At 45.2% G+C, this 288358-nt stretch overlaps 1 protein-coding gene across 1 annotated transcript; it reads right to left on the reverse strand.

Annotated features, from left to right (window-relative positions):
- Positions 1–87503: 87503 nt before the first annotated feature.
- On the reverse strand, positions 87504–215759 carry SLC34A2 (solute carrier family 34 member 2). Its single transcript, XM_086964010.1, has 14 exons — positions 215684–215759; positions 208784–208840; positions 190799–190874; positions 190544–190705; positions 188694–188822; positions 185488–185631; positions 169533–169644; positions 163450–163645; positions 147456–147551; positions 128696–128816; positions 97338–97505; positions 94667–94783; positions 94460–94584; positions 87504–89689 (listed from the first exon to the last, which is right to left on the reverse strand). The coding sequence occupies exons 2-14, from the start codon at positions 208793–208795 to the stop codon at positions 89141–89143; spliced, it is 2007 nt and encodes a 668-aa protein (XP_086820136.1). The 5' UTR covers positions 208796–208840; positions 215684–215759; the 3' UTR covers positions 87504–89140.
- Positions 215760–288358: the final 72599 nt, after the last annotated feature.

The following is a 288358-nucleotide window of genomic DNA, read 5'->3' on the forward strand; positions in this document are numbered from 1 at the left end:
AACAGTTGGGTGTTGCCTGCATAGCTGACAACCCTCACACTGCACTACTCAACTATTGAAGCCAAAGGAGCCGGGTAAACATTAAAAGGAGTACGGCTCAAGGCAGAGCCCTGAGGGACTCCGCACGACAGCTACTTGGTTTCGGAGGTAAATGGATGTAACGCCACTTGATGCGAGCGCCCCTCAAGAAAGGTCCGAAACCAGGACATAACCGAACCTGAAGCTCCAAGGCTTTCTAATCTGTGCAATAGGATCTTGTGGGACACTGTGTCAAATGCTGCGGAAAGATCTAACAACACAAGCATTGCACAGTGTCCCTGATCCACAGATTCCCTTAAAGTTTCAGCAACTTCCAGCAGGGCAGTTGTCAGTGCTGGACCCTTTTCTGAAGCCTGACTGTGAATCATGCAGCAGGTTATTAGATTCCAAAAAATCAGACAGCTGCCTCTGCACTTCTTTTTCCAAAATTTTAGCAGGAGCTGAGAGAAGAGATATGGGACAATAATTTTTTAAGACCATAGGGTCTGCACTTTCCTTTTTTAAAATGGGTTTCACCAGGGCTTTTTTCCAATCAGCCGGATAAATACTAGTCTCCAGCGATTGATTCCAAATTAAATTTAATGCTGGGTTCAGTGCTGAGGCCACAATCATATAAAACCTTGCCGGCAAAGGATCAACTGGGGACCCAGATTTGACCCGTTTTAGGTCAACTAATGAATGTTCTGCATCAAATGGCTCAAAACAAGACCACTGTTGCGTGTTACCCAAATATCTATCCCTACAACAAATACCGCGAGACTTAGGAAAAGCACGCGTTTCTCGCCGGTATATAAAGAATCAAGAATGAGCATTGCTTACGGAGAGCCCGACGATACGAGGTGCAAGAGGAGCAGGGAGGCAGAGTAGCAATTGAAAGGTAAGCCCGACCCACATAGAGTTTCTCACCGGTAACTTCGAATGAAGCAGGTAGTTAGCATCATGACTATAGAGAATGATATGGCCTATTTTTAATGCAAAGTGGCTATTGTTATTTCTAAAACTCTTAAAGGTTAAGCATAGCAGAACAGGCGGCCGTATAAATAGTATAGCGATCCTTCAAAATTCGGAATAAGACTTAATACTTATGCCTAGTACGAGTATTATACCTATAGATAATGGGAGAGTTAATTAGTAAGGACATGGGGTGATGGTTACCCCGAAATTTGTAAAAGTTAAGCATATCAGGATAGACTGTGAGTTAAACATCACGGCTATCTCTTAAAAATAAGACTTATGCTTATGACGATTACCGTGTTTATAGAAAAAGAGTGGATAATGAAAACTTATTGATGGTCATTAAATAATATATATGACTACAGGAGTTACTGAATCCAGCTAAAATATGCCCTACCAGTTCTATGAGCCTAAGACAACACAACAGGGCTAACAAGAACATTTGCTTTGAATTGATTAGATGTGTTTTTTCTTAAATTAAAAGTGGTCTTTAGAATAGTGTGCCACATTATACTAAATGCATGACACCAAGCATGCTTTTATTTTAGAGTTGGTGAATTGAAAAAGACAGCTCCTACGAACTATTGAGGGATACAACGCAAACATTGACAAATCCAGTCACGCGCAGTCCCCTAGGCTGAATCCCTGCTTTTAAGGGTAAGTGTGCTCCAGCATTTCAGAATTAGTTGACTAATTTCTTGTTAAGAAAAAGGACTAAGGAAACTGTTTTTTCAAATTAATTTCTATAGAGATCTTCGAAATCTCCAAAATACGGTGGCTCCCTTGCCCTCTAAACAAAAGAATACACCGAAAATTTGAGGTAATCCATTGGACTTTAGTTGTTTTAAAAAAAAGACCTAGTTTTAATAAAAAGGTGTTGATTGAACTATTACTAGAATGAATACTGAGAAAGTGTAATCGTCTATTTTCCACAAAGGTATCTGTGTCGGAAGATGTTATCAAAATTCTTTCAAGGAAAAGATACACCTAAATAGAGGTGTCCTGAAGGTTTATGAAAAGCCCCTCGAATTGAAAACAGAGGAACGTATTTCTAATTTAATGAAATCTTTTTACTAATAAGGTATGTACAATGAATAAGTACATCTAGGAATATGCCATTGTAGCTATATAATTTAGCTCATATAGTTTTTACCTTTTACTTGTGACCTGACATAACTCAAAAACCCGGAAACCACTGAAATAATGTGCCCTGATACACTGTTCAGTTTAAGAGATGTTCTTATCATTATATCATGATGGTTTTGAAGCAATGTAGATAGGGAATAAATATGTCAAAAGAACTATGTGACTATTGTATCTAATTTTGTGTTTTCTTTATTGAACAGAACCTTGTCCTGATGAAGGTGTTATTACAAAAACCGAAACGCTGCATCGACAACTTGTTTTTAATTGTCTCTTGATAACTTGTTTTTTTATTGTCTCTTTATAAACTGTATTTTATTGTTACTGATGTGTATTGACACATTTTTAAATTTCATAGTGTGGCACTGTAATCGGCAAATTAATATTTCGTACTGTATGGAATAAATTGTACAAATTTTATAAGATTCTTTTGTTCACATGTATATTTTGAATTTAAAATGTGGTTTGCTTTTGTAACGGTTTCTTGAGTTATGGTGGTATCCAAATAATAATCCATTGTGTGGTACTAATAGGGATTTGTTCAGTTTTTCCATTTTTAAAAGCATTTATCAAACTAAGGGTCTTATTTACTAGGAAAGTGTTGGAGCACGGTGTTAAGCCAAGAAAGCTAACACCATGCTCTGACAGTTTCCAAACTCAGGGATTCACCACATTCACAAGAATACTTTGCACCCCTGCCTTTCCCTTAGCACTGATGCAAACGTTTGCTGCATAGCACCAAGACAGGAACTCTTGCACCATTGTGCAAGGGTTCCAGAGTTGAAGGGAATGATAGCGCCCCTTCCTGCACATCAACAATCCAGATTGGCGATTTGGAACTTCTATGTATACTGCATTGTGCAGCACACATAGAAGTTGCAAATTGTCATTTTTTAAATGATTGTTTATGTGCAGGAAGAAACAGTTTCAAGGTGTTTTGCAGTTTTTATGTGTGCTGCACAATGCAGCACACATTAGATAGGATTAGACAAGTACTTGAACATGCAGGCACACATCAGTGCTTCCAAAAAAAGAGCTTACTACCAAATGAACATTCTAAGGAAATTAAAACCTTGCATTCCTCATGACGATTTCAAATCAGCGATCCAAGCCTTAGTCATTCCAAGATTGGATTATGGGAGTGCAACTCTTTGTGGACTTCCTAGATCCTCTACGGGCCTTGCTAAATGCTGATGCCAGACTCGTCACTGGAACTAAAAGAAACAAACACATATCCCCGATCAAAAATCCCTAAACTGGCTACATTATGAGGAAAGAACACAACTAAAGCTTGCTTGCATGACTCACATAGCCATACACTACAACATACCAAAATGCTTGGCACACAAATTAGAATTATCTGGTGGAGGCAGATGCTCTAGAAGTAACAGCACTCTGCTGCCTAAACCACAGATATTCCATGAAAGAAAACTTGCAACAGAGCCTTCCCAGGCATGGCCACAAAAATGTGGAAATCTAAAATCATATTTATCCCTTCCACTGCTTCATTAAAAATATAAGTGAAATAACTTCTTATTAACAAATTGCTACCCTAATTACACTATCCTGGACTCTTGTTCCTCCCATATGTACATTATTTGCCTTGTTGAATTTATGTATTGAAGTTTCTTTCCACAATCTGCTGTTTTTCACATTTTGTACCTCTTTTTCTCACATGTAACTTACTTTGTAACACCTGCAAAGCACTCTGATACCCGCTCAGGTCATGTGTGCCCTATATAAAACTTTATAAATGTAAAAATACATTAAACATGTACCAGTGAAGGAGTATGCATTAGATTTGCCTGCATTGACATGAAAGCTGGAGAAGGCACCAAATAGAGATAATAATTGGGCCATTTCTAATTGTGTTACTCTGATACCTTTGAAATACAAAATTATGTCATTAACGTAGAGCAAGACAGTATGAGCTACGTTGCCACTGTGATCCATTTTGATTCGCCTCCGGTCTGAGTTGTTCTGCTAGGGGTTTGACTGCAAGAATAAAAAGGAGCGGGGGAAAATGGCACCCCAGCCTAGTGCCATGCCCTACTGGGTAAGATTGGGAGCTATGAGGACCTGTTTTAGCCCTTGCTGTAGGGGATGTGTATAATAACTTAACCCCTCTAATGTACATCAGAGGTATCCTGAACCGTCCAAACCAAAAAGGAGAAGCGTAGAGGTACTGATAGAATCACCCTCCAAAGTAAGCTTTTATAACCACAGAGATTCTATCAAAAAAAGTGAATAAGTGATATTTTTTATAATTTTAACCGTTGTAGCTGAGTGCTAGGCTCTCTCTTACACATGGAAAGATGGGAGCACAATGTGCTTTTTAAAATACCCCTCACACTCTAAAAAACCAGGTAGAGTCATGCTTCATCATAGGGGTCTTCCCGCCCCTATAACGGGACGGGGCGTGCTACGACCAAACGAAATATCCGGGAGCACTAAGATGTGACAGAGGCTATGTGTGGGTGCATAGGTGTCAGTGAAGGTGTAGGGACCTAACACTAGTGGGTGTGCAAAAAGTGAAAAAATTGAAAAGAGTTAAAAATTCCCTGGCTTGGTAGAAAAAAACAATTTTATTAGCTTCTCCAGCTGGGAACATTAAGAAGGGGTTGTGTGGTAGAGCATTATCTACTACCTAGTCGACATGTTTCGTAAGCAGTCCCCTACTGCTCACTCATCAGGACCAAAAAACGATCCCTACTGTTTTTACTCAGTTCTAACAAGTAGTGCCTACTGTCCTATAAACAACCAACAAAAATAAGTTGGCTGTTTTGGCTTCAGGGCATGAGTTGGCCCAGGTGAAGCAGAAAAAATCGACCTAATGTGGTCTCTGTAAAGGAAAAAGAAGAGAAAAACCAACATAAATGCATGAATAGGCATTATTATCTGAATGGAAAGATACAAACAGACAAATTGTTCCATATTATTGGAGGGGAACCGCATTTTCAAAATCCTAAAGGCGGTTGGACTCCTACATGAAATTCAACATGTAGTCATGTGTCTCTCGACATCAACTGCCCGTCATGGGAGACATTAGTAGTACCGTCTTGTCGGGACCACTGTCATAGCATCACACACACACAACATTCGTGACTCAATGCACTTACAACAGACTAGCAAAAGAGAGGGGAGGGGGACCTCCTTAATAACGTTTTTAGAAGTTGGTAGCGGTGACATACTTATCTCAATAATTATCAATGCCCCATGAGTTTGCAGGCGAAGGGTATTCTGCGCAGTTTACTATAAAAGACAAAGTCTCGTTTTAGGTGGTTTTTACAGGCAGCAAGATATTTGTGCCTTTATTTACCCCCGCGACCCGTTTATTTAAAGACTCGAGGTCGGAGTCTATTACTTACATTTCTGCCAGCAAAAGAAAGCATTATTCCTACCCCCGTGCTCCTCCGAGGATAGCCGGGCTCGAGTGACTGGATGTTTATGAAAGCCTTTGCACTTCCGCGTTTGTTGCACGCTGGGTGCCGCCCATTCCACAGTGCTAGAGCGTCAACCAAGATGGCCGTCTGTTTGTGGCGCGGCCGGAGGGCAAAATGCCGAAGTCTTTTCACAGTGTCAACTGTACTGACATTAGGGGGAGCAACAATTATTCCGCATACATTGACATTCGTGCAGTATATTTTTAGAGTATTTAGAAAGGAATTTCGCTGCTGGTAAAACCTCATGATGGCAATGACTGTTTTTTGGGGGGGTAGAAACAGATGCTGGGCTGGATACTGTTTCAACAATGGTTCCACATGCATTAACGTTCGTACAGTATAATATAGAGTATTTGGGAAAGAATTTTTGTTGTTGGTGAGACCTCGTGGTAGAAAATAGCTGTTGTGGGGAGATAGGATCAGATGCTGGGCTAGATGCCTATAGTTGGCTCCAGGGTATATCATCATTTAATCCGTGTTTGTGTGATTGGATACGGAAAACCCATCGTTGTTCTTTTTCCAGCAAAAATCTTTCATTGCTTACCAGTTCTATTACCGTCCATCTGATTTCCTCTGGTTTATGATTCATTTCAAGGAAATGGTTGGTCAGTTTTGTGCTGGTTTTCCTGCACTTAATCGTGCTCTTATGTTCGCCTATCCTCACCTTGACTGCCCTGCTTGTCATGCCTACATATTCCAGTTGGCATGGACAGGTGATCAGATATACAACATTTGCACTGTTGCAGTTGCTGAAATCTCTCTGTTCCCAGACGGTGCCATTGTTGAAAGTAATTTCTTTGCTTTTTTCGGTTAGTCCACAAACCCTGCATCCACCACACGGATAGTGACCCTGAACAAAGTTGGGGTCTCTTTGTGTATTGTTATTGGATTTCGGTCTTGTATGGACCAAGACATCCCTCAAGCTCTTTGCTCTTTTGTGTGCAAACATTGGTTTCGATATTTGTAACCCACCACTGTTCAAAATTCTCCAATTTTTGTTAATGATCTTGGTCACTAGGTTGGAGCTAGTGTTATATGTTGTCACACAGATCGGGCGTTTCTCTTCCTCTCTGACTGTTTTTTCTTCCAACAAGCTTTCACGGCAGTTATTTCTTGCTCGTGTATAGGCCTGGTTGATAACACGGTCAGGGTACATACGTGCTTTCAGTTTCTTTTTGAGGTCATTTGACTGAGTTTTGAAGGTCTCAACCTCTGTACAGTTCCTGCGTAGGCGCAGGAACTGACCATATGGCAGATTGTCCCGCAGGTGCTTGGGGTGGAAGTTGTTGTACATAAGAAGGCAGTTCTTGGAGGTACTCTTGAAATGGGTCGTGGTCACCAGTCTCCCATCTTTGGGAAAAATGTTCAGATCTAGGAAAACCAAGTTGTTCCTGGAGACTGTGCTGGTAAACCTTAGGAATTCGTCCTGCAGATTGAGCCAGGTGAGAAACTGTTCAGAACCCTTTTCATCTCCATCCCAGATGATAAGGATATCATCGATGTATCGTTTCCATAGTTTTATCTTGGGTCTGAATGGGTTGTTGGGGTTCAGTATTTTTGTTACCTCAAGATGGTGTACGTACAGTCCAGCTATACTAGGGGCAAATCTACTTCCCATGCTGGTCCCATGCTTTTGTATATATAGGGTGCCTTCGTACTCAAAGAAGTTCTCCTTCAAGGCCAGTGCGCAACAGTTCATTACCACATTACGCGGTGTTTGGTATTCCCAAAAGTCCTCAAACAAAACATCCTCAATGATGTCCAGGGTAGCTTGATGGGGCAGGCTAGTGTACAGGCTTTCAACATCACAGCTGATTAACAGCTGGGTTTCAGGATCAAACCGTACCTCTTCCAGAAGGTTTAACACTTCCTTTGTGTCCTTCAGATACGTAGATGTTTTTTGGACCATTGGTCTCAGAAACGCGTCTGCGAACCTAGAGACTGGTTCTAAAACTGACCCAATACCCGAGACGATCGGTCTCCCAGGAGGGTTCTGGAGGTTTTTGTGGATCTTTGGTAAGGTATAAAGGTAGGGGGTTCTTGGATTTTTTTGGTTCAGAAAATCCCCCTCCTTTTTAGTGATCCAGTCATGCGACAATGCCTCCTCCACCATGGTACCAATCTTTGTTTGTATGTTGGTTGTGGGATCATTGTGAAGAACCCCATAATTTCTTTCGTCCTGTAGCAGCCTTCTGCACTCCTTGTCATAGTCTTCTACGTTCTGTATGACCGTAGCACCGCCCTTGTCGGCAGGTTTTATTATTAGTCTTTTGTTGTTGCTTAGATCGTGTAAAGCCTGTCTCTCTTCACTTGTGGTGTTCTGAAATGCGCGCTTTTCATTTGGTTTTATGTTCTCCAAATCCATCATTACTGCCTTTTCAAAGGCAAGTAGTTCAACTGGAAGAGTGTTATCCATGGGTGTAAAATTGGATTTGGGTCTCAGATTTGTATCCCCATGGTCTGATGTGTCTTCTTTGTCTTTAAAGAAGACTTGTAATTTTAGGCGTCGCATAAATTCCTGGACCTCTTGACACAGATGGAATTTGTCCATATTGGCCGTGGGCACATATCCCAGGCCTTTTTCCAAAACCCTTCTTTGCGGAGGGGTGAGTTCAGTGTCTGAAAGATTAACAATCAAGCTCATTTCTTGCTCGTTGTGGCGCCCGTCATGCTCCTTGTTGAGACTCGAGGAGTTTCTTCTTCCTCGGTGTTCCAGTGGACTGTGGACCCTCTCCGGTTCCTTCCTTTCGTTCGTCCTTGGCGCGCCCCTAAAAAAGGAACCGAGGGATCAAAGTATCCATAGTCTTGCTGTTGGTACCCCCAGGTGGGGTATGGTCCTTGTGGATGCTGGAGGGGGGGTGGTCCATACTGTTGTTGCTGATGGTACATCATGGGAGGGTTGAAGTTGTTCCATCCTCTCGAACCCCTGAAATTGGGTCTACGGAAATTCCTCCTGTTTCCTCGTGATCTCGGGCTTCTGTTCCTGCTAGAACTTGAGCTGTTTGAACCTGAGTCAGATGTCTCATCATCTGTCACATTGTCATAAGTTGTTTTATAATCGTCCCTTAAATAGGGATAGATCCTCTCCTTTGTCCATCGGCTGTTGTCTTTTTTTAGTTTGTCGTATTTGCAGCAAATACGACAAACTAAAAAAAGACAACAGCCGATGGACAAAGGAGAGGATCTATCCCTATATCAGGGACGATTATAAAACAACTAATGACAATCTGACAGATGATGAGACATCTGACTCAGGTTCAAACAGCTCAAGTTCTAGCAGGAACAGAAGCCCGAGATCACGAGGAAACAGGAGGAATTTCCGTAGACCCAATTTCAGGGGTTCGAGAGGATGGAACAACTTCAACCCTCCCATGATGTACCATCAGCAACAACAATATGGACCACCCCCCTTCCAGCATCCACAAGGACCATACCCCACCTGGGGGTACCAACAGCAAGACTATGGATACTTTGATCCCTCGGTTCCTTTTTTAGGGGCGCGCCAAGGACGAACGAAAGGAAGGAACCGGAGAGGGTCCACAGTCCACTGGAACACCGAGGAAGAAGAAACTCCTCGAGTCTCAACAAGGAGCATGACGGGCGCCACAACGAGCAAGAAATGAGCTTGATTGTTAATCTTTCAGACACTGAACTCACCCCTCCGCAAAGAAGGGTTTTGGAAAAAGGCCTGGGATATGTGCCCACGGCCAATATGGACAAATTCCATCTGTGTCAAGAGGTCCAGGAATTTATGCGACGCCTAAAATTACAAGTCTTCTTTAAAGACAAAGAAGACACATCAGACCATGGGGATACAAATCTGAGACCCAAATCCAATTTTACACCCATGGATAACACTCTTCCAGTTGAACTACTTGCCTTTGAAAAGGCAGTAATGATGGATTTGGAGAACATAAAACCAAATGAAAAGCGCGCATTTCAGAACACCACAAGTGAAGAGAGACAGGCTTTACGCGATCTAAGCAACAACAAAAGACTAATAATAAAACCTGCCGACAAGGGTGGTGCTACGGTCATACAGAACGTAGAAGACTATGACAAGGAGTGCAGAAGGCTGCTACAGGACGAAAGAAATTATGGGGTTCTTCACAATGATCCCACAACCAACATACAAACAAAGATTGGTACCATGGTGGAGGAGGCATTGTCGCATGACTGGATCACTAAAAAGGAGGGGGATTTTCTGAACCAAAAAAATCCAAGAACCCCCTACCTTTATACCTTACCAAAGATCCACAAAAACCTCCAGAACCCTCCTGGGAGACCGATCGTCTCGGGTATTGGGTCAGTTTTAGAACCAGTCTCTAGGTTCGCAGACGCGTTTCTGAGACCAATGGTCCAAAAAACATCTACGTATCTGAAGGACACAAAGGAAGTGTTAAACCTTCTGGAAGAGGTACGGTTTGATCCTGAAACCCAGCTGTTAATCAGCTGTGATGTTGAAAGCCTGTACACTAGCCTGCCCCATCAAACTACCCTGGACATCTTTGAGGATGTTTTGTTTGAGGACTTTTGGGAATACCAAACACCGCGTAATGTGGTAATGAACTGTTGCGCACTGGCCTTGAAGGAGAACTTCTTTGAGTACGAAGGCACCCTATATATACAAAAGCATGGGACCAGCATGGGAAGTAGATTTGCCCCTAGTATAGCTGGACTGTACGTACACCATCTTGAGGTAACAAAAATACTGAACCCCAACAACCCATTCAGACCCAAGATAAAACTATGGAAACGATACATCGATGATATCCTTATCATCTGGGATGGAGATGAAAAGGGTTCTGAACAGTTTCTCACCTGGCTCAATCTGCAGGACGAATTCCTAAGGTTTACCAGCACAGTCTCCAGGAACAACTTGGTTTTCCTAGATCTGAACATTTTTCCCAAAGATGGGAGACTGGTGACCACGACCCATTTCAAGAGTACCTCCAAGAACTGCCTTCTTATGTACAACAGCTTCCACCCCAAGCACCTGCGGGACAATCTGCCATATGGTCAGTTCCTGCGCCTACGCAGGAACTGTACAGAGGTTGAGACCTTCAAAACTCAGTCAAATGACCTCAAAAAGAAACTGAAAGCACGTATGTACCCTGACCGTGTTATCAACCAGGCCTATACACGAGCAAGAAATAACTGCCGTGAAAGCTTGTTGGAAGAAAAAACAGTCAGAGAGGAAGAGAAACGCCTGATCTGTGTGACAACATATAACACTAGCTCCAACCTAGTGACCAAGATCATTAACAAAAATTGGAGAATTTTGAACAGTGGTGGGTTACAAATATCGAAACCAATGTTTGCACACAAAAGAGCAAAGAGCTTGAGGGATGTCTTGGTCCATACAAGACCGAATTCCAATAACAATACACAAAGAGACCCCAACTTTGTTCAGGGTCACTATCCGTGTGGTGGATGCAGGGTTTGTGGACTAACCAAAAAAAGCAAAGAAATTACTTTCAACAATGGCACCGTCTGGGAACAGAGAGCTTTCAGCAACTGCAACAGTGCAAATGTTGTATATCTGATCACCTGTCCATGCCAACTGGAATATGTAGGCATGACAAGCAGGGCAGTCAAGGTGAGGATAGGCGAACATAAGAGCACGATTAAGTGCAGGAAAACCAGCACAAAACTGACCAACCATTTCATTGAAATGAATCATAAACCAGAGGAAATCAGATGGACGGTAATAGAACTGGTAAGCAATGAAAGATTTTTGCTGGAAAAAGAGCAACGATGGGTTTTCCGTATCCAATCACACAAACACGGATTAAATGATGATATACCCTGGAGCCAACTATAGGCATCTAGCCCAGCATCTGATCCTATCTCCCCACAACAGCTATTGCTACCACGAGGTCTCACCAACAACAAAAATTCTTTCCCAAATACTCTATAATATACTGTACGAACGTTAATGCATGTGGAACCATTGTTGAAACAGTATCCAGCCCAGCATCTGTTTCTACCCCCCCAAAAAACAGTCATTGCCATCATGAGGTTTTACCAGCAGCGAAATTCCTTTCTAAATACTCTAAAAATATACTGCACGAATGTCAATGTATGCGGAATAATTGTTGCTCCCCCTAATGTCAGTACAGTTGACACTGTGAAAAGACTTCCGCATTTTGCCCTCCGGCCGCGCCACAGACAGACGGCCATCTTGGTTGACGCTCTAGCACTGTGGAATGGGCGGCACCCAGCGTGCAACAAACGCGGAAGTGCAAAGGCTTTCATAAACATCCAGTCACTCGAGCCCGGCTATCCTCGGAGGAGCACGGGGGTAGGAATAATGCTTTCTTTTGCTGGCAGAAATGTAAGTAATAGACTCCGACCTCGAGTCTTTAAATAAACGGGTCGCGGGGGTAAATAAAAGCACAAATATCTCGCTGCCTGTAAAAACCACCTAAAACGAGACTTTGTCTTTTATAGTAAACTGCGCAGAATACCCTTCGCCTGCAAACTCATGGGGCATTGATAATTATTGAGATAAGTATGTCACCGCTACCAACTTCTAAAAACGTTATTAAGGAGGTCCCCCTCCCCTCTCTTTTGCTAGTCTGTTGTAAGTGCATTGAGTCACGAATGTTGTGCGTGTGTGATGCTATGACAGTGGTCCCGACAAGACGGTACTACTAGTGTCTCCCATGACGGGCAGTTGATGTCGAGAGACACATGACTACATGTTGAATTTCATGTAGGAGTCCAACCGCCTTTAGGATTTTGAAAATGCGGTTCCCCTCCAATAATATGGAACAATTTGTCTGTTTGTATCTTTCCATTCAGATAATAATGCCTATTCATGCATTTATGTTGGTTTTTCTCTTCTTTTTCCTTTACAGAGACCACATTAGGTCGATTTTTTCTGCTTCACCTGGGCCAACTCATGCCCTGAAGCCAAAACAGCCAACTTATTTTTGTTGGTTGTTTATAGGACAGTAGGCACTACTTGTTAGAACTGATAAAAACAGTAGGGATCGTTTTTTGGTCCTGATGAGTGAGCAGTAGGGGACTGCTTACGAAACATGTCGACTAGGTAGTAGCTAATGCTCTACCACACAACCCCTTCTTAATGTTCCCAGCTGGAGAAGCTAATAAAATTGTTTTTTTCTACCAAGCCAGGGAATTTTTAACTCTTTTCAATTTTTTCACTTTTTGCACACCCACTAGTGTTAGGTCCCTACACCTTCACTGACACCTATGCACCCACACATAGCCTCTGTCACATCTTAGTGCTCCCGCGTATTTCGTTTGGTCGTAGCACGCCCCGTCCCGTTATAGGGGCGGGAAGACCCCTATGATGAAGCATGACTCTACCTGGTTTTTTAGAGTGTGAGGGGTATTTTAAAAAGCACATTGTGCTCCCATCTTTCCATGTGTAAGAGAGAGCCTAGCACTCAGCTACAACGGTTAAAATTATAAAAAATATCACTTATTCACTTTTTTTGATAGAATCTCTGTGGTTATAAAAGTATCCTGAACCGTGCCAGAGTAGCGAACACGTAGTCACAATTCAAGGAGTCAAACTCCTGGTGAATGTCTCCTGATAGACATCCAGCATGTGGATAAAGGTCTCGACTGGCATCCATAATCTGGAAGAGCTGCCGGATATTTAAAGACGTATTATGGCAGGGTATGAATCCACACTGATTAGTATGTATTAAGCAAGGGAGCAACAGAAGCAATATACGAGCCACAATCTTGCTAAGTATCTTATACTCAGTATGTAGTATTGATAATGGTGATAAGAGGTCATTGTGCATGAGGGCTCTCTGGGTTTTATTAGTGATGTGACCAAGGCTTCATTTGCGGAGGAGGGAAGTAGGACTTTATCTAGGGATCCATTATACAGTTTCTCTAACTGGTGGATCAGTTGAGCGGAGTCGGGGATATAGAATTCTACAGAGTCCATGAGATCCTGGCATCTTATTATGTGCTAATTCCTTTAAGGCCTCTATGATTACGTTCACAGTAAGAGGTGCAGAGAGATCTTCTCTATCTGCTGCCAACACTGGGGGAAGGTTTGCTTGTTGCAGGAACTCCAGGAGCTCTGTGGGGTCAGGAGCGGTATGTGATGAGTATAATCCTGTATAGTAGTCCTGAAATGCTTTGTTAATTTCAAGCAGTGTATTCACTGTACCCACTGTAACATTTACTGCTAGGACAGGCGTGGGGGAGATGTTGGGACAAATCATACATGTCAGTAATGTACCCGAATGGTTGACTTCTGCATGTTTATTCTGCCTGTATTGGCGATAATCTATCACCTGGAGACATTTTAAGAGCTCTGCATATTGTACACAGGCTTCCTGCAAAAGAGGTGCTACGTCCAGGTTGTCTGCCACAGCCCTCTCAGGGGGCCCCAGTGAGTCGACCACATCTCGGAGCTCAAGAAGAATCATTCTCCTAGCTCCTACCAAAGAATTCATAGCCATACCATGGATTACTACATTAAATGCTTCCCATTCTGTAATGGGTGCAGAAGTAGTGCCAGTGGTAGTTGCAAAATATGTCTCTATTGCGGTCGCCAAGGTGTTGTGGAAGAACGTGTCTTCCAATAAAACTGGTTGTAGCCACCATGTAGGAATTGGCGTTGGTACCCATCCCCATGGCAGCGAATTCTCAAAGGGATTGTGCTCTGATATAGTATTGCCTAAATAAATGGCACAAATTATGCATGGTTGAAGATGTGTTGGGCATAGAAAATTATCTAATATTGTATGCAGGGCATCAATCAATCAATCAGGGGTTTATAGAGTGCACTAATCACCCATTAGGGTCACAAGGCACTGGGAGGGGAGTTCTAAGCTCAGGTCAGATGGGGTCATTCAAAGAGCCAGGTCTTGAGGTCTTTCCTGAATTGGTTCAGTGTTAGGCTCTGCCGAAGGTGAAGGGGGAGGTCATTCCAGGTCTTGGCTGCAAGGTTGGAGAAGGACCTTCCATCTGCTCTGTTCCTGCAGAAGCGTGGGACGTTGGCTATGGGGAGGTTGGCTGAGCCGAGGTTTCTCTTGGGGGCATGGAAGGAGAGGCGGTTGTTGAGGTTTTGTGGTCCAGTGTTGTGAAAGGCCTTGTAGGTAGGTGTGCGTGAGCAGCTTGAAAGTTATTTTACTTTCGACAGGGAGCCAGAGGAGGTTCCAGAGGTTATGGGTGATGTGGCTGAATGAATGAATGAATAATTCATTTTTTTGTATTGTTAATAAAAACCATTACAAAAAACATATGTATATAAAAAAAATAAGAGGAAAGCGGATTTTTAGCAATTTTTAAAAAGAAAAATTAATACATGATGTGGTTGTGCTGTGGGATATCGAGGATTAGTCTGGCTGTGGCGTTCTGGATGGTTTGGAGTTTGCAGAGGAGTTTTCTGTTGATTCCAGCATAGAGGGCTTTGGCGTAGTCCAGTCTGCTGGTTATGAGGGCATGAGTGACCATTTTCCTGGAGTCGGAGGGTATCCACTTGAATGTTTTATGTAGTATGCAGAGGGTGTTGAAGCATGCGGAGGAGACGGCGTTGATCTGGCAATTCATAGTGAACGATGATGAAGTATGATGCTGAGCTTACCTGTGTTTCCGAGGGCGGGGGGCCACCAGGTGTCGTCCCATGTGGAGGGAGTAGAGCCGAGGATGAATATTTCAGTATTCTCTGAGCTGAGTTTCAGGAAGCTGGGGCCATGTAGATGTTGAAGACGGTGGGGTGGAGGGAGGATCCTCAGGGTACTCCGCATCTGTGTTCTGTTGGTTCTGAGAGGAAGGGCAGGAGTGTCGTGTTCTAATCTAGGACCCCGATCAATACTGTGACCTTATGCCCCTATATGGCTATAATCCATTCATACCCCTATAATGGCATAAACGATCAGAGCCATATTTCAGCCATAGTTCAGAAACTCGCCTCTGCAGCTCATTACAGTACATGACACAGCAGAAGCCACTATCTAAGATTCCTAGATTACACTCCGAGTTCTTCAACAAGATAAAACCCAGCAACCAGGGAAAGCCCCGCTTGCTATGTTTTGATTAGTAATAGAACTCTAATGAGCACTGAAAGGACGATCACTTCCTAGTGACATCTTTATTGACGTCTTATGTCCAAAAACTTACGTCAAACAAGGCACCTTTTAAATATTGCCAGCTTTGCCTTAAGCAAAGTGAACAATGGTGTGGTGAATACAGGAGCCGAACAGCTGTCCCTTGCAGAGCCCAGCAGATGCAAGCAGCCCACGGACGCCGCCCCTCTTCCTCCTTGATGCGCTGAGAGAGAGACGCTGTCTTTTCTCTTGCCGAGAAAATCCAGCTCCGGCGTTTCCAGCCTACTCTTGCGAGTGACTGGGATATCGAGTCCTGGAAGGAGATACAAGACCTCCAACATTCTGTTCCAGAGGTATGGTGTTGACTAAACCCTTGGAGAGAATTCTTGAAGCAAACCTTGGCAAAACCACCTTAACTTAAACTACTACTTACTCCCTCCAACGTATTAGGCTTAGGTCAGGTACACTGGGGTAGGCGTAGTTAGAAGCACCAGTTGAGTACTTTAGCTAATGTATATATGAATGTATATATTTTATTCATTTTAACCATTGTATGGCTACGAAACCATATCAATGCTTTTACAGTATTATTTCGCAATCCTCTTTTTACTGTACGCACTTTTTATAATAACTAGTCTTGCAATTGTGGCAATTCATTTCTCTTGCATGAGAAGAAAGACTGTTCAATAAATAATACCTTTTATTGAAAACGCCTGTCTCTCTATTCTCTGCATCTTGGTGAAAGTAATCTGCACAACTGACTGAGTAAAATAACTGTCTATTGTTTCACACGACTCTAGAGATTGACTCTTATTCTAAGGAGCAAAGTTGTCATGTTTATGCGGTTGTTGGAAAACTGAATCCCTTCTTGTCTGTACCAGGGAAGCTGATCACTTCCTATTCAGTCAAGAACGTTTCCAGTGACCTCTGAGCTAGTTGGTACAAACCCAATTAAGTTTAGCATAGTCAGTAGAGACCTGGAAGACAGCACTTCTACGTCTACACTGCTGTTTATGTTATTCCAATGCGCAGGGCCTATAGGGAAAATAGGAACTACACTACATGGCGCCCAACGTTTGGTAAGGCGATAAAACTAACGCAAGACGTTAGAGTAACTCAGTCGTGCATTTTTCACACAGACCCTTTCTCCCATAAATACTCCAATAGACGTCTGGAGTGGGTGAAAGGCTAAAATCCGCCAGAAATTAGTAGGAAGAGATTCCTATGTAAAGCTCTGGTTTATTCAACGTTGAAGGATACAGTGTTCCAAAATATTGTGCACCTAATCTTTGTCTCCTTGGAGACCTGCTCTGCAAACAAAAGATCTTCCTGACAGTAAAATGCCAGGAGAAGGCAATGAAAACGGAACCGTTGAGGCCGCAGCAAATGCGACTCAGCAAGGTCCCGATAGTACAGGGACTACTGAACCGGGTGCGATAATCATCCCGGTCAACATAAGAAAAACTATAACGTTAAAACTTATAGAAAAAGAACTGACCACACAGGGTGGCACAGTCGTCTTTGTGATAGAGGCACACGAATATCGGCAGACAGAGGTATTCTATTCATGGATACACGAGTTCCACTATTATATAATAGGAGATCCACCGGATGAGTACGCTCCTTTCGAATAGATTGAAATCCCATTAAAATACCAAGAGCACCTGCTCTGGTTTCAAGGCGCCCTAAAACACAATGATCATATTACCAGGCTCAGTCCAATAGGTAGACCAGGAGCAACGTGGCCGGTTCTAGCCAGCTACACACCTCATCCAGACATTGCAAAAATGTCAAAAGATGAGCTGTTAATACAGCTAAAAACCTTAATTAAAATACATAGACAATTAGTTCAATATGTAATGCGGACTGCAACAGTCCAAACAGCTATTAATGTTCCACAGCTGACCCCTCCTCAGGGGAACACAAATAAAATTACACCACAGAACATACAATCATGTCTTGGTAAAACACCCATAAAACGGGAACAAATTCCTTTCTGGTTAGCGCAGAAAATTACTCAAATAGAGGCAGTATTTCCGAATACTACCCCTATTGAGAAACACAGAATTCTGACCATCTGCCTTCCAATGGGGGTCACACCACACGTGGAGGACTGTGACACTTGGGGAACAGTCTTTGCTTCCATTTACACAAAAACACATGGTGTTCCGTCAATGGCGGTAATACCAGATGTGCTAAAACAGATTCAGAATGAATACGGTCCAGAACCTGCTTTAACTCTTTGTATGAAATTACTGAAAGACTTCAAGCAGGTCTCGGCTATATTACTAGCCAATATAAAAGGAGAAGCAGCATCTGTGGCGATCCACCAGAAATTGAAGGAAACAGATATAACAGATCAACCAATTGAGCTTGCCAGAATTATAGAAAAATGTTATGAAGAATTAGGTAGAGACAGCTTGGGTGGGAAACCAGTAAAACCCCAACTGCTCGAAAATCCTGAAAAATTATTTATTAAAAATAATTCAAACACTCCTAAAAAGAGCTGGGATGGAAATAAACAATCCACTCCCAAGGAAAAAGTTTTCCAGTCCAGAGGAAGGTCTCCTCGACGGAGGGAAAGAACTCCAACTCGAGAACACCAGTCTCCCCAGAGGGAGCCCTCTGAGAAAAGATACAACCTTAGAAATAGGGATAACTTGAAAAAGCCTGATAGATATCAAAGTATTGATACACGTCCCTCTCGATCTTTTTCGCTGAAATTGGAAAGAAGAGGACAGTCAGACCCCAGAGAGCACACCAAGTCCAAAGACAAGGAACCTGCTCAAAGTAAAAAGTTACAATTTCCACGAAAGAAGGTAGCCAGTATTAGAGTAATCGAACATGCCGAGAATACTGAGGACACAGTTGAAAAACGGGGAGTGGGCACAGACAATGCTGGACAGTGCAGCAGAAATCAGCATAGCTCGCAAGATCCTGATGAGTCATCTGGAGACAGTGGACACGAATGAATACATTCAGGTAGAAACTGCAGACACCAGAGTTAGCAAACTTCATAAGATATACGAAATAACACTGCGTATAGAGGGTGATAAGACTAGGAAAATAAGGGGTCTATTTTGGGATAACCTCTCAAAAGGCTATGACATCCTGTTAACTGAAAAAGATTGGCCCCCAGAGTTTGTCAGGGAGTGCCCTCGTGGCGAAGAAATGATTATGCCTGCCTTCTCGAATCACATTCCGATTCACACTAAATATATATATGCAAGGAAATGGGCAGTAGCCCAGGCACCAGCATTATATGAAAATCATGTAGGATGGGATGAGGACTCTCCTCCTCACAAAATCCAGTTAAAAAATCAACCGACTGCACAAAGGCAGTATCCAATTAAGCAAGAAGCTAAAAAACAAGTCACGGAGATTTTAGATCAACTTGAATATCAGGGGGTGATTGAAACATGCACCTCTCAATTGAACAATCCTTTGTTTCCTGTCTCCAAACCAGACAATTCATATCGTCTAGTTTTGGACTACAGACACCTTAACTCATGTTGCAAAACATTTGCAGTACAAAATTTGATAGTGCTGCACTAATGAATAACATAGTTCGGAAAAAATATAAAACGACATTAGACATATCTAATGGTTTCTTTTGTCGAAACATTGCACCAGAAAGCAGATACTTGACTGTTTTCTCAGTAATGGGGTCTCAGGAAAATTTCTGTAGGCTCCCACAGGGATTCAAGAACAGCCCAGGACTATTCTCAGCCAGAGTAACAGAGTTACTACAAATATATGATGATGAGGCATCATCTTATGTTGATGACATCTATCTAACAGACGACGACTTGGATACTCACTTGAAAAGAGTGAACACCATAGTACTTGGGTTCGCTGCAGAGGGTTACAAATTCAACTTTAAAAAGTCTCGAATTGCCCATCTGACAGTCTTATTTTTAGGATACGAATTATCAAGCGAAGGAAAAAGCCTAGCGGAAAACTTCTTAGAGAAGTGCGCTGTACTCCAAGCACCGAAAACGCTGAAGCACTTACAATCGATTCAAGGTTTCCTGAATTTCGGAAGAACTTACATTCTAAATTATGCGGAGAGGGTTAAACCTCTCTACGAACTAATTAAACCTGATTTTAAACCAATCAACTGGACTCAAAAACACACAGAAATTTTGAGATCACTGCAAACAGACATGTTAGCAAAAACAAAATTATAAACACGTGATAACACACGCAACCTTGTAATCCGAGTCATCCCAGGAAGATGCGGATTCACGTACCTGACCTCTAATGAGGGAGAAACGGTACCAATAGCTTACAAATCACATTTGTACACAAAGGCTGAAATTAAATTCAGTTCAACTGAGAAAATTCTAACTGCGGTTCAGACTGCTGTAGCAAAAGAAAGGGCCCTAGCACAAGGTAAACGAATAATAATCGTTACACCCATACCGGCTTTAGAAGCGGTAACTAAAGCAAGCATTCCTAATGCTAAAGCTTTACATCCGAGATGGATACAATGGGTTAATTCTCTTACTGCAACAGACGTAGTATACGAATTTGATCCTAACCTAAAGACACAGGAATTTTTACAATATGAATATGAATGTCCTCTGCCAATTGAAATCCTGCCTCTGGAAGAATACGGAAGTATCATATATACAGACGGATCAGCACAACCCGCAGTTGGGGATAAACAAGCTTACAGTGCTGCGCGCACGATTGTTAAAGGTCGTTGGCACAAAGGTAAATTTAGACCACTGGTCACTAAAACACAATCTCTAGGAGATTGTTCAGCTCAGCGAGCTGAACTGGTAGCAATTAAGATGGCGCTAGAAAATACCGATGGCGAATTCCCCACACTTATAGTGTGCGATTCATATTATTGCGTACAATCTTATAATGAATACTTGCAGAATTGGGTGGAAAATGGTTTCAAAGATGCAAAAGGTGGCACAATTAAGCATAAAATGCTTTGGGAACAAGTAGTTCTCTTACAGAAGGAACTACAAAAGATTCACGTGATACACACTCTGAGTCATCAACGTGATGGTGTTCAAGTTGCAGGGAATTCATTGGCTGATGAAGCCGCGAAGGCAGCTGTGCAAACGGCTTCCGTAGCTGCGATTACTCGGTCACAAACAAAAATAGACAGCGACATTCTGCAAGCTGTCAGTGCGTCAGTAAAAGATGATAAAAAACACTCCCAAAAGGCTTTCCAGAAAAGTACTTATATTTAACAGATACGAATAATGCTCCTTTTGCTCGAATCCCTGGAGTGGGGGATAGAGTAATTCCAAATATGGAACACAGGTTAGGACTAATTAAAGCGGCACACGAAGGGCTTGCTTCTGCACACGCTGGCGTTTCCGCAACAATATCACTATTAAAACAGAGATATTGGTGACCTCGCATGAGAATACAAACTAAAAAATATGTATTAGAATGCGAAATATGCCAAAGAATGAAAGTGTCAACAGTGAAACGACCAGCGCAGACACCCCTTCTCATCTCAGATAAACCATTAGCATGTGTTTACCTGGACCACTGTGGTCCCCTACAAAGAGACGGCAACTATAAATATATCATGGTCGCAGAGGATTCCTGTTCGAGATTCATATGGATGTGGCCCCAGCGCTCGGCTGACGCCAGAACGGTTATAAAAGATCTGCGAGTCTTTATCGGCACATATGCAATTGCCATACTCTTGTCCATCACACCCCAAAGGGAACAGTGTAGTGGAAAGAAAAAACCGGGACATAAAGCAATCTATAACAGCGAAGGTATTAGGTTCGGGTGATGGGTAGGTCAAACATTTAATAAGTGTCCAGCTTAGTCTAAACAATTTGCCAAGAAATTCTCTAAAAGGTTTCAGCCCATACGAACTATTGTTCGGAACTAGAATGCATGTCCATGACCTTGATAGTCAGGCATCAGTGGTAAAAGATAAGAATAAAGACTTTGACATCAAAGATTGTTTGGCTGTTTTACAGGACTTGAATGAAACAAGAAAATCCTTAAGCAACATAAAGTTAAAGCAACAGCCAATTACCACCAGCCCCAGCAAGACCTGTCTGGATTCCAAAGATTGGGGATCTAGTCAGAGAGAAAATAGCGGTGAAGAAGGAATTTGGGCCTTCTTACATAAAAGCAGTACCTGTCTTGGCAATCAACGGAACAAGATCAGTAGTACTACCGCCTCTTGCAGGTAAAAAGGAGAACAGAGTTGTATCAATCGACCAGGTAAAACCACAAGAATGTGGCCTATAATCAACAGTAGGCCCAGTGGACTCCCGAGAAACAACAGAATACCCAAATTTGCAACAATCCAAGAGGTTCAAACTGAAAGACTAATCACATTTGACAAACCTGCAGTGCACAGAGAGGGACTATGCAATAATGGCATGGAACTCGTGCCTCTTGAAACACAGATTGAATCAGTTCGTCAAGAAACACCAGTCTACAATGATGTGGCATCAGAATGCGCTAATGAAAGACAATTGGGAGAAAACAATTCCAACAATTGACAGAACTGCCTCTGGCTATTTCATCAACTAAAGAAACACCTGCCCACCTCGCAATACATCAGATTGAAATGAATCAATTCCGATGAACAGGAAGCAAAGATGGCAATACAAAAACAAACAGAAAAGTACATGTTGAGAGGTTACCCCGTTGATATTTTGGAAAAAGCCTCAACTAAAGTTGAGAAAATGAAGAGAAGTGATATATTGGCTACGAAGACCAAACAACAACAACAAAAAACTATTTGTGTTTTAAAATACTCCTCAGATTCTCACAAAATCAAAAACATCATAAATAAACATTGGCATTTGATCCAGACTGAACCGGATCTCAACAACTTGTTCGATAAGAAAATCACGTTCGCCTTTCAAAGATCCAAAAACCTTAAAGAACTATTGAACACTCCGACCAAACCCAAAATAGCTTGGAAAGGCATGTCAAAATGTTTCAATTGCATCCATTGCAATAATGTTATCATTGGAAGGACAATCAGGCATCCCACGAAAGGTTTTCCAATCGATCTACATCATTCCAGTACATGTGACACCGCCAACTGCATTTATTTAATCAAATGCCCATGTGGTAAAATTTACATCGGCCAAACTGAGCGCAAGATCAAGGTCCGCATCACGGAGCATAAAAGCAACATTAGATTGAGCAACATGAAATCAACTTTGGCAAGCCATTGGAAAGACATGGGTCATCAAATCTCTCAATTGAAATTCATGATTATCGAGACCATCCAGCAACGCCCAGACATGGATCCTGTGAAACAGAGACTAAGGGCAGAATTTCATTGGATAAAAAAACTGAACTCAACCCAGCCCTTCGGGCTAAATGATCGGATTGAACATGCATGTTTTTTATGATCCTTTTAAACTTGAGCGTTGACTTTTGACAGTGTCTGATCCCCGTATACTGTCTCAGTACCTTGATGTTTGAATTGTTTGTTTATTACAGCATGTGATACATATAAAGTTTGAGATTCAAATTCTGAACCACTCCCAAGCTGATTGTTCGGTAAGCGGAGAAGTTTTCTCACATGACCGGTTCCACTGCGCTGCCATTGGCCTCAGGCCCGATCAGGTGATTTAAATCTCGCGACTAGAACTTCTGTTTACACACGCGGAATTTGAATCCCAACCGTGAAGACGCTGCTGCGTCCTGTTACTCGTAAGTGATAAAGAGTTTGATTTAAGAGTTTTAATATGTATTTTTGAGACTTGGAGGTTAGTGTTCAATGCAGCCGCAGGTCAACTTCGAAAAAGTATGTGAAGTACTGCTGTTTTATTTTCACTGATCTATCATTTGAGGTTTTTTGGTATCACGTTGTGACAAAGTGTAATGTCTTGTGTTGTTTTGTAATGTGAGAGTGACTAATTTGGTCCTGTTTGCGCTTAATTTTCAGACCCCTGACGAAGGGTCATGTTGTTGTGGACCCGAAATGCATTGGGTGGATGGAAACATCTTTGAAAATCATACTATGACTACATAAGAATGGAATTATGTTTGTCAGGAATTTTTGCTTAAACGTATACAACGTATCAACTGCTACAATTTGAATCACGAAAATAAAACTGATGAACTTGAAAAAAATAACTCGGAGTAGTAACTTGTTTTCTTTGTAAAAAGAGTGCTCAGCCTCGAGGATAGTGTGTTCTACCCTCAATATTCATTGGTAATGGTGGTATGTACCACCGAATGCCGGCAATCCATAGGAAGGTAATGTAAAAATCTGCGCAAGGTTTTCAATTTCCAAAAACGCACTGACGACAGCTGCGCAATATGGTCTTTTCCTGACATTTCTGTATCCATTTTAAAGCCTAGATTACGAACAGATTTGTCCGGGATCGGGGGAGGGTTAAGAGCAGTAGGCCACCACTGCGCAGAGTGCATCGGAGATTTATTGTTAAAAAAGAGGACCTCCGTCTTTTCAGTGTTAAGCCTCAAGCAGTTATCTGACATCCATGACACAATGTTTAACAGACAGTTTTTGAAGCCAATCACATCCTCCCTCTGTTTCCTTAAAGGAGAACAGTTGGGTGTTGCCTGCATAGCTGACAACCCTCACACTGCGCTACTCAACTATTGAAGCCAAAGGAGCCAGGTAAACATTAAAAGGAGTAGGGCTCAAGGCAGAGCCCTGAGGGACTCCGCACGACAGCTACTTGGTTTCGGAGGTAAATGGATGTAACGCCACTTGATGCGAGCGCCCCTCAAGAAAGGTCCGAAACCAGGACATAACCGAACCTGAAGCTCCAAGGCTTTCTAATCTGGGCAATAGGATCTTGTGGGCCACTGTGTCAAATGCTGCAGAAAGATCTAACAACACAAGCATTGCACAGTGTCCCTGATCCACAGATTCCCTTAAAGTTTCAGCAACTTCCAGCAGGGCAGTTATCAGTGCTGGACCCTTTTCTGAAGCCTGACTGTGAATCATGCAGCAGGTTATTAGATTCCAAAAAATCAGACAGCTGCCTCTGCACTTCTTTTTCCAAAATTTCAGCAGGAGCTGAGAGAAGAGATATGGGACGATAAGTTTTTTAAGACCATAGGGTCTGCACTTTCCTTTTTTAAAATGGGTTTCACCAGGGCTTTTTTCCAATCCGCCGGATAAATACTAGTCTCCAGTGATTGATTCCAAATTAAATTTAATGCTGGGTTCAGTGCTGAGGCCACGATCTTATAAAACCTTGCCGGCAAAGGATCAACTGGGGACCCAGATTTGACCCGTTTTAGGTCAACTAATGAATGTTCTGCATCAAATGGCTCAAAACAAGACCACCGTTGCGTGTTACCCAAATATCTATCCCTACAACAAATACCGCGAGACTTAGGAAAAGCGCGCGTTTCACGCCGGTATATAAAGAATCAAGAATGAGCATTGCTTACGGAGAGCCCGACGATACAAGGTGCAAGAGGAGCAGGGAGGCCGAGAAGCAATTGAAAGGTAAGCCCGACCCACATAGAGTTTCTCACCGGAAACCTCGAATGAAGCAGGTAGTTAGCATCATGACTATAGAGAATGATAGGGCCTATTTTTAATGCAATGTGGCTATTGTTATTTCTAAAACTCTTAAAGGTTAAGCATAGCAGAACCAGCAGCCGTATAAATAGTATAGCGATCCTTCAAAATTCGGAATAAGACTTAAAACTTATGCCTAGTACGAGTATTATACCTATAGATAATGGGAGAGTTAATTAGTAAGGACATGGGGTGATGGTTACCCCGAAATTTGTAAAGGTTGAGCATATCAGGATAGACTGTGAGTTAAACATCACGGCTATCTCTTAAAAATAAGACTTATGCTTATGACGATTACCGTGTTTATAGAAAAAGAGTGGATAATGAAAACTTATTGATGGTCATTAAATAATATATATATGACTACAGGAGTTACTGAATCCAGCTAAAATATGCCCTACCAGTTCTATGAGCCTAAGACAACACAACAGGGCTAACAAGAACATTTGCTTTGAATTGATTAGATGTGTTTTTTCTTAAATTAAAAGTGGGCTTTAGAATAGTGTGCCACATTATACTAAATGCATGACACCAAGCATGCTTTTATTTTAGAGTTGGTGAATTGAAAAAGACAGCTCCTACGAACTATTGAGGGATACAACGCAAACATTGACAAATCCAGTCACGCGCAGTCCCCTAGGCTGAATCCCTGCTTTTAAGGGTAAGTGTGCTCCAGCATTTCAGAATTAGTTGACTAATTTCTTGTTAGGAAAAAGGACTAAGGAAACTGTTTTTTCAAATTAATTTCTATAGAGATCTTCGAAATCTCCAAAATACGGTGGCTCCCTTGCCCTCTAAACAAAAGAATACACCGAAAATTTGAGGTAATCCATTGGACTTTAGTTGTTTTAAAAAAAAGACCTAGTTTTAATAAAAAGGTGTTGATTGAACTATTACTAGAATGAATACTGAGAAAGTGTAATCGTCTATTTTTCACAAAGGTATCTGTGTCGGAAGATCTTATCAAAATTCTTTCAAGGAAAAGATACACCTAAATAGAGGTGTCCTGAAGGTTTATGAAAAGCCCCTCGAATTGAAAACAGAGGAACGTATTTCTAATTTAATGAAATCTTTTTCCTAATAAGGTATGTACAATGAATAAGTACATCTAGGAATATGCCATTGTAGCTATATAATTTAGCTCGTATAGTTTTTACCTTTTACTTGTGACCTGACATAACTCAAAAACCCAGAAACTACTGAAATAATGTGCCCTGATACACTGTTCAGTTTAAGAGATGTTCTTATCATTATATCATGATGGTTTTGAAGCAATGTAGATAGGGACTAAATATGTCAAAAGAACTATGTGACTATTGTATCTAATTTTGTGTTTTCTTTATTGAACAGAACCTTGTCCTGATGAAGGTGTTATTACAAAAACCGAAACGCTGCATCGACAACTTGTTTTTAATTGTCTCTTGATAACTTGTTTTTTATTGTCTCTTTATAAACTGTATTTTATTGTTACTGATGTGTATTGACACATTTTTTAAATTTCATAGTGTGGCACTGTAATCTGCAAATTAATATTTCGTACTGTATGGAATAAATTGTACAAATTTTATAAGATTCTTTTGTTCACATGTATATTTTGAATTTAAAATGTGGTTTGCTTTTGTAAGGGTTTCTTGAGTTATGGTGGTATCCAAATAACAATCCATTGTGTGGTACTAATAGGGATTTGTTCAGTTTTTCCATTTTTAAAAGCATTTATCAAACTAAGGGTCTTATTTACTAGGAAAGTGTTGGAGCACGGTGTTAAGCCAAGAAAGCTAACACCATGCTCTGACAGTTTCCAAACTCAGGGATTCACCACATTCACAAGAATACTTTGCACCCCTGCCTTTCCCTTAGCACTGATGCAAATGTTTGCTGCATAGCACCAAGACAGGAACTCTTGCACCATTGTGCAAGGGTTCCAGAGTTGAAGGGAATGATAGCGCCCCTTCCTGCATATCAACAATCCAGATTGGCGATTTGGAACTTCTATGTATGCTGCATTGTGCAGCACACATAGAAGTTGCAAATTGTCATTTTTTAAATGATTGTTTATGTGCAGGAAGAAACAGGTTCAAGGTGTTTTGCAGTTTTTATGTGTGCTGCACAATGCAGCACACATTAGATAGGATTAGACAAGTACTTGAACATGCAGGCACACATCAGTGCTTCCATCAAAAGAGCATACTACCAAATGAACATTCTAAGGAAATTAAAACCTTGCATTCCTCATGACGATTTCAAATCAGCGATCCAAGCCTTAGTCATTCCAAGATTGGATTATGGGAGTGCAACTCTTTGTGGACTTCCTAGATCCTTTACGGGTCTCGCTAAATGCTGATGCCAGACTCGTCACTGGAACTAAAAGAAACAAACACATATCCCCGGATCAAAAATCCCTAAACTGGCTACATTATGAGGAAAGAACACAACTAAAGCTTGCTTGCATGACTCACATAGCCATACACTACAACATACCAAAATGCTTGGCACACAAATTAGAATTATCTGGTGGAGGCAGATGCTCTAGAAGTAACAGCACTCTGCTGCCTAAACCACAGATATTCCATGAAAGAAAAGTTGCAACAGAGCCTTCCCAGGCATGGCCACAAAAATGTGGAAATCTAAAATCATATTTATCCCTTCCACTGCTTCATTAAAAATATAAGTGAAATCACTTCTTATTAACAAATTGCTACCCTAATTACACTATCTTGGAATCTTGTTCCTCCCATATGTATATTATTTGCCTTGTTGAATTTATGTATTGAAGTTTCTTTCCACAATCTGCTGTTTTTCACAGTTTGTACCTCTTTTTCTCACATGTAACTTACTTTGTAACACCTGCAAAGCACTCTGATACCCGCTCAGGTCATGTGTGCCCTATATAAAACTTTATAAATGTAAAAATACATTAAACATGTACCAGTGAAGGAGTATGCATTAGATTTGTCTGCATTGACATGAAAGCTGGAGAAGGCACCAAATAGAGATAATAATTGGGCCATTTCTAATTGTGTTACTCTGATACCTTTGAAATACAAAATTATGTCATTAACGTAGAGCAAGACAGTATGAGCTACGTTGCCACTGTGATCCATTTTGATTTGCCTCCGGTCTGAGTTGTTCTGCTAGGGGTTTGACTGCAAGAATAAAAAGGAGCGGGGGAAAATGGCACCCCAGCCTAGTGCCACGCCCTACTGGGTAAGATTGGGAGCTATGAGGACCTGTTTGAGCCCTTGCTGTAGGGAATGTGTATATTAACTTAACCCCTCTAATGTACATCAGAGGTATCCTGAACCGTGCCAGAGTAGCGAACACGTAGTCACAATTCAAGGAGTCAAACTCCTGGTGAATGTCTCCTGATAGACATCCAGCATGTGGATAAAGGTCTCGACTGGCATCCATAATCTGGAAGACATGCCGGATATTTAAAGACGTATTATGGCAGGGTATGAATCCACACTGATTAGTATGTATTAAGCAAGGGAGCAACAGAAGCAATATACGAGCTACAATCTTGCTAAGTATCTTATACTCAGTATGTAGTATTGATAATGGTGATAAGAGGTCATTGTGCATGGGGGCTCTCTGGATTTTATTAGTGATGTGACCAAGGCTTCTTTTGCGGAGGAGGGAAGTAGGACTTTATCTAGGGATCCATTATACAGTTTCTCTAACTGGTGGATCAGTTGAGCGGAGTCGGGGATATAGAATTCTACAGAGTCTATGAGATCCTGGCATCTTATTATGTGCTAATTCCTTTAAGGCCTCTATGATTACGTTCACAGTAAGAGGTGCAGAGAGATCTTCTCTATCTGCTGCCAACACTGGGGGAAGGTTTGCTTGTTGCAGGAACTCCAGGAGCTCTGTGGGGTCAGGAGCGGTATGTGATGAGTATAATCCTGTATAGTAGTCCTGAAATGCTTTGTTAATTTCAAGCAGTGTATTCACTGTACCCACTGTAACATTTACTGCTAGGACAGGCGTGGGGGAGATGTTGGGACAAATCATACATGTCAGTAATGTACCTGAATGGTTGACTTCTGCATGTTTTTTCTGCCTGTATTGGCGATAATCTATCACCTGGAGACATTTTAAGAGCTCTGCATATTGTACACAGGTTTCCTGCAAAAGAGGTGCTACGTCCAGGTTGTCTGCCACAGCCCTCTCAGGGGGCCCCAGTGAGTCGACCACATCGCGGAGCTCAAGAAGAATCATTCTCCTAGCTCCTACCACAGAATTCATAGCCATACCACGGATTACTACATTAAATGCTTCTCATTCTGTAATGGGTGCAGAAGTAGTGCCAGTGGTAGTTGCAAAATATGTCTCTATTGCGGTCGCCAAGGTGTTGTGGAAGAACGTGTCTTCCAATAAAACTGGTTGTAGCCACCATGTAGGAATTGGCGTTGGTACCCATCCCCATGGCAGCGAATTCTCAAGGGGATTGTGCTCTGATATGGTATTGCCTAAATAAATGGCAAAATTATGCATGGTTGAAGATGTGTTGGGCATAGAAAATTATCTAATATTGTATGCAGGGCATCAATCAATCAATCAGGGGTTTATAGAATGCACTAATCACCCATTAGGGTCACAAGGCACTGGGAGGGGAGTTCTAAGCTCAGGTCATATGGGGTCATTCAAAGAGCCAGGTCTTGAGGTCTTTCCTGAATTGGTTCAGTGTTAGGCTCTGCCGAAGGTGAAGGGGGAGGTCATTCCAGGTCTTGGCTGCAAGGTTGGAGAAGGACCGTCCATCTGCTCTGTTCCTGCAGAAGCGTGGGACGTTGGCTATGGGGAGGTTGGCTGAGCCGAGGTTTCTCTTGGGGGCATGGAAGGAGAGGCGGTTGTTGAGGTTTTGTGGTCCAGTGTTGTGAAAGGCCTTGTAGGTAGGTGTGCGTGAGCAGCTTGAAAGTTATTTTACTTTCGACAGGGAGCCAGAGGAGGTTCCAGAGGTTATGGGTGATGTGGCTGAATGAATGAATGAATAATTCATTTTTTTGTATTGTTAATAAAAACCATTACAAAAACAACATATGTATATAAAAAAAATAAGAGGAAAGCGGATTTTTAGCAATTTTTAAAAAGAAAAATTAATACATGATGTGGTTGTGCTGTGGGATATCGAGGATTAGTCTGGCTGTGGCGTTCTGGATGGTTTGGAGTTTGCAGAGGAGTTTTTTGTTGATTCCAGCATAGAGGGCTTTGGCGTAGTCCAGTTTGCTGGTTATGAGGGCATGAGTGACCATTTTCCTGGAGTCGGAGGGTATCCACTTGAATGTTTTATGTAGTATGCAGAGGGTGTTGAAGCATGCGGAGGAGACGGCGTTGATCTGGCAATTCATAGTGAACGATGATGAAGTATGATGCTGAGCTTACCTGTGTTTCCGAGGGCGGGGGGCCACCAGGTGTCGTCCCATGTGGAGGGGGTAGAGCCGAGGATGAATATTTCAGTATTCTCTGAGCTGAGTTTCAGGAAGCTGGGGCCATGTAGATGTTGAAGACGGTGGGGTGGAGGGGGGATCCTCAGGGTACTCCGCATCTGTGTTCTGTTGGTTCTGAGAGGAAGGGCAGGAGTGTCGTGTTCTAATCTAGGACCCCGATCAATACTGTGACCTTATGCCCCTATACGGCTATAATCCATTCATACCCCTATAATGGCATAAACGATCAGAGCCATGTTTCAGCCATAGTTCAGAAACTCGCCTCTGCAGCTCATTACAGTACATGACACAGCAGAAGCCACTATCTAAGATTCCTAGATTACACTCCGAGTTCTTCAACAAGATAAAACCCAGCAACCAGGGAAAGCCCCGCTTGCTATGTTTTGATTAGTAATAGAACTCTAATGAGCACTGAAAGGACGATCACTTCCTAGTGACATCTTTATTGACGTCTTATGTCCAAAAACTTACGGCAAACAAGGCGCCTTTTAAATATTACCAGTGTTGCCTTAAGCAAAGCGAATGATGGTGTGGTGAATACAGGAGCCGAACAGCTGTCCCTTGCAGAGCCCAGCAGATGCAAGCAGCCCACGGACGCTGCCCCTCCTCCTCCTTGATGCGCTGAGAGAGAGACGCTGTCTTTTCTCTTGCCGAGAAAATCCAGCTCCGGCGTTTCCAGCCTACTCTTGCGAGTGACCGGGATATGGAGTCCTGGAAGGAGATACAAGACCTCCAACATTATATTCCAGAGGTATGGTGTTGACTAAACCCTTGGAGAGAATTCTTGAAGCAAACCTTGGCAAAACCAACTTAACTTGAACTACTACTTACTCCCTCCAACGTATTAGGCTTAGGTCAGGTACACTGGGGTAGGCGTAGTTAGAAGCACCAGTTGAGTACGTTAGCTAATGTATATATGAATGTATATATTTTATTCATTTTAACCATTGTATGGCTAAGAAACCATATCAATGCTTTTACAGTATTATTTCGCAATCCTCTTTTTACTGTACGCACTTTTTATAATAACTAGTCTTGCAATTGTGGCAATTCATTTCTCTTGCATGAGAAGAAAGACTCTTCAATAAATAATACCTTTTATTGAAAACGCCCGTCTCTCTATTCTCTGCATCTTGGTGAAAGTAATCTGCACAACTGACTGAGTAAAATAACTGTCTATTGTTTCACACGACTCTAGAGATTGACTCTTATTCTAAGGAGCAAAGTTGTCATGTTTATGCGGTTGTTGGAAAACTGAATCCCTTCTTGTCTGTACCAGGGAAGCTGATCACTTCCTATTCAGTCAAGAAAGTTTCCAGTGACCTCTGAGCTAGTTGGTACAAACCCAATTAAGTTTAGCATGGTCAGTAGAGACCTGGAAGATCGCACTTCTACGTCTACACTGCTGTTTATGTTATTCCAATGCGCAGGGCCTATAGGGAAAATAGGAACTACATTACATGGCGCCCAACGTTTGGTAAGGCGATAAAACTAACGCAAGACGTTAGAGTAACTCAGTCGTGCATTTTTCACACAGACCCTTTCTCCCGTAAATACTCCAATAGACGTCTGGAGTGGGTGAAAGGCTAAAATCCGCCAGAACTTAGTCGGAAGAGATTCCTATGTAAAGCTCTGGTTTATTCAACGTTGAAGGATACAGTGTTCCAAAATATTGTGCACCTAATCTTTGTCTCCTTGGAGACCTGCTCTGCAAACAAAAGATCTTCCTAACAGTAAAATGCCAGGAGAAGGCAATGAAAACAGAACCGTTGTGGCCGCAGCAAATGCGACTCAGCAAGGTCCCGATAGTACAGGGACTACTGAACCGGGTGCGATAATCATCCCGGTCAACATAAGAAAAACTATAACGTTAAAACTTATAGAAAACGGACTGACCACACAGGGTGGCACAGTCGTCTTCGTGATAGAGGCACACGAATATCGGCAGAAAGAGGTATTCTATTCATGGATACACGAGTTCCACTATTATATAATAGGAGATCCACCGGATGAGTACGCTCCTTTCGAGGAGATTGAAATCCCATTAAAATACCAAGGTTACAAAATACCTGATTTAAAGGCGCCCTAAAACACAATGATCATATTACCAGGCTCGGTCCAATAGGTAGACCAGGAGCAACGTGGCCGGTTCTAGCCAGCTACACAGCTCATCCAGACATTGCAAAAATGTCAAAAGATGAGCTGTTAATACAGCTAAAAACCTTAATTAAAATACATAGACAATTAGTCCAATATGTAATGCGGACTGCAACAGTCCAAACAGCTATTAATGTTCCACAGCTGACCCCTCCTCAGGGGAACACAAATAAAATTACACCACAGAACATACAATCATGTCTTGGTAAAACACCCATAAAACGGGAACAAATTCCTTTCTGGTTAGCGCAGAAAATTACTCAAATAGGGGCAGTATTTCCGAATACTACCCCTATTGAGAAACACAGAATTCTGACCATCTGCCTTCCAATGGGGGTCGCACCACACGTGGAGGACTGTGACACTTGGGGTACAGTCTTTGCTTCCATTTACACAAAAACACATGGTGTTCCGTCAATGGGGGTAATACCAGATGTGCTAAAACAGATTCAGAATGAATACGGTCCAGAACCTGCTTTAACTCTTTGTATGAAATTACTGAAAGACTTCAAGCAGGTCTCGGCTATATTACCAATATAAAAGGAGAAGCAGCATCTGTGGCGATCCGCCAGAAATTGAAGGAAACAGATATAACAGATCAACCAATTGAGCTTGCCAGAATTATAGAAAAATGTTATGAAGAATTAGGTAGAGACAGCTTGGGTGGGAAACCAGTTAAACCCCAACTGCTCGAAAATCCTGAAAAATTATTTATTAAAAATTATTCAAACACTCCTAAAAAGAGCTGGGATGGAAATAAACAATTCACTCCCAAGGAAAAAGTTTTCCAGTCCAGAGGAAGGTCTCCTCGACGGAGGGAAAGAACTCCAACTCGAGAACACCAGTCTCCCCAGAGGGAGCCCTCTGAGAAAAGATACAACCTTAAAAATAGGGATAACTTGAAAAAGCCTGATAGATATCAAAGTATTGATACACGTCCCTCTCGATCTTTTTCGCAGAAATTGGAAAGAAGAGGACAGTCAGACCCCGGAGAGCACACCAAGTCCAAAGACAAGGAACCTGCTCAAAGTAAAAAGTTACAATTTCCACGTAAGAAGGTAGCCAGTATTAGAGTAATCGAACATGCCGAGAATTACTGAGGACACAGTTGAAAAACGGGGAGTGGGCACAGACAATGCTAGACAGTGCAGCAGAAATCAGCATAGCTCGCAAGATCCTGATGAGTCATCTGGAGACAGTGGACATGAATGAATACATTCAGGTAGAAACTGCAGACACCAGAGTTAGCAAACTTCATAAGATATACGAAATACCACTGTGTATAGAGGGTGATAAGACTAGGAAAATAAGGGGTCTATTTTGGGATAACCTCTCAAAAGGCTATGACATCCTGTTAACTGAAAAAGATTGGCCCCCAGAGTTTGTCAGGGAGTGCCCACGTGGCGAAGAAATGATTATGCCAGCCTTCTCGAATCACATTCCGATTCACACTAAATATATATATGCAAGGAAATGGGCAGTAGCCCAGGCACCAGCATTATATGAAAATCATGTAGGATGGGATGAGGACTCTCCTCCTCACAAAATCCAGTTAAAAAATCAACCGACTGCACAAAGGCAGTATCCCATTAAGCAAGAAGCTAAAAAACAAGTCACGGAGATTTTAGATCAACTTGAATATCAGGGGGTGATTGAAACATGCACCTCTCAAATGAACAATCCTTTGTTTCCTGTCTCCAAACCAGACCATTCATATCGTCTAGTTTTGGACTACAGACACCTTAACTCATGTTGCAAAACATTTGCAGTACAAAATTTGATAGTGCTGCACTAATGAATAACATAGTTCGGAAAAAATATAAAACAACATTAGACATATCTAATGGTTTCTTTTGTCAAAACATTGCACCAGAAAGCAGATACTTGACTGCTTTCTCAGTAATGGGGTCTCAGAAAAATTTCTGTAGGCTCCCACAGGGATTCAAGAACAGCCCAGGACTATTCTCAGCCAGAGTAACAGAGTTACTACAAATATATGATGATGAGGCATTATCTTATGTTGATGACATCTATCTAACAGACGACGACTTGGATACTCACTTGAAAAGAGTGAACACCATAGTACTTGGGTTCGCTGCAGAGGGTTACAAATTCAACTTTAAAAAGTCTTGAATTGCCCATCTGACAGTCTTATTTTTAGGATACGAATTATCAAGTGAAGGAAAAAGCTTAGCGGACAACTTCTTAGAAAAGTGCGCTGTACTCCAAGCACCGAAAACGCTGAAGCACTTACAATCGATTCTAGGTTTCCTGAATTTCGGAAGAACTTACATTCTAAATTATGCAGAGAGGGTTAAACCTCTCTACGAACTAATTAAACCTGATTTTAAACCAATCAACTGGACTCAAAAACACACAGAAATTTTGAGATCACTGCAAACAGACATGTTAGCAAAAACAAAATTATAAACACGTGATAACACACGCAACCTTGTAATCCGAGTCATCCCAGGAAGATGCGGATTCACGTACCTGACCTCTAATGAGAGAGAAACGGGACCAATAGCTTACAAATCACATTTGTACACAAAGGCTGAAATAAAATTCAGTTCAACTGAGAAAATTTTAACTGCGGTTCAGACTGCTGTAGCAAAAGAAAGGGCCCTAGCACAAGGTAAACGAATAATAATTGTTACACCCATACCGGCTTTAGAAGCGGTAACTAAAGCAAGCATTCCTAATGCTAAAGCTTTACATCCGAGATGGATACAATGGGTTAATTCTCTTGCTGCAACAGACGTAGTATACAAATTTGATCCTAACCTAAAGACACAGGAATTTTTACAATATGAATATGAATGTCCTCTGCCAATTGAAATCCTGCCTCTGGAAGAATACGGAAGTATCATATATACAGACGGATCAGCACAACCCGCAGTTGGGGGATAAACAAGCTTACAGTGCTGCGCGCGCGATTGTTAAAGGTCGTTGGCACAAAGGTAAATTTAGACCACTGGTCACTAAAACACAATCTCTAGGAGATTGTTCAGCTCAGCGAGCTGAACTGGTAGCAATTAAGATGGCACTAGAAAATACCGATTGCGAATTCCCCACACTTATAGTGTGCGATTCATATTATTGCGTACAATCTTATAATGAATACTTGCAGAATTGGGGGGAAAATGGTTTCAAAGATGCAAAAGGTGGCACAATTAAGCATAAAATGCTTTGGGAACAAGTAGTTCTCTTACAAAAGGAACTACAAAAGACTCACGTGATACACACTCTGAGTCATCAATGTGATGGTGTTCACGTTGCAGGGAATTCATTGGCTGATGAAGCCGCGAAGGCAGCTGTGCAAACGGCTTCCGTAGCTGCGATTACTCGGTCACAAACAAAAATAGACAGCGACATTCTGCAAGCTGTCAGTGCGTCAGTAAAAGATGATAAAAAACACTCCCAAAAGGCTTTCCAGAAAAGTACTTATATTTAACAGATACGAATAATGCTCCTTTTGCTCGAATCCCTGGAGTGGGGGATAGAGTAATTCCAAATATGGAACACAGGTTAGGACTAATTAAAGCGGCACACGAAGGGCTTGCTTCTGCACACGCTGGCGTTTCTGCAACAATATCACTATTAAAACAGAGATATTGGTGACCTCGCATGAGAATACAAACTAAAAAATATGTATTAGAATGCGAAATATGCCAAAGAATGAAAGTGTCAACAGTGAAACGACCAGCGCAGACACCCCTTCTCATCTCAGATAAACCATTAGCATGTGTTTACCTGGACCACTGTGGTCCCCTAAAAAGGGACGGCAACTATAAATATATCATGGTCGCAGTGGATTCCTGTACGAGATTCATATGGATGTGGCCCCAGCGCTCGGCTGACGCCAGAACGGTTATAAAAGATCTGCGAGTCTTTATCGGCACATACGCAATTGCCATGTTCCATTCTGACCAGGGTCCTGCTTTCAGCTCTCGAGCTTATAGGGAGGCCATGGCCAGTATGGGCGTTGGGTTGCGATACTCTTGTCCATCACACCCCAAAGGGAACAGTGTAGTGGAAAGAAAAAACCAGGACATAAAGCAATCTATAACAGCGAAGGTATTAGGTTCGGGTGATGGGTGGGTCAAACATTTAATAAGTGTCCAGCTTAGTCTAAACAATTTGCCAAGAAATTCTCTAAAAGGTTTCAGCCCGTACGAACTATTGTTCGGAACTAGAATGCATGTCCATGACCTTGATAGTCAGGCATCAGTGGTAAAAGATAAGAATAAAGACTTTGGCATCAAAGATCGTTTGGCTGTTTTACAGGACTTGAATGAAACAAGAAAATCCTTAAGCAACATAAAGTTAAAGCAACAGCCAATTACCACCAGCCCCAGCAAGACCTGTCTGGATTCCCAAGATTGGGGATCTAGTCAGAGAGAAAATAGCGGTGAAGAAGGAATTTGGGCCTTCTTACAGAAAAGCAGTACCTGTCTTGGCAATCAACGGAACAAGATCAGTAGTACTACCGCCTCTTGCAGGTAAAAAGGAGAACAGAGTTGTATCAATCGACCAAGTAAAACCACAAGCATGTGGCCTATAATCAACAGTAGGCCCAGTGGACTCCCGAGAAACAACAGAATACCCAAATTTGCAACAATCCAAGAGGTTCAAACTGAAAGACTAATCACATTTGATAAACCTGCAGTGCACAGAGAGGGACTATGCAATAATGCCATGGAACTCGTGCCTCTTGAAACACAGATTGAATCAGTTCGTCAAGAAACACCAGTCTACAATGATGTGGCATCAGAATGTGCTAATGAAAGACAATTGGAGAAAACAATTCCAACAATTGACAGAACTGCCTCTGGCTACTTCATCAACTTCGATAACTTTTCGGAAGATCAAAGCAACCCTGATTTAACGCCAGAAACAAAGACTTTTAAAGAAAAAGCAGCAGAACTCTTTCATCAAATCAAAGAAGGATATCTAGATGCACCATTGATTGAGCATTGGATTATTTCAGGGGTACTTATACTCCTACTATGCCTAATTTTAGTCTTGATTTTAGGAAAATTTATTACAGTTCAATGGACACAGCAAGTCAGAACATCAACTTAATCCTGAAACCACACAGATCATCCCACGTGAAGAAAAGAGAACTATCAACAGTAAATGTCACAGCCATTCCAATACCCGGCGGGGTAGTATGGGACAAAACTGACTATGAAGTATATGGCCCGGTTGAAATCTTGAAATAGCCTCACCAGTTCAAGGTTTCCTTAAGTGACTTTGTAAAACCAAGTACATTTTCTGATGATTGGGATTTTGAAAGTATTAATAATATGATGGCTGATTTAGTGTTGTCAGCAAGATTTACAGAACATGATTATTTACAAGGTTCGTCTAATTATGAACAAATGTACTGCTTCTCACACTACGGTGACCATTACTTACATAAATCTGCACAACCTAGAAATGTTTTTAAATATAACCAATGGGAACATTGTGCTACTCCACCTAAAAGTAGTTCTAAAACATTCTATGAGAAATTCCTGTACTTCTCAGGGTTTAACACAAGTGATGCAGAAACGTTTTATTATAAACTGTTGGATAAAACAGGGATGAAAACAATGTTGACAAATACTAAATTGATATATTCATAAGCATTTTATGAAAAAATGATGACATTTGGTTTTGATTTTTGGAGAAATAACATTGAAACAAAAACCATCTGGGGTACAAAAGATTGGCAGGTACAAGGCCTAGAAGCATTATTTCGAGCCTGCATGATCCCAGAACAAATATTGTTCTTAAATGACACAATTCACCAAACAACCTGTCTTGGGCTAGCTAAGATTAAAGACCTTAAAAAACCGTCTATTCCAAAGCCAATACCTGATAATGCAACCACAGATATTGAAATAGACATATCACAAATTTTACATCTAAACAGAACACATCCTGATTGGAAAAAGTGGTTAATCTGGCCTACTGACACGAACAACTGTCAAGATAGATTCCTGAATAAAACACGGGGGTTAGCAATGACCAGACCAGACCCTGGATACTCCCAGAGAAAACATCCAGGGATAGTAACAACATACAGTGTAGGGAAACTGTGCCTTGAATGGCTAGAATCATCCACACTGGCAGAAATTAAGCAACACTTATCTTTACTTAAAGATGGTGCTGACTTGCGCGATTTCATTCTGGGGCCACACAAACAGCGTCAAAAACGTTTCATAGCAACCAGTATATATGCGGCTTACAACGAGGCTTGGAAAGTCACACAAATTGAAACAGCTGAGAAAATAGGAGAAATTGATTGTATTAATTTGGAAAAATCACTTTCTGTTGTGGACAATGGGTTAATGACTCTGTCCTCCAGAATATATTCACTGGACAGTATTGTATCATCTGCCATAGATATAATAGACAAAGACTTGCTAATGTTACAGCATGGCCAGTCACAATTGCGTTCTATTGTACAGTTAGGCTGGACGCTGCAAAATCATCGTTCAGGCTATGTGCCTTGGCGTTTAATCAACATAACGTCATTGTTTTCCATCTTTAACCTTACTGATAAACAAATCAGCTTGGCACAGAAAGGAGCAGACTATACAATCCTGAGCATCGAAAAACTTGAGAGATTACCATTGACAATGTCAGAAAGTCCTGTCATTGAATGGATAATGCACGGGATTATCACAATTCCGATAACAACTTTCCGATTTAAAAATTGCCTTGAATACATACCGACTGGCCAGTATGAACGTTTGGGTAATGGGTCTTCTTCTTTCTGGCCCTCCTCCCTTGGTGCCCCTCCACTCCCGGTCCCTAAAGTGAAAACCCTGGGCATTTTCCTTAATCCCCAGCTTACTGTTCTCCCACAAGTCAACTCCGTTGTCTCTTCATCCTTTTTTTCCCTCAGAGTTATTAGGAAAGTTTCCCGTTTTTTTCCCCCCAGCTTTAAAAATCATCATGCTGGCCATGGTACTGTCCCGTATAGACTATGGTAACATAGTCTATAACGGAGCCCCAGCATACATGATCCACCGATTACAACTGGTGCAGAATCAGGCGGCCCGCCTGATCCATGGCCTTCCCAGATACCATCGGGTCACCCCACTACTCAGAACTCTGCATTGGCTTCCCGTAAGAGAGCGGGCCCTGTTTAAACTCGGCTGTCTCACATATCAAGCCAGAGCGGGCACTGCTCCAGAGTTCATCTGTTCCCTCATTAAACCATACTGTCCAGGCAGAGAACTTCGCTCGGCCCACTTGGCCCTCCTTACCATCCCTCGCTTTAAAAATCAGAGGGCGGGCGGAGCGAGATTTGCTGTTCTGGCTCCCACTTTTTGGAACTCCCTCCCGATTGCTTTGCGCACCTCACCTTCCTACCCCTTGTTCCGAAAAAATCTCAAAACTTTTCTGTTCACACAAGCCTACCCTTAATCCCTCTGCTGCTGCCATCCACTGATCACCACTAGCGCCATGAAACCGCTGGGTATGCGAGCGCTGTACAAATGTTTTTAAATTCAAATTCAAATTATGAACGTTTGGGTAATGGGTACATTAAGTCAGCATGGAAATTACCATATACACACACATGCTACAGTGACAGCAACAAGAATGTATTTCTTAGTGGTGAAAATTGCAAACATTCACTAAGCGGTATACTTTTGTGCCAGGGTATTCATTTACACGGGGCCTGTGAAGGAATTTCAAACAACCTTTCATGCCACCAACATGTCACACTTGCAACGCAGATAGAGCCTTTCTTTAAGCAGCTCTCGAACTGGAGTTACATTCTAATAACGGATCACAGCTGTTGTGGCCTTATGCCAGGGAAAGCATATCTCGTACAAGTAACTTCCATGGTCAAATGCTGTGTGCAAGCATTGTTTCCAAACGGCCCTGGAGACTCCGAGACTCCCATATGGCCTTGTTTGAATGTCTCTTCTATGCGAATTGATACTTTAAGCAGAATGAAGTCTGTGCTTTTACAGACAACAGTGCCATCACGTCATCAAAAGAGACGTATGATCTCCAAGTTGCAAGGACGGCTTCAGAGATACATGACCTTTTATCAACAAATTGCCCCGTGCATTTCACAGAAATGCTTAGCCAAATTCTAAACATGTCAGATGCCGTAGGTATCCAAGCATATTTAAGACGATTTTTACGGGACTGTTAACACCATTCAAAGCAATTCTGGGAATCATTCCCAATTTTGTCCATTCAGTCTTTGGCGGCATACCCCTACTTTTGGGACTTGTAGCAGGCATTTTATTTTTGACCCTCCTGCTCCGATATGGCAAGCCAAAACACAGACATGACTCCGGCAGGGATGGAAGAAACGATCCTAGCAATACGCTACAGGGACCGAAAAACTAGAGTCCTTGGATTGGCCAGGCTGAGAGATCTGAACATGACCTGGTTTCTTTCATTCAGACCTATATGGCAGACCTGCATCTTACCTGTGCTTCAATGTAGGCAATGCGGAGATGAATGCGTGTTGGACACTTGTCTTGCACTTCCATCAGCAGTACCAATGGATATCGATAATTTGCTAAGTCCTGTAACGGCTCACGCATTGTGTTGTCCCCAGCGGCTACCAATCCTGATGACGGCATTCGTTGAGACTCCTGTGCTACGACTAGGTGTTGACAGTGGAGCGAGAAATAAAAGCAACATCACCCAGGTACGACCTTCTGTGAGCATTGCTGATCCAGACTTTGATGATAGCAATCACTCTCACACCTGCCAAGTTACAGCATTATCGAACTTGGTCGACTGTCACCTGATTTTGTAGACCAATTTTTTGAGAGCTTGTCTGATATGATGTTCTCCCCTGAACAGAAACAATAATCTTTGAAAAGCATTCCGACACACAGCGTTCCATGAACTCTGAATTCGGCCTTCAGTTTTGATCAACAAAAACTACTGAAAAGCGTTGGAACTCTATTCCCCCGTTCACCAAGAATTTTTTTTTTTAATTGAACTATTTTCCAAAATATTTACCTTTTTTCTGGCACGAAATTCTTTGCTTAAAGTAAAACTATTCATAAAGAACAGAACTTCTATTTTTAGTAAATCTAGAGACTAAATAACGTTACATCAGCCTTCTAGCACATTTTACAGCAAATGCATTTATATGTGATGAAATTATCTCGCCCTTCTTTTCTGTATAAAGAGATATTTCATGTGTAATTTTTCGCAAAATCGTTCACTGATTACATACGCTATAATTTTTGAATGATTTCTATGCCTAAAGACTTACAGTACCTATATTTTCATGTATTTCAAATACGCCATTTCAAATGCAAATATGTATTTTGGGGTGGGCAATGTTACACATGCATCTTATTGCTTTAGTTTTAGTAATTTGATGGAGATAAATTCGTGGAGTGGGTGTCATGTTCTAATCTAGGACCCCGATCAATACTGTGACCTTATGCCCCTATACGGCTATAATCCATTCATACCCCTATAATGGCATAAACGATCAGAGCCATATTTCAGCCATAGTTCAGAAACTCGCCTCTGCAGCTCATTACAGTACATGACACAGCAGAAGCCACTATCTAAGATTCCTAGATTACACTCCGAGTTCTTCAATAAGATAAAACCCAGCAACCAGGGAAAGCCCCGCTTGCTATGTTTTGATTAGTAATAGAACTCTAATGAGCACTGAAAGGACGATCACTTCCTAGTGACATCTTTATTGACGTCTTATGTCCAAAAACTTACGTCAAACAAGGCACCTTTCAGGTATAAATATTACCAGCGTTGCCTTAAGCAAAGCGAACGATGGTGTGGTGAATACAGGAGCCGAACAGCTGTCCCTTGCAGAGCCCAGCAGATGCAAGCAGCCCACGGACGCTGCCCCTCCTCCTCCTTGACGCGCTGAGAGAGAGACGCTGTCTTTTCTCTTGCCGAGAAAATCCAGCCCCGGCGTTTCCAGTCTACTCTTGCGAGTGACTGGGATATCGAGTCCTGGAAGGAGATACAAGACCTCCAACATTCTTTTCCAGAGGTATGGTGTTGACTAAACCCTTAGAGAGAATTCTTGAAGCGAACCTTGGCAAAACCAACTTAACTTAAACTACTACTTACTCCCTCCCACATATTAGGCTTAGGTCAGGTACACTGGGGTAGGCGTAGTTAGAAGCACCAGTTGAGTACGTTAGCTAATGTATATATGAATGTATATATTTTATTCATTTTAACCATTGTATGGCTAAGAAACCATATCAATGCTTTTACAGTATTATTTCGCAATCCTCTTTTTACTGTACGCACTTTTTATAATAACTAGTCTTGCAATTGTGGCAATTCATTTCTCTTGCATGAGAAGAAAGACTGTTCAATAAATAATACCTTTTATTGAAAACGCCCGTCTCTCTATTCTCTGCATCTTGGTGAAAGTAATCTGCACAACTGACTGAGTAAAATAACTGTCTATTGTTTCACACGACTCTAGAGATTGACTCTTATTCTAAGGAGCAAAGTTGTCATGTTTATGCGGTTGTTGGAAAACTGAATTCCTTCTTGTCTGTACCAGGGAAGCTGATCACTTCCTATTCAGTCAAGAAAGTTTCCAGTGACCTCTGAGCTAGTTGGTACAAACCCAATTAAGTTTAGCATAGTCAGTAGAGACCTGGAAGACCGCACTTCTACGTCTACACTGCTGTTTATGTTATTCCAATGCGCAGGGCCTATAGGGAAAATAGGAACTACACTACAGGAGTTTTATGCTCTGTGTTCTACCCATGAGGAATGAGTGTATCCAGTCATGGGCCTTTCCTTGGATGCGATTCAGAAAAGGGGGTGGTGGCTGGTGGCTAGTGTGCGGTGGGAGACAGTGTCAAAGGCTGCTGATAGGGTTAGGAGGATGAGGGCTGCTGTTTGGCCTTGGTCGAAAGGGCACAGATGTCTTCTGTGGCGGTGAGGAGGGCAGTCTCGGTGATGTGACTGCTGTGGAATCCAGATTGGGAGGTGTCCAGAATGTTGTTAGCTTGGATGAAGTAGGCTAGCTGGGTGTTGATGGCCTTTTCAAAGACCTTGGCTGCAAAAGGAAGCAGCGAGATGGGCCTAAAGTTCTTGAGGTCCGTTGGGTCTACGGAGGGTTTCTTTAAAAGGGGGTTGATCTCGGTGAGCTTTCAGTTGTCAGGAAATGTGGCTGTCTTGAGGAAGCAGTTGAGGGTTCAGCATTGCTCGGGTGCAATGGCTGTGGTGGCCCTGTGGAAGATGTGTGGTGGGCAGGGGTCTGAAGGTGCTCCAGAGTGGATGCTCTTCATGGTCTTTAGGCTGTCATCTGTCGTGAGTGGGGTCCAAGTAAGTAGGGTCTGTGGATGGCATAGCTGGGGGTTGAAGTGGTGAAAAGGTCTCGGTCATGGAAGTTTTCGTAGAGCATCTTCATCTCGAGGTAAAAGAAGGAGCTGAGTTTGTTGCAGAGATCTTTAGAGGGGGACGTAGTTTGTTTCGCAGTTGGGTTTGGCAAATTCCATGTTGGAGAAGAGTTCCATGGAGTTGTGGATGTTGGAGAGGATTCTGTCTAGGAGGAAGTTCTCCTTTGTGGATTTAATGAGTTGGTGGTGTGCTCTAGTGGCTGTTTTGTATGTGTTGCATGTGTCCGGGTTTTGCTGTTCCTCCACATTTTTTCCAGCCGTTGGCAGGAGCGATTGGATTCTTGCAGTGCCGTGTTAAACCAGTTTGCTTTCTTGTTGTGTTGTTTTGTAGTCTTCTGGAAGGGGGCAAGTGTTTTGGCAGAGCTGTCGATCCATTGGTGGAGGTAGCTTGCCGCAATTTTTGCGTCTGTCTTAGGAGTAGAGTGCCGGCGAGGGTGGCCATGAGGTGTTCTTCAGAGACTTTGTTCCAGATTGTGTGTGGGAGGCTGCACAAGTGCTTGTGGGTGGTGGGTTTTCTAAAAAAGAATTGTCTGCAGTGGTGGTGATCTGTGAGACTCAGCACAGATCAAGGAGCTAACAAGGGCCACCCGACCCCCAAGCCCAGAAACATCGCCCCGTGGTGATAGACAACAGTACAGAGCCATTGCACGCTACTGGACATTGATGATGAAAGGGAGAGCGCAGCAGTGTTAGTTGGTACGAGCCACTTCCAAACTATATGGGCTAGTGATTATAGATAAGGCTCCATGATGTAAGCGAAATGAGGTAATGCAGTGTAACTAAGTATGACATCAGAGAACAACGTGGGGCCTTAATTCCTGGATTCCTTACATAAGTCATGTGCAGTCTATGGGTTAATGGCTATACTTCCTGCTGAGTCTGAGTCAGAGGCACTATTCTGGGATGAACTGGAGCTGATGAGGGGGTGTGGTGTGCTTAGGGTAGTCGCCAACTTGGTGGGACTCAATCCCTCTGTGTAGGCTCACGTTTGTGCTAATGGGCCCATACTGTTGCTCCATTACCTGACGTGATTCCCTGATTTCTTGGAGGATCAGGTCTAGTTTGTCCAGAGGAGGTGTCTCTCCGGATGAAGGTGCATCAGTGTCTAAGATCCTGGCAGGAGAGCCTTCCGGTGGAGGCGATTGGGAGCGAATCAGTAAAGCGAGTCTGTCCATTTTTGTCCTAGTGCACCTCATATTTGCCAGTTACTGACCACTGTACACAGGAGCAGGGGAGTGAGTACAGAGGTCGTATGCAAGGGAATTCCCAGAAGCATGGATGGGGGGAACACCAACAGCTTCGGGGAGACGTCCAGCCCAGCACACTATATCTGAGAGTCCACGAGTCAACAGGGGATCAAACAGAGCTCAAGTACCTTTATCGAAAAGAACGGCTGGCCAAATCAGTGGCAATCAGCTCAGCAATTACACAAGCAGAATTAGGGGGCACTCCCAGGCGCACATCGGCAGGACACTAACGATACTGATCCAGCCTGAATATCCAGCTGGTTTCCTCCTCCAATGAGGCCTACTCCTGACACACAGGCCACTGGGGCCCACCAGGCAGTCAACAAATGTGTCTAAACTGTAAAGCAGACACAGAGGGCCACTCACAAGCAGTGCACCCCAGCCCCACGGGCAGTCCCAGAGGCAGAGGCGCAGGCAAGGGGTGCTCCAGGCTTCACGCTGAGGCCTGCAGGGCCTTTATACAAATTGAGTTCACGTAGGTAGTGTCTGTAGGTCCAACTATTTTTAAGTATGCCACTCTGAGGCTGTGAGTGCACTGCTGGGCTATGCAGTTGAGCCATCACCGGGCCCACATTCATTGCAAAATACGTTGTTGTGTCGGGGGAGGGAGGAAGAAGTGCCAGGCCGCAGAATAGCTCTGGATACAGTACAGATGGCCTACTGCATTTATCTGGTGTACAGGTAAATGCAGTATAACATTGTAGGAACCTGTGTCCAGGGCGAGCAGTGCCCTAAGGATGATGCACAAGGGGGGGTGTGGCCAGACGGACATCATGGCGGACGCTAGTTGTTAATGTTCTGGTCGATAACCACTGTTTATCCTGTCATTTCTCCTTCTGAGGTGCGATCAGTGTCCATACTGAGTGGGACTGGGGCGGGGACGGGGTGAGGAGTCGGTGCAGCCAGGTGTTTTGCCGATCGTGAGGTGCTGAACGGAGAGCTGCGGCCCGGATGAGCAGCGCGGCCCAGGAGGAGAAGGTGCGCAAAATGCTCCAGGAGGTAACGGCCGCCGCCGGGGTCCGAGGCAGAGCTGCGAGACTGCCAGCGGCGCGCTGACGATCTGGCCTTGTATTGCCCTGTGAAGCACGGCGCCTCGACGAGACTGCATTGGTGATGGGCCGCTGAGACCTGCCGCGCATTGAAGACTCCTTCTGCCTACCACCGTCAGTGGGTTCTGCGGCTAGAAATTGAGGCGGACCTGCGATGGTAGCGGGACGCAAGTGGCAGCGACCTGGTCCGTGCCCTGAGGAGCCTGGGGTGGACGCCCCTGAGAGAGGCGGACATCTGCAGCCTGGGGATTTGCTGACGGCCAAGCATCAGAGGGAAGCTGCAGATCGGGTGTGCAACGCGGCCTGGGAAGGGAAAACGAGCCCGTGTCCCCCGGAGGTAAAGGTCTCGCGGCCTGAGGCTACGGAGTAGGGCTGCTGGAGACGAGCTGGGGCTCGGGCCCTGAGTCGGCCTTGTGCTGTACAAGGACCCCGGAGTGCCTGCGCAAGCAACAGGCCCCCGAGGCCCGCGACGATCTGGAGGCCTGCGGGGCTTGGCGCAGCCAGTGTGGTGAGAAGTGGGGCCTGGACGTGACATGGGCCTGGGACAACAGTGGAGTGCCTGACCTGCGCTGCCAGGAAGAACTGCTGCAGACATTGTCGAGAGTGGCGGGCGCCTACAGGTAGCTCCTGTGAAGAGCGGACTTGCATACACCAAGAGCGGGACACAAAGAGTGGAGCGGGCGGTCGTCCCTCCGCTAGCAAGTAAGTGGGGAGATTCACTGCGCCTGGCAAGACAGCTCAGAAGCAGCTACCCAATATAGGGAGAACTGAGAGTAGATGTGCCTGTAGTGCACAGAGGCGTGGGAAGCTACAGAGAAAACGACTGGGAATGTCCGTCTACAGGGCCTGAGATGCTGCGAGCTGGAGAATTAAGACGCAAGCACCATTTTTGGGGCAGCGCCATTTTGTGTGGGACTGCAACAAGAATGGTGCGCCCCTGGCGTGAGAGTCACGCCTGACATAGGGGAGGCCCCTGATGATAGGAGGTGCCATAGGGAGACTGTGCCCAGGGACCCCGTGAGCTTAAGTTGAGCACGTGCCTGGTGAAGCTGAGCCGAGTCTGCCAGAGAGGTGCGGGCAGCGGTGTGATGCCTTGGGCAAGCGTGGAGAAGCAGGGGAATCCCTGCGCTGTAAAGAAAAGACGGACTGCAAGATAAAAAACCCCAGTGCCTATAGCTGGAGCAGAGTGGCTAGCCTCCCCGACTAAGTCGGATTGCTGAAGGTTTGACTGCAGGTTTCGGGTTGATGCTTGCGGAGGGGGTCCTCCCGCTGAAAGTTCTGTTAACGGATTGGCACAACAGACTTTTCTCTTGACAACAGGAAGAGGCCCAGGTTTCAGTTTTAAACTCCTCAATTATCGGGACAGGGACGTGGTGCTACGCGATACCAGGAAATCAGGCGTTTTGAATGTGGGAAACAGTTGGGTAATGTTCTTCCCGGATTATACAGCAACTGTGCAGAGACGGAGAAGCACCTACATGGCAGTGAAGCGTCAACTTAGGGAGCTGGAGTTGCCTTACTCCCTGCTGTTCCCGTCCCGCCTAAGAGTGGTCACGAAGGAGGGAACTTGTTTCTTCGACTACCCGTCGGACGTGTGGGACTGGCTGGAAGAGTCGGGACAGTGGACAGAAACAAGACCTCCAGACTCGGATGCTGGCGGCCGACTGGAGAGGAGACCAAGACGACGTAGACAGCTGGGGGCACGCCAAACTGCGAGGCTGGGCCCAGTTGCGCCCAGCCCAGAGAAAATCAGGATGGAACGTCAGGAAGCTCTCGAGGCGGTGGCAACCCTTAAGACAGTGCACAGTACTGGCCGCATGAAGACCTACATATGCAGTGAACCGGGAACCAGTGGCTCGTCATCTCCATACACCGTGCTCTCCGAAGACTCGAATTTGCCTGTGGTGACACCCCAGACTGCTGACCAAATTATGTGATACCACGGCTCTGTGTTGCATCTGTACATGGTTCACAAACATACATACGCTGAGAACTGTTTTGTCTTTTATATGCTTGCACTCATGCTGGTGAACTGTGCTGCACGCCCTTGGCATTTAATGAGACGCATGCGCGCGGTCGGGGGACAGCTTGCTGCGCGGGGCGGGACACACGGCGCAGGTGCTACATTCGCAGGCTCCCCACCACTGTGGCTTGCACCGGACCTGCACCAGATTACACCGTTAGACTACACCATGACACACTGCGCGCCTCCCGCAAGTACAGGAGGCATGAGAAAGGGGAATAGTGCAGACGAGTCACTGTCACCACACACACCCCACCAGGCACTACACTGGAATAGCTCACCACTGCCTGTATTTTTTGAGGTTTGGACAAATGCCCCTTTGGGGATCCGCCCCATTAGTTACATTGTTTTCAGTTGTTATCTTGTTTGAATTGCAGAACACTGATATGCTCCCTTCAGACCACGGCTCAGACCCCCCAGGTGTGGTCCCTTTGCCCCGCGATGCGATGAACTACCCAGATTCATGATGATGCACACTAACATCGTGACCTGTAGCATATGCGGTATGCACACACCGTTGAAGCATTATTCCATCTTTTCCTACCTGCAGCGGCACACTGTGGTGGTTGCCCTCCTGCAGGAAAATCACATGACCCAGACAGAGCTTTACAAGCTTCGCAGGCATTGGAGGGGGCAAATTTATGGTATGGTCTTCTCGGCGCATGCGCAGGGTACACTGACCTGGGTGCGGGATGGCACTCCCTTTATTTGTGAAGAAGTGAAAGTGGATCGAGAGGGCAGATATACACTTGTGCTGGGGAAATTGAATAGTCAGGAGTTGCTATTGGGATCATTGCACGCCCCTAACGTGGACCAACCGTCCTTTCTAGCGCAGCTGACCCAGGTTCTCCACCCCTGTGTTGGGCTCCCTTGGTTGCTCGGCGGGGATTTTAATGTGGTACTAGATGTTAAGCTGCACAGGTCTCCCCCCCCCCTTTATGCCGCAGTGGCGGTGTCCAATGCGCAGGCGTTTAGGGATGCCTTTCACACTGGGCGCTACAGGACTTGTGGCGCATACTTCACCCAACTGACAGAATTTATTCTGATTACTCAGCAGTCCATGACTTGCATGTCCAGTTGGACAGGATAGTGGGTTCCCAGTCTCTGCTCCCGCTTATTACACAATCAGAATACCAGGGGAGGACGCACTCCGATCATAACCCCCTGTGGTTTCAGATCAACTGGGAGGCGACCCGGTCACTCTACTACTGCACGGCCCCGTGTGCCCGGATTCTGCTGCTGCTGCCTGCTTGGCCTTCTTGCTGCCGTCTCTCCTAAGGGCCCCTGCTCTCCAGGCTTGCCCTCGCTCCCCAGGCTTGCCCAGGCTTGCCTTTGCTCTCCAGGCTTGCCCAGGCTTGCCCTCGTTCTCCGCTGCTCCGCTTTCCCGCTCTTTCCAACCCCCCCCTCTGCTCCCCGCTGTTGCTCTCCTGCGGCCCCGCCCCCTTCTCCTGTCTCCCGCTCCCCATTCGCCGCCCCGCTCCCGCCTCCCAGCTGCTCCTCCCTCCCACTTCACCATAAATGGCGAGGACCGTTCATACGTGCAGCGGGCGTGCTGATTGCGCCCGTCCGTGCCTGGACCGTGCCCAGCGCCAGAACCCCTGGACCCCGCAAGAGCCAGCCAACCCGACTGAGCTACGACGCTGCCACCCTCCATGCACTCAACACCAGCCGACATCCAGCCTGCTACCAAGCCACCCCGAAACGCACCCACAGAGCCTTCACCTGCCACGCCTGCTACTTCACCTGCACTCGGTCCTGCACTGCACCAGCTAAAACAGCCACCAACAACAACCACCTCAAGTGCATCCCGCTCAACACCCGCTCCATCCACAGGCACGCCGTCGAACTATGGGACCTTCTGGACAAAACGGCACCAGACGTCGCCTTCTTCACGGAAACCTGAATGAACGCCTCCTCAGTCCCCGACATTGCCTTTGCCATCCCGGATGGCTACAAGATCATCCATAAATGGCGGGGATCGTTCGTACACGCAGCGGCAACGCGCAGAGGGCGTTCCGATTGCGCACCGAATGCGCGCCAAAGGCAAGCCCGTCTACGCCCGTCCGCACCTGGACCGCGCCCAGCGCCAGAACCCCTGGACCCTGCCAGAGTCAGCCAACCCGACTGAGCTACGACGCCGCCACCCTCCGCGCACTCAACACCAGCCGACATCCAGCCTGCTACCAAGCCACCCCGAAACGCACCCACGGAGCCCTTACCTGCCACGCCTGCTACTTCACCTGCACTTGGTCCTGCACCACGCCAGCTAAAACAGCCGCCAACAACAACCACCTCAAGTGCATCCTGCTCAACACCCGCTCCATCCACAGGCACGCCGTCGAACTATGGGACCTTCTGGACAAAAACGGCACCAGACGTCGCCTTCTTCACGGAAACCTGAATGAACGCCTCCTCAGTCCCCGACATCGCCTTTGCCATCCCGGACGGCTACAAGATCATCCATTAATGTCGGGGACCGTTCGTACGCGCAGCGGCAACGCGCAGAGGGCGTTCCGATTGCGCACCGAAGGCGCACCAAAGGCAAGCCCGTCTACGCCCGTCCGCACCTGGACCGCGCCCAGCGCCAGAACCCCTGGACCCCGCCAGAGTCAGCCAACCCGACTGAGCTACGACGCCGCCACCCTCCACGCACTCAACACCGGCCGACATCCAGCCTGCTACCAAGCCACCCCGAAACGCACCCACGGAGCCTTCACCTGCCACGCCTGCTACTTCACCTGCACTCGGTCCTGCACCACGCCAGCCAAAACAGCTGCCAACAACAACCACCTCAAGTGCATCCTGCTCAACACCCGCTCCATCCACAGGCACGCTGTCGAACTATGGGACCTCCTGGACAAAACGGCACCAGACGTCACCTTCTTCACTGAAACCTGGATGAACGCCTCCTCAGCCCCCGACATCGCCATTGCCATCCCGGACGGCTACAAGATCATCCGGAGGGACCTCGCCAACCAGACCGGAGGAGGCATCGCCATCGCCCACAGAAACACTATCCGCATCACGACCAACACCGAAGACACCCTCGCCAACGCAGAGCACCTGCACTTCCAGATTCACACCGACCCCAAGACCACCCTCCGAGGAACCCTCATCTACAGACCCCCGGGACCACACTCACACTTCAGCGAGGCCATCGCAGACTTCATCAGCCCACTGGCCCTCGCCTCCCCCGACTACATCCTCCTAGGAGACCTCAATTTCCACCTGGAGAACAACCAGGACAACAACACCACCGCCCTACTAGACAACCTCGCCAACCTCGGATTCAAGCAACTGGTCAACACCCCCACCCATTACGCCGGCCACACGCTTGACCCTGTCTTTTCCTCCTGCAACCACATCTCCTTCAGCCCTACCACCGAGCTCCACTGGACCGACCACAGCTGCGTACACTTCAACTTCAGAAAAACAACGACCCACCACCGACCTCAACAAATCCCCCGAAGATGCTGGAGCAAGATCACCACCGACCTACTCACCACCTCCTTGCGCCTAAACCCTCCCACCAACACCACGGACCCCAACGAAGGAGCACGCAACCTCACACAGTGGATCACCGACTGCGCCGATACCCTTGCTCCACTGAAAAACCCTCCCAGCAACCTCAACAGCAAGAAAGCCGTGTGGTTCACCAACGATCTCAAAGACTCCAAGAAATCCTGCTGTGACCTCGAGAAAGCCTGGCGCCACAACCAGTCAACGGACAACATGACAGCCCTCAAGAACGCCACCTGCAAACACCACCAGCTGATACGCACCACCAAAAGGTCATCCTTCAGAGAAAGACTGGACAACAACATCCACAACAGCAAGGAACTCTTCAACGTCATGAAAGAGCTCTCCAACCCCAACGCCAGCAACAACAACATCACGCCTTCTCAAGACCTCTGCAACTCTCTGGCCACCTTTTTTCACCGTAAGATCGTCGACATACACAACAGTTTCGGCGCTCAGAACACGTACCCCACCACCGAACCTACACCCCCCACCACCACCATGTGCGCCTGGACTTAGGTCAGCACGGAAGATACCACCCACACGATGAACACCATCCACTCAGGCTCCCCAGCCGATCCCTGCCCACACCACATCTTCAAGAAAGCCGACTCCATCATCGCACCCAAACTTCGGAACATCATCAACAACTCCTTCATATCCGCCACCTTCCCGGAGAGCTGGATGCACGCAGAGATCAGCGCCCTCCTGAAGAAACCCACCGCAGACCCCTCAGACCTCAAGAACTTCCGCCCCATCTCGCTCATCCCCTTCCCTGCAAAAGTCATTGAGAAAACCGTCAACGAACAGCTGACAGCCTTCCTGGAGACGAACGGCTCCCTCGACCCATCGCAGTCCGGATTCCGAGCGAACCACAGTACCAAGACCGCCCTCATCACGGCCACCGACGACATCCGGACCCTGCTGGACAACGGAGAAACCACCGCCCTCATCCTGCTCGACCTTTCGGCTGCGTTCGACACGGTCTGCCACAGCAGCCTGACAACCCACCCCTGCCACGCCGGGATCCAAGGAAAGGCCCTGGAATGGATCACCTCCTTCCTCTCCGACAGAACCCAAAGAGTCTGTCTCCTGCCCTTCCTCGCAGAAGCCACCAAGATCATCTGCGGCGTACCTCAAGGCTCCTCGCTCATCCCCACCCTCTTCAACGTCTACATGAGCCCCCTCGCAGCCATCGCACGCAAGCTCAACATCATCTCCTACGCTGACGATACCCAACTGATCCTCTCCCTCACCAACGACCCCACCTCGGCCAGAGCCAGCATCTAGGACAGAATGAAAGACATTGCAGACTGGATGAAGCTCAGCCGCCTGAAACTGAACTCAGACAAGACGGAAGTCCTCATCCTCGGCCCATCCATCTCCGGCCTGGGACGACTCCTGGTGGCCCCCTGCTCTAGGCCCCCCACCCAAGCCCACGGACCACGCACGCAACCTGGGATTTCATCCTTGACTCCTCCTTCACGATGGCCAAGCAAGTTAATGCCGTTACCTCCTCCTGCTTCAACACTCTCCGCAGGCTCCGTAAGATCTTCCGCTGGATCCCCACTGGAACCAGGAAAACGGTCACCTAGGCCCTCGTCACCAGCCGTGTGGACTACGGGAAAGCCCTCTACGCTGGGACCACTGCCAAACTACAAGACCTGGAACACCCTCCCCACCCACCTACAACTCACCCAGGAAATCTCTCCTTCAGGAAGGAACTCAAGACCTGGCTTTTCGAGCAGTAGCAGCCCCCCCCCAGCGCCTTGAGACCCTAGCGGGTGAGTAGCACGCTTTACAAATACTCTTGATTGATTGATTGATTGAGGCAGACCGTCCGCCTATGCCCATGTGGTGACTCCAGCCTAGTGCGCTAGAGGACTCAGAGTTTAGCTCGTCCCTGGGCGCGGCTGTGCTCACGTACTTTGATATCAACGAAGGGACGGCGAGCAATGTAATGGTAGAGTGGGACGCTCACAAAGTGGCCCTCCGGGGGCATTGCTTGGGGGCCACGTGGAATATACGCAGGATGCTCTCAGCCTCCCTTGCACACTAAGTATTGGTGAAATTAGCGTTCCGCGAATTCACGCGAAATCGACCTCTCAATCCGCAAAATCCGCGAATTTGTGCAAATTTGCAGATTTTTTTTGCGTGTTCACTGGTTTTTTTGCGTCTTCGCGGGCCGCTTGCAGCGCAACAACCGCGAAGTTACCCATGCGGTCGTACATGGGCGTGGCCATCTTGTGCGCGTTGTGTATTTCCGTTTCCGGGCGCTATTGGCAATCTCGCGTTGTGTGCGGCGCGCTATTACAAGTTTGCGTGTGTTTTTACGCGCTTGGGGGGCAAATATTGCACAAACTTACCCACGCGGTCCTCAACGGGCGCGGCCATCTTGCTTTTCATTCATTGCTATGGTTCTGGGCATGCTTTCTCTATCCAGCTTTAATCTTTTCCATCCTTTGCTTGTTTGACGTTTTTTTTAATCTGTTTTACTTATTATCTATCCCTCTATTTTTCTAGCTCTATATTTTGTGTTTGCTTCTACTTTTGGTTAATTTAAAACTACTTTTTTAAACTCTTTTTCTCTGGGAGATCTTCAGCGTGGAGGAGGTAGCCGCACTGGTTTATTATGTGCAGCGCCGCCTCCCCTTGACCATCACGGCAAGCGGCAGGATCGCTAGCGGGTACGGGCTTCGGGAGCATCGGAAGCTGTGGGAGAAGGTGTGTCGGGCCATGTATAAACACTCTCGGGTCCGGCGCACCTACAGCCAGGCCACGCACCGGTGGTCCGACCTCCTGGACCATGAACACGACCTGCTCGACCTGCTAGGCGTCGAGATCCCCGGGCTTGGTGAGTAGTAGTAGCTATTTAATCACTACTCTGTTTTCTCCTGCTCTATGTGTTATCATATTGCAAATTTTAGTTTATTCCGAAGAGCAATATTGCTGCTGATTACATTGTAGGTAAATTATGTTTCAAAATCTTCTGTGATTGCATTTCAGGTGCACTGCTCTCCTGCTCAGTGGCGGTGCTACTATGCTTATTTGTTTTCGATTTTGTGCTCATTTCATTGGCCTGAGTAATTATGTATGAGTGAACTTTACAGAACTGCGTAATGCTGGACACTAAGGGGCAGATTTACAATTACTGGCGCATCCCTGCAAATTAGCTGGGATGCGCCAGTAATTGTGCGCCACGCCTCCACCACCCATGGTGCGCCGCATTTACAATGCGGCGCACCATGGGGCAAAAACGACACAGAAGCGTCACGCATCTGTGCCCTAAAGGCGGCGCATTGCTGGAGTTGCGTCGCAACCACGACGCAGCTCCAGCAATGCTCTGGGGTGCCCTATCTCCCCAATGCTGTGTCAAGCCGTACGTCTGCTGCAAGCAGGCGCAGGGTTTTTAGTGACGCAGCATTGGCCTAAAAGTGACCGAGTGAAATCTTGTAGATTTCACTCAGCCACTTTTAGGATGCGTTCCTGCGCAGGAACGCCCTCCCTTGCACCGGAACACCCCCTGATGGTGCAGGGCTTTACAACGTGATGCATCTCCCAGATGCGTCACGTTGTTAATATACCCCGCACCATGGCGCCTCTTTTGCGCTGCCGCTACGTCACAAAAGTCACGCAACGACGGAGCAAAACAGCTGCAAGGGGCTTGTAAATCTGCCCCTAGAGACTCAAGTCCAGTCCTTCCTTTGTACATCTGCCACTAAGAAGAGATAGTGGTGGTGGATTGATAGTTTGAGTATTTTAATGACTGGTTATGTAGTAGGAAACTTACTTTTTAGTGTTCTCACTGGTCTGCAATCACAATGGACTTTGTCTATCACTTTGCGTGCTGCGGAGTGCTGCCTGCCAGTCCTAGTCGAACCTTTTTGTCGACGGTCCGCGAATCCAGCAATACTAATATCCTAGTAGACCACATCAAATAGGTCAATAAAAGTAGTGCAATTGTTGTCTATTTGCTATTTCCCCGAAATAATTTATTGTTCTTTTGAAATGTTTGATTTGGTTGACAACAATCATCCATGTTTGGGTCTTTCTTTCATGTTGTACATCAGCTCCCCCAAGGGGCAAGAGGACAGACGAGGAAGTAGCGGCGCCGGCGGAGCAGGAACAGGAAGGCCAAGATCGGTCCAGCGAGAGCTCCTCTGCTGGCCCCAGTAAGTTTTCATGTTAATATTAATAATTATGCTTCCCTATCTTTTAGAGTACCTATTTTTTACTAACATTCTTCCTCATTCGATTTTTTCTACATCGTCTTTGATCTTCTTGTAGACTGTTTCTAAATTCTTATCCTGCCTCTACTATGACTCCCTGTGGTACTACTAGATTATTATTATTAGTCTGTCTGTGTAGCTAACTAAGCTTGCACAGTTGGCAAAAAGGTGTTAAATGAAACTCCCATTCTATTCAGTTATAGCTCCATGCACTGAGTGCAGTCCTCTGGATTGTCCATAATGTCTTTTGAAGTCTTCTAAATGTTTATGCTTTGACAATTCCCAACAATAAAATGTCAATGACCACCAAGAAAGAATAAGATACTAGTTTACTTTTTGATTGGATAGGAGGACAATCCATACTACTATTGTTGCAGGGACAATACTGCACAAACAGAACTATGGATACTAAATAGTGCATTGTTTATCAATTATAATAGGCGCAGTTAGACTTTCCACATACCTCAGTCATAACAGAATTTGAACCCCCAATCTCCTTACTGACTAGCTAGTGTGGCAGAGTCATTTAGCTCCCTAATTCATTGATGATTGATCCCCAATGATGATTATCCAACCCAGGACATAAGACTACGGAGTCAGAGTCCAGAAATGTCAGAGCCATGGACTCATGCTTGCAAATTGCAAACCCTTTCGCTCACTCACTCATGACCAAAAACCACAGAGTCTATGTAAGTTTTGAAGCTTTATTAAAAGTAAAAACATTTATTAAAATCAAGTTAATCATACAACATGAACGGTGGATTGAAAATGGAAAAGTTCTTAGTGGTTTCACACATTAATTGTGGGCGAGCCCTCACCTGGCTGGAACTTCAAATCTTCTTTGTGGTGCTGACTCGTTGCTGACTCTGTCCTAGTGATGATGATCTGATCTTGCTCTTGTTCTTAGAAGGGAAGCTTCTGTCTGTTATGAGAAAAATGGTGCGTTTTAAAAAGCAAGCATTCATCAGTTGTGCCAAAAAGTGTAGCAAGACAACACCCTTTCCTGAAAAAAGGGCAATTTTTAGTTTTGACTAGACAGTCACAAATTTATTTGTTTGTGTAGTCGTAGTGACATTTTTTCATTCCTAGACAAAATACTAGGGAATGGTGTATATGGCATCTAAGAATCTGAAATGTATTTTCTAGGCGGAACATCGGCACAACCATCCACCGGTGCCGGGGCCAGCGCGGAGGTGGGCACTCCTGGGGCGGAGGCGGTGCAATAGCCAGCGGAAACTGCTGTGGGGGATGCCACGGTAGTTGCGGACAGTGGTAAGCTATTATATTCCTTACTTATTTAGATTGCAGACTGCAGAGTGTGCTCTCTGCATGGGTGTATATGTTGTACAGTACAAGTATACTATACTGTTAAGAAGACTTACAAATTTAGAACTAAGTTTTTATCAACCAGGTAGTAGCCTCCTCTAAATTGACTTTAACTCAGCTGTGAAAGTTTTTTCGAGAATCCAAGTCAGATCAGAGATTAACTTGATGGATGGGATGAACGAAAAGGGAAAGAAGGGTGTAAGTAAGTGTGGAAGGACGAGCGAGTTAAAAGTAATGATGACTGGCAAATAATGATACGTGTTTGGTTGCTGCCCGAGGTGGCTGGGAATATGATGCATGGCCGGTTGAAGGATGAAGCAAGGATGGGTGGAAGGAGAAAGGGAAGAGGACTGCCTTGGTGGGTGAAACAGAAACTGCAAGGCAAGCACGGATGCATGGCTTGCGGTTTCCAAAATAAAATGAAAAAAGTTGTTTTCCCGTGAGAAGAAGTAAGGTTTGTCCAGTTGAGACATTAAGAAGAATGATTGACATTTACTTTGAATGGATGGATGCCTGGATCATGGTACTATCTGACTCATAGATAGCATATGTGTATGGAGAGAGAGTAGACGGTCACTGGATGAACTAAGTGTTACTTTGAAGAGCATGTAACACCACACCAGCACGTCCGTTCCAGTGTAGGAAAGGCAAGGAAAAGAAGTTGTAATTTTTCCGAATACTACCATGAATAGTAGAAGTAGTTTGTATTGCAAGCACAGCATATATCCGTCGATTACGGGGGCCACTCACTACCTCTGTTAATAATTTTAGTACAACTCTGTCATTCATGTGTGGCCTATCAGTGTTCATTCAATAAAAAACAATGCACCTAAAGTCATCCCATATGTAAGCAAATACATATCCCGTGAAGGGATAGATAATCATAATATTTATCGTCTTCCTTTTCCTTTTCTAGTAGTCATTGGCACTGTAGGGTGAAAGTTAAATTAATTAAGCAGTAGCCCTTGTAACAGAGTATTCTCAGTGCCACCCGTAATAAAAAAGTAAGAGCTTCACCACCTGTATGTACTGGACTGGTACAGTAACGCAAGCCTGTGTCATCACGACGTGCGTCTGTTTTTCTCGGGTGCAAGTTGACTGCGCTGGCATTATGCCTGCTTCCAGACGTTTACGTACCAATTTTGCTAAATAAGAGAGAAGAAGAAGAATAAGACTGGTGTACTGTCATAGTCGACTCTAATGTAGTGAGTCCGTAGTGCTCGCAGAATTGATTCCTGAAACTCCCACTAATGTTAAGGCAAGGCTAAAGAAGTGGGAGGTTAGATAGATATAGGCCACACATGTTATGTACTGTGCTTGCAAGTTGCTAGTTCTACTGTGACACAACTTTCTGCTGAATTATTTTGTGTTAATCTTAAAGAGCATTGGTTACAGACTATGTCTTTCTTTCTTCATATAGATGCTCCTTCAAAACAGTCATGTAAGGAGCTGGCTAGACGGGCCCGGCAACGGAAGCTGGACGCGACTGTCGCCGAATATCGGCGGCTGGTGGCCCAGGAGTAGGAGGACACGCAGTTGACCTCCAAAACATCCACAGTGACAGCTGCATCCTCCTCCGCGCTCCCTGGGTCAGCCAGTTAGTGAAAGCCTCCAGCGGTACGGAGCCGTGGTACCGCAGCCACCCGCCACCGCCAAGCAGCCAAAAAATCAGCTGCCCCCCACAGTACTTCAAAGGCACGCGTGCACCGCCTAACCCTCAGGGTGTCCTACCTTGAGCAGGAGCAGAAGAAAATGAAAATCCTGCTCAAGAACCTCCGCAAGGAGCATGACTACCTGGCCAAAAAAGTGCACCGGCGGCATTAGAGGAGGAGAGACTGTCCCTTACACCTTTTTTAAAGACTTTTGGGGGGGGGGTGGGAATTGGGAGTTGGGTTTTTTGGACTTTGGGGAATTTTTATTTCACAGACAGATTCTTTGGGGTTAGGGAGGGGGGTGGGTCGGGTCTTGCGGGATAGTTTATTTTTGTTAGGGATATAAATAATTATTACTTTCAACTTAAACATAGCATACATGTTTTTACTGCAGTTGAGGCAGGGGGGGCGTTTAACTGTAAGTTTATTTTCCTGAAACCTAAGTGACTTCTTGATTCAAATTGTGTAAGTAATTGCCCAAATGTTTACAAAACTAAGTGCCTCTCACAGAGTTAGTATATTCAATTGTCCTAGGACTTTACTAGTACTACCGTCAGTCTCTCGTCTCTCCTACTACTCCATTATTCTTCCTCCCTCCAAACGCTTATCTTACCTGTAATTCGTGTTTGAAAATAGGGCTAGGCACAGGGCTGACTGCATGGCAAATGGCGATTAAGGTTGGCAATCCGGGGCGGATGAAATGGCATCATTGCGGTGGTACTAATGGTGGTACACAGTGGCAGTTGCAGCATTTGAAAAAAAAGAAAATAAAACCTTGATTGGCCTGAGCGGAGCATTAGAACGGTACGATAGATACTATAGTACGTGACAGTACACTAGAACAGTGCCATAATGTAGCCATATAAATGCTAAAGTATTGAAAGTATAACTTCTACTTGCATAGAATTTGACATTGGCTACTACTACAAGAAGTAGTACTGAAGGTGAAGGACACAGCAGCGTAATCATTTGCCACATGTAGGAGGAGGATGTTCTTGATGATCAATCCAGTTGATGGCGCCCATGAAAATCTGCTTTGATTTGCCAATAGTCATGGGTCTGTATCAAGCTGAGTAAGAATATATACTCAGATTCCTTCACCAGCCTTGAAATGTAATTCATTTTCTGTTGCTATGACCTTATCCTCCCCAGCAAGTGTGTGGAATTATTGCTGTAATTTACTCACACATCAATGAAAACCATAAAGCCCGGGGGAAGAGGGTTAGGGTTTTTGAAATTGGATGGGAATGGGGTTTTTTGGGAAAGTTTTGTTGAGAGAAGAAAAAAAAGCACAGCATGGACAAACAACAAATAAAGATAAACAAATCTTTGGATACAAAGCTATCCATAAATCTTTTAAGTGATATAAAGGAAGTGCATGCACTACTGCATGCATCAAGTTGTTTTCTACATGGATAGGTTACTGAAAAGTAAGTAGTACTTTCTACAACCTACTAACTATAAATGAAAGAATGCGACAGTACAGGGCTGCAGTAATTATGCGTTTTCAGTTGCCTATCTCTGCACTCAGAGAAACACTTCGTACATTAAATTAGTTTGAAAAATAGCAAAGTAAAACCTATACAATGGCTGGAGGGATGAATTTAGAAGCAGAGAGCAAAGAAATACAGAGTCACACTCATAGAAGTTCACAGCAATAACATTACTTAAAAGATAAGTAGAAATGAATGGATGCTGTTACTGTATGTTGTTGTAGTTGTCCTGTTGAATTTGGGAAGTTGCATGCATCCAGCCATTCCTCTTATTTGAGGTACTCCTCCACTCCATCTGACACTCCGTCGATCAATGTTGGTGACCAGAAGACACCCTGTCTACTGCCTGCCTCGCGGATGCTGAATTGCGGCTCGCTAATGGGAAGCCTGACTTCTTCCTTTTTCCCATTGCACAGGGTGAAAGCCGCCCTGTAAATGTTGATGGAAAAACAGGAAGTGATGTTAAAACACCACTGAGAAAAAAATATAAGGTACGTACGCTGTGTAGTGAAAAAAGTCACACTTTCAGTTTCAGAATCGACAGTGCAATAGTTTCGAAAGGGCGTACTCTGAGTCTCCTTTTGAAGGATAAATAAGTATGGGCGAATTTTGAGGATCTTTCCCCTCAAGCTAGGTGCACTGTAAACTGAACAAAATTAGACCTTCCCAGCAGTGCTCCCAGACCCTTAAACCCAGTCGCAAAAATGTAGGAGACCCCCAATCAGACCCCAAAAAACGTGCAATACTGCTACCTGTCTGAGACCTAGTGGAAAATGGTGACAAAACATACTTTGAAAGTAAAGTAGGCCCAAATCCCCCCTTTTCCACCATGGATTTTCTTCAAACCACTTGCAACCAAAATTAGGCCTTTCTCGACAAGTGCTCCAAGAGTAGGCCCCAGAACCCAGTTGCCAAAATCTCGAACACCCCCAAACACATGCAATACTGCTAACCTTAACGAGCCCTAAGTTAAAAATAGTGTCAAACGCTTTCTTCAACTAGGTCAAATCGCCCCTTTCCCACCATGGATTTTCTTCAAACCACTTGCAGCCAAAACTAGGCATGCCAAGCATTGCTCCAAGACCCTCCAACCCCCCCCCCAAACGCCAGGAACCCCCCCAAACAGCCCCCGAAAACACAAAAGGGAGCGAAAACTCTGAAAAGTGAAAAACTTTTTCACCACGGATTTTCTCCAAAACACTTTTTTCCAGTAGTAGACCTTCCCAGCAACGCCCCCAGACCTGTCAACCCAGGCAAAAAAAAGTTTAAACCCCCAATCAGCCAAAAAGCAAAACCGGATAAAAACTCACACTTAGAAAAATTTAGGCCTCATTCCAAAATCACTCCAAGCGCGCTCTGCAGCTAGGCCCTAACTCCCCTTTCCCACCATGGATTTTCTTCAAACCACTTGCAATCAATACTATCCATACCCAGCGTTGCTCCAAGAACCCCCAACCCTCCCCAAACACCAGGAACCCCCAAGCAGGCCCCTGAAAACACAAAAGTGAGCGAAAACTCTGAAAAGTGAAAAACTTTTTCACCATGGATTTTTTCCAAAACACTTTTATCCGGTATTAGACCTTCCCAGCAATGCCCCCAGACCCGTCAACCCAGGAAAAAACAAGTGTAACACCCCCAAACAGCCAAAAAGCAAAACTGGAAAAACTCAGAAAAATGTAGGCCTCATTCCAAAATCCCTCCAAGCGCGCTCCGCAGCTAGGCCCTAACTCCCCTTTCCCACCATGGATTTTCTTTAAACCACTTGCAATCAAAACTATCCATACCCAGCGTTGCTCCAAGACCCACCAACCCCCCCACCAAACACCAGGAACCCCCCAAGCAGGCCCCCAAAAACACAAAAGTGAGCGAAAACTCTGAAAAGTGAATGACTTTTTCACCATGGATTTTCTCCAAAACACTTTTATCCGGTATTAGACCTTCCCAGCAATGCCCCCAGACCCGTCAATCTAGGCAAAAACAAGTTTAACACCCCCAAACAGCCAAAAAGCAAAACCGGAAAAGCTCGCAATTAGAAAAATGTAGGCCTAATTCCAAAATCACTCCAAGCGCGCTCTGCAGCTAGGCCCTAACTCCCCTTTCCCACCATGGATGTTCTCCAAACCCCTTGCACCCAAAATAGGCATACCCAGCATTGCTCCAAGACCCCCCAAACCCTCCAAATGCCAGGAACCCACCCAAACAGCCCCCCGAAACACGAAAGTGAGCGAAAAGTCTGAAAACTGAAAAACTTTTTCGCCATGGATTTGGTCCACACCACTTGATTCCGATATTAGACCTTCCCAGCTATGCTCCCAGACCCCTACAGCCACCCGCAAAAAAGCAGAACACCCCCAAACAGGCAAAAAGCAAAAATGGGCCTACCTTCAATTCAGTCAAAATGCGCTCTGCAGCTAGGCCCTAACTCCCCTTTTCCACCATGGATTTTCTGAAAAACAAATGCAATCAAAATTAGACTGTGCCAGCAGTTCTCCCAGACCCGAAAACCCACCCCCAATAACCTAGAAGCCCCCCAAACAGCACCCCAAAATCAGGCAAGAGAGCAAAAACTGAAAAACTTTTTCACCATGGATTTTGTCCAAACCATTTTATTCCGATATTAGACCTTCCCAGCTATGCCCCCAGACCCCTGCAGCCACCCGCAAAAAAGCAGAACACCCCCAAACAGGCAAAAAGCAAAAATGAAAAAACTCATACTTGGAATATTTTCGGCCTTCCTTCGATTCAGTCCAAACGCGCTCTGCAGCTAGGCCCTAAATCCCCTTTCCCACCATGGATTTTCTTCAAATCACTTGAAATCTAAATTATGCTATCCCAGCAGTGCTCCCAGACCCCCAGACCCTCCCCCACAAATCTAGAACACCCCCAAACAGCCCCCCAAAAACATGCAATACTGCTAGGCCTCAGTTTAAATTGTGCCACAACGCTGTCTGCAACTAGGCCCAAACCCGCCTTTTCCACCATGGATTTTCTTCAAACCACTCGCAATCAATATTAGACTATCTCAGCAGTGCTCCCAGCCCCCCCGATCAACCCCCACAAATCTAGAACACCCCCAAACAGCCCCTCAAAAACATACAATACTGGTATATTCAAAACATGGCAAATTGTGCTGTTCACAAAACATTGCTATTTTCAGCACTTCCACTACTTCGATCCTCTTGAAACTTACCTGGACAGTCACTTGTTCCAGCGATTCACAAGAATCTCAGCAAAGCAGAACAAAATCGAACCACTGCGCTCTTTGAAGAAGAAGAAGAAGAAGAAGAAGAAGAAGAAGAAGAAGAATAAGAAGAAGGTCTACGACTAGTTTTCACACAAACACATGCGCCCGCAAAACACCAAAAAAGGCCAGATTCTGCCAATTCCGACCAAAGAACACCAAAACCCCGTAAAACATTGCCAACTTCATTATGAACAAGCCTGCATCGGGCCCGAGCCCTAGACTCAGCGTGAACCATACCAACTTAAACCCAAAAACCCTAGTAAATCACACTGAACCCTAAACCCTAGATATGCTTTGTCTGTCTGTGTCAAAGACCCTAGGTATGCTACATCAGGAGGATGCTTCACTCAGTGGTGCCTGCCTTGACCGTCTGCATGGCCCTGCCTCAATCATGGGCCAAATATCTGTTCCACTCAAGAATTTGCGATTTTTCGGTAATTTCGCGAGATTTGCAAAATACCCAAAAACAGCAAATTTTGCAAACATAACGGATGTTTGGCCCAAGCTTGAGGCAGTGCCATGCAGACGGTCAATGCAGGCACCACTGAGGGAAGCAACCTGATGTAGCATACCTAGGCTCTTTGTCAGACAGACAAAGCCTATCTAATTGTATGCAGAAATTTTACATGAACTGCTGTCTGGAGTGGACTCTGCCTGGCATAACAACAACAGTACACTGCCCCGCCCTCGACCACTGCATACCACGAATAGACAGACATGTAGTTCTGCTGTAGTAGTTGTTGTAGACTGGTTTACCTGTTTGCCACTCATGAATTGGCCATAGTTCTTCCGTAAACCGACGCTGATGATCCATCCATCCTAGTGAGTGACTGTAAAGAAAAAATATATATTATTTAATCAATCATCATGGTATATTGGCAAGTGAGTCCGCTCCAAGGACATTTTGCATATTGTGAAATGCAACATAGTGGCCCCTGAATTTGAAGTACAATTTGAATTAAACAAGGTAAAAAAAAACAGAGTAGTTGACATGAGTTACAATTACTGTGTAAAAGATTAAATAATAACTAAGACAAGACATATGATTCATCATTTCATGCACAAAAAACAAACAGCAATTGGTTTCATCAGAGCCAGACAGCCATTGCTGTCCACTGCATGCCATCTTCTCAATTATTCATTACCTGTTCTATTTTTTGTCTGCTTCTTCTTCGCAAAGTGAGGGCCCACAGGGCAGCCTCTCCTGTCAATATCACAAGTAACTCTGTCAGCAATCAGCAAGCATGTAGTCAGTCAGTAATTTCAGTCCCACTGGAGGGGACTCGTCGTAATCCATCCATCTGCCTTGAGGGAAATGGATAGGGGGAGTCTGGAGGAGGAGAATAGAGGAGCATGATTGAGTTGTGAACTTGTGAACCTCAGGAATGCAGCCTGCGGCACCTTCAAGTCAATTAGGAATATAAGATGAAGACAGTGCTGCTGATGGACTTGTTGTGATTAGGTGTTTAGAGTTTTGTTGGGGTAAAAGTTGCAAAACAAAGAAAGACACACACAGGAATAAAAGTGAATAAGGACGAAAAAAAAGGAAGTAATTTTCAGGCCTCGGTGTCAGGGAAGTAGAGCTCGTCCTCAAACTCCCTGAATTGAGACGGGAGTAGGTCAGGTAACAGAGAAGAACTTCCGTCACCTAAGTCGGTGTCCTCTTCTTCCTGCGTGCATTCACGTACTTTGTAATCTGGTGGTATGAAGTGCTGATTCATCTTGATCAGTGTTAACCTCTCCACATTTTTGGCCGAGAGGCGGGTCCTTTTTGAAGTTACAATGGCACCAGCAGCACTGAAAACACGTTCAGAAGACATGCTTGCGAGTGGGCAGGTTGGTGATCAGTGGCCATAGAGGCATTTTCCTGTACCAATATAGCAATGGGTTCTTAGTAACAAAGACCTCTGTTTGGTCATCCAGATAGGCATGCACCATCGACTCAATGTTCTCCACGGTTGCTCCACTTTGCATACTTTTGTGGCCTTTGCAGCACTGGAACGAGCAAACCCTTGATGAGTTAGCCAATCCGCTTCCGACAATATTATGGCTGGGCCTGGTGCAGGTGAGGATGATGATACGGTTGCTGCTGGTGTCGTTAACGGCTGTGAGGGAAAGTGACTCCCTTCGACCACAGATTCAGACATGGAACTTGACGCCGGATGGCCTGCAGATTCAGTTGGACTTCTGCCGGCTCCTTGAGTTTTCTGCCGATCTTTTTCGAACCGAGTGGCTGACACAGCTAGCCAATGTTTGTACTTTGAAACATCTGCTTCATCAAAAGGAATGAATGCTTTGCTGGCCACTGCCTTTTTGTACCGTGGATCCAGAATAGTGGCACAAAGCTAATGTTGTTCTGTATGTATGTTTTTAAGCCTTTCATTGTCAACTAGGCGGCTTAATAACCTCTCCGCCAACTGATATGCGTCTTGATTTTCAGCAGCATCTCTGAACATTGAAGACACCGCCTTGAGTTGGTGCTCTAGCATGACTAACAATGGGATAGCTTTGCCCAAAGAACAATCCTCCCTGCTGACTTCACGCGTGAAGACCTCAAAAGGACGAAGCATGTCTGTCAGGCTTTTAACTAGTTTCCATTCCTCCAACTCTAGCCTCATGTCTTTCATAGTAGAACCCCGTCGAAAGACATACTCATTGATTACCATGCACTGCTCAGACAGACGCTCAAGCATGTAAAAGGTTGAGTTCCAACGTGTTGCCACCTCCTGGATGAGTCCTTTGACTGGTACTTTACGTTCATGTTGAATGCCCCTCAGCTGCTTCCGGGCCTTAAAAGAATGGCTGAAATGTGTGCAGATTCTTCGGCAGGTGGTCAGTAACTTCCTGACTGTGTTTTCATTTTTCAAGAAATCTTGCACCACGATGTTAATACTGTGCGCCAAACACGGCACTCTGAAATAGTCACGTTCCTGCATGGCCTTAACTATATTACTGCCATTATCTGTGGAAACATAACCAACTATGCGATTTCTTGGATGCAGCCATTCAGAGACCTTACTGTTAAACTCCTCCAAAATGTTTTTTGCAGTATGAGATTTCTCCACGGCAAACATGGCTAATGTTGCATGTTTACGAGTAGCTTGAAAAAGTGTGTCTGGGTCAACAGCTGCACTTGACTTGTCTCTAACCCCTGCAAAAGAGACCCAGTGTGCAGTGACGCACATGTAATCAAGGGCTTGGCAACTGGTCCACATGTCTGTTGGATAGTGTGAACTGCACTCTTCTGCAAAGCTGCCTCAATCACCTCCAGCACATCTTGATGTAGTGCTGGAACCGCAACTCTGGCAAAATAGGACCGGCTAGGAACCTTCCATTTAGGGCAGACTGTTGCCACTAATTCTAGAAACCCCACCCCTTCCACGAAAGAAAAAGGGATAAGGTCCAGGGCTAGCATTTTAGCCAGCTTTGCGTTATACAGACATACCGTTGGGTGGTTGCGTTCAAATGGCGCCTCCGACCAAAGCATGCTTCTAATGGTGGGCTGGACCATTTTAAGTGATGATGATGATGATGATGCAGACTTCAAACCAGTTAGGCTCATTGATAGAATTTTTTGCATTGGTGTCTGTCAGACTCTTAGTGTGCCTCGTACATGTTGCAGGGGTAGAGGGTGTGGGCGCTACCACTGCAGTGCTGCTGCCAGGGGTACTGGGTGTACCAGAAAAAATTTCACTCGATTCTTGACTTCCGCCCTGCACAATTAGCCCCTCGTCAGCATCAGATGCAATGTGAATGGATACATTTGGATCAGTTCTACTTTGTTGGACTTCCTCGATCTTACTTAGGTGCGAATACCACTGGATAGGGTTGTGTTTTTTGAGATGACCTCTCTGGCCTCCGGTACCATAGTTGGTACCAAGCTTACCCCGACTAACGGATACTTTACAAATCGAACAAACGACCATGTTTTCTGCCTTTGCGCTAACAGTAAAGAAGTCCCAAACTGGGGACTGGTGATGTCTGCTGGTGGTGTCGGTGCTACTTTGTCTTTCAATGCCAGATGAAGTGGAGGATGGACGTGGCTGAATTTTTTTCTGTTGTTCACTTACAGCACCACTACTTGAGGTCAAGCTGGATGGAGGTCCCTGCCGGCCCTTCTGACTAAAAAGAGATGGAAGCTGTAGGTCATTTTGGTGTTGTAGTTAACTGCGTTGGTGGTGGTACCAGTGCCAAGCCGCCCACATCCCGCTCAGCAGCCATTCGGGATAGGGTGAAAATGTCTGTCTGCTGCATGCTCGCTGGGGCTGGAGTGACGACTGTGATGACTGGGTCGTCGTCAGACTGTTCATCAGCAGCAGAAGACACCACTTCTTGTTCATCGTCATCACACATAAGTTGAAGCCTTGCGGGAACCTTCCTTTTAGGCTTAGCTACCTTTGTCGGCTCATGGCGTGCCTCACTCTCAGACTGCATTTGTGGGTTCCAATCAGGATCAAGGTCATCAGAATGAAGGGGGCTTGAAGAATAACTTGTAGTAGTAGTAGCCCTCCTTGACCTTTTTCTTGTTCGGGGATCCGGAAGACCATGGATCATCCGCAGGAGGAGTGGCTTCCTCGAATGATAACGCTTGAATATCAATTTCCTGATGTGCCCCTACTTCTGGAGGAACAAGCGTTGTAGGCAGTTGTGCCGCTCCATGAACCTCTAGTTGCACATCTCCATGCACCTCTCCATGCACCTCTCCATGCGGCTCTCCTTGCGCCTCTCCATGCACCTCTCCATGCTCCTCTCCTTGCGCCTCTCCTTGCGCATCTCCATGCACCTCTCCATGCGCCTCACCATGCGCCCCTCCTTGCACCTCTCCTTGCGCCTCTCCTTGCGCCTCTCCTTGCCCATGTAGTTGCTCTTGTACTAGTTGCACCTGTGGTTGTCATTGCATCTGTGGTTGTTGAACACTTGTCAGCTGAGTTACACCCGGCGTTGATTGGATGGTACTTTCTTGTGATGAGCCAACATCACTGGTCGATGGTGATTGAACAACCTAAGTGGCTGCCGCAACAGCACTCATGCTCTTGGACCTAACTTGGCGTGGTGGCACTGAGCCCAATGAAGCGGAGGTGCTGCTTCCAGCTTGGTCCCCGGCGGACACCGCTGCTGCTGCAGGCGTAGTTTTTTTCTACCAAAAATGGTGTTGGTGGGCATACCAGTCTCCTTGGTAGGTGGTGCCACTTGCTTCTTCTGCTCCTTCTTACTGGCAGTGTCACTGGCAACTTTTTTCGCTGAGGCATTACGGCCACCTTTCTTTGGGGCCATCTTCTTCAAATGTCAGTACAGCAGGCCGCAGTTGCACGGGTTGCAGAGTTGTCTAGTCTGAGGCCACACGTGACGTCACGTGACGTTGTGCTGCACACACCGCTGCAGGACTTCTTCCTGGCACTGGTGGTTCTCTTGTGCACCCAAAAGCAATGGAAGCCAGAGGAACATCAGTTAAACATCCCAATAAGTCAGAAAACACACAAAAATCACCACAATCCAATGCCATCCATGCCCTCAATGATGTTTAAATTCAAGACACCCCACAGAAAGACTAGGTCCATGCACCACTGAGTACCCCTGGGCATAATGGTTGAAAGCAAGGCAAACTGGGTGCAGGTCTGAGCACACTGCCTGGCTTCAAAATGGCCCCTTGACCCCCACCACATGGCCAGGCCCTGCCTGAACCAGGCCTGAAAATGGCCCCCAGCCACATGGCCAGGCCCCAACACCACCCCAAAAAGTCGAAAAACACACAACAATCACCACAATACAATGCCATCCATGCCCTCAATGATGTTTACATTCAAGAAACCCCACAGCAAGAGTAGGTCCATGCACAACTGAGTACCCCTGGGCATAATGGATGAAAGCAAGGCCAACTGGGTACAGACCTGAGCACACTGCCTGGCTCCAAAATTGCCCCTTGAGCCTTGACCCCCACCACATGGCAGACCCTGCCTGGACCAGGCCTCAACATGGCCCCCGCCCACATAGCCAGGCCCCAACAACACCCCAAAAAGTCGAAAAACACACAAAAATCACAACAATCCAATGCCATCCTTGCCCTCAATGATGGTTAAGTTCAAGACACCCCACAGAAACACTTGGTCCATGCACCACTGAGTACCCCTGGGCATAATGGTTGAAAGCAAGGCAAACTGGGTGCAGGCCTGAGCACACTGCCTGGCTTCAAAATGGCCCCTTGAGCCTTGGCCCCCCACCACATGGCCAGACCCTGCCTCGACCAGGCCTCAAAATGGCCCCCACCCACATGGCCAGGCCCCAACAACACCTCAAAAAGTCGAAAAACACACAAAAATCACCACAATCCAATGCCATCCATGCCCTCAATGATGTTTAAATTCAAGACACCCCACAGAAACACTTGGTCCATGCACCACTGAGTACCCCTGGGCATAATGGTTGAAAGCAAGGCAAACTGGGTGCAGGCCTGAGCACACTGCCTGGCTTCAAAATGGCCCCTTGAGCCTTGGCCCCCCACCACATGGCCAGACCCTGCCTCGACCAGGCCTCAAAATGGCCCCCACCCACATGGCCAGGCCCCAACAACACCTCAAAAAGTCGAAAAACACACAAAAATCACCACAATCCAATGCCATCCATGCCCTCAATGATGTTTAAATTCAAGACACCCCACAGAAACACTTGGTCCATGCACCACTGAGTATCCCTGGGCATAATGGATGAAAGCAGGGCAAACTGGGTGCAGGCCTGAGCACACTCCCTGGCTCCAAAATGGCCCCTTGAGCCTTGACCCCCACCACATGGTCAGACCCGGCCTGGACCAGGCCTCAAAATGGCCCCAACCTACATGGCCAGGCCCCAACAACACCCCAAAAAGTTGAAAAACACACACAAATCACCACAATCCAATGCCATCCATGCCCTCAATGATGTTTACATTCAAGACAACCCACAGAAAGACTAGGTCCATGCACCAGTGAGTACCCTTGGGCATAATGGTTGAAAGCAAGGCAAACTGGGTGCAGGCCTGAGCACACTGCCTGGCTCCAAAATGGCCCCTTGAGCCTTGACCCCCCACCACATGGCCAGACCCTGCCTGGACCAGGCCTCAAAATGGCCCCTCTTCCACATGGCCAGGCCCCAACAACACCCCAGAAAGTAGAAAAACACACAAAAATCACCACAATCCAATGCCATTCATGCCCTTAATGATGTTTAAATTCAAGACGCCCCACAGAAAGACTAGGTCCATGCACCACTTAGCACCCCTGGGCATAATGGTTGAAAGCAAGGCAAACTGGGTGCAGGCCTGAGCACACTGCCTGGCTTCAAAATGGCCCCTTGACCCCCACCACATGGCCAGATCCTGCCTGGACCAGGCCTCAAAATGGCCTCCACCCACATGGCCAGGCCCCAACAACAACCCAAAAAGCTGAAAAACACACAAAAATCACCACAATCCAATGCCATCCATGCCCTCAATGATGTTTACATTCAAGACACCCCACAGAAAGACTAGGTCCATGCACCACTGAGTACCCCTGGGCATAATGGTTGAAAGCAAGGAAAACTGGGTGCGGCCTGAGCACACTTCTTGGCTTTAAAATGGCCCCTTGACTCCCACCACATGGCCAGGCCCTGCCTGTACCAGGCCTCAAATGGCCCCCACCCACATGGCCAGGCCCCAACACCACCCCAAAAAGTCAAAAAGCACACAAAAATCACCACAATCCAATGCCATCCATGCCCTCAATGATGGTTAAATTCAAGACACCCCACAGAAACACTTGGTCCATGTACCACTGAGTACCCCTGGGCATAATGAATGAAAGCAAGTGGCCCCCAACCACATGGCCAGGCCCCAACAACACCCCAGAAAGTCGAAAAACACACAAAAATCACCACAATCCAATGCCATCCATGCCCTCAATGATGTTTAAATTCAAGACCCTGCACAGAAAGACTAGGTCCATGCACCACTGAGTACCCCTGGGCATAATGGTTGAAAGCAAGGCAAACTGGGTGCAGGCCTGAGCACACTGCCTGGCTCCAAAATTGCCCCTTGAGCCTTGACCCCCACCACATGGCCAGGCCCTGCCTGGACCAGGCCTCAAAATGGCCCCCACCCAAATGGCCAGGCCCCAACAACACCCCAAAAAGTCGAAAAACAAATAAAAATCACCACAATCCAATGCCATCCATGCCCTCAATGATGTTTAAATTCAAGACACCCTACAGAAAGACTGGATCCATGCACCACTCATTACACCTGGGCCTACTGGCTAGTGAGGCTTTACAGGCACCCCAAAATTAAAAAAAAATCAACATATAACAGTGAGCTAAAATTCCACGGCATAAATGAGAATTAAGTTTAAAAAAAAATCACAGAAACAGTTGTATCATACACCCATGACTAACCCTGGGCCTACTGGATACTGTGGCTACCCACAATATATATTTTTTTTAAGTTGTGAAAAAAGTTTTAAAACTGTAGTTGCCTCAACTGCAATGCCCCAAACAAACAACACCAACTTACTTGTAAAATCTCAAGTCCAAAAGTGATCCAAACTCCAAAGTCCAAAAAGTCCTCAAATACAAATATCCAGCAGCAGCCACAAAAAGTAATCCTTCCAGCTCCAGATCCAAATCAAAGGTGACCAGGACATGGACAAAGCACTGGGGGGAGGAGCCTGCTGGACAGGAACAGGAAGTTGGAGACTCTGGGGCACTTCCTTCCTCCCACCCCCCCAAAAAATGGACTCCTTGCACCAAAAAGTGCAGCCAAATGTCAATCTGAGGAGTTATTCTGATCAAAATCATCATTTTCACAAGCTTTATGCTTCCTGCGGTGGATGTCTTGTGCAGAATTGCAATTGTTGCAATTTCGGGAACGTGAGCTGTTCAAATCTCCCGCCGGAAGGCAGCTGCTCGCCGCATCTACGTGTTCTGCATTGTTTACTCCCGCAATGCGTGATCGCGGGCCTTTATGACGTACTCGCATTGTCAAACTCTCGCTGTGCAAGATGGCGAGCCCCGATAACGTAATTGCGTTCGAAAAACTCTAGCGCAATCACGCAGCAAGATCGAAAATGGCGCAGCACACGCAAACCGGGAGAAAAACAATTCGGCGGACTCAGAATCACGGTAAGTCAACTCCGCGCGCACAATATTGTATTTTTCAAGCGCGACCAAGCAAAATAATTCGCAGCTCGCCAATTTGCGGATTTTTGGGCAAATTTGCGCGATTCACGGATCGAAAATTGCCAAAAATCTGCAATTTCGCCCGCGAAACGGATTTTACACCCATGCTTATTGAGCACCTAGGAGCTGAGCTATTGCACTATGAGCAGGAAGGAGAGGGGGGCAGGCAAACACACAGGCTGGGGGACCTCCGCGCCCAACATGCACAGCTTTTAGAGCGGATGAGATGCCACAACTACGCGGTGCACACAGCCAGAATGCACGCCAAAGTAGATAGAGCAACCGCCGCCTACTGGCTTGGCTGATAAGACAAGAGGGGCGTGTGTCCCGATAGGAGCACTCCGCACAGCAGGCGGAACAGTGGTGTACTCAGCGCGAAATACATTGTGCCCTAATGGATCATTATAAACAGCTATACAGGGCCAAGGGAATTTACCCCAGGCACCTCAGAGAGGGGTTCTTGGACTCTATCCAACTGCTCACGGCATACCAGGAGCAGAAGGAGGCGCTTAATGTGCCTCTCTCATTAGAGGAAATTGGGGAGGCGATCCAGTCAATGGCAACCGGGAAAACTTCGTGATCGGACGGCTTGCCCGTCGAGTACTATAAAGTTTACCGCGAGTCCCTGGTGCCGCTGCTTCATCGGCTATATGGTGCAGCGGTGGAGGAAGGATCATTGCCCCCTTCCATGCTGGAGGCGTTCCTGGTATCCCTGCCTAAGCCTGACAGAGACCCTACGGCTCTCGAATCATATAGACCCTCAGCAATGCTTAATGTGCATTATAAGATCCTCGCAAAACTGCTGGTGGAACGGTTGGCGCCGGTGGTCCCCCCCCTAGTCCATGCTGACCAGAATAGATTTGTCCCTGCGAGGTCCACGTCGTTGAAAATCAGGAGGTATTTCAGGGTGGCAGCCGAGGCCACGCGGGAGTGGCCCAGGGTGGGATGTCTTATCCTCGACCAGGAGAAGGCGTTTGATTGTCTAGAATGGGCAGTGCTGTTGCACTATGGGTTGGACATGGGGTTCCTCCATATGGTCGACCTACTATACAAAAACCCCACTGTCCGAGTGCGACTAGGCCCTTACATATCTGAAGTGGTAGCGGTAGGCCGGGACAACCGACAGGGGTGCCCCTTGTCCCTGTTGCTGTTCGCGCTGGCAATTGAGCCCCTGGCCGTAGCTCTACGGGCTACTCTCGGTGATGGTATACCGATGGGAGACGCAGTCCATCAGGTGTCACTCTACGCTGACGACCTACTCGTGTTTGTGAAAGATGTGGGGCACATACCCGGGCAGCTGGCCAAGCAGCTGCACACTTTTGCCCCCATCTCGGGGCTCTGAGTGAATGCGGGTAAATCCTGCCTTTATGCCATCAGTGCAGGGAACGAGGACCCGGGATATTGTCTCGAGGGTACACAAGTCCAGTGGAAAGAGGATACCTTCAGATACCTGGGGATACAGTTCTACCGCCACCCAACTGACCTATTTGAGGGGAACCTAGGGAGGGCAGTCGCGGCACTTAAGTCGCAGGTACACTTCTGGAACACACTCCCACTGACGACCACAGGTAGGGTGGTGCTTGCCAAAATGGACATGCTTCCCCGCCTCCTGTACTACTTTGTCAATTTGCCATTATTTATTCTGGCCTTCTTTTTTAACATACTCAGTAAGATGTTACAGGACTTTATCAGGGGAACTTCTAGGCATAGGCTGATGCTGGCGAAGTTATACCTGCCGACAGACTGGGGAGGCCTGGCTCCTCCTTGTTTTGAACACTACTACCTGGCGGCTCAGTTGCAATGGGTTGCTCACTGGCTGGCGGATAGAGGCAGGGACGATACAGCCACAGGACTGACCCCATACTCACTAGAACGAATAACCAGACTCTTCCATCCCATTGCTGCGGTTATGCGCCAACACCGCTCCTCCTGGCAGTGGCATACAAGTGCTACCGGAGGGCTCTATATCTCACCCGTAACACTGTCCCTTATGCGCCGGCCATACCCCTGGAGGGCTCACCTGGTGGTGGAGGGTTCCATGCTCGCGGAATGGTGGGAGGCTTATATTCATACACTCGGAGATCTGTACAGGGATTGGGAGCTCACAACATACGACACCCTGGTGACAGAGGAGGGGCTTCCACCTGCTGGGTTTTCAGTAAACCCCTCACTGATAGCGAAACTGGCCACCAGGTGGGGAGACGTGACCACGGAGCATAGCCAGCATTTAACCATGCAGTACCTGCACGTGATGGGAAGAGGCAGGCACCTGGTTCGCTGGTTTGCTGCATCGTTGAGGGAGCATGTGACTGTTAGCTTAGACCCACTTCGATGCAAATGGGAACTAGATCTGGGGCGGCCACTAGCAGACAAGGAATGGGAAAGGGTACTTAAAAGTCCTGTGCGCATCCCCAGAAACATGCGATCCTGCCAAATCCAGCTTTTCATTGTTCATAGGGCTTATCTCACGCCTGAGCTGATTAACAAGTACTTTCACCATAATGATGCGCTCTGCCCTAGGTGTAGCAAACTGGGAGCAGGGTTCCTGCACATGCTGTGGAGCTGTCCTGGGTTGGGCACTTACTGGCGCACAATTAGTGAGCTGATGCAGAGTTGCAGATGTCGAATCATGCCCTTTGACTGGCCAGAGTACATCTTGCATCACTTCAAGAGGTCCATCAATAATAAGGTGACGTCCCGGTTCTTGGATCTGGGGCTAGTGGTGGCAAAACGCCTCCTTACAAGGAGGTGGATGGCACATGACCCGCCACATACACGGGCATGGAGTTCCTCATTCCAGGCTTGGGCTAGGGTGGAGGGGACTGCCATTCGCAGGGAGGAAACACTGGGGCTACGGAAGGAACCTATAGGAGCCCATTGGAAGCAGATGCTCTGTGCGCGAGAACAGTCGGACAGGGAGGGGCACATAAGCCACACGTAGGGTGCGGGGGGTGATCACACGGGTGGACGCACGTCACAGGTCGATCTACCGACGGGATAATCTGGTGACACTTTACCCTGCTTTACCAGGACACAAAGGCAACCACATCAGCGTGGCCATAGATGATGAGGAGCGCACATGCAACCCGGGGGGGGGGTGGAAGGTGGGGCTAGGGGGGAAGGGAAAGGGAGAGGGAGTTAAAATGTGCATACGGTTTCTGCTGCCACTGTTATTGTTCCTTGTTTCATATGTATATCATTTGTTTGCAAGCCCAAGATGTAGGGTCAGAACTGGACCGCATAGGCTACTGAGAGGTTAGCACGCCTGTTTTCAACGGTAGCCTCAGAGACTGCATCGGGACTGGCGAAACATAGTACAGTTAGCTCCTGGGTGAGCGTCTTTTGTTCCACTCACAGTAAAGCTTGAAAGCATGTAAAATATTTTGGCCATGCGCTAATGCATTGACGAATAACCTGTGCATGACTGTGAGCTTCTATATGTGATGTTTGTGATGTCAAGTGTAATCTTAAAACAATAAAAACAGATTTGACAAAAAAAGGATGATGCACAAGGGGCGGATCCCAAGTACAGGCCCCAACAGCACATATCGCAGCAGCAACCGTCACCAGGAAGTGTGCACCCTGCACCCCCCCCTCCCCCGCCAGAAGGCTTATGCCATCCCAGGGAATGGGAGCATACAGCTTGGAAGAATATGCCCACTGTGGCTGGGTGCATGTCGATAATGTACGACAGCAGGGCTGACCTCTCATGCGGCGGCTGGCTTGATCACAGGCATGTACTTCTTTCACCAGCGGGTACCCAGACACACCTGTCTCTGCAATCATCTGCATACCACTGCAGGTGCCCTGATTACCTTGTTGCACTCCATGGGGCATCAATCAATTCTGGTACACTGTGTTTGGTGCTGCACACCTTCTAGGCAGTGCAGAGCGGCCGTCAGCAGGGACACATGAAGGGTCTCTGATACACACCTCAGGGCCACCGCTAGCTGTGCTCTCTCATGTACACAGCTATAGGCAGTTCTAACCCGGCCCACCTCAGGCTCAACTGACTCTATCGAATCACAGGGCCAGCCCGGTCTGCCATCTTGACAGCGCGGAGCGGTTGCCGGCCTGCACTGTCCGAAGCCCGCAGTCACCCTGCTCAGCACCATAGTGGGGTATTGGTGTGTGATTGCACGGATGCTGATGTCTGTGCTTTAGGTTGGGCACTCAATGGCTGCAAGATCATGAGATTCAGGCCGGGTTATGGGGCCTGGTTCAGGAGCTCCACAAATGCCCGTTGAGAGACCGTGGCGTAAAAATATTGTTGGTACACAGGGAATATGTCTACAATAAAATGGTTGAAAAAATAGGTCCCTGTTATTAGCCAGGGCTCATAACTTGTTTGAGTGCCTCTGGTATAAGCCCAACAAGCAGGAGCTAGGCGAATAACAAAATTGATTTTGCTCCTAGTGGGTTATTAAATTCAGAACCAGGATACAAGTGTCATCTCATATTTACACATAGGTTGAAATTAATTGCTTGTGTTAATTTGCATGTTGACATGATTTTTGTCAAATGTATGGTGGGTTATTGGATTGATGAATGCTTTATAATGTTTTTCATGTATTTGCTCACCTGTTAATGATTTTTATGTGATAAAGGATTGATAAAGATATTGCAACAGAAAAAAATGGTAGCCCCGGCAATTAATCTGAGCGACCACGAAATTTAAAAATTGAATGTGTTAAAAGATTGTCAGCATTGGCAATTGTATTTTTATTCAACTTTTAGAATGTTGTAACTTTCTTGTACTAACCATTTGGTGCCTGCAGCCTGTGTCCTGAGTCACATGACTGTAAATAGTTTGTTAGATGGCCTTTGTGTATTAATCCCACACAGCGAGACAAAAGGGCACTAGGAGGTGGCAGGATGGTCAATAATCCCACGATGGGATGAGCTGTGCTACTCCCTGTCCCACTTAGATTTAAAAGTGCTGTCTCCAACACTCTCACAAAGGAACTTGACACCACTCTTTTGTCACCTTAGACCTCTTAAAATGAGAAGGAATGAAATTTACAGAACCATGTGGTAGCCTAGAAGTTTTCCCACTTAAAAGGATGCAGATAAAAATATTGGACCATCAGACCAACTATTCAGTACACTGATGGACCCGTGGAGGCCCCTAAAAGAAATGCTTTGTACTTTAGAGGACTGCCCTGATGCTTGGGGCCAGCTTTGTACCTCAGAAGACTGACCTGCTGCTACGAGAGGACTTGCATTGTACCCTCAAAGGACTGCCCTGCTGTTTGAAACCTGCCATGCTGCTTGATCTCAGGAATACCAATTCGACTCTAAGGGCTAATTGGCTGGCCTCCTGTGTGAGCTACATTGACATATCAAGCTCTAGGGACCTTATACTCTGCACCTGGCTTTTGCCTGGACAGAGTCCTGACCCGCCAAGTGGTGCCCAACCAGTCCTGGACCATTGGAAATGGTGCTAAATGTGCTCCTTTAGCCAAAACCTGAAACTTGGAATTCCTGCTACCTTTTGCTCTGCAGCAACAAATCATGTTTTGCAAAGCATCTCTGAAAGTGTATCGGGCTTGGTGGATCCCACGTCGGGTACAGCCTGCAGCTCTGTTCCACTAGAGATTTTTGTTTTACAAAAACATGACTTAGTACAAACATATTAATCTTCACTGTGCCTTTGTCCAGCAACGCCCTGATGATGAAGCCTTTTTTTTGGACTCCGCTGGCTTGCTTGCACCACTGAACAATACATTATCATGAACTTTTCTTCGAAATTTCTTCTAAATCTGAAGGTAAGCTGAGACTGGGCCCAATCCACGCACCGGCCCCAACTCCACTGCAGTTAGCCTAAACATTTGATTTTGCCCGGCCTTGAGCAACCAGATCCATGTGGTTGGTGCTTTGCTCTTTAAGGCGCTAGCTTTCACTAAAAACTTTAATAATGCATAACTCCTGTTCTATTGATTGAATGGTGTTGGTGTCATTGTATTTAGTACATTTTAACCTATTTTTCTAAATGTTGTGGTATTTTTCTTGTGTTGTGTTTTCACTTTATTACTGTTTGCATACTGGATAAATACTTAACACAGTACCTATAAGTTAGCCCTGACTGCTTTTGTGCTCAGCAACAGATGGTTTAGCACAGGTTAATATAGTGACTTTTGTGGTTCACTCTGACAAGGCTTTTGGTTGTGGCTTGCGAAGGGTTCCTCCTTCTTCAACCAATAACCCAATTTCTTGCAATATGTGTTTGTAATTATAGTAATAATAATCACAATAAGAGATACATATTTTACAAAGTGTTGGTTTCTAAATTTGAATATTATCTATTTGAGAACTGGGGATTATATAGCAGGATATATGAATGCCACATAAACTGTTCTGATGTTTTGAAAGTTCTCTTTCAGGAATTCATGTAGAATATGCTGCATACATTTGTTAATACTTGGAGAGAAGTTATTACTGTACAACCTTGTTCCAGAAAGTATTTTCAGTGTTTTAGTATACAATTTCGACTGCTATAATAATGGAAATGTACTAGAAACTGGAGGAGCACTACGACAGTCACTGTGAGATATGAAAGCAATGTAATTGGCTTAGAACCAGGTTACTTCGCCACCCATTGCATTCTTTGTAAGTCTATATTGTGACCGAGTCATGTGGAGGGTATTGTTGGTTATCTTGCACTACTCTCTGCTGTTGAATGCGTTCTGTTTTATGGTAAAAATGAAGGAATCTGCACTAATGAAAGGTGTAGCTCCAGTTAATTTTGGAGGTATTATCATTGCTGTTCCTCTATAGAGGAGATTGGTATGTATATCAAGTTTGACTCCATCTCACGCACTCCTGCAATGCTGCATTCATAAGTGCACCTTCTAAATTGATGTTACACGATTGGAGCATTCATCTAAACATCATGTGATACCCAATATTTTTCATATAGGGTAGACAACAAACCCACAACCTACCAACCAAGCACAACCACGAAGAAGATGGAACGCATCTGAAAATGCAACTTTATCTCTTCTTCAGGTCTCTGCTTCACTTCACACTTAAGCACAGCCGCATATCTGCTCTGAAATGATTGGAACACATTCGTAACTCTTAAATTTGCTACCCAATATTTCCAACATAGGCCACACAATGTCAAACATTCGCAAAAAACAGGGTTATTTTTTTTGCTGCTGACCCATAAGTGCTATGGGATCTTATCAGTGGCAAGAAGCACTATTCAAATCTTGCAATACCAAGTAGTACAATCCTAGGGAAGTGCTTCCTCCTTTTGATGTTCGACATGTCCTGGATTTTGAAGGCACAAATTACTGGTCATACCAGTGATTTTAGCTATTTCCTGCTTATTATTGTAGTTTCAATTACATGATGCTTGATGTACTAACCAAGCTTCTCTTAATAATGTAAAGGACATTTCTTCTGAACCCATTCTCTATTATTAGGCAGAACGTCTGTAAGACACACTAATATTTCCAAATGCCTCATCATGCTGCAAAATTTTCTTAATATTTATGAAATAGGAGTTATGCAAAAAATGCATGTGCTCATGTGGGATAGCTTCAATATATGACCGTATATAGTGCCGTTGTGTAGGCTACATACTACTTTCTGTCACAGTTATGAACAAATATTTTAATTTAAATAGTTAAGTTTAACAACTTACCTGCACACGTCATTTTATTTCTATTGTACTAAATGATTTTCATGTGAAAAGAAAACGCTTATTTTAATGTGTAAATCTATCAATAAAGTTTTGAACAGTAGAGCATGATGGGCAGTTCTCTTTTGTCCAAACTTTCAAATTTGCATGTGTGTTGTACTGTATAGCACGAATACAAACGGGATAAAAGTATTAAACTATGTTTAATGATAGTATTCATCACAAAACATCTCTTGTAGACATCACACACACACACCACTGCACTATGGCTAAAGGGTGTATGTGTGGCGCAAGGCAACCAAAAGTGTGCTTGCTTTGTAGGAGAGAGAAAAAACACCATATCTTAGAAATGTAGTACTGTGTTCTGCTCTCTTTAGAATCAACAAAGTGCAGCAAAAATTGTTGACCTGCATTGCTTCACCTCTTTGTAAAAGTTCTCCTTTTTATCCTTGAAATATTATCCATATTATGAAATTCCTCTTACAAAGAGGATTAGAGAAGGAGAGATTATTTATGGGCAGCGGGAAGTAATTTGTTCAGTTTTCGCACTCCAAGACAGTTTCACAACAACCTGTAAGGCTCTTCCTAATGCCGTGGGAGAGGTGGCCCAAACATCCCAGATGCAGGGCGTGTCCTATCTTTCTATGTGAGGAGTTTCCACAGTCATAAAGATACTACTAGTAAAATTCCTTTGTCAATAGCAAACAATTGCAAACTTACACAAAAATGTAAATTTACCTTTGGAAATCAGGCCCTCAGTTCTTAATTTGAGTCGGTGTTTGCAGGTGGGGCCACTGGCATGTACTTTTGGGGACCAGCACTTATTTTCACTCTTCAAACATTTCCGGAGAGCCAGAAAGGGAAAACGCGTAAAGATGGAAAAATAGAAAGATGGATAAAACATCACAAAGGGAGAAAGAAGGAACCAGCAAGAGTGAGATAACAGAGCATGGAGTAGCTAGCAGGGATTAAAAATGCTAGGGTGGATTCAAAGCTATTCCGCTTTGATATTTGGTGCTGTGACATTAGCGCAGACTTCGGGCTTCAGAGCAGATCTCCAGGAACTGGCCCTTACTGTATGTGGGTAAGACTGAGCAGAGGTCAGAAGGCCCCTGAGGACCTAGTCTGAAGTAGCTATCAGGGATTAAAGATGCTAGGGTGGATTGAAAGCTGTTCCGCCTTGGTATTTGGTGCTGTGACATTAGCGCAGTCTGCAGGCTTCAGAGCAGATCTCCAGGAACTGGCACTTACTGTATGTGGGTAACACTGAGCGAGGGGTCAGAAGGCCCTGCAGGACCTTGTCTGCCCTATAGTGCTTCAGCGCTGGAACACTTTTGACTTTCTCAAAGTTAGAGTGAGACTCCTGAGACTTGGACTGCTAGTGGGGCCTAACCTGAATGTAAAACCACTACCGCTAGTGAGAGGTAAGTGGAACTCAGGGCAATTCCATCAAACACTAAAGCCTTGACTCCAGCTGGCTGCATATATTATCTATGTATGTCGTCTTTTACTTTGCAGTTATATATAAATACTCCTTTTATCATAACAGGAAGTATTTGACTAGAAAATGATTTACTGCTGCTACTGAATGTATTTTGCGTTGTGAGCCTGTGTCCATCCCCTCTGCCTATCTCCCCGTCAAAACTCCTAGGACTGCTAGTCCTGTGCTACCACTGAGAGTCAAGTGCTGAAGGGATACTTGTTATGTTAAAAATCACTTCTTAAGGACATGTACACCGATTGGTTTCTTGCCGGTAGTATAGGAGTAATTGAGCCCCTGTAGATCTATTCATAGGCCTGGACAAAGAGCCTTGTCTAGAGAAGTTTCCTGAACACAGTTAAATTTGTGCAGGATCTGATTTCATGGGGAAGAGCATTCCGGAAGAGTGGGGCCAACACTGCGAACCTGCTGCCCCCTAGTCTCTTCCGTTTATAAAGCAGAGTGACCAATGAATTCAAGGGGTCATATCTCAGGTTACGCGTAGGTACTTGTCTCTTGATTAGGTTAGAAATTAATTTTGGGCCCATGCCCCGTAGGGACTTAAAGATGAGGCACCCACTTTTAAAAGCACAGCGTTGTGGTACTGTGAGCCAGTGGAGCTGCTGCATAAGGGGGGGGGGGGGTGGCATGTTGCCATCTAGGCTGATGAAAGATCAGTCTGGCATCCTGGTTCTGCACCAGCTACAGGTTACTGACTAGATACGCAGGTAACTCCTGATATAGAGAGTTTCCTTAATCTAGATGGGAGATGACCAGAGCTAGGACAACTTGCACCACTGCCTCTCTTGTAAGGAATCTACTGAACTTCCTAATCCTCCTTAACTGGAAAAATCCAGAAGAGATTGTTGTTCCAATCTGGGACTTTATAGATAAGTCACTGTTTATTGTGACTCCGAGGCTCTTCGTTGATGAGGATGGAACTGGAGGACTGCCCAACACCACAGGTCAAAAGAGTGAGCTCCAGGAGTTCTGAATGCCACCAGTCAAAATCAATTCAGTTTTGACCAGATTTAGCTTCAGGGTACTTGGCCTAGTTGATCAGGATCCATAGTGTGTTGGGCTCTGGACATTAGTGGTAAAAGGCCTCAGTCCCTACAGTTGGGTCAAGTAGCTCCTGCTTGCCATGTGACCCACTGAATAGGGTTCTGAGAGTTTTGTTAAACCAAGCTAGGGAGGCCTTTTAACAGCTTTTTAGAGACCAGTGTTGCTCCCAGATGAAGAAAGGGCTCTACATGTCACCTAGAGTAACCTCACAATCTTCACATTTGCTCAGGGATTTCCACATAGAATGGTTGGCCACAATATGCAATCACAGATTACACTTTAAAAGGCACCGTCTACAGGGTATTAGGACCTGACGAATTTGTGAACAGTAACTCTGGTGAAATGATATTGCCACTCCAGGGATGAAGCTAGTGATTCCGGAGATAGGCACTGATGAGAGCTGTCTGTGCTTCTCAGCGATCTCCCATGTCAAGCTGACATATATCCTGATGAGGGGGATAAGAAACCCCCTCCCAGTAGGTTTGGACTCTTTCACAGATTACACAATATACACAAAGGAGAGAGACTGCTTCTGTGTTATTTGTTTCTAGGCTGGGTGCCCTCAACCTGGTGCCATCTCATTAAACAGTGGCTGAGATAGAACTGGACTTCCTTTTTATTTCCTTGGAGTCTATGAGACTTGAAGAGCTGTGTTCTTTCCCCCACCCATGTTAATGAGAGACTGGGCAGAAGTCAATCCACACCAGGAGGAACATGTTGAGCACCCCAGAAAGATCCAAGCACACACACTGAAGGCGTATCTGTCACCTAGATGGGCAAATCATATATGCATAGTTAGGTAGAAGGTCTCAAGGTAACCAATTAACTTGTTAAACCCTGCTTTGGCAGCCTTTGTTAGGCTGGGGAATCCCTGGATGGTTATACTAATGAATATCAACACCAACAATATTGTGGAAGAAGAATATCGAGGACAGAGTATAGAGAGACAAAATATTGCAAGGTAAGTGCATATAGGGTAGTATATATTTACTATTCCTAACTCCACATCTTCATACCTTGAAGATATATGTACAGCGTAGGTACATACTTGTGAAGTCAATTATAGAATATCTAGAATTACCAGGTGATATTATATTTATGATATCTTGTCCTTGATTTTGTGTCCCATCAATATTGTGGTTTTGGTAATCCAGGAGTACACCCCCCAGGATACCTGCCCAAGTGATATCAGTAAATCCTGGATAATTAATTCTGATATACCTACTATAGCTTTTGCCCAATTGCCCATGAGGTATTTTTTCTCTGGTTCCCCACTAGCCCGTCTGTTATAATTCTTTCTGGGATGCACGTGGGCTGTTCTTGTCATCTAAGCCAACACCCCAAATGCAGCCCCGAAATCATGGCGGCTGGGACCCAAGTTCAGCAGCCTTGCAGACCCTCTTCAACTACCAACAAAGACGAGCAGTCATAAGTAATATATCATGAGTGGCATTGAGCACACTCATTTACCATTGTGGGACATCTTATAGTAGATGTATCATTTTTGCATGTCAGTCGACCAAACCTCATGGATTAAGCATGCAAGCCTGGGGGTAATGGTGGTTTAGGGATTGTGACAAGGAGTCCCTTTATAACTGGTCCAACAGTGATGAATTACAACTTTAAAACTCTACACAAGTTTGCTGTTTTAAATGAAAAAAACATTCTTACATGTACAGAGGAAAAACACATTTGTTTGCCTGCTTCTTTAGAAATGCACCTGAAAGTACACTGTGGGTGATATTGTTCAAAAATAAAATTGTTGTGCTGCATAGCATGATAGAGAAAGAGCAGGACAGTGCCATATCTCAGAAGATATGGCGCTGTCCTGCCTTCTCGCTAGCACTGGCATGTAATCAGGCTGCATAGCGCCACACAAACACATTTGCAGTACAGTGAAAATGTGTCTCTTCAATGTGTCTCCTAGGTTTTATACTGGAAGGGTATGCTTCCAGTACAAAATACTTTGCTTACACAAACATTAATACCTTTGCCACTTTATATGCCTGTTGTACAGTGCAGTAGACATGCAAAGTAAAAAAATACAATATTTTTCATTTACCCTGTGTTGCAAAGTAATGCAAAACTGCAATAGCACTACTTTAGGGCTACTTGCCAGTGCAAAGCACATCTTGCACTGGAAAGTAAATCCAATGAACATTTTGCACTAGTATGCATCACTTTTGAGATGCCAAACTGATACAAAATGTCAGTGGAGCTGACCCAGTGTGTCATCTTTCTATTATACAGCTGCCTCCAACACAAACATCCACTTACTTCTCTCAAGAACACTGGACACACAAGTGAGCAATACTTGCAAGTACTGACACCCATCAGGCTGAGCATTACTTTTCAAACTCCCTTTAATCCATAAATACAAAAAGTGCAAACTCAGGTGACAGTGGTGAAAGTGCAAACCACTTCTACTGATGCCTAAGTCTCCACCGTGATGGCATCCACTCATTTCACATAGAACTACAATGCAACATGAATAAACCATTTTAATACTCTCTCCATGAACTTCTAGTGGAAGAACCTTGACTAATAGGTCTGTGCACACAGACCTAACAATCAATATCCCCAAGGCAATATTGACTGGGTGACGTACGTGCCTGCCATGTGTCAGCGAACTCACCAAAGTCCATGTACCGTAACATATTAATTTAAACAACAAAAGAAATATCTTTTGGGAAAATACACTATATCGATAGGTGAATGTCACGGCGTACTGGAGCACTTTCTTAAATTCAAAATAAATAATTTTCTTTGCAAAAGTAACATACAAGTATTATACACCAACGATTAAGAAAAAACCTAAGGGACTCAGAGATCAGTGTGCTTGACTAAACGAACAAAAGTACTTTTTGGATAACAATTTATCGTAAGTCTCTAGGGGCCAGATGTAGGAGCCCTAATACCGGTCGGAAACGGCCGATTTCGGCCGTTTCCGACCGGTATTGGGGTTTTCAGATGTAGGGGGCTGAAAAATACAGAATCGGTATATTTACCGATTCGGTAAAATTACCGATTCGGTAAATTACCGAATCGGTAAATATATCGATTCTGTAATTACAAATGTAGGTGGCACAGTTTACAGCGCCACAGGCCCTTAAGAGTCGGTATTTTACCACACAATCCTATTGTGTGGTTAAATACTGAATTCCGGTCTGCATGCACATCTGTGCATGCACACCTGTGCAATGTGACACACAGACATGCCCTTATGGCATGTATGTGTGCCACATTGCACACAAGCCTGTACTTGGGGTGCTAGAGGGTGTCAAAGTGACACCCCCTGCACCCTTGCAGGATTCGGTATTTACCCATTCTGTAAATACAAAATCGGTATTTCCCATTGATTCCTATGGGCTTCAAAGCCTATAGGAATCAATGGGAAATACCGATTCTGTATTTACAGAATCGGTAAATACCGAATTTTACAGATTCGGTAATTCAGATTTTAAAATTACCTACATCTGCCCCCTTCCCATTTACAGATTTTTAAATACCGAATCGGTAAAATTCGGTATTTAAGAGTCTGTAAATGGGAATTACCTACATCTAGCCCCTAATGAGGACTTTTATGGTGTACAAACTTTGACTCTCACCGTTTCGTCCTTTTTGGCTAATGCTGGCCCCACAATTTACTTTAGACAGGTGCAAAAAGGTAATTTTGCAAGACTTGGGGGCATATTAGCAAGAACCTTGTTAAAATTATCGCCGTTTTAGCGGTAGGAAACTGCAGCTAAAACTGCGATATTGGGCTTGCTAATATGCGTTATAGAATTCCAATAGAAGCCCAGGCTTCTATTGGAATTCTATAACAATTTTGCAAGCTCATTATCGCCGTTTTAGCACCACTAAAATGGCGATAATTTTAACGAGGTTCTTGTTAATATGCCCCCAGGTTCTGATGAAGATCTTAATTGCAGAAAATGTCAAATGGATCAGCTTCTCACAAAATTCAGAGAGATACTGGGATTCTACAACCTTAACATGAATATTTCAACAGAACCCTTCACACTTCGTGCAAGCTCTCATGGGCCTCCTGAAGATCAATTTAGAACAGGACTGTTTTCAGGTATAGCCCCCACTGCAAAGTGCGTTCATTCATTCACAAAGTAAAATGCATTTTCCTTATGTTTTCAGCCTTTTCTTTTTGTCGTATTCTCTCATCGGACGCCAATCTATCAATAAAAGTCTACGAAGGGATACATTGAAAAAAATGTATTGCAAATAGTGTACAGATTCATAATTTGTGCAGATTCCATTACATACATTATAGATAGAAAAAGATTATATATTTTTACAATCCAGTGTTTCTGCAATTTATACAACCATTAGACATAATAGTTTTTCTGCATATAGCTTAAAATAATAAGCACGAAGTCTATATAAAAATATTCTAACTGTACTTATTTGTGCTGTACAGTGAAACAATAATACATAAGTACAATGTGTTTGCGCTGTAGTCAAGCACATAAGTTCTGCTAATGTGCCAATGTAAATTGCTGAAAAATGCCATTCTTCTGTGCCGTAAATTGTTGAATGCATATCCTTTTGATATGGCAAGAGTTTGGGCAAGTTAAAAAGAACTACTACTAATTCTTCTATGTCTTGTAGAGATGCAGAAGAAATAAACAGTTCTTCACTGTACATTTACAGGGTACTGCTGGAAGGAGATCCCTGAAGATCTGGCCTTCCAATTTTTATCTGTCGCAATTTTATCACAAATCTTTGTGCTTTTAATTGTGGTATTCTGAGGCGAAAGTAGCATTATATTGATTCTCGAAAAAGGAAAGAAATAACTTCACATTCACTGCAATTTACAGGTCTGGATTTGTCAACACCCCAGCCTCTTGGCATAGGTTCAACCAAAAAACTATTAATCTCTTGTTACAAAATAGTGCATGTACCCATACATTATTGTAATGTGAAAATGTGCAGAACATTATTCATATGTACACAGTACATAAAGTCTGATTTCAACATTGCCAAAGACTACATACAGGATATATACAATATTTAAATATGCATTAGTATCAAGTATCAACTTGAACTGCCTTTTATATTAAATTTCACTTATTTACAGCCCCTTAGCTAAGTTTGGTCGCATTTACAATATATACAGTACTCTGAGAACTTCGCACTTGACTCGAGGCGGATCTTGCCTTTAGTACACTTTAGGAGAGGTTCTCACGGATTATGGTAGTCAGGCTCAACAGAAATCTTACCAATCATACATGTATAAAGACTAACCTACTTTGTCATCTACTCTTGTTGACTTTATGAGTGGGCTTTGAGTACTTTCTTTTTCACGTCACCTGAAAGACGTAAGGCTGTCATTGTTTAATGCTCCAGTTCAGCTGAACTAGATTCTCAAACCCCAGGGTGTTGCTGTGGGAACAATTAGTGAGCAGAAATATGATTGGGAAAAATTAAGCTAACTAAGAAGGAAGAGCATTAACTGGTGAGCAGGATATGGGAACCCTTACACTCACTGGACAGCTCACAATTTTACTTCGAGCCATTACACATTCACTAATAGTCCCTCTTTGATTACATGTTTGACTAGAGGATCCGCAGAAATGTACATCTCACCAGTCATTCCTTGAAGTGGGAGGGAGTATATTGCAGAATTAACTCATTCTGCTTCCTAGTTCAGACAAACCTTTAGAGTACCTTGACCACCCTTCTCAGGAATAGCATCCCCTAGGAAACCTCACTTCTAAATTTGTTGTCATCCTCTTTTAGGCTGCTTCATTGATAAAAAAATAAACACCAGGCGCATCCAAATAGAATGAGAGTTCATCCTGAGATAAGGTTTAGAAGTTCAGGAACTATTGTCTCTAGAAGCTTGTTTTTAGCTCATTTGGTTGCATATGCTTCTTGTGGGGTAGTTCATCATCAATCGTAACAGCATTTTCATAAACCTCTAGAGATCTGGGCAGGTTTTCCTTTGTCGGTGCTTCGGACTCAGTTTTTTTGCAGCACTTACAGCAGCAGTGCTGTCCACAGAACAATGTCATTTGTGACACACGCCTGTCCCAGGGCTCCAGAGAGCGCATCCACTTGGGGAGGAAGTCCCAGGTTTTCAAGAAGGGTGGCAGCACTTCGGGGCACTTCTTCTGCATCACATTGATTACAATTGCTGTGATTATGAGGAGCACGATGGGCACACATACCCCCACCAGGACTCTCCAACCTGCTATTGAGAGTCCAAAGATGATTAAAGGGATGAGGAAGAAACAGAAGATAAGATACACAACAGCAAACCATCTGTAACTCGCTGTCATGTCTCCCAGCCCCTTGGCCAGGCGGATGGGCAGGCGCGTGAATGGGATCGGGTACCAGAGGAGAATCCCAGAAATATTGAAAAAGAAGTGGCATAGTGCAATCTGAAAGGAAAAGAAACACATAGGTTATTATAAAGTAAATTGAGGAATTGTACCTCCTTTTTCTTAGGGTAGCAGTGAAATGTGTTTTAATGTTCTTTCGTTTCATGACTTTGACCTGAGTTATTTGTTTGCAGCGAGAGTTTCTACTTTGCACACTGTGCAACTGTCAATCTGGAGCAGTTTAGTGAAGAATACCTTGAAAAATCCTTAATAGGTTGGGTGAGGGGGCCCTTTTATATGAATTCCATCACTGATATCACAGAGGGTTATTCATTCAAGAAAAATTTAAATTGACCCTCGGTCAGTATTACATATTTTCAGAAGAACACTTCTAGAAATGTTTTGTGAACTCCTGAATATGTCCATGCAAAAGCTGTTCTGTAGTAATGATTGTAACTAAAGCACAATTGGGAATAGCAAATAGCTTTCCCATTGCACTTCACTTGGTGTTTTCTTCACTTTTCTCCTCATTTTACAGAAAAGAAACACATTAGTGCATGCGGACCTGTCACGCTTAGATGTATTTGAATTTGTTTGTTTAGTCATATGGAAAATACCTTGAAACGTATTTACTGCTAACGATGACAAGAGTAACGTTCTGACCCCACAAACTCACAAGTCTGCCAGTATTTCCAAATCTGCCACAATACCCCCCATGATGCCACACTATGGTAATACTACATGGGAGTAAATCACGCTACAAGTGCAAATTCTCATTCAGTGAATTTCAAAGGTGAATTTTGTTTGTAATTTAGGCGATTTGCAAATGTTTACAAGCACAAATGTCTAGGTGAATCTGACCAGTAATGCCTGGATTAATGCAGCAATATGAGACATATGCACTTAGAATGCATCTACACAGGTTAAAAGCACTGCAAGACCACTGTTTTAATAGTGGTTACAGGTATATTGGAAGCAACAGAAAATCTGTTGACCACTTCAAATAAACACAATAGCCTCACAAGCAGATTATTTCTGCCCAGTTACCCCGTTCTTTACCTCTCTCTACAGTTTTTGGCTCTTCAGATAAAGTTTCGAATAAAAATGAAAAGGCGGCGTAACAGAAAATAGAGGGACAAGGTAAAAAAGTAGAAGATTTGACTTCAAAAAGTAAAATTCACAAAATAGTAAAAAACGGAGAAACACCCATTTGGGTTAGGGAGAACTTTAGATTAGGTGTAGGTTAGGTTGCGGTATTAGGGTTAGGCTAAGGTATGCATGATGGATGATTTAAGGAAAAATGTGCAGGTTAGAGTTCGGATGGCTGTAAAGGTTAGTGCTAGTATTGGGATAAACGTAAGGTAGGTGTTAGAGAAAGGCTTATTGTTAGTTTTGGACAGGGTTAATAGACAGGGTTAAGGTTTGGTTAGGTAAAGGGTTTGTGTTAATGTTAAAGTATTGGAGTGCTAGAGTGCTGGAGGCTTTACGTGGCTGTGTAAGGGATGGTGTAAGAAGAATGTGCACAGGAGCTTGTGTAAAGGTATTTCCCTACCATTTAAATTAGCAACGTTTGTATAGAGGAAATGAAGGCTAGGATCAATAAGTGGTTTGGAGAAAAATGTGAATGTAATGTAATGTGTGTCTAGCTACAGTTTACAAATCTAGTGGCAAAAACGTGTGAGTCATATCTTTAGCTCTACTTATTTGTTTTTGAACTACACTTTTTTGTATTCTGTTTTATACTCAAACTGAGAGAAAGGCAGCATAAGCTCAGGCTTCGATAATGTGGGGCAGTAGGTGGCAAGACATTGCTAACTCTGAATTTCTTCCCTGATATTTCTCTTTCAGTCCCTCTCTGACTGTCTTCTCATTCTTTTAGCTTACTGACTGGCCCTGATTGCTCTTAGTGTCAACCTCTGACTTCTCTTCCATCCTACAACCCTGGGGTTTGCACCAAGGGTATCCTTCTGATGTCTGTGCCTAGAAAAGATTAGATTTTGAGAAAGATGTGCATTACAAGCAAACAATATAGTATAGCACAGCTCTGCACAATACATCATTACACAACACTGTACAACATCACATGACATCCTGCTAATTTTCCTCACACAGACCACATTGTTCACAAAGCAGCACAATTGCTGCTTGCAAAAAGGGGGAAGTCTGGGCCAGCTAATTTTGATTACTTAAGAAAATCAACATCTTATGTTATTCATTTGCAATTGATTTCAAATCTGATTTCTTGCTCAATAGAATTCTTCTACCAACCCATTCATAAGAAGATACTAGAGCAGGTCATGTCAGTCTAGGAGGTCTGATATGAAGTTGCAAAAAAGCAGTAAAAGCCAGGCTTGCTCTCTAAGAGCACTTCAAATGTGCAGATTCACAGACTATAGCCAGCCAATCAGTAGCTGTCTAGGTCATTCTGGAAACATTAAATAATTACGTATGCTTTCAGTCTGGCGGTAGCTAAGACCTTTTCATTTTACTAAATGATATGCATATCATGCATGCTTAAAAGGGGCTTTCAGCTAGCTCTTGTCATCCATTAGTCTGTTGTGTCCTTCACATTTAGCTTTCGCCCACTACAGCATACAGCATGGGGCAAAATTTCAGCCTACTTCAGAGATTGGTTACCTTCAATGAGCACATCTGCACACAATGTTGTCGCCTTCAGTTCCAGTGTTTTTGTTTTTACTTTATAATTACTGTAGTTTATCTGGCTGCTGGATTTTACTGCATCACAGATTGCATCCATTTGAAACTGTTCAGTATAAAGTTATTGTCTTTTTACCATGCATGCAGTATACAAACAAAAGCTTCAATATTATACATGTGAATTCATAAGTGGAAAATTCTTCAGAACACGTTTATTCTGGGCTCAATTTAATCAATGGTTCTTTAATAAGCGTTGCCCATTAGCCTCTGTGTGTGTTTAATTGCAGCAGTTGAAACACTTTTTCTTATTTCCTTGTTCGTTCTTTCTTTCTTTCAGTCTGCCTTGCTTCTTTCCTGTTTCTTTTAATTTGTTTTTTTCTTCTTTTGATTTTCTTTGTTTCATTTTTCTTTGTTTATTTCTTACTTTCTTTCTCCCCTTCTGTCTTGCTTCTTTACCTTTCTCCCTTCTTTATTTTGCTCCTTTTCTTTTCTTCACTTACATCTTTCCTTCTTTCTTTCATTTTCTCCTTCTTTCTGTCCTTTCTTTCCTTCCTTTTCTTTACCTTTTTGTCCTTCTCTTTCCGTCCTTCTTGCTTTCTTTTAGTCATTCCTCCTGTCAGTCTTGCTGCTTTCTTTCCTTCTTTCTTTACTCCTTTACCTCTTTCTTTTCTTTTTTCTTCTTTCCATCCGTCCATCTTTCCTTCTTTATATCCATCTCTGCTTCCTTCTTTCCATCTATCTTGCCTTCTTCCCCCTCTTTCTTTCTATCTTTCTTGCCTTCTTCCCCTCCTTTTTTCTTTCTTCTCTTATTTTGTTCCTTTCTTTTTCGTTCTTCCTTCCTTCTTTCTTTCCTTTCTGTTTCGTTCCCTGCCTTCTTTCCAACTTGTTTTCCTTCTTTCTAACTCTATCTTCTTTTCTGCTTTCTTTTCATCTTGTCTTCTTTCTTTCCTGCCTTCTTCCCTTCATTCCTTCATTCTTTTTTTAAAAAAGTTTTCTTTCTTTAAGGTAAGGTGCCATAGCCAATGGCAGAACGTTTTTTTTCTTCGGTCTATGTTATCCAAGCTTTTTTGAGTTTACTGAAATTATGTGAATGGCATTGTTACGCATAGGGATTTCTGTCAGGCTTCATCCTTTTGTCTGTGGTCGTGCCATTTACATTTTTCTCCCACGCACTCAAGCATTAAGGGACAATGCATCAGCCCGCTTAAGCCATTGGCTGACTTCACTAAGAATTACGGCATGCGGCCCTTTCAAAATCAGCCCATCAACACAAAGTAATTCCCTTCAGTGCCAGGGAGAACTATCGTAATATGTGCTTGTATGAGACCCAAGGTTTTTTTTTGCCTTTATTCAATGTTTTTTTAATGAAAAACACTTAGCAGCTTTCTGAACAATAATGTCCCACAAAAACCATGACAAAACAAAACAAGAATTGTCAGACCTATTGGCTTTGCCAATACTAGTTTCCATCTAGACAGCTCGTTTCTCTTTAGTGATCTTGCTAAGAATGTGGGTAATAATTTATGGCTACCATCATTACACCGCCCTAGCCTGAATGCAAGAGACTTCACAGTATAATATTGGGACCAGAAGACTTTTGAACAACAGGCGGCTATTGCACCTGGCTTTCAGTGACAGCGACTGCAAGATGACTGATCTTGTAGCTGCAGTGGTGGTTCTCTAAAAATTTGATGAGCCAATTGCCCTTTTGTGCCTGGGGTAGTAGAAGCTGAGCAATGCACTGCATCTGTTCCATGGCAGCAACCACTGATTACAGGAGGAATGGATATGGGACAATGGAATATTTTATACTCCTAATAGCTCTTTTGTTAAAGGGTCACAAGCTTCCCTATTCCTCTCAGTCTCAGACACCAATAAACTGCACTCAGCACCAGCTTCTGCTTCTAACGCAGAATGAACCCATCACAGGAAGAAGTGGGCAGGCAGAATATGCAACTGAGGGTCTCAGGATACATCGAGAACCTCAAAGTATCACCTATTATATTACTGAATGGCACAAGGCCTCATAGTGCTGATAAGTACCTTTCACCCTAGATTCAACAGCTCTCTCTTATTCCACATAAACACTTGTTGCATTAGTACTGATTGCTGTATCACTGGGTATTTTAGTCCATGACATCTCCAAACAAAAAAGTTTAGAAAATAACCAACCTGCAGTGAGTTCGCTAAGCTCTCACTTGGACTGGCTAGCGCCGCGAGGATAGCTGTTGTCGTTGTGCCAATGTTAGAACCCAGCGTCAAGGGGTATGCACGCTCAATGCTAATGACTCCAATACCTTGAGAAGACAAAAGGAATACTTAACCTTTGATCTTGAGTTTTGGCAAACTGATTCTACACAGCAAATGGCAAAGACTTACCAACCAGAGGTGTAATAGCAGATGTAAAAACAGAACTGCTCTGAACAATAAAGGTCATTCCAGCGCCAACTAACATGGCCAAGTATCCTGTGACCCAGGCAAAAGGGAATGGGAAATCTGAAATAAAAATAAATAAAGTATGATTCGGATATTAATAGCATGCTTCTGAGTCAATTTACCTTTCCAATAAAGGTCCATTTAGGGCTGTTTGTGCTATTCCAATTTCTGATTGCAATAATAAACTTGCATTAAATACAATTTAAGTTTTACAATTCCAAGATACTCTATTTGCACAGCTGTTGTATCACCCATTACTTCTCATCTTGCCTCAGACCTTTGACTGCAGTTCATTCTACGCAACCAGGTTCCTAACGTTATCCTATCTTATCCAGTCAACATATAATTATTTCCTCTAATAAACAGGAGCTCCTAACAAATAAAAGGCCAATGCACATACTTTTTAAGGTTCTAGGTGTCACCCAAAGGTAAGATAAGGTTAAGGAAGTGGAGGTTTGGGAAAAAAGAGAATAATTATGTACCTTCACCCAAAAACTCCCAAAGCTGTAATTCTGTACCTTTGGGTTTGTCATAGAAAATGAGTTAAATTAATATGAAATTAGACATTTATGTATATTCATAAAAAACTCCCAATTATTTCCGAGACATTAAAACACACATCAATTTATTTTTACGAAAGGTTTAAGTGAGACCATAGACTATTATAAAGTGATCTACAGTTCAGTTTCACAAAGGCAATAGGTTTCAGTGAGGGTAACCTTAGCTCACCACAGGGAGGACAGCCTAAGCGACAAGGCAAACCCCACTGAAGGAGCATTGCTGAATTAACAACGAAATGCCTGCAAAGTCCAAACCAAGTTCAAGATAACATTTAATATTTCTTATCAAAAATAAGATAAATATCATCCAAAAAGCACAAATCTAAAAGTTATAGGAAAGTGAAAAAGAAACACCAATACACACTTCTAGGAAAAATATCGGATTCAGAATTATTGGATAACTACAAACAAAGAACGATGCTTGAATTGCAAACTTGAATTAAAAAAAAGAAAACACAGGATTACTTCACCAAACTCAGGATGTGCTGAAATTTTGAATTCTCCTGCCAATAACATAGTGGCCGGAAAATACACAATTATTTTGTGTCTATGTGGCTTAACCTCTGAGGTACATACAGCAGCCTTTTGGAAAAATAGCAATTTCCCTCTATCACACAATGGCATTGGAGTCGTTGGAACAATCTCACTTTTGATTGGCTTACCTTTAATTTTAAGGTGGGAGAACAACATATCCTACTGTATGTGGAAACCAGCCATAAACTTGCTCAGTGTGGTGGATCACTCTCTTGTACCTTATATGGTGTGTTCTCATGAATTTTTGCCTATCCTTACAAAGTGATTTATGACCTGTGCGAGGTACGTGTAGTGGCTCCAGCGCACCACCTAAGATGTTATGACAATTGCTCTATGGCAAAGTGAATTGTATGGTCCATGTAACATTATGACAAGTGCCTAGAGGCACAATTATGTCTGTGATTCTGGTATAATGTGTTTTATGTGCAATACAAAGGATATTTTTCTATAGCCTTGTGTGGAGTCTCTTTTTGTGGTGTGCCTAGTGTGTCACTGGTGTGTGTGTGTGTGTTGCTCAAATGCTTTAGACACTACTTCAGGGATAAGCATGACTGCTCTGCTAAGCTAGCAAGAGGGTGAGCATTGTTACTCCCTTACACAGACTAGAGAGGTGGGTTCTGCCTGGCTTAGGTGCATAGCCTAGCCAACCAGAAACATCATTTCTAAGATACAGGAATACCGCTAGATATACTCTTAAATGGCTTTGTGCGTTACGTCGCATGTGCCGAGACCAGCCAGGTGATTTTAAGGACTTCCTCCCTTCTGTAATGTATTATTGTCCCAATCCACCAAGAACCAAACCAAACGATTTCGGCCGTTACCGACCGGTATTTGCAAATGGAGATGTAGGGGCCTTCAAACATTCAGAATCTGTAAATGTATCGATTCGGTAAATTGACCGATTCTGTAACATACCGAATCGGTAAATATACCGAATCGGTAAATCCAGATGTAGGTGGCACTGAAAACAGTGCCACAGGCCATTACCGATTCGTTATTTACCATGTAATTCTATTGCATGGTAAATAACGAATACCTGTGTACATGCACATCTGTGCATGTACACCTGTGCCATGTGGCACACATACATGCCCTAAGGGCACACAAGGCAAAATCAGGGGTGCAACAGGGTGTCAAAGTGACACCCTGTCACCCTTGCAAAATCGGTAATTGACATTGATTCCTATGGGCCTCAATTACCGAATCGGTAAATACCAATTCGGTAATTACCGAATCATACAGATTCGGTAGAAATTACCGAATTTTTACCTACATCTGATTTACCGAATCTAGAATACCGATCGGTAAAATTGGGTATTCTAGAGTCGGTAAATCAGATTTACCTACATCTGGGCCCAAATGTCTCTCATGAAGTAAGCATTGAAAATGATGCATTGTCGATCCGCACACACTCACGTGCCAGATGGAACTAGTGTAAACAATAGCTGCAGCATATTACTTGGCATGGTACCACTGCAATAAAAATATTAGGAATAATATTTATTATAATTACAAATTACCTGTGTTGAGGACCTTTTTAATAACAACTGCAACTTGTCCTTTAAGCATCGAATTTAGGAGCTTGACAATTAATATCAGACATGTGCAGAGAGCAAACAAGGACATAGCCAATAGAATCAGACCAATCGCCAGGTCTGGAAGGTTTGTATTTGCAAACATGTGCTGACCTAAAAGAAAACAAAGCAAACATGGGCCATGGTTAGTTAGTATTAGGATTATAGCTTGGTCATGTTCAGAAACTGGTATTTGATCTTAATAAACAGTGTGATATCCTTGATACTTGTTTAGCCTGGTGGAACTTCAGAGCACCTCAATAGGGTCTAAAGTTAATAGTGAAAGTTCTGGGGCAGAGGGGTAAACATGCAGATTTATTTTCAGGCATTCCATCTACCCTGTGTGAAATGCAAGACCTTTGCTAGAGTTTACATGTGTTTGTCCCTATAATGTGGACTCAGGACTGCATTTTCTGTTCACTGTTGCTGTGCACCTGTGGCAATAAGTGTGATTTCTTCTACTTGTTCGCAGTCAAACGAGAGGGAGTTGGAAAAGTATTACATATTTACAGGTGCCCAAATTACTACTTTGCTGTATTTCTCAGAAGAGAGTGAAAAATGGCTTGCTGGACACTGTATTTTAATCTTCCCCACCAAATTAAAACATTTTTGTAAATTCCCAGTCATATCATTTCATCAGATTACGGGCCTTTTCTATAGAAGCATTCATGACTTTTTTCCCCAATATATTGTTATAGTTTTTTCCAAAAGTATTGTTGAGAATTTAAACATTATCACCTCATTTATGTACATTATTACACATTGGCGGCTCAGACTCCACCAGAGCTCATAATGCATCAATTTAGTCCTTTGTAGGGTTATGTTATAATATGTTATTATTTCTACTTTGCTATTTGATCACTTTCCTGAGACAAGAGAATTGCTAAGGAATGAAAGAACCACTTTCCTATAGTCACTCAGGGGCAAATTCATAATAGTGTTTTCTTGTGGGTATGTGACTTACTACAAGGTGCAAGGGCAACACAACGCTAAAGTTAGATTGTTCAAGTCACGCAAGGCCACTTTGCATGGCCCTGAGTGGCTTGATAAATCTAGAGTAAAGCAGCACAGCTCAAATTGCTGCATTGCATTACTCTGTCCCAGGGAGGCATACCATGGGTGGAGCATAGGTGTCGCCACGCATCCACCCCTGGCTTTTGGAACATTCCCAGATTTACCCTTACTGGTAGACCTGGGCATGCGTCATAATGCTACACATCCCCAGAGGAGGCGTAACGAGGAGAAATATCTTTACATGTGTGCTGCAATCTGAAGCACACATAGAAAGAGGATTATTTTTGTGCAGGAAGGGCACCGTTTCTGCACAAAAACAATCCTGCCTGCATTGCAGGCTCCCTAGCACCACAGTGCAAGGGTGTCTGTGTTGGAGCTAGGAAAAGACAAGAATGTGGTGTATAATGTGATACGGCACAATCCAGCCCCTTTCCCTTTCACACAGCGAAGTGCAGCAAGGTGTCTTGAGTGCGTGAAATTATGATAAACCTGCTCATCAGTTTCTCCTATATAACCTATATCTAATTTTACTGAGCAGCAATTTGAATCTGCGGGATTGAAGCCCATAAGAAATGGAGCTCTGTGACACAAGAGTGCTTTAATTTCTGATGCAATAATTCTAGAGCAGCCACTACATTCTCCATGAAGGTGTCCATATGGTCTAAACTGGTTCACCTCTCAAAGCCGCCCAGACTATCCCAGTGAAGAAAAGACCTGCTAATAATTGAGCCTTTAATTGAAAAAATAGCAACTTAATAAAACAGAACACTCTAGTTCGGTTCGCCTTGTGCATACTCATATACCTGCATGTATGTATATTTTGATGAGAATGAAACAATTAAACATCTTTGCAAAACAAATCTTTGGGCTGTCAAACACGTTTGTATAGAAATGTAATGGGCCATAGCATCGTCACTCTCCAAGAAAAAGTACCAGAGAGAGTTTTAAGCAAAGTACAAATAATGCCAATCAAGATACCTGGATTGAACATATGAGTCCATTCTACCATGATGCAGTTCAAAATCTAGGCTTGGAAAGTAAGCCCACAGGAGGGCTTTTAAGTAACACTTAAGAAGATTGTGGTCACATCTTGGTAAATATATCAGCGAAATTCATAATCCTTTTTGTTTTTTTCTTGACATATTATTGAAAGGCCTAAAATACATACGCACCAACAGTAATGCACCTTTGAAAAGCACTGATGTATCAAGGTTGATGTACATGTAACCAAGGTATGGTCAAATAAAAAAAAAATAGAAACTATAGAAGTTTTCATACTTATATGCAAAACAGAATGAAAAGAAAAACAAATCAAAATATCAGGTGGGGATGGTGTGTGCTAGGGAAGGGGTGACAGTACAATTCGAGGTTCACAGGCAACAATGATTGGATAGTTAAATATTGCAATACTGTATTTAATCTGATCATATACCTCTATGCTTTTGTTCTCTTCAAATAGAAAATAACACACATCTTCAAATCCTGAATGTGGCAACATATCCAGTCCCACAAATCCAAAATACAGGATGAACCTTCCAATTGTGCCAAAAATGCCTTACCTAGCATAAGGCTCTTAGTATGCCAACGCCTATGATGTTTAATAATACGTTTTTTTAGTGACACTTTTCAAATTTAGGGTACCTAACTGCACACAAGTGCCCAAAAGCATACATTCAAGCATACATTCAAATACCTTTAACACCAACACTTTTAGGACTCACAATTTGAGACACGCTAATTGGAAAGCACAACAGTGTCTCATACACTGTTTGCGATTCCTAATGGGGTCGCAAATTGCATGCCTCATTAATATTACTGAGGCAGGCGCAATTTGCGACCCCTTTAGGGATGTCTAGCATACACAGGGATGGTGGCCTGCAGGGGTCAGCAGACCACCATGTCTGTGACTGCTTTTTTAATAATGTTTTTAAAAAATAGGGGTCACATCCATTATGGGGGCTGGTAGGACATAATAGATTCAAAATTAGAGGGAAATTACCTGGTCACCAATTCACATTACTGCTTTCTTATTCTGCCATATTTTGGGATACAACCCAATCAGCGACGGCTCGTGGAGGGAGTTACGGTGGGGCAGGAGGGTGGGGAGGGGGAGGGGCAGGGTGGAGGTTGCTAAAAACCGGCATATGGATAATTGCAGGTAAGTAAACAATTTAATTAATAAAACGAATTTCGTAGCTCGCACTGCATTGCATTTTGCGATGCAAGGCGCACTACGAAATTCGTTTTATTAATTGAATTATTTACTTACCTGCAATTATCCATATGCCGGTTTTTAGCAACCTCCACCCTGCCCCTCCCCCTCCCCACCCTCCTGCCCCACCGTAACTCCCTCCACGAGCCGTCGCTGAACCCAATCTGTTATTGTACCTTACTTTACTAATTGTATTTTATTTAAATCCCCTTCAAATACCATCATTTCTCTTTCATGCATTCAAAAGATACATAATCCATTTTTCAGAAAATAATTCATAAACAAAGTAAAACAAATTTGTGCTCAATATAAAAAACATTAAAACATGCCATTATATTGCAAATCATGCACATTTTCACATGGTTACACCAGTCAAATTTTGTTAGCAAACAACCTGCTTATACCAAAGTTATTTGCACTTTGCCTTTTTTTATATATATGAAAGCATACTAACTACGGGGAAATTATTATTTTTGTTCTCTCTATGGGTACATTTTTTTGTTAATAAACCCTCACAAGAGTCCAACATAATTTGATTCCCTCGTAGATAGAAAGGAAAATGGCCGGCGCGTTTCCAATCCCCTTCTAAATTTGGGGATTATCGTCAGGGTTAAACCACAGTGTAATGTGATGTTTATCGTATCTGGTACTGCCTGTGCACTTTCTTTTAACTTGGAACACAATGGCCATGTACTTCGCCAAGAAATATTCTCTTGCGTATTTTCAAGCTAATTTTCGTGCCTCATGCTGGGATGTATTCTTTCCTGTTTCTTCGATTACTAAAGGGTGCTTGATCAATTGCTTCAGGCTGGCTTCCCCTTGAGGCCAGCCTCATAACGAACAGAGAACACAGCGACCTGTATAACAAGGGGAAGCCAGTCTGAAGCAATTGATCAAGCGCCATTAAGTACTCGAAGAACTAATATGACAAACTTTAGGCTCCATGTTGGGTTGTGTACATATACTGGGAACATTCAGCCTGCTGTGCAAAGGCAATTAATTTCCTTCTCTTTTCTTCCACAACGGGGAAACATTTTCTTCATTAAAACACTCCTCACTTACATCTACTTCAAGTTTAGGGGTGATCTGATCCTTTCCCACCATGGAAAGGCAGTTGTTGCAGAAGTAACATTTCAACTATTTCCAGGGAGAGAGAGGGTCAATTTTGGAGTTAGTGAATGACCACAAAATCACAGGTTTGTGGACGTTCACAGAAATACTGGGCAAACAGCTCCTTGATCTGTCAAGAAGCCTATAAGACATACCATTCTTAATTTCACCATAAGCACCAGAAAGCGCTTCTGGTAGATTAGTGATAAACATTAGCCCCAAAAATGTCTTACTTTATATTTAGCTATTAACTATTTTTGTTGGAACCAAAATATATTTCCAGAATTTTCAGCATACCTGCAGAGAGGTTACTTACCTGGTAAGCATCAACTCTAAATATATTTTCAGTGAAATGACCCAAACCTAAGTAATGATTTCATATTGTTCATGCTAATAGAGGCAGCAGAGTAAATATTAAATCATGTGGATAATAATTTTTAAAAATCTAAAGGGATCTCTCGATTTCCCTCACACTACTTCCTCCTATCCCGACCAAAGCAGTAATTTACGCACTCACTGCAATTCGTAGTTTCAGTCACTGAAGCAAAAAGTACACTCATAAACATTCCTTTGCTGCACAAGGGGAAAAATCACTAGAAGGAAAATTGAACATTAATAAATACACCTAACGGTATCACCCTTTAAAGTCCAAAGCAAAAGAAATAAAGTACATGCAAGGAATACTAAATAAATAAAATGAGTGGGTTAAACGGAACTAAGCATTAAAAGTGGCAACACCTCATCCACACAGATACACAATATCAGAGAGAAAGAGATACTTTAGTGACAAGGAAGTAAGAAGGCAATCAATGATCGATCTAACCTATAATATGCCTCATTAACGCATATTTTTGATTTTCAACTTCATTGACATTTTAAGCAAGCACTTGCCTATTTGTGCTTTTGCTAAATTAGGGATGGCCAGTGTAGGTTCAATTGGGCATGCCAGAGGTTCAGGGTTTCCTTGTAAAATAGGTTTACATACAATCATCTCAGTGGAAGTAATTTACAGCGTCAGAGGTTTTCCTGCAAATCTGGCACGGATTGTGTTGGCGATCCCTCAATTAAATGGCAAATCATACACATATGTGTGCAGTACACTAGCAACAAAAGTGACTAAAATGACAAGCCTACACTGTGTTGTGTTGCATGAAAGAAAAAGAGTAGACAAAGGACGTTATATGGGCACTTCCTACAGAAGGAGGCAAACGGTTTGCCCCCTCTAAGAGCAGGCGTCGCAAAGGAATTTACTAGGAGTAGCAAGGAGCAAACTAGAGGTCAGAGTTGCTACCCCCAAATGTTGTCCATGAATATATACAAATATACACAAATGTAGTGCTTCTGCTCTCTTTCCAAGCGATTTGTTCACTTTTTCGCTGCCTAATGTCACAAGCACTCATTGTTGCATCATAGAGCAAAGGTGTATGCATGAGCCCAGCATATATTTTGTACTTGAAGGTAGCCCAAAAACATTCAAAATTAGAAAGGTAATGGAGTAAAGCAACATTTTATTTTTCTTCAAATGTTAGTAGTTTAAGCTTTGCACAAAAAACCATGAATGGTTGCAGGGTAACATCCATGTAACACCCATGGGACGCCCTCTTTTTTTTAGAACTTGTTTGTTGGCATTTTTAACATTCCACCCACAGTACACAAATAACAGAAACACCAGGCTAGCAATTAGGCCAAGTGTACTCCAGTGAAAAGCATCCCCCAAACTCACCCGAACCCCCACCCCAAAACAAGCTTAGACAGCCAGCTCCATATCTTGCACTCTTGCATCGGGTCCATCTACACCCACCAAAACCACCATCTACATCCACCAAAACCACCATCTACACCCACCGATGCACAAACTTTAAGTAGCTGAGCCAGTCCCACTGCACTACAATCCTCTACCAAAGTCAAGACCCTTCACCCATGCCTAGGCAATCTTCATCTGTACTCCCCCTGAGGTCTCCCCCTCAGGGGGGTGGCAGATCTCAGCCACAGGCCTCCTCAGCCCTCCAGGCATACCAAACGTCCTCAAACTTGCGGGGACAGCCTCTAGTTTTATTCTCTTTAGAATCCCATCCCTGCAATGTGGGCATCACTGGGCTTCCCCACCTCTTGGCTATGTCCCACTGTGCAACCACCAAAGCCACATTAAGCAGGGTATATCTCTCCAAAGTCTGTTCCCACCACATGCCAAGCACAAGCAGCTGGGGCGTTAGCTGTATCCAGACCTCCGCCACCTCAGATATGACCACACTCTCTCCCAATACCTCTGCACCAATGGGCATTCCCATATTGTGTGGAGCAGATTGCCCCTCTTATCAACCCAGTTAGACAGAGTTCAGGGTCACATCATCCTAATTTATACAGTCTTTCCCTTGAGAAGTACATCCTGAACAACAATTGCAGCTAGACTAGACGAAAACCCACCCAAATCGTCCTATGGGTATCAGCAGCCCTCCCCATGCATCATCCTCCAGCCTACATAGGTCCCTTTCCCATCTATCCCTAAGGAGGCCAAGTCAGGGAGACTATGGGCCAGGAGTGTGGTGCACACCAAGCAGATGTCATGCACATGCAGGGGGGAGCCAAGCACATTATACTCCAGGTGGTATTCCTCAGGCAAATCTTCTAGCATAGGACCATAGCTCTCAAGAATTTGCTGTATCTGCAGGTATCGAAGGCAATGACTTCCTGGCATCTCATATTCAGCATGCAGCTTTAGGAAAGAGAACAACCTCCCCTCCTATCAGCCATTCCCCACCACTGAGATGACCAACAGGTCCCACTTTTTGTAGCCCTTAATGTTCTGGAGCCCCTTCAATGCCTACCACAGTGGACTCACCAGTGTAACTTGGCTTTTCCAACCCATGAGCAAGAACTGCTCCCAAATGTACATGACATAAATGCCCAAGTACTTGAAACCGTCGGGCTTCCAGCGGGCCGGAAAGTATCCCAGCAGGGGCGGGCAAGTGGGGAGCTTTACTCCACCAAGGAATATGTCAGAAATGTAACCCAGTTGATGTGCAGCCCAGTAGACAGGTAGGATCTCTAGAATTTGCCACAAAGACCGCTGCTATGCAAGCAAAGCCAGTATGGTTTTCTCATAAAGGAATACAGCATCCTCCCAGGAATCAGTTCGCCAGCAGCTCAAGCGCCACTGTGAACAGCAGCAGGGAGAGGGGGCTTCTAGTGCACCGCCCTATCAAAACGTCCACTGACAGCAAACCATTCACCCACACCTGGGCAACCGAATATTGATAGAGCAGTTTGACCCAACTCAGGAAGGAAGGCCAACCCCATTTCCTCCACACAATCCATAGGTGCAGCCACCCCAGAGTGTCAAATGCCTTCTCTCCATCCAATGATAGGAGCATCGCAGGTTCCCCAATCCCCCCACTCCGTGCCAGGCAGCCAAACAAGCCTCTAAGATTGTTCCACATCACCCTATGTGGTATAAAGCCTGACTGGTCTGCATTCAGCCAGGAGTCCACCACCCATAGCACACAGCTCGCCAGAATCCTTGTCAGTATTTTTCCCTCCACAAAAGCAGAAATAAGATGCACACTCCTCCTTTGGAGTTTCCTTCCTTGTATTTTTTTTTTTATTTATTTATGCATTTTTATATAGCGCAGACTTTACCCGAAGGTGTCAGAGCGCTTCACAAAAGGAACAGAAATGAAACATAATGAGAAACATTACAAAAGAACAGATTACAAAAGCATACGTTACGTTACATAAGGTAATAGTGACAATTGTGAGCAAACAAAATACATGAGGTAGTAAAAATTGTGAGCAACCAAAAATACATGAGGTAGTAAAGGTAATAGTGACAATTGTGAGCAAACAAAATACATGAGGTAGTAAAAATTGTGAGCAACCAAAAATACATGAGGTAGTAAAAAGTGCACAAGAGGAAAAAGTGACAAGTGTGCAGTTACAAGAGAAAACAAAGTATCATTTGAGGTATAATACTGCAATAAGTGCTAGACACTCAGGCACAAGAACAAGCGTTACGTAGGCAAAGGTGGCACTTGTGCAAGTATCAAAGGTAAAAACATGTGAGAGGTAGCAAACCGTGTGTTACAAGGGCAAAGTGGTGTGTGCATGTTACAAAAGGGCACCAAACACAAGTACATGGAAAATACTGCAAAAAGGCTACACTCCAACCCCAGGAATACACTGGGAAGGCACTTCCATGGTCATGGAAAGTAGAAATTATCAGTAGTGGGAAGTCTTCCTCCAAATAACAAGAGGACGTGAATTACTTTTGGAGGTGTCTCTGGAGGAGGAGAACTTTGAAGTCCCTTTTGAAGGCCTTGGAGGAAGCGGTGGTCCGGAGCTGAGACGGAAAGGAGTTCCAGATTCTCACTGCGTTGCCTGAAAAGGATTGGGCCATTGTTCTCTCCTTCTTGAAAGTGGGAGGTTCAAGCAGTAGATTCTCCGCATTGCGTGAAGGTCTAGAGCCTCCAGAGAGTTTCAGTTTATTCGCAAGGTAGTGAGGAGAGGAGGAGTGCAAGGCTTTGTGGGTGATACAAGCGGTCTTGTAGATAGGTCTAGCCTCGAAGGGAAGCTAGCGGAGGGTGGATAACATCGGTGTGATGTGATTGCTTCTTTTGGCCCCATAAATGAAGCGAGCTGCTGAATGGAAAACAGACTTAAGTGGGGACAGGTGAGATTTGGGGAGGCCAGTAAGAAGAGAATTGCAGTAGTCTAGTCTGGAGAGGACCAGCGATTGCACCAGGGTTATAAGGTCCTGCTCCGAGAAGAAGCGTCGGATTCCCCAAAGAAGGCGCAGTTGGTAACGAGCAGATTTTGCAATAGAATTGATGTGGGGAGTTTGATTGAGTTTTTTGTCTAGAATGACACCAAGGGATTTTGCACTGTCGACAATGATGGGTTTATTGTTTAGTAGATTCATCTGATCCATCCATGATTGAACCGGGGGAGGAGAGAGTGAGGAGTAGAAGAGGAGGAATTCAGTTTTGGAGGGATTCAGAATCAGTTGATGAGTTGACATCCAGTTTTGGATGGAGTCCAGAGTAGAGCTTAGGATGGAGAGATCATGAGTGGAGGCAACCTTGAGGTAGAGTTGAGTGTCGTCTGCATAGAAATGATAGTGAATCCCGAATTTGCTTAGGAGGTTTCCCAGTGGTTCTAAGTAGAGATTGAACAAGGTGGGTGCAAGTATAGAGCCTTGAGGAACACCCTGACCTACCGCCACAGGAGAAGAAAGACTGTTCGCTATTTTGTTCATTTGGGATCTGTCAGAGAGGAAGGATGATAACCATTTAAGCACAGTGCCCTCCATGCCCATTCTCTGTTGAAGGATATTGAGGAGGGTGTTGTGATTGACAGTGTCACAGGCTGCAGAAAGGTCAAGGAGAATTAGAAGACAGGACCACCCCGAATCGAGTATCCTCAGCGCGTCATCAACCACTTGCAGTAGGGCTGTTTCAGTGCTGCAGTTTTGGATGAAGCCGGACTGACAATTGTCAAGAAGATCATTGTCCTTGATATGACGAGAGAGTTGTTTTGCCACACATCTTTCTGTGATCTTCGCAAGAAAGGGAAGGTTAGTGATGGGGCGGAAGTTGTTGAGGTCCTTCGCATCAGCAGTGGGCTTTTTAAGCAGAGGGGTGACCTGCCCAGTTTTGAAGGAGACAGGAAGGGAGCCTTGCCAGAGGGAGAGGTTGATCAGAGTGGTCCAATAGGAAAGGGAATGGGTATAGAAGTCAAAGGCAATGGCACTGGGGATAGGGTCAAGAAAATGGTTGGAGGGCTTTGTTTCGCGTATGCACTTGAGAAGGGCATCTTCAGATATGGGGTCAAAGCTCTGCCAAATGGCTAAGGATTTGCGCTCCTCTGGAGGTGTAGGATGAGCGACCTGATCCACAAGTGATTTCACTTTTTCATCGAAGAAAATAGCGAAATCCGCTGCTCTCTTAGTAGAAACCTCCACCTCGGAGGATGGGGGAGAGCAGCTCGGAGTCTTGATGAGATCGAATAGTTTTTTGGGTCTATTTTTGGCGGAGTCAAGGAGTGTTTTGAAGTGCGCCGCTTTCTCAAGGAAGATATGCTTGTGGTACTTGGATCTTGCTGTGCGAAGCATGGCTAAATTGTCTGTGGAGGGCACTTGCCTCCATTGCTTCTCCAGGAATCTTAGCTGCTTCCTTTCCTCATAAAGGGATTTGTTGAACCAAGGTGCTGAGGGAGTGGGCCTTATCCTTTTGCTTTTGAGTGGAGCGACGTTATTAATTTCAGCTGCAAGAACTGTGAGGCATTGGGAGGTGAGATCGTCAACAGCTATGTTCGGGTCTAGCCTTGGAAGTGATAGCAAAGCTGATTCACAGAGGGGACCGACATCAATATTTTTGGCATCACGGAACCAGGAGATGGCCCTCTTGGGTTGGCCAAGAGTTATAGAGTGTGAAAGTTGAAGAGAGAATGGGATGAGGTGGTGGCCAGACAAATCTACATGAATTGGGGTAGTGGTAGAAAGCATGCCTGCTTTAGAAATAACAAGGTCCAGGATTGCGCCCTTAGAGTGGGTTGGTTCAATGCAGTGTTGGATAAGATCGTTTGCAGAGAGGAAGGTGGCCAGAGAGATCACAGAGGAGTCTTGCGGTACGCCCCAGTGGAGATTGAAGTCACCCACGAAGGTCTGATTGTCACTTTGTGTGTATTGGTCGCTGATGAAGTCTGTGAGATCTTCTATGAACGAAGGGCCACTACGAGGCGGGCGGTAAATGATATGGAATCTGAGCGGTGAACGGTGTTTCAATTGAAGCGCAAGAGAAAGGCATTCAAAGGTGAGGGAGGAACTGATTGGAGAAGCCTTAAGTTGGAGGGCGTTTCTAAAGATGACTGCAACACCTCCCCCCGTGTTGTCAGTTCTGTCATTCCTAAATATGGAATAACCTGTGGGTAATAGGAGATCAAGCATAGAGTGAGAGGTATCTTTGAACCAGGTCTCTGTGAGGAAGAGCATGTCAAGTTTATGAAGGGTGATGGTATCGGAGATTTCAAGTTTGTGTTTTACTGCAGATCTGCAGTTGTGAAGCATACAGCACAGCTCTGTCAAGACTGTTTTGGTGACGGGGGCACTTGGGCTCTGAAGGGTGATCGGGATATTGCACTTATGTGGGGGTGCTCGGGAGGGTTTAGGTGGATGCTTTGTTCTGACAGAGGTGATGGTCGGAATAGTGTAGATAGTGGGGTTGCTAGGGTTTGTCTGTTGAAGAAGGGTGGCGTTCAAGGGCTTGTGTGAGTTAACGACGTTTTCAGACGAGAGGTTGAGCTTGGCTGTATTGGGGTGAAGGGGCGAGGTGCATCTCATGGGAAGTTGGGAGGGAGTAGAGGTGAATGGATGGGTGGAGATCTTAGAGCATAAAAGTGAAATGGCAGCTGTAAGCTGGGAGATGGAGGTGATCAGAGAGCCTAGCGTATTTTCCAGTGAGAATGAGGCAGAGCACGGAAGGTTGGGTGGCTCGATTGAGACAAGGGGGGGTGGAATTGGTGGTGGAAGGCAGGGAGAGGTGGGGGGACAGGAGGTAAGTTGGGGAGAGGTGGGGGGACAGGAGGTAAGTTGGGGTGTGGGGTTCACCGGTGGAGTAAGTGAATTGGGCGTTAAGGGAGAGTTGTCATTGTTGGTGTTGCAAGAGGGAGAGGAATTAAGAACAAATTTAGAGGGAGAAAGGTGCGGAACACGGCGGTAGGGAAGTAGGAGGGGGGAGGCCTGAGTGGCATCATGGGAATGTGGGGGGTTTGGGAGGAAACGAGGTGCAGTGGTTGTGGAGGTCCTGTCAGTTAGGAGAGGTGGCAGTGAGGGAACGGTCATCTGGCAGAGTGAGGGGGGTTGAGAGAAAGGGAAGTTGAGGAAAGGAAGTGGTCCTGCTGGGCCCGAGGGAGGGAGATGGAAGGGGTTACTAGGAGGGGAAAGGGGGTAGTGCAGCAGTACTGGAGGAGTAGGAGGGAGGAGAGAGATGCAGTGGGAATGTGGTGAAAACGGGATGAATGGTGAGGGGATGAAGGGGTGGAGAGGAGGGATGGAAGGAGGGATAAGGGGAGCATAGGGAAAGTTAATTGGGGAGAGGGTTGGAGGAGAGGAGGACTAAAAAGGGGGGTGATAGGGAGAAGTATGGGGGAGGAGAAGAGATTGGAGTATCGTGATAGTGCAGATGGGCCGAGGAGCGTATTAGCTAGTGGTAAGGCTGAAGTAATGTGGGAGGGGACATACTGTGAGGGGGGAGGAATAGGAGATGAGGTAAGTTGGGGCGGGGAGGGAAGAGGGCCGACCTGTGCTTCTCGAGAGTGCAGCCAATTGGAGTGGGGTGGGGTCGGCGGAGGAGAAAGGGAGTAATGGGTGGAGCTGGAAGGAGAGACAGGGGGAAACCCGGTTGCAGAGGAGGGGAGTAAGGAGGGGAAGAGGTGGTCAAAGAGCGAGAGGCAGGTGTCTTTGCCTTGGCTCATGACAGTACCGTTGTTATAGAGTGAGGTAGTGAGGTAGCCATTGAAGCACTCAGAGAGGGAAATTTTTAGTTGTTTCCCATAAGGGATAGAGGAGGAGGAGGTGACGTTGAGGGAATTGTAATAACTGTTGGACCAAGAGGGGGTGTTGCGAGTGAAGAAAATGAAATCGTTTTTGAGCCTCCCAAGACAACCATTGTAAAATTGATCAACAAAAAGGGAGTCCGGGAAATGTTCAATAGTGTTATGCTTCAGTCGTTTTATTGTAGCTTTAGACTGGTCGGGAGGAAAAATGATTTTGTAGCAATTGGCTCCAGACTTAACTCGAGAGGTGGCCATGTTAGGAGGATGAGGCGAAGAAGGGTGGGGGAGCGAAGAGAGGGGTGTTATAGAGAAAGCGGTGGTGAGGAGAAATAAAAGGGCAAAAAGGGGGTGCATAATCCAAAACGTTTATGGTGAGATAACCGAGTTAATGTGCCGTCAGGGAAGTGAGGTGGGAATTTGTTGGGCCCTTCATCTAGGAGTATGAGGTGCCACCTAGCACTAGATAAAAGTTACAAGGGAAATATTTGCAAATAGTAGGGACCCATCACAGAGCAAATACAGACAAAGTAGAACAGAATAAAAATGACCACCCAGTGACCATTGGAGAACACTGAACTTAGTACCAGCCTGCTAATAGAACCATATTCGGTACCAGCCGCCATGTATGCCCAAGTTCTCAACAGACTACTATATGACCTTAAGCTCCTATGAGACACTAACGTTAGGGAAAAGAGCATAGGGTGGATCACAAATTGATTAGCAATGTCTAGAAAATGCACAGCAACCTCGTCATCTTCAGACCACCTCTGATGCAGCAGGAGTCATGACTCAATTTGAACTGTCCCCACAGAGAAAGTTGCTTAATAGGTGCAGCAGGCACTACTAGATGTGCACCTGTGAAAAGGTCTAAACAATGCAGCTGGCATTACTTGCTGTACATCTAATTGATGGCCTAAACGGTGCAGCTGGCACTACTTGCTGCGTAGCTGTAAAAGGCCTAGACGATGCAGCTGGCACTACTTGCTGTGCAGCTATAAAAAGGGCCTAAGCGATACATCTGGCACTACCTGCTGCACAGCTGTAAAGTGCCTAAACGGTGCAGCTGGCACTACTTGCTGCGCAGCTGTAAAAAAGGCCTAAACGATGCAGCGGGCACTACTTGCTGCGCAGCTGTAGGAGGCCTAAACGGTGCAGCCGGCACTACTTGGTGCGCGGCTGTAAAAGGCCTAAACGGAGCAGCTGGCACTATTTGCTGTGCAGCTGTAAAAGTGTTAAAAATAAATACCACACTGTTAAAGAGTTAAGCGGATGGCGATTATGATGGAAGAGTGCATTTCTCGCAGATGCCCGCAGGGCTGTCCGGTTGCTGCAGGAAGCACTGGCCGTGAAGATGACACATCTGGAAGACAGGCTGTGAGCTCACTTAATACAGCTCAGTAATAGGGAATGAGTAATCTGGAAGACAGGCTGTGAACTCACTTAATACAGCTCAGTAATTAGGCGTGCAGGTGCGCGCTGTTTGCGGCGTCGAGGCGCTCACCTGCTCCCGGTTCTGCTCCCAGCTCACCACCGTGTTGAAGGGCAAGCTCGTGTCCATGAAAGATCAGACAGAGACAGTGATTAGAATGTGCCAAGGGCCCCGACAAATAACATTAAGGGTGCAATTAGCTGCTCCGCACAAGCTCGGCCGAGGAGCACTGATAATGGCAATGTAGAGAGCAGTCTCTGATTCCGCCATCTTAAGGTCAGGCATTCATGAGTGGACATGGGCTTCTTTCAGGCAATAGGAATCAACGAGTGGCCAGCATAACAACTAGGGCTGAATTTTATCCCCACTAGTAGTAGACTCGTTGTGCTGGACATTGGTATGAGAATCACAGGCTAGGGGACAAGTTAAGAGGCATCCTGCACTGAACGCTGCGCCATTTTGAAGTCAGACGTCACCCGAGTGGGGTACACATCTTATCCCTAGTGAAGCAAATTCCTCCATAAAAGCCCGGGTAGAGGTGAAGGGTCCCTATGCAGCCATGCGCTCACCTCAGATGGCAGGGGAAGGAGTTTTTGAGCTCCGAAGGGGCTGATTTCAGGTCCGTCTGAGCCCGCGTGGAGTCCAACTCCTAAAATGGCAGGCATCGATTCTCTCATTCTGGACTCGATCCGCGCTGGAGGAAAGGATGTGGAGTGTACTCACCGGCTCCTCCGAGACATCCTGAAGCAGAGCCCCGCCCCTCCCGGCGCACACACACACACGACCCTCAGTCCTGAACGAGACCTTCAAAGCGTCGCCGCCTCCTCCTGGGCACAGTGCTCACAAGTTCTCCAAAACTTTCCGTTTCTCTCCGGGCGCCACCTTAACACTTCTCTCCGTCACAGTGGTCACAGGGACGGAAACTCGACCCCCAGCAGCATTCAGCTTGTTGTGGTTTCTAAACATCGTCAGCGTGAAGAACAAAAACACAGTCCAGGTAGCGCGGTCCTCATTCCACATGCTCCGTGTACCGGAGGAGACAAGCCACGTTGACTGCTTCCAGATGCCAGGCAGGGTCTGTTCACATTAGACTGAATCTACCTACATAGGCCGGCGATGCGCGTGTCTTGCAGAATGGATGCAGTTCTTATAGTGTAGTGCAGAATTTAAGAAATTAGGAGAGGCTCGCACGTCAACGAGAACAGCTACTCTTGTCCCTGAGCGCTACTGCGAACCGCGCCTCCGTGTTCGATCAGCGCTCAGTAAGCCGGTGGTCAAACGGACCTCCCGCACTAATTGAGCTCTGCACAGGCTGATATAGTGCCGCTCACTGTCCCGGCCCACAGCCCGCAGACTCACCGCACCCCAGTCGCAGTCTCAGGCTTTATTTTATTTTTATTTTTTTTATTTTTAAACATTTATAAAGCGCGTCTGACACCTTGCAGGTTTCCTGGCGCTGGTGAATACTCTTAACTCAGGGGAACAGATAGCGAGGAGCAGGGAAGAAGGGGTTGTTTCTAAGGGAATAACCACGTCTTGATGCTTTTCCTGAAAGGGAGGAGCTGTGAGATTTGACGGATATCAGGAGGCAGACTGTTCCACAGTTTAGCCGCTGCGACTCTGAAAGATCTGCCCCCCGTCCTGACTTTGTTATATTTAGGAACAATCACCAGACGGGCTGAGGCTGAGCGTAGAGCTCTGGAAGGGGTATACCATGTGAACATGGCCTGCAGAGGTTTAGGTCCAGCTCCATGGAGCGCTTTAAAAACAAGGCAGAGGGACTTGAAGGCCACACGTTGTTTAAGCGGAAGCCAGTGTAGTTCAGCTAGGGCCGCTGAGGCTGAAGATCTCCTAGTCCAACCCAGAACTAATTTGGCTGCGGCCGACTGAACTCTTTGAAGTCGGTCAAGCAGGGCAACTGGGGACTCAATTAACAGGCTCCCGGCCACATCTTCAGATACTCCTCATTCCGCCGGCGCCACCATCTTGGATCTCAGCCGCCCACTGTACGAACGCCGCAATTCGCCTCCAAGCTGCGTTAATCCGCTTCGGCCGGTGGTGCATGAAGATCAGGACCCCTTCCGCTGCATCCTGATGTCTTTTCCCGGGTCGGCAAAGTCGCTGTAGGGTGGGAAATCGTGCAACGTGCAAACTTGGACCCGTCCTCTCTTTCTGTACTCTCGTGCCTCCTGGGCCCGGGGGCGCATCTATCGTTGGTGCAGCAGGTGAAGTGGCACCGGGGCAATTGTTGACAGGGGCCCGATGCCCTCGGTAAGGGCTGTCATTTGAGGCCAGTTTCCGTACTTGCATTAGGGCCCTTGGAACCTTCACTACGTCACTGTTCTGATCCTGAAGAAAAGACGTCGATGGCACCCTGCCCTGCACACTCTGGCAGCAGATGCCGGGGAGCACCTCCCATCAAGACTCCAGGCCATTAGAGAGGCAGACCAATTGAAAAAAATTGGGGCAATCAATGCCCGTGTCAGACCCTCAGGCAAAACCCCCTCCTGTTTTGGCCCCCAAGTGAGGCCCCACCTGGGTCCGGAGCCCCTGAAAGAATTCAAGTGGGAGGCCATTCAGGCGCACAGCACACCCCTCTTCGAATGGCTCAGGGTCTCTGCAACCTCTGAATCAGTGATCTCAGCCTCTAGGGCCTACCGGTCATCCTCCATAAGGAAGGGAGTCTGTAGATTCAGGACGAACTCAAGCAACACCTTGTTCGTCTTGGAAGTGTGCAGGCTATAGACGGGCCACATATGGGCTGTCATCTCTGGAGCGATGGCCACGGGCATCTCCACCAGGGCTTTGTCGGACCCCCTCAGGCAGTGTATCCAACTCTGACTTTTCCCACATTCAGCTAACCAAACCACAAGCTTCCCAGTCTTGTGACTGGATATGTATACCTGCCCCTGCTTAACCTGAAATTGGGTCTTGGCTTCCTGGTGTGCCAACACTCTGTAGGCCTCCCGGGTCTGCTCGATACTGATTGCCAGGTCCAACGTTGGTAGGATCACAAAGTTAGCTTCCCTTTCACCAACTTCTGCTCCAGGTCTAAGCACTACCTCTCTTATTCCCAACCTTGTGCAAAATGAAATGGCCCAGACCACAGACTTGTAGGCCTCCCATAGCACAATCCTGAGGACACTGACCCATTTGTTCTCTTCAAAATACCTTGTAGTTGAGGCCACCAAATGTTTCCTGGTGCCCCAGTCCATTAGTTCCCATGGATCCAATACCACCCACCTCTACGGTCCCCACCAGGCCAGCGGCACATCACCATCATCAGGGAGTGTTTTTTTTTTTAGTAAGTAAATTCTTCATTGTATAGTTAGTAAAAACCATTACAAAAGATAAAATGCCGTAGTATTCATCATCAGGGAGTGGTTCAAGGTACCTCTCAGCAAGTACTATACATCCCCCCACCAGCCGGTCTGATGCAGAGGAGCCAAAAGATAGTCCAATCTGGAAAGTGACTGTATACGATTAACCGTGTACAAGAACTGCCTCAGGTCAGAATGCTGCACCAGCCTCAAATCCGCTAGACCCATGAACCCCAGGAATGTAGCCTGGCGCCTATCTCCTCTAGGTGCTTGGGAGCAGGCGTTTTCCAGTCCCAGTCTCCCTGTGCAGTCAAGTTGATATCCCCCCTAAAATTGTGCGGGCATCTGGTGCAGACACCATCCAGTTTCCCATTCCTGCCAAGCCCTAGGTCTGCAAACCTGGTGGGAGGTTCCATGAAACTATGGTGAGGAGGAGCCCATTCCAGGTCCCCGAGGCAGCTGCCCGGGAATGCCCACATATTCACCAGGTGGAATAGGACAGTCTTCCGGAGCAAAATCCCGACCCCTGTGAAGCCCTCTGAGAACCCTTCATGGATTACTAATCTATAAGGCCCTCTGTTAAAGAACTCACACCTATTGCCCACCAAGCGGGTCTCATGCAACAGAACTACATCTGGGGAATGCCTAGATTGAAATGTTGAAACCTTTCCCCTCTTGATGCTGCTACCAAGACCATTAACATTCTAGGAGAGGATCCGCAGGCCACCAGCCTCCAAGCCACAGGGGTCCTACTCCCTTGTCCCCTGTGCCCTGACTGTTCCCGTTTGAGAACTGCCCAACCAGAGTTTCGCCATAGTAGCTGCTGTCTGGCCTTAAAAAAAAACCCAACAAAACCCCCCGTAACCACATCCTGATGTAATGAGTTTACAACTACCCACCCCCCAATGCCTGAGATGCCTGTCGCCCCCACCTATATACACTGATACAGGCTGTCTAAGAAGTTAAGAACTATGAAGAAAGAATACTGGCTGCAGCCCATAGAACCCTGTGTTCCATTACACAATCAGGTCGGGAGTCATGAGGGTAACAACTGGTGGCACCCCTTCCTCTTGTTCTCCCGAGTCAAAAGACTTCCCATCCATCATATCTTTGTCTGCCTCTTTACCAACATTCAATATAACCACTGGTTACCCACAGTCCAAGGAAGGCAACCCTGCATCTCTGCCATAAATCTCATTCTTTCCATCTCTGCTTGTGTCGTGGTGGGCATAGCCCCCGGCTTACGTCACCGCCCTGTTGTGGTCGCTAGGTCATCCAGTGCTCCTTGCCATTGACCTCTGGTGGGCCCGGCACCCAGTGCATCTTTGTTTCAGCCAGTTACAGGTTTTTGCCGCTTTCCCAAAGATATAGAAATCGTCTAAGTCCATTATGCAAAGCTAGGCAAGGAACAAAAACGCATATTTAAGATTCAAGGACCTTAGTTGCCTCTTAACCTTAATATAAGACTCTCTCTGCTTCTGAACCTTTGTTGTGTAGTCTGTGTAAATGTTAACCAAGCTGCAGTCCAATTGCCAAGGCCTGTGAGCTCTGACCACCTGAAGGCTATAAACCCAGTCATGAAATTTCAGGAGCTGCCACACAATGGCTCTTGGGGGGCACCCAAAGTGACAGGCTTACTCGGCACCCTGTTGGCCCGCTCCACAGTAAACAGCTTCAATAAATGCCCCTCCAGCACCACTCAACATATATCTCCAGCCAGTCCCCAACATATAACCTAGCCGATGGACCCTTCGCCTGCTTTGGGACCCCCACCAATTGAACATTATTACATTAGGAGCGGCCCGCCAGATCCTCCAATTTCACTGCCATGGCCGCATTAGCCACCATCAGGTTCTATAGGCAGTCCTGGGCTCCCACCACATTTGGCAAAATCTGCATATGGGTGTGTTCTGTGGCCCCTACTCTCTAAGCCATTTCCTATTGTCGGCCTATTTCAGTCCCACCCCCTGAGTGACTGTGCCAATTTTAAGTTCCAGTGAGGTCTTGGTATCACAGATGGCTGCCGAAATTGCGGCAGTGTCAGCCCACAGGCTGATGGTGACTCCCCTTGCCCCCCCAGCAGACATTCGGGCTCCTCCAGATGCTCCTGTGTTTTACCCTGTGGGGGCCCATCTTCAGGGCACTGCACTCTCTGTGCTGTGCACCTCAGGGGACCACCCATCTGGGAACCTCAGGCTACCCAGGTGTGAACACTGGGCTACAAGGCCACCCACACTGTCTAGTCTATCCAGCTCCGCCACAATCTGGGCATATCAGGTCAGGCCGACCAACAGCGGGCAGGGCGCAGCACTCTCCAGGAGCTTGTGCTGCTCCACCATATCCCCCCATGCAGGCTACAGTTGACTCGTAACTGTAGTACCCGGGGAGGCACTTTAGGGGAGTGCACAACAGTCCCTGGTGATGTGGCCCAGCCACCACCGCAGGGCATGAGCACCGCAGCCAACCCCCCTCCTAACTCACAGGCAGCAGGCAGCTGCAGGACCCCAGGCACCCAGGCATGCAGCACCATTCAATGCTCCTGGGTGACTCCCCTGGGGACACACTAATCCCAGGCAGCTGCCCCCCTCAAGGCGGGGTCTCCTCTGTGTCCTCCGGTCTGGACCCCGGGCTCTCACTGCCAGGCCATCCGCCACGGTCCAACATCTTCTCTACTTCAAATCAGCAACACGCCCTCTTTGGCTCAGTCGTACCCCTACTAGAAAGGGGCTCTGGCTGTAAACCCTGTCCACTGGCCTCCGATGAAAGGCAGCCACCTCTGTGGTCTTGGAGAGGTCTTCTTTGGTGCTGTAGCTCCATCAACGGCCTCTGGTCTCGGCTGCGCTGGCACCGTTTCGGCCACAGACTGTCAGCAGCCTCCTAGTGCACTGCAGCAGGCCCCCTTCTATGGCCCCTCTTAACCACCCACTGTGATCTTGGTGCCGTGGATGCCAACCCGATTTTGTCTCTCCCCGGCCCCAAAGAGGTTCCCCAGATGGGAAAGACCGCACCGCCGAATGCACCAAGGCCTGGATCCCCCCTGTCAAGTTTGAGGCCCCCAGTCAGCCCCCCGACTGCAGGATAAATGTCCCTGTGGGCTGCTGCCACATGAGCTCTACAGCAGAGATGCAAGCGGCCCCATGCACCTCCAGGCCACGTTCATGGGACGCTTTCTTGATGCAAAGTAACACTGCTTTGCATTACTTTGAAGCAATTTTCCAGTGCAAAACAAATGAACACTTTGCACAACTTTGTATCAATTTTGGTGACTTTGCATCAGCACAAGGTGTTGATAATTCTGCCTCTAATAGTGCAACAACATTTCTCTCTGGTTTTCCATAAAATAGCCTTCCATTCCCTTCATTGTAATAGTTGACTCCCTCCATTTGACTGTCTAGCTATAATAAATGAATATGTTTTACTTTTTTATGCAACTTTGGTTTTGGCCTTGAGAACTGTTAATGAGTGTACCCCTAACACACTCTTTGAAAACGAAGCTGACTTTAGCCAACACTACAAAAAGGTCAGTCAAGGCTATGTAGCAGTCCTTGGTTTTGCATCTGTGGAGATTTGACATCAAGAGTGCAACAGGAGATCAGCCAATGCATGCATTTTAGTATGCTGGTGCTCTGGATACACCCGATACTTAATCAGATCTCACTCTCAAACCCCTCCTTGAAATCAGGTATTTACCCTGTGGCATGGAAGCATGAGTTCCTACTCCCTTTATTAAATTAACCTGAGGCTGACCCTGGGGTTCTCAGTAACTTCAGTCCTATTTCTTTGCTACCAGGCCATGCTAGAATTTTAGTAAGGACGGTGCCCAAGCAATTGGCAAGTTTCATAGAAACCAATGGTCTCCTACATGCTTCCCAATCGGGCTTCAGAGCTGGCCATAGCACGGGCACAGCTCTTCCAGAAGTCTCAGAATCTGTACGAGAGTCCGTGGACCGAGGTACTTCTGCCATGCTGGTGCTGCTGGATTTATTGGCAGCTTTTGACACTGTAGCACACCCTATCTTGCCTAGGAGATTAAATCAGGTGGGAGTGTGTGGCACAGCACTGTCCGGGCTATGCTCATGCTTGGAGAATCGCTCCCAACAGGTGTTTTTTCGCCCTTTTCTCTCAATGCAGAAACCCCTGAGGTGCATGGAACTAAGGGCTTGGCACTTAGCCCGTTGCTTTTTCATATCTACCTTGGCCCATTAGCTACATTGATTGAATCTTGAGGTGTGAAAGTGTTCTCCTATGCTGAAGAAACGCAGCTGGTTTTCTCTTTTAAAGGACACTCAGCGGTGGCTTTTCACAATTTTAAGGAATGCCTAAAAAACGTCTCGGCATGGATGAATAAGAATTGCCTGAATTTGAACGCAGAAAAAACGGAAGTATTGTTCTTTAGCCGGGCGTCCCCTCCTATACCCAATCTCTGGTGGCCATCAGAAATTAATCCACCCCCAATGCCATCAGATTCAGCCAGAAATGTGGTAATTAGGCTGGATAACGATCTTTCTCTCAATGTTCAGGTACAACATATCTCCTCTATGTGTTTTTGGAACATGAGAGCAATATGGAAATTCATACGCTTCCTACAGGAGGAATACCAGAAGACAGTGGTCTAAGCTTTGGTTACTTCACACTTGGATTATGCAAATAGCCTATATTTGGGGCTAACTCCATACCTGAGTCATAGGCTACAAATTATCCAAACCTCTGCAGCAACATTGATTAGGCGAGTACCTTTGGGCCACCACATCTCTCCTCTTCTGAGACAGCTTTACTGGCTCCCAGTAATTAGGAGGACAGAGTTCAAGTTACTGATCCTGGCTTTTAGAGTGACAGAGACTTGAGACCTATGTACCTCCAGAAGAGTCTGCATCTTTACCATCAAGATTGGGTCTTTAGATCTAACCATCTGTGACTCATAAAAGTTCCACGCTTCTGCAAAGCCTGATTGGGCGCCAGATCTTTCACAGTACAATCTACAAAACTCTGGAACTATCTCCTGCCTTACCTCCGCCTGATGGAATCAGAAATAGAATTTCAGAGGGCATTAAAAACCTGGCTCTTTAAGACATAACTGCCAGTCTGACCCTCATAATAGTTCACCGTCAGCACCGGGACATCTCCGTAGAGGTAGCTGTGAGCTTTATCAAATCTCATTCATTCATGTATACTTCAATCTCCCAGCCCTAGTTAGCTTCCTAAACTACTAATTGGGCCTCGAACTAATATCATTCCAAACCCAGATTTCCTTTTCATTTTTTAAGTGTTGAGTAATTAATGGATTGATGTAAGGGGCATATAGGTTTTCTTATTGGTTGGTCTATTGGGGGAAAGTATCTTACTTATGAAGGTGTTTCAGACTGCTAGAAGAGGCTATTAACTCTTGTGAACCTTGGGCTTTGAGACCACTGAAGCAGACTAAACACGATTATGTGTTTTGAAACCAATAATCAAGCCGATAAAATGGTCTGATGTGATTCGCAAACAGTACAGACCATGTTGGGGGTATTACAACCTACACCTCATTACTGTAATTTAAGGCCGAGAGAGCAACTGTAATATATAGTGTGCATTTGTGGGATGGAGATTGGCTTAGCATGATTTTTTTTGTCAAACATAAAATATACTTTACTAGTTTGACTACTGGATTATTTGATCCCCAAAAGGCAGTTTGTGGACAATCAAGGCTCCTGATGTATTGCCCTGAATGAAACAGATTCAGTGTTATCAATATCCTTGTGCCTATCAGAACCAGCACATGTCTATCTTTGTTGCACTGTTGCTCAATGCGTTGTGTTCCGTTCATTATTTTGATGTGCCTTAAACAGTTGATAACAATTCTGAATGCTTGTATCGCTGCACTCCCCCGGGATGGAGGAAGGTGGGGGGAGTGCCGTCGCACTCCCCCAAGGTCCAGCCGGACCAGCGGGAATCGCCGTATCTGCCCATCGGGGCGTGCAGACCATAAGAGAAGGGCTGGATCCCGCGGCAGCACACAAGAGTGCTGGTCGGGCCGGGAGCCTGCGGGTGCAGACGGGGGTGGCTTCCCCAGGCAGCCCTCCACTATGAAGGAATGTGGGGGTCCCGGGTGGGACCAGGACCCCAACAGGAAAAGGAGTGAGGTGCATGGGCACGGGTGGAACCGGGCCTCCGAAAATGGGCATAGGCGGACGGTGGTGGGCTCCCTGAGCTGTTTCACTCCCCTGGGGGCTCAGGTGGGAGCGGACCCTCCAACAAAAAGCAGATCCAGCAGGAGGCAGCCAGTAGGGCCAGCACGGCTCTCCCCGGAGCAGCGGGAGGGCTACTGTTCTAATATGCACGGTTGCCAGACATTCCTGCTAGGGTGTCTGGCTGTATATGCGTAATCCTGTGATTTCATCTGTGATGCCTTAAGGGGCTGTAATTGCAACACATTCTAATGTCCAACAAATGTGATGAGTACTGTCATTCTAGGGTGATGCCTAAACGGGTTCTTGCTACTGCGCTTAGGTGAAGAACCCAGACTGTCAGCCCTTAAGATGTAGAGGTGTATACTTTCAGGGTTGTGTGTCATCAGGGCAGGTGTACCTATTTTAAATGCTTGTTGAGGTAACAGGGTGGGTCGCCGCTGGGATGATACCAGTGTGCAGGGCCCTCGCTCCAGGTTAGGTTCAACTAACTGCATTTGGGGGCAAGATGATGTGCATACCTGGGAGTGGTGGTAGACCCCACCCCCTGCGGGAGGAATGGAGGTGTTACGCTGTGTCACAAAGTATTTCCAGCAGCTTATGTATATTTGTAAATTGGAGCATAGTATTGAGTAGTGTGTGTTTAATAAATCTACTCTTACTTTTATAAAGCAATGTACAGACTGGACAATCAATTACTGAGCGTTATTGCTGCGCACCTGTAATGGCGATTACTAGCCCACACCACCCCCCTTGAGTAAGTCTTATACTGCTCTGCAACTCTACCCTCTGAGAGTCAGGCGCTACATTGGGTGTTTGGTTCCCAGTGAAGGACCAATGTAGTCATGTTATTTGTGCAGGCCTCACAGATACTGCCTCGTTTTCCAACAATTGTGCACTACCATTTTGCTACAACTTTAGAAAACATATTGTTATACTATGGAAGAATGAAGTTCCAGTCTTGATGTGAGCTGTGAATGAGCTCCGACAATGCCCAACAAAATGACTATTAGAGAAACATAGGTTTTAGTAACGGTACCCCCAGCACACCTTTGGTAGTTTTACATAACCAGCAAGGTAATCTTTAAAGAATGGACGTATAAATATATGCCATGCTAAGCTAAAACAGTAACATTAAATAAGAACAATAAACCAAAAAGGAAGACAATCTAATAAGTGGTGAAAATGCTATTCAGTAAAAATAGCAAATCCTCTTGGGGCACATAGTCCAATGTTAGTTATGGGTAGTCAGAAAATCCTTCAAAATTACAAATTTCACCTCTGGAAGTCTTAAGAGGACAAGGGGCCTAGGTTCAAATATACATGAAAATCAGTTGTTGTTTTGGGTGAGGTGTTAGGGTCTATGAAGCATTACATTTCGACCCTGTCCCATTCTGTCAAATTAGGAGGTTGAGCCTCTCTAGAGTCAAGATATCAATGGTTCAAGTACTTTAAATCCAGTGCACAAATGTGTATATGCTCCATCTGGTTAAAAGTGTCTGTATAGGTTTGATGTAAAGCAAGATTCTCAGAAGCCAGTTGAACCTTCCCTCAGTTGTTTTTTTTGGCTTAAAGTTGTTGTAACTCTGGCATGTCCACGCACTTGGTACAAAAGACTGGTTAACGAGAGTTGAGGCTCTGGGTAAAAACTCTAACGAGGGATGGCCTCTTAAAGGCTACACCTAAACAAAGGTTTGACTTTTTTTGCACTTGTCCTCTGCCTCCATGCTGAAGGTGCTACTGGCAGAAAGATTTGAAAGGGGTCAAGGTATTCGTACCAAAATCTAGCTTTTCTGAAGAGCTCTAGGGTTGGTTTCAAAACACATTCTCTCATGAACAAATCTCTTGTGATGATATCCCTTGCTGGTTAGTAACTCTATCTAATTTCATGAGCTTCTTGGCTTCCTAAAACCAACACTAATTCTCCGTACTTGTGGTAAGTTGTGAGAAGGGATTTGCATAAAGGTAGTAACAACTCTTCCTATGATCCTCTAACAAGCACAACAGACACTGAGGCCTACTCATGTTACTTACAGCTTTGGTCTGAAAATTCAAAGGCCTGAGCAAGTTTTTTTTTAAAGAAATGTTGAATTTTTCATTGTTGAATATCCTTAGTCAAATTCCAAAGCTCACACACACATTACTTTCCTATTTTTACTACAATGAGATGTGTTCACCAATGTGGGAAAATGCTTTTGAATCAAGGACTTGCTTGGAACTCTTTGAAACAGAGATCAAAAAAGTGACATTTTCATAAAGTGCAGCAGATCTATCTTTCCTGTTAACCAAATGAATCCAGTTTAATTTAGAGATTTTCTAGAACCTCCCAATATTACTTCCGATGGACATCTATTGAAATCGGCCCTCTCTGCAGGGTCACCCCCAAAGTTTTAGCCTTCCCCCTTCTGTTTTCTGAACCTGTCTTTGTCGGCTTTTAGGACTTGATGCTCACTACTAAGCAGTGCTAAAATCCTTCTACTCTCCCCCTAGAACATGGTACATTAGGTTTGTTTCTGATTGGTACCTTTATTTTGTTTGCAAGTCCCTAATAAATGGTACCACGGTCCCCCAATGCCTGTACATTACATGCTATTAGGAGGCAGCAGCTTTTTTTGTGCTACCCATTAAAAGTAACATTTTAAAGCATGTCTCAGGATTGCCATTGCAGTTTGTGTGCAGTTTTAAAGTACCATTTCGACCTGGCAAAATAAACATTTTGCCATACCAAAATCGTTCTGTTTAATACGTATAAGTCACCCATAAGGCAAACCCTACACAGTCCACGGGGCAGGGTGCAGTTTATTTAAAATGCTGGATATGTCCTTTTAAGTTTTAAATGACCTGGTAGAGAACGCCTAAATTTGGTTTTCACTGTTGCAGTTCTTACCTCTCCCATAGGATTGAGTTACCTTATTACATTTAATAAATAATAACTTTTGATTGGGAACAGGTAGAAATGGCATGTATGGTCTTCAAAGAATTATAATTTAAAAACCTGGTTAATGGTAAAGTCAAACTGTAGTCACAATTCTGAAAAAGCCCTAACCATTTGGTGCCTGCAGCCTGTATCCTGGTTCACATGACTAGGTGTAGTTGGAAGTTGGCCTCTTTCAATTCCTTTTGGACAGTATCACAATAGGGGACTGGATGTTGACAGGATGGGCAGTCATAACCTGATGGGAGGTGTAGAGCTGTAACCTAACACACTTGCTCTTCAAAGGAGCTGCCTTAGCCCACACACACAAAACTTCACAATAGGCTTTTGTGACTCCAGACATCCCGGGAACAAAGGAGGGAGGAAGGACATTCCAGTACTAGGTGTGGAGGGAAGTCTAGAAGTTTCTCCTACTTCAAAGTGGATCCTCTGACCATCTCTTTAGTATACTTCTGGACCTATGGGTACTACTGAATGACTGCCCTACTCTCTAAGAAGGAAGACTAGACCTGCTCTCTTCATACCAGGCTACCTGAAGTTACTCCATGGGTCAGCTGACTAACCTCCTGTTCAGAGCTACAGGGACATAACAATATCTAGAGGTCTCCCGGCAACTGCCCATCCAACCTGCTTATCTAGACATGCTTGGACCAGCAATTGGACCTGAGTGAGTCACTGATCCCAAAGAGTTGCCTTCCCAGATCGCGGGCCCTTGGTTGGCATCACAGTGCACTCCTCTGAAGTTAATGGAGAAATCATGAAGTTGTGGGTTCTTTGCACCACAAATGGGCCTCTTCACACCAAAACCTCTCTGCTCACTCCGACCGCCAATGCAAAGCTTCAGTGAACCTGACTCTTTGCGCTAGACAGAACAACAGCATTGACTGGTAATGCAAGCTCAGCACTTCGGGCTACAGCATTGACAGCCCGCTGTGCCACCAATGAGAAGTTCCAGCAACAACCAGCTGCTATGCCATACAGGATCTTTGTGCTACAGTAATGACCATCCACAATAACTTGCTTGCTCTTTGAGCTATAGCAATGTCCGTCCACAAGGCTCTCACTGCTCCTAGCGGATGCCTCCACCTTGAACTGGACTCTTTACACCGGACTTTGAGAAGGTAACTGCTGAGCAGGAGTATTAAACTGGTCCTTGTATTCAACCCACCTGAACTTGTGACATTTCCTCTGTCTAGCACGATGAGATGACTTGCAGTTTGTGCATTTAGGCAATACATTAATCTTAAACCTTTGAAATTGCATATCTCCGGTTCTAATGATTGGATTTTTGTCATTTTGGTGTAAATGATGCATTACATTTGAACTATTTTTCTAAATTTATATGGGATTTTTTCTTGTGTTCTGTTTTCTCTTTATAACTGTTTGTATGCTGCATAAATACTTTACACATTGCTTCTAAGTTAAGCCTGGCTTCTTTTTGGCAGAGCTGCCCTAATATAGATGATTATATTGCCCAAACTTTTATATCTATTTGTCAATATTCCCTACGCCCCCAGTCGCCATTTATTCTCATCCATTAAGATTCAACTTATACGACTCCCCTGAGGAGGGAAGCAGGCTAGACTAGGCTAGGCATGGGTTTGCCTCATGCACCCCTTCTGCGCAGGGGGGTTTGGAATACCAGATATGGAATTATACTTTAGTTGCGCACAAGCCCACTTTGCCGCCTACTGGATGAAGCCCCACTCTTACATGCCCCACTTCGCGTTTGAGGAGGGCTATATGGCCCCCACCCCCTGCACCGCATACCTCAGCACCCCCGTAGTCCAGCGCCGCCTCGCTTCCACTAATGTCCAATGCACCACCAGTGCCTGGCATGATTTAGCTAGGTCCAACCGATGCACACTAATGTACTCCCTGCTCCTGCCCCTCTCCGGGAGGCAGGATATCCCAGTTACACTGGAGGGCGGATGCCATCGTCTCCTCTGCAAACTATCCATACAAACATGGGGACAACTCTACACAAATGGAAAATTTCGCACAAGTGACTATTTTTTTAGCTATACTAATCCCACCCCCCTAGAGCGATTTTACTATATTAGACTGCGCCAGAATGTGAAAGCTATCACACCTGACTTCCCGCTAGAGCCCCTCATTATGAACCCACTGCAAGTATTCCTGCAACAAACTACCCCTGCACATGTGCTCCCACTATTATACCGCACGGTCCAATATAACAGAGAGTATGACCCCCCCATGGCCCGGTGTAGATGGGACCTCCGTATTGGGACAACCCCTTACTGAGGAAAAGGGGACATTTTGCTGCAAGCAAAAGGGAGCTATATCCGCTTGCAGCAGATTTAGAATCATACACTATTAATACATACATGGCGTCTACTACACTCCAGCCCGTCTGCACCGCCTGCGACTTCGAGATAACGATAAATGCGACCGCTGCGGAGGTGAGGGTGCAGATTTCAAACACAAAGCCAGGGACTGCCCGTCCATCCAGCGGTTCTGGTCGGAGATACTAACAGCACTAGACCACATGATGGTATTACACATTCCCGGCGACCCCCTGACCGCATTGATGGGGTACACTGAACCCATTGCTGCCAAAGTGCAGAAATACACCTCTCTTGCACTCCTTCTTGCTAAGAGATGGATTGCCTGCAGGTTGGGAAGAGGGAGGGTGCCTACATTTAAGGACTGGCTTCAAGACCTTATCTACTGCCAAAAGCAACGACATCCTTACGTGGATCTCCAACCCCCTTCATCCCGACCAAAGGACATTTGGGGCCCCTTACAGACGTATCTATTGGAGCACACCACCGACACAAAATCAAAGACACCCTAGTGGAAACATGACTTGATGCACAGGGAACTACCACCCTTGTCCACACACATCACTCACTGGGAAACACGGGATACCAAGAGACACTGTCATCTATCCCAAGGGCGCATCATCACCTTGGATACACACATTTGCATACGGTGCACTAATGGAAATGTCAATCTCCTTTTTCCTCTACAGTTAATTTTCGCGATTATACGATTACAGATATTCAAGTGCCCCTAAAGTGCATTGCTCCAACTAACGCGGCCGGCCCGATGTGGTTGTAGGCGGCTCGCTGTGTATTCCTCCGCCTCTAAAGTATATTCTCTTCATATTTGACGCATCACAATGCTGGCCCTAATGGGGATGTAGGCAGTACGCTGTGATTTATGCTTTTTTGCCCTTAATAAAGGTTTAAAAAAAAAGCCTGGCTTCTTTTGGGTTAAGCACAGACTAATTTAGAGACTTTTTGTGATTTGCGACCGGGGCGGAAAAGCAGCGGACGGTCTTTCCTTCCGCTGCGGACCCCCCAGCCATGCTATTATGGCGGGGGGTCATTGCGGCACGGATGGCAGGCGGATCGCCCCCGCCAGGCCGGCGGTGGCTACTGCTGGCCTGGCGGGGCGATTCGCCCTGCATCCTATTGGGCCCCTTAGTATTAATATTTGACCTCTCCAAGTGTCAGCAATACTTTGTGACATACAGTCTGCTATAGACATGACACACAGTAGCTGGGCCTGTGGTGGAAGCAAAAAGATTCATGACCACATGTTGCTCAGGCCAGTTGTCAATGCCGAGGCCAAAATATCGAAGTTCCAAATGATGAAAACTAGGGGCTGAACTCAAGGAGTTTCACTTTTTAGAATTCCGCTGGGTTACATTAAAACTGAGCGACATTCTGTGGAGTTACGCCAGTGGGAGGAAATATGCATGTCACACTGCTCACGCTGCAATTTAGGGGTAGTACTGTGAGCAGCGCTGAAAAATCGTTGTGAACGGCACCATGCAGTGCCAAAGAAAGCACGGCCATTCAAGTTGAATTTGATGCTGCTCGAGTACAAAACCTACTCAAGTGGCAGAAAATCTACTCACCCTAACCACATGCCCACTCGCGGCCATCTGTGTTAGAAAATGTTGCATGGGAATGCGAAATCTTGCGCTCGCATTTCTGGAAGCTTGCAGGAAACAATTCTGCTGTGCAGTGATTGGAAAAATTTGCCGGAACTCCGTGTTACAATAGTAATGCAGAGTTGCTAAATTACCCCAATTCCGCTGGCGGAATGAAACATTCCGCTGGCGGAATGAAACATTCCGCTCACCCCTATTCAAAGCTGGTGAAACACAAAAGGCAGATTGAATAACTCGCAACATGTCATATGTATTGCTATTGGTTTCAACAGCTGGAGCACAAAGTATAACTTGTTTCATACCCCAGATTCTCTGATTTCTATTCACTGTTAATAAAAGGTATTACTATTACCCAATTTGATTCTACTCAGTGCATCTACTTTTGAATGATAAGCTAATCTGACTTTGACAGGATTCAAACATGTGACTTGCAGATCACACACAGGTAGCAACACTGAGCATTTAACTCCACAGTGGCACCAAACCATCTTTCAGGAATATTCCTATTGAAACCTATGACCCCAGACCAATATTATAAAATTGTCAAGTATCATGTACAATTAAAGTAGTAGCAAATGACAAATGAGTTAAGATTGCTTTGTGCTCTGGACTTCCTAAAGTAAAAAATCATGAAGGATTACTTACACCTTTGTATAAGTTCAGTTTCTGTCACGTTTTTTTCAATCCATGTTAGGTTACCGTCAATAAAGCAGGTGGCAGGACTTTCACATGTTTCATTGGCTGTAAGAGTTGTATTTTTTAAAACCTATAAAATACAAGAGACATATATATTATTGTGAGACATTTAGGATTGTCTGACCTAGCAATATGTGAAACACATCCAGTGTAAAACAAACGTGTGGCTTTTGGCAGTACCTATGTGTAGTTAAAAGAAAAAAAACATTGGACGTTTAGTTAATATCTTTTATTTCGGCAACCAAGCCATAAAAAGTTTACATGAATTAAATCCAGTAGCAGCATTTATCGTACATACAAAATTATTGCACATGCAAAGCTACAGATAAAACGATTTTAAGAATAAAAAGATGGTGCAACTCGCAGGTCGTTATTAATATTGCCTATCAAGTCCATATCACTGCTATATAGTAGTTCTCTTTCTATATAAAATAGAAATATGTCCTCTAGTGCAAAAAGCTATCTAAAAAAAAGTCCTGTAGTTATATATAAAACTTGTGAAAAAAGCAATCTAAAACAGTTCTTAAACATACAGCTTCAATCAATATCTTAGATAAGAAGAAAGAGGACACTAAGCGGTCTGTTTGGACTTACTCTGGGAATTTATCTGTCATGGTTAGGAGGTATCTCAGGCCTTCTTCGTTTGTTTCCAAGCACAGTACCGGTACCGAGATACCGCAAATGCTAGTTGTTCGCTGGTGTCACTCTTGAAAAGTGTCACGACTTCCCAATAATGTCTCAACCCCATGGGTTTGCTCATGAGTTTGCTTACCGCTAACAGCCATATCTTTTGTGCATACCTGTTTAAAGGGCAAAATAACATAAAATGGTCCTCCGATTCTTCAATATTAGGGCAATTTAGAGTGAGAAGAAAATTACCCCATCTTGAGGTATGGATTCTCCGGGGTAGTAGCCCACATCTGAATTGCACATATAAGCATTTGGACTGAAATGGATACATTCTGTCCATATAGGGTTCGAGACTTGGAACACACGTGTCATTCAGAAAGAGGCCTGTCCTTTGCAACAGAACTGCCTCCCAGTATAGCTGTTTAACTTTTTGTGGATCTCCCTTAACAGTCGACACAGGGAATGTCCATAATTCACCCATACCTATTTGGTGTGTTGTTTCTTTAGTGTTCTTAAGCCATTGAGTGCACAGTGACCTGTCAAGACCTAATAGGTCTTTAACACAATCTCTATATACTTCTAGTTCTTGTGTAGACCATAATCTAATCCAATATAACAGAGGTTTTATTAGAACTATTAGGTGTATAGGGTTGAGGGATAGGTCTAGTCGCACTGGTGTAATGGACGAACTGGGGGGGAATTTAAATAAGGCCTAAATGAACTTATTTTCGATCTTAGTTAAAGACTCTGATGTAGCATAGCCCGATATCTCTACTCCGTATATCGCAGATGTTACCGCTACTGCTCTATATACGGTAAGGACTGGGGACACAGCACCTCCCAAAGTGGCACAGTACTTTCTCCCTATTGCAGAGGCTTTCTGTTGGAGAATGACTTTGCTTTTTTCCAACTGTGGACCACATGTTTGGCTGTCACTTAGCCTCACAACAAGAAAGTCAAAATGTTAGACTTTTTCAAGAGGGAGTTCCTGGATGGTCACATAGCCTCTGTATTTTTTATGGGGTTATAATCATGACTTTAGATTTGGATGGATTTAATTCTAGTCCTCTTTCCTTACAGAAAGTATCAAAGGCATTCAATTCAGATTGCAGCCCCATAGGTGTTCGAGAAATTAATAGGATGTCATCTGCAAACATCAGACTAGGAGTGGGCACACCAGCTAGTTTAGGGGCATCATGCTTGAATTCCTTCAGTTTGCTCACCACTCCATTGAAATATGAACTAAAAAGTGATAGCGCAAGGACTCACTTGATAAAAAAGGCGAGTACTACAGGAGACAGAGGGCACCCTTGTCTAGTCCCCCGGTTAAACTTAACCTGGCCAGCTTCCGAAGTGTCAATGATTATGTTGGCTTCAGCATTTAGGTGTAAATTCTGAACCAACCCTGTAATTTTGCGAGGTATGCCAAAATTTTACAGAATAAAAAATAGGGTCTCCTAGACAACTAGGTCAATGCCTTTTTGGCGTCTAAAAGGAGGACTAGAGCAGGCGTCCTCTTAGTATCAAAATAATCCAATGCTTCAGTGAAATAATGTGTATTTGTGCCAAGCTGCCTGCCAGCAATAAAACCATTTCAGTCAGGGTGAATCAATTGCGAGGCATTTTGATTAAAACGATTAGCTAAAAATGTTGTGATTATTTATAGTCAGAGTTTAAATACCGTGATGGGGCGGTAAGAATTAGTATCTTCGCTATCCTTTCCCTTTTTCAAAAAGCGGACTATGTTCCTATTTCTGAATATAAATGGTATCGCCCCACCTTCTAAAATCGAATTAGCTAACAGTAAAAAATATTCAGAAATGGTACTGCGAAAGACTTAAAAAAATTCTGCAGGGAGGCCATCCGGGCCACAAGCTTTGCCGCTCGGAAGATTTTTTATGGCCCTCTCTAGTTCATCTTTTGTAAACGGCCTTGCCATACTCATTTTGTCTATATACAAGAGTACCGGCAATTAATTTATTTGGAGGAACCCTCTCAGAGATGTGATATAAATAATCTGTTGTTGGCAGTATATAGACCTATATTGCTGTAACATTATATCACCTATTTTTACCGAGTCGTCAGTATGGGAAGCAGTTGGAGGACATTTTAATGCAGTTATCTGGTAAGTAACAGCTTGTTACCTTGCCTGCCACGCAAGAAATCTACCAGTATGATTACTATATTCATTTTTTGTCTATGGTGCTGGTAAAAGGATTCACTTTTAAGATAGTATCTTTTGCTAAGATCCTGTTCAGCCTGATCAAGCTGCCACTGGTTAAGAACGGTGGAGCTGCTAAGAAATGCGTCGGGAGACCTTTGTACTGTCTGCTCGAAGGACCGTTTTTCTTCCTTAGCTTACCTGAGATTATCTTTCCCAAGTGTTTTCATACAGTCGCAGAACAAATAGACCTACAAGATGAATTACCTACAGCATTGTTTAATTTATCACACAGCCTGGGTTTTTGGCTCAAATAGAAGGATGTTTATGTATAATTGTTCTTGTTTTATAGGCAATTTGAATGGCTGAGATTCTGGTATGGAGTTTTAATTGCTAAGGGGCAAGCTGTAAGGATGAACGTCACAGACCACCCAGGCAGCTGGTCTATCCCAGTCATTTATTTCTTTGAACAGGAGCTTCTTTGGAATGTGTCTCTGTTTGGCACAGTTTGTGGAACCCCTGGCCCTAGAGACCTCCCCCTCAAGTTGCAGATCTGGTGCTTCTTAACCCTTTCCATGCGGCCGCGATTCCCCTGGTGTGCTGTAAACAACACGAACAGGGTCGGGCCGTGACGAACCCCAGCTGTCATCAGCACACGAGCACCATAGTGAATGACGGCTGGGGTTCGTCATCAGCATGGAAGGGGTTAAGGACATTGCTGGCATTCCCTTAATTTATCTTTAAACCATGTAGTCTTGGGGTAGACCCATCTAGTCTTTTCCAGCTAGTGGCAGTAGATCATATTTTGGGTGGTTCGAGGTCTGCATCCAGTGATGATGCCTACTTGCTGTATGTATAGTGGTCTGCATCAAAGGTGGCCACTTTGAATGTATATATTACATTAATACAAATGTTAAAGGACATTATGTGTATGGTTTTGGAATAACAACTTTGAACATTGGAACAGGGGGGGTTGAAAGATTAGTGACTTTCACATTTGGTGCACCCACCGTTTTTTATTGTGAAGCAGTGACGGGAACTGCTACACACAGAAAAATAACTAGCACAGCCCAATGCCTCTCCATCTACTACACTTGTCTTCCTCTATCCCCGCCGGAGTGAGCCTCTTCAGACTCCTTCTATCTAGTGTCACAGAGTGACTTAGTGCCCCCATAGTTAACGTCGGGAGGAAGTTGATGCCTGCCATGTACGGAAGCCTTTCTGTTGATGGAAACTCTGCTGCAGCTTCGTTGGTTGGAAACACAAACTTTAAAAATGAGGTAGCACTGACTGACAGTTGGCTGCTGCCCAAATGCCAATGACTAGAAACACTAGCTCCACTCCAGCTTGGGTGGCGGCCTGTCTCCAGGTCATTATGGATACTGTTGTCCTAGACTTTTATGGAATAACCTAATGTATGCTGGGTGTTGTAGCCTTGTTTTTACATCAATGGAACTACTGAGTAACACACCTGAAATTAATGATGAGTAGGTGAAAAGTTCAGGACTGGAGACAATGCCAGTAATGGCCTTGAGAGAGAGGGTAACCCTAACTCCAGCTATGGAATGATCTACATTGAATGAAACCTGTGTGAACATTGCTGAGATACGTCCTGAATATACAACTGAGTACTGTCATCATCTTCAAATAGGAACTATGGGTAATATTTAGAGTTTGACAGACAGGCTACTCCATCACAAACTTGGAGAATGCTCCACCTGCTTTATTAAAAATGTATTGTAACCTATGGCACCCACAATATGGCATATGGGATATCCATCACATTTTGAGGGAGTATCCTGTCCACGAAAATTCTAAACGAGGCCCTAAACCTATAGCCTTGTTGCTGACCTTTCCTGTGTAGAGCCAGTCAGGTCTAACCCTGGCTCAGAAGTAGGCCCACCTTCCTAATTCAATAGCTCAAAACACCTAACACTGCAACACTATTTTGTTTAACATAAAACATATTTGTGAAGTTCACCCTGAAGGTATCTTGCTGCTGAAATAGCAAATGTTTATTGTTACCCAACTCTATGGGGCTCATTTTATCAACCTCAGAAGGATGAAAGGCTGGGTGGACCCACTGGGATTCAAACCAGTTGCCAGGAATGCAAACACAGACCCTGTATTAGATGCATTGGATTAGCCCACTGAGCCACCAGCCCAGTTAAATACAAGACTGCCTTAATCTATTCTAATTGCCATTTTGTATTTCTCAAAATTGCCACATTGAAGGAACTCAAGATAAATCATAGACAACAAAAAATGATGAATCCTGTGGGTTCACTGTGTTACTAATAGCATGGTGTCCGCAATCATGTGATAATTGTGAACCGTCTGTTGACACTAACATTATAGATTGTGGGCCCAATTCACAAAAGTAATCTGAGACAAAATCCTAACTTTATGACTTTCGGTAATCACAAAAGGCATTTAGTAGTAGTAAAGTTAGGATTCCTAACTTTAACTACTACTAAATTGAGAAAATCCTAACTTTACGACTTTTGGTATTCACAAAAGGCATTTAGTAGAAGTAAAGATAAGACTCAAAACTTTACTACTACTAAATGACTATTGTGAATACCGAAAGTCAATTTATTTTCAATAAAGACTTTATTTCGGGTTTTACACAAACCATAAAAGTACATAAACATTGATAAGCAATTAAAAAATACAATAATTGTAAACACATATCAGATAAAGTGCCAGAAGTGCAAAAGTACGGTATCATCCTCACAATAGGGGAAAAAAGAACTAATACATTCGTCACAAAAGGAGAATAAAAACCATTACTTGTCCATACAATTTCTCAGCTTAACTGTCAATTTTAAAAAGTCAGTAATATGGAGAATACTGTCATTGTACAAAAGTTGTAAATACATTAAAGCCGGTCTGATATGAATAAAATTGAGTTTTTTAAAAAGAGTTACCAGATAGCGCTTGCGCGGGTATTCATAAAATCTACATAAAAATATAAAATGCAGCATGTCCTGCGGAGACTTCCAGTCGCAGCCGCAGGGTGCTGTCAGTTTATTAAAAACATCAGTTTTTGGCCTAATCAATAAATGATGAAAGAGATTTAACCTAAACCTTGTTAGCAGGAACTTTTCATGAGAGGTCAGAGAGCCCAACAGGTACGGCTCTGCAGTTTCACATGTTTTCAGCATGACAAATGTTCTCACACTTTGTTTCTGGAGCTCCACTTCTTCCCTCTGGATCTTCCTATCCAAAAGGAAGTCCTGTTTAATTACCTCCAGATCCCCCTTTACAATCTGACTTGGGTGGTCAAACAGTTCCAAACGACCAAGCCTGGAGAAACTAGATTTCACATATTTTAACCATGGGGAGCCCATTGCTTTATCCTGGGACAAATAGTCCCTCACAATCAAATGTGTCAGTGGTATATCCTGGTTCAACCACAGTTTTAACCAACAGGTCAACGGGCGTAAAGAAGAAATGTCACTTAAGTATTGCATCCCTAACTCTTCGTGTACTGTAAAATTAGGCGTACCTGTGGGAACGCACAGGATACGCTTCAAAAAAGAATTCTCAACAATCTGTAGCTGCTCACCGGCCTCATACCCCCAAATTTCACTGCCATATGTGGCAGTTGCCACCGATTTTGCATTATAAAGTTTCAACATGGCACTGGTAGTTTTTTTCCCCAGTTTCGATGCAAAATTAAAAATGGAGGCATTAACCCTAACCAGTTCCCCCTTCTTTTTTGCAAGATGAGGACCCCAGTTAGGTTTGGAATCGAAAAGGACCCCAAGATACGAGAATGTTTTTGAAATGGGGATCACTACATCGTCAATTTTAAATGAAAAGTTCCTTCTTGGTTGTTGGCCAACTTGCATGACAAAAGATTTCGAGTTGTTGACCATAAGGTCTCTATCCGTCATGAACAGTTTAAATGCATTTAATAAAGCTTGCAGACCCATCTCAGTTCTAGAAATTAAAACCACATCGTCTGCGTATAAAAGCACAGGAGTTCCCCGCCTACCGACTCTGGGGCAATCAGCCGCTACATTCTGTAGCACACTATCTAGGTCATTAATATAAAAATTAAAAAGGAAGGGGGCCAAGATACAACCTTGGCGAACACCATTTCTGATGTCAAAGTTATTTGTTGTGCTCAGATCTTGTGGGAATATCTCACATTTGCTCGAGTATTACTATGTAAATCAACAAGAAAGTTGACAATACCACCATCTACACCCTTCGCTCTCATGGACTGCCAGAGCTTTCCCCTGTTTACACAGTTGAAAGCTGAGGACAGGTCCATGAAAGCGAGGTGGATGGTGCCCCTTTGAGCCACAGTGTACTTACTTAATATTAAAAAGAGGTTAAGACACTGGGTTACTGTTGAACGGCCACTACAAAAACCATACTGCGAGATGGACATAATATTATTTTCCAACGCCCAGTCTGAAAGTCTCTGTAGTAGGATTCTTTCTACGATTTTAACCATAGAGTCTATTAATGAAATAGGCCTATAAAAATGTGGGCTGCCTTTGTCCCCCTTCTTAAAGATCGGGACAATTGTAGAGACACCCCAGGATTGTGGACAGCCATGTTTTACCGCAGCGTTAAAAACAGACTCTAATATAGGTGCCCAAAAACTTGGTTCAGACTTGAATAAGTCTGGAGGAATCCCATCGGGACCGGGCGCTTTCCCGGCTGTTAGTCCCTCAATGCCCTCAATAACCACCCTTCTGTGAAAACTAATCATTTGTCCATTATTGCAAGGGGCAGGGTTGGGCATGTCGTCCATCAAGCAGCAATATAATTGCTTAAAGTGTACTTCCCACTCCTCCTTTGATAAGTAGCATTCCAGACCATCACCTGGTACCTGGACCAGGAAAGGTTTCTTCATTACCGGCCAGAATCTGGAGCTACACCGCAAAGTAGTAGCATCAAGGATCTCACTCCATGCCTCCTCTCTAAGGAATTCCTTATGTTTAGCAATGGTAGATTTATCATCTTTACGGCACAATTGAACTGTCGTCTTTATTCTGGGTTTAGCTGCTAGTGCCAACCTTAGGTTTCTAGCTGCTTTAGAGCAGTCTCGGTTGAACTACTTTGGTCCCACAGTCTCTAATTTCTTTGCTGGAACCGACAATAGCTGTGTCCCCTTGTCCGATATACTTTGGAAGGCTGTAAGAACCTTCCTCGGATGTATCCTTTCTTGCATGCAAACCATGATTTCATCTGCGCAACTGGCTTTAATGTCTTTGTACAACAAGTCTGGGGTGATCTTCGACCATCTAAGACGACGTCTCCCATCAGTTGTGCTCACCCTACCAGAGATAAGATTTGAGCGTTCACTAGCTATCCAGGGGCCCCTCAAATGTACAGTGAGCGGGTTATGATTACTGAATTCACTGTTTTTGATAGCAAAAGAGTCCACAAAGGACTGCATTGAGGATGTTACTAATACATAATCAATAAAAGTTCCCCTTCCATGACCCTTGAAAGTCGGGATCTCAAAACACTTGGTAGGATCCGTCAGTGCCAAGGTCAGTGATAGATCCAGATCATTCAATAGGTCATTAAAAAGTTCCCCCTCTGTCATGTGTTCCAAATGTATACCCTCGGAGCGTTGGCAATGCAAATCCGAGATACTTTTCAGAAGGGGATCACCACAAGGGTGAACAATAAAATTACCCATAATCATTAGATTATGGATGCAATCCCTCATTGAGTTACTAATGAAGTCATTCAGTGCAGGTATCTGTCTGATAACTGAGCATGAGTTGACAGCATTATAAAAATTGACCATACCAGCCATACAGTTATCTCCCGGTAAGATGAAACCTAAAATACCAAAATTGCTTGTTAAGACTCTGCAAATTTTACAAGATAACGCAACAGAAATGAGCGTAACCATTCCCCCCTTTGATCTTCCCCTGATTGTTTCTATTGCATGGACATAGAATGCCTTGTACCCTTCAAGAAAATAGTCACATTCAACTGACCAAGTCTCCTGCAGACAGATAATCTGAAACTGCTTGATATACCTAGTTCAATTGCAATCCTCCATCTTAGCACCCAGTCCAGCAATATTCCAGGAAATTACATTGTTTCCACTCTGTTTTACTAATGTGATTTCCGTATGTCCCACTTCAGCCAATGTCTCTGTTTCCTGACCCTCAGATTCCTCGCGTCAATCACACGCCTCCAGGCCTGAAAGTGAATCAAATCTGTTCTGCGTTACAACGTTGAACCCATTCATACAATGACTATCAACATTGTACAGATATGCTGGTTCAGAAACCAGGGGCTGAGTTGGAATAAATGGTCTAATTTTCCTAAGATCAGGAGGAGCTTTGATTAGATGGGTGTAAAAGTAACCAAGTGGGTGTACACATACACTGTTCACATTGTAAACTAAGGAGGCTGCTCTTAATAAAACTGTTGCCACGTGTTGGGGATGTTTAAAGTTGACAACAATACAATCCCCACTAGATGTTTTTCTGGACGGGCCTATCCAGTTCACCCTTCTAGTTGACAAAATTTGATCAGAGTATGCGATTGGGAAACCGCATTTGTTATTCAACCATGATACCGTTTTGTTTTTTAATAAATCATGGGATTCCTCATATGACTGAGCTGATTGAAGATCAATGAGCGGGACATTCCTTAGGACAGCCACATAAGGTGCACAGTCTGGAGGAAGGTTGATATAGCGACTTTTCTTTACTCGTCTAGTGTCCGGGTTACCCTCTGGAACTACTATAGCCTGTTTATTCTGACTGATTGGAGTTGCAAGGTCAAGTGGGGCAGGTTCAATTACAGTTATTTGCTGGCTAGTTTGCTGTAAGTTCATTCTGCCAGTACCCTGCCCATCTCCATTATGGCCCTTATCCACTGCCTTAAGTCTTACGGCTGGGACCGAGGCCAGGTGTGTTGCTATCAATCCACCTAGTCTATTAACTTCTAGGGCCATAGCATCCAATTTAGATGCCAGTGGTTTCATTAACTCTTCTATCTTTGCCTCTATTTTTGCTTCAAAGGTGCTAATCAATAGGGCAAATTGCTCCGGATTTAAATTTATGGCAACTACATTTTTTCCATTATGTGAATCAGTTCCACTAGTGTGGCTATTTGGGGCTGATTGAGCTATTTCTACTCTTTTTTTTACCATACTTCCCCCCACGTTTGGTCTGTGGCTTTCTGCAAGATCTCACTGGTCTGGAGATAGGCAATGGCTGTTCTAATGCCTCAATAGATATATTGGGTAAATTCTCATTGGACTCAACATGGACCTGCGCTTCAGCTACTATGACAGACCTATTGCCCACATCAGGGATGTCAGCAACAGCTAAATCTGCAACTGGGGACGACATATCTTCATTTGACACCAGATGACTATCTTGACCAAGCGAGGCCCTACGTTCGCTATTAATTTGGTGCACCTTTTTTAGCAGATAATTATCCATAGTACCCAGCCCAGATGTGGCCTTACCAATTTTGGATTTGGACAAAGTCAGAATTTGGGGAAAGAAAACAAACTTCGAATACACTTTATTCTGTTAACAAATATGAAGGTCTCAATTTGTGGATGTATGAATCATTGGATGCAGGAGCAAAGTCTGTGGCCCAGCCCAGCCTCCTCTGAGGGCCTAGGAGGGCCCCCCCTTTGCCCGGGCTTAGCCCGGCGCTCGCCCGCACACGTCCCGCGATGCGGAGGAAGCCTCTCCTCTAGCGCTTGGACGCCTCCGGGCAGCAATTCGCGCTCTATAAGTTCACATCCTATCCTATCCTATCCTAATAGCGCCGCGGGGCACGATGTTGCCAGGAACCGGAAGTGGCCACAAAGCTAGCTGGGAGCTGTAGTCTCCGGCTGCAAGGTGGAGGAAAGCAGCGGTGGTGAGACTCACAGCGTTAGCCCCCAAGAAGCAGCAGCCCAGGTCAACGTGCCAGCAGGTGAGTGCACGCTCCAAGCTTCGTGATGAAATGCCCCCCGCTTCACCGAGGAAGCCTCTCCGCTTTAATGGCGCCTCCGGGCGTGATGTTGCCGGGAACCAGGAGTGGCCGCAAAGCTAGCTGGGAGCTGTAGTCTCCTGCTGCAAGGCGGAGGAAAGCAGCGGCGGTGAGCCTCACAGCGTTAGCCCGCCAGAAGCAGCAGCCCAGGTCAACGTGCCAGCAGCTGAGTGCACGCTCCAAGTTTCGTAATGAAATGCCCCCCGAAAGTCGTAAAGTTAGGATTTTATCTCAGATTACTTTTATGAATCGGGCCCGATGTGATTTGTTACTCAGCGTTCCAACTGTATTTGCATTTTTGTTACAATGAGCCTCTTAACAACTTTTGGGCATCCACAAATATTTTGTGATCACCAACAGTATATCTTGTGTGCAATATGGATGTCCTGTTATATCAGTATATTTTTCAGTGTATTATTTCTGATTTATTAATTCTCTGCTTGGATTAGGGATCACTGTTTTTACTACACTTCTATTGATAACAATGTGGAATTACTTAAGTTTTGTTCTTGGATGAAACCATAGTGTAACATTCTATTATAACTGGGAAATATATTGCAACCTTTTTCATCACCACAATTATTCCTTGACTGCTTGACCAAGCTACCATTAGAGTCACATAGTCCTGGAGAGGGCCCATTCTACTGGAACTGTGTATCCAGTGTCCTGGTTAATTTGAAGTACTTCAATGTCACTTGTGATATGGCTAGTTTGCCCCTATGGCTCCATGGATCAGGCAAAAGTCTGGCATTGTGGACTTGTAGTGCAGAATTGAATTTGAATCTAGGGGACTACGTTAATATAGCTCAATGCAAATCTACTCTTCATTCCCATTATAGCAAATATTTAGATTAGATTGTGGAATTATGTGCGTCTGTGCTTAGTGTCATGAATAATGAGTTAGTGTAATACCAGTGTGGAGAGAGCTTATAATAACTGGGCTTAAGTATTTCTTGCTACAGCCATTGTTAATGTACCAGGTTGTTCAGATGGGAGAACATTTTACTGTGACAAAACTAGCCCCAGGTACCTCTGCAGGACAAGAACAGAAACTATGTAACAAGAAGCCAGAGCACTCTCAAATAAAACATATGGAGAAACACAAATTGACTTTCAGATGGATATCTTAGGATGAATATGGATGAAAACAATAAAAACATGGCTCGTGTTCTTGAGACCGTTGACGTTTGTTCAATTCCTGTAGTTCCTGCAGCAGTGGCTGTCCCTGCAGATACTTTCCCTCAAAGTTCCTATATCCCTTAAGGGCGTGGTAGCAGTATATTTTTGTCAGAATATCATCTGGCACACATATTGTTCCCTGAATATTGCTTCTAAAAGTATCTCCCGACTGGAGATAATAGTAGCACATTCATACCCAGTGGGACAATATTTTTGAAAATGCTATTTCTGACACAATAGTTAAGTCAAACGATATTTCTGCCTATGATATTCTGACAGCCTAAAGATTTATAACAAATGTACTCAGTGGGTAACAATGTGTTGGCATGGTTGATTTTGTATGAACTCACATATGAGGCTTAGGACTTACACCTGAGGAGAGAGCAGCAGTTTTACTTAGCTGATTGTCTCACAGTAGAGCGGAAGTGATCATTGAATTAGAAGAGTCTCAAATACAGAAATATGGTGGCAGGACAGAGGTATTGATAGAGCTGAAAGAGTTGTAGTATCGCTTCTATTTGTGCAGAAGGTGCAGTGGCACTGGGGCACACTGAACCCTGATTTTTGCTGTATTTTATAACTTTACAGCAACCAGGAGGGCTATTACCTTCCTTGCGCTAAGGTCTATGACACACTGGCGTTGCTACTGAGTAAAGTAGAACCCTGTCCAATTCAAGGTAAAGTTCAAAGAAACCACAAAGCCAACATGTGACACATAGGAGTCCTAAATCTATAGCACAACCAAGAACTTGAAAATATGAATGAATGGAAAGTTGGTAACTTTTAAGAATCTCTTTCATTTGTCAAAAGTAGACCACCATTTAGATACCTGTCCATCAGCTCCCCTACGGAACCTTATTAGCCCTTCAGGCTAGAATAAAAGTAGGTGGCTTTGTTTGTGGGTCAGCACACAGCCAGCAGGATAGAACAGAATGCGCAAACTAGTGGGCAGTCCCAAATGTCAGATGACCATTTGAAGCAATATAGCATGAAATCCTAGAGTAATCCACTGTGTGCCCACAGATCCAAAGGCAGGAAGATACCCCGGGGAGGTGGTTCTAAGCCTGGAGTTATTAAGCATTTAGGGACTAAACATGGGAAGGACAGGTAACAGGATGGCTGTTAAATGTGCAAGCAAAACCCACATAAGTGATCACTTTAAGTGCCTTGGAAAAATAATAGGGTTATATATCCCCAACCTGGTGATTGATCTTGGCCAGGTACTCGAGGGCTTCTCATATACATATGGAGAGAATAACTCAACATTCTGACATAGGTGCTCATAGAAATTCGCTGTTTCCTGTGTGATAAACAGGACTGCAAAAGGGTGACTGCCTTGCCAGACTCCAGGGAAAATCACAAGATAGTTGTGAGATTTTGAAAAGGCAACATTGGTAATGCAATAGGAGAGTGGTACAGACAAGTATTATGGTGCCTCACTCTTCACCTCAATAAGAAAATTCTAGAGATGATCTTTCCATGGGCTGTGTGCTAGGAAAGTACTTCAGAGATGTGGGGATGGTAGACCAGAAGCACAAGTTCAGGACAATTTTAAGAATCTTTTATGAATCTTTTAAAATAAAGATCTGTTTGTAACTATTATTCAACTGACTCTTTACTCTTTTTTGTAGTTGCTCCTTAAATAGTTCAGCTTGCAATTCTATTCTAGCATTTCTGACTATGCTTGAAAATCCAACAATGGAGAAGAAAAGTTGATGTACCTGTAGTCCTGGTCATGCATTATAGGAATATTTATTGAAGCCATTATTGACCCACCTTCCTTCCCGGTTTCTCTTCAGTTATGGGAGTTGAATGCAGTAAAAGAAATATATGTCCATTCTCTACTCTGCATTAAAAAAGAACTGGGTCAGAAAGGGAGCTGCCAATACAATGCATTGTGGTAAGGGTGGCCTCGTACTTGGATGTTTCAATGCGTCTTTCATTCATCTCATTTAAAGTTATATATGCTCTAATGCTTGTCAGTGGCTTGCATTTGAACCTCCACAAAGCCTGGTACAAGAACAACCTGAATGTGTTGGCTTACAAAATTTGTGATTCTAAAAAGTTTAGAGGTCTGTTTCAACTTTTCATCCATTAGAAGCATTATCCTCCTCAGAAGTGCATTTCAGAAGATGCGTCTTCACTTTGTGCTCCTTTACTAGTTTGCCATTGATTCTAATGGCACCCTGATAACCCCACAGCTTTAAGAGGGCGGCATACTGTTTCATCCGTACCAAGATCAGTTCAGAGGTAAATACCTAGAACTTGAAAGAGACCACTGGGTTCAGAGGCAGAAGATGAGTTGCATGCACTCCCAATCACAGATGCCATATACTGAAAGATGTCTGAGTTTCCCAAAACAAATCGAAAATGTAGCAGAGTTTTTTCCTGCTATGTCAGTTTAAATTTGAAGCAAATATAAAGGGGGATTAATTTGCTATTATTTTGTACCTGACTTCTGGTAGGCTGGTAATTCTACATCTGGATTTTACTTTTAGTAGTAGTGCTTTATACTTTTCTCCTCCCTGATGCCAGGATGAATGTCGTCTTTTGCTGCTTTCTCATGGGCTATTTTCATCTACAAAATAGAACTGCAAGATTGCCAAAGGAGGTATACTCCCATTTGTGGGTTTTCCTCCTATCCGGGAACCTGTTAATGAGACACTTGGCACCTTTCACGAATATTATTCTATGCAGGATGCCAGAGTGACTATTTCTCAGGCAACCAAGGCCTTTTCAGTGTCCAGTCCTTGACAATACAGATGCCATGGTAAAAATAGATAAATGCTGAATAAAGTGTGAGATTTGAAGCAGACCACAAATTTTGTTCCTCACTCCTTGGCTCATGTCCAGGCCTAGCAAATACAGTAAGAAATCCAAGTGTAGATCTTAACCCCTTCGATGCTGATGACGAGCTCAGCTCGTCATCAGCCACGGTGGTCGTGTGCGGATGACGAGCTGAGCTCGTCATCTAACGCGGCTTTTAGAAAAAAGCAGCGTAGCGGAAAAATAACCGCCACAGCGATGCGGTTAATTTACATTTAAAATTTTCCCCCAACACAAATGCAGTAGAAAGGCATGAACTACAAGATATCCATGGTACAACCAACCTAACACTGAACATAAATCACTCATGTTCATGAGAGCCCTGGTCATCACTTTGTATTATCACTGGTATAAAACCTATAGCATCCTTCCTAAAACTCATTGACTTGCTCCAACAAGACTGGGACCTACAGAATTCTGCTCCATTCACTCTGTCTGGAGTCGGGGCCCAGAGGTGTCTGCAAAAAGCACTCCATCAATCTGCAGACAATAGTTCAAGTTGAAAACACTGAGGTACGTCCCGTGTAATTCTGAGCCACAGGTTCTAGAACGCTTACAACTGTCCTCATGAGTACAGCTATATCAAGCCAAACTGTTTAAACAATCTTGAACAATATCTAGTATCCGAAAATGATACACTGGCGTAATTGCCACTGGACTATAGCTACCTTTAAATGGCATATAGTCTGCCTCACTCCATTCACCAACAACCCTGCAACAAGTCCCCTCCGTAATCCCTCAGCAGGCAACTATACCATTCCTCAATACCTAAATCATAGCAATACAGCCTTTTCCATAGAATATTTGTGCAGCATCTCTCTTTTTTTGGACATTGGTTACAACATCCATTTAAACACAATAAAGTACAGCACAGGACCTATTGTGGCACAGATCGCTGAAGTGTCACAAGGGATATCGTATACCTGAATATGGGGGAAACATCCTTTACAACGCAACTTTTACAACGCACTACCATTACGACGCATTTTTTACAACGCAAGTCATTACAACGAATTGCGCTGGAGGGCGCTCTAGGATAGGGAATAGTTTAATTACTACCCAAAACCCCTTCCCTACTATCCACGGGGACTGGAGCTGGAATAGTAAATTAAACTATTCACTATCCAGCGCCCCCCCAACGCAAGTCGTTGTAACGGCTAGGTTGTGAAAAGTTTCATTGTAATGGCATGCGTTGTAAAAGCATGCGTTGTAATGACATACATCCGAATATGGTCATTGTTGACAATCTCTGCAAGTGTGCATATTATGTTTGCTTGTTTTAGATAATGGAAGTGATTTTATTGAGTCTATTGAGTTAATTCTGCCACGTCAGGCACTAAAGGAGGCTATGCTGTAGTGTGTGTGATTGTTATAAAAACAGGGGCTGACCCAATATAGTCCAAGGACCTGGGTATTCAGTAGTATAGACAACAATTGGTCCTTGACATAATTATACCATAGAAAATAATCATTACATTCGGTCACGTTGATTTACTCCACACGAAGACTGAATCTATACTCTTAATAACATAAGTAATACTAGCCCGCATTAACAAAAAATCACACAGTCAGTACCAACAAACCAATGGAACCGAAAAAGTCCAATCAGGACGGTCAGTTTAATATACAATATAACAAAGTTTGGAATTCAATGTATCTCAATACTTTACATGGATATTCAACCAAAATATATTTCTATAAAAAGAGAACGTGCACAGAGAAAGAAGTGAAGTATGTGCTCAAGTGAATGATCAAGAGGATCAGAGAAACATAGTGTAGGTTATTTATATACAAAGAAAAACGAGCCTGCCCTGGGTAACGCTTGTAAAAAATGTACTTCTTTTTTACTAGCTCGTATACTATATACAATTCCTTAGTCCTTGAATTGCACCAATGGCAATGGGATTAATGGGAAATGGGGCAGGGGACAGGGGTCAATAGGTGCAGGCTCCCAAAGGGGAATGTCGTCGACGTTTCGACCCAACCATACAACGGGTGGTTCAAGTCCTCAACAACGGGTCTTTATCAGGACGGGGTGATAGGGGGATGTCTTTCAGAGTGCACGTCAGTTAAAAACTACTATCATTGGGCACCCTTTTGTGGTGCTTCGGCAGGTTCCGCATTCCATAACGCGAGTTGAAGTTTGAAGTTGGAAGCTGTGCGCCACTGAGCAGAGCTGGAGGATTAATTACTCTATGCTGTTTACAGCAAAACGGGCACTCGATGTCAGTTTCTTTGAAAATACCACTGAATGAACGCGTTGGTAATACTTTTGGAAACTATCAAATATTGAGTGCGGACCAATCGTCGCACTGTCTGTCGAAGCACCACGAAAGGGTGCTCAATGATAGTAGTTTTTAACTGACGTGCACTCTGAAAGACATCCCCCTATCACCCCGTCCTGATGGTTGGGTCAAAACGTCGACGACATTCCCCTTTGGGAGCCTGCACCTATTGACCCCTGTCCCCTGCCCCATTTCCCATTAATCCCATTGCCATTGGTGCAATTCAAGGACTAAGGAATTGTATATAGTATATTTTGGTTGATTATCCATGTAAATATATGTACAGAGATACATTGAATTCCAAACTTTGTTATATTGTATATTAAACTGACCGTCCTGATTGGACTTTTTCGGTTCCATTGGTTTGTTGGTACTGACTGTGTGATTTTTTGTTAATGCGGGCTAGTATTACTTATGTTATTAAGAGTATAGATTCAGTCTTCGTGTGGAGTAAATCAACTTGACCGAATGTAATGATTATTTTCTATGGTGTAGTGTGTGTGATGTCAGTTCTGGTACCCTGTGGCATGTTGTACTTGGTTCTCCTAGTCTTCTAATCTTCCAGCCACTTTCATTGCACTACCAGTGGTACAATCATAAAAAACGGCGCTTGAAACAACTGTGTGAGGTTGAGCCTTGTGCATCAAGAGCAATGGTTTCTTCTATCCCCATTCATGAGTAGTGTTTTGATTGATTCAGTATTCATAGGTACCCCCATGGCCTCAAAGTATTTTCGTCTATCATTTACAGAAATTGCTCATTAATGTGTTATTTACTGTGGCACAAGGGAAGAGTCTTTCAGTTAAGGAGCTGTAAATGACCTACGCTAAATCTCTTTTTCTGGAGCTGGCTGTCCGTTCTTAAAAGGGACATTACATCATAGAGATCTTAGAGGATGGTTACATATTATTAGTTATATCAACTAAATAAATTCTGCCTTTAACAGGGATATTTTCACTGTTACCTGATGATAAAGTTGCAATTTTTCGGAATTTGTTTCCGCCCTCATCAATTGTAAGATTTTGCTAAGAAATACAGCTGTAGCATCGCTCCTGTTTCACACATTGCATACATCATTTTAATCTTAATAACAATTTGCTATATAAGGCATTATGACCTTCATGTATGAAGCTATTTTACAGTCGGTAAGGCTCCGATTCGTAAAATCAGAGCCTTTTCAGCCACAAAATGGAATTTTTTAATTCACCAAACCCGATTTGCAATTTGGTAAGTTGTTACTGAATCTCATAGATCTGCTACTTGGGTTGTGGAATAAATAATGATTTATTACTTGGAAGGTTACTTGAAAGATACCGAATCTTTCAGGTATGCATTCATGCTTTGCAACTGAAATCCAGTTGCAAAACATTATAATTTTACGAGATGGTAAGCAATTCGTAAATGGGAAGGGGTCCCATTTGTATAGGTTCACAAAAATGATTTTTTAAGAGCGGTCAATGGTTCATGAAATATTTTAATTTTTAACAAAAGCTGTGTCCCGCTGTAGAATCTCATTAAATAAAGAATGGATCCTACACATGTCTAAAAAAACTCAGCTACATCTTTGTCCTCATGAAAATGCAGCAACATTAATTTCCTCAGTGTAGACAATCATGAAACATGGCTTTAAAATATTACTTACAAGGAAATTCTTCACTTTGCACCAACTCTTCACAAGGCTCTTGTTCCTTACGGATTCATCTCCCAGGGCAATTTCATTTATTACTTTTTTATCAAGCTATGGTTAAAAAGAAAAAAAAAACATTTAGGAAATAATACACCCTGTAAGCTAATTTATTTAACGTCATGATTCTATTCATTTTATTCAGACCACAGGCAAGCTGTTAAGCAAATTATAAAATGAATAGACTCATAACGTGAAATAAAAATCGATTCATAGTATGAATAAAATATGATTAAAAGGTGACTTTGGAAACATAACTTTTCAAGTATTCTGATTTAAGCTCAACACTGTTGAGGCATGTAGTGTTGACAGTGGGAGGCCACATTTTGCACATGGAAACTTTCTTTCTAAGATTTGCTTAAAAAATGAACTCAATGAAATTGCTCCATATACTGTCTATTTGTGTCATTGTTCTGGGATGAAAAAAAGCTACATGGGGTACGGATGATTAAGTGCAATAAATAATATCTGGTAGATGGTTAAAAAGACATTCGAAATAATTATCTTTGAAAACTCTACAGCTCAATAGCTAAATGCTGTGGGGCAACAGTTCTGCCTCCTATAATGCTTGTTTTAAATATAGCAGTAATGGGAACAAAAGCAGATTTTTGTAACTCTACAGTGTGGCTGACTTTGTTAGTGTGAAGCAAACCTTCTTTGACCGCATATAGCACAGATGTGAGATGAAGGAATGCTACATTGTTCTATTAGTGGTTTTTCTGGTATGATTGATGCCTTCACTTTATTTAGGCATAACACGTGAACCCGAAGTCAATAGATGACTGAATTCAACACTAGGCGTAATTTATATAATACTTATACAAAATCCCCAAAATTATGTCATTACCCTACGTTACGTAATTACGGCAGTGTTTGTGGAAAAGTTATAGCAACCAGGACGTGTGTGAGTGTTCGAGGCAATTGGATTTTTTCTGTGCTATTTGTTAGTGCAAAATGTGTCTATGCATTTCATCCAAAAATATAGCACCGTGGGCCAGTTTGCGACCACATACTAGATCTGCCCTATGGACAAACCCTATTTTGCAAGTCGGTAACCTATTACCGACTCGCAAAATTGGTTTTGCAACTCGCTATTCGGAAGGGGCGTGCCAAGGGCGTCCCTTCCTAAAAGCAAGTCGCACTTCAATGTACGATTGGTTTGCGGCCGCAAAACACTCACAGTTTACCACCCATTCCAAAAAGGTGGTAAGGCACTCGCTCATGGGACGAGGGCCCCAGGGGACTCCTTCCCCTTTGTGACTGGCAGGGAAAATATTTTTTAAGAGCAGGCAGTGATCCCGGGGACCACTGCCTGCTCTTGAAAATGAAACAGGTTTGTTTCATTTTTCCTTTTTTAATGCATCCCGTTTTCGTTTCAGGAAAACGGGCTGCATTTAAAAAAAAACTGCTTTATTTATAAAGCAGTCACAGACATGGTGGTCTGCTGAACCCAGCAGGCCACCATCCTTGGGAGTGCTAATCATTCCCAATGAGGTCGCAAATTGCACCTGCCTCATGAATTTTAATGAGGCAGGCAATTTGCGACCCCATTTGGAATCATAAAAAGTGTCTGAGACACTTATATAAATTCAATTTTGTGAGTCGCAAATTGCGAGTTGCAACATGACACAATTTGAGAGTCACAAAATGGAAGGGTCGTACATCTGGTCCTAAATAACTGATTTGCATTTCACATAATTATACATATTTTTGCAGAATTTTCCTCAAATGTCACGTAATCATACAAACATCAATTATGCACACCCCTAGTCAACACAAGACTTTTGTGGACCCAACTCAGCCCAAACCCCATACTTTTGTACCAGTACAAAGCCAAACAGTTCGACCACCAAGAGCACTGCTAAATGTGTCTGCTCTCCAAACAACTTCCTGTCCCCATCATCCATTAAATTTACAGAAGCATATCACACATACTTCAGAGGTCATCAACCCCAACAACGTTAAGCCACATTAAACCCACATCACTGAATAGTACAAACTATGCCAATTCATAGAAAGACCTATCTTGCACACCTCTAAACTCCATATCTGTCAACACACACACTGTAATCAATTATTTATTCTCATAAAAGACTACAAATGACATGCAATCTTTATAGCTGATCCTGGCTGAATAACCACACTTCACATCTACTTGATCATCTTATACTTCAATACTTCAAAATGCTAAGGGCTCGATTTAGACACTGGCAGAGAGGACACTTCCTCACAACGGTGATGGAGTATCCTCTCTGCAAAGCAAAGTTCTACCTGTCTCATTTAGTGTCGGGTACCTCCAAAGGCTCTAAAGAGTCATGGCTGTCTGAGGCTTTGCTATTTGTCTACCCTTCCTATTTAGAGTGGGCGGACAAATGGCAAGTTTTTACTGTTCATTACCGGCAGGTAAAAACTGCTGGTAAGGTACAGTAAAAACCGTAAAATGACCCACACACTATTGGAGAAAACTCCCATGGCAAGGGCGGCATTGCTCTTTGCAGGTTGTGGAAAATTATGGCCTGATTACATTGCCTTGACACATGGAGGGAACTTCACTCAAATGTTGGAGAGTTCTCCTATTTTACACCCGCCTGTGGGTCCGGCCCAGTTCCTACACTACATAAATATTTCCTGTACAGCATAGGAGATATGAATGGCACTTCTAGCAGAGCCAGACACATCGCATACTCTGAATGTCATACTGGACCCAGACTCAAGTAGGGGTCTCACATACCCCAGCTATAATCAGCTTTGAAGGACGACATACACATCAATATGGCACCGGTTCAGGATAGGTGGGCTGTAGACCCTGAAGATCTGCTCACAGACTGGGAAAGGACGCTTGCTAGAGCCCAAGTGAAGGAAACTGGCAGCAATGCATGATTTTAGCTTACGCAATGTCATTGTCTGCACAGGGCTTCTCTAATGCCACAGCATCTGCACAGAACATACCCGGACCAGTCAGAGGGATGCACCAGGTGCATGGGGAACCCAGCAGATTTCTTTCATGTAACATGAGGATGTCTTGGCTTAAGGTCAATTGGAAAGGGGTGATGCATGAACTGCGGGAGGGTCACTAACTTCAGGCTGGAGCCGTGGGCTCACCATTGCCTTCCTGGCCTTCTGCCACTCCCTTAGGCAGGAAAGAAGATGGGGTGTAAATCTGCTTTATTGGGCCTGTTGTTGGCCGAGTGCTGTATTGCAATTCACTGGATCAATCCAGTTTCCCCTCGCTGGCTGGCGGGCACATGGGAATGGGCAGTGGCTGATGAGTGAAAGCTGAAAAGAGTGCGGATGGATGGAAATGCAGAGCATTGACTTAAAGAGATATGGGGAGAGATGATGAACTGTGTGGAGTGGAAGGAGGAAGAACCCTGCCAGCTGGGGAAGCGGAGGCCCCCTAGAGATGTGTGAGGGCCTGGTCTTACGAACGGGTACAGAGGCAGCTGCAACTTCGCCCCAACCCTCCGAAACCAGCTGCGAGATTTGGGATGCCTAGTGTCAATCGTAATACGTCCTTCATTTTTCTGGTTAACTATATTGAGCAGGAGGATACGAGGGGCAGAGTACCCCCCTTCAGCTGGCTGGGGTGGCCCACCCTTGCACACAGTGTACCGTCTATGTCTTTCTGAGAGACGATGCTGCAGAGTTTTTATGTGGCGATCTATTTATGTACAAATGACAATAAAGACATTTTGTTAAAAACCTTTAGACTTGACCCAGTCCAGTGCAACTAGATAATCACTTTGGGCTTTTTGGCACTATATCTACTGAATAGTTTAAAAATTAATTTGTGCGGTTCTACTTATTAGACTTTTGTTGTTTTGGTGTCACGTTTTTCATTAAAATGTACACTATTCTTCTAAATTGGTTTCAGATTTTTCTTTGTAGTGTTTTCTCTTAAGTACTGTTTGAGCGCTGCATAAATACTTTACACATTGCCTCTAAGTTAAGCATATGTTTATTTAGTGGCTTTTGTGGCTCACCTTGACAAGAATTGTTTATTATTTGCGTGCAGTTCTCACACCTTTCAACTAATAACCTACTTTCTTACAGAGGAGTACTGCACTATGAACACTCTGACAAATTTAGTAAAAAGGAGTTTTAAATTGGGGCCTGACAAATAAAATTGGAGGGCTTTTTGGATTATGAAATCCATGACAAACACCAAAGGAAGAGTCTTTAAGTTGTTTTACTCTGGGACACCTTTTTAAGATGTTCTCTAGTTCAAGAGGTTCCAGAGGGATCTGGCATCAGAGTTTACAATTGTAATTTTATGCTTAGGTTTTAGTTGTTAGTAAATTAAAGTATTTTGTTTTTGTTTGTAAAGTAAAAAATATACTGACTAAACATTGGTTAATTATGTGTTATTTTGTGTTTTCAAGAGTTGCATGTATCCACCCAACGTCACCTCCTCCATGACTAAGCCTTGAACTGGTCAGATATTAATAGAGTGTAGCTAGCGCTCAGTTTTGAGCCAATAGCAAGATGCCCACAAGGTGCTAGCTCCACTCCTTTTTTTGATAATTTTTTTATGGGCATCTGATTGGGCAGTAGTTGTTTAAAACCACTTATGGGGTGATTTTGTTGTTCATAACTGATAGACACATTGGTAACTCAGTCCTAATATCAAAAACAATTACATGGTGTAACATTCTGATAAGTACCATAGTTAAGGGTGCTACATTGTGAACTTTTTGATAAACAAAATAGCAAGAGTTTTCACATGGGGAACTCTCTGACAACCTCAATTGGAAAAGGTGTTACATTGTAAACAGTGCGGCAAACACCATATGAAGGGGTTTTATAAATTTTGTATTTTAATTAAGAGACTGCTTTAAATCGAAATCTAGTTGAGGAGGGACGAGAGCAGGACTTTCAGTGGGGAGAAAAATGTGCGGTCTCTAAAAGTGGCATGGGAATGTAATTAAGGGTGTGGCTTAAATATGCCAATTACATTTCCGTGATTCCCATTCACCAGTAAACACTGCATTTTCTTTTACTTTCGTTTTTCCAATATTTTGACAATTGTGTACCTCCGTCACACACATTTGCACAGAATCCCAATTGCAACTGTAATGCATGACCATTGCTCTGTGCACTCTGCAGAGAGGCCAAGGATTGAACACCTTTCTGACACACTGACAGGCACTGTGAGAAACTCGCACTGCCTTCTGCCTGCTTTTAATCCTGACCTGTTATAAGCACATGGACGCCTCTCTGTTCAAAGTATGCACTATACAAGAGTAATATGCTAAGGGAAAAAATTACAGAAACACAACATCTTGACAATAACAAATACTCTTCGGGAATGCAAGATTAAGTAAATGTGAAATACAAACAGCAGCCAAATTGCTGTTACCTTAACGTTTTTACTTTTATTCGATCAATATTTTTGCAAATAAAGTTAGGAACATGAATACAAGACCTGATGGGGACACGTTTCAATGTCCATTTTTGATTACTTCCAGATCTGAGGTTAAGGCAAACCTGGCCCACTTGGAGAGAGTGGTCTGATTTGTATTGAGTCCATAACTAAATGTATCTTAGTATTTATTTGTGTTTGTATTAAATAGCTGTTTTACTTCTAAAGTAAAGGCATTGAATACACATTATTTCATTAAGTGTTAATATAAGCTTTGTGGATTTCTGAGTTTGTGATACATATCATCTCCCTCAACAAGCCTTGGACTGCTCTGCTTTCTGAGCCTTAGAATAAAGAGCAGCTGTTGTTCCTTTTGGATCCATCAGCAAAGCGGCTCGAGTAAACAAGAGGTAAAGACATACTTTTCTCAATTAGAATTAAGTAACACCTTGTTGCCTTGAGACCCCCTGATGAACTGAAATGAATCTGCAATCCTATTGCCAGTGCCAACCCTGCTCTTGTCCATACCACCTGCGTGGTATGGCAGAAAAACAGCAATAGCACGGTGCATGTGCCAGCAGCATAAGCACAATATGTTTATGATGTGCTGTTTATTCCTATTTCTAAAATGGCCACTGTAACCAAATATCATAATGCACCATCATGTGCAAGGGGCGGATGTATGACGTTACATTGCAAACTTTTACAACGCACACCGTTACAATGCAATTTTTACAACACAGATTAATTTACAACGAATGCCTTTACAACGCATGACATTACATAGCAGATGCTATTACAACGCATGCCATTACAACGTAAGTATAGGTAAGTATATTATTTTATTAAAATATGTAATTAATTAAAATTTAATTATTTTAATAAATTAAAATATTTTAAAATAAATAATTTGTACATATATATATATATATATATATTTTAAAAAATAGTTTAGGTATTTAAAAATAAAAATCTAACTCCAGGGGAGTGTAATAGTAGGGTAAGTGCTGGATAGTGTAGGGTAAAAAAATTACTTCAAGTTTATTTTTAAAATAACTATTATTAATTAAGTATTATCAATAAATAATAAAATTATTACTTTTTTAAATTAATTTAAATTATTTATTTTAAAACTGAACCCTAAAAATACCCTAGTTCCCCAAAACCCTAAAAATACCCCTGTCCTCCAAAATCCAAACCCAACCCTGAACCCTAAAAATGCCCCTGTACCCCAAAACCCAAACCCAGCCCTGAACCCTAAAAATACCCCTGTACCACAAAACCCAAACACAACCCTGAACCCTAAAAATACCCCTGTACCCTAAAAACCCAAACCCAGCCCTGAACCCTAAAAATACCCCTGTACCCCAAAACCCAAACCCAGCCCTGAACCCTAAAATACCCCTGTACCCCAAAACCCAAACCTAGCCTCAAACCCTAAAAATACCCCTGTACCCCAAAACCCAAACTATATATAGAACTACTTTAATTAATGTATTTTATTTATTTTTAATATTTTTGTAATTAAAAAAAAGGTTAAATAAAATGATATACTTACCTATACTTACGTTGTAATGGCATGCGTTGTAATAGCATCTGCTATGTAATGACATGCGTTGTAAAGGCATGCGTTGTAAAGGATCCTGCGTTGTAATGGTGTGCGTTGAAACAGTATGCGTTGTAAAAGTAGCGTTGTAACGGTTGCATACCGCAAGGGGCTGGTGTGCATTGCGGTAAACAGAGGCAAGGCAGCTGTGATGTGTTATCTGCTTCTTCACCAGCAGTGATCCTATTATGCATTGTTACAACCACTGGTGCACTCCCCCAGTGCCAATGCCTTCCTAATCCTAAAATATGGTGACAGTAGAGGATTGGGTCTATGTTGCATTAAGCTGGTTCATCTAGTGTATGTGCAATCATATAATAATCTGTGCATGTATAGTATATTCATCTTCCTTGGAGGTGAAGTAACTTCATTCATCAACCACGGTGTATCACACATGCTCCTTGTGTCTGAAAGGCACCTTGCTGCACATGGGCACTATATGTTTGGGCATGAAGGGGTACTGGAGTGACCAGTGTTGGAAGACTGATGGGACTGGTGTCAAGCAGGAAGAACACCTACTAGAAAATGCTACTGAGTGGGTCATGTGAGGCTAGAAGTGCAGTACCAGCTTCAAGTGAGTGCCCACGAACGCTAAGAGTTCCTGAGGGGAAGGGGCTGGGGCACTGGTGTAACTGGCGATTAGTGACAACAGTAAGCACAACTGGCTATGCACATGATGTACAGGTTTTGCTGTGGTTTGATGGAGGCTCTTGAAAGGCAACTAATGGACAGACTGGGCATTAATGTTCCACTCAACCACTAAGCACCCTTGCTAGGTAGAACAGAAAATCAGGGTTCACAAGTTACATAAATGGACTCATTAGAAATAATTGCCAAAGTGTTGTTTCAAGCATCAGGCTTGCTAAAAGAGAAGCACACAGCGAGTATTCAACTATGGTTTCAACAATAACACAAAGGACTGTGAAGGCTTATAGGGTGGGAATTAGCAATTTTTACACACCTCAGAGTACCAGTCAGATATTTCCAGAAGCATTCCAACACCCCTCACATACTAGCAGTCTTGCACTAAAAACAGCACTACCATACCTATCATGGAAAAAGGCACACACAGAGTACCAGATACACTCTCATACCCCTCAAAAGCGAGTTCTAACACATTACCAAAAGCACTGTTAACCCCTCACTAGCTGCATTCTTACCATCTCACAAGCTATCAGTCTCATACTCATATTGTCAACACTACTCTCACAACTTCTATGAATGTATATGGTATTTCTATTGTGTGAACCTAGCCAAAAGGCAAAAGAGACACACAGACTAGCAGTCACACACCGCTGACAACACTCTCATACTGCTGATTGAACAGAATCACACAATGATGGAAGCACTCTCACACCCCTTCCTTGTTATATACTGGAACATCAACAGGCTGAATAGCCAGTTAAGATATATGAAATACTTAAATCAAGATCCTGCTTGACCCTGCTTGTTCCAGTTTTTTCCAAAGTTTAGTTTTGTTGACCATGTACCAAATGAAATTATAAATAACTTTATCAAACCTCACTATACTGGGAATTTGGCTTGGAAAACTGTTGCTCAAATACTAACATGCCAGATTAAGCATATCCAGATACAAGACTGGAATTACTCCATGGATACATATACAGTATTAGGAGCCTTCTTCCCAGCATAAAAGTAAGAAAGGAAACAAATGCAAAATGATGAATGAGAGGACCATCCAGCCTTTTTAATAGGCGAGGTACCCCACATAGAGAGGCACATCATTCACTGACACATATTTTTCCAAAGGACTTTCAGATTACATTTTGAAAATGGAGGTCACCTGGCAGATAGAGGTTTCCATAGGGTTTCGATCTTGTGACAGAGTTAAAGACTTTTTGAGGTCCACAAACAGTTGGGCAGCCTTCACCACCAAATATTTGTTAAAAAGCGTTTTCACAACAACATCAATTATGCTAACTCCTGGGCTACATGGCAGACTGATCATCTGGAATGATGTCATTATCAACAGCCCTAATCCAAAGTTGTGGATGGATTAATTTGGTTGGCATCTTCCATAACAGTGGCAGTTGGAGTCCTGAAGCAAGCCTTTCTTGACAAGGAAGACTAACATCCTGTTTCCATGACTTAAATAATTATTTCAGGTCATATATTGCTTTAAACACAGGCAATGTAATGTGAGTGCACTTTGGTGGATTGCACACAACGATACACTATTTTAGTGTGCATATACAAGCCTCTGACACAACATCTACACAGAGTCTTCAGTTTGAATTTAGAAAGCCTAGATGAAGTCTGTATGTAGGCACAATGCTATAGGGTGCAACTGTTGGAGAACACATTTTTGAAAAATTGCTATATATCCAGTATGTAACTTAGTACAACCACCGCCCCCACGACCACCACCGGCACCAACCGCCTACTCTCCTGGGCAAGCACCAACGACGAGGACACCAGCAAGATCATGAACACCATCCACTCCGGATCTCCGTTAGACCCATGCCCTCACTATATCTTCAAAAAAGCCTGCACAGCCATCGCACCCCATCTCTGGAAAGTAATCAACATCTCCTTAGAGACAGCAACCTTCCCGGAAAGCTGGAAGCAGGTCGAGATCAACGCCTTACTCAAGAAACCCAACGCGGACCCCAAGGACCTCACGAACTTCCGACCAATCTCCCTGCTCCCGTTCCCGGTGGAGGTCAACGATAAAATCGTCAACAAACAACTGACCCACTACCTCAAGGAAAACAGCATCCTGGACCCGTCCCAGTCCGGGTTCCGCAGCAACCACAGCACCAAAACAGCCCTCATTGCCGCCACCGATGACATCAGAAACCTGCCTGACAATGGAGAAACAGCGGACCTCATCCTTCTGGACCAGTCAGCCGCCTTTGCCAGTCTCCCACAGCACACTATGAACATGCCTACATGACGCCGGGATCCATGAGAAGGCCCTGGACTGGACCACATCCTTCCTCTCCGGCAGAACTCGGAGAGTCCGCCTCCCCCCTTCTGCTCCGAAGCCACCGAGGTCACCTGCAGCGTACCCAGGGCTCCTGCCTCAGCACAACACTGTTTAACATCTACATGGCAGCCTGCGTCACCCGACAGCATGACCTCAACATCATCTCCTACGCCAACAACACCCACCTGATCCTCTCCCTCACCAAAGACCCTCACATCGCCAAAACCAATCTCCACGAAGGAATGAAGGCCGTCGCGGAATGGATGAGGAGCAGCCGAGTGAAACTGAACAGACAGGGATCCTCTGCCCCACCCCTCAGCCTGGGACGACTCCTGGTGGCCAACAATACTAGGAACAGCCCCGACACCCACCGACCAAACACGCAACCTAGGGGTCATCCTCGACTCCACCCTCTCCATGACTAAGCAGGTCAACGCCGTCTCCTCATCCTGCTTCAACATACCTCTGCATGCTCTGCAGGATCTTCAAGTGTATCCCGACCGAAACAAGAAGGACAGTCACCCAGGCCCTCGTCACCAGCAGGTTGGACTACGGAAACGCCCTTTACTCATCCAGAATGCCTCGGCACGTCTGATCCTCGACATCCCCCGCCGCAACCACATCTCACCCAACCTAAGAGACCTGCACTTGCTCCCCATCAACAAGAGGATAACCTTCAAGCTCCTCATCCACGCACACAAGGCCTTCCACAACAGCCGCCTAGCATACCTCAACAGACGACTCACCTTCTACACCCCCACCCGCCAGCTCTGCTCCACCGACTTCACCCTCGCCACAGTCCCCCGCATCCGAAGAACGACCGCCGGTGGCAGATCCTTCTCCCACCTCACCGCCAAGACCTGGAACACCCTCCTCACCAACCTACGGCAGACCCAAGACCTACTGGCCTTCAGAAGACTCCTCAAGACCTGGCTCTTCGATCAGTAGCAGCCCCCCCCCCCAAACCCTCCCCCCAGAACCTTGAGACCCTCACGGATATGTAGCGGACTTTACAAGTGTATTGATTGATTGATAGTACCTTAAATAATAATACTTGTATTATTCTTTAATTTTCTCGAAACTCTCTGTTAAATTTACCACAAGGTCTGTTAGCTTCGCATTTCAAGGGAGAATGTGCTTTTGTCTACTCCTAATAGAAGCCAGGGGCCTTCTCTCCTGAAACTTAGTTCATCTGTACATTGACTGTAAGAGATTTACATCATGCATCTTCTGGAGTTGGGGGGGCTGTAATTTCTTATTCTCCATTTAACAGCCAAGATTTTGCTAATTCCATGCGCACACTCTCTGAAAGGAGCATCAGCCTGCAAGAAATTCGAGGCTAATCAACTGTAATCCATATATTTCAACATGAGTACTCACAGGTTTAGTGACTGAGCCGTTATCTTTCATTTAAAGATTCCCTAAAACCCCTTTAATATGTTGGCTGTTTTCCAGTCACCTCCTAACATATTGTGGCCCACTGATATTGGCCTACCAGTGTGGATAAGGTACTGGATATTTTCAAACAACTCAAATTATAGTTTTTTATTAGCTCATCTATCCTGCTACAGGGCTACTGTATCCATTGATAATTCTTTGACTAGGACCATATGTCTCAAAATTTGGAGTCTAAAGATTGAGTATGTAGACAACCTTCCCACAGACTCGCATTATCCATCACTTAACCCACATTTATCGCCCTGAGGTCTAACATACTATTTTAGTTTATTTGGTTGCATTCTGCTCCGTATATCAATGTGTTTTTCTGAAGTCACCTTGTTGCATCATCTTTGTGTATGCATATTCAGATTTAAGGTAAAATGTTCCTTAAAACATAGGTTTTGATATTATGGCCCTCTCAGGTGTTGCCATCTTGTCTCTTAAAAGCTTGACTCAATGTATTTTAATATTGTTTGTCTTTTTGTCGTAATTTTAATGTGAGTATGTGTTATTAATATTGGTGTATCACTTTTATGTTGTTTTCAGCCCTGACGAAGCTCCCATGGTTGGGGAGCGAAACGCGCTGGCTGTCCCAAAAATGAAAAAATAAAGGAAAACATATTTTTTGATACAACGTGGTCCTGTTTTACTTCACGCTTGGTGCTGCCTCCATTCTTTCTCTAAGGTCTCTGACGCCTATTCAGGGGGTCCGCAATGGTTTTAAATTTACAATTGCATATTATTAATATTGCCTATTAGTAATATTGCAAAATAGTAACATAATATTAATGTAGTAATATTAATAAAGTGTTTGTAAAAAAGAAGCAAAATATAAACTTACACATTTTAAATATTAAGAAAATGTGAAGAAATGTGTAGCTGGAGGCAAAAAAATATGTTGACATTGTCAGATTAATTTATGGGAGAAGTGCAAGAACATGAAACAGAATATAGTATGGACAATGGGTGGCCTCAGTTGAATTTACAAAAGTGTCTACATGTGTGTGAGTGTGTGTGTGGAAGCGTAGTCTGTAAGAGGAGAAAAAGTAGATGTGATGGTATCCATGAGTGAGAAGTTGCATGGAGGCTGGTCAGTGAAGGCACTGTTAGCATTAGGGCTGTTAAAAGGAAAAGCAGCTCCAAGGTTGTATTACAGAAATTAATTAAATAGCTTGAACATTCTAAAGGACTTCATCCTGAAATGTGTCTCTTTGTTTGTGGATATGAAGAATAACTGAAGTCAGGAGCACTTGGTGGCCCAGCTGCAAAGAAAGAATGCTAAAAGACAGCAACGTTTACAATGCACGGCACACATCGGCGTTCATTCTAATCCACTATTTTCCTCGACAAGGTACAAGGGAAAGGATCAGGAAAGTTGTTCTCCCACGGACCGAAACCAAAGCAGATCTTTGAAATTAGGAACTAGTCATTTGGCCTAATGATTTGAAATTACAAGCAAACTTGTAAAGGTAAAAAGGAAGCTATGCTTTACACGGCAAAGTGCTAATGGCCCAAATGATTTGAACTTGTATTAAATATATGAACAGGATAACCTAAATACGTCGTATTTTAACCCTCCAATTGCTCATCACCTTTTTTTTTTTAAAGAAAATTAACATCAACATTTGTTTCAGGTGTTGGACGAATACAACCACAAGAACATTTAAATAAATAGTCTCATTACATAAAGCTCGTCTAGACAAACAAATGTAATTAGCGGTTCCCATGGCTTGAATATAAGTCTATGACAAAGTGTTTGTATGCACGTTCTCTGAGTAGCATTTCTGTTTTAAGCAATAATTACAATGGAACTCTGATATACATTAATTGAGTGCATGCACTTTATGCAATGTTCTTACGATACCTATGTTTAGAGATGTTCCGAGCTCAGTTGGCCAGGGTGCAAACACTTTGCATGTGTCATATACAAAGTGTGGAAAGGAATTCCAAACCTCTTTTCATGTGAGGGCTGTGAGTAAAGCCATAGTTTAATTCATAGTCTGGATGTTTCGATTTTGTTTTCTAGATTTTTTATTACCATGGTGCAAGAGCATTTTGCAATAAGGAGGTAATTGATTATTGACTCCTACCCCGAACGTAGGGCTAGAAGGATTGGGAACAGAAAGGTGTCTGGAACTCTGAGGCTAGGTTGTGGCGGGGCAGCTGAGTAGCGGCCTAGGTTGAGAGAGAGAGAATGGGAGATGTCCCAGTTCACCAGAGGACAAACCATTTTCCACCCTACACAAACATAATGTGGGTGGAAAACAATGAAAATGCAGTGTCAGATAGACATCTTTTAATGATCTAATTAAACAATGTCATTTAAAACTTTACTGAGAAACATGACAATGATTACAGACCGATTACTTTAAAGCAGCCAAGTCTAATAGTAATGACAGTGCTAAAGGGCTAGTATATAATGCACATAACGGGCTCACACAGAATGTCCCTTTCACTCATCATCAAAGGTTTAATTTCAGTAAAACAATAAGATGAACTGGACATATTTTCTTGTAAGTAGACAATTAGACAGACTGGTCTACTTGCACAGGGCCCTGGTACCAGGTGGTGTTTTACTTACGTTTCTGAAAGCCATCCCTGAAAGCTTCGTTTTTTAGAGAGGAAAGTGAGAACAATCCAGCCTGCACACATCTTAGTGTTTTTGAATATATATTAACTCCTGCTCACCTGTAGAACCAGTAGCCTTCCTACGGCATTTACAAGGATCAGGTCCAGACCGCACACAACATCCTGGAAGCGATCCAGGGGCCTTATTACATAAAGTGTCCCAGGTCACAACGGGCATGTGCCACTGCTTTGTGTGCCCCCAGGGCACTCGGTATTACAGAAGAGGCTGCAGACACTTCCATCGTCCATTCTGTAATACAGAGCAAGCCACTTGTAGAATGATCTCCAAGGGGTATTCCCTCATTTGCCTGGGAGCATAGTCCCATGCAAAAGAGAGAGCACCTTGTCTCTGTTACAGTCCTCTTTTATAGATGTTGGCGTAAAGGAAATGTCAGGTGGTGGCTCACATCCATTGCTTCACCTGTGAAAGCTATCTGAAAGGAGGAAAAAGGCCTCATGGACCCCCTCAGATAGTCCCCTTCAGGGTAATCTCTGTCCTCCTTTGAAAAACAGGTCACATTGCTGTTTACAATGTGAAAAGCATACTGGCTGCTTCAGACAGCCAGTTTTATACTAATGCTCTGCCACCAAGGCATGACTGAGTTACTGGCTGTCCCAGGAACATATTAACTGCGATAGGGATCACAGACCAAAGATGTGCCTTGCACGTCCATTTGAAGGTGCTCTGCAGCGCAGACTAGGGGCATATGCCTTATACATAATTCAGCCCCTGATGTGCAGAAACGTTCTGTGCCTTGTCAGCCTCAAACACTGAATGCATTGCCTTTCCAGCCAAGAGCAATTTCCAGTCAGTAAAATTAATTTTTCACATAAACTGTCTGCGGTCATGCAGAACTCCAGGACCATTTTCCACACTAGCACTGCATACCCCAATCAGACACGGTGCACCACCAACATTACACATCCTGCCACTCCTCCAGCAGATCATTCACTAACACAAGGAATCAGTCAGCAGGCAGAAGTGTGGCCAGCAACACAGTAGCTTCAGCAGTCAGGCGTTCCACAAAGTACCTTCATTCCTTAGCAGGATAACATGACTTCAGAGCACCACCTACTTCATTCTCCTCCTCCTGTGTCTTCCTCAACTTTCTTTGGCTGTTTATCCTGTTTATGCCACTATTTGCTTGAATAATAGTTGGGCCGGAACAATCTGAACCCAACCAGGAATCTCTGAAGCTGATCTTGAGTAAGTAATGGGCAAGCAACTCATTTGACATTGATGTCTGTCATAGTGATTATTCCTGTATAGTCAAGGACAATGCTGTTTTCTTTCCTCAGATAAATATACGCTGCTCCCGAGTAGAACCACCCAGTGAGCCCCATTTCCCTCTGTTTTCCCTTCCATTTAAGGATTGAGTAGCATTTCCAACAGTTTTGATGGAGGTTAAGAGAGCAGGGATCCAGTGCTTGAATCTTTCCAATGTGTTAGCTTCCTCTAGTCAGATTTCTGCTAAACAACAGAAATCAGTTTCTAAATATGCGTGGAACTGGCTAAGGTAGGCAAATGAGGAACAGGAGGAGGATGAATATGAATATACAATGCAGAGTAGTGTAAGTTGTATTTTCAAATCAATTCACCAATTTTAAACCACATTATATCTTTGATGCTGAGTCTTGCACATAGGACCCAAAATACCGCTTCGAAATGAAAATGAATGAAAATGCGATTATACAAAATGAATTTGAGTCAAGAGGGAAAAATGTTTGTTACTATCACAGAGCCTTTAGGTACACTGATGATTAGGCTCGTTGATGATTATTTTGCTTGACATGTCTAGTCTTGTCTTATATAAATGATTCTTGTCTTTTAGCTTTGTTAGAGGCAAACCTATCATTAATCAAAACAATTTTTACATCTTTAAAAAATTTCAAAACCCACTGTAAATAGTTGGGAAGAGGGTTACGCTGGCAAGTAGCATTCTGAATGTTCTTTCAAATACTGTACCTGAACAAAAAGCTTTGTGAAGGGATCTGTGATGACTTTCAGAATGTCTGGAGCATCGTTGCCACTCTTAATGTTGAAGGTCTCCACAATAACTGCAGTGAGGTAATAGAGGTAGCTACTAGCGACTTCAATTGGTAACAGCACTAGCACAGAGAGCCAGTTGAAAAAGTCATGGACCGTTGCCCCAGCAAAAGCCCTGGAGAGAGAAGGAAAATGTTTGGTTTCCTGAACATTAAAAAACAAATAGCATGAGCTTGATCACACTTGGTATGGTTTGTTTATGATTGCTGAAGGTCCACATAAACCTATAAATGGAGTGAGGAAATAAAGTTTGTAGGGGTTAGTCTTGCCTGATTATAACAAGATATTAAATAGACCACACAAAGTGTCGAAAGACACTATCCCAGAGTCTTCGGAGCATGGACTCTTCAAATTATATATCTTCATTATAAAATCTGGAAACTATTATAAACTTTTTCTTAAACCATCACTGCCAGAGAACACCTGAAAGTTTCAAAGAGGAGTTTGATAGTAAATATGATAAATTGTTAGAACCATATTGCATTTGTCACTTGGATTACATGTGTTCCAAAAGGTTCAGTGGAAACTGGTTTAACAATTCAGAATGTGATCCTAACTTCAGGTGCCCTCCAAGCTCTCCTCATTTCTGTTCTGCAAGAGATACAAGTTTCTAATGACATTGGCTAGGGAAATCCAGAGAGAGTTTGCATTTACAACCAGAAAGCAAATTACAATTATCCGTGTATTTCCAATCACCTGCTGAATTAAAAGAAAATACACTTTAACTTACAGAGTGGCAGAGAGCTAAAGTCAAGATGGACAATACTTCCAAGGGTTTACTACCACACTACTGAGATCTAAATACTGACCTATCAAAATGCCATGCCCAATCTGTTGCTGACCAGACTACTGTGTAGGTAAGAATATATATGTGTTAGAAATGACCATCTTTTACATGGTGTGCCCGCAGATTTTTACCTTGTCTGTTTTTTATGGCTGTAGAACTCTGTGCATTTTGCCCCTGCTAACCAGTGGTAAAGATCCTAAGCTACTCCTTTCAAAATGATGAAATTATCATACCTGTAATTGGCATATTTAAAATACCTATAAATCCCTAGTAAATGGTACAAGAGAGTACCCAGGGACTGTAGGTTATAGGTCACCAGTGGGCTGCAGCACACTCTGTACCAACCAATGTAGTGACAGTGCAAATATGACTGCAGGCCTACAATTTATAACCTGGCTGTGCAAATTCAACCAGTCAAATTTGCCGCTCTAGAAAGGCCTAAACCTTTCTTTTAAATATTAATAAATCACCCCTAAATAAGCATTACAGCCCACCCAAAGACTGGTGAAAGGAATAACTTTAACACTCACCGAACACTATCTAGACCTGTGGAAGAACAGAAGAGAACTGAATGTTGTGTCTGTGACCTTATCAGAGCCTAAAATATTGTACCTGCTATCCCTTTGGTACCCAGGACAAAGAGATGAACTCCAGATTGCCGTCAGAGTCTTGGAGTAGGTCTGCACAATGCAAGCTGCAGCACATTAGGATGATGTAGAAGAGCACTTACTAAATGAGGAGGAAATAGAGGCTTAGTAAGGCAACTTTGAAAGAAGCTCCAGATCTTGCGAGAGAGGAGCATCTTTTTCCTTTGGTCCCAGAACCAGAGTAACACCCACAGGCAGTAGCAGCTCATGGTGGGAGTGCTGCTGGGCGCTGACGTGGGGCGGGGGAGGGGCAGGGTGGTGGGTAGTAAACTACGGATTACGGCCGATTAGAGGTAAGTAAACATATAAATAAATATGTTTTCTTACCTCTAATCTGCTGTAATCTGATTGACCACAAACCTTATTGACCGCAAACTCACTGACTCCAGGGAGCTTGCAATGTAGGCAGACCTCTGGATTAGTACCAAAGTGTCTGGCAAGGTACCTGTGAGTGATCCTGAGGGGTGGTGGTTCAGGTCCCCTCCAGCAGAGTGAGGGGGACATCCACAGTGACCCAGAAAGTCCTCAGAATAGTGGGGGAGGAAAAGGTTCCTATATTCCTTCTAAGGATAGAAGAAGAGATTCTAGTGGATGGTGCCCAGGGTGCCCCCATTTCCAAAATTGGTGATTTCAGTGCTCCCAGTTGGGGCGCAAACCTGGGGACCTGGTCTGTACCAGGACACCACCCCCAGGTGGAAACTCTACATGAGTGGCCAATGTGGGCTTATGGGGAGGTTATCCCCAGCGGCAGATGCCCTAGTCTTCTTTAGTTGGGAGACTCAGATGGCAGGTTTGTGATCCCTGCAGGTGTGAGTCATCACTTCATCAGACAACAGACCTGGGGCTGTTGCTTTCCATGCTAAGACTCTTCCTGCGGCCTAGCTCTAGACACTGACAGCTGTTGGTGGCTTCTGTTGGTTTCTGTCCTTATGCACAGGGTTTTCCTTGGGTTGGAGACAGAAGTCTGATCAAAGTGGTGGAATGGGTCAATCACTTTGTTGGCCCCGGTGGTACTGTCTGCATAATGGGATGCTTTTGTTAGCAAATTAAGGTTAGGTGTTGAACAGAGGGGGTCCACGAGTGAGGAAAAGGCTTCCCCATGGGGCTGTCAAGTGGTTCAGTAGAATGTAGACAAAGGTCTCCGACTGAGTTCCGAAGGGCGTAGATCTGACAAGTGCCTCTGCAGTAGAGGGCTACTGTCCACTGTCTATTGCCTGAGCTAGGAAGCCCATCAAATTATTGAATATTCTTCCCTGGCTTTAGGCTGGAAGGAGGTTGTGTTGGACATGGCATTAACTGCAGGGTAAACCCCGACTTTTCGCTTTTACCTTCCACTTTTTTCTTAAATTCCTACTATGTGCACATTGCCACTACTAACCAGTGGTAAAGTGCTTGTGCTCTCTCTCTTAAAAATGGTAAACCTACCGTACACCTGTTTGGTATATTTCAATTACTTATAAATCTCTACTAAAGTGGCATACCACAACCTTATAGTCTGTAATTCAAATGTTACTAGTGGGGCTGCAGCACTTATTGTGCCACCCACTTAAGTAGCCACTTAAAACCATATTCCAGGTCTGCCACTGTAGCCTGAATGCAGTTTTAAACTGCCAATTGAACTTGGCAACATAACGATTGTTACACTTGGCTGGAGCCAAAACATTACAAGATGCAAACTATATCAGTCTTGTGTTTTGCCTTCCTTGCAATTAACTTTGGTCTGTTGAATAATTCTGAGTAACCCTGGGTTCCGTCTAAGACACATAGGAAGGTACCACTTTTGAATGTGTCCCATTAGACAATTGTTACATTATTACGTTCTCTGAAGCAGAAAATCCTGTTCAGCAGTCCTTCACCCAAGGGGTATCCGGCCTTGGGGAACTTTTATCAGCTACAGTCCCCTGCCTCATCCTACTGGACATTTTCAACTTCCAAAAAAAGAGACTGAATTCTGAATGCAGAAATTTTCACTGCAACTTCATACAGCTGCTCCCTGATGAGGATGTCTCCTCCTCCGATACCACCTGCAGCTTTGCCCTGCTGAACTTTATCTTCCCAGAACATTTTCTTAAAAATGTCCTCCGAGTCAGAAGGTAAGCGCTGACCAGGCGCAATCCACTTCTTGTATTCTACCTGCGCTCCATTTTAGTCAGCCATATTTTTCGACTTTGACCCCGTCCCACACGACTATATTTACACGGTTGGTACATGATCTGCTACGGTTTTACTTTCAACTTTAAAAATTCATACCTGAAATCATTTATTAAATTTTACTTTACTGTTCTAAATTGAAATGGGATATTTTTTCTTGGGTTGTGTTTTCACTTTATTACCTTTTGTAAAGCCTGTCTGTGATTGTGCCAAGCTACAAGAGGATTAAGCACAGGTTAATTTAGTGACTTTTGTTGTTTACCCCGATTAAGTAGGGTTAACACACCACTGAACTAACAACCCTATTTCTCACAAGGCCGACCTGTTCAAGCTACAGGGACACACCATTCTACATTCCTGCAACTTCTGCCCTGACCAGTTCCACTTGAACCTGCCCAGGTGCTGTGCCCAGTGTCCTGGGCCCTTGGCTGGTGTCAAAGTTAACTTGTTCTAACCTTTCCTCAAACATTAGCCTTAGAAACATTTTGGCATCAAAGTCCTCCAGAGTACCGAGACCAACCTACCAAGCTCATCTGACGAAAAGTGTATTGCAACTGTGCCAACAGTTCATGCTGTTACCACTTGAAACTTTTAGCTGAAGAAGGTATCTGGTGTTTTGGTGCCCTCGACAGCTGCAGCCTTGCCCTACTGGAAGAATCCAAGATCCAAAAAAGTGAACAAGTCTGAAAAAAGAAATCTTCACCTGGCGAAGGTACAAAAAGTATACAGATAGTGAGGGACGCAAAATTCAAATTTATTCCGGTCACAGCTTTCCAGCCAAAAGTCAGCAGCTTCACCGAGACCTCATTCAGAGGTTATCCGATGATGTGGAGCTGCCTTACCATATTGAGGATTTTTGACTTCCGTTACATAGACCAAGAATGAAGGTAAAACTTCTCACTAGGTTGAGCCAGGTTTCTGTATACAACCAATTTTCCATTGCAGTTGGCGTTACCATGAGTCTAGGTACCAGCCAAGCACAATCAGATAAAGGCGGTTCGCAATTAATGCTTACTTGAGGTTGGTACTCTCCACTCCCTCAACTAATACCCAAAATTCTTACAATATGTAAGTATATGATTATGTACTTAATTCCCCCTCTATGTACCCTGATAATATATATTAATTGCCAAGATACACAGGTGCATAGATTTGGAGTTAGGAATAGTGAATCTATACTTACCTTCACAATATTTAGGTAGTTGATAGTATGGCTAAAATATTGTGGTATATCGATATATTTATCCATAAACTTCTCACATGCAACGTTTTGAGAGCCAATAGTGATACTACCTACAATTGAAATCTTCCTGAAATCTCTGTGGAATATTCTGTATCATCATGCTCTGCTTTAAGCCTATTTACCATTCTCTCAGAAGTACAAGCTTTATTACAGATTTGAGTTTGTAAGATCATCGGCTCCCATAGTTATCCGCTGCCAACTAAAATCTATTAAACAGTGCTGTAGAGCGTTGCCATGTTATGTCACTGTGTAAATACAGCCTTTTTATGCCAATTAATATTAGGGTTAATGCAATCTTGGTTCTTCCCATCAGAGGTTGTCCATGAGAAAATGTCATTCCCGAGTCACCTTTAGTGTCGGTGAGTGTTTTGGTGGAAAGGGATTAGCAGCACAAAGGTGTTATTTCGGAGTGGAAGGAATTTAGTGCTTTATGTGTATGTGTGTATAGTCCAGATACATGCTGGCTGACAGGGTGATCACATCTTAAGTCTCTCTACTTAATCCTTGTTGTTCATCTCTAAAGGTTCTGATGTGCTTCAGTGTCACTGTCAAAGTGATCAGAAGGTTGAACTTTGAGTTGAAACTGAGACAGTGGTGTATTGGGAGTGGCACATGTATGTCTGTAGCATGTGTGTGTGTGTCTGAAAACAGCTGAGGTTACGTAAGATGGATAATGTGATGTGGGTAATGTGAAGTACAGAGGTTTTGGATGATGGGTGGTCACTATCTCATTGATGAAAGGATGCATGTGTGGCATGGATTTTAGTATATATTGGTGGGAATTGTTATAGGGAGGATGAGGAATAAGGATGAACATCAAACTGCCCCCTTTTGCTTAACTGCTGGTTCACACCTGACCTTTAGACTCTGCAGTAATTGAAAGTTCCTTTTTTGTCAAGAAAAAATCTGAAAAGCTTGACCAGAGGAGTTGATACCTAATGATGGTGTATTGTGCTTTAATATATCTTTCTGCCATTGTTTCGTGGGTGATAAAGGGCATTATGTATGTTAGCATTTTATGCAAGGTAAATAGCATCTACATTAACCTAAAACCCAACAGTCCAATTCATAAACAACTTGTTATAATTCACTTTGTTGACTGAAGTAGACAGCTGTGGCAAACAGACTCAACCCATCTGTAAACCTCCAGGGCAAATGGAAATCTTTTCCGTACCTTCTAAATTCACTCCTGTCTCCGGACTGCATGAGAGCTACTATTGTGTTGGTGACAGAGGTGCCAATGTTTGCCCCCATTATAATAGGAATCGCTGACTTGACATTCAACACTGTAAAAAATAAAAGAAATGAGCATCAATAAACATTCAAAATAATGACTACACAGAGAAAAAAAATTCTAATTCCACAAATTTGTGTCCGTCTATGTGCAATGGAGTGTAACATTTATGTTTAAGCAAAGTAGTATGTCTATTCAACTAATAACTATTAGTTTAAATAGAGAAGACACAAACGCTTTGTTAGACAATCCAAATTTGCTCCAAAATGTAATATGATCAAGATTCTCATTTAGATTCATAGTATATACCTTTATCTGATTTGGAAATTCTGAAACTGGCATTTCTCTGGTCCTCAGGATGACGGACAGCCACTATTTTATATGTGGAACTAGATAACACTCCATTTGAAGGAACAGAATACAAAGTATGTCCGCTAAATTCAATTATGTACCGCATTCAATTATTGGATTAACCCTTCCTAAATAGTTTTGTCAAAAGCTCAACAGTAAAAAAAATCTAGCACCTTTTAAGAAACAATCCAATTTAAGAAACAAACTGTTACATTGATTGCCACGGTGAAGTCTACACAGAGCGTATTGGATACTGTAACAACTCTCACTTTGTACAGGTGCTTAAATCTCCTTGATTAAAGCTTACATAAGTGCCCGTGTGCTTCCTTAAGTCTACAGGGTCCTTGCCAAATCTTTGTATTGCATAGTTAAGTAGAATGAGCACGTTCCTTCAAATTCCTTTACTATAAGAAAGATACCTTTGTTTCCTTAAAAACACAAGCCATTTAGTCTTGAATTATCTTTCTGGGCCTGTTTTCAGTTCTTTAAAATTAAATTCCACCGATGAAAGGGTAGTATTGTGCACAAGCGATCTTCCATGGAATCTGGTTACTGTGCATATTTTGTTTGCAGTGGTAATAATTAATATTTCTTAAAAACTGATAGTTTCTAGAGAAATGTTCCCAAAGTAAGGATAGTGGCTTTGACCCATAAGATAATAAGTAACCTAAATAGAAGGATTTCATTGCCGTTGGTGTTAGCTAACACCAGGGCCTCCCCTAAAGCCCCTGAGAGCTTACACTACACCCCATCCCACCCCTGTTGCCTACAGCCTCACGGGTAGCAATCCGAATCACACCTCCTCAACACCTGTGTGCGTATAGAAGTCCCTGTGTAGCAGCTTTTACTGATTAGGTTGAACCCCATCTAGATAACCACCTCCCTGGGACACCTAAACACCGCCCCCCACTCATCAGCCTCGAAGCGCCCCACATCTCCTTTTCAATGCTCACATACCTGCTGCAGCGGGCCAGTGTATTGGTAAGCATTGTAGAATAGAGCTACGAGACAGCACGCTGATGGAGCAAAGCATTGAATGCCTGGCACTCTAATGGACTCTCATCTTCTAAGTTCTGCAAGCAGGGGATCCTCTGCCTCAAGAAAGACCTAATTTTCTAGTAACACAGAAATTGCCTCCCCTTGTCCTCTTGTCTTGGTCCTGCGGGTGGGTAAATGTCAGCCAATCCGGACCACCCCAAAGGTCACCCACCTTGGAGATGCCAATCAGCACCAGTGCCTTGGCATATTGCGGAGCTGCACCACCACCCAAGTCCCATAACAGTGTCTCGGAAGTTAACTGACTCCTCCAGCCTAACCGACGCATTGCACACTGCCAGATGTGCACCACTGTGGTAATCGGCATGCGGATGCCCCATAGACTCCAGCATCCGGCAGTCTGCCTTTAGGGCCGTCCCCCCGATCCACAAACAATCAATCATACCAGCAACAAGCGGGCAGCCCAGTAATACAATTGCAAATCTGGGAGGGAAATGCCTCCATACTCTGCGCAATGCGCCAAGGTCCTAGCATGAGCCTCAGGGTACACCCATCCCAGAAAAGAACCTGCTCCTCTGCCTCCACCACTCAAACAAAATGGTCCGAAACCTCAAACAGAGAATTTTGCATCATGGAGAGGAACTTGGGAGATAAAACATTCTCTACAGAATCGCCCTGCCCAGTAAGGACAGTGGAAGCCACCATCAGTTCCCAATGTCCCTAAGGAAATCCCCCAGTATCCGCCTGGCATTCTTCTCATAGAACAGATTGCGGTCAGCAGTCACATAAATCCCCTAGAGTAAACCCAAAGATGTGCAGGATTTCCATATCCATTGGCAACGAGCGGTTCAAGTCCACCAAATAAAGCAGAACTTCATCAGCATACAAGGAGATCACATCCTCTAAATTCTTGTCCCAGCGGAGGCCTCACAACTGTGCATCTTGTCGCACCCAGGCTACCAATGGTTCCATAGCCACCGCAAAGAGCAGCGGGGAGAGGGGAGCCCATGCCGGGAGCCCCTACTAAGCTCCTGCTCCTCCGACAGTACCTCCTTCAGCCTCACCCTTGCTGTTGTCACAATATACAGCAGCTGCACCCAAGCCCGAAACCCCAGTCCAAAGTCAATATTCTCAAGAAGAGCCCAAAGGTATGGTAACGCCAGAGACCCAAAAGCCTTCTTCGCTCCAAGAGAAGGGCTGGCTCCTCCAGCTGCAGCCACCGAGCCAGGCAACCAAAAAGCCACCAGAGACTGTGACGCGTAGATCTATGCAGCATGAAACCCAAGTGATCCAGAGCCACTTTGACAGGACCTTGGCAAGAAACTTAGTCTCCACATTCAGAAGGGAAATCTGCCGATACGAGGGACATTTCTCCGGGGATTCCCAGGTTTATGGATCAATACAACCAGCACCCGACCACTCATCACAAAACAGAGCATGAAAGGGCTTTAGCACCTTGCTCTTCACAGGCTTAAAAAACTCCGGAGGGAAAACATTGGACCTAGGCCTTTCCACTTTTGAGCTGGGCTAGAGCTTCAGTAATTCCCTTCTCTGCCTCGAATGACTCCCAAACCTCCCTACCCAAATGGGGCACGAGGAGATCACGTATGAACCTCCACATGCACTCCATTGCCTCCTGCAAGAGACAGGAGGTAAAGAGACTGTAAAGATAACCAGCAAGGACTGGACTATCACCCTGGGTGCTTCCACCCTCTCCCCTGTCGACATACAAACTGCCGAAATCCACCATTGGCCCTTCTTCTTCCTGGCCAACCATGCCAGCACCTACACCGTCTCAGCCTCTGCCTCATAGAGCTTAAGCTGCCACGCCAAGAGCAGGGTCCTTGCCTCCAGGTTAATCAGTCACCAGGCCACTGAGCCAGATACAGAGCCTGCTCCGGGTACACCAACTACACTTAATCACCCTCCCCCTTCGACAGCTCCCTCTCCAACTCCACTACATTACGATATCTCTCCCTACTCTTACCTGTCACACGTGTAATCAGCTGACCCTGGACCCCCTTCTTATACATTTCCCAAAGTACTACCCTTGAGGACACTGAGTCCTTATTCTCCCAGAACGAATCCCAAGCATGATGACGGGTATCGTCAGTTCCCACGAGTCTAACCAACAGCCTGAGCCAGGACGGGCCCCAGAATCCACAGTTCCATAATGATCACAGAGTGAGTCCAGACACCTCTACATCCTAAACGATGTAATCCCGGTACTAGATAGCAATCCAGGCACGCCAGAGAGCAAGAGGCGTTGGCCGCATATGCAAACTGCAGCTCACCAGTGGCGTCACCCACCACAAATCCTCTAACCCCACTGACCATAGCAAAAGAGCGAAATCTTGGGTAATCCCTAGGTGCCCCCCCTTCCACACCATACAATCCGCAGCCCCATGCAGTGTCAGGCTAATGTCCCCCCAACCAGAAATATAGCCTGCGGGCAATCAGCAATCCATTCCCCTATGTTCTCCAGGCCAGACCCTCAAAGCCCGGGAGGACAATACCAGGAAGCCACTATCAGAGGCTTCCCGTTCCACAAGCCACCTACCTCTGACAGCCTGATGAATCAGCCCCTTTGTGTGTTATCTGCAATGGTGTGAACCTATGGTCCATAAATCTGTCCCTCCCAGGCCCCAGTAGAAAAGCCCGTGTGGACTACAGATCGAAACATGCCCATCCCCAAGAAATCACAGTGGGAACTTTCTAGGTGTGCTTCCTGTTGTAGGAAAAGGTCCAGAGCCTGACAGGTCAAGTAACACTGCACCACCCCTGCTTCAGTTTGTTTCCAAGCCCATTCACATTCCACGAGAGGACTCTGAGAGAAGCACCCCCAGCTATGGGTTGAGAACCCATTTCCACCAGTGCATATGCCTGTTTAGCGCCACTCTTAGACTTCCCATATGCAACCAAGTCTTGAGTGTAAATATCACCACCGCAGCCCCCTTAAACTGTACACCGCACAGCCTCCCCCCAGTCTGCCACCTCATACTGAGGGTGTACAAAGGCCAAACCCCCAACACCAGAGGTGCCTGTCACCCCCCAACTGTATTTACCACTTACCACCATGTCCTTCAAGGCCATTAGGGGCAATGTGACCAGCCCCACTGGTTGAAGACCCTGCAAAAGAAAACCTCCAATATCTTCTGCAGCCGAGCCAGACGTTGCTTATAAACCGCCACTGCGGGGTGCAGCAAAGCCGCAGTTGATTCCACATTTGTGACCATCTCAACCAACTTGGAGCTATCCGCCTGCAGAAGGACTGCATCAATTACCACCACCTTGATCTTGTGCTTCAAAGCATCTTTCATGTAGTGAATAGCTGCCAGAAGCTTGGCTGTGTGGGTTCGAGGTCCATCACTGGGCCAGAAGGCTCACAGTCTTCTTCCACTGTCACCCTCTTTGCCTGCACCACCCCCCTTGCTTAGTGAACATCACTGCCCCGGCTCCAGTGGCACTCCCAGCCAGAGAGGCACCAGCCATATGTCCACACAATGCCCCCAGTTCTTCCATGCCAACAGTCCTCGCAGTTTCCAACCGGCTCCCCAGTGGCCCGCATACTCCGAGCACACTGGGGCTAGGGGGTCTAGCACCTCCTTGGACGCACACTTCACCCCCTCATTGGGGGAGCAACCAGGCGGGTCCAGGGAGAACCCCACCAACTCCTCGCCAGAGCTGTCTTTCAGCTTCACTGCCTCCACCAGGTCCACTTTGGCTCTACCCTGTACTCACTGCCACAAAGGCCACCTCGAAAGATCTGTAGGGCCCCTATCATTAGGATGCCCCTTGGCCAAGAGGACCTCACCAACTTGGGGTGCCATCTCTGAGGGCCCCTCAACATCCTCCAGGCCCAGCACATGGGTCCCTGGTCCCACACACAGGTGTCTGCTCACAATTCTAGGACCTCACTGAGCGGGCCTGCTTTATAATGCCCCGCAAAACAAAGTCCAAGTCCAAAGGGCCCTCAAGCATCCTTCAGGTCACTAATGGGCTTTCAGTGCCTCCAGTGGGGTGGGGAAAACACTGTAGCAGCCACAAGAGGTAGACCACACCACTACCGGACAGTGATAGTCCAAGGTCACTGCCAACAACATCACAAAATGGTGATTTCCTCCTGTGCCTGATCGCAGCAGTCCCCAGCCAACCCACTTCCTCTGATCATGGCTTCTGTGCTACTATTCAGAGTTCGTTTAGACCTGCCATCTTCTCTCTCTGCCGCTGGGCCCCCAAACATCCTGGCAACAGGTGCAGTCGGATGGAGGCCGAGGTACAGAATGGTGGTGACATGCTGTGCCCAATCCCTGCACCGCTCTGCCATCTTTCACCCTCCGTTCCAGCTCCCCATAACTGCTTTGCAGGGCTCGCTGGGCCCTGTCGGCCTCTCTCTTAACCACCAGGCCCCTACTTGTCCCAGCAGCAGCCAGAAGGGGGCATTCTTATGTCATGCTGTTATATGCTCTGCTTGAATTGATGATGAACAACCTTAATAAAAAGAGTTTAAAAAAATATAACTCTTTACCCCACGTATGTCTTTCTATTACTGGCACAAAGAAATAGTGTTGCATAAAGGTGAGTCAAGTTCCCCGTAAGGCTGCAGAGCAGATATATTAGTAAGGGGCATCCCATGTAGACAGTGACTTAGGCTTGTGGAGTCAGCTGCAACTGTCCCTGCAAAAATGCACAAAGCCCAGCTGTCACCCAACCCAGATGTGTATTCAGAGACAGGCAGAGGCACAGAATGGTTAAAGTAAAAAAATGCCAAATTTCGAAAAGTGGGATTTTCAGACTTACAGTTTAAGATACAACTTCACCATAAGTTGTGATTTTAGATTGTGAGTTCAAAGACACCAAATCTCTATCTTTTCCCAATTGGAAATTAAACTTAAAAGATGTTTTAAAGCAACTCCCTGCAGGAGTATTTCAGGCATCGCTTTATTGGCGACAATACATTTCATATTTAAAAAATAGCATCAAGGATCTGGACTGCAGTAGCGGCCAGTGTGCTGGACGAGTGGTGGGAAGGGAGGGGGAGGCGGTAAGGGGAGAATAAGGGTCACGGGTGATAAAATATATATATGTATATATATATATATATAAAGTACCTGTAGTCGGCCATGTCACGCTCTTCTGCTCCTCCTCACCAGGCAACACAGGCCCCCAGAATGCCCTGAGGCCAATCCTGAAGCTGCTCTAATGCATGAGAGGGGCTTCAGGATTGGCCTGAGTGCCCTCGAATTGCGCTCCAGGACAGACTGGGAGTCTGTGCCTGCTCTCTCCAACCCAGCTGCATTGCTGAGTTGGAAAAAGTTTTCATTGTGCATGATGGTTTGGCCAGCCGTCTCGGCCAGTCAAACCGTCATGCGCAGTGAAGGGAGTGCACTACCACTCCCCTCAGTGCCTGTCACCCTCCAGGCCCCGCCCCCAAGACTAAGCAGGAAAGGAAAAATAAAATACATATTTATTATTATTTTATTTTTTCTTCCTGCAGGTTTTGGGGGGAGGCACCACTCCTCCGCCAGAAGCAGAGAAGCCGCAACTGGTGGCCTGGTGCTTTTATGTGTACTATTTGTAAATGTATGGGTACATATTGTGTGTACTGTATGATTGCATGACTTTATGACTTTCTATCTGCTGCCTATGTACATGCAAGTACCTCTGTATATTCAGGCGTATGTATGTGTGTTGTCTTTGTGTTCCTGACCGGCTGTCTATAAAATGGCTACTTTATTCTATTTGCCTCTGTGGATGAATGTCTGCTAGTTTATGAGACTCGAGTGGCTGAATAGCAGGAACTCCTTTCTCAAATTTACCATCGAGATAGGAGGTCACAATCTCGCCTTCCTGGACCTATTGATTGTGGCAACGCCTGATGGTCTACAGTCGGAACTCTATAGAAAACCTATGTCAAGGAACACTCTCCTACTATTCGACAGCCACCACCCCAGATCTCTAAGGGAGAATCTCCCTTTCGGACAATTTCTGCGGGTTCAAAGGAATTGTTCCACAGTTGCAACATATAAGGAACATTCTACAACATTGTCTAAACAGTTAATTTAACGCAACTATCCACCTAGATTGGTACAACGATCACTGAAACGGGTCATGAATAATAATAGAACAGCTCTTTTGGAACCATCTATACCGAAACCTCCACTTGAGAGACTTACATTCGTACACACATTCGGGACTCTCTCCAACAAAATCCAGAAGTCGGTTAAGAAACACTGGCCAATTCTTAATTCTGGACATATGAGTATTCAAACTCCTCTGTTCTCTTTCAAGAGAGGCCCTAACCTAAGAGATAGGATGGTCCATACGAGACCTCAAGAAGAACAACCCAGGGCTCTGGGTTCGTTATGGGACCTCCCCCCCAGTCACCGGACATCATCTTTGTGGCTCATGTCAGGCTTGTCCACAAACTAAAAAAACAACAGAGATAGACATAGGAACATCTAGACCTTGGAAGCAAATTAAATTCACAAATTGCAATGACTAGTCTACCTCATCATGTGCCCCTGTGGGTACAAATACGCGGGAATGACGACACGGAAAATCCGTATCAGGATATCTGAGCATAAGAGCACTATTCGGTGCAAGAGGCAGGCCACCAAGCTTTCTACACACTTCTTAGAAGCTAACCATCCGTCTACAGCATTTTTATGGACTGTGTTAGAACAACCGTTTATTCCTTCTCACATCACGGACGTGGCGAAATTTCTCCTTTTAAAAGAGCAGAAATGGGTCCTGAAACTTGACACTCATCGAAGTGGGCTCAACGATGAGATACCGTGGTCCATCTTTTAATTACATCTATAACAGGTATCATTTTCTGGACACTTCCATGTCTAGGAACAGCCCCTGCTGCTGTCGTGAAGCCTACTGCCATGTAATGAGAATAGGTACTCAAATTCACATCTGTATATACATGTCTGACCCAGCAGTGATTAGCCTATTTTCCCCCGTACCTGCTGCAGTATGGCCCCTTTCTTCATCTAGATGCACCATACATTGACACGCATACCTCTCTATATGACTACTGGAGAGGCGATGATTGAGTCTGCATTTTGCGAATTGAATCTACTTTATGAGGCACTCGCGGACTACCGGCAATTTGGGGGTTGCTTAAACACAATCGTTTACCTAAGAGCCCGCCCAGGATGGCTCGCCTTTCCCTTACAACTGGTTTGTCAACAAACAGCGGCTATCTAGGCTTTTGAACATTTCTAATGATAGACGTCTTTGCGTTCCCCATGTCAGGCAGCGAACGGCATATTGTTACGGTGAACCGTGTGATGTTACGAACGCTATTTTTTGCCAGAAACCCTGTTTACGCAAGTTCGCGTTTTGTTTATCAACAACCACCGGTCACCGAGGAAACTGTATTTAGCCAATGGCAGGCGTCTTTACTTTTCTTTGGCCCAGGGAACGTATCGCAGAGCGTATTAAACAATCACGTGGTTCCCTCAACCAATCAGCGTGGTTCTTATAACATGGCGCAACACTATCCGCCGGTGCCTCTCAGTCGATTCAGACGCCGGCTCAGAAGTACCGACAGATAGGTAAGCACGCCACGGCTATCTTTTACTTCTCACTCTGACGCTGATTCAGCATTCTTTAAGCATTCAGCACATTTTTCTCGCTTGTCGGACACTCGGTCCTATTATACATCTGCACATGTCTCTACACGCTAAAGCTTTAATTAACATTGAGACACTTTTTATACTAACGCTGAGACAAGTAACGAGATCCTGTATAGTTCACATTCTGTAATGGACCGCTGACTCAGTGTTTCTCTATTTTGTCACAATGGGGATTTTCGTTAACTGGTGGCCAGTCTACTGAGGAGAGACAAGTTCCTCAATTGTTGTTCACTTGTCTCTTAAGAGCGGTGCTTCACTCTACTCCTGAGCCACTGCCAGGTGGGGTGAGGTCTTCACCTCTTACAAGTTACGGTAAGAGTCACTCCCATTCGGGCATATAATGTATATATCCTAATACTGTTAAATCAACTACACTACATATATGGGTGTCTATAGTCAATCCTTATAATCTGACTCAGCTGTAGGTTTATAACCATTGGACCTAGCTGCCCTGTGTGTGTTTGTGTGTTTATGTGTGATTCCAGTTTTTCTGACACTTAACCCTTCTTGTTCTGACCTCTTCCCAGTGAACGACACAACCTGTAAGGAACAAGACAAGACTCTTCACCTAGAGATTGCAGGTGAAATCAGTACTTGTCTGTGAACTGTGTTTCTTATTATCACTTATTATTTCTTTGTCACGCAGTAGCATTAATTTGTTGTAAAGGTCCTGAAGAAAGCAAGGACACACTTGTCCGTTAATTTCTGAAACATGTTCCATTTCTAGACAGCTCATTTCTTAAACTGTCTTAACAAATGTTTTAATTTTGGTGGAGTGAGTATCACCCGAATAAATTCTGTTCTGTACTCCCTCATCCAATTTTAAACACGCCTTTTATTTTATTTCATTCACCTAGTTTTTTGCACTGCACTCCATCAGTCATTTTACACTTTTCCACTTACTAATCTTGAGAAGTGGTACACCGTATTACCTGTTTTTTCAACTGAAGTGATCCATTAACATCTTGGTCTCCTGTTTGAGAATGACATACTTGGGTAGATGGTTTTGAAAGAAACCCAAATGATGAAGGGCGGTTCCGAATGGTGACTGATGGGTATCTTTGACCACCCATCAGGGTGTCATTGAATACTTCTTCTCTACAGGTCAGTGGTAAGGGTGACTGTCGTTTGGTTCCACACACCACAAACCCATTGTTTTTTCCTAGACCCTCTGGTACTCTTTTGTTGTCATGCTAGTTTATGGGTTCAAATATTTGTAGTATGCGTTCATGCATTGTTTTTGCCTTGCGTGAATCAGGGTCTATACAGTGCCTGTATGTGTATCTGTTTGAACTGCATCCCTGCATATACACCTGTGTGCTCAGTTGACTGTATTTAGATTCTCCTATCGGTATGTCTATTTGCATAGGTGTTTGTATGTCTGTTACTGTGTGCCCCTGAGTACCTGTATGTCTGGTGTAATTAGATATATGCCTGGTGTGGTAGCCTGAGTGTCAGTCACCCAGTACTTCAATCTCCCTGGCCATCCAGTGATGCTTGTTTATCTTTGTTTTCTATTAATTAAGGTGGGTTGTATTTGTGTTTATGTGTACGTATATGTGCCTTTGTATGTTGTGTGCTGTCAGGGCACACAGTGCATGCATGTGTGTTGGTCTGTGTGCCCTAGTCCATCTATTTCTCTTGGGTTGGGTGTATGTGTGCCTTTGTGTCTTCTATTTGTTTGTTGGTCTATATATGTGTCTCTGCATTTGCTGGTCAGTGTGTGCACAGCTGCCTGGATTCCTGGATGTTAGTCTGTATGGATGCTTGCTGATCTGTGGTAAAGGTCTCAGTACATTTTTTGATTTGTGTGCATGGATGTTTGCATGAATACATATATGGGTAATTGATCTGGGTAATGTATCCACGTATGTGATGTGTCTTGTGGGCACATCTTGCACTTCAACCATGTCCATTGGTTTTGGCAATGCGTGTTTTCTATTTAAGAGTATAAAGGGGGTCTATAGAGGGCGGATGCTTTTTATTTAATATCTGTGAGGCAGCCATCATAGGACGATGACATATCATTTTGATGAGGACTCCACTAGGGGCGGACTGGGTACACAAAGCAGCAGTGGTAATCTTGTCAGACGTGCCCCGTGGGGAGGGGGAGTTGTGGTGGTTCAAGGATGAACAACTGCTGCTTTTGCTACTGGGGACCCATATTGCAGCATCGCGCCAATACTGACTCCCAGCGGTAAAAAACCATCCCCACCCTTCCAGCCTCCCAGGGGAATGCCTGACGCCCAGTGCGGCCAGTTCAGCCCTGGACTCCACCATAATGCATTACAGCATGCACTGTTTCTACTGTAGCAGCCACATCTTCGATCCTTCCTCAGCTGACCTCGTTCTTCCCCCAGTCCTTAACTTCCTGTGACGTCATGGCACTAGTCCACTGCACCCGTCAGACTGTTCACTACCACTTCGTCGACAGAACAAGTTAAGGGTGAGTAATATTTCTTTAAGGTCTATGAAGAACTTTCCAAATTCAAAATAATGATGTCTTTCCCAATTACGATGTGAGAATTATAATGTTGCTCTGCCCTTCTGTCTAAGACAGCTGTTCTATAAAAACAATGATAAGTACCAGCTTGTGTTCCAGTTTCACCAGCTGCACGTTTGGGCAAGCGCCATCAGCGGCTCTGCCTTAAAATTGAGCAACTTCTGCCATCAGCTGTAGGAGCGCGACGCACCCATTCAGTAATTCTTGAACGCCCACTGGTTTCTAGATAGAAAGCCCAGATTAGGAAGCAATCTATAAAGAACCACTGCAAAGCTCCTGCATGGTGCAATCAGTGTTCACTCAACACGTGAGGAGTGATTCTTAAAGCAATTCTAAAATCTACATTCATAGATTTACACCTCCATTTGAGCGTAGATGTAAAATACCTGGACTTCTCAAAGCTTGGCAGGTGTACTCCTAGAAAACTGTGACTATCACAGATCCCCCGGGATACTCCTGGAAAACCTTTGAGAATCCCAGTTCATAGGAATTTTCGCTTTGGTAATTATCCAGTGTATAGTTAAGTAAACAACAATGGCTTCAATGCAGGGATTGCACGCTGTAATTATTTTTCCCGGGCAAAGTATTTTTTTCTGTGGTAGCGCATCTGTCCTCGACTCCACCACTATTAGTGAGGTTTCCTTCCGTTGCCACCTTGGAACGGATATACACTATAAAACAGGTTAGGGTTTTTCATGGGGCGTGCTCCTCTGCCGGATAATTAGGGCCTCCTACACACTTCAAAGGCTGTTGGTTGTCAGCTGCCCCGGCTCACTCCATGCCAGGGATCCCACACGTTGACTCATTCCCAGTATTCATAGGTTTGGGTTTGGTCCTCAAGGGAGGGGTGTCCCACTCGTCTGCGATGGGAGGCTGGGCTGCCCTGCATTGCAGCAAACTCCCTTTATCCCCTAACAAGATTCTTGGGAACCAACAAGCACAGGAAGCACAAGGCTGCCAAACTTCCACCGCTGGAGGCACGAGTTGCTCACAATGTGGGTGTAGGACAAAAAGGGAAAAACAAGATAAACGTGTCTCTGTTAGTCAGAACATCAGCAGGATTTAGATGCTCAGTAGGCACAACTACTAAGACGAAAGTGCAACGCCTGCAGAATTTAATGTTGCTCAATACAGTATCAGGAGATGAATTGGGACGTTAACTGAACAGTTGCTGCTTGTTTGGGGAAGCCTTCTACTGTGCAAGATACAAATTAGGGCTTGTGGGTCTTATTTTGAAATCCCAGAAGAATCCCTCCTGCAGTCCACAATATATAATCTCAACTAAGCCATTGGGGAAGACAACTCTCTATAGTAAAGTACAGGAAAAAATTAAAACGTTTATTAAACTTTGAAATAAGTTAGAAAAAGATGTTGACTTAAAATTTTAATATATATATATATATATGTATCTATTTTTAAATATAGAACACAAGCAAATATTCTTGAGCACTATTAACTTAATTTTGAATTAAATATTTACTTAATTAAAATGCATTAACTTAAACTAACATTATGTTTTTAAAGATGTATCTTTAAAAATCCCAGCTAAAGTAAAATAATTATATTAATTATGTATTAAACATTATAATATGTTATGCACAGAATTACTTTAAATTAATGTAAAATTGAACATACATTTATTTTCAAGGTAATAAAAGTGTATTTAAATATTGTACCCTAAAAAATATTTATTTTTAATTATATTTACATTTGTAACATTGAATTCATTATATATATACATACACATATATATAGGTGAGTGTGTGTGTATGTATATATATATATATATATATGTATGTATATATATATATATATATATATATATATATATATTTATATATGCATATATGTGTGTATATACATATTACATATTATATATATCTATATCTATATAGATATATAGAGATATATAGAGATATATATAGATATTTATTTATTTATTTATTCGCTGAAAGAACCAAAGGTTGCATGGATGTAATAGCTAAGATTTAACTCGTACAAAACGATAGAAATTTAGAAGTTAAAACTAACTGAGCTAACTATAACTTACGCCCCCTCAAAGCACTGATTATGACCGCACATATTACATCACTCATGACATGGTCAGTGATATCACTGATGACATCTCAAATGACATCTCTGATGATATCATCTAGTGAGTGTAATTGTTTCCTTAACATTTCTGATTGTTAAACATATATACTAAGGTACCTCAAAAGTTAAATTAGTTTAGTTTGTGTACTATTTTAAAACATAGAAAATGTGAGTGTCTGTTTAACTATGTATCTCCATGTGTGAGTGGCTATGTGTGTGGCTGTGTCTCAGTGAATAAGTGGGTGTGTGAGTGAGTAGCTGTATGGGTGAGTAAGTGGCTATGTGAGTGCCAGTATGGGTTAGTAAACAGGTGTGCAAATGGTGTATGGATGAGTGAGTGGGTATGTGAGAGACTGTATAGATTAGTGAGTGGGTGTGTGAGTTTTTGTATGGGTGAGCGAGTGGCTGTGTCAGTGACTGTATGAATAAGTGAGTACCTGTATGGGTGAGTGGGTGTGTGAGTGGCTATAAATGGTCAATGAGAGGGTACATGAGTGACTGTATGGGTAAGTGAGCAGGTGCATGAATATTTTTCTGGGTAAGTGAGAGAGTGCATGAGTGGCTGTATGGGTGCATGAATGAGTGTAAGTGGCTGTATGGGTGAGTAAGTGTGGGAGTGGGTTTATGGGTGGGTAAGTGAGTGTGAGAGAGTCTCTATGGGATACTATGTGGTTGTCTCAGTCTGATTACTAGTGTTAGTATTTGTATGAGTAAGTGAGTGGGTGTGTGAGCATTTGTAAGGGTGAATTAGTAGTTGTATGAGTGGTTGTATGAGTGAGTGAGTGGGTGTGTGAGTGGCTCTATGCCTAAGTTAGGAGGTGCATGAGTATATGTATGAGTTTGAGAATGAGTATGTGAGTGGTTGTGTGGATGTGTGAGTGAATTTATCAGAGGTTGTATGGGGGTGTGAGGGTGTGTGCGAGTGGTTCTATGGATGATGTCTTCAGTGATATAATTTGAGATGTCATCTGTGATGTCATCCTATATTCTCACACAGTCCCAACCGACTAAACACTCCGGAACATAGCAGGAGCCGGCCTTCGGAGGTGGCAGTTGCCAGGGCCATTATTTGCTCCATGAGGGGGGTCCCCTCCTTCTGTTTTCACAGGTGGCCTTGGGGAGGTGGGTTCTGTGTGGCCCCCTCAATATTTTAAATAGGAGGTGGTGGTCCCCAGGGTCCAAAAGAGCCTAGGTGGGAGGCCCATGCCCCCTTCCTTTTTTATAGTTTTTCCATGCCCACATGTGACCCGAGACCTGGCTCACATGAGGGCTGAAACAAAAATAAGCACAGGAGACCCTGCGATTTTGAGGCAAAATTGCAAAAAAACAACCACACCTTGGGGGTCAAGGTATTCTTGTCCTTTCCCCTTTTCTATATTTTTAAAGTTTTGGCGGGACTCGGCTGAAGTTGAGCCTCAAGAAGGCTGCCAAAACTTCCTGGTTGAAGTGCTGGCAATCAATCAGATGTCAGCACGGGGATGGTCAGATCTGAGGAGGATCCACACTCCTAGATACACAGATTTGGATTTTGGTTAATATTTCTGAAACTACTGGATGGATTTACACTAAATCACAAAAAGGCCTCTTTCTGTACCCAGAGCTAGCTTTCCACCTAACTTGGTGTAATTCAGTCCAGTGGTTCACTCTGTAGTCATGTTCAAAATTCCTATTGGAATTAACATGTGGAAAGCGCGTTTTGGGCCCCATTATTTTTTCGGCCCCCACTTGACAGATCACCCCAAAACTTTCAAGACAGCAGCTGAAACGAACGTTCTATATTAATCCCCTGCCTTCATTATTTTCTATGGGATGGTGTTCCAGAACCAGTTGTTGACCATGTGTGGCAGTGGATTAACTACTGGATCTTTTTCAGTGTAGTAACTTTCTCTTGTAAATTAGCTTCCACCCACTGAATCCAGAAGGGCGGAGACACACAAATCTACACTTTTGAGTAACTTTGCACTCGTAAAAGGTGAATAACCAAAAATAGTAAAGTTACTGAAAAGTATAAGAGTAAAGTGGAACTTACTAACAGGTGTAGCTTAACTTTGTGAATGGCCCTGACAGAGGTTAAGTATCTGCACTAATATAAGGGAGCACTAAATATCTGTACATCTTTGAATATGAACTCATGCTTTAATAAATCTAAGTTAATACCATAAACCCATTATTTGTTAATTTTCAAAAAGACAGGTTTCAGCTTGAAAATAAAACGTTTTCATAAGCCACCAGTTAAATATTATGGGTGCCAAATTGGAAATTTCAAATCGTTGTTAAAAACTGCATCATAAACTTTACTTACATTTAGATGAGACCATGCTGACTATGATAGATGAAGAGGTGCTGGAGCTTTGTACCAAGACCGTGACCAGAACTCCGATCACCAGACCAGCAACTGGATTGGACAGCACAGAGTGATTCTTGAAAATGTCTCCCGCTGCTTTCCCTGTAGAGACGAATTGGAGTGTATTAAACATCAAATGAAATAATGGTTTATTTGTTGATAAGCGAATTCCCTTTGGTAAGTCCTAGTGTTACAAGATTCACAATTGACAATTACGTCCCAGGAACCTCATCCATACTAGAGTATAAAATTCAGATTAGGTTATCCTTTGTATGCCAGTTTCTATTTGTTTTTTCTTACCAATAGTGATTTTTTTATGTACGCTCTGTGGTTTTTAGCTTTATGATTAAGGAATGGTTTATCTTGCATATTAATTGTAATGTTTTAAAATAATGAAACAACACTTATTAAATCCTAAGAAACTGAGTTAAGTTGTGAAATAGAAGTACTTCATATTCATTTTCCATTGGTGTCTTTTGGCCAATGGAAAGTCTCATAGCAGAGGTGTTTTTTGAAAATGTAAATCATTTATCAAAGGAAAGTGTCATACATCATAAACAAGAAGTACTCAATTGGTTTCTGTTGCTAGAAACCATTTGTGAATTGTACAGCATAATCCACTGAGCGAATTAATTTTGACACTCTGTAGAACAATAGATTCTAATGCCTCGGCAAGAGAAACATAAAAAAAAGGATGCAGAAAATATATAAAAGGGTGTGCATTTTGATTTACGCTTAGATTTCTATGGTGAGTGTCACCAAAGGATACCGTTCCTATTAATCAGTCCCAAATCACTGCATAGCCTCTGAATAGCCCTTTGTACCTTCTCCCAACCCTGGATCAGATCCAATATTAATTACTATGAGCTACTTCCTAGTGTTTTTTATAAGCCTCATGGTAAAACACTGCTTGAAATTACTGATTTACTCCTCTAGGGGTGCAACCATGTTCTATATTGATCCAAACCTGCAATGACGGCCAGAGTACCCTAACTAAATCTTTGGGACTGGTTACTACCATCCCTGATAATTTAAATCCTTCAAGCTCTTGCCTAAGCATGGGTCAGACATATGAGTTTTGCCATTTTTACCCCACAAATCAATTACTGCCTGTGATAATGTCTGTTTCTCCTATTAAAATAGGACTGGTTATGGAACTAAAAGGCCCTGTTATTGCTTAAACATTAGGAGTGTGGTGTGGTAAACACCAACATTTTCCAGCCATTCCCTATTATTGGGGAAAAACAAGCAATAGATGCTAATAAACTTCACATCCAAGTACAAACAAATATTGAATGCCCACTCACAGCACTTGTAATCAGGCTCTTTGATCACATATACACACATTTGAGCAAAGGTGACAACATTTGAATATTTTTGACATTGGATCTGTCGGAATTCTTAGGGCAAATGTCCATGAGAAGCTGCCTCAAGAGCAACCCTAATAGAGAGATGAGTGGTGTCTTTTTATTGATGCTCAGTTTATAACAAAGGCCCTTAAGTAGAGTTTGCCAGACGGGTTCTCTTTCACAAACATGATAGATATGAGTTTTCCTTACAAAAAGGGCATTGTATCCTATGGCACTTTTAATATAGCAGACAGGATATCCATCATATTTGTCACTGAGTAACCTGTCCATTAAACACTAAATCAGGCCCCACATTTCCTGCTGTTCAAACAACTATAGGAAAAGAAGATATGTATTAATGTGGTTCAGCTCATGAGTGTAACCAACCTGCAAATTACTTGCAGTCCTCACTTTAGGTCCTCCTATGGGTCCTCCTGTTTAAGTCCATCTTGGGAAGCTCTCTAAAACATTTCTATCGTTTGCAATACAGTGAAGAGTAGCTCTGTTAAACAGCAGTTGATTTGGTTAAAGCTCCGAACTCTGATATTCTTTTTCTGATTCTGTCTGGACATCAGTAATGACAACATATGTAGTGAGAAGACAAATCATAGTTAATTTATTCTCATAAAAAAACTTCTGCTATAAGTGGGAAGCTACAGTAAGATTTTTCATATCAGATAGAATGATACCTGCTTAAAGAAATGTTGACTTTTTAATAAAGGCAACTTGTGGTCAGAGTATTCACAAATGTTAATCAGAAGTAGCTACAAGCTGCTACCACCTTTAGTTTAGGTCATGGGCTTCTTCATCTCTTCTGTAACCAAAGTATAGTTAGATGAAATTAAATAGTCAGCAATGAGGACTTTCTCTAACAGGAAATTTAGAATGTTATTAAAGATCGGACGGTGATTATTATATGCATTTTCCTGTATTTACTGCAACCTCCTCCTCAATACTAAGAAGTAGCAAAGGTGAAACAGGGCAACAGATCGATTTTGGTTAAGCATATAGCCTGCTTAATTGCTGATTCTAAATACATTATTCAACCACAGTACCCCACTGTTTTCATACAGTTTTATTTTCTTGCACATAATACATCGTGTTTCATGGCTGCTTTGAGCTGACGTGGTTCCCCTCAGATCTTATTTCTGCCATGGAGTGACGCTACATGAGAATCCATTTAAGTCATGTATACATACATAGGAGTACCACATACAAGCTTCAAGTGTGAGGTGGTAGTTTGGAAGGAAGAAAGTCATGAGTCTGTTACCTATTGAGAAGGTCTCCAGCAAATGCAAACACTTTTAATTTACAGAACAGGTCTCTACCGTGTGCCGGCTAGATGACAAAACATCCCTGTCAAGCATTTGACTAGTGCTGAGAAAGGTATCTTGAACACTTGCCTTTTGTGGATAACAAGTAAGATGGTGATGAATGAAAATGATCCAAATTCCTTTTCCATTCTAATAAGAAATGAGGTGACCTCTATGGTTGCATTTGTGGCCAGATCTGGTAGACACCAATGCTTCTCTTCCAGGCTGCTCTCATTTTTTCGCCCTAAGCCTTCATGAACTTACAGTATGCACTCCCCCTTTGTCCCAATGAGTGTCGCTGACACAAATCCTGGGAATGGGCCCAGTCCAACAGGCCAGAGACTGGATGTACATCTCCTTCCTGGCCACAAATTAAGGCGTTTCCTAGTCTATGCTGATGGAATCTAGATATGATTATACAAAAGAACATAAATATATAAAAAATAGTCAACATGCTTGATCTCCATAATTTTCTACATCACAAAGGTGAGGGAGTACATACCTCCAACCAACTGGAAGGCTGAGCTGAGGACATCCAAGGAGCAGACAAAGAGGTAGAGTAATCCAATCAAGATAAAAAACTTTGCTATTCCTCGTAAAACAGCCAATATTCTCCCTTTTGTGTCCAGTTCTGTAAAATGCACAAAAGTATTTACAATGTTTACAACATTATTATTGATTAAAATACACCAATCCAAATAGAGGATGGAGGTGAGTACAAATATATACATTTAATAATGGATGGATGATCATTTTTTATGGGAAAACATCCTAAAAAGGAGTAATATCAAAATGCATTGGGTAACAGGCTATATATAGAGCCTGTATGGAATTCCACAATTATATGCGGGAAACAATAACTTTGATTTACTCACATGACAACATTTTTTATAGATGACAACGTATACCAAATAAATAGCAAAGAAAAAAACTATTTTTTCCAAAGAATGGAAAACAGTCAGAAATTCGTTTCTGAGGTGCTACAAATTTACAATATGTGAGTGTTCACATACTCTTTTGCAGGTGTTCACGCAACAAATTAATGTTACCACACTCTCTCATGGATGTTAGCAAACCAAACCCTGATTTCCAAGTCCCCATCCATTGACTGGGGATTTCTCTTCATAATTCCATGCAGCCGGCAATCAGTATGCGATTAAAACAGAAACTGGCTTCATCCATAGGGCACAGTGTCTTTTCACATTTGCTCCCCGACTATGGCTGTGGTGCTGTCGATGGGGACAGCCTACAATAGAGAGTGACTACTTATCAAAGAGAGTTTCAGCCTCGGAGGGCTCCAGTAGAAGCTAAATTGCAGGGGATGAGCTAAGGAGTTGACAGAAAATTGAAATACCCCCCACTTTGAACCAAGCCTCAAATAGCTCTGGGTAATTGGGTGAAGCAAGCACAACTGGCAGCCGTTCTGAAGATTTCCCCTTCTGAGGGAATTCTGAAATTCTTGAATTTCCTTCCTTCTTGCCATCCATTTTTCAGTCTTTAGTCCTCCCCCATTCTTCTTCCTGCATTTTCCCATCTTACTTTTATTTCTTCTTCCCATCCTTTCTGCACTCTTAGCCGGACATCTTCCTGCCTGGTCTTTTCCATCCATTCAGCTTTCTTTGAATCCATCCTGCCTTCTATTTGTCCTTCTTTTTTTTTCAATCCTTCTTTTTTCATCCATCATTCATCCTTCCTCTTGCTAGCCTTCCACCCATCCATCGATCCTCCGATCATCCATCCTTCGTTCCTTCCATCATCATAATTATGTATTTTATCTTGATTCAGCCATCTATCTATTCATCCTGCTCCCCTTTCATCCTTCAATAATTCTTTCCATTCAACCTTCACCCCGCTCTCCATACATCTATGTGTGCATCCATCTCTTCATCCATCCATTCGCTCTCCATCCTTCCCTCTATCCTACATTCTCTCCACATCATCTCAACCCCTTCCTTCCACTGAGATTCTATTTATTTATTTATGAGCTTCTTGCAGACCAGTATCCGATTAAAATCAAATAAGCCATAAGCAACTTAAATGTTTCACAGAGCTACCAGGTGACAACCACCCCCTGCCCAAGCTGTGATAGTGGGGGATTAATGACACCCCTGGGGATGAGTGTTACCTATGTAACCACAAAATGTTCAATGCATGATTGCAGCAGCACCAGTGCCACCGAATTCTCCTACTATAGTTCTTACACCATTGACTTGCTGTCCAAAAATAAGTCCACTCTAGAGGACATTCATAAGTAGAAAGGCCCAGTGAATTTTACGTCATTCCAACACAAACAAAATCGAAACAAACATCACATGCACAGAAGACTAACAGATTAGGTAACTGGCATAGTACCTGACCACTTGGGGCCTGAGCTTTGCAGTTCCGGCATGTCCCATGGGTCTACGGCGACTTCCTCTTTCGAGTCGACCTCCCCTGATGCATTATTAACCAGGGAAAGCGTGGAATATGCTGGTGGCAGAACCATGTCAAGCTCAGGTGGAAACTTGAAGCTTGCTGTAGGGATAAACAGTTAAACAGTTATTAGCATTGGCCATACAGAAAGCACATCCAGATGTTCTCAGGTGATTCGCATGCCATGATACTTACCATAGGGATTTGCAATGCCATTGGTGGATTTTGTTTTCGAGTTGGAGATTTCCAGCTCTGGGAGAGGTGCCATTTTCTGTCAGGAAGAAAACAGACCAAGACGGTCAAAACCATGTGAAATGTAATCATATCCCAGCAGTGCAAAGAACAGAGCCAATTGACCAATGGCAACACAGGTCACTGTTATTTTCATTAAAAAATGTACCTAGAAAATATCATATATAGAGAAAATCATTTTATAATCTGGCTGTAATGTAATGCAATGTTTCTTTAAAGCATATTTTAAAAGTATGTCAACAGCACACGCTATGCCTGCAGTGCGTGCTGCCTTTGTGCATGCTCTCGAGTGCTATGTATGTCTTTGAAACCGCTCTTGTGTTATTATTACAGAGCGCACGTGTTTTCCTTTGAAATGTCTCCCACATGCGCTATGTGTGTAGTTAGTTAATTTCCCGACACTTACAGTTATGGCTGATTCAGGGTCACCTATAACCATCCTAAGAGATTCCACATTTTATGAGCGGTGGGGTTAAAATTGTTGCTTGATACCTACTGATGTTAATCCTAAAGCTTTTGGTTAACAATACATCAATATGTTAGGACATTTTAATGCCAAAGTGACATGTCTTGGAAGAAAAACAGAAATTACGGTTTATGTTGCTGTAAAAGGTAAGGATATTGTTGGCTGGCAAAACTAAGCTAAAATTGGCTTCGTTTAGTGTCAGGCTCTCCCAATTCCGTGATTATAGGAGAAGCACCTATTTCTTTGATTGGTATATCTCATGAGTCTATTGGTGACATTTTGGCTGATTTTGGGCCTTTGTTTTTCAACCAAGTTGGGACAGTCAAATGGTTTGAACATATGAGTAAGTTAATTCCTGGTGCCTAACCTGTAATTCATAAAGTTCGCCAGGTCCCTTTCAGCCAGAGACGAACCTAGGAATACCCTTGACTCTTTGATGTAGCAGGCATCATTCAAGCCATAGATTCGTCAAAATGGGTGGCGCCAATTCTCGTAGTGCGCAAAAGGAATAATAAAATTAGGTTCTGTGCTGACTTGCATACACTTAATAAGAACATAATTCTGGATTGTCACCCGCAACCCAAGATTCAAGAATTGTTAGCCAGTCTTGGGGGTGCATGGTGGTTTTCCACCACTGACCCCAGATCAGCCTATCACCAAATTACCCTAGCTTCCGAGTCACAAGAACTTACAACTTTTGTGAAACTCTATGCGGTGTACAAGTACTTGAGGTTGTCCTTTGGCCTGGCATCTGCCGCCTGTGTTTTCCAGAAGCTCATGAATAGCTTACTTGGGGACATTTCTGTAGTGCAGGCATACTAGGATGACATTTTGGTTTATGGCAAAGATTTGTATGACCATAACAAAAATTGGAGGAAAGTTTTCACTATCTTGCTGGAGAGAGGCATGACTATAAGATTGAAAAAATGCTAATTCGCAGCAAATGAATTGGAATATTTGGGTCACATGATCACTAGTCATGCCATGAGTCCTAAGATGTCACTTATCAAAGCCATTAGTGACGCTAAAGTCCCAGTGGATAAAGATGCTCTGCTATTAATTCTGGGTTTAGCAGAATATTATGCCCATTTCGTATCTGGGTATGCTCATTTTGTGGAACCACTGAGATTGTTGCTCAGAAAAGAACATAGCTTTGCTTGGTCAAATAACCAGAGTAAAGCCTTTGAGAAAGTCAAGGAGTTAAATATTACTGCACCAGCTCTTAGTGCTTTTTGTGTAAACCGCAACTCCATCAATGCGGTTGATGCCAGTGCCAAGGGTTTAGGTACGATTCTCAGTCATAAAGCCTCCTATGGAGACAAAACTATCACCTGTGCATCCAGGTCCCTGAGATTTTATAAGCAACAGTACAGCACCATCGAGAAGGAAGCCTTAGCATGCGTGTGGGCTGTCCACAAAACATACATATGGGGCACAAAATCTGAGTTACTTACAGGTCACAAACCTTTGGTGCGTGTTTTCTCAAATTGTTTGCACTCTAGCAAGTCCTCTAGGCTTACCAGACTTGTCATCGAAGCTCCAGGAATACAATTTTGTTATTAGTCACATTTCTTGTGGCAAGAATTTTCGTGCTGACTGTTTGTCTCCTATGGCTCTTGAGTGTGATGAAGATGACCCCATTGATGAAGTTGAATATGTTGCGCTTACTGACGCCCTTTCTGATTTCCAGGCTGTTGTGTGTGAATGTGATTGGTCCAAAGGACAAGGTTGTTGAGTACATTCTGCATAGTTGGCCTGATGTTAGGAATTTGGTGGGGGAGTTGAAGACCTTTGCACAAATTTCTGATGAACTGTTAGTCGAAAATGGCATCGTTCCGAGGGGGGACAAATGTATTCCTCCCTCTGATTTACAGAAAGTCATATTTTTTCAAGCACACGCATGGCACCTGAACAGTACTGAAATATGCATGAAAACCAAACAGCACTAATGGTGGCCTGCCCTTGACAGTCAAGTCAAGGCCATGGTTGATAAATGTCCTGAATGTCTACTGTCTGATAAGCATTGGAGAAATCTACATGTCCCACTTCATTCCAGTCCTTTTCCCGAGGCAGCTTGGGAGAAATTGGGTTTGGATTTTTCAGGCCCAATTTACACATTGATTATTACTCGAAGCGGGTGTATTATGAGTTTGTAGGTTCACCTGATGCTGACTCAGTCATTACATAGATATTTTGTAGAAAATGTTTTACTTTGGAAGGAGCTCCCCAGGTTGTGGTTTCTGACAATGGGACCTATTTCAGGTCAGATTATATGTGCAAGTTTTTGGTGAGCATGGATGTGAAGCAACTTAACGTTGCTTTATATTCCCCATCTTCCAATGGTCTTGTTGAGCGCGCCAACAGGATCATCAAAGAAGGTGTGCAAATGGTTTTAGCATCAGGGCTGGATGTAGAATCTTTTGTGGATCAAACGCTGTGGGGTTACAACATGTCTCCACACTGTACGACAGGGGTCATCCCTTTTTCATTGTTCAGGTTTAAGATGGTTCACACATCTTTGTGTCCCTCGTGGTTGTGTGACAAGATACATGTTGAGGATGTGGTTTTGCCATCCAGGGATGAAGTGGCTTCTAAAGTGTATTTGCAGCAGTCTGGTATGAAGATGAGGTGAGATAAAAGTCATTCTGTAGCCATTGTGGATGTGGTGCATGGTGACCGAGTAATGTTCAAGAGTCCTATCAGAACCCAAAAAGGAGATCCCCAGTTTTTAGTGCCTGTTCAGGTGGATAGAGTCAGCAAGGGGGCTGTTCTCTTTCTAGGGAAAGGTTGGTGGAATAAGTGTCAATTGGTCAAGCTGACCTCAGAACAAGTTGGTATTATGACAAAAAGGAGAGATAGAGTAATGAGTGCTGATTGGGCATAATGGCTCCAACCCTCTGTTCAAATCCCAACTGAAGGCATGATTGCTTGAATGCTAACCGAGGAAGCTCAAGTGCAAGTGAATGTCTCGTCAGTGAGTGTCCAGGTATGGGTTCAGTCAGTTCCCGTGTCAGGAAAATGTCAAAGCGGGTTGATGATTTTTTGCTAATCTTGAGCACTCATATAAGTGTTGTTTTAGGAAGTTATTCATCTTTTGTTTCGGTTCACAGTGCAGACCAGACAGCAATGATAGCACTGGATGCGGAGAAGTCCTTCGACAGGGTCTCCTGGCCATTCCTTAACCTATGCATGGAAAGATTTGGCCTAGGCACAAAGTATCGGGGCATGGTTATGGCACTGTATAACAGACCGAGAGCAAAGGTTGTTGTGAACGGTGGCACATCAGAGCCATTAACTCTGGAAAGAGGTACAAGGCAGGACTGCCCCCTATCTCCAGGCCTCTTCCTACTAGACCTAGAGCCGCTACTAATAATGATAAGGGTGAACCCAGAGATAGCGGGAGTCCAAATCAAAAGCAAGACAGTGAAACTGGCGGCGTATGCAGACGATGTGCTAATCACGACGAAGGACCCAACCACATCCATAGCGGCACTGATGAATTCCATAGAAGAATACGCAAAAGCATCAGGCTACAAACTAAACAGGGACAAATCAGAGTGTAAATCAATGAACGTGCACACAACAAGAGCGGTACTAGGTAACTGGGCCTACTCTTCGGTAGAGACCTCAAAACAACTTTGGAACATAACAAGGGAGCTACCCTAAGGAAAATAAAGGAAAAACTAGACCTATGGTCCCCCAAATACATCAGCTGGTGGGGTAGAGTGGAGACGATTAAGATGATGGTAACACCAGCTATCAACTACACGCTCAGCATGCTGCCCCTAACAATGACAGAAGACTTCCACAAAAAGCTTGACAAACTGTTAAACAAGTTCATATGGAAAGACAAGAAGCCTAGAATCAGCCTAAGGAAACTGAGGCTCAACAAAGAACTCGGAGGACTGAATATTATGAACTTTAAAAACTTCCAGTCTGCCTGCCTAGCTAAACAAGGAATGTTCTGGATTACCAACACGCAGGAATATATACCAGCGTGGCTAACAATCGAAAGGAACATCCTGGGGGGCTCAACCCAATAGCAATGCTCACAGCGAACAAACACCCCGCCAGACATGACCCCATCATCAAGCACACCAAAACAGCCCTGAGAAGAGAAGCAAATTGGACAACGGATCAGAGGAACCAACAGGGAATCAATCTGGCTTAACACAAAAGTCCAATACAAAGGGAAAGTGATGTGCAACGAGGCCTGGGCATCACCACCCCAGCGCAATTGGAAAAAAACGTCTCCCCAATCACGTTCCAGAACCTCAAAAACTCGCACAACCTATCAGACATAGAACTATACAGGTTCCTCAAAATAAGAACAGCCATCACCAAGGCAAACCTAAACAAAGGAACGCCCACCATCATACAGTACATGAGCAACCTCAACAAGGCTGGACACCAGACAGCGCAGATCTACAAACTCCTGAGTCCCAAAACATCTACACTGAATGCAAAAACAACAAACTCATGGGAGACATTGTACACGAGACATCTCAGTGAGGAAGAAAAGGGTAGGCTATGGAAGTCAGCTACAACAAATAAAGTCATGCCACAACTCGCACAGACAAAATACTGGCTCTTACACAAAGCCTTCTGGACTCCTGCCAAACTTGAAAAAGCAGGTATAAGAGACAGCGACATATGCTGGCACTGCCAAAGGGAGACAGGAAGCCTACAGCACCTCATCTTCGAGTGCCCCAAGGTCAGGACGTACTGGACAAGAGTGAGCAACCTGATCAACACTGTCGTAGGGAGAAGCATACAACCAGGCTTCGTAGGGCTAGCCACCGCATTCATGACTTAGGAAGCAAGTAAGAGAGAGACCTAGTAGACATCCTACTCACAGCAGCAGTTAAAACCATATTAGCAAATTGGAAAGACACAACCAAAGCAACATTCAAGAGTTGGATAAACTGGGTCACCTTCCTCAGAGGGGCAGACAACATCACGGGGAACTTCTCGCCCAGCCACAACGCTAAGAACGAGATGTGGGCGGCCCTAGATGCACTCGGGGAAAACATATAACTAGAGAAATACCAAGAACTCCCTGCTGTAAATACCCCCCTGCATTACTACTGTACTGAATTGGAAAATCTTCAAAATAAAAACTTTTTGAAATAACAAAAAGGGGGAAGATGGTGTAAGTTAATGCAATGTTTCTTTGATGCATCTTTTAAAAGTATGTCAGCAGCCTACGCTACGCCTGCAGCCCGTGCTGCATTTTGTGCATGCACTCTGGATATCATTGTAGAGCGCTATGTTTGTCTTTGAAACTGCACTCGTTTTTATTACAGAGCACATGTGTTTTCCTTTGAAGTGTCTCCCGCGTGCGCTTTGTGTGTAGCTAGTTCGTTTCCCGTTACTGTACTCAGTAAGCTGTAGGGAACTGAGCTGACTGGACATGAAGGGTCATAGGTCTGTGGGTTGAAAATAAAGAATCTCTTGGAATTAGCAGTGCTGCCACCAAGCTTTTCATTACACTGGTTCACTAGAAGCTGGGAGCAAGAAGAGTAACAGAACACTCACTAGTATGTAAAAAATGTGACTAAAGCCCAAACATCTAGAACTCTTTTAAGAAGTTCAATTTTAGACCAATCACTTTAGGGAAGTAATGCTTCCCAATAAAAGCTTCTTCCATATCCAGCACATTAATAAAAGTTCCCTGCATAAAAATCTAGATATTTATTTAAATGGAAAGTGCTAAATGTCTCAGGTCCCTCAGCTCAGCTTGCTGCCCCAGTAGAGGTAATTCAGTTCCATGATGGTCAGGCTCTATTCACAAGTTCCCCACACATCTTTGAGCTCTATTCTTCACGGGTTCCCCAAAACTTCACCAGCAATGTCGTGCATCATGCATGAACTCCTCACATACTTTTGTGATCTTTTAATGATCTTCATTCAATTTCACACACAATGTTCGGCTCTATTCATGATTTTGGCTACTTGCTATTTCCCTCCACCCTTATGGGCCCTACTTATGAACTCCCTACAATGAGCTTCACCATTAGTCACTGCAGTGTTCTTTAAATCAATTCCCTACCAAGGGCTGAACTTTATCCATGATCTTCCCCCACACAGTTTTGCCTTTTATAATGGATTTTCCCACACTCTGTAGTGCTCTATTATATATTTTCAACACCGTCAGTGCTACATTCCTTTCATTATTTCCCACATAACCCCACAGTTTGTGCACAGTTTAGAAATGTTTATATTATTGTAAAAATCAGGTTTGTTTGTTGTTCGCCCACATATCATCTTACCTATCGTGCACAGGAGGAAGTCAGGAGTCCAAGAGTACATTGTGTTATAATAAATGAATCGTGGTACTGGTCCAGGCTGACCTGTGCCTGCTGGAAGAAGTGTCACTGTCTTCTACCTGGCATGTCCATGCTGTTGTGAACTTGGGAGCTGTGGCTAACTTGATGGACAGGTAGGTATGCCTATTACCTGAGATGAGCTTGCAGGATGTTGAATCAACCAATCTTCAACAAACAACCTTTTCCAGAATGTTCTCAGAGCACCATTCTTCCCTGACCTCATAATCACCCACCAGACACTGGCAGGCACAACATACTTTCCTTCCTCTTAATATGAGAGAAATAAAAGGATCATACCATCGTCAAGGATAAAACCAAAAATACTTTTTAAAAAACAGATGATTAGCTATTGTTTAGATATACACCCTTAGGTAATCGCGTTTCTATACTTCTTTTCTTACTCTCTCCTTCGCCCATGCTGCACCCGCCATACTTTCCCTCCTCCTAACCACGTATTACCCGCTCTCATTCACCTCTAAAAAACATCTGCTAGTTATATCACCCCATAATGACCGCCTGTATACTTCCTTACTCATCATATTCGTAAGGTTCAAAGGACATTCCTAGCTGCTATACCCCCACTATATCACGTGTTTCACCTCATGACAAAAGTATTGCATCCACTCTATCGACTTAACATCTACATTCATGGTAAATAAAGCTAAGCAGATGTGCAGATAAAAAAATAATTATATACTTATCATGGTGACACCGTCGTTGGCGATTTTGCTGAAGCTAATTTTTTTTAGGTGGATAGTGACAACCTCCTAGATTACAAAGGCTAGGTGCAGCACTCTTACTAACTGCTGTGTACTGTGAAAACACCTTCAAACATGCTAATGTTACATAGAACATTCTGAGAAACAACTGTACTTCCAGAATCCTTTACCTTTCTCCTTAACCTCAACACATTAAACCTTACCTGTTCTCCCCTGACAGACACCTGTGCACCATGCCATTGCTACTCGAATTCCAGACTGAACTCAAACCCTCGCCATGTGACTACCCTTCCAATGACTTCTTTCATCACACACTTCCTGCATGTGTCCTGTCCTTCTATACCAAGCATGCCACAACTTCTGAAGGATCACGTGTCCATCTTCCATACATACCTTGTTTGGGCATATTGCCAGTTCAAAGCATTTCTTCCAAGCACCTTTACAACATGGTGTTGATGGCACCAAAAGCTGCCCACCTTCACACCGCTTTGCCTTTAATCTTGATCTGTGGCTTCTCATTGTTTTTAGGTAAATTAAAGTCAGTTGTTGCTGCATGTTGGACTCACACAGCTCTTACTGCAGGTAGGTGTGTGGTTTTAAGTGGTCGGCTGGATTTGTATTGTGGATCTCAGGTGTCTTTGTGTCTTAGCTGAGCGGGTTGTGGTCGATACCATAGAGGCTGGCGTGGGCAGGTGTGTCCGTACTGGGTGTCTGGGCTGTGTATTAGGTGAAAAGACCAGGATGATAACAGCATGAATGCAGCCAGCAACTCTATGTCCCCCCTGTACTACAAAGTGCCCCTGCAGTTAGCACGCTCAGCTTGGCCGGCTGGCCTATTGCATCTGGTGTGATCTTACCTCATTTTCTACAAGACGCACTAAAATGCTTAAAAGACGTCCACTAGGTCTTGGGCGCAAATTTACTTTAAACTCGTTTAAAGAACCGAGCACATGGTTAATACTTCTATATGGAAACCTGAGTGTGCGCCGTCGGCATCTCTGTCCAAGCACCCTGCAGGCTCGTTTGTTGTGTTACAAAAATCGCAAGGAGCACGACGTGCACTCGGAAAGCTCATCTCAAACAAAACTAAAACAATCAAACAACTAAAAAGCAAAGGGCTGCACTGATTGGATTTTTCGAAGCAACACCTTGCTGGGCTTTAGCAAACACAGCTTTGGCAACAGAACAATGGGGGGGCTACATCAAACCTCCCAGCCCATGCAATTCTAACGAGGCAACACGTGATTCTTTAAAGTGACCATCAATCACGCGATGAAGAGATTATCTCTAAATCATTTCCTTGGAAGAAAATCTGTGAAGTAAACACACATTTACTGGGAAAGGGTTTCCCAAATCAAACGGAGTTTACCCAACTAGATCTTGTTTCCATCCGAACCGTTAAATGCCCTTTGTATGCAGAGGGCACGTGACCATGGGGTGGTGCCCGTAAAAAGCAAACAGGACAATTCTCTAGGCGAAGCGGATTTCCTCTTTGTTCTCGTCCATATTACATATGATCGGGCGCGCACGGAGAATTGAAGGCTGTGTTTATGTTATAGCTGAACATTGGCACCTCTCCTACGGATTTCAAGTCAGGCAAGCTGGCACCTCTCCTATAGATTTCCAGTCAGCCAAGCTTAATAAAAAAGGGCTGTGGTTCTTTATTCCCGCCCTCAATCACTGCAACGATGCCAGTGAAGTTTCCCACAGCCGACAACAACCGACAGCATTTACAGTTTGACCAAAGGCGCCTTTTCAGACTCTGACCTCAACTCAAGTGTTCCCACGTCCGTGACGGACATTACACTCCCGTTGGCATTACATATCTGACCCTTTGGCCCACTCTTACTCCCTCAACAGCCTTCTATTTACCCCTAAGGTACTAGCGGAAGAACAAGGGGTGGAAATCACAGGATGCAAACAGTTCCCTTCTGCTCCCTCCATAAACACAGACCCCAGGGTCTCCAAGGGTGGTTCTACGCATACGAAAGGACAAGCTAAGGACAGAGCACCTGCTACCCCCGGGTACCTGAAGTACAGAAGGTTCCTGTAAACCGATATTCATTGAGCTACATGTGTTTCACAACTGGCAAACTGCTCAATCGCATCCAATGTAGGATCTAGTCGTCTAATTCCTGGTCTAACGGGGACAGAAAATAGTCCCAGGCACCAAAATAGAAGTGGCCCCCATCAGTGAAGTAGTTATAAAAGTGGCCTGTGTTTGCGTTTAAATTGGCAAAGACACGCTGTATAAGTGTTTTGCAAGGTATGAAAGACTGCTTGGATCTGAGCCTACTGTAGGCAATATTTGTTGTAATATCTGGGGAAATAAACTGTAGAAACCAGCCCAGCAGCCAATAAAACAGGACCGCAAGCAGCCCAAAAACGACCGACACACCGACCCGTCAGACCTGCGAATCGGGCACTGCCTGACTGTATTGTGTGCCTGTCAGAGTTAGCTCCCATGACACCAAAAGCTTCAGGTGGTTTCATCCATGTGTGATTTATCAAGCCCATGTTTTTGTGTTGCCTTCTGAGACTTGTAGCCTGAATATCCCATTATGAAACCAGGACTACAATTACCACAATGCAGGCATGTTGGAGGTTTTTGCTTGGCTGGGGTCAACAACTACAGGGGACACCCATACTACGAGGAGCATTTTCCTAATTAAAAAAAGTATTTTCTGCAGGTTAAGAGTAAACAAGGCAGATCCGCGTTTTGACAGCATCTCTTGGTATTAGCAGTGTTAGCAGTCCTAAAAAATAAACAATGCAATTTAGGGTAAAAATCTATACATTAGTTATGCTGTACGATCCGAGGCCCTGAAAAATTGCAAGGCCTGGTGAATAATGTTCCCAGTGATTTTCCACTCTTGACAGTGCTGCCACGAGGCAAAGAAAAAATATGGACAGGATGACCTACACAAACATGGGCCTCAAAAACGTTTTACTGGGCAGCTATTCCTGTGCTTGCACCAGGACAGGCCAAGCTATGATTCCATACAACGTTATAGGTAATTCCTATTTCTTCTTTGTGACTGTTCTTCCCAAGGAGGGGGACCCCACCTCCTGTACAGGATCTGCTGTTTGTTTTTCCTTTTTTCTTTCCTTAGCCAATCTATTAAAGTGTCTAAATGAGGCCGTTCAGTCTCCTCCTCCTGAACATAACCAAGAACAGTTGCAATTGTGACGAGGAATAGTAGGCCCTGGTGTGGCAGAAATTACCAGTAAGTAATCTATGTGTTATCCCATAGTCCCTTTCCCTCATGCCAGTCATTACTAATAAAGTATACCAAGAAAGAGAAGCTTTCAGGTGATCCACAGTGCCCATTCGTTTCTAGCCTATGAAATGAACAGCATCCCTTAGCAGTTTACAGACAAATACACATCCACAAGAAGTAAAGTTTCCATATCTAGTATCTGCAAGCAGTAAAGATGGACAAAGATGTCAAAAGATGCACAATTTGCAGTTCTGGAAATTTGCGAAAGCCTGAAAATGGGATCTTTGACCCATGAGAACATTCTCCATGTTAGGATACGACTGGTTATCTGTAGGGAAGGAGACCTTCGTCAAAGGATATACTAAAGCTTAAATGGATCTCATCCAGTGGTTGAGGACTTTTATGGAAGGCTTCTGCCCCTGATGCCCTAAAGGTGATGAACAGTTACCAAATGTTCTAGAGAATCTGGATCTCTCATCAAAGGTTAGGATTGCCCTAGATAAATACAGAAGTTTCAGGATCACAGTTCCAGTGAAGGGGATCTCTTGTGGTTTGAGAAAGGACGATGGGATTTGAAATGCTGATACCAGGATTAGGATTAGTGCGTATGGGTTGGATCATCAAGAAAGGATGCCTACAGTTCTCCAAGACTCACATTCTTGTTGTTAAAGCAACATCTATGGAGTTCTTTTCAAAATTAAAAATCTCATTCAAGCCCAAAGGCTCCAATGAGCACACCCTGAGTACCCGGGGGAAGAATTTATGGAAGGCCAGTTGCGTAATTGCACGTTTATAATGGTGAAACGTCTTGAGACTAGTACTTCCTCTGATCCCCATGTTGTAAGTGAGCAAACAAGGATTACATATCTGTGAAGCACCGAGGATTAGTAATGTGCAAATCATGGTTCAAATGGTTTTGTGACTCAGAGCCACTGTTTGAAGTGCATGAGCCTAATTTACATGTCACACTTTTTTGCATTATCCAAGGTACTTCGGATGCACAGAAGTATAACCTTGTGTCCTTCTTATAACTCCAAATCTTTCCTTCGAAGCCACGTGGGGAATTACCCTTTATGTGTCTTATGAGTAGAAACCTTTTTGAACTCCAAACCTGAGTTTGCAACATTAATCTATTTGGGCATTTCCATGGTTCAAACACCTTCACAAGGCCAAAGAGTGGCTGTGTGTATCTAGAAGTCATCTGGTATCCAATGCTGCACCTCTCATATATTCTCACTCATGGTTTGAGAGTACCAGCTAAGCAACTCCCCATTGAACAAAGCCAATATATATATATATATTCATGTTTACAAAGTGTGACATTAGAGATTTTAACCTATCGATATTATTTAAAAAGGAACTTTGATTTATAGATACGGCTCCTATTCGTCTGGTATGATATATGATATCGAGTCTTTAATAGTGTACTACCATAGTAATGTAGCAAAAATACTGATAACCAAAACATCAACCAAGTAAGTATTTAAATGTAAATATAGGTTTACTATACTTAACACTGCATATAAGCACCTTAACAATATAGGTATCTTCACGTGGAGTTAAGTACACTAAATCTATGCATACCTATATATACTTACCCTCTTCACATTTTAGTCATTGTTTTTTGCCGCAATATCATGGTAGAATATAGTAAAAAAGTAATATTCTGACATTCAGTTGCTTAGCTGTTGGTTTGCAGACTTATCAGGTAAAAATGTGTCATTTGAGTTTCTGTATTGACTACTATAAAGAAAACTAGGTAATGGCTAACACACAATTAGTGAACAAAAGTTTTACAACAACTTAGGTGCTCTCCACATCAAGCTTGACTAGCAGTTAAATCAGACGTTAAGGCAAATTATGCTGAAATACACTACAAAGTTAATCCTTTGTGCCAGAATCACATCAGTTTCACACCACCACACTGTCTTATCTACAATGAAGAATTCTTGCCTTTTAATACCGAAGTATGTAAAAAAAAAAGCCCCAAACTGGTCCTAGGATGCTTGTTTCCAGTCCAAGGAGGACCTGGCCTGGCAGTTCGGGCTGACCTCTTCCCATTGGGGGGCAGGGTCAAGAATGATGTGCATATGGCTGGGTCCAAACTGGAATGGCATGGTGAGCAAAAAAACTATGGGTTTAGGCCCAGATCTCTGTACTGGGGTGAATGTATGACATTGTTCTGCATTCTGTCCATCAATTGTTCTTTTTGCATGTGTCACCCCGAGTGGGACGGTTATGCTTACACGTGGGTCCTGTGCTCCCCATGCCAGTGGAGTCAAGCTATCCTGGCTGATGAGGGCTGAAAGCCCGAAACCGGTTCTAGGATGCTTGTTTCCAGTCCAGGGAAGACCTGGCCTGGCAGTTCGGGCTGGACTGTTCCCATTTGGGCGTAAGGTCAAGACTGATTTGCATATGGCTGGGTCCAAAGTGGACTGGCATGGTGAGCAAAAAAACGATGGATTTAGGCCCCGATATCTGAACTGGGGTGAATGTACGACATTGTTCTGCATTCTGTCCATCATTTGTTCTTTTTGCATGTGTCACCCCGAGTGGGACGGTTATGCTCACACGTGGGTCCTCAGCTCTCCACGCCACTGGAGTCAAGCTATCCTGGCGGATGAGGGCTGAAAGCCCTAAACCGGTTCTAGGATGCTTGTTTCCAGTCCAGGGAAGACCTGGCCTGGCAATTCGGGCTGGACTGTTCCCATTGGGGTGTAAGGTCAAGACTGGTTTGCATATGGCTGGGTCCAAACTGGAATGGCATGGTGAGCAAAAAAACAATGGATTTAGGCCAGATCTCTGTACTGGTGTGAATGTATGACATTGTTCTGCATTCTGTCCATCAATTGTTCTTTTTGCATGTGTCACCCCGAGTGGGACGGTTATGCTCACACGTGGGTCCTGTGCTCCCCGTGCTAGTGGAGTCAAGCTATCCTGGCTGATGAGGGCTGAAAGCCCGAAACCGGTTCTAGGATGCTTGTTTCCAGTCCAGGGAAGACCTGGCCTGGCAGTTCGGGCTGGACTGTTCTCATTGGGGTGTAAGGTCAAGACTGATTTGCATATGGCTGGGTCCACACTGGAATGGCATGGTGAGCAAAAAAACGATGGATTTTAGGCCCCGATCTCTGAACTGGGGTGAATGTACGACATTGTTCTGCATTCTGTCCATCATTTGTTCTTTTTGCATGTGTCACCCCGAGTGGGACGGTTATGCTCACACGTGGGTCCTCAGCTCTCCACGCCAGTGGAGTCAAGCTATCCTGGCGGATGAGGGCTGAAAGCCCTAAACCGGTTCTAGGATGCTTGTTTCCAGTCCAGGGAAGACCTGGCCAGGCAATTCGGGCTGGACTGTTCCCATTGGGGTGTAAGGTCAAGACTGGTTTGCATATGGCTGTGTCCAAATTGGAATGGCATGGTGACCAAAAAAACAATGGATTTAGGCCAGATCTCTGTACTGGTGTGAATGTATGACATTGTTCTGCATTCTGTCCATCAATTGTTCTTTTTGTATGTGTCACTCCGAGTGGGACGGTTATGCTCACACGTGGGTCCTGTGCTCCCCGTGCTAGTGGAGTCAAGCTATCCTGGCTGATGAGGAATGAACCGGTTCTAGGATGCTTGTTTCCAGTCCCGGTAGGACCTGGCCTCGCAGCTCCGTCTGGACTGTTCCAATTGGTGGCAGGGTCAAGACTGATTTGCATATGGCTGGGTCCAAACTGGAATGGCATTGTGAGCAAAAAAAGATGGGTGGAGGCCCAGATCTCTGTACTGGGGTGAATGTATGACATTGTTCTGCATTCTGTTCATGATTTGTTCTTTTTGCATTTTAATCCGAAGAACAGGCTCATTTATAACAGTAGAGATTGTTGCATTTTCAAGTGAAGGATGTATTCTGGAAAGCTAGAGCAGCTGAACATTAGGTGGGCAATGGACTGGGATTATGTGGTTGGGGGACTAGATAATTTAGTAGTAATCACCATTAAAACAAAGGAGTATTCTTCCTCAGCACAGTGCTACGTGTATGAACATGAACCCTACCAGGAGACTACCAAGTCTGATGGGCCTAACATATAACAAAAAAAAACCTCGATAACACTTGTGTGTCACAAATTATTATGCCTTCACAGCAGTGGTAAGAGTAGCAGAGAAAACTCTCAAGGAATGGTCGAGTGTGCCGGATATAGGAATCTATGTTAAAACCATACAGAAAGGTAAAAATGTTGATCTCCCTGTATAGAATTCAACTGGAATACACCCGACTGCAGCAGGAAGCCAAAAGATCCTGTGGTGGAAATTAACTTAATACAATTTATGTCGATGCGAGCTCTAAATGGAAAATTGGAACCTACTGAAAATCATCTTTAATGCAAATATCTTAGCAAGATTTGGTTAATGGCCATAGAATTTTTTTGAATGTGCGCTAAAAGTCAGTGACCCCTAAACAACCGAACACATGTTAAATAGCCTCAGAAAAAGGCATGGTAGGGATGGGTTTTAAGCAAAACATAAACCGCGCTGACCACACATCTAATGATGGCAGTGCCAACAGGTTAATAGCTGCTCTTGAGGAGTATCTCAAAAGGTAATGGAGAATGACAACTTATCAACCACAGAAAGCCTGGCCGATCCTTCAAACTCACACAAGGTTATGGTTAAGGTTATTAAGGATCACCAAGAAATAGATGAATTGAGACTTTCAGGATCTCCCCACTTCTGATCACTCATTCTAGTTACTGTCTAACACAGCCTGCTCAGAGATCAACCTGAAACTGCAACACATTCCTTCAAGTCGCAAGGCCCCTCACTAATGTGTAGAGTGCCAGCGTTTACAGTGCATATTACTGCTTCACTAGTGTGTCCCACGCACACAACTTCTAGGCCACCTAGCTAGGATAGATGATTGAATCCCAGAACAGTGGTGGGCAGCGGTGGGGCAAGGGGAGCCTGTAAAAATGGAGAACCATTTCTATTAACTAAAAAGGGGGATCAGTGTACTCAGGACCATTAGAACAAACCCCAAAGGAGTCAATGGACACAAATGTATGACGTTTTTATAGAAATATACTGCACTGCACTGCGCGAAGATTAAAATACAGTGCAGAACCGTGTCTACTAAAAATGTGTCTGCTGTTGATTTTATCCCTTGTTACAGCTGCCAGTGTGAAAACAGGCTGCCACGAGGCACACACAACCTCGAACCATGGCGCAGAGGTGATTGTGCGCTGTCCAGTTTAGGATTTGTACTGAAAGCATAGCCTTCCCGTACAAATTCATATGCATAATCAACAGCAAAAGGTCTAGATGTCTTTGTTGTGTGCTGTGTGCCGGTCTCTGGGTGAATAAAAGCATCCCCTTATTTTTGCTTGTTCCCACTAGTTGTTAGTTTCTGACTCAAAGTCTAGTCTGGCTACCTCACTAAACCTATGGGTGTTCTTAGAAATACCCACTGGACACAAAGCATTGTGAAGTGGATTTGGCACTGTGAAAAAGTAGTCTTTCCAGCACAAAACACCTTTTCCTCTGGAAAGTAAATCTCTTTTGCCGCATTACGACACTTTGCGTTGCTTTATATCACTTTGCATCACACTAGGGCTGGCGCAAAACATTAGTGAGGTTGGGCCAGCGTGTTCTCCGTCCTTGGTGCCACGCTGTAGAATATCATTACACGACACCCTACATCACGAACCCATTCACCCTATAATCAGGGAAGGGCTGAAGACATGGCCTTCGGACCTAACTCTATAATAGCCACCATCTATACCCTCAGCTTCCGCTTACCCTTTCACCTTTTATTCCCACACAACCATTTGTGAAAGGAAAATGCATAAATAAATAAATACATAAAATGATTACTGGTCTCATTCTAAATAGACGCCCATATTCCAGGATGATTTATGGGTGCATATTAGTTTGCGGGGACAGGAGTTGAAGTGGGTATATGCAGGGGCTGAAGTGGGTATATGCAGAAGTTGAAGTGGGTATGTGCAGGGGTTGAAGTGGGTATATTCAGGGGTTGAAGTGGGATATGCAGGGGTTGAATGGGATATGCAGGGGTTGAAGTGGGTATGTGCAGGGGTTGTAGTGGCTATATTCAGGGGTTGAAGTGGGATATGCAGGGGTTGAAGTGGGTATATGCAGGAGCTGAAGTGGGTATATCTAGGAGTTGAAGTGGGTATGTGCAGGGGTTGAAGTGGGTATATGCAGGGGTTGAAGTGCGTATCTTCATGGGTTGCAGTGGGTATATTCAGGGGTTGCAGTGGGCATATGCAGGGGTTGCTGTGGGTATATTCAGGGGTTGAAGTGGGTATATGCAGGGGGTGAAGTGGGTATATGTTGGGGTTGAAGTGGGTATATTCAGGGGTTTAAGTGAATATGTGCAGGGGTTGAAGTGGGTATATGCAGGGGTTGAAGTGCGTATATTCATGGGTTGCAGTGGGTATATTCAGGGGTTGCAGTGGGTATATGCAGGGGTTGCAGTGGGTATATTCAGGGGTTGAAGTGGGTATATGCAGGGGGTGAACTGGGTATATGTAGGGGTTGAAGTCGGTATATTCAGGGGTTTTGGTGGGTATATGCAGGGGTTGAAGTGGGTATATCTATTCCACAGCAATCTACGATATATTAGGGAAGTCTGCAGTCTATCAAGAAGTCCATGTGGACTGTGACAAAAAAAAAAGAAAAACACATGACAGGAAAGGCATATTGGTTGTGTTTGAGACTGAAAATGAATAAAAAGGTCTCAGACTGACACTGGATACTGTGGCGGTCCAAGACCCATAAAACCACACGTTTTCAAAAACCCCACTTCTGTTCGGTTCCATTTGCGGGTCACGTGGCTTTAGGCCCAGGTTCAACCACAGGACGCTCTGCTCTGTAAAGCACTTCAGAAATCGGTCAGACATTCACATAAACATTGTTCTTGCTTCCCTCTGCATTGCAAAGCGCCCTTCTGGCTTTCAGAAGGTTGCCCTGGCAGAATCATCAGCACAGGCCCAAAGAAGCATGATTGGAGAAGCCGCCATTGAAGCCACCACAGAGCAGACCATTCCCAAGCAGGGCCCCTCTCAGAACGCAGCCAAGCGAGGACCCCTCAACTGCTTATTCAGGGATCAGGGATAAAGCAATCAGAGCATTGGTGGAATCAAGTGCAGGAGGAGCAGGCTCGGCACGTGCAGTGCCTGCGTCAGTACCTTTTCATCCATGTTACTTAAGGTGGGGCAGCGAACGGGTTGCACTGGAAACAAGAACTGTAAAGCAATCATTTTGTGAGAAATAAACATCATCAGCATAAGTTTAGACAAAATTAAACCAGTATTGTTCAGTCGTTGATTGTGCCATAGTAAAACAAACACTGCAATCATTCAAAAGTTACCAAGTCCCCTCGAGAAGTGTCAGGCAAGTTGCAAGCACGACTTTGGTGTCTCCCCTCTGGTATTTTGTGCAGGAATGTGCTGACCTCATTCAATTGGTACTTATTTTTTGCACAACAGTAATTATGCGCATGTGGCTTTCCACCCATGTTTTCATCTGTGGCATTGTAATCCAGCGGACTAGCGTTTGGGACAACAAGGCTGAGCTCACGGCAGCGCAGAGCGGTGCAAAGTGTGAAACTGGACCGCAGGGCGCGAGGTGCGGTGAGATGAACTGGTTAACAACACAGTGAGATGGTTGGGCGTAATTTTAGTCACAGAGATACAGAATTATAAACCGCGTCATCCCTTCAAAGAGAAGAGTGACAGACCTGAGAGAAGACTGGAGAGTTAGTGATAAAGCGAAGACTTAAAGAGATCAATGGGTTTACCCTTCAAAAATGCCAGAGGAGGGAGGTGACGGCACCCTGTAAATATGTAGAGGAAGGTAAACAACAACAAGGAGCTAATCTACTCAGGGTGACGGATACTAATCGGAAAATAAATATTAAGACTGAGAGAAAAGGCAAACGGAGGCATGCCATGAAATAAACCTCAACGCAGCCGACTACTGAAAATGGAGATGGCTGATTGTTTGATTAAGGTAGTCCAGAGCTCCTCTCAGGAAAGTCCTTGAGAATGAGGGCTCTCGGATGCTGAACACTGCCACATCGCAGCAGGCACTGGACACGGTAATGTAAATCAATCAAACATCGGTCCCAAACAGAATAACCCTAAATGCTGGAAGCCCTAACATGCATGTATGTGTATGTACGAAGGACCCAGGAATCATAAAAAAAATGGTATGCACGCTATATATATATATATATATATATATATATATATATATATATATATATATATATATATATATATATATATATATATATATATATATATATATATATATATATCTACCAGTTACCTCCAAGGTTGAGAAGGAAGCCAGGACACACGGAGTTCGATGCAAAATATTTAATGGCAGCAGAAAAATGCGACGCGTTTCGCCGATATGGCTTGCTCAGGCAGGCAGGAGCGTGAGCAAGCCATATCGGCGAAACGCATCGCATTTTTCTGCTGCCATTAAATATTTTGCATCGAACTCCGTGTGTCCTGGCTTCCTTCTCAACCTTGGAGGTAACTGGTAGATATATTATAGGCCTGTCTGTGGCCTAACCGGGACCGCGCCGCGACAGCCCTGCATGCACATACCGGCACTGGAGGAGAGTGAATATATATATATATATATATATATATATATATATATATATATATATATATATATATATATATATATATATATATATATATATATATATATGTATATGTATATATACATATATATATATGCCGAAAATGAAATTTGAGCTTTGAAATTAATTAAATTGTAATTTCATATAAAGCCTTTATGACGCCATAACACTGCAAGAGAAATTTCCCATGTATATAACGATATGTTAAGGTCATGCAAAAATGTTTTTTTTGGCTTGATGGGTTAGCTAAATCACAGTGATTGAGTACAAATCATGTAGTCTTTTTGCCATATCCATTGTTTTGGTTCCTGAACACGTGACCTTGGTGGGAAGGGCATATTATTTAAAAATGGCCTTAATCACATACAGCCTTTATGTGAACAAGGGCGCCTGAGCCCGAAACGCGTCATCTGTTGACTGCTGCTAGGCTAAAATAAAACATCTTGCCTGAGAACAGAAGTGGTTCGTGTCTCTTTCTTCGCCGCCGAGGCTTTGGTGGAGGTGGAAGGAGAAACCTGTTTGCGATATATATATATATATATATATATATTTTATTCATGGGTCCTTCTTACATACTTATACACGCACACTAGGGCTTCCCACATCATGGGTAATTCACTTTAGGACCCCTATAAATTATGAGTGTTTTATAGATTACTTGATGGTGTCTGGGAGGGTGCAGTTCCCAACAGCACACGGCCCTCTCGTTCCCCCTAGCCGTCTAAGTCTAGTGGGGTTACTAGTTGGGTAGCATTCATTAATGAACAAGGGATCCATGCGGTTCAGGACTGCACTTCAATGTTTTGCCTTCTGCTCTGAAAACTAACCTGACCTGGTTTTGCAAAATAGAGCAAACAAAAGACGGAGGGCTGAAACTTTTGAGACACTCACCCTCAGTCACATATCTGGGTTGAATCCATCATCATTCTTTAGCTCACTTCGCCACCCCAGTTCAGACACAGCTATATGCAAATCAGTCTTGACCCTGTGCCTCATGGGAACAGTTCAGCACAAACTGCCAAGCCATGTCTTCCCTGGACCAGAAACAAGCATCCTGGGACGGGTTTCTGGGTAACACCCTTCATCAGCCAGGCTAGGTTGAATCCAGTGGCAAAGTGAGCAAGGGACTCTCGTCTGGGCATACCCTGCCAACTTAGGGCGAAAAAAGCAAACAAAAGGAGATAATGGACGGAGCACTGAAACTTTTTTAGACACTCACCCCCAGTCACCAATCTGGGTTGACTCCATCATCATTTTTTAGCTCACTTCGCCACCCCAGTTCAGACACAGCTATACTTTGCCACTGGATTCAAGTTAGCCTGGCTGATGAGGGCTGTTAGCCCGAAACCGGTCCCAGGATGCTTGTTTCTGGTCCAGGGAAGACATAGCTTGGCAGTTTGGGCGGACAGTTCCCATGAGGCACAGGGTCAAGATTTATTTGCATATAGCTATATCTGAACTGGGGTGGCGAAGTGAGCTAAAGAACGATGGTGGATTCAACCTAGAAAAGTTTCAGCACTCCGTCCATCATCTCCTTGTGTTTGCTTTACAAAATAGAACCTGTGCACTGCCTAATTCTGATGCATGTAGAGCCCCCGCTGTTGTCCTGGTGACTCATGCCATACTGGAAATGTATGCATTTGTGGAGTATGAGGTCTTAAATAGCATCAGGATGTTACTTAAGCTCACAGTGTGCTTTGTTAAACACACAGAATGAATCCTTGCGGTGATTACTCACTGGTGAAATATTCAATACTATGTGATGCGTTTGTACAATTCAGATGTTTACAGTGCAATATCCTAGGCCTTTTTTTGTAGTCGTAAAGACTACAATTTGAGAAATTGTAGTGTTTGTGACTGCTTAAACGCAAGTTGCAAAGTACAAAGGACATTCTGCGAGTCAGAAATTAATTTCTGATTTGCAAAATGTACTTGTGGCCAAAATCAAATCGGAAGGAGAAAGGGTGTTAAAGGGAAGTTACCCCCCTCCTTCTGAATTGTAATGGTATGCATGAATATATTGCAACCTCAAAAGCAGCTACAAACTCTTGATGAAAAATAACCTGTCAGAGCAAAGTGGAAGCTGTCTGTGATGGACAGATTCCACTTTGTGAATGCCAGCTTCTGGCCCTGGGGGAGCAGTCACTGGTCAAGGGAAATATAGCATGGTCCTACGCAGTCATTAACTGAATACCAAACAGAACAAGATGATGGACGGAAAGCTGAAACTTTAGAACCACTAACCCCCAAGTCAACAGATCTGGGTTTAATCCATTGTTCTTTTGTTCACTATATCATTCCAGTGGCACAACAAGCAAGGGACCCACAACTGGGCATGCCCTTGGTCACTTAAGGAAAACATTGCAAACACAACAACATGATGAGAGCAGTGCTGAAACTTTACAAGCACTCACTCCCAGTGGCTGGGTCCAAACTGGGCTGGCATAGTGAGCAAACGAATAATGGATTCAACCCAGATCTCTTGACTGACTGGGGGTTAGTGGTTGAAAAGTTGCAGCACTCCGTCCATCATCTTGTTGTGTTTTCTATGTTGCCCCAAGTGACCAAGGGTATGCCCAGACGTAGGTTCCTCTCTCACTGTAGCACTGGATTCAAGCTAGCCTGTCTGATGAGGGGTGATACCCCAAAACCGCTCCCAGGATGCTTGTTTCTGGTCCAGGGAGGAACGGGCTTGGCAGTTCGGGCTGGACTAATCCCATGAGGAGCAGGGTCAAGACTGATTTGCTGTGGCTGGGTCCAAACTGGGGTGGCATAGTGAGCAAAAGAACAATGGATTTAATCCAGATCTGTTGCCAGGGGGGTAAATGTTTGATGAATGCAGCATTCCGTCCATCAGTTGTTGGTGCAACACTTTTCACCCTAAGTTGGATGGGTATGCTCAGACGTGGGTCCCTTGCTTCGCTGTGCCACTGGATTCTAGTTAGCCTGGCTGATGAGGGGTAATACCCCGAAACCGGCCCCAGGATGCCTCTTGCCGGTGCAGGAAGGTCCTGGCTTGGCAGTTCGGGCTGGACTGCTCCCACAAGGAACAGGGTCTAGAGTAATTTGCATATGGCTGGGTCTGAGCTGGGGTGGCATGGTGAGCAAAAGAACAATGGATTCAAACCAGATCTCTTGACAGGGGGTGAGTGGTTGAAATGTTTTAGCACTACATCCATCATCTTGTTGTATTAACTGAATACCAACATTTACTTTTGGCAACAGTCCCAGCCCATGTGAGTATAGTTGCAGCTTAAAAAAAAAAGATATGTCTGCATTCAGTGAATGTGATTGCAGTGTACGAGGCCTGCTGCCCTTCAGTAATTGGCAGGAGTCGCAAGAGAACCCTGCCTCAAAAATTATAGGCAGGAGTTTTTGCAACCCCGTGCAAATGGTGGTTTTGCACTGTGATCAAACAGTATATCAGTAGCAAAGCAAAACCCAGTTAGGGAAGCAAAGCAGTTACTCCAAAAATATAAGCTACTTAAAGAATGAAACCATAGTAAATCGGGCCTTAAATCTCTATAAAATAGTTTATGATAGGTTGGTAAAAATAGGGTGTTTAATTTGCGAAACAAATCATAAAAATTTTAGTAGATTAGAGTGTGTTATTTCAAGTGCCCTGTTTAACGTCTGAGTTGTACAGGTGTCTAGTTACTACTGGAGAAGCATTGGTGTCCTATAACTACAGTGGTCATGACGTTTAGCTTTCACACCCTTGATTTTACATTATTATACTGCTCTCGATACCAGACTCCCTACTAAACATATAGAAAAGAAGCATCTGGTCCAGAATTTGGTAGCGCCTATGATTTGCAGGCATTACGGTAGAGACCACTTGTCCCAATCTGATCTAGCCTCACGTAGCCAGTAGGATTCAACTTAAGGTAAAACACACGCCATACCATACCATACCATGGTAATTTATACCACTAATTTCAGTTTTTAAATTTGGAGTGAGGAGCTTTTAGAAATGTCTGTAAGTTGCTAGACGTATGACTTTGTGGTTCTTTGTTACACTGTAGCTGGCCAGCTCATCTGCCTGCACCCCTGGAACAGGCCCCTGCCCTCTCCTTTAACCCACCACGGATCGCATGTTAGAAAATTTCCCATAGTTATAAAAGTCACTTGGGGTCAGAAAATTCACTAAATTTGGGAATGTTAACCCTGAATCTACTTTTTGTGGTCATCAGTTACATTTACTAACAGGAAACACTTCGCAAATTAAGGTCTATCATATTCTATACTCAAAGTCTACGCAAATGCCTATAAGGTAACTTGCTTTCCTGGGCAATGCATTCAGTATCAAACATGAATCAAGAGACGGAAGTAACAGTGAAAAGGAATCATACAGTCTTGTTGAAGAGATACCTCAAATAAATGTAGTACGTAGCAAAAGTGATTGTCATCGTTCTTTTCAAGAATGTATGGATAGATAGGTACATAAACTTACTTTAACAACCAATGGGCTACCGTGAATTCACAAACTGCACTGAATATGACTGAAAGCAGGGCATGTGCAGCCACGAATGTAAACAGTGAGGCACAAATAACGTATGTGGTATTGCGATGGCGGTATTCACACTTGTTGGGAGTAAAGAGTGTGCACAATCGTATTTAGTGAAATACATTCGGCTGCGATAAACAACACATAATATTGGGCAAAATTATGTTAACATCAATCACTGCAATTTTCCACCGACAGACACCGCCAACAGCTTTTACTGGCGATATGTTGAAAACCACCCCCAAGGACACAACTGTCTGCGATCCAGCTCTAAGGGCCCGCTTGGAAAGATTGCACCTTTCCAGCGCTCCGTAATGCAGAATGATGAGACCCCCTTAAGAATGTGAAAAGAGGCCCCTGGGTTTCCCACGTCTCACAAATATACATTGGCCTTGAACTGACTTTGGGACCCCTAAAGATTTGGGCTCCTCTTGAATGGTTGGGGGGCCTCCGGCGCCAGCCACTTTTATAACACAAAGTCACGTTTTGAGTGCTACTGGGCTACTGACCTACACCCTACAGCGTGAGGTAATATTACCTATACATTCAACTCTTCACAGTGCCATAGGATATCCAAAATGAATACGGTACAGTAGACACCGATACGTATTAATATAATGGCCTCTGGCACACAACTACCAGTTTATTAAAATTACTTTAACTGTTGTTAATAACAGAATTAAGCTACCGTTCTCTCAAAAATATATTTTTTATCAAAAATCTAATGTACATGGTACCAATAAATTATTATCATTTTGTTCATAGAAAACACCGACACCCCTCAAACGATAAACCCAAGCAAAGCAACAGCCCTCCTATTCTATTCTTACACGTCTGAATATTACAGAACACAAGAGGACGATGCCATCTCGCGCTCCGTGTATAAAGATGCGCGCGGGCGCGCGAGAGGATGCTACTCACCGGGCGCTAACGGCAGCTGGTGGCTTGAAGGAGTGAATCAGTTGTCCTGGAACCTGTACTTATACAGAGGTGGGTGCTGAGCACAGCTGGTTTTCAAGGCACGTTCCTGTTCCTCCCCTGCACTCCCTGGGCACAGCCTACCTGCGCACCTCCCAAAACGAGCACGTGCAAGGGGCCTGGGCGGAAGTCATCAGCTGTGAAGCTACTTTCTGAGCTGTACCACCGGCTCATCTCATTAACCGGCGCATGAAGAGCCTGGGAAGTGATGGGGGATGGGCGTGCTTCTACAAGCCACTTTAAGTTACAGTTTTACCGGAACAGAACCGCAGGCATCCCTACTTTAACACACGGAGGCGACGGTGCGGAGCAAATTATACAGCCTGCCACAGAGCTGAAATGTACTTTCATCGGCAGGCTTTGGGCAGACTCCCAGAGACTTGGCGGTCTAGCTTAACCCTCTGGCAAAGGACCGAAGCGACAAACAAGCGAGTAGAAAACACAATAGAAGCTTTTAAAAGGTTAAGTCAACAGCAGCTGCAAGGAAATGTTACCGTGTAGGCTCGAGCCACGGTGGAAAGACGTTGAAGCGGCTCATCTCGAGTCTTTACAACTGTGCACTGCTGCGCCATCTTTCCAGAGCCCGACTGGAAAATAAAAGCATCCCAACCAAATCTATGTCCGACAGCAGCATACTGAACACGCGTAGCGAGGATGAGATAAGCATAGGGAGGAAGCTAACCCCTTTCTAGGCATTTTGGTGCCAGGGTGCCTAGCTGTCAATGGTGCAACAGGTGTAGTGAGTTTTGACCTCAATGTTACCTACTTTTTTTACTACCCTACCAGGGAACGGGGAAACTTTCCCCACGACTGTCACAGGCTGTAGCATTATTGCTACGCCGCTGTTTGACACGGTAACCCCTCTAGGAAAGGTTCGAAAAAAGATGGAGGAAAAAGTGCGTTTCAGAGCACCATTTTTAAAATTTAAGACTAAATAGGGATTTTTAAATTAAGTAAAACCTGCAAGCGACCCTTGACCCTGCTTGTAGGTCAGGTCGCCCCCCACACCGCACAGCTCCTCCTGTGTGCTCCTGTCTCCTAGGAGGGGATTGAAAAAAACAAGGACCCCCTGAACAATATTCATTTTCAATCTTTATTTCGACCCTCCGGTCATAAAAGATGCACATTACAAAATAAAATCACATAAACTCAGTCATAAATGGATAAAACATCAGTACATAAGCAAGACATAAGAGCAGCTTAAGAGAAGTTGTTGTTGTTGTTGTTGTTGTTGTTGTTGTGTCTTGTAAAGCGCACTGCTACCCGGAGGCCTCGTAGCGCTATAGACCGCTGGGGAACCCGTCCTGGCTTTCCCTGTGAGATAGTCCCTCCTGGGGGTCTCCAAGGTGAAACCAGGCATCCCCGGCGTTTGTGTGGGGCCGTTGTGGAGATGAGGCAAGCTAATGCCCAGAGTTGCCGAGTGTGATCCCTGGTCGGAGTAGGCACCGATGCGAGAATTATCAGTCCGCTGATCCTGGTCCAAGACCCTGCCGCGTCGGGAATCGAACCCTGGTCCCGGGCCGTTCTCTGCACTCGGGTCTGCCGCCTCTAACCAGTGAGCCACACCATTTCTAGGTTCTACCCAGCATTTTTTTAAAAGCGATTACGCGTGTACCAAACATTAGTAAAGAATTTGGAAAGTGCAAAAACAGTTGGGCCGGAAACATCGGTTTTTAAAATCCTATACATAGGTGCGTATTCCCTGCCACCCAAATTCTTAATCAAAGGAAGGAGCCAGTATTTTCTGGCTGCCTTGTAGGCTGGGCAGAAAAAGATCACATGCAAATCATTTTCCTCTTTATCATCACAGAGAGGACAGTGCTTTGTAGAGGGGGCCAGTGACCAGGAACTTGTGAAGGACCGAAAGGGCAATGTACCGTATCTCCATTGGAGGAATAACTTCCTAGCAAGTGTGGGATATATAGGGTCCAATGCCTTCTCAAATCTATAGAGATCTTTGCTTTGCAGGAACACAGATGATAGGGACCCCTCTGTCTGGGTAGCTTGGGCCCTTGCCCTTTTGTGTTCATGATACAAATTCGCCAGGGAACTCTTGGAGATACTTGGTGCTACGTTTGCCGGCTCAGTCCACAATTCAGGGAGCCCCAGCTCCGTGCAAGTAGCTTGGATGTTTTGGACCCAAGGAATGCTAAGCGCCATGGGGTGATTTAGTAATTCAACCAGTTCCGCCCTATAGTCGGCGAGATCGTTGCTGCTCCATAGCCTACGCCAAAAGGCAATGGGTCTCAAACTTATCTCATCAGCAAGTGGCTGTAACCCTAGGTCAAGCCTCAAGGGAAGAAGTGGAGTGCTTGGGGGAAGTGCGGCTATCTGTCTAATGAACCTATTTTCTGTTAGTGACAGGTTCCGGCATGGCATGTGGCCCCACAGTTCAGCCCCGTACATGGTCGCCCCCCTGGCCTGGGCCTTATAAATCTGGATTAAAGCCCCCAATGGGCGGTAGGACGAGCCGGTCATCATCCGGGAAATACCCCCGGTAGTTTGTATTAATTTAAGGTTGGCCCTACTCTGGTGGGGTCCCCAGGTCATGGTTTCGTTGAGCGTTACACCAAGATATTCAAAGGTGGCTACTCTCTCCAGCCGCACAGCTCCCAGTTGTGGATTCGGGCGCTGTTTCAGACTCGGGTTTAAAACCATGAATTTAGTTTTTGTGGCATTGATTTCTAGCCCTCTATCCCTGCAGAAAGCCACAAATGCATCAAGTATCCTTTGTATGCCCATGGGTGTTTTGGATAGCAACAGTGTGTCATCCGCGAACATAATTGCGGGCACCCTGTTGCCATTTAATTTGGGGGCGTCAGTATAGTTGGTGGCATTGAGATGGGCGATTACCCCGTTGACGAAGAGGTAGAACAGGGTCGGCGCCAGCACGCAGCCCTGCCTTACCCCTCTGCCAACGGGGAATCTGTCAGTCAGTGCCCCCGACCTCCCGCACCTCACACGGGCGTAATTATTGTGGTGCAGCCTCTGCAAGGTCAGTAGGATATCTGGGGGCACACCCATCTCTGCCAAGACGCTCCAAAGTTTCCCCCTTGGCACCAGGTCGAAGGCGGCCCGTAGGTCCACAAAAATTGTGTACAAACTGCCGCCCTCGAACTTCGCTGTCCTCCAGAAGATCAGATTCAGTCTAAAAACCTGATCCACTGTGGATACCCCCTTCCTGAATCCTGCCTGATATGGACTAAGGGCGCCCACCTCCTCCATCCAATCCTGAAGCGTGTTCAGCAAAACCCTGCCGCACAGCTTCTGTGCTACATCTATCAGGCTAATCGGTCTGTAGTTGGCTGGGAGGAGGGGGGATCCCTTTTTAAAGATAGGGACCACCTCAGCCCCCAGCCAAGTACTAGGGATTTCCATCCCGCCGAGGACACTATTAAAAAGAGCAGCGAGGTACGGGGCCCAGATGGTGGGCTCCTGTTTAAACAGGTCTCCCGGTAGCCCATCCAGTCCCGGCGCCTTGCCCGAAGCCAGACCTGAAATAGCAGCAGTAACCTCACCTAATGTTATTGGATCCCCTCGGGAGCCCGGCCTCTCCACTTCAATAGGAGTAGTGAGTTCTCCAGGCTCAGAGCTGTATAGGGACTGAAAGTGGGCCTGCCACACTCCAGGAGCTATATTGGGCTCTAATGCCAAATGTAGACTCCCTGAACCCCCATTCACGGTCCTCCAGAACAGACGTTGATTTTGAATCGCTAGGGCCTTAGTGAGTTCTTCCCACTGACTCTCCTCCCATTCTACTTTGGCCTGAACAAGAAGGTTCTTGTAGGCTTGCCTGCTTTGTTTAAGGCGTTCCCCTCCTATGCCCTCCTTAATTACTCCTAGAAGTTCTGTTTTGGCCCGTCTACATGCTGCATTGTACCACTGTGTTTTGCCTTGGCACCTCTCCCTTGGCCTTCGTGAGCTGCGAGTGAAATGAGGTGCCGCAACTTTTACAAGTTCCTCATGGGCTTCAAACAGTTTGCTCTGTGCGTCTCTAATGTTTGCCTCAGTGTGAAGGCTCCCCACGATTTCCAAGATGGGAGTAATCTCCGCATACAGCAGAGGGAGTTTATCCTTGTTTGTAACCATATGCTCCCACCTGATTCTTTTCCTACTGTTGTCCAGGAGAAGCGTGGGGTTGTTCCCTTCCTCATAAGACACTAGAGCTTGGGGGCCTGGATGGACAAGGTCTAGCTCAAGGGCGTTGTGGTCACTGTCAGTCCTATCCATCACCCTGAAATCCTGTATTGTCGACCACCTCGCTATTTGGACCAAGACGTAGTCCAAGTGGGACTCTCTCCCCCTTCTATTGTAAGTATTTTTGCTGGGTATGTCGGATTTCATTCGCCCATTACAGGCTCTGAGTCCGAACCTTAGCGTGAGGGCAGTAATTTGCAGTGCTAGTGGGGTCCAGGCTTTCGAGGATGGAGCTTCCACCAATGGTACTGCCCACCTAGCCTCTTCTTCCGATGAGAAGCCTTCAAGAAGGCCGGGGAGTGGCTCGAAATGAGAATTAAAGTCCCCACCCACCACATAGTATGAATCAGACGACAGTTCAGATAAAAAAATCGAAAGTTCATCAATGGTTGGTGATTCCTTGGCCCTTCCCATCGGCCTGGAGTAGATGTTAACCAGCAGAAGTTTAGCTTTATTTGGCCATGTTAATGAGACCACAAGGATATCATCAGAGTTAAGTGGCAGCCGTGTGGCCACACAGCCCAAATGAGCTGCGACCCACGTCGTGAGCCCCCCTGATGGGCGGCCTTTGCCTTCCCACCTTGCTGGGATGAAGAATGATGAGTAGACTTGATGTCCGTAATCCTCTCTGGCCCAGGTTTCTTGGAACATACAAATGTCGCCAGTCTCTATGTAGTTTGCCCAGTCCGGCTCTTCTAGTTTGTTGGCCAATCCCGCAATGTTCCAGCATATTAGCTTCAAGTGTTCGGAGGTTGCGGTTGCCATGCCGTGAGGGTTAGAGGAGATGTTTCCAGGCCCCACTTCTATTGCAGGGCCTGGGGCAAGGGCTGCAGGAGATGTATATGGCACAGAGAGTGTAGGCGCACCATTGTCCGCAAGAAAAGGGACCCTGGCTGTCCCCTCGTCTACGGCTACACTATCCGCGATTAGATTAAAAGATTCGGATGTGCCGTAGTCAGGAGCCTCTATGTCGTTCAATGGGCCGGGGGATGTGCCAGGAGCCACAATGGGCGGTTCAAGAAGTCCGCAGGAGCCATTAACCCTGGTCACTGGCTTGGGAACAGCAAGTCAGTCGACCCCATCCAAGCCATTCAAATAGTTGAAGCGATTAAAATGGCAAAAGGGTGTGTCCGGCGGTTGGAAGTTCGGGCGTTGTGCATAGCCTTTGTGTCTACGTCTGTGTTCCACCCTGATCCAATCGTCATGCGATGGAACCTGGTGCCTGCGAATGGTGGGGAAGAAGAAAGATACTGGGAGGGTCTGTATGGTAGAATCCAGTGATCTATTTACTCCTCCACAGATGTGCCAAACAGTGCCCGGGTCTTTAAAAGTTACCAGAATGCAATCCCCTATTATGGTTTTTCTGGTCTTCCCTAACCAAGGGACCCTTCTCACCATAATGATCTCGTTGTTTAAATTGGATGGTAGGGGTCGGTTCCAATTAAGCCATTTAATGACCTTTTTCTTGAGGGATTGATAATCCTCATTTTCCCCTGATCTTAAATGGGGGGCACCTGCTAAAACCACCATTAAACTGTTGGCCTCGGGCGGGAGGTCTGGCCTTCGTGGTCTGGGGGTTGGCCGGACTGGAGAGGGTGGGGGGGCATTGGCCTCTTCTTGGTCTATTCCAGTAGTCTCCGTTTGAGATCTGTGGGGGGCATGGTCTGCTGGTTGAATAGGTCTATTGCTTTGGTTGTTATGCTGTGCCTGGAGTGGGATGGCCATAAGGGGTTGCAAAGGAGGGGCAGATGGCGGGTTCCGTGGGGGGGCTTTATTGACATTTGTTACAGCTTCTACTTTTGAGGGGTCCCCAACAGAGGGATGCGTTCCCACTAGCTTTGTATGCTTACTTACTAAGGTGTTCAGAGTAGTAAGGGATGTTTCTAATAAAGTGAGCCTAATCTCAACTTTTTTCAGACTATCGCTAATGGGCTGCAGGAGGGAGCGGAATAAGAATTCGATACTCCCTGGGGCAGTAAGTGGAAGGGTTAAATTAGATGTGATAGCCCCTGGTTCTTTGGTGGTAGCTACTATGGTGGGGTTTGAAGGCTTAGGAAGTGAAATGGTAGGCACTATCTCCATAGCCTTCCCCGGTAGGAGGCTGCTAGTGTGTTTCTTGCCAAAGTCAAGGTGTAATATTTTGGATTTCCCCCGTCCCCCGGCTGACTTCCGGGCGCGTTTACAGGGTGGAGGCCTATGCAACTCTGCCACTACATTTAGTTTGGACTTGCTCTTCTTCGCTAATTGCGTAGGGGGAGTGTGGGTTACCAGGTTGACTGGGGTAAGAGATGACTCTTGTGGGGCTGGCTCTGCGTTTTTTCCGGGCACTCTCCCTGGAGTGGAGGAAATTTCCCTTAATAAGAGGGGATAGTCCTCGAGTGTCGGGTTATTTAAGCTGCTGGGGGGCGTGCCTTCCTCTTGGGAACTGGGGTAAGGGATGATGTCAATCAATGGTCTGTTTTTCATGGATTCAATGGAGCGCCTGCGCTCCGCCCTACGTTTCTCTAGTGAGCTTTCCTTGCCCACGTCACCCTTAGCAGATTTAAAATAATTGTCCAAAGTCCCTGTACTAGGGGTCCCATCCCTTGATGGGGTTTCTCGTGATGGTGGCGAGGGCATTGCCTTACTGTTATTGGAGAGTGGGATCAAAGGAATGGGCCCGGCCCGGCCTCCTTCGGCCCCGGACGGCCACAGACGGTCCCGCCCTTGTCCCGGGCTTCTCCCGGCACCCTCCCGCGCGCTCCCGCGCAGCGGGGCTAGTGCCTCCTTTTTATGGATTTCCAAAGTATACCGTGGGGGCGGGGCCGGCAGGGAGAGGAGCCCAGCTGTGATCGGGCGCACGGGGACTCCTGGTCCGTGGAGTCCTCCGCTCTACCCTCGCAGCCCTGCCGGTCTTGTGCTCACCAGGTGTTGCCCCTTACGATGGTCAGCCGCTGGAAGCCGCGAAGCGGGACCCGCGCAGCGGGTCCGGCGAGGCGTGGCGGCTCTCAGCAGGCTGGGTCCGGGTCCAGGAAGGTCAGAGGTCCGTGCAGCGAGAATAGAAGGAATCCGCCAAAGGTAGGTTTTTCCTCGCCTTAAGGCTAGCGGTGTTGGGGGCGGGGCCGGCAGGGAGAGGAGCCCAGCTGTGATCGGGCGCGCGGGGACTCCTGGTCCGTGGAGTCCTCCGCTCTACCCTCGCAGCCCTGCCGGTCTTGTGCTCACCAGGTGTTGCCCCTTACAATGGTCAGCCGCTGGAAGCCGCGAAGCGGGACCCGCGCAGCGGGTTCGGCGAGGCGTGGCGGCTCTCAGCAGGCTGGGTCCGGGTCCAGGAAGGTCAGAGGTCCGTGCAGCGAGAAAAGAAGGAATCCCTGAACAATAGTGTCAGCAGACTCCTAGGACAGGGATAATAATGTGTAAACAAAAATTCCTAGGCAGTTAAATTATGGGCGAACAAGTAACATAAAATGACAGCGAAAAATCATTCAGAGAAAATTTAAAATGAAAACAACCATGATTTTAATAAACACAGATAAAAATCATACAGGTAACTGGCTTAACAACCACCGTATGATAATAAAATTAGTTAAAAAACATACAATTCATATAAAAGTTATTTAATCATGAAAACAAAGACACCCTGGCAAACTACTATCGTTGGTGTCAAAAGAGACAACAAAGTGGCGAGTAAAACTCAACGCGCGTTTCGGCGTGGACAACGCCTTCTTCAGGAGCCACACAATGATATCTGAAACATACATATGAAAGAATACCTTTTACAATTTGTTCAAAATTATAATACAAAACATAAAAATACATCTTAAAAATACATATTTGTTCATAGAACCACACTTTATAAAGAGTGAACATTCTCGCTGTCAAGTTATTTAATCTCTATCTTATTTCCACAGCAAACATGATAAAGCCATATTACCAAGATTGTGCAGTACTCATATCTAAATCTAAAAGACAGAAGAAGTGATGCAACAAGTGACCCAATGATATTCGACTCAGAAAGGGGGTCGCCACAACATAGAAACGCCCTACGTATACTTTTCTGACAGTTATATTGATTCATAACAATATTCATTTAAAACCTTACTCCTATTTAGGATATCGATAGCAATATTCATATTTATTGGATCAGACTCACTGTTTAGGAAGGATTACAGGACTTGTTTAGGGAATATAATCAATTGAATCTTGAAATCTCGGCAAAATAATGGCCAGAACAAATATAGTAAAAAAGGTTTTTCCCTTGAGATGGTTACAGGAAAAGCTAAAACATAGCGTCAAAGTACACACTATAGTCAAAACTAATACAATCACAAAAGTATAAAATACAACATATTTATTGTGCAACTGAAGATAGAAACAAATCATTACATACCTATACATATCATGGTTACCTAATCAAATGTTTAAAAAGTACATACAAATAAAAACACAATCTATTGTGGCCTGCACAATTGAAAAACACGGACAGACATTAACTGTAAAACACAAAGCTTGTAAAATACAATTGGTACATTTAAAGCTGCCTGATATAAGCACCTATGTTTTACCACTATTAATTTTGTATATAAACATAGGTGGTGGAGACTTAAATTGTACACTTTATCAAGACATTTCTTTGTTGTCTGTCGTTACGAAGGGTCTGTAAAATTTCCCTATAAGGTTTTATCCTGGAAAACTACGGTTCTCTGCTGTGCGTATACTAGCGCACTATTTGTTGGAGTGTCAATATTTTCAAGAATTTTCAATTGGGATCCTGCTCTTGTGAGGGCTTGCCGAACGTCTCTCGGATTTATGTGAGAGGAAGCTGGAGGACTACCCTTTATATGCTTTAAGATAATAGTCCTTGCAAAGCCTGCTGCTACGGGCGCTCGCCTAAGTCTCACAGGGTGAAGATGTAAAAGGGGTACTGACGAAATGCCCTTCCTTTTTATAAATAGCGGGCCTGAATATAAGAGGGTTTCACATGGATCTATCTTGAGGCACTACAGCTTGGTGGATTTAAACCGTCAGTGCAATCGGGACGAATTTGCCTCTGAGGGAGAACCGCTTCTGGTTTGGTAACCTCATTTCCCTTGACTGTATTAAGGGGTTCCTCTCTCTTTCTAAAACAGAACAAATATAGTCCTAGATCAGGAAACACACAAAATACCAAGATTAAGTATGCAATCCTACAAGTGCAACCCGCGAGACGCATGGGCAACAGCAGTCACCCGAGTAATGGATGCCACATGCATGCATGATTAAAAGACATGTAGAAAGATAAATACCAGCCATGTTGATGTGGCATTTTTAAGAAAGTTTTCAAACTCTTCAACTCAATCTGAACTATATATAGGTCAATACTTTGGGTCACAGCGTAGTCATAGTCTATATATCTGCAGCGCTAACATCACAGTCTATATCTCTACAGCGCTAACATCAATATGCGCTCCTGCCTCCTAGCCAGCTGCTGCCGACTCGGGAATTTACCGCTACCCCCCCTCCCATCACTGGTAACTCTGCTCTGTGCCTGCTTCTCGTTCTGCGCTCAGTTTGTACTTGACTTTTTTCATTTTTATTCTCATTTATTTTCATTTCACTCTGTTTACAGTGCCATTTGTTTGTCTCATTGCATTGTTGCCCTGCGTCGCCTCCCCGGCCCGCTCTTCCTGCCGCTTGCTCTCCTGCGGCCCTGCCCCCGCGCTCCCATTTGCCGCCCTGCTCCCACCTCCCAGCTGCCCCTCCCTCCCACAACCCCTTATATGGCCAAAGGCAAGCACGTCTACGCCCTTCCATGCCTGGACCGCGCCCAGCGCCAGAACCCCTGGGCCCCGAAGCCACCACGACCCCAGCACCCTCCACGCACTCAACCCCGGACGAGATCACTCCTGCTACCGGCTACCCAGCAGCGCACCCAAGGGCCCTTCACCTGCGGGAGCTGCAGCTTCACCAGCATCCGGCCCGCCAAACCATTAGCAAAAGAACCCAACCACCTCCGATGCATCCTCCTCAACACCCGCTCCGACCGCAAGCACGCCATCGAACTCTGGGACCTCCTACACTCAACCACCCCGACGCCGCCTTCCTGACGGAGACCTGGCTGAACACCACCTCGGCACCAGACATCGCCATAGCCATCCCAGAAGGCTGTAAAATATCCAGCAGAGATCACACGAACGGAGTGGGAGGGGGAATCGCCATCATCCACAAGAACACTCTCAGAGTCACAACCAACACCAACGACACCCTCACCACCGCAGAGCACATGCGCTTCCAGATCCACACCGACCCCAACACCACCCTCAGAGGAACACTCGTTTACAGACCACCCGGACCCCGACCTCGATTCAGCAACCCCATTGCTGACCTCATCAGCACGCACGCCCTCGCCTCTACGGATTACATCCTCTTCGTGGACCTGAACTTCCACCTCGAGAACAACAACGACGCCAACTCCACCGCTCTGATCCACAACCTCGACAACCTCAGACTCAAACAACTTGTGACGACACCCTCCCACGCCGCTGGACACACACCCGACCCCATCTTCTCCTCAAGTCCCCACGTCTCCTTCAACCATACCACGGAACACCACTGGACAGACCACAGCTGCATCCAACTTCACCTTCAGGAAACCCACCACACACCACCGCATTCAACAGATGCCACGCCACTGCTGGGGCAAGGTCACTGAGGACCAACTGACCACCACCCTCGCCCTGGGTACACCTGCCGACCCCACCGACCCTGACACCGCCTCCTTCAACCTCAAACAGTGGATCAACGACTGCGCCGACACCCTCGCCCCACTCAAGACCTCCGCCACCAATCACACCAACAAGAAAGCCGCATGGTTCACCGAAGAACTCCGGACCTCCAAGCGCACTTGTCGGAAGCTGGAGAAGAGCTGGCTCCACGACCGAACACCAGACAACTACACCGCCCACAAGAACGCCACCCGCAGACACAACCAACTCATCAGGACCACCAAAAGGACTGGCTTCAAGGACCACCTAGACAGCAATGCACACAACAGCGAAGAGCTCTTCAACATCGTGAAAGAACTCTCCAACCCCAGCTCCAATACCAACGACATTCCACCATCACAAGACCTGTGCAACTCACTGGCCATCTTCTTTCACCGCAAGATCACCAACATCCACAACAGCTTAGACTCCGCCACCCCCACATCCACCACCGAGACCACCCCCCCTGTGACCAACACCCGCACCAGTCACCTGATCGCTTGGTCCAACGTCAGCAACGAAGACACCATCAAGACCATGAACTCCATCCACTCCGGATCCCCATCTGACCCATGCTCTCACCACGTTTTCAACAAAGCCAGCACAGCCATCGCACCCCATCTCCGGAAAACAATCAACATCTCCTTCGAGACAGCAACCTTACCAGAGAGCTGGAAACACGCCGAGATCAACGCCCTACTGAAGAAACCCAAGGTGGACCCCAAAGACCTCAAGAACTTCCGGCCCATCTCCCTGCTCCCCTTCCCTACGAAAGTCACAGAGAAGATCATCAACAAACAGCTGACCCGCAAACCTCGAAGACAACATCATCCTGGACCCATCCCAGTCCGGTTTCCTCAGCAACCACAGCACCGATACCACCCTCATCGCGCCACCGAAGACATCAGGATCCTTATGGACAAAGGAGAAACAGCCGCCCTCATCCTTATGGACCTATCAGCAGCCTTCGACACAGTCTACTACCGCACCCTAACAGCACGCCTCCATGATGCCGGAATCCAAGAGAAGGCCCTGGCCTGGACCACATCCTTCCTCTGCGACATAACCCAGAGCGTCCGCCTCCCACCCTTTCCGCTCTAAGACCACCGAGATCATCTGCGGCGTTCAACAGGGATCATCCCTCAGCCCGACGCTGTTCAATATCTTCATGGCACCACTCGCCCACGTCGCACAACAACATAGCCTCAACATCATCTCCTACGCCGACGACACCCAGCTGATCATATCCCTCACCGAAGACCCCCACATCGCCAAAACAAACCTCCACAGAGGAATGAAGGCCGTCGCCGAATGGATGAAGGACAGCAGGCTGAAGCTGTATTCTGACAAGACGGAGGTCCTCATCCTCAGCCCCACCCCCTCAGCCTGGGACGACTCCTGGTGGCCAACATCGCTAGGAACAGCCCCAGAACCCACCGACCACGCATGCAACCTGGGGGTCATCCTTGACTCCGCCCTCTCCATGACCAAGCAGGTCAATGCCGTCTCCACTTCTTGCTTGAACAGCCTCCGGATGCTCTGCAGTATCTTCAAATGGATCCCCTCCGACACGACACCCAGGCCCACGTCACCAGCAGACTGGATTATGGGAACACCCTCTACGCAGGAACAACGACCAAGCTCCTGAGACGGCTGCAACGCATCCAGAACGCCTCGGCACGACTGATCCTCGATATCCCCCGATGCAGCCACATCACACTACACCTGAGAGGCCTGCATTGGCTCCCTGTCAACAGCAGGATCACCTTCAAACTCTTCATCCACGCACACAAAGCTCTGCACAACGCCGGACCAGCATACCTCAACGACCGACTTAGCTTCTGCACCCCCACTCGCAGCCTCCACTCTACCAACCTCGCCCTCGCCACAGTCCCTCGCATCCGGAAAACCAGCGCCGGCGGCAGATCCTTCTCCTACCTCGCCACCAAGACCTGGAACACTCTCTCTACAGGCCTACAACAGACCCAGGACCTGCTGGCCTTCAGAAGACTTCTCAAGACCTGGCTTTTCAATCAGTAGCAGCCTCCCCACACCTCCCCCAGCGCCTTGAGACCCTCATGGGTAGGTAGCGTGCTTTACAAATGATTGAAAATGATTGATTGATTAAGTTTTGCAAGCATTATGTGAAGTGATCGCTTTTAAAGGTAAAAGTAGTTCTGAAATCAAATAAATTAAATACTCCCATAAATTAAATACTCCCACATGTTAAAGGTTTCCGCAATACCCAGGAGTATTATTGCGCCATCGCAGCAAATCGAGAAAGAATGTGTGAGAGGTTGAGCAAACTGTGAGCTAGATTTATCAAGGGCTTGTGTTGCCGTTGCGTCTCGTATGCTGAGAAGAAAACAATGCAAGCCCTTAAGTGAGATTTACTATGCTACGTAAATCTGGAGCTAGGCAATGGTAGTTACTGCTTTGCGTTAATCTGATCTGGGAAGGTGCTCCATGGGTGGAGCATGGGTGTTCCCATGCACCCACCCACGGTTTTGTGGCGCAGTCCCAGATTTATTAGCACTAGTAAACCTGCAAATGAGTCAAAAATGTACACCTTCCAATGGGAGGCATAACGAGGAGAAATATCCTTATTTCTCCTAGATCTTTCCTCTTTAAACGTGCTGCATTCTACAGCACACATAGAAGAAGGAAACCCCCAAAGAGGACTGTTTTTGTGAAGGAAGGTGTGTCTTCCTGCACAAAGACAATCTTGCCAGTAGGTGCAAGGGTGCCTGCGTTGGTGCTGTGTTCCCCAATGCAGAGACAGAAGGAATGCACCATATCTTAGTATATATGACACATTCCTGCTCTCACCGATAATAAACACTCTCTACACACAGCAGACACATATTATTCCCTACAAGAGGCTATATGACTCAGTGTCATTTTAAGGATATTGGGCCCCTGAGCATAAAATATTCTGGGGGCCCATGTTTGGAACAACTTTGAATTTTCTACCCACTTTTTACAAATTCAAGCTCTATGCGGGCCAACAATGTTGAATTATATGTTAAAGATTAAGATTGAAACAAAATACAGACGTGAGCTAGAGAGAAAGATCACCTTCACAGGAGGCCCCTTTGAAGGTGGTGCCCCTTGGCAATTGTCCTGCTTGCCCATGTCTTAAAAAGTCTCTGGCATTCACTAATAAAATGGCAACTGAAAGTTTTATGGCACGGGAAAACAGCAAATGCAAATACTGTGTATGTATATAAGGTCTATTACTGTTCATATGCCAGCTAATACTTACTACAATGTATATTTTAACAATTAAAATACAATTACAATTGATGCTTCTTTCTCATGCCAGGGCATGTTAAAAAGTATGTGACTGATGGGTGTCAATAATTGTATGTGATGTATTTTCAAAAACATTCCAGAGTGCTGCTGATAATAGGATACTTAATGTGTCAACTGCCCTAGGGTTATGTTATGTGTATTTGTATAGCGCACAACTCACCCAGGAGGGTATCCTGGTTGTTGAACCTGATATCCTTGGCATAGGTTTCCCCCAACTTTTTGTCTTAAATCCTCCTGTTTTTGCTGACTTAGTTTTTTCTGGCCTTAGGACTCTGCACACTTTACCACTGCTAACCAGCGTTAGAGTGCTTGTGCTCGCTCCCTAAAACAAGGTAGAACTGACTTCCACCCAAATGGCCCCTTTAATTTACTTCTAAGTCCTTAGAAAAATGGTTCTACATGTACCCAGGGTCTGTAAAGTAAATGCTACTAAAGGAGCTGCAGTACTGGTTGTGCCACTCGTTTAAGCAGCCCTTTAAGCACGTCTCAGACCTGCCATTGCAGCCTGTGTGGGCAGGTTTAACCTGCCATTACAACCTGCCAAAATAAACCTTTTGCCAGGACTAAACCTTCCTTTTAATTGCATAAAAGCAACCACTAGAGTAGGCCCTTTACAGCTCGAAAGGTCAGGGTGTGTGTATTTTAAAAGTTGTACATGTACGTTTGACTTTTACATGTCATGGTAGTAAAACACTTTTCAATTTGTTTTTCACTACTGCAAGTCCTCCCTTTCCTACAGGATAACATTGGGTTGCCTTATTACTTTCAATATGTGATAACTTTAAATTGGGAGCAGGTAGGAAAGCTGTGATTGATCTCTAAAGAAGTGAAATTTACAACTCTTTTTAATGGTAAAGTTGGATTTTAAGTCACAGTTCTGAAAATGCCACTTAAAGAACATTGTCATTTTCTTCTCTTAAACCCTTGGTGCCTCAAGGTGACCTGTATCCTGGGTCACATGACAAGATGTAGCTGGCAGTTGGTGTTTGTATATTACTCCTATTCAGTGAGACAAATGGGGAATAGGTGTTGGCAGGATGGCCCATCTCTGACTTTATAGGGGGCAGAGCTGTCACCTACCACATTTGCACATTACAAACACTCTGCCACCACACACTCACATAGGGTTACACACTTGTCTTTTGTACCCGAGAAAAGGTGGGGCCAGGGCAGAGAGGCAGGAAATTCCAGGCTCCTCTCTAGGGGACTCTAGAACGTTCTCCCACTTCAGTGTGGGGATCAGGTATACATATTGGACCCTTAGATCAATATCTTCAGATCACTTCTGGACCTGTGGGCTCTGCCAGGAAGAAGGACCGCCCAGAAGTAAAGTCTGCCCCGTTGACCTGCTTACTCACCAAGGACTTCTTTGCTGCCAAGGTCTGCTGTTGCTGCACAAGGACTCTTCTGCTGTAGTTAGCTGCCCAGCTGCATCCAGCCCGCTTGTGTGGACCTAGAACTCCAGGAAATCTCAAGGGGTCAGTTGGCTGGCCTCCTGTTCAAACAGGACTTAACAGGCTTCTTCAAGGCATCTCCAAGCATCTCAATCAAGCGCAACACAGCTCACCATCAACTCTGGCTCATCCTCGACGCATCTCAGTGCAAATCCTCGCATACACTGGCAGCTTCTTCAATGCCGATACCGGTCCAGGGCGACCCATCTCATCCCCTGCACTGATGGAACGCAAGTTTATGCGACCCCTACCAGCGTCATTGACAATGACACAAGACCTCGCATTGCAGCCCCTTCATCGGCGGTCACTGACTCTGCTGCTGCACAACGCATCTTGATACTGGACCTCGCATCGTAGCTCCTCGTTGATAGCTCCTAGATAGTGGCCCATGCATCTCAACGTAAGGTCTTTGCATCTCGACCCCCAGGCCACAAAGTATTTTGTCAGCGGACTGGACTCAATTCTGTATCCGGCCCGCACACCATCACAGTCAGCCTGAACTTTTGACTTGGGCTAGGTCTTCTGTGACCAAATAACCATGGTTGGCACTTTATTTTTGCCCTCATTCATCTTAGGTTCTGGCCCCCAATTGTTCTAGTTTCATGGCCTTTTGTAGAGGGGCCTCACACAGGAAGTTTTTGGCTTTCTTAGGGTGACCCTGGTTCACAACTGAGATTCGATGACAAAACAGAGATAGGTGCAATCATCGGACAAGTGAATTAGTGCTTGACTATCTGCCTGATTTTCCTACAAATTTGCTGGTGAGCCAGTGAGCACTTCACCCTGTCTATATCATCAAGCGTTATCAGAACTTATTCCTCTTGGTAATTATATCTGTCCATTTTCGAAGTAGATATTACAGCATTAAGCCAATCAGTGCACTTCGGATGGACACCCGATAATCAGTTCCTGCAAATTTCCATTGGTGCTAAAAGAATGAAATAAAATAGCAACTTGCTCTTGTCATTGCTTAACTTCACACGACTGTCCACAGCCCCAAAAATAATTAGACAAAGGTTTTCTTTTGATATCTATCCCCAAAATATTTGCAATGACCTTTCCCAGACTTTCCCAAAATTGTTGGATCATTGGGCATTCCATTAACACCATCGCTGCTTGAGATATTTTTCTTCTGTGCTGAGGACCAATATAAATGGGTGTGGTCATGATGAGCTTAGCTCGTCATGAGCACACGAGCACCGTGCCTCATGACGAGCTGAGCTCGTCATGAGCACGGAAGGGGTTAACATGTGGTTATATTATGCCTTCTCTAGCCCACATTTCATACAGTTAGTTGCACACCCTTTCCCCATCATTGAGATCCTATAGATTGTCCACTATGCTCTGTGAAAAAGAAGCAGGTTTAACAGTGCTGTATAATGTACGCATTGATACTTGCCATAACTCTTGTAACAGCGTCCTCAGCAAGTTTCCTCCCCAGTGCTTCTCCAGTAGACTCAAATCACCATCTGTTATATCCATCAACATCCAATGCCATAATGAAACTTCTATTTTCATTGGGGGAGAGGGTTGCGCCAAAAGTTCTTCCAGTTGGTTAGTTGTCCCAACTTCAAAACCCAATCTATAGGACCAACATTTTAACTCCCAGCTGCCCCTCCCTCTCACTTGGCCTCTTATGGAGGTCGCCGCACGGAATTGCAGCAGACGCGCGCAGCGTGCGCACCGCTGGCGCGCCACTGGCGCGCCAAAGGCAAGCCCGTCTGCGCCCGTCTGTGCCTGGACCGCGCCCAGCACCAAGACCCCTGGACGCTGCGCCCCCCACACCCCCAGACTGCACATTGACTCCTGCACCCTCCACGCACTCAACACTGGACGAGACAACCCCTGCTACTGGGCCATCCCAAAGCGCACCCAAGGGCCCTTCGCCTGCCGGAACTGCAGATTCACCAGCATCCAGCCCTCCAAACCACCAGCCAGAGAACCCAACCACCTCTGCTGCATCCTCCTCAACACCCTCTCTGCTCGCAAGCACGCCATCGAACTCTGGGATCTCCTATACTCCACCGCTACCGACGTCGCCTACCTGACGGAGACCTGGCTGAGCGCCTCCTCAGCACCAGACATCGCCATAGCCATCCCACGGGGCTACAAGATCTCCCGCAGAGACCGCATCAACGGAGTTGGAGGGGGAATGGCCATCATCCACAAGGACACCCTGAGAGTCTCGACCAACACCGACGACACCCTCAACACCGCCGAGCACATGCACTTTTAGATCGACACCGACCCCAACACCACCCTCAGAGAAACACTCGTCTACAGACCACCCGGACCACGACCACAGTTCTGCAACACCATCGCCGACCTCGTCAGCACCCACGCCCTGACTTCCACGGACTACATCCTCCTCGGGGACCTGAACTTTCACCTCGAGAACAACAACGACGCCAACTCCACCGCCCTGATCGACAACCTCGCCAACCTTCGACTCAAACAGCTCATGACGACACACATCCACGCCGCTGGACACACGCTGGACCCCATCTACTCCACAAGCCCCCACATCTCCTTCAACCACACCACCGAACTCCACTGGACCGACCACAGATGCGTCCACTTCACCTTCAGGTAACCCACCACACACCACCGCACCCAACAGCTACAGCGCCGCTGCTGGGGCAAGGTCACCAAGGACCAACTGACTACCACCCTCGCCCTGAGACCACTCGCCGACCTCACCGACCCAGACACCGCCGCGACCAACCTCAAACAATGGATCAACGAATGCGCCAACACCCTCGCCCCTCTCAAGACCTCCACAACCAACCACACCAACAAGAAAGCCGCCTGGTTCACCGAAGACCTCCGGATCTCCAAGCACACCTGTCGGAAGCTGGAGAAGAAATGGCTCCACGACCAAACACCAGACAGCCACACAGCCCACAAAAGAGCCACCCGCAGACACCACCAACTCATCAGGACCGCTTAGACAACAACGCCCACAACACCAAAGAGCTCTTCAGCATTGTGAAAGAACACTCCAACCCCAGCTCCAATACCAATGACATCCCACCATCGCAAGACTTGTGCGACTCCCTGACCACCTTCTTTCACCGCAAGATCGCCAACATCCACGACAGCTTCAACTCCGACACCCCCGCACCCACCACCAAGTTTACCACCCCTCTCAACCACCACCCGCACCAGCCGCCTGACTGCCTGGTTCCACGTCAATGATGAAGACACCATCAAAACCATGAACTCCATCCACTCGGATCCTCATCCGACCCCTGCCCTCACCACATCTTCAACAAAGCCAGCACAACCATCGCACCCCACCTCCGGAAAACAATCAACAGCTCCTTCGAGACAGCAACCTTCCCGGAAAGCTGGAAGCACAGCAAGATCAGCGCCCTTCTGAAGAAGACCAAGGCAGACCCCAAAGACCTCAAGAACTTCCGACCCATCTCCCTGCTCCCGTTCCCGGCAAAAGTGACAGAGAAGATCGTCAACAAACAGCTAACCCGCTACCTCGAAGACAACAACATCCTGGACCCTTCCCAATCCGGTTTTTGCAGCAACCACAGCACCGAGACTGCCCTCATCGCCGCCACTGATGACATCAGGATCCTGATGGACAAAGGAGGAAACAGCGGCCCTCATCCTCCTGGACCTATCATCAGCCTTTGACACAGAAGGCCCTTTCCTGGACCTCATCCTTCCTCCCTTCCGCTCAAAAACCATCTAGATCATCTGCGGCGTCCCACAGGGATCCCCCTCAGCCCAACGCTGTTCAATATCTACATGGCACCGTTCACCCACGTCGCACGACAACATAACCTCAACATCATCTTCTATGCCGACGACACCCGGCTGATCATATCCCTCACTGAAGACCCCCACACCGCCAAAGCCAACCTCCACAGAGGAATGAAGGCCGTAGCCGACTGGATGAAGGACAGCAGACTGAAGCTGAACTCAGACAAGACGGAGGTCCTCATTCTCGGACCCACCCCATCAGCCTGGGACGACTCTTGGTTGCCCACATCGCTAGGCAAAGCCCCGGAACCCACAGACCACGCACGCAACCTGGGGGTCATCCTCGACTCCACCCTCTCCATGACCAGGCAAGTCAACGCCGTCTCAGTGTCCTGCTTCAACACCCTCAGAATGCTCCTCAGTATCTTCAAATGGATCCCCCCGACACAAGAAAAAACGTCACCCACGCCCTCATCACCAGCAGACTCGACTACGGGAACGCCCTCTACTAAGGAACAACAACCAAGCTCCTGAGACGACTACAACGAATCCAGAACGCCTCGGCACGACTGATCCTCGACGTTCCCCAACGCAGCCACATCATACCCCATCTGAGAGGCCTGCACTGGCTCCCTGTCAACAAAAGGATAACCTTCAAACTCCTCATCCATGCCCACAAAGCACTACACAACACCGGACCTACATACCTCAACAACCGACTCAGCTTCCACACCCCCACTCGAAGCCGCCGCTCAGCCAACCTCGCCCTCGCTACAGTTCCTCGTATCAGGAAAGCCACCCCTGGTGGCAGATCTTTCTCCTACCTCACTGCCAAGACCTGAAACACTGTCCTTACCAGCCTAAGACAGACCCAGGACCTGCTGGCCTTCAGAAGTATTCTCAAGACCTGGCTCTTCGATCAGTAGCAGTCCCCCCCCCAGCGCCTTGAGACCCTCACGGGTATGTAGCGCGCTTTAGAAATGCAGTGATTGATTGATTGAACTGCAACAGCCATATATAACTCATCCCATTGTAGGAGCTTTCCATCTTCTATAAGTTGACCCCATCTTTGTATATCTATCTTTTTAATAGGAAGTGCAAGTTTATCTTTAACACACTCTGGGGTGCCCCAAGAATACCAGATGAGGACCAAACTATAATATTCAAACCTCGTACCCTTCTAATTCGGGACCACAGCACAGCCATTGATTGCAATACTTTCAGCCTCCTTTCTTGTAGTACTTCAGGTCCCCAAATTTTTACAGAAACTGGGTTTCACCCCTCTAACATATTTTAACATGGCTTTAAACAGTGCACCAATTTCTGAATTATCCAGGTTATTAAGAAGCATTCTGCGATGTTTTAACTGGAATGCCCCATGAACTCTGCCGCACCCAGAACTGCTCCAGCTACTCTGCCACCTACCCGGAAGACTGAAAACAAGCAGAGATCAACCCCTTGCTGAAAAAATCTTCTCCCGACCCGATGGACCTCCAAAACCCCACACCCATCTCGCTTTTCTCCTTCCCAGCCAAGGTCATCGAGAAGGCCATCAACAGCCAACTTTCTGTGTTCACTGAAGCAAACCACATCCTGGACCTCTCCCAATCCGCTTCCAAAGCAACCACGGAACAGAGACTGCCCTCCTCGCCACCACAGACTACGTCCACGCTCTCCTCAATCGAGGGTAAATGACAGCCCGCATCCGCCTGGACGGCGACAAAGCTCTGGAACGGATCAGCTCCTTCTTTACCAGCTGAACACAGAGAGTGAGACTACCTCCTTTCCTCTCGGAACCCACACAGATCGGCTGCAGAGTGCTTCTTCGTTCCTCCCTGAGCCCCACGCTTTTCAGAATCTACATGGCCTCGCTCGCAGTCATCATCAGGAACCACAGACTCAACATTGTCTCCTCACCAAGCTGATTCTCTCCCTCACTAATGAATTAATAGTCACCAAGAACAACTTTCACAACAGGATAAAGGCTGTCGCCGCCTGGATGAAGAACAACAGCTTCAAGCCTAACTCAGAGAAGTCTGAAGTCCTCATGATGGGCCCTACCCCATCCAGGTGGCCTACAGCACTTGGAACCTCCCCCTCCCCCACACCCACAGACCATGCGTGGAACCTCAGCCTCATCCTGGAATCCTCGCTCACCATGAGATGCAAGATCAACGCCATCTCATCATCCTGTTTCATATGCTACCCCTGCTCATTAAGGTCTTCAAATGGATTCCAATGGAATCCAGAAAGACAGCCACCCACACACTTGTCAGCAGCAGAATAAATGATGACAATGCACTCAATGACAGCATCCCACAGACACTCCTCAAGAAACTAAATAACATCCAGAACGCCTCCGCCAGACTCGTCCTCAACATCTCCCACCACAACCACATCACCAGCCACCTAAGAGACCTCCACTGGCTCTCAGTCAACAAAATAATTACCTTCAAGCACCTCGCACACACCTACAAAGCCCTACACAACACAGGACCGGCGTACCTCAACCACTGCCTCGCATTCCACATACCCATCAGAGACCTCCACTCTGCCTAAATGGACCTGGCTACCATCCCATATATCTGTAAGACCACAGCTGGAGGAAGATTATTCTCCTACCTCACAACAAATACCTGGAACACCCTGACTCTCCACTTCAGGCAATCACCATCACTGACTCAATTCAGGAAGGATTTCAAGACATGGCTCTTCAGCGGAACCACAGCTCCTCGACAGACCTGCAGCCTTCCCCCTCTCCGTGCACTGAGACCCTTACGGGTGAGTAATCACACTTTACAAGCCTGTGATTGATTGAATGAATGCTCACATATAATACTGAATATCAGGTAGCATTAAACCTCTCTTATCCTGCCTTCTGTGGAGCTTCTTCCACCAGATCCTGGCACATCTAAAGGCCCAAATAAAGCTAGCGTTAATCCCTTGCACTCTGTCTAACACTCCTTCTGAAATGATAAAGGAATTGTATTGAAAAGAAGGTAAATTTAGGCAGGATAAACATCTTAACCACGTTCGTTCTACCAAGAACAGTCAATGAGAGGTGTGCCCAACCCTTCATCAATTTACATGTCTCTGCAATAGCCTTCGTGAAATGTACTTTAGGAATCTAATTGGGATCCTGTGTGCTCTTTAAGCCAAGTATTGTAGCAGGGGGATCGTAATAGATCATATGTGCTGCTCTACACAAATATTCTTCCAAAATATAATGCTTTGGCATTATTCACAAATGTGCTAAATTAACCTAATGAAAGAATTTGTAGCATCTAGAGTTAGACGTACCAATGGGATCTTGAAGGTAGTTGCCAGATGAATCAATCAATCAATCAAGCATTTTTATAGCACGCTACTCACCCGTAGGGTTTCAAGGCGCTGGGGGAGGGGGGTCCGCTAATGCTCGAACAGCCAGGTCTAGAGTTGCTTCCTGAAGGAGAGGTGGTCTTGGGTCAGGCGGAGGTGGATGGGGAGGGATTTCCACGTCTTGGCAGCCAGGTAGGAGAAGGATCTTCCTCCCGTTGTGACTCTTCGGATTCGGGGGACAGCGGCGAGGGCGTGGCTGGTCGATCGTAGCTGGCGGGTTGGAGTGTAGAAGGTCTGGCGGTCGTTGAGGTATCTTGGGCCTTGGCTGTGGAGAGCTTTGTGTGCATGGGTGAGGAGTCGGAACGTGATTCTCTTGCTGACGGGGAGCCAGTGCAGGTTTCTCAGGTGTTCGGAGATGTGGCTGTGTCGGGGGATGTCCAGGATGAGGCGTGCCGAGATGTTCTGGATGCGTTGGAGTCTCTTCTGAAGTTTGGCTGTGGTTCCGGCGTAGAGGGAGTTGCCGTAGTCCAGACGGCTGGTGACGAGGGCCTGGGTGACCGTCTTCCTTTTTTCGGTGGGGATCCACCGGAAGATCTTACGTAGCATGCGGAGGATGTTGAAGCATGACGAGGAGACGGCGTTGACTTGCCTGGTCGTGGAAAGGGAGGAGTCCAGGATGAAGCCCAGGTTGCGTGCGTGTCTGTCGGTTTGGGAGCGCTGCCCAGCAACGGGGGCCACCAGGAGTCGTCCCAGGCAGAGGGCGAAGATCCCAGGATGAGGACTTCCGTCTTACCTGAGTTCAGTTTCAGGCGGCTGTTCATCATCCACTCGGCTACGTCTTTCATCCCTTCATGTAAGTTGGTCCTGGCGGTGGTGGGGTCGTTGGTGAGGGAGAGGATCAGCTGGGTGTCGTCGGAGTAGGAGATGATGTTGAGGTTGTGCTGGCGTGCGATGGCCGCAAGGGGGCTCATGTAGATGTTGAACAGCTTGGGGCTGAGTGAAGATCCTTGGGGTACGCCGCAGATGACTTTGATGGCCCAGGATCTGAACGGGGGGAGGCGAGGAAGGAGATGATCCACTACAGTGCCTTCTCTTGGATCCCAATGTTGCTGAGGCGTTGTACTAGGGTGCGGTGGCAGACCATGTCGAATGCCGCGGAGAGGTCCAGCAGGATGAGGGCCGCTGTTTCTCCGTTGTCGAGCAGGTCTCTGATGTCGTCGGTGGCTGCGATGAGGGCGGTCTCGGTGCTGTGGTTGGCCCGGAAGCCAGACTGTGAGTGGTCGAGGGATCAATGCATCTCGAGGAAGGCGGCAAGCTGTCTGTTGACGGTCTTCTCAATGACTTTGGCAGGAAAACGAAGAAGCAAGATGGGTCGGTAGTTTTTGAGTTCGGTGGGGTCCGCTGATGGTTTCTTCAGTAGGGCGCTGAGTTCGGCGTGCTTCCAGCTCTCTGGGAAGGTGGCGGTGTCAAAAGAGGTGTTGATGATGTCCCGCAGGTGTGGTGCGATGACGGAGTCGGCCTTGTTGAAGACGGGGTGAGGTCAGGGGTCGGTTGGAGATCCGGAGTGGATGGAGTTCATCGTGCGGATGGTTTCTTCGGTGTTGACCGGGGACCAGACGCAGATGGTGGTGGTGGGGGGCGTTGGTGCGGTCGTAGGGTGCGTCGGCTGTGTGCTGAAACTGTTGTGTATGTCTGCGATCTTGTTGTGTAAGAACGAGGCGAGTGAGTTACAGAGTTCTTGCGATGGGGTGATGTCGTTGTCTCCGGCGCTAGGGTTTGTGAGCTCTTTGACGATGGTGAAGAGTTCCTTGCTGTTGTGGGTGTTGTTGTCAAGACGTTCCTTGAATGCGGTTTTCTTGGTGGTATGTATCAGCTGGTGGTGTTTTCGCCTGGCGAGCTTGAGGGTGGTCTGTAGTTGGGTCTCTGCGCCAGGCTTTCTCGAGGGCTCGGCAGTTCTTCTTGGAGCTCTTGAGTTCGTCGGTAAACCATGATGCTTTTTTGGTGCCGGGTCTGGCGGGGGGTCTTCAGTGGGGCGAGGTTGTCCGCGCTGTTGCTGATCCACTTCGTGAGGTTGTTGGCGGCTTGGTTGGGCTTCGTTGGGGTTCGTTGAGCTGGTGGGAGAGTTCTGGCTCAGGGATGTGGCGAGCTGGTCGGCTGTGATCCTGTTCCAACATCTGCGGGGGACCTGTTGTGGGCGGTGGTGGATCGTGGTCCTTCTGAAGCTGAAGTGAAGAAACCATATGTTAACTCGTGGAAGGATCTTCCCCTTAAAAAACCCTTCTGAATCTCATGTAACAGACCACCTTTTACTCTAACCAGTCTCTCAGCTAAAATCTTTGCAAAAAGTTTGTAATCACTATTCAAGAGTGATATGAGTCTATAAAACTCACAGATGGTGGAATTCTTCCCTGGTTTAAGAATTAGAGTGACTGTGGCTTCATTCCAGGAGCACAGCAATGGATTTCCTTTATCCCTCCAAACAATTTTGTCATTCTGGTAAAATTGAGTCACAGAGGGCTTTGTATATCTCCACTGGCAGACAATCAAGGCCCGCCGTTTTCCCCATTTTGCTTGACCTAACTGTCCCCTTACTTCAAACTGACTAATATAGCAGTTAAGAGAATCCCTGTTATCCCTGCTAAGCCTACCTGGCAAATCAAAACCTATCCAATCTTTGACCATTCCCTCGATTATCACCAAATCCTCATTATACAGATCTTCAAAAAAAATCAAGAAAAGCCCTCTCAATTAAGTTTGGGCACAACATCTGTTCCGTTCGCAGAATTTGCGGATTTTTGGCAATTTCACAATCCGCGACTCCCAGGAATTTGCCCAAAAATCCGCAAATACGCAAGCTAGTGGATTTTTTTGCTTGGTCTCGCTTGAAAAATACAATATTGCGCGCGCGGCGGTGACTTACCGTGATTCTGTGTTCGCCGAGTTGTTTTTCTCCCGGTTTGCGTGTGCTGCGCCATTTTGGATCTTGCTGCGTGATCGCTCGAGAATTTTTTGAAAGCGATTACGTCATCGCAGACCGCCATCTTGCACAGCGAGAGTTTGACAATGCGAGTACGTCATAAGGGCCCGCGATCACGCATCGCGGGAGTAACAATTGCTAACACGTAGATGCGGAGCGCAGCTGACTTCCGGCGGGAGATTTGAACAGCTCGCTTTCCCGAACTTGCAAAAATTGCAATTCTGCACAAGAAATCCACTGCAGGTAGCATAAACCTTCTGAAAATGATGATTTTGATCAGAATAACTCCTCAGATTGACATTTGGCTGCACCTTGGAATTGAATGGAATGGAATGGAATGGAATGGAAATAGATTTATAGAGCGCGATTGCTGCCCGGGGGCGTCCAAGCGCTGGGAGGTAAGAATTGAAGGGACCGGTGAAGTGACACATTATGGCTCGGAGACTTTGGTGAATAGTAAGGTCTTCAGGTTTTTACGGAATGACAGCAGGTCCGGGTTGGAACGGAGTGAGAGGGGGAGGGTGTTCCAAAGTTTGGCGGTGTTCACCGAGAACATCCTACCACCGGCTCTGGCTTTCTTTACTCGGGGGACCACTGCCAGAAAGGCCTCAGAGGAGCGGAGGTTCCTGTTTGGGTGGTAGGGGATGACGAGCTTGCTGTTAATAGCAGGTCCTGTTTTCCAGAATGCTCGGTGTGCAATGCACAACGCCTTGAATGACACTCTGTGTTTAACTGGCAGCCAGTGAAGACTTTTTAGTGCGGATCTGGCTGACTGAGCTCGAGGAATTTTTAACAGGGTGCGCGCTGCGCAGTTTTGCACTATCTGGAGTTTCCTGAGGGTCATCTCGGGAGCCCCCACGTATAGAGCATTGTTTGTGTCAAGGCGGGACTGGATCAGGCCTTGGACTGCCACTTTACTGGCTTCTGGAGGCAGAAGTGGAAGGACCTTCCTTAGGGTTTTGAGGATGCCGAAACAGGTGGCGGACAGTTTGGTAGCCTGGGTGGAGAAGGACAGCTTGCTATCCAGCCACACTCCTAGGCTCTTGACGCTTTCCTTGGGGGTGGGGGGAGTGCCCAGGGCTTGGGGCCACAAGGAGATAAAAGGTGTTGGCGAGGCAGGGCCTAGAAGCAGGAGCTCTGTTTTATCTCCATTTAATTTGAGGGAGGAGCTGGTCATCCATTCCTTTATGTCCTCTAGGCAGCTCAGTAGGCCTCCTTGGAGGTGACTGATGTTCTTTTGAGCCAATGATACCACTAGCTGAGTGTCGTCGGCGTACGACACAATTTTGATGCCGTACGGTTCGACGATTCCAGCCAGTGGTCTCATGTAGACATTGAATAACACAGGGCTCAAAGAGGAGCCCTGTGGTACTCCGCAGCTGAGGGGCTTGCTGGCTGATACTGTGTCCCCATCGAAGATCTGGAATGATCTGTCGGACAGGAAGGAGCCGAACCACCTTAGAGCATCGCCAGAGACCCCGATGTCCCGGAGACGGTTCAGCAGGGTGGCATAGCTGACCGTATCGAATGCGGCGCTTAGATCAAGGAGGATCACTGCCACTGATCCTCCCTGATCCAGAGCCCTTGGAGATTCCTCGGCGACCGCTAATAAGGCAGTTTCGGTGCCGTGTTTTGGCCTGAAACCTGTCTGGGATGTATCCAGTAGGGAGTGGTGTTCAATAAACTGGACCAGTTGGACGTTTATATATTTTTCCAGCACCTTGCCAGCCCAAGGGAGGAGGGAGATGGGGCGGTAGTTGGAATAGTCGTCGGGGTTCAAGTTTGGTTTTTTTAGCAGCGCCCGCACCATGGCTTGTTTCCATGCTATAGGAACGACACCTGAGGCTATAGATGTGTTAAGAAGTTCTAGGATAACAGGCAGGGTGGTTTTGTGAGCTTGCATCAGAACTTCTGGTGGGGCTGGGTCGCGTGGGGAACCTGATTTGACTTGCCGTGCCATTTTACCGAGGGTGTCAAGGTCCAGGGGAGGGAAGTGCTCGAGGGTTGACTGGGCATGGGGAGGGAGTGTTCTCGGGGAGGGTGGGTCAGCTGTCTCTGGAACTGTTGCTCCTGTTTGAAAGGTGGAGTAAATTTTCAGGACTTTATTATGAAAAAAGTCCGCAAGTTCATTGCATTGAACTTGGGTTTTAGTCGGAGGGGGGGCAGTGGTGACATTAGAGCATTGTTTTATTATCTGGAAAATTTCCCTGGGTTTTGATTTAGCTTCTAGGATTTTGTCAGAGTAAAAGGTTGATTTCGCCGTTTTGATCCCCTCTCTGTAAGTTTTTATTGCCTCTTTATATGCGTCCTTTTTTTCCGGGAGAAAGTCCATGCGCCAGGCTCTCTCTCGTTGCCTGCAACAACGTTTTAATTCTCTTAGGGAGTCAGAGAACCAGGGCGCTGATCTCTGCATTCTTTTAGACGAGGATCTCTGGAGAGGGAGGATCGTGTCTAGTGAGTTCGTAATCCAGCTAACATAATTTTCGTTTGCTGCACCAGGGTCTGAACAGGGAGGCGGATGGGTGGCGTCCAGGCTAAGCAGCCAGGCTTCCAGCTGGAGTTTTGACCAGTTCCTCCTGAGTGTTGTACAGGGGGGTGACTGAGGGGTCTTGTGGGTTGCCCAGGAAAACGGTATCAGAAAATGATCCGTCCATGGGAGGGGGATAGGAGAGTCGACGATCAGGTCGCTGCAGCTGCTGAAAATTGGGTCTAGCAGGTTGCCCTTCTCGTGAGTTGGGGCTGTGACCAGCTGGGACAGCTGCAGAGCTCCTAGGTCGTCTGTTAGGTCTTTGGCAATGTTATCTGAGGGGGAGTTGAAGTGGAAATTCAAATCACCCAGGACTGTGTAGTTTGCCACGGACATAGCCCTTTTAGCAATGATCTCTGGGAGCGATCTATGAAACAGCTTTGATGGGTCAGGAGGACGGTAGATCAATGTGCCCGAGAAGGATGTATTGGCATTGAACTCTATACAGAATTCTATGCTTTCGCATTCGGGAATGCTTTCTGTTGTGGTGCGGCAACGGTACTGGTTTTTGAGTATAATGGCCAGACCGCCGCCTTTCCCCACTGGTCTGTCTGATCTAACGATGTGGTATCCACTTGGTAGAGCTGCGACTAGGTCAGGGTCGGAATGAGTGGAAAGCCAAGTCTCTGTTAAAAACATAACATCTGGCTCGCGCTCCTCTAGTAGTATGGACATTTAAGTGCTATGCTTAGGTAATGATCGACAGTTTAGTGCCAGCATGCAGTACTTTGATGACGGGGGGCCTGCTGAGATTTTACGGAATGAGTGTTTGCAGTCAGGGCAGCAGGAAGGGAGGGATGGGGCTGGAAAGGTACGAGTACATGTGGCAGTAGTTCTGCTTCCTATGGACCGTAGAGCAGTGGGGCTATAGGTCCTGACCGGGGGAGCGGGAGAGGCAGGGGGGTGGCCCCTGGTCCCGGCTGGTCGCGGACGGGCGCAGACGGGCTTGCCTTAGGCGCACCTTCGGCGCGCAAACGGCGCTCCCGCTGCGCTCGTCCGCTGCGCGTCCGGTAACAGCACATGATGTAACTGAGGAAGGGGGCGTGGCCTGCGATGTGGGCGTGGCCCAGGGACTCGCCTGAATGGCGTTTGCAGCGGTCGTTGCAGCCGGCGCTATGCAGCGCTTCACGGCTGTTTCAGGAGGGCTTAGGTAGGTTTTACAGCACACAAGTTAAAAACAACAATTTTCAATTTTTAAAATTAGCGCTGAGAAGCTCCCGGCGTGTGCCTGCGGAGTCCTTTCAATTCTCCTTCTTTGTGCAAGGAGTCCATTTTTGTGGGGGGGAGGGAAGGAAGTGCCCCAGAGTCTCCAACTTCCTGATCCTGTCCAGCAGGCTCCTCCCAGTGCTTTCTCCAAGTCCTGGTCCCTTTTGATTTGGATCTGGAGCTGGAAGGATTATTTTTTGTGGCTGCTGCTGGATATTTGTATTTGAGGACTTTTTGGACTTTGGAGTTTGGATCACTTTTGGATTTGAGATTTTACTAGTAAGTTGGTGTTGTTTGTTTGGGGCATTGCAGTTGCTGCAACTACAATTTTAAAACTTTTTCACAACTTAAAAAAATATATATTGTGGGTAGCCACAGTATCCAGTAGGCCCAGGGTTAGTCATGGGTGCATGATACAACTGTTTCTGTGAGGTTTTTTTTTTAACTTAAATCTCATTTATGTCATTGAATTTTAGCTCACTGTTATATGTGGATTTTAATTTTTTTAATTTTGGGGTGCCTGTAAAGCCTCACTAGCCGTAAGGCCCAGGGGTAGTGAGTGGTGCATGGACCAAGTCTTTCTGTGGGGTGTCTTGAATTTAAACATCATTGAGGGCATGGATGGCATTGGATTGTGCTGATTTCTGTGTGTTTTTTGACTTTTTGGGGTGTTGTTGGGGCCTGGCCATGTGCGTGGGGGCCATTTTGAGGCCTGGTCCAGGCAGGGCCTCGCAATGTAGCTGGGGGACAAGGGCCCATTTTGAAGCCAGGCAGTGTGCTCAGACCTGCACCCAGTTTGCCTTGCTTTCATCCATTATGCCCAGGGGTACTCAGTGGTCCATGGACCAAGTCTTTCTGTGGGGTGTCTTGAATTTAAACATCATTGAGGGCATGGATGGCATTGGATTGTGGTGATTTGTGTGTGTTTTTTGACTTTGTGGGTGCTGTTGCGGCCTGACCATGTGGGTGGGGGCCATTTTGAGGCCTGGCCATGTGGCGGGGGTCAAGGGGCCATTTTGAAGCCAGGAAGTGTGCTCAGGCCTGTACACAGTTTGCCTTGCTTTCATCCATTATGCCAGGGGTAGTGAGTGGTGCATGGACCAAGTCTTTCTGTGGGGTGTCTTGAATTTAAACATCATTGAGGGCATGGAAGGCATTGGATTGTGGTGATTTTGTGTGTGTTTTCTGACTTTTTGGGGTGTTGTTGGGGCCAGGCCATGTGGGTGGGGGTCAAGGGGCCATTTTGAAGCCAGGCAGTCTGCTTTGTGCCATATTCCTGCACCCAGTCTGCCCTGTTTTCATCCATTATGCCCAGGGGTAGTGAGTGGTGCATGGACCAAGTCTTTCTGTGGGGTATCTTGAATTTAAACATCATTGAGGGCATTGATGGCATTGGATTGTGGTGATTTCTGTGTGTTTTTTTTACTTTTTGGGGTGTTGTTGGGGCCTGCCCATGTGGGTGGGGGCCATTTTGAGGCCTGGTCCAGGCAGGGCCTGGCCATGTGGCTGGAAGACAAGGGGCCATTTTGGAGCCAGGCAGTGTGCTTTGAGCCATAGGCCTGCACCCAGTCTGCCCTGATTTCACCCATTATGCCCAGGGGTAGTAAGTGGTGCATGGACCAAGGCTTTGTGTGGGTCCTTTTGAATTTAAACATCATTGAGGACATGGATGGCATTGGATTGTGGTGATTTTTGTGTGTTTTTTGACTTTTTGGGGTGTTTAACTGATGTTCCTTTGGCTTCCTTTGCTTTTAGGTGTACAAGAGAACCACCAGTGCCAGGAAGAAGTCCTGCAGCGGTGTGTGCAGCACAACATCACGTGACGTCAAGTGTGGCCACAGACAACTCTGCAACTCGTGCAACTGCGGCCTGCTGTTCTGATATCTGAAGAAGATGGGCCCAAAGAAAGTTTGCCGTAGCTCCTCTACAAAGAAAGTTGCCAGTGCCACTGCCAGTAAGAAGGAGCAGAAGAAGCAAGTGGTGCCACTTACCAAGGAGACTGGTGTGCCCACAGACACTTTTTTCAGGGAAAAAAAACTCCAGCATCAGCGGGGTCCGCCGGGGACCAAGCTGGGAGCTGGGAGCAGCATCTCCGCTTCATTAGGCTCAGTGCCACCACGCAAGGTTAGGTCCAAGCCCATGAGTGCTGCAGAGGCAGCCACTGTCATTGCTCAATCACCATCGACCAGTGATATTGGCTCATCGCAAGAAAGTAGCACCCAATCAACACAGGGTGTAACTCAGCTGACGCGTGTTCAACAGCCACAGCCGCAACGACAACCACAGGTGCAACTAGTTCAAGCACAAGTACATGTGCAAGGAGAGGCGCAAGTACATGCGCAAGAAGAGGCGCAAGTACATGCGCAAGGAGACGCGCAAGTACATGCGCAAGGAGAGGCACATGGAGAGGCTCAACTAGAGGCGCATGGAGCGGCACAACTGCCCACAATGTTTGTTCCTCCAGATGTAGGGGCACATCAGGAAATCGAGATTTAAGTGGAGGTGTCATCCGAGGAAGCCAATCTTCCTGAGGATGATCCATTGTCTTCCAGATCCCCAGCAAGAAAAAGGTCAAGGAGGGCTACTACAAGTTCAATTCCAAGCCCCCTTCCTTCTGATGATCTTGATATTGATTGGAACCCACCAATGTAGTCTGAGAGGTAGGCACGCCATGAGCCGGTAAAGGTAGCTAAGCCTAAAAGAAAGGTTCCCGCAAGGCTTTCAGTTATTGGTGACGACGACGAAGAAGAAGTGGTGTATTCTGCTGCTGATGAACAGTCTGACGACGGCCCAGTTATCACAGTCGTCACTCCAGCCCCAGTGGGCATGCAGCAGGCAGACATTTTGACCCTATCCCGAATGGCTGCTGAGCGGGATGTGGGCGGTGTGGCACTGGTACCACCACCAACGCAGTTAACTACAACACCAACACGACCTACAGCTTCCATATTTTCTCGTCAGTAGGGCTGGCAGGGACCTCCATCCAGCTCAACCTCCAGTAGTGGTGTTGTAAGTGCACAACAGAGTCAAATTCAGCCACGCCCATCCTCCACTTCATCTGGCATTGAAACTGAAAGTAGCACCTCCACCACCAGCAGACATTTCCAGTCCCCAGTTTGGGACTTCTTTAGTGTTAGCAAAAAGGTGGAAAACATGGTCGTTTGTTCGATTTGTAAAATAGTAGTTAGTCGAGGTAAGATTGGTACCAACTATAATACCGGAGGCCAGAGAGGTCATCTCCAAAAACACCACACTATCCAGTGGGAGGCGCACCTACGGAATATCCGGGATCAGGAAGCCAAAAGTAGAACTGATCCAAATGTATCCATTCACATTGCATCTGATGATGACGAGGGGCTGATCATGCAGGGAGGAAGTCAAGAACCGACTGACATTTTTTCTGGTACACCCAATACCCCTGGCAGCAGCACTGCAGTGGTAGCGCCCACACCCTCTACCCCTGCAACATGTATGAGGCGCACTAAGAGTCTGGGAGAGACACCAATTTGAAAAAGTACATCAATGAGCCTAACTGGTTTGAAGAAGTCTGCATCATCATCATCACGTAAAATGGTCCGAACCACCATTAGTAGCATGTTTTCGTCGAAGGCGCCATTTGAACGCAACCACCCAACGGCACGTCTGTATAACGCAAAGCTGGCTAAAATGCCAGCGCTGGACCTTCCCCCTTTTTCTTCCGTGGAAGGGGTGGGTTTTCTAGAATTTGTGGCAACAGTCTGCCCTAAATGGAAGGTTACTAGCCGGTCCTATTTTGACAGAGTTGCTGTTCCAGCACTACATCAAGATGTGCTGGAGGTGATTGGCGCAGCTATTCAAAAAAGTGCTGTTCACACTATCCACCTGACAACAGACATGTGGACCAGTTGCCAAGCCCTTGATTACATGTGCATCACTGCACACTGGGTCTCTTTTGCAGGGGTTAAAGACAAGTTAAAAGCAGGTGTTGACACAGACACCGTTTTTCAAGCTACTCGGAAACATGTTTGCCATGGAGAAATCTCATACTGCACCTAACTTTTTGGAGGAGTTTGATAGGAAGGTCTATGAATGGCTGCATCCGAGAAATTGCATGATTGGTTATGTTTCCACAGATAATGGCAGTAATATAGTTAAGGCCATGCAGCAAGGTGGCTATTTCAGAGTGCCGTGTTTGGCGCACAGTATTAACATTGTTGTGCATGATTTCTTGAAAATAGAAACCACAGTCAGCAAGTTACTGACCACCTGCCAAAGAATCTGCACACATTTCAGCCATTCTTTTAAGGCCCGGAAGAAGCTGAGGAGCAGGCAACATGAACGTAGACTGCCAGTCAAAGGACTCATCTAGGTGGTGGCAACACGTTGGAACTCAACTTTTTACATGCTTGAGCGTCTGTCTGAGCAGTGGGGGGTAATCAATGAGTATGTCTATGAACTGGGTTCTACTAGGAAAGACACAAGGCTAGAGTTGGAGGAATGGAAGCTAGTTGCAAGCCTGACAGACATGCTTCGTCCTTTTGAGGTCTTCACGCGTGAAGTCAACAGGGAGGACTGTTTTTTGGGCAAAGCTATCCCATTGTTGCGCATGCTAGAGCACGAACTGAAGGCGATGTTTTCAACGTTCCGAGATGATGCTGAAAAGCAAGACGCATATCAGTTGGCAGAGAGGTTATTAAGCCGCCTAGTTGACAATGAAAGGCTTAAGAAAATACATACAGAGCAACATTACATTTGTGCCACTATTCTGGATCCATGGTACAAAAAGGCCGTGGCCAGCAAAGCATTCATTCCTTTTAAAGAATCAGATGTTTCAATGTACAAACATTGGCTAGCTCTGTCTGCCACTCGGTTTGAAAAGAGCGTCAGAAAATTGAAGTAGCCGGCAGAAGTACTACTGAATCAGAAGGTCATCCGGCGTCAAGTTTCACTTCTGAATCTGTGGCCAAAGGGAGTCACTTTCTCTCACAGCCGTTAATGACACCAGCAACCGTATCATCATCCTCACCTGCACCAGGCCCAGCCATAATATTGTCGGAAGCATAATGGCTAACTCATCAAGGGTTTGCTCGTTCCAGTGATGCAAAGGCTACAGATGGTATGCAAAGTGGAGCAACCCTGGAGAACCTTGAGTTGATGGTGCAGGCCTATCTGGATGACCCAACAGAGGTCTTTGTTAATCAGAACCCATCGCTGTATTGGTATGGGAAAAGGCCTCTATGGCGACCGATCACCAACCTGGCTCTAAATTATTTGTCTTGCCAACTCGCAAGCGTGTCTTATGAACGTGTTTTCAGTGCTGCTGGTGCCATTGTAACTTCAAAAAGGACCCGCCTCTCGCCCAAAAATGTGGAGAGGTTAACACTGATCAAGATGAATCAGCACTTCATACCACCAGATTACAAAATACGTGAATGCACGAAGGAAGAAGACTACACCGACTTAGGCAACGGAAGTTCTTCTCTGTTAGCTGACCTACTCCTGTCTCAATTCATAGAGTTTGAGGACGAGCTCTACTTTCCTGACACCGAGGCCTGAAAATGACTTTCTTTTTTTGACCTAATTCACTTTTATTCCTGTGTGTCTTTCTTTGTTTGCAACTTTTACCTCAACAAAAACAAAACTCTAATCACCTAATCACAACAAGTCCATCAGCAGCACTGTCTTCATCTTATTTCCTTATTGATTTGAAGGTGCTGCAGTCTGCATTCCTGAGGTTCACAAGTTTACAACTCAATCATGCTCCTCTATCCTCCTCCTCCAGACTCCCCCTATCCATTTCCCTCAAGGCAGATGGCTGGTTTACGGAGAATAAAGAAACTTTGTCTTTGTAGACGAGTTCCCTCAAGTGGAACTGGAATTACTGACTACATGCTTGCTGATTGGTGACAGTTACTTCTGAAATTGACAGGAGAGGTTGCCCAGTGGGCCCTCACTTTCAGAAGAAGATGCGGACAAAAAGTGGAACAGGTAATGAATAATGAGAAGATGGCATGCAGTGGACAGCAATGGCTGTCTGGGTCTGATGAAAGCGATTGCTGTTTGTTTGTTGTGCATGAAATGAATCATATGTCTTCTGTTATTATTTAATCTTTTACACATTAAATGTACCTCAAGTCTACTCTGCCTTTTTTTTACCTTGTTTAATTCAAATTGTACTTCAACTTCAGGGGCCACTACGTTGCATTTTCCAATATGCAAAATGTCCTTGGACTTACTGTTTGCTAATATACCATGATGATTGATTAAATAATATATCTTTTTTCTTTACAGTCACTCACTGGGATGGATGGATCATCAGCGTCGGTTTACAACTATGGACAATTCATCAGTGGCAAACAGGTAAACCAGTCTACAACAACTACTACAGCAGAACTACATGTCTGTCTAGTCGTGGTATGGATTGGTCGAGGCAGTGTAGTGTTGTTATGCCAGGCAGAGTCCAGACAGCAGTTCATGTAAATTTGGGGCTATGTGGCTTGCTGCATACAATTAGATATGCTTTGTCTGTCTATGAGAAAGAGCCTAGGTATGCTACATCAGGTTGCTTCACTCAGGGGGGCGTGGCTTGGATGCCGAGGAGGTAGGCAGCGTGAGCCCGGAGCTCCGTGCCCGATCCCGGAAAATATCCTGAATATCTGATCGGACCCCGGTGTAACCAGTATCATCCGGTACTGGAAGGCACTGCGGAGGGCCCGGGGCCCACGGAAGACGACACCGAGCCATTCCGCAGCGATATTTCGGCTTTGAAAGTTGGACCCAGGCGAGAAGTCGCGGACCCCAAAATGGCGGCGAGGGCATGAGACCCTGAAGCGACGGAGACATCTGCCTGGAGACCTGCAAAGGACTGCTCCCTGGCGACTCAAGGGTGTTGACGGCTGCATCGCGCCTCTCCCCCCAGGTGCCGAGTGGACCTTGGGCGCGCCCTCGGGCGGAGACTGGGGACCCCCCCTGGTAGGGGCGACGACAGTGCGATAGTGACCCAGCAACAAGAACCCTGGGCCCCTGGCACGACTGGCGCCGGCCGGGCTGCGGTCATTCAGTGTTTCCTGCTTTTTTTTTTTTTTTGTGATAACTTCGGGCCCGGGAGCCCTGCCGGAGGGCGATACCCAACGGCACACGGAGGACGGCCAGGAAAGTACCCGGAGGCCACCGAACGAGACGGCCCAGATGGGGAAGACGAAAGGGAAGGGAGATGGCGCGACTGATACTGAGGCCGCGGAGGGAGCGGAGCGAGACCAAGCGGCATTGCAGCGGATGCAGGATCGTATCCTGGAGGCCATCGCCACCACAAAGGACGCCCTGCAGCAGGATATAGCTCAGGTGGCGACGGGTTTGGGCCTCCTGAAGGCCGACCATGACAAGCTTAAGGACAGGGTGAAGTCCGTGGAGACCACGGTTAAAGAATTAGCCCCGGGCCAAGCCACAATGAAGGCCCAGATGGCGGACGTGATGGACCGTCTGAAGGTGTTAGAAAGGAGGGCCGAAGATGCGGAAAACCGAAACAGGCGCAACAACGTTCGCCTAGTGGGCCTGCCGGAAAAAATCGAAGGCGACGACATGGTGGGCTACCTTGATAATTGGTTGCAGACGGAGGTGGCACCGGAAGGATTGTCCCCCTTCTTCTCCCTGGAGCGGGCACATAGAGTTCCAGCGCGCCCACCAGCCTTGGGCCTTCCTCCTCGCCCAGTGGTGTTTAAGTTGCTTCACTACCGGGACAGAGACTGGCTCCTACAGAGGGCGAGAGAAGCGGGGCCATTTCAAGTGGATAACAATAGAGTCACCATGTTCCCGGACTATACATTTGAGACGCAGCGACTCCGGGCAAACTTTCTGTCCCTCAAACGGGAGCTCCGCCAGAAAGGCATCAAGTACTCCCTGTTGTTCCCTGCCAAGCTAAGAGTGGTGGTGGATGAGAAAACATTATTCTTCACGACCTCCGCAGACGCTTGGGACTGGTGGGACACTTATAAAGCGGGCACGGATGGTGCTAAGGCCAGGGAGGAGGAGGCTAAGGTGGCGCAACCGGTCAGGCAATCCCAACGGATCAGGAGGAACCGCAAGAGGACTGGAAAACCATCGGTGTCGCAGACGGAGGCGGAGAGGCAGGCGGCACTGCAGGCGGTAGTGGACTTATCTAGGACCGCCAGGAGTCGGTCCGGGAAGGGCACGGAATCGGAAGACCCGGGCACGGGCTCGGAGACGGGACAGTCGGAATTTGGTGGAGCCCGGGGCCCTATCGTGACGCCGCAGACTTCGGGGGAGATACTGGAGGCGTGTTGAACTGAACTGGTGGAGTGAACTCGTTGTTTGGACACCGGGGCACTGGGCCCGCAGCAATGGACCGTTATTGATTGAGGTTTTGGGGGGCTGTAAGGTGGGGATTGTGGGATGGAGTGCACGGGGCTGACTTGTTTTGGGGTTTACATTGCATTGAGCCACGCCTTATTGGCCCCTAAGGTCACCGCAGTGGGGACTGCGATTGTTACCGCCTTTCCTTGAGGGGTGGTCGGGAGTGTTGGTTTGGATGGGGGTACTTCCAGTTGCGGGGGGTCCTGTCCTGGGGGGGTGGGAGAAGCGAGCAGTTGGGGTTGCTCGGGGGGTAGTTGTTGTTGGAGGGGTTCGGCTTCCTGTTTGGAGTGGGTGGGTGGGCGGACCCGTGGTCGCGGGACTTTTGCGGACAATGTTCTTTGCTCTTTGGTCCGGTTGTGTAGGGGGGGATGGCTAGTACCGGGGCCCTGAAATGTGTGACCTGGAATGTGCGGGGTATGCAGTCCATGACGCGCAGACATAAGGTCCAGGCGTACCTCAAGCGTAGGGGGGTTCATATAGCATTCCTGCAGGAGACGCATCTTAACAAGCAGGAGGGGGCTGCTCTGCAGAGGCGCTGGAGGGGGCAGTTATTCTACACGACATTTTCAGCTTTTGCAAGGGGGGCACTGATTTGGATACGGGCAGGGGTCCCCTTCCAGGTCTCGAAGTCAGTGGTGGACCCGGAGGGCAGATATGTGGCGGTGGAGGGGAGGCTGAGAGGCAGGGCGATATCTCTCTGTAATGTGTATGCTCCTAATGTAGACCTCCCCGCCTTCTTGTCTACTATCTCGGGCAAATTGGCGGGTTATTTGGCAGGGCCGGTCCTCTTGGGGGGGGACTTCAACTCGGTTGAGGATATGTTACTAGATAGGTCCCATCCCCCGCTGCGCGCGTCCCCAGTGCATAGGGTCGCTAAGCGTAGGTTGGAATGGCAGGAAAGCTGGGCCCTCACGGATGCATGGAGGGCGTTGCACCCCACCACTAGGGACTATTCCTTTCACTCGCACCTACATGACCTGCATGTGAGGTTGGATGCGTTTCTTTGTTTGGCGTGTGTGCTCCCCGCGGTGGGAGGGGCGGAATACTTGGCCAGGACGCTATCGGACCACAACCCTTTGTTGATGTCTCTGGAATGGATGGTGACTGTTAACTGCGTGCCAACATGGCGCCTGCAACCTGACACCCTGGATGACTTGTTGTTCAGGGAGGCCCTGGGTGAGCGCATTGAGAGATATTTTGAGGAGAACAGTGGCTCGGCCTCCACTAGGGCGGTCGAATGGGATGCGTTTAAGGTGGTAGTGCGGGGACACTGCATTGGCCACACGGCAGGGGCTCGGAAAACACTGCTGGATGACTTAGATAAGGCTGAGACGAGGCTGAGGGACTTGGAGAAGAGGCGCCCGAATCACCCTGAGCTGCAGGAGGGGCTTAGCGGGGCACGGGAGGGGCTGGCGGTAGAACTAGAGCGGCTGCGCAGCTTTGATCATAAGGAGTACATGGCGAGGGCGCATGCGGAAGGTGATAAGGCGGGGTCGATGCTGGCTTGGCTTGCTAACCCCATCCGGAGGGGTGTGCCGATCATGGGGATCCAGGAGCCAGGGGAGGAGCCCTGCCACACTCAACCCGGGATCCTGAATAAGTTTCGTGCTTATTATGAGGGGCTCTATGAGAGTGGTGGAACGGGAGGGGCGGACGAGTTTGAAGAGTTCCTGGACGGGTTACAGTTGCCGCGAGTGGAGGACTCGGAGGCGGAAGAGCTAGGTCGGCCCATCTCTCTTGGGGAAATAGGTTGTGCTGTAAAGCAGATGGCTAGAAATAAGACCCCGGGACTCGACGGACTGCCTATTGAATTTTATGGTAAATACCTAGAGCACCTTGCCCCACGGCTGCGCGAGGTGTACAACGAGGCACAGGCGAAGGGCCGACTCCCGGGCTCCATGTGCGAGGTCCTCATGATCCCGCTCCTGAAACCGGACAGAGAGAGTGCGGCTCTGTCCTCGTATCGTCCGTTGTCTATGTTGACGACGGACTACAAGATCCTCAGTAAAATTCTGGCCAACAGACTGCTGGTACACATGACAAGCCTGGTTCACGGTGACCAGTGTGGTTTCATACCGACACGTAACACCACTCATAACATTCGTTGGCTCACGAGACTGATGGGAGCGGATTGGCCTGACGCCGTCTCCCCGTTTGTCCTCTCCATTGATATTGAGAAGGCATTTGACAGCCTTGAATGGGGATACTTGTTTGAGGTGATGCGTCGCTTCGGCCTTGGGGACGGATATATAAAATGGACCAAGGTCCTGTACACCGAGGCGGTAGCGAGGGTTCGGGTGGGCACACGGATCTCGGGACAATACCCGATTAAACGTGGCACTAGACAGGGTTGTTCCCTATCCCCGCTCCTTTTCGCGTTGGCGATGGAACCCTTCGCGGCGGAAGCCAGACTGGGTCGCCACTACGCAGGCTTATCTTTTAGGGGGAGACCGCAATTCATATCCCTGTACGCGGATGACCTGCTGATGTTTTTGGCCGATGCGGGCCCCGAACTTCAGGGAGCGCGGCAGCTACTGGGGCAGTTCGGCCGGTTGTCGGGCCTGAGGGTCAACTGGCCTAAGTCCTGTCTGTTCCCCCTGAGGCCGGGTGAACCGTGCCCACTCACTGCTCAGGAACTCCGGTGGGAACCGCGCTGCCTGCATTATTTGGGGGTCTATGTATATCACACCCCGTCCGACCTACTGGATGGCAATATTACTCGCTGCATCAACGCTCTGCGGAAGTCCATGGACTTCTGGGCTACTCTGCCGTTGTCCCTGGCGGGTAGAATCTCCCTGCTTAAGATGATAGCCCTGCCCAGGCTTTTGTACTACTTTAGGACGCTCCCGGTATGGGTCCCGAGCTCTGTTTTCAGACGCCTGAGGTCATTGGTCATAGCCTTTCTGTGGGGCACGGGAAGGAGGCGCATAGCGCTCGACACCCTGTTGCGCCCCAAAGGTGATGGAGGGATGGCGGTGCCGGATTTTGAAGGATACTACTTAGCCGCGCAACTGCAAACCTTTACTCAGGAGGTGGCGAGGGTATATAGAGGCCCCGAAGACGCGAGAGTGGAAGGTACCCCGCGACATGTTCTGGCGTATATTACGCTGCACCAGAGGCTCCGGGTGGGAGACCTGACGGTCGAGGAGCAGACGTTCCGTCTTTGCCTGGACCGGGCCCGTAAGCGGGCGGGGGTCCGCTTTATGTATGCCCCCGAAATTCCGCTGGGGATGGTCACCGCCCTTCCACATGGAGGCGACTGGTTGCGCTTAATAGGATGGGAGGAGGCGGGAATACAAATGCTGGGTGACCTTTACGAAGATGGGGTGTTGCTGCCGTTCCAGGGCCTGCAGGAGCGATTTGACCTTCCGAGGGGCGACTACTTGCTGCACGCAGCAGTCACAGGCGCCATGCAAGCTCACTGCGGGGAAGGGCTGCAGGAACCGGGCACCTCGATGGCCTGCCAGTACACCATGATGGCGGCGGGAACCTTTAAGGCGGTCACATGCCTGTACGCTAGGAGGCAGCGGGAGGCCTTGCAGCCTCTGGCGGCCCTGAAGGCCAAGTGGGAGAAGGACCTTCAGGTGGAGATTCCGGACACGACCTGGGGCCAGTTGCTAAGGCGGGCACGGAAGAGCTTGAGAAATGCCAGGTTCCAATTGATTCATTTCTATATCGTCCATAGGGCATACCTCACCCCCGGGAAAATACAACAGTATTTTGGGGCGACCGACGCTGCTTGCCCCAGATGTAATGCAATTGGGGCGGATTTGTGCCATATGCTGTGGGATTGCCCCTCTCTGGGAGACTATTGGCAGGAAGTTGGGCGGGCCCTTAACGTCGCGACGGATAGGGATATCCAGTTTACCAAAGCGGTTGGTGTTCTTCATTGGTTCCCGCACACGCCTAGGAACAAGATGACTAGTACATTTATAGACTTGGGGCTCATTCTGGCCAAGCGGGAGATCACAAGGAACTGGAAGTCCAAAGTGGGGCCCACGTATAAAAGATGGTATGGGGAATGCCTGAGATGGGCCGCGTGTGAAAGTACCTTACGGTACCAGATGGCCTGGAGGTTGAATGACGAGAAAGCTCTGGAAAGGGCGACTGCATGGGAAGTGATGGTGCAGGCGCTCCGGGATGTGGACGATGAAGGGCAGGATGGCGAGAGCGAACTGGGCGGGGCGGACCCCGTCACTATACAGGAGAACACACCTTAGTGAAAGATTACTTCCTCCTGCATCACACCGGACACTTTTACACTGTTAGTCCAGCGTAGAGCGACCACGGGGGAGGGTGGGTAGGAGGCTATTTTGGAGGGATGTTGGGGTACCGAAATTTGGGGAGGGGGAGGGGTGAAAACCACAAAAGCAACCCAGGGTTATTTGCCTAAGAAAGCGATCAGACACTGTAAGGAGCTGCGAGAAATGAGCAGGGATGAGGTCACCCGCAACACGGCTGAGGTGACCCCCCGGTTGAAGATCGATTGGGTCGTACTGAGTCTGTACATGCTGTATGATAACTGATAATTGTATTGTCTGTACATTTATATTGGTGATGCAATAAAAAAGATGTTAAAAAAAAAATCAGGTTGCTTCACTCAGTGGTGCCTGCCTTGACCGTCTGCATGGCCCTACCGCAAGCATGGGCCAAAAATCTGTTCTGCTCGCGAAATTTGCGGATCTTTGCCGACAAATCCGCTATCCGCGAATATCGCGAAATTGCCAAAAATTCACAAATTCTTGAGCGTAACGGATTTTTGGCCCATGTATGCGGCAGGGCCATGCAGACGTTTAAGGCAGGCACCACTGAGTGAAGAAACCTGATGTAGCATACCTAGGCTCTTTGACACAGACAGGCAAAGCATATCTACGATTTAGGGCTGTTTTGGGGGTTCAGTGCGGTTTAGTAGTATTTTTGGGTTGAATTTGGTAGGGTTTCTGGATTCTAGGGCTCAGGGCCCATGCAGGCTCGTTCATAATGATGTTGGCAAGGTTTTATGGGGGTTTTGCGTGTTTTGGTCAAGAATTGGCAGAATTTTGGCCTTTTTTGGTGTTTTGCGGGCCAAGGTGTTTGGGTGAAAACTCGTACACCTTCCAGTGGATCGATTTTGCTCTGCCTTGCTGAGATTCTTGGTAATCGCTGGAACAAGTGTCCTGGAAAGTTTCTAGAGGATCGAACTAATGGAAGTGCTGAAAACAGCAATTTTTTGTCAAGGCGCGATTTGCCATGTTTTGAGGATAGCAGTATTGCATGTTTTTGGGGGGGCTGTTTGGAGATGTTCTAGATCTTTGGGGGTGGGTTCAGGGGTCTAGGGGCACTGCTGGGAAGGTCTAATTTTGATTGTAAGTGGTTTGAAGAAAATCCATGGTGGAAAAGGGGGGTTTGGGCCTAGATGCAGAGAGCGTTTTGACACGATTTAAACTTAGGCCTTGCAGTATTGCATATTTTTTGGGGGCTGTTTGGAGGTGTTCTAGATTTTTGGGGGTGGATCGAGGGGTCTGGGAGCACTGCTGGGAAGGTCTAATTTTGATTGTAAGTGGTTTGAAGAAAATCCATGGTGGAAAAGGGGGGTTTGGGCCTAGTTGCAGAGAGCGTTTTGACACGATTTTAACTTAGGCCTAGCTGCATTGCATGTTTTTGGGGGGCTGTTTGGGGGTGTTCTAGATTTTTGGGGGTGGATTGAGGGGCCTGGGAGCATTGCTGGGAAGGTCTAATTTTGATTGCAAGTGGTTTGAAGAAAATCCATGGTGGAAAAGGGGGTTTGGGCCTAGTTGCAGAGAGCGTTTTGGCACGATTTAAGCTTAGGCCTAGCAGTATTGCATGTTGTTGGGGGGCTGTTTAGGGGTGTTATAGATTTTTGGGGTTGTTTGAGGGGTCTGGGAGCACTGCTGGGAAGGTCTAATTTTGATTGCAAGAGGTTTGAAGAAAATCCATGGTGGAATTGTTTCTTTAGCAGTATTGCATGTTTTTGGGGGGCTGTTTGGGGGTGTTCTATATTTTTGGGAGTGGGTTGAGGGGTCTGGGAGCACTGCTGGGAAGGTCTAATTTTGATTGTAAGTGGTTTGAAGAAAATCCATGGTGGAAAAGGGGGGTATGGGCCTAGTTACAGAGAGCGTTTTGACAAGATTTTAACTTAGGCCTAGCAGCACTGCATGTTTTTGGGGGGCTGTTTGGGGGTGTTCTAGATTTTTGGGGGTGGGTTGAGGGGCCTGGGAGCACTGCTGGGAAGGTCTAATATTGATTGCAAGTGGTTTGAAGAATATCCATGGTGGAACAGGTGGGTTTGGACCTAGTTGCAGAGAGCATTTTGGCACGATTTAAACTTAGGCCTAGCAGTATTGCATGTTTTTGGGGGGCTGTTTAGGGGTGTTATAGATTTTTGGTGTGGGTTGAGGGGTCTGGGAGCACTGCTGGGAAGGTCTAATTTTGATTGCAAGAGGTTTGAAGAAAATCCATGGTGGAATTGTTTCTTTAGCAGTATTGCATGTTTTTGGGGGGCTGTTTGGGGGTGTTCTATATTTTTGGGGTTGTTTGAGGGGTCTGGGAGCACTGCTGGGAAGGTCTAATTTTGATTGCAAGAGGTTTGAAGAAAATCCATGGTGGAATTGTTTCTTTAGCAGTATTGCATGTTTTTGGGGGGCTGTTTGGGGGTGTTCTATATTTTTGGGAGTGGGTTGAGGGGTCTGGGAGCACTGCTGGGAAGGTCTAATTTTGATTGTAAGTGGTTTGAAGAAAATCCATGGTGGAAAAGGGGGGTATGGGCCTAGTTACAGAGAGCGTTTTGACAAGATTTTAACTTAGGCCTAGCAGCACTGCATGTTTTTGGGGGGCTGTTTGGGGGTGTTCTAGATTTTTGGGGGTGGGTTGAGGGGCCTGGGAGCACTGCTGGGAAGGTCTAATATTGATTGCAAGTGGTTTGAAGAATATCCATGGTGGAACAGGTGGGTTTGGACCTAGTTGCAGAGAGCATTTTGGCACGATTTAAACTTAGGCCTAGCAGTATTGCATGTTTTTGGGGGGCTGTTTAGGGGTGTTATAGATTTTTGGTGTGGGTTGAGGGGTCTGGGAGCACTGCTGGGAAGGTCTAATTTTGATTGCAAGTGGTTTGAAGAAAATCCATGGTGGAAAAGGGGGGTTTGGGACTAGTTGTAGAGAGCGTTTTGGCACAATTTAAACTTAGGACTAGCATTATTGCGTGTTTTTGGGGGGCTGTTTGGGGGTGTTCTAGATTTTTGGGGGTGGGCTGAGGGGTCTGGGAGCACTGCTAGGAAGGTCTAATTTAGTGTCCAAACAGCAGTTTGGTCGTAGGTTGAGAGGAAAGGTGATTTGGCCCTGTTTCTAAGGTGCATTTCGGCCCATAGGCTAACATTGCCAGTAATGCGTTATTGCAGATGTCACTGGAGACAACTCTTCTGGCACTTTAGGCAGCTATAGTGTAGGAAAAGCACTATACATTTATCCAACAAGGTAGCACTTACTGGATTAGGCAGTAGAAAGTACTCCAATAATAGTTATGCAAATTGCAAAAAAATCTGTGAGTTTGGGGGAAAATCAGTGAGTTCACGTTTTTTTGCAATTTCCCGCAAATTTGAGGACCGCAGATCCACACAATTCGCCCATACTTACTAATTACTATTCTTGAAAAGGAGACTCAGAGTACGCACTTTCGAAATGATGCTTGTATGTAATACTGTCGCCTCTGAAACTGAAAGTGTTATTTTTGCACTACGCATACCTTATATTTTTTTCGCCGTGGTGTTAATATCACTTCCTATTTTTCCATCAACAATTACAGGCCGGCTTTTACCCAGTGCGATTGGAAAAACATTTAACTCAGGTTTACCATTAGCGATCCGCAATTCCGCATCCGCCAGGCAGGCAGTGGGCAGTGTGTCTGGTCACCAAGATTGATCGACGGAGCATCAGATGGAATGGAGGTGTACCGCGAATAAGAGGAATGGCTGGATGCCCGCAACTTCCCAAATTCAACAGGACAACTACAACACACAGTTACAGTATCTTCTACACTTCTCCTTATCTTTTAAATAATGTTATTGTTGTGAACTTCTATGAGTGTTACTGTGCATTTGTTTGCTCTCTGCTTCAAATTCATCCCTCCAGCCATTGTATACGTTTTTGTATGCTATTTTTGAAACTAATTTCATGTATTAAGTGTTGTTTATTCTCTTTGAGGGCAGTTGGGCAAGTGAAGTTTCGTAATTACTGCAGCCCTGTACTGTCACATTGTTTCTTCATAGTTAGTAAGTTATAGAAAGTACTACTTCGTTTAATTACCTAATCATCCATTTAGCAATCAACTTCATGCCTGCAGTAGTGCATGCACTTCCTTTATGTGCCTTAAAAGATTTATGGATATCTTCGGATCCAAAGATTTGTTTATCTGTATTTGTTGTTTGTCCATGCTGTGTTTTTTTCCTCTCTCCACAAAACTTTCCCCCAAAACCCCATTCCCATCCAATTTTCAAACCCTAACCCTCTTCCCCCGGGCTGTGTGGTTTTCATTGAGGTGTGACTAAATGACAACAATAATTCGACACACTGGGGAGGATAAGGTCAAAGCAACAGAAAATCAATTTCAAGGCTGGTGAAGGGATCCGAGGATATATTCTCACTCAGCTTGACACACACCATGACTATTTGCAAATCAAATCTGATTTACATGTGCGCCATTAACTGGATTGATCATCAAGAACATCCTCCTCCTACACGTGGTGAATGATTACGCTGCTGTGTCCTTCACCTTCAGTACTATTTCCTGTAGTAGCCAAAGCCAAACTCCACGAACTAGTAGTTATACTTTGAATACTTTAGCATTTGTTAGGCTAAATTATGGCACTTTTCTTGTGTACTGTGCTATCTATCGTACTGTTCTAATGCTCCGCTCAGGCCACTCAAGGTTTCATTTTCTTTTCTTTCATATGCTGCTACTGCCACTGTGTACCACCACTACTACCACCACAACAATGCCATTTCATCCGCCCAGGATTGCCAACCTTAATTGCCATTTACCATGCAGCCAGCCCTGTGCCTTACCCTATTCTCAAACATGAATCACAGGTAAGATAAGCGTTTGGGGGAGGAGGAATAATGGAGTAGGAGGAGAGAGGAGAGACTGACGGTAGTACTAGTAAAGTAGTAAGACAATTGAATTCACTAACTCTGTGAGTGGCACTTACTTTTGTAAACAATTGGGCGATTACTTAGACAATTTGAATCAAGCAGCCAGTTAAGTTTCAGGAAAACAAACGTACAGTTAACCTCCCCCGCAAAACAGTAAAAACGCATATGCTATGTTTAAGTTAAAAGTAAATAATAATTTTTATCCCTACAAAAATAAACTGTCCTGCAAGACCCGACCCACCCCCTCCCTAACCCCAAAGAATGTCCATGAAATAGAAAGTCCCCAAAGTCCAAAAAACCCAACTCCCAATTCCCACCCCCCCTAAAGTGTTTAAAAAAGGGTCAAGGGACAGTCTCTCCTCCTCTACTGGCGCCGGTGATGTCCTTTGGTCACGTGGTCCCATTGCTTCCTGCGGAGGTTCTTGAGCAAGGTTTTAACTCTCACCGTCTCCTGCTCAAGGTTGGACACTCTGAGGGTTAGGCGGTGGATACGTGCCTGCAACTGCTGTGGGGGGCAGATGATTTTTTTGCTGCTTGGCAGTGGCGAGTGGCTGTGGTACCACAGCTCCGTACAACTGGAGGCTTGCGCTGACTGGCTGACGCAGGGTGCGCGGAGGAGAATGCAGCTGTCGTGGTGGATGTTGTGGACTGAGACTGCGTGTCCTCCTCCTCCTGGGCCACCAGCCGCCGATTTTCATCGACAATCGCCTCCAGCTTCCTTTGCCGGGCCCATCTAGCCAGCTCCTTCCGTGTTGGTTTGGAAGGAGCATGTATATGAAGAAAGAAAAACATACTGTAACCAATGCTCTTTAAGATTAACACAAAATTATTCAGCAGAAAGTTGTGTCACAGTAGCACTAGCAACTTGCAAGCACAGTACTTAACATTTGTGGCCTGTATCTATCTAACCTCCCTCTTCGTCGGCCTCTGCTCTAACATTAGTGGGAGTTTCAGGAATCAATTCTACTAGCACTATATGACCTCACTACATTAGACTCAGACAGTACACCAGTCTTCTTCTTCTTCTTCTTCTTCTCTCTTGTTTAGCAAAATTGGTAAGTAAAGTTCTGGAAACCGGCATAATGCCAGCGCAATAAACTTGTACCCGAGAAAAACAGACGCAAGCCATGATGACACAGACTTGCGTTACTGTACCACTCTAGTACATGCAGGTGGTGAAGCTCTAACTTTTCTATTACGGGTGGCACTGGCCATACTCTGTTACAAGGGCTACTGCTTAATTAATTTAACTTTCACCCTGCAGTGCCAAAAACTACTAGAAAAGGAAAATGAAGAAGATAAATATTATGATTATCTATCCCATCACAGGATATTTGCTTACATATGGGATGCTTTGTTTTTTATTGAGTGAACACTGATAGGCCACACATGAATGACAGAGTTGTAATAAAATTATTAACAGAGGTAGTGAGTGGCCCCCGTAATGGCAGGATATATGCTGTGCTTGGAAACTACTGTTACTAGTCATGGTAGTATTCTGAAAAATTACAACTTCTTTTCCTCGCCTGTGCTACACTGGAAAGGACGTGCGGTGCGGTTTTACATGCTCTTCAAAGTAACACTTACTTCATCCAGTGACTGTCTACATACACCTATGCTATCTATGAGTAAGATAGCACCATTATCCAGGCATCCCTCCATTCAAAGTGAATGTCAATCATTCTTCTTATTGTCTCAACTGGACAAACCTTAGTTTTTCTCACAGAAAAACTACCTTTTTATTTTATTTTGGAAACCGTCAGCCATGCATCCGTGCTTGACTTGCATTTGAATTTGAACCAAAGGATATATTGCGCATACATACAGTTTCTGTTTCACCCACCCAGGCAGTCCTCTTCCCTTTCTCCTTCCACCCATCCTTGCTTCAGCCTTCAACCGGCCATGCATCATATTCCCAGCCACCTCGGGCAGCATTCAAAAACACGTATCATTCTTTGCCAGTCATTACTTTTAACTTGCTCGTCCTTCCTTACACCCTTCTTTCCCTTTTCGTTCATCCCATCCATCAAGTTCATCTCTGATCTGACTTAGCTTCTCGATAAAACTTTCACAGCTGAGCTGAAGTCAAATTAAAGGCCATTGGTTATTCGTCAACTCCCGCTGCTAATGCTATTGCTCATGCGAAGTCAAGGGTGAATGTCTTCTACCTGGTTGACAAAAACTTACTTCTAAATTTGTAAGTCTTCTTAACAGTAAAGTGTACTTGTACAGTACAACATATACACCTGTGCAGAGAGCACACTCTGCAGTCCGCAATCTCAATAAGTATGGAATATAATAGCTTGCCACTGCCCACCACTACCATGGCATCCCCCAGAGCAGTTCCCGATGGCTGTTGCACCGCCTCCGCCCCAGGAGTGCCCACCTCCATGCTGGCCTCAGCAATGGTGGATGGCTTTGCCGATGTTCCACCTAGAAAATACATTTCATATTCTTAGATGCCATATACACCACTCCCTTTTTGTCTACGAACGAAAAAATGTTACTAGTACTACATAAACAAATTTAATAATTTGTGACTCTCTAGTCTCTAAACTACAAATTTCCCTTTCTTCAGGGAAGGTGTTTTTTTTAATTTATGCTTAGCCGTAACGTGTCTTGCTACACTTTTTGGCACAACTGATGAATGCTTGCTTTTTAACACGCACCATTTTTCTCATAACAGACAGAAGCTTCCCTTCTAAGAACAAGAGCAAGATCAGATCATTATCACTTGGACGGAGTCCGCAACGATTCATCCCCACAAGGAAGACTTGAAGCTCCTTCCAACCCGGTGAGGGCTCTCCCGCAATTAATGTGTGAAATCAGCCACTTTTCAGTTTTGAATCCTTCACCGTTTATCATATATGATGAAGTTGAAGTTAATAAATGTTTTTACTTTTAATAAAGCTTTAAAACTTACATAGACTCTGTGGTTTTTGGTCATGAGTGAGTGAGCGAAAGGGTTTGCAATTTTCAAGCATGAGTCCGTGGCTCAGAGAGGTCGCGACTCTGACTCCGTAGTCTTATGTCCTGGGTTGTATAATCATTGGGGATCAATCAATGCTGCATTCAGGAGCTAAATAAGGACTCTGATACACTAGCTAGTCAGTAAGGAGATCGGGGGTTCAACTTCTGTTATGACTGAGGTTGTGGAAATTCTAACTGCGCCTATTATAATTTAGAACCAATGCCCTATTTCTTGTCCATAGTTCTGTTTGTGCAGAATAGTCCTTGCTACAGTAGTAGTATGGATTGTCCTCCTATCCAATCAAAAAGTAAACTAGTATCTTATTCTTGGTGGCCATTGACATTTTATTGTTGGAACTTGTCAAAGCATAAACATTTAGAAGACTTCAATAGACATTAAGGACAACCCAGAGGACTGCACTCAGTGCATAGAGCTATTGCTGAATAGAATAGGAGTTTTGTTTAACACCTTTTGCCAACTGTGCAAGCTTAGTTAGCTACACAGACAGACTAATAATAATCTAGTAGTACCACAGGAAGTCATACTAGAGGCAGGATAAGAATTTAGAAACAGTCTACAAGAAGATCAAAGACGATTTAGGAAAAAATAGAATGAGGAACGTTTGGAAAAAATACAGGTGCTGTAAAAGATAGGGAAGTATAATTATTAATATTACCAGGAAAACTTACTGGGGCCAGCAGAGGAGCCCTCGCCGGACCGATCCTGGCCTTCCTGCTGTTGTTCCTGCTCTGCAGGCGCCGCTACCTCCTCCTGTGTCCCCTTGCCCCTGGGGGAAGCTGATGTACAACATGAAAGAAAGACACAAACAAGGATGATTGTTGTCAACCACATCAAACATTTAAAAAAAACAATAATAAATTATTTCGTGGAAATAGACAACAATTGCACTAAATTTATTGACCTATCTGATGTGGTCTACTAGGATATTGCTGGATTCGCGGACCGTCTACTTGGAAGGTTATGTTACTCACTAAACCAACTACAAAAAAGTTCTACTAGGACTGGCAGGCACCAATCCGCAGCCTTCGAAGTGACAGACACAGTCTGTCATGATCACCACCACTATCTCTTCTTAGTGGCAGGAGTACAAAGCAAGGACTGGACTTGAGTCTCTAATGTCTAGCATTACTCAGTTCTGTAAAGTACACTGATACATAATCATCACCCATGCTAAATGAACACAAAATTGAAAACAAGTAAGCATAGTAGCTCCGCCAGTGAGCAGGCCAGCACCTGCTATCACAGAAGCTTTTGAAACATAATTTACCTGAAATGTAATCAGCAGCATTCTTGCTCTTCCGAAAAAAAAAACATTTGCAATAGGATACAAGAGAGCAGGAAAAAACAGACTAGTGATTAAATAACTACTACTACTCACCAAGCCCAGGGATCTCGCCGCCTAGCAGGTCGAGCAGGTGGTGTTCCCGGTCCAGGACTTCGGACCACCGGTGCGTCGCCTGGCTGTAGGTGCGCCGGACCGCAGACTCACGATACATGTCCTGGCAAACCTTTCCCCATAGCCTTTGACGCTCCCGGAGCCCGTACCCAGCACCGAGCCTACCGTCTGCCGCCTGCCGCAACGGTTTTGGGGAGGTGGCGCTGAACAAAGAACATCAGTGCGGCCACCTCCAGCGCGCTGAAAATCTCCCAGGCTATTACTGCTTCCTCCCTTAAGCGCCTGCATGGGAGCCCGGTACGGGGTGCGGGACCCTTCCCCTTGCTCTTCTCAGCTCCCTTTGCCATGGTCCTGGACTGCTGGAAAAAAAAAATAGGAAAGAATAGGGAAAAAGTATAGAAAAGAAAAGAGTTAAAAAATGTAGCTTTAAAGGTAACCAAAAGTAGAAAAAAACACAAAATATAGGTGTAGAAAAAGAGAGGGATAGATAATGAGTAAAAAAGATTAAAAAAAAGTTCAAAGAAACAAAGGATTGCAAAGATTAGGGGAGGATTAAAAAGCATGCCCAGAAACATAGCAATGAATGAAAAACAAGATGGCCGCACCCACTGAGGACCGCATGGGTATGTTTGCGTGATATTTTCCCCGCGAGCACGCAAAATGCACGTGAACCCATAATCGTGCCACGCGCACAATGCGAGAGCGACTGGAAACGAAAATACGCAACGCAAACAAGATGGACCACATGGGTAACTTCACGGTCGATGTGTTGCAAGCGGCCCGCGAACACGCAAAAAGCCTCGTGAACAGCCCCAAAAAAAAATCCACAAATTTGCGGATTTTGCGGATCGCGAATTCGTGCGAATTTGCATACCGCGTATTCACGCATTTCGCCCATACTTACTCTCAATATCAATACTACGAGTCAGACTTAAGCCACTTATATTACATTTTACTTCTCAAATTATGTTTCTTGCTTGTTCTAATTTAATCTTCCAGGCAAGTAGCTTCCCACATTTATCCCCATATTCAAAATGGGCTCGCGTACTCACTTCCCATCTCTTCCTCACTCAGGCCTCCAGTAATAATGCCAGCTTTTCTCTCAGTTGTTGCAACTTGCTCTCTAGAGCTATGTCTTCTTTCGCCCTTAACGGTTGCGCTAGTAGTAGCCCTCTAAATTCTTAATTTCAGACTCCAAGATATTAACCTCTTTTTATAACTTTTGAACATTGAATGAGTCCCATACCACTGTTAGTGTTAGCACTGTTATGATTAGCCAGGCTAGCTTGAATCCAGTGGCGCAGTGATCACGGGACCCATGTCTGGGCATTCACTTCCCTTTTAGGGTGACAAAAGCAAAAAAGACCAGATGATGGATAGAATGCTGAACAATGCAAACATTCATCCCCAGTCAAGAGATCTGGGTTTAATCCATTGTTTTTTTGGCCACCATGACACACCAGTTCGGACCCAGCCATATGCAAATCAGTCCAGACCCTGCTCCTCGTGGGAACAGTACAGCTTGAACTTCCAAGCCCGGTCCTCCCTGGACTAGAAACCCACATCTTGGGACCAGTTTTGGGGTATCACTCCTCATCAGTCAGGCTAGCTTGAATCCAGTGGCGCAGTTAGAACGGGATCCACGTCAAGAATGATTAGCATATGGCTGGGTTAAAACTGGAATGGCACGGGGAGCAAAATAAATGGAAGAACTGCTTTTGTGCCAAGGCCTGCTGTTGCTGCACTAGGTCTCTTCGGTTGCTGTGAGCTTCCCTGCTGAATCCTGCCTACCTGTGTGGACCCATAACTTCAGGAACTATCCAAGGGACAGTTGACTTGCCCCCTATTCAAACCAAGGGGACTTAATAGGCTTCTTTGGGGTTGATGCATCTCCATGCATCTTTACGCAGCCCGCCATCGACTACAGCCCAGTGAGACACAGTTCATCCTCTAAGCCGACACTTCTGAGCGTAAGTCCTTTGCATGCACTGGTGGCTTTTATGATGCTGACGCAACCTGACATTGACACTGGTCCAGCGCATCACATCTTGCCCCTGCATGGACACATCACAGTGCAAGTCTGACTTGCCACACTGACTTCCTCAACAACGCTGCAGGACCTCTCATCGCAGCTCTTTATCGATGACCATCGACTCTGTCTCTGTGGGATGCAGATCAATGCTGGACCTCGCATCGCAGCTCCATGTGCACTGTTCCTCAGTGCGGGCGCACGCATCTCGACACAAGTACTCCCCATTAAAATGCTGCTCTGACCCAGGACGAAGGCACTGCAGCTGAGAGTTTTAGAGAATGTCTGGTGCCTAGGAAAAATGATGGACATCAGCAGTCTGAGACTCAATGCCGAAAAGACGGAAGTCATGGTTGCAGGGAAACAACCTTCTATACGATCACCTCCTGGTCTAACTTTACCAGGTAGACATCTCCTCGGAACATATATGCAATGACGACTTCCATATGATGTTATCAATAGTTATGCTGATTCTAAGAAGATATATATTTACAGACATCTACTTTACAAGATTGGCGATAAGCATCTACATTTGGAGTCCAGTACTTGATGACCTCTTTATGAATTTTCGGTTTGTTGGTTATTCTTCTGTTCGTTCTTTGCCTTTAAAAAGTCCATAGGACAAAACAAATGTCAGCTGCCAACTTGATGTATCACACTGAAGTGAATCAGGAAATAAAAAGGAAGGGAAATTTGGAATGGACTACTTTTGATTATTGATATGGTCATTGACCTATATACTTTATGGACTTCGTGCTGTGTTCCTCAGTGTTTGTGCTTCTAACCTTCTATATGGTCTTCTGCCTGAATGGCCAGATAATTTTGGCCCGACACCTACCCGCAAACTTAAAGTAAAAAATCTGTGCTTTGTGTTTAACTGTGCCCTGTCTTTTGATAGCCAGGTAAATGGCATGGCCAGCACCTTCTTTGGAATCCTAAAAAATGTGCTGGAAGGTTTTGGGATCCCTTCCCGAGTTGGCTAGGAGAGCAGTAGTTCAGGCCCTCTTGATATCTAGGCTAGCTTATTGTGCTGCTCTTTGTCTTGGGGTTACCCATAGCAGACTGAAGATGCTACTCAGGGTCTAATAGCTGCCGCAGAGATGCCATTTCATATTCCCAGATACTCTCCCACTGATGCACCTCTTTCTATGCTCCATTGGCTTCCTAAGGTTCAGTATCGAAATATCGAGAGACAAAATATCGACTTATCAAAATATCGATGCCAAAATATCGAGGAACAGAATATAGAATGCCGATCTACAAACAGATAAGTACTAAAATATCGATTTCAAAATATAGAATGTTAAAATATAGTTAACTAAAATATCAATTTTTTTAAATGTAATAAAAATACTAGAAATGTAAATAAATAATGAACATAATTAAATAAACATAATTAAAGTAATGTAAAAAAGCTTAAAATGTAAAAATAATAAATTAAATGTCAAATTTTTGTTTTATTACATATTTACTTAACAATATATTAAAATAATTATGAATCTCAATTATAAAATATTTAGACCATTAATAAAAATATATTGACATAAAACCCTTGCTTAAAAAGTTGAACTTTGTGCAAATCAAGCCAGCACTTTTATACCTCCAAATGTTGCACGGCGATAGCACTTTCTTTACTTGTAAGTTTTTAAAAACAGCCCTGAAGTTTAGATTAAGCATGGAAGGTTGATCCTAAGTTGAACTGTATTATATATGTAACCATGTCTCGGAAAAGTACACTCATACTGGACTATAGTATCTTTTTAATCTTCTTGTGAATTGCCCTTTTTATATGCGTCTGTTGAAATTTTTTATGAATGAATTGTATACAAATGAATTTATGTGCTTTTATGACTGCATTTCTGTCAGTCGAATAAAGAATTTTGACTTGACTTGACTTGACATAAATATATAAATGGACATATTATTTTAATATAAAAATAAATAAAATATAATATTTAAAATAATTGAAATAATAATTTTTATGTTAATTAATAATGAGTGCAACAGTAGTAAAAGCATTGAATAGCATAGGGGTTAAAATTACTATTCCCATTCCAGAACGTGCAACAGGAGAGAAAGCGTTTGATAGCATAGGGGTAAAAATTACTATTCCCACTCCAAAGAGTGCAACAGTAGGGAAAGAGTTGGATAGCAGGAGGGTAAAAATTACTATTCCGACTCCAGTGAGTACAACAGTAGGGAAAGCGGTGGATAGCGTATGGGTAAAAATTACTATTTCCACTCCAGTGAGTGCAATAGTAGGGAAAGCGTTGGATAGCGGGGGGGGTATAAATTACTATTCCCACTACAGAGAGTGCAACAGTAGAGAAAGCGTTGGATAGCGGAAGGGTAAAAATTACTATTCCCACTCCAAAGAGTGCAACAGTAGGGAAAGAGTTGGATAGCATAGTGGTAAAAATGACTATCCCCACTCCAGTGAGTGCAACAGTAGGGAAAGCATTGGATAGCAGGAGGGTAAAAATTACTATTCCCACTCCAGTGAGTGCAACAGTAGGGAAAGTGTTGGATGGTGTAGGGGTAAAAATTACTATTTCCACTCCAGAGAGTGCAACAGTGGGGAAAGCGTTGGATAGCGGAAGGGGGGGGGGGTAAAAATTACTATTCCCACTCCAGAAAGTGCAACAGTAGGGAAAGCATTGGATAGCGGGAGGGTAAAAATTACTATTCCCACTCCAAAGAGTGCAACAGTAGGGAAAGCAGTCTCTTCTCACCATCCCTCACTTCCGGAGAAAGAAGTGGGGCGGCTCCAAATTTGCCATTCTAGCACCAACCCTTTGGAATTCCCTTCCCCTTCATCTCCGTGCCATCACCCTCTATCCCCAATTCCGCAAAAGTCTTAAAACCTACCTATACACAAAATCCTTTGAATAAAATGCCCATTCCTCGCTCCCTGCTCTTAACCCTCAGTCCCCACTAGCTACAGCGCCAAGAAACCGCCGGTATACGTGCGCTTTAAAAGTACTTTTAAACTCAAACTCAAACTCAAACTTAAACTAGCGTAGGGGTAAAAATCACTATTCCTACTCCAGAGAGTGTAACAGTAGGGAAAGTAATGATTTAATATTAAAATTAAATTAATTATCAATACCAATAAAAAATTAATTACAAATAGTTACCAAATAATAAAAATTAATTACCAATTAAAAAAATAATTATAAATTAATACAATTGAATTGCAAATTAATAATGAATTATCAACCAATTAATTATCAATTCATATAAACAAAAATAAATATTAACTTTATTGCAATTACATTACTTCCCACACTATTCCCCTATAAACCCACAACCCGCTCCAAATGAATAATACAATTAACATAATTATCAATAAATTAATCAATAAAAATTATTTACTAATTAATAAAAATTAATTACCAATTAAAACAGTAATTGACAATTAAAAAAAAATTAATTACTAATTAATAATTAATTATCAATGAATTATCAATACATATAAATACAAATTGATATTTAATTTACTCTATTTAAATTACTTCCCACCCTATTCCCCTATAAACCCACAACCCGCTACGGAATTAAATTATTCAGAAAAGGGGGTGGTGATGAACAGAGTGTCTGAATTAAGCAGACCACTCTTTCCCAGTCCAAAGATCAGGGCTTGATCCATCACCGTTTTTTTAGCTCACTGCACCATCCCAGCTCAGAACTTGGCTATATGCAAATTAGTCTGACCCTGGCCCAGTGCATCATGGGAACAGGGCAGACCAAACTACCAAGCCAATTCTTATACTGGGAAGGAAACAAGCTACCGGGGACCGGTTTCTGGCATTTCAGCCATCTTCGGCCCGGCTTGCTTGAATCCTGATGGTGCAATGAGCTAGGGACTCACATCTGAGTATACCCTTCCACGCTTATGGTGGACGAAAATGATTCAGAAAAGGGGGTGGTGACGAACAGAGTGTCTGAATTAAGCTGACCACTCTTTCCCAGTCCAAAGATCAGGGCTTGATCGATCACCGTTTTTTAGCTCACTGCACCATCCCAGCTCAGAACTTGGCTATATGCAAATTAATCTGACCCTGGCCCAGTGCATCATGGGAACAGGGCAGACCAAACTACCAAGCCAATTCTTATACTGGGAAGGAAACAAGCTACCGGGGACCGGTTTCTGGCATTTCAGCCGTCTTCGGCCCGGCTTGCTTGAATCCTGATGGTGCAATGAGCTAGGGACTCACATCTGAGTATACCCTTCCACGCTTATGGTGGACAAAAATGATTCAGAAAAGGGGGTGGTGATGAACAGAGTGTCTGAATTAAGCAGACCACTCTTTCCCAGTCCAAAGATCAGGGCTTGATCCATCACCGTTTTTTAGCTCACTACAACATCCCAGCTCAGAACTTGGCTATATGCAAATTAGTCTGACCCTGGCCCAGTGCATCATGGGAACAGGGCAGACCAAACTACCAAGCCAATTCTTATACTGGGAAGGAAACAAGCTACCGGGGACCGGTTTCTGGCATTTCAGCCGTCTTCAGCCCGGCTTGCTTGAATCCTGATGGTGCAATGAGCTAGGGACTCACATCTGAGTATACCCTTCCACGCTTATGGTGGACAAAAATGATTCAGAAAAGGGGGTGGTGATGAACAGAGTGTCTGAATTAAGCAGACCACTCTTTCCCAGTCCAAAGATCAGGGCTTGATCCATCACCGTTTTTTAGCTCACTGCACCATCCCAGCTCAGAACTTGGCTATATGCAAATTAGTCTGACCCAGGCCCAGTGCATCATGGGAACAGGGCAGACCAAACTACCAAGCCAATTCTTATACTGGGAAGGAAACAAGCTACCGGGGACCGGTTTCTGGCATTTCAGCCGTCTTCGGCCCGGCTTGCTTGAATCCTGATGGTGCAATTAGCTAGGGACTCACATCTGAGTATACCCTTCCACGCTTATGGTGGACAAAAATGATTCAGAAAAGGGGGTGGTGATGAACAGAGTGTCTGAATTAAGCAGACCACTCTTTCCCAGTCCAAAGATCAGGGCTTGATCCATCACCGTTTTTTAGCTCACTGCACCATCCCAGCTCAGAACTTGGCTATATGCAAATTAGTCTGACCCTGGCCCAGTGCATCATGGGAACAGGGCAGACCAAACTACCAAGCCAATTCTTACACTGGGAAGGAAACAAGCTACCGGGGACCGGTTTCTGGCATTTCAGCAGTCTTCGGCCCGGCTTGCTTGAATCCTGATGGTGCAATGAGCTAGGGACTCACATCTGAGTATACCCTTCCACGCTTATGGTGGACAAAAATGATTCAGAAAAGGGGGTGGTGATGAACAGAGTGTCTGAATTAAGCAGACCACTCTTTCCCAGTCCAAAGATCAGGGCTTGATCCATCACCGTTTTTTAGCTCACTGCACCATCCCAGCTCAGAACTTGGCTATATGCAAATTAGTCTGACCCTGGCCCAGTGCATCATGGGAACAGGGCAAACCAAACTACCAAGCCAATTCTTATACTGGGAAGGAAACAAGCTACCGGGGACCGGTTTCTGGCATTTCAGCCGTCTTCGGCCCGGCTTGCTTGAATCCTGATATTGCAATTACATTACTTCCCACACTATTCCCCTATAAACCCACAACCCGCTCCAAATGAATAATACAATTAACATAATTATCAATAAATTAATCAATAAAAATTATTTACTAATTAATAAAAATTAATTACCAATTAAAACAGTAATTGACAATTAAAAAAAATTAATTACCACTTAATAATTAATTATCAATGAATTATCAATACATATAAATACAAATTGATATTTAATTTACTCTATTTAAATTACTTCCCACCTTATTCCCCTATAAACCCACAACCCGCTACGGAATTAAATTACGCAAAAATTAAATTACATAACATTCATTACTTTAAACAAATTAAACATACAAACCAAAATTAATACATATTTTTAATACACATACTACCATACATAGCACTAAAAAATGTCGATATTATGGAAATCGATATTTTAAATTCGATATTATGGAATTCGATATTTCATACCCCAAATTCCATATTCTGACTTACTATAGTTTGGTTATTCGATATTTTGAGCAGTGTATATTTTTGACTCGATATTTTTGGCAGTCTATATTTTGGAATCGATATTTATGGTGTTCACCCTTCCTATTAAAGGAAGAATCTCTTTCAAGGCACTATGGGGGTCATTAGGATAGCGGGCGGACTTTGCCTGCCCGCCATCCTCGTGGTAATAGGGACCACCCGCCATAAGGGCGGGGGTTCCGTGGTGGGTATTAGGATGTGCCCGCCGCAGTGGCGGGCACATCCTGTATTTTTAGGATTGCTAAAAATGCATTTCAGCATTTGCATTTACAAAGCGGCAGGCACCGCGCGGTGCCTGCTGCTTTGTAAATGCAAATGAAGGGGGGTACCACAGGTACCCCCCCCGTGTGCACCCCCCTACTCTCCTTCACTCTGGGGATTCGCACGGGGCCCCCAGAGTGAAGTCCGCCTGCCTTTCTGTGGCGGAAAGGCATTGCCAAAAGCCCATCATAATATGGCTGGCGGTGTCTGATAGACACCGCCACCATATTATTCCTTTTCTGCCCCGGCCGCAAGGCGACCGGGGCGGAAAAGCGGCGGACGGTCTTTCTGTCCGCCGAGGTATGGCGAGGGGAAAACGAGAGTGGATGGCGGGCGGATTGCCCCCGCCAGGCTGGCGGTGGCCACCACCAGCCTGGCGGGGGCAAACCGCCCGACATCATAATGGGCCCCTATGTATCTGCCATAAAATCTTGAATCAGATAGGTCAGCAGTTCCTCTTTTCACTGATTACATTTTATCACCCCACTAGATGTCACAGGTCCTCGGAATAGCTTTGACTCTGATGCCTATATGTAAATAGAGCTCGACTGGGTGGTCACTCTTTTACCTACCTAACTGCTAAGCTGTGAAACTTCCACTCTCTTGATCTGAGACTGGAACGCTCAGAAACTATGTTCCGAAAAAATCTCAAAACCTGTTTTTTTGAACAACTTTAGGGAGTACTATATTATGTTAAGAGACCCTTGTGGCATGTAGAAGCCAGATTAACTAACCACAAGGGCGACCCAGAACAAGAACCAGGGATAACAAACAATATAATCCAAACAAGGTTCTTGAGCTATATTATTATATTTAACTATTAAAGAAAGGGACTATTAAAGAAAGGGAACAGCCCCATCAACCATAAAAGAGTAAAAGAGAAAAAGCAGATGAGTGTCACAATGTCACAAAAAAACAATACATAAATGAATACTCAAATTGATTTAATAAAGTGAAATGCAAACACAAGGGTGCTCAAACAATTACACTCACGATTAATACACTCAAGAAACATAAACATATATAAAATCAAAAAACAGTGCCAGAGACAGATATACAGATAACAATAGACACAATACCCAATCAAAAAATAATGTCATCTCTGATTTGAGCCATGTTAAAGCCGCCAACGGCGTTTCAACCCAAAATTCCTTTGAGGGTCATCATCAGGACAAATAAACTTCAAGAGTGGAAGCGACCACTTGATAGACTTTCTTAATGGTCTTTCTAAATGTAGAAATGTTCTTCCCTAATTGTACCAAATAAATTCCAATGGGGGGACCTGGCAATATACATCTTGGCGAACCTCCAAATTATATTTGCGAAAAACTCATAAGCAGGATTAGTGTGGAATCGATAATTGAAAAAATTATTTGAACACACTAGGGATCAGAAATTCGCGATCGCGTCCTCCACCAAGGATGCCAGCATGTAGAATCCTAGCGCCGGAACACTCCAAATGGAGTAACCATGTGCTTTACAAAATTCTTTAAAAAAATTCTTAACATAACTCTCAGGCCTCAAGGTACTTTGTCAGCGACCAGAACTCAGTCCTATATCAGGCCCATGTTCTATTACAGACGGCCTGAGCTTATGACTTGGACCTGTTCTACCGCAATCAGATAACTGCAGTTGGCTCTTTTTTTCTTCTCAGCACTTGATTTTCATGAAACATTTAAAATTTCAAATCTTCCATTCTACTAATTGCTTTATGTTGTTTTGATGTCAAATAATTTAATACATTTTACTCTATCCTTCTAAATTGATTTGGGATTATTCTTTGTTGCGTTATCATTTTATTACTTTTTTGTGCTGCATTAATACTTTACACATTGCCTCTAATTTAAACCTGATTTCTTTTGTAACAAGTAACCAGCGTGTTCAGCAAAGGTTAATATGAGAGTTGCTTGTGTTTCACACAACCACAACTCTTGTCTTGGTACTGTTCGTGGGGAGGGTGCACATAGGCAAAAAGGATCACTTTCGGTGTGATTTTGGAATGCCTGCTGCGCACATCTGCTGCGCATCCACCCTGCAGCCTCTATTGAGTGAAGATAGTTTTGGTGGGAAGCCATTGATGTCACTTCCTGTGCAGAGGGTTGATGGGAAATCCAGTACTGTCACTTCCTGTGCAGATGGATGATGGGTTCTGTTCAGATATGTCAGGACTGTGCAACGTGTCAAGTTATAACTGAGATTAAACTAGGCCCGTGGTAGCTCATTCTTGTCTCTCTTTGTTTTTGGGGGGGAGAAGAGGTTTCATTTTTAAATTAAGTATGTTTGCAAGCATTATGTGAAGTCATCGTTGGTGTAACCTTTGAGAACATGTTTGCGCGAATTACACTAATGAGCATTGTAAACATTAACAGTCTACATACGTTAAAGTGCACAATCAATGTTCACAAGCGTTTATCCTAATGTAATGTTGGAATGCCATTCCAAAATGAAAAAAAGTGTTCAACTCACAGCAGACACCCTCTTTCCACACGTATTCCTTCTCTTTCTCTCTTTGAGTTAATCTGGATTAAATAGACATAGCTTTCTGCCAGAGAAGTCTGACATTTTACCTCAGTTCATATCCACATCCAGTGGCCCCTGCCCTCCCAGACTGCTCACTGAAGAGACTGTTCTCTTGTGAGATCAAATGGGCAAAGTCTGACAGTCCAGCGTCAAATAGGATCTTAACTTTGTATATATAAACTGGAACTGCAGAGCACTTCATTGAACATTTTCTGTCCTTGGCTCTGCCTGGGCCCCTTGATGCTGTATAGTATCTGGATTGAGGAGCCAACATGTTGCGTAATTCTTCCCCACTCGGACCAAACTAGTGGCCCTGCTGCATGATTGACAGACTTATGCTGCTGCTAAACATGTTCAGCGGGAAAGCCCTCAGCTAGCCCAAGGTGTCACCACAGCCTAAAGAGAGGCTGAGCTCAATGTACCACTCACCATGATCCAATATGGACTGCTGAATATTCAACTTCGTCAGATGCAGATGTTTACTATAAAATGCTGTGCCCCCTGATCCTGCACTACTGAGGAAATGGGCTACCTGTGAGATCATACTCTGCAAGTACAGATGAGATGGTGGTGATCAGGCTGGCAAGCACACCAAATGTGGTATGAAAATTCAGCTATTTTATCAATGTCCTCATTGCTCCCTTTGACCTGTCTCTGTCAAGTTGGGTGTTCACTCATTGCCAGAGCTTCAGGCTTTGACGTTCTAGTGTGGATTCCATCTCACTCTGCCATCTCTCCACCATCACCTGTTAGCTCAGCATAGTATTCTGCTAGTGGAGTGAGCAGGAGAAAGTGGATAGGAGATGTGTTCTTTGAGCAGCGTTACATATCCCAGGAGAGCCGGGTGCATAAGTCTGGAGTGGTGTCCGAAACTGCTGTTGTTTTCAAAGAAGTGCTGCTTCTGGGAAGGAAGAAAGTGTCCGCTGGAATCCAACGGTGGATTTGTGATGGAAGGAACCTGAAAGCAGAGGGGAGAGAGTCTGGGTCCCTCCAGGGTGTCCATGGGCTCTGCAGACCTGTAGTTCCATTTTGCATGGCCTCTCATGGGTGGCATAATACCTTCTTCAACCCTTGGGAGGCTTCTAGAGTACCTAGGCCATGGGTACATGTGTACCCTATACTAGGGACTTATAAGAGTACCCCAGTGTCCAATCTGGAGTGTACCTAAGTACATAGCACAACCAATTTAGTGAGAAAGCAGAAAGACTGGGGTCCTGATTAGCAGGATCCCAGTCAGACTAGTCAAAAACCAGCAAAACACCAGGCAACACGTTGGGGTAACCATGTAGTCAGGTCCTACCTTCCTACATAACACCCCCACACAAAAGGAGATAAGGCTAACCTTGCTCAGTTGAGACTTTATTCCCTAAGTGGCCATATAAGGAAGATCCTACACTAGCATGGATACCCCCTGTCTTATGGACCACTAAGGAGTCCGTACCCTGAAGGGTTTTGGATTCTCTCCAAAATTTGGGATAACTACCTGTAGTTTACTTTGTTGAAGAAATAGGCTGGTGGGTGTCTGAACAGGGAAGCAAGACCCTAACAGGGTTGGTTCTCAGAGCACTGGTCACAATGGAGGACCTTTCTTTCCATGACTGAGTTATAGCTGGTCCTATAAGTTCAAGTTCAAAAATGTGTATAGCGCACTACTCACCCAGAGGGTCTCAAGGCGCTTGAGCCAGGGGGGTGCTTTACTTATTGAATATCCAAGTTTTTAGTTGCTTTCTGAAGGAGAGGTGGTTCTGTGTAAGGCGGAGGTGGGTGGGGAGAGAATTCCAGGTTTTGGCTGCTAAGTTGGAGAAGGATCTTCCCCCCATGGTGGATCTATGGATGCGCGGAATTGTGTCAAGGGCTTGATTGGACGATCGTAGTTGGCGGGGGGGTGTAGAAGGACATTCGCGTGTTGATGCATTCTGGTCCTAGGTCGTAGAGGGCCTTGTGTGCGTGGGTGAGGAGACGGAACGTTATTCTCTTGTTGACGGGGAGCCAATGGAGGTCTTTCAGGTGGCCGGAAATGTGAGCTTGCCGAGGGATGTCCAGTATGAGTTTGGCTGAGGTGTTTTGGATGCGTTGGAGTTTTTTCTGTAGTTTGGCTGTGGTTCCGGCGTAAAGGGTGTTTCCATAATCCAGTCGGCTTGTGACCAGTGCGTGGGTGACCGTCTTTCTTGTTTTGGTGGGGATCCAACGGAAGATTTTTTTGAGCATGCATAGGATGTTGAAGCATGATGATGACACGGCGTTGACTTGTCTGGTCATCGAGAGGGAGGAGTCCAGGATGAAGCCCAGGTTACGTGCGTGGTCCGTAGGTATGGGTGCAGTTCCCAGGGCCGGTGGCCACCATGTGTCATCCCAGGCAGAGGGGGATGACCCTAAAAACAGGACTTCTGTTTTGTCCGAGTTCAGTTTTAAACGGCTGTTCTTCATCCACCCTGCTACTTCTTTCATTCCTTCGTGTAAGTTGGTTTTGGCGGTGTTTGGGTCTTTGGTGAGGGAGAGGATCAGCTGGGTGTCGTCTGTGTAGGAGATGATGTTGAGGTTGTGTTGGTGCGCGATGGATGCGAGGGGACTCATGTAAACATTGAAGAGGGTGGGGCTGAGTAATGATCCTTGTGGTATGCCGCAGATGACTTTGGTGGCCTCTGATCTAAAAGGGGGGAGGCGGACTCTTTGGGTTCTTCCGGCGAGGAACGAGATGATCCAGTCCAATGCTTTTCCTTGTAATCCGACGTTGCTGAGTCGTTGTATGAGGGTGCTGTGGCAGACTGTGTCGAAGGCTGTGGAGAGGTCAAGTAGGATGAGGGCAGCTGTTTCTCCGTTGTCCAGTAGGGTTCGAATGTCGTCTGTTGCTGCGATGAGGGCTGTTTCGGTGCTGTGTTTGGCTCGGAAGCCGGACTGTGAGGGGTCCAGGGATTTGTTGGATTCGAGGAAGGCAGCGAGCTGATTATTGACGGCTTTCTCAATGACTTTGGCAGGGAATGGAAGGAGCGAGATGGGGCGGTAGTTCTTAAGTTCAGTGGGGTCTGCTGTGGGTTTCTTCAGAAGGGCGCTGAGTTCGGCATGTCTCCAGCTTTCCGGGAAGGTAGCGGAGTTGAAGGAGCAGTTAATGACATCGCGGAGATGGGGTGCGATGATGGAGTCTGCTTTGTTGAAAATGTGGTGGGGACATGGGTCGGTTGGTGATCCTGAGTGGATGGAGTTCATCAGGCGGATGGTGTCTTCGGTGGTGATTGGGTTCCAGGCGCAAAGGTTGTTAGATTTCGGTTTTGGTTCGGAGGTGGGTGGAGTGGGCTGGTGTCCGGACTGGTTATCAAAACTGTTATGTATATCGACGATTTTGTTGTAGAAGAATGAGGAAAGAGAGTCGCAGAGGTCTTGGGAGGGAGTGATATCGTTGGTGCCAGCGGTGGGGTTGGTGAATTCTTTGACGAAGTTGAATAGTTCCTTGCTGTTTTGGACATTGTTGTCAAGTCGATCCTTGAATGCTGATTTCTTGGTGGATCGGATCAGTTGGTGGTGTTTGCGGGTGGCGTTCTTGAAGGTGGCCAGGTTGTCAGCGGTTGGGGTTTTTCTCCAGGCTTTCTCGAGAGTACGACAGGTCTTCTTGGATTTCTTAAGGTCATCGTTGAACCAGGGGGCTGTCCGGGATGGCTATGGCGATGTCGGGCGCTGATGAGGCGTTCATCCATGTTTCTGTGAGAAAGGCGACGTCCGGCAATGTAGTGTCAAGTAGGTTCCAGAGTTCAATGGAGTGTCTGTGGATCGAGCGGGTGTTGATTAGGATGCACTTCAGGTGCTTAACGTCAGAGCTCTGTTTGGAGTCTGTGGATTTGTTGTGGGTCCTGATGCAGTTAAATTTGCAGGAGTGGCAGGTGAAGGGTCCATGGGTGTGTCTTGGGGCGGCTTGGTAGCAGTCTGGGAAGCGGCCGGGGTTGAGTGCTGAGAGGGTAGCGGAGTCGTACATTATGCGGGTGGAGTGGATTTTGCGGGGACCAGGGGGTCTGGCACTGGGCGCAGTCCAGGCGCGGACGGGCGTAGATGGGCTTACCTTTGGCGCACCTTCGGCGTGCATAGGGCGCGACCGCTGCGCGTGAACGCTGCGCGCAAATGCATCTGTCATAAGTGGAGAGTGGAGAGTGGAGGGGGGGAAGGGGAAGGGAGGATCAGCTGGGAGGCGGGAGCGGGGTGGAGATCCGGTCAGGAAGGCACAACAACAACAACAAAATGGCCGCAAGCCGAAAACGAAACCGGAATGGGGTACAAACAACGCGATGCCAATGGCAGTGGCACCGGTGCAATCAAGCACAAATGGTTTCTACAGGCAGCACAGCACAGTTCAAAAGATTATAAAAGCGCACTTTGGTAATCTAGCGCTACGGTATAATTATGCTTAGCAGTTTGTTGTAAATAAAGTCACGAACAAGAAAGCAATATACACCACAGTTCATAAACAGACAAACAGGCAATCTAGCGCAGCGATATTCAGCAGGCAGTAGCGATTATGGGAGCAAAGGCGAGGTGGCAAACAGCACTCTAGCGGAGAAGCGCTACAATACCAGGCTTCCTGTAGGGCAGGGAGCTGCGTGAGGAGCGGCCGCTGCTGATGGAATCAGGGTGGTCACAGCGCAACAAGCGGGAGAGCGGCCTAACAGTATCAGTGGGAGGGAGGATCAGCTGGGAGTTGGGAGCGGGGTGGAGATCCGGTCAGGGAGGCACAACAACAACAACAAAATGGCAGCAAGCCGAAAACGAATCCGGAATGCGGTACAAACAACGCGATGCCAATGGCAGTGGCACCAGTACAATCAAGCATAAATGGTTTCTACAGGCAGCACAGCACAGTTCAAAAGATTATACAAGTGCACTTTGGTAATCTAGAGCTACGGTATAATTATGCTTAGCAGTTTGTTGTAAATAAAGTCACGAACAAGAAAGCAATATACAACACAGTTCATAAACAGACAAACAGGCAATCTAGCGCAGCAATATTCAGCAGGCAGTAGCGATTATGGGAGCAAAGGCGAGGTGGCAGACAGCACTCTAGCAGAGAAGCGCTACGATACCAGGCTTCCTGTAGGGCAGGGAGCTGCGTGAGGAGCGGCCGCTGCTGATGGAATCAGGGCGGTCACCGCGGAACAACCGGGAGAGCGGCCTAACAGTATCAGTGGGAGGGAAGATCAGCTGGGAGGCAGGAGCGGGGTGGAGATCCGGTCAGGGAGTCACAACAACAACAAAATGGCCACAAGCCGAAAACGAAACCGAAATGGGGTACAAACAACGCGATGCCAATGGCAGTGGCACCGGTACAATCAAGCACAAATGGTTTCTACAGGCAGCACAGCACAGTTCAAAACATTATACAAGCGCACTTTGGTAATCTAGCACTACAGTATAATTATGCTTAGCAGTTTGTTGTAAATAATGTCACGAACAAGAAAGCAATATACAACACAGTTCATAAACAGACAAACAGGCAATCTAGCGCAACGATATTCAGCAGGCAGTAGCAATTATGGGAGCAAAGGCGAGGTGGCAGACAGCACTCTAGCGGAGAAGCGCTACTATACCAGGCTTCCTGTAGGGCAGGGAGCTGCGTGAGGAGCGGCCGCTGCTGATGGAATCAGGGCGGTCAACCTCTGCTGCCTACAGCTGGGGGTTGAGCCCCTCTGGTTGGAACAATGGGGGCCTAGGTAAGGTTTGGGACAGCTTTGTCCCAGGTTTTCCTTTGCCCATCAGAGTCCATCCGGGGGATGTCACTAAGGGTAAAAGGGATCCCTCCGAATGTTGAGGAATATTCACCTAGGTTTCCCAAATCTGATGATGATGGGGTTCCTTTGGACAGTGGTCCCGTGGGGGTCCACTGACATCCCTTGTTTCTGCAGCCCTTGGCTGACTCAGACTGGGTAGAAAGGGGCAGGACACATGCTCCAGACTGGGCACCTCCTTGGAAGGGTGTTCTGCCCTCAGTGGTTCTACCAGGATAGGCCTGACCATCTCTGGGGCAGTTCCTTTATAAGGGGTAGGATCAATTCCCTGGGGAAGCTGACCCTTACCTATAGTCTAGGGGGGAAGAAGACTTTTCCCCATTCTCTGGGATCTCTGGTGGAGCAGAGTGGACCATTGTTTCAGGATCCTCTACTCCAAAAGGTTGCTGGGCTTGGACTGGTGCCCTATGGGTCCCACCAACTCTCTCAGGGAGGCCTAGAATCTGTAAATGGACCTTCAGTTCTACTTCAGCCCAGGCTGAAGTTTCTAAATCATTACCTGTTAAACCTGGCACTATTGGCATGGGTCTCCCTTCCATTTTTGCTGTTGCCTCATGAATTTCTTCTGGTGTTAGATGCTTTGGGCACGGTGCCACTGCTATTCAGTGCCACAGTGCAAGTGCTCCCTATTATAAATTGATGTATTAATCAGTGGTTCCCTGTTTGGCTATTTGATTTACTTGTCAGACCCTAGTCTAGGGCACAGAGTGTGCCCAGGGCGTGTAAATTCAAATACTGCTGGTGGGCCTGCAGCATGGGTTGTGCCACCCACAGAAGCAGCCTTGTAAAATGTGTCTAAGGTCTGTCATTGCAGAGCCAGCGTGCAGTCTGGTACTGTCATGCTGACTGGGCAAGTGCACCCACTTGCCAGTCCCTAATCCTTCCCTTTTCTTCATATCAGTCCCTCTTATGGTAGGCCTAAGGGCAGGGTGCAATGTAAGTATGAGGTAGGACAATCCCTGGCATGTATGGCAAGTCCTAATAGTGAATTACAGACTTTTTCGTTTTTCACTATCGCAGGGCTACCTGTTCTCCAAAGGCCAGAATGGGCTGTTAGATTATTACATGTTTATAATCCTAACTGTCTCAGAGAACATGGTAGAAATTCAAGTTTAGTATGCCTGAACTCAGAATGATAAAATACATCTTTTAGTGAAGTTGGTTTTAACATTCTGTGTTTACAAATACCACTTTTAGAAAGTAGGTATTTGCTTGCCTAACCTTTCAAGCCTGCCTCTGCTAGGTTGTGTATTCCTTTGTCTGGTTTTGTGAGTGACAGGGCTGGGGGATTCCAAGAGACAGGCTGAGTCAGCCGAGTGGTGAATAGAGAGATCTGCATCTAGATGGGAGGGAGGAGTTGTACCTGAACCTTGAATAGGGCTGTGCCTGCCTTCCACAATGCTGGCTCCACCTCCTGGGGAGTGGCTGATGTCTCTGCCCTGCACACTGAAAGAAGAGGAGTCCTGTAAACAAAGTGCTCCAGGACTGTACTTGCCTTCCACAATGCTGGCTCCACCTCCTGTGGGGCGTCTGATGTGCCTGCCCTGCACTGTGAAAGGAAAGGAGAAGTCTGGTAAACAGAGTGCTTCAGAACTGGTTTGGACTGGGCAAAGACCCCTCCCCCCTCAGAGAACAAAGCATTTTGGGGTATAAACATTGGGACCCTGATCCCATGAAATTAGATCACTTTGGACCACAAGAAGAAAGCTTTACTGAGGAGAGGAACCTGAAGAAACCGAGGAGAGACTATTCTCAAGCTGAAGTGCTGCTTTGGGGTTGGCCTGCAGTGGTTGCCTAACTGCCAAAGGAAGGAGAAAGGAACTTTGTATACTTTGCTTTCAACTTATGAAGGATCTCCAAGGGCTTGGAATAGAGCTTGCCTCCTGCTGAAGTCTCAGGGACAACAGACTTCACCCCCAGTTCCCCAGAGTTCTTTTGGAAGTGCCTGCTGCTGTTTTGGACCTTCTGAGGAACTGCGTGTCGCAAGGAGCTGCAAGCGTGACTCATCGAGAAGAAACATGTTGCCGTCGCTGTGCCTGCCGTCATTTCTCTGAAGGAGGTTGTCGCCGCTGGAATTGTCGAACTGCACTGCATGGGAGAGAAGCGCGCCTTAACGAAGAGGAAGCGTGTCGCTGTCGCTGCTGCTGCCGTCGCAACTCCGAAGGAGGGTGTCACCGCTGTAGCTGTCGCACTGCACCGCATCGAGAGAAGAGTCTCGCAACGAGGTCGGAGCATGTCACCGTCGCTGTGCCTGCCCGTTGCAACTCCAAGGGAGGGTGTCGCCGCTGGAACTGTCACACTGCACTGCATTGAAGAAAAGCGCCTCGCATCCCTGAGAAGAGCGCCGCCATCGGAGCTGCTGCCGTCGCATTGTGGATTTCGCTGCTCTAGTTGTCGCATCGTGCGGAAGCTTCATGCATCGTGGGAGAAGAGTGTCGCAAGTGGAGCTGCTGCCGTCGCATCGCGGAACAAGGGTCTCATCGCTGCGGTCAACGCATCGAACCAAGAACTTCTCACATCCCCAGCGAATCATGCTGCATCTGGAAGATCTTCACGTCTTTGTTTCTTTGTTCTTGACCTTTGCTGCATTTCCCTCGCTGCGACATTGCTTGTCGTGGAAGCGCAACGCAATCTAAGGTACATTGACGCAAAGTGTTGCATCTTAAGAACTGAACTTAACTAAGCTAAATCTACCATCTTAAAGTAACAGTATTTTGTCGGTTATGGTCTTGTGGTAACTCTATATAAAGTATACTTATTTTTTATATAAAACCTTGGGTGGTGTCCATTTATAGTGTTGTCACTGGGTTACTGTATGTGGTCACAAATGCTTTACACACAGACTCTGAGATAAGCCTGTCTGTTCGTGCCAAGCTACTAAGTGGGTGAGCAGGGGTTATTTTAGGAGTGTAATCCCCTTATCCTGACTAGAGGCAAGGGTCCCTATTTGTCACAAGTACCTACCTGTGCCAACTAGAGACCCCCAAATCTAACATTACCCAAGAGGCAATCTACATGTAAGTGTGGGGACTCTGCCACTCTCTTTGGACTAGCGACCCCTCCCCAGCTGAGATTGACTATGGTCTCACACCTTCAGTATCGGTCATCTGGTACTTGAACTCATTTAAAAGCTGGGCTGGGTGCGCTAGGTTTCCTGACCAAGGTTATACTAGCCCCTGTGGCCCTATTCTTTTCTGTACTTGCACAAGAAATTGGGACTGACAGTAAACGTGGCAAACCCCATGCCATCATCACACAGACTAAAGGGGCCTGTGTGGGGAACTTGCTAGGCCAGGGTCCACCTCAGTTTCCCAAGAAAACCCAGCTAAATATTTGGGTGCACTACCACCACCTGGGGGATTACTACCTGTAGTACCAGGAGACGTAGAAGTAGTGTTTTGAGGAATATTCTCCTTATTGCTGACCTTGGGGCAAATGGCGTCATTTTTCCTGTGGCATGGTGTAAAGAGTTACTTCACACAGGTTATGAAGAAAGTAGTCTTTATTGTAGTGGATATGAGCAGGTTCCTCCAGATTCCTCCTCCAGCTTCACAGCTCTAACTCAGCTACTTCAAACAGTAACATTCTACATTAGCAACAAGCCTCACATTCTATATGTATGAAAACTCCACACATCTCCCCCCCCTTATACATAGCAGAACAAGAACAAAAATATTATCTTAATAACACTCTACAAGAATATGGATGAATATGGACTTATGGCAAGAAAATTAATCACAAATATCTGGTCTGGGAGAACAACTCTTAGAACCATTCCCAACACTCCAAGCTGATCCATCAGAGAAAATGAGAACATTTTTATTTACTGTTTCATAGGCTTGGAAAATTTGCTGTCACCTTTGTTAACTATTCCCCCACGTTTTACAACTACCCAATCACCAACTTTTATGTCAGGAGATTTGACACCTTTCTTAATGTTGTAGTATTTTGCTGCAGTCACTTGCTTTTTGGCAACAACACTCTCAACTTCAGCCGATCAACCCACACACAATCCTTACCCAGTGATCGAATGAGGCGTTACTCTGTAAGACCACACCAACTTCTTAAGTTCTTCCATCCATGACAACCCATTAAAAATCGAGAGTTGATTATTTTCCATGATCAATCTGTTAATTCTCTCAACCAGACCATTAGGTTGTGGCCTGAACATGGCAACTCTTTCATGCGTCACAGCCAATGTGCAGAGAAATTCTTGCATCTTCCTTGATACTAATTCGACTCCACTATCAGATACTAGTACTTTGGGGATCCCTTCATTCATCAAAATTCTCTCCATGAAGCCAATAAACTTTTCAGAATGGATACAATCAGTGGTTTCAACAACAAACCACTTGGAGTGGTAGTCCACCAGAACCATCAAGAATTTGCAACGTGAACCAAGTTTGAAAATAGGACAAAGAAAATCAATTGCCAGCCTTTCCCAGGGATGTTTGGGAAACTTTGACACAGGCAAGAGGGGCTGCCTTACACCCTTTGTTTCATCACTCATGGCACATGCATAACAATCCTTAACAAGTACTTCAACATCTTTATCCATGCTCAGCCACCAAAATGACTGAAGTACACGTCTTTTAGTCATGTTTCTTCCCAAGTGTTCCTTAG

The sequence above is a fragment of the Lissotriton vulgaris genome, chromosome 3_2, assembly GCF_964263255.1.
Source record: "Lissotriton vulgaris chromosome 3_2, aLisVul1.2, whole genome shotgun sequence".
NCBI lineage: Eukaryota > Metazoa > Chordata > Amphibia > Caudata > Salamandridae > Lissotriton > Lissotriton vulgaris.

What these genes read in the sequence shown, in the direction of transcription:
- SLC34A2 (XM_086964010.1), bottom strand. An exon ending in GCAAAGTGAAGAATTTCCTT is followed by an intron (nt 128,817 to 147,455) that starts GTAAGTAATATT and finishes TGTATTTTATAG; the next exon opens with GTTTTAAAAAATACAACTCT. An exon ending in TAAAAAGGTCCTCAACACAG is followed by an intron (nt 94,784 to 97,337) that starts GTAATTTGTAAT and finishes TTTTTATTTCAG; the next exon opens with ATTTCCCATTCCCTTTTGCC.